The sequence below is a fragment of the Salmo salar genome, chromosome 26, assembly GCF_965601325.2.
Source record: "Salmo salar chromosome 26, fSalSal1, whole genome shotgun sequence".
In the NCBI taxonomy this organism is placed as follows: domain Eukaryota; kingdom Metazoa; phylum Chordata; class Actinopteri; order Salmoniformes; family Salmonidae; genus Salmo; species Salmo salar.
In genome coordinates, this window is record NC_138316.1 from 41,491,863 (window position 1) to 41,747,500 (window position 255,638).

The following is a 255,638-nucleotide window of genomic DNA, read 5'->3' on the forward strand; positions in this document are numbered from 1 at the left end:
AGGGAGCAGCAGGATAACACAGCCAGCTGCAGAGGAGGGAGCAGCAGGATAACACAGCCAGCTGCAGAGGAGGGAGCAGCAAGATAACACAGCCAGCTGCAGAGGATGGAGCAGCAGGATAACACAGCCAGCTGCAGAGGAGGGAGCAGCAGGATAACACAGCCAGCTGCAGAGGAGGGAGCAGCAAGATAACACAGCCAGCTGCAGAGGAGGGAGCAGCAGGATAACACAGCCAGCTGCAGAGGAGGGAGCAGCAGGATAACACAGCCAGCTGCAGATGGACACAGTCAAGGCCACACAGGAAAGGAGGAATGGATGGTGTGTGTATGGGGGGGGGGGTGTAGGAAAAAGAGAGCAAGGGCAAAGAGAGAGATGATGTGTATTAGTGATGTGTGAATGATCGTTCCTGTTCATGTTGGTATTTTTGTACACTATGATGTGTCTCTACAACGAAGGAAGCGAACAACTCTTCAGGGGTACTGAGTGCATTTGAACGGAAATTATTGAACCATGTAGTTTCAACTGGAAAGAATGAAACCAAGCCATAACAAATGGAAATCCAGAATGTCTATTTTCCACTCCCATAACGTGTACAGACAGTGAGTGCGTGTCTATGACTAACAGAGAGACATTGTGTATATTAGTTAAAGCTGTTGAGAAGATAAACAGCCTATTCATTAGGATGAAACATTCAAGTGGAACTGACAACATTTTAACTACTTTGCAGATATGAAACAAACAGAATCATAATATCAGAAAAATATATCAAATTCCTTGTTTATGCTACAATACCAACTTTCTAAGAGGTTTTAAAAATAGGTTCTATTTGATTCAAAAGACAACCATGAACAGGTAGGCCATTTGATCAACATGACTGTAAAGTTCCCAAATATTAGAGGACTCCCGTGGTATTTACATACTTGCAGAAATCCATTCAGGTGTATTTTGCCATTTGCTTTATAATGATCTAATGTTGCGCTGTTGCTACTGCCTGTAAACACACAGTCCAGTTCAAAGTGAATGATGGCAGGTCTTACTGCCTGTAAACACACAGTCTAGTTCAAAGTGAATGATGGCAGGTCCTACTGCCTGTAAACACAGTCCAGTTCAAAGTGAATGATGACAGGTCCTACTGCCTGTAAACACACAGTCCAGTTCAAAGTGAATGATGGCAGGCCCTACTGCCTGTAAACACACAGTCTAGTTCAAAGTGAATGATGGCAGGTCCTACTGCCTGTAAACACAGTCCAGTTCAAAGTGAATGATGGCAGGTCTTACTGCCTGAAAACACACAGTCCAGTTCATAGTGAATGATGACAGGTCCTACTGCCTGTAAACACACAGTCCAGTTCAAAGTGAATGATGGCAGGTCCTACTGCCTGTAAACACACAATCCAGTTCAAAGTGAATGATGGCAGGCCCTACTGCCTGTAAACACACAGTCCAGTTCAAAGTGAATGATGGCAGGTCCTACTGCCTGTAAACACACAGTCTAGTTCATAGTGAATGATGGCAGGTCCTACTGCCTGTAAACACACAGTCCAGTTCAAAGTGAATGATGGCAGGTCCTACTGCCTGTAAACACACAGTCCAATTCAAAGTGAATGATGGCAGGTCCTACTGCCTGTAAAACACACAGTCTAGTTCAAAGTGAATGATGGCAGGTCCTACTGCCTGTAAACACACAGTCTAGTTCATAGTGAATGATGGCAGGTCCTACTGCCTGTAAACACACAGTCCAGTTCAAAGTGAATGATGGCAGGTCCTACTGCCTGTAAACACACAGTCCAATTCAAAGTGAATGATGGCAGGTCCTACTGCCTGTAAAACACACAGTCTAGTTCAAAGTGAATGATGGCAGGCCCGTGGGGAAAATTGCTTATTTGCATATAGGCCTACTGCAGCTCTGATTGGCTATGGCGCACCGGTCTGTGTAGAGTCAGGTCCTGGACAAGACAGATGTTTTTATTAGGTTTTATTTAGTGCAGTGTGCGTTCCCACTTTATATTGCTATAGAATGTTCAATTGCCTTAATGTACGTCATTCCCAAACAGTCTGAAAACGTGAAAATGACCATATTTAGGTATATATATATATATATATATATATATATATTTATTTATAAAAAAAAAATTGAGTGCGCACCTAAATATGGTCATTTTCACGTTTTATTACCCATATATATATTACGCAAATATCTATTCTCCCATATATCTATCAATTCTATATGCAAACATCTATTCTCCCATATATCTATCAAGTCTATACACAAACATCTATTCTGCCATATATCTATCAAGTCTATACGCAAATATCTATTCTCCCATATATCTACCAAGTCGATACACACACACAAATATAAAGCTGTCATATTCTTCTTGGGGGTTTATAGGAACAGATTTTAATAAGATTTCATGTTGCTAAAACACTGACAATTCCACTTTAAACCCATTTATGGGTGATGGGAAGGGTTGCAAAATTCCTGGAACTTTCAATAAATGACCGTGGTTTTCCATAAATCCTGGTAGACGACTATTATGATTAAGGATAATTAGAGAACAGTGACTATTTCTACAGATAGAAATCTGACACACTTTTCTGTTCCAGACTATTCCATACATCTATTCTCCCATATATCTATCAAGTCTATACGCAAATATCTATTCTCCCATATATCTATCAAGTCTATACACAAACATCTATTCTCCCATATATCTATCAAGTCTATACACAAACATCTATTCTGCCATTTATCTATCAAGTCTATACGCAAACATCTATTCTGCCATTTATCTATCAAGTCTATACGCAAATATCTATTCTCCCATATATCCATCAAGTCTATACGCAAATATCTATTCTCCCATATATCTATCAAGTCTATACACAAACATCTATTCTCCCATTTATCTATCAAGTCTATACGCAAACATCTATTCTCCCATATATCTATCAATTCTATACGCAAACATCTATTCTCCCATATATCTATCAAGTCTATACGCAAACATCTATTCTCCCATATATCTATCAATTCTATATGCAAACATCTATTCTCCCATATATCTATCAAGTCTATTCCAAACATCTACTCTCCTATATATCTATCAAGACGATTCCATATATCTATCAAGTCTATTCCATATATCTAACAAGACTATTCCATATATCTATTAAGTCTATTCCAAACATCTATTCTCCCATACATCTATCAAGACTATTCCATTCATCTATCAAGACTATTCCATACATCTATCAAGACTATTCCATACATCTATCAAGACTATTCCATTCATCTATCAAGACTATTCCATACATCTATCAAGACTATTCCATTCATCTATCAAGACTATTCCATTCATCTATCAAGACTATTCCATACATCTATCAAGACTATTCCATACATCTATCAAGACTATTCCATTCATCTATCAAGACTATTCCATTCATCTATCAAGACTATTCCATACATCTATCAAGACTATTCCATACATCTATCAAGACTATTCCATACATCTATCAAGACTATTCCATACATCTATCAAGACTATTCCATTCATCTATCAAGACTATTCCATTCATCTATCAAGACTATTCCATACATCTATCAAGACTATTCCATACATCTATCAAGACTATTCCATTCATCTATCAAGACTATTCCATACATCTATCAAGACTATTCCAAACATCTATCAAGACTATCCCATACATCTATCAAGACTATTCCATTCATCTATCAAGACTATTCCATTCATCTATCAAGACTATTCCATACATCCATCAAGACTATTCCATACATCTATCAAGACTATTCCATACATCTATCAAGACTATTCCATACATCTATCAAGACTATTCCATTCATCTATCAAGACTATTCCATTCATCTATCAAGACTATTCCATTCATCTATCAAGACTATTCCATTCATCTATCAAGACTATTCCATACATCTATCAAGACTATTCCATACATCTATCAAGACTATTCCATTCATCTATTAAGACTATTCCATACATCTATCTCTCTAGCCACACTGACAAAGGCCCAGGTGTAGTACAGGCAGCGGGCCGGGGCAGCGGGCCGGGGCAGCTAGTGAATGACGACAGCAGGTGCTGGCTACACTGTGTTGCTGACGTGGCATCTGAGGACTCTCACCAGCCTCGCCTTAAATAAAAAGAGGCTTTTTGAGGCAGCACAAACACAAGCACATTGTTGGGCTGCCACTTACTGGACACAGCATCTGCCACTGCCGAGCCAACTGGTAGCCTTTAGTACTGTGACAGGAGCCAGACCCCGGCACACTAGCATCAGCCTGGGCAGCTAATGCTACGCCTGTTCAGAGATTAGGATACGTTTCTGCACAGACTTCTGAGCAAGTGAATGCTATGCCTGTTCAGAGTTTGGGCTACTGCAGTTCTGCAGTTCACTAATACGTTTCTGCACAGACTTCTGAGCAAGTGAAGGCTATAACAGATATGGTATTGTTTGAGTGGTCTTTGTCTCCAGAAAAGGTCCCCTGAGCAAATGATTGTGCATCATCTTGACTTGATGTCAATTAGTAATAGTTGCAGGAAAATGTGAGTAACTAGAGCAGATCAAGGACAATGCATTGTTTCTCTCCAGACTAATACAGATGTTATTAGTCTGTCTTCTCGTAACAAACTCCACCACCTGCACTGTGTACACCAAATACAATACGCCCCCAGTCACACAGACAGGATGTTGACATGGAGATGTTTTGGAAGGGTCTGGCAGCAGATGAGCTCAAGTCTAGTTGGAGCATCCCTTCCTTTGATTTAGTAAGGGGAGTGGACTCACCGCTCACAACCATCAAAGTATTCACTCTGGCCCTGTCGATACTTGGATCCGACGCAGAGACAAAATGTCTGACTGCACTTTGACCTGGCTGCAGCCCTTTGATCCAATGGGAGAAGCAGCAGTGAGCGTCGATCCACTATGAACGCTTATTTTTTCAGAGGGAACTTCTGGGGGAACTTTATTTGTGGTGTCAAATACAGTACAAGCACATAAAAATCACACAGGACTGCAATACATTCAAACACATGAATGTTGAGTCAGGTTGACAAAGTAGGTCCAGGATGGAACAACATGTACTGTAGCGAACAGTCCCTGCTCAGCTAGCTAGCGCTGCATCAGGCCAGTCTTCCATTACAACCCTACAGTGTCTATGAGAGAAACTGTGCATGGCTCTGGCTCTGCCTGGGGGAGATAAGGAGTGTTGAGAAGAAGCAGAGGGAAGTTGGTTAGCATTCCTCTACCTAGATGCCAATTGGTTGAAGCAAATCATGAAAATTCACGACAGCTCAGTCTATTGGGGGGGGGGGGGGGGGGAATAGCGGTTAGTGCACTGGCATGTTTATTTGTTATTTTATTTACCCTTATTTTACCAGGTCAGTTGACTGAGAACACATTCTCATTTACAGCAACGACCTGGGGAATAGTTACAGGGGAAAGGAGGGGGATGAATGAGCCAATTGGAAGCTGGGGATGATTAGATGGCCGTGATGGTATGAGGGCCAGATTGGGAATTTAGCCAGGACACCGGGGTTAACACCCCTACCCTTAACAATAAGAGCCATGTGATCTTTAGTGAACACAGAGAGTCAGGACACCCGTTCAACATCCCATCCGAAAGACGGCACCCTACACAGGGCAATGTCCCCAATCACTGCCCTGGGGCATTGGGATATTCTTTAGACCAGAGGAAAGAGTGCCTCCTATTGCCCCTCCAACACCACTTATACACTACATGTATAGTAATAAGACTTTTGAGAACACTTTAGAAGATGACTAGTAATATCAGAGTCCCCCAAAAATAGAGGTGTGTGTGTGTGTGTGTGTGTGTGTGTGTGTGTGGTTGGAATGAAGCTTATTTAGGAGTTGAGGCTGGTACAATGCACACGTATACAAGGAGAATGCAGCCTGTGTGAAAGGGAGGACAGAGGAGGTGTGTGTAGCTCAGACGGAGAGGAGGTCAGCTCACCACAGCCGTTCTAATGAGGCTAGTCCATGTAAACAGCATTCCAGCAGGGGAAGAGATACATGTGTTCTTAACAGGTTGATCCATTACATACTACCATATCCTGTACTGCATCTATTCTACAGCTCACAGGACTCTGGTCAACTTTCACAGTTAACAAGGATTATAGTTAACAACCTTATATATCATAACTTTAACTGTAGTTACTGTGGCAAGGGGGCTGCCCCTAACCACCCCATATCAAGGTGATGGAAAAGGATTGAAACTGTAGAAACCATTGACAGTATACACAAAGTTATTACTACACTTATTCAAAATGGGAGGCCCAACACACAGCCTCCTGTTGAAAACACTTCCTGGTATGTATACGTCTTCCTTTCACGAGAGCCAAATCAGGACGTTCCCTGTTTAAAACATGCACGGTACAGAAGCATATGACGTTTTCACATAACCCAGTGTTCTCGGATTGGAGCCTATTTTAATGACGAACACAATCACAGTAAGCACAGCGGTTTGCAGCCCACTATAATTGGGCAGTTTATCATCTCATTTCGTCATTATCTTTACATTACAAGTAGGGCTGACCCAATTAGTCGACTGGTCAATTAATATATATATATATATATATATAATATAGCTCAAAAAAATAAAGGGAACACTTAAACAACACAATGTAACTCCAAGTCAATCACACTTCTGTGAAATCAAACTGTCCACTTAGGAAGCAACACTGATTGACAATAAATTTCATATGCTGTTGTGCAAATGGAATAGACAACAGGTGGAAATTATAGGCAATTAGCAAGACACCTCCAATAAAGAAGTGGTTCTGCAGGTGGGGACCACAGACCACTTCTCAGTTCCTATGCTTCCTGGCTGATGTTTTGGTCACTTTTGAATGCTGGCGGTGCTTTCACACTAGTGGTAGCATGAGACGGAGTCTACAACCCACACAAGTGGCTCAGGTAGTGCAGCTCATCCAGGATGGCACATCAATGCGAGCTGTGGCAAGAAGGTTTGCTGTGTCTGTCAGCGTAGTGTCCAGAGCATGGAGGCGCTACCAGGAGACAGGCCAGTACATCAGGAGACGTGGAGGAGGCCGTAGGAGGGCAACAACCCAGCAGCAGGACCGCTACCTCCGCCTTTGTGCAAGGAGGAGCAGGAGGAGCACTGCCAGAGCCCTGCAAAATGACCTCCAGCAGGCCACAAATGTGCATGTGTCTGCTCAAACGGTCAGAAACAGACTCCATGAGGGTGGTATGAAGGCCCGACGTCCACAGGTGGGGGTTGTGCTTACAGCCCAACACCGTGCAGGACGTTTGGCATTTGCCAGAGAACACCAAGATTGGCAAATTCGCCACTCTTCACAGATGAAAGCAGGTTCACACTGAGCACATGTGACAGACATGACAGAGTCTGGAGACGCCGTGGAGAACGTTCTGCTGCCTGCAACATCCTCCAGCATGACCGGTTTGGCGGTGGGTCAGTCATGGTGTGGGGTGGCATTTCTTTGGGGGGCTGCACAGCCCTCCATGTGCTCGCCAGAGGTAGCCTGACTGCCATTAGGTACCGAGATGAGATCCTCAGACCCCTTGTGAGACCATATGCTGGTGCGGTTGGCCCTGGGTTCCTCCTAATGCAAGACAATGCTAGACCTCATGTGGCTGGAGTGTGTCAGCAGTTCCTGCAAGAGGAAGGCATTGATGCTATGGACTGGCCCGCCCGTTCCCCAGACCTGAATCCAATTGAGCACATCTGGGACATCATGTCTCGCTCTATCCACCAACGCCACATTGCACCACAGACTGTCCAGGAGTTGGCGGATGCTTTAGTCCAGGTCTGGGAGGAGATCCCTCAGGAGACCATCCGCCACCTCATCAGGAGCATGCCCAGGCATTGTAGGGAGGTCATACATGCACGTGGAGGCCACACACACTACTGAGCCTCATTTTGACTTGTTTTAAGGACATTACATCAAAGTTGGATCAGCCTGTAGTGTGGTTTTCCACTTTAATTTTGAGTGTGACTCCAAATCCAGACCTCCATGGGTTGATAAATTGGATTTCCATTGATTATTTTTGTGTGATTTTGTTGTCAGCACATTCAACTATGTAAAGAAAAAAGTATTTAATAAGATTATTTCTTTCATTCAGATCTAGGATGTGTTGTTTAACTGTTCCTTTTATTTTTTTGAGCAGTATATATATGTATATAATCCATTGCGGAGGCCGTGGGGATGGCTCAGTCCAGGAAGAAGGGGAGTGGGCTAAAATGAACATCTCGCTCCAGAATGCGCTCTCTCCCGCCTATTTGTGCACATTCATTGTTTCATAATTTCCTTTCATTTCCCCATTACACATATCACCAGTAGTACATTTACCATTAATTCCTATATTTTTCTAATCTACAATGTTTGTTTGGTTACGGTAATTTCTGTTCATGCATTTAATATATTATTATTTCAGAGTCTTCTACCGTTTTCATTGTCGGAGTGGACACGTTTTTTACAGAGCACACAACCTATGCTACCCTTGTGAGAAACAAGTTTTGGTTTATTTCATTCCATTTTACGAGTTTAGTCATTGTCTTTTGTTTGGAGCACTCCTGTCAATGTTGAGTAAGGACGCACACCTGATTACTCATAGAAGTAGGCCTATAGCCTACCTGGCCTGGGCGCAAATGTAGGCATATAAACAGTGGTGGAAAAAGTACCCAACAGTCATACAATACTTGAGTAAAAGTAAAGATATCTTAAGAGAAAATGGCTCAAGTAAAAGTAAGTCACCCAGTAAAATACTAATTGAGTATTTTAAAAGTCTAAAAGTATTTGTTTAAAAATATATTTAAGTAGCAAAAGTAAAAATCATTTCAAATTGCTTATATTAAGCAAACCAGACGGCACCATTTTCTTGTTTTTTTTCCATATACGGATAGCCAGGGGCACACTCGGACATCATTCACAAAGGAAGCATTTGTGTTTAGTGAGTCGCCAGATCAGAGGCCAGGGATGTTCGGTTGATAAGTGTGTGAGAATTTGACTATTTTCCTGTCCTGCTAAGCATTCAAAATGTACTTTTGGGTGTCAAGTAAAATGTATGGAGTAAAAATTACAATATTTTCTTAAGGAATGTAGTGAAGTAAAAGTAGTAAAAAATACAAGTAAGTAAAGTAAAGTACAGATACCCAAAAAACTACTTAAGTAGTACTTTCAAGTATTTTTACACCACTGCATATGAATGCACCCATTGGGGGATCTGATAGTATTTCTGATTGGCTTAATGCACCACCACCACTAATGAGCTGAAGAGCTTCTCAAAGTCATGTTTTCTTCACCTCAAACAGCAAGCAAACATAATATGTTTTTACATCCACTGAGGATGACAATAGTTCCTCAATGTATTCCAGCTCGCTTCGTTTCGATAACTACTCAGCATGAAAGTGCAAAAATGTCATGCTCTAACCAAGTGGAAACTTCCTAAAATAGGCCTACATGATTACTTATTATCCCTTGTGGAAATAGCCTATAGCTGTGTCTGTCCCGCTGGAAACGGAGGGCCCAGAATATTTTACACAATGTCACAAGTTTGCTAGCAAGAGCTTCCAGCCAGACTCAAGTTAATAGTTAAAACAAATGTTTAAAGTTTGTTGCAGACAGGCCATATGTAGCCAATATATATAAAAAACATATCATGACCAAGATTGGGCATCTATAAGGTCTTATTTATGCATACATTTAAGCAATGATATATATGTATGACACACAACTAGTCAAAAGTATATATATTTTAAAAATCAGGATATTTTCTACCTGCAGGCTGCAATGTTATTATTTGTTGGCTTCATATGCTTTTAAGGTTTATCATTGTCATTTAGATAGATTTTTGATTAACCACATGACAATGATTTTGAGATACGAAGACGTTGTTATAAATGTAATGAAAATGTGCATATGAAAGCCATATCTGGCACACAGATCGGTATATATTTATTTTTATACATTTGCAAAATTTTCTAAAAACCTTTTTTTTTTTCTCACTTTGTCATTATGGGGTATTGTGTGTAGATTGATTAGGAAAAACTGTAATTGAATACATTTTAGAATAAGGCTGTAACATAACAAAATGTGGAAAAAGTCAAGGGGTCTGAATACTTTCCAAATGTGTGTCTATATATGGAAAAATACACGTTTTAACATTTCTACCAAACACACGTTTTAACATTTCTACCAATCACACGTTTTAACATTTCTACCAATCGATTGGTTGAAAAAACAGAACTTTCATTTTTTTCTCTTTTTTTTGAGACAGCACTAATTACAACCACAGGGATTGAATCCATTTAGCTCGTTTATTTCCTGAAGTGGATCATCTCTGACATGTATATGATCTTAATGAGGCAGACAACTAGATCTACTAGAAAGTCTGACCCAGAACCAGTCACACCAGCAACCTAATGGGGTGAGAGAATAACACAGGTGAGAAGGAGTATAATCCCACCTTTACACCTTTAGCCTTTTCTGTCATCTATACGATGTTAGGAGGAACTGGAACTGAGCCTGGATCTGCTGACTGTTTAGTCAACCAGTCGATACCGTAGGACTACAGTTACAATACCTTGTGTAACCTCGCACGAGCACACACACACCTCACCCCAGGGCCTCAACACACGCCCTCTCAATAGACACACACACAGGGTGATTTGGTTTCACACAAACAAAATGGACACACCAGATTCTACACCAGAAAGCCGAGAGCTCAATGGATCCCAATCTGTCTGGTCTTTCTGTTGCCAAGGGGAATGAAAAACAACCACTTCCAGTGGACAGTAAAGCCCCCCCCCCCCCCCCCCCCACTCCATGTCTGCTGCTGACCCCGCCCTGTGTGGAGGGAGACATACAGTACAGCCCTAATCCTGCTGAGCATTACAGGGCGGGTTGGTATTACATGTGCTGTGTGTGTGTGTGGTGTGTGTGTGTGTGTGTGTGTGTGTGTGTGTGTGTGTGTGTGTGTGTGTGTGTGAGAGAGAGAGAGAGAGAGAGAGCAGGGTAGTGATGAAGGATAGAGCAGAGAGGAGAAGCTGCTGACCTGGGCTGACTCACTCAGGGAGTGTTTCTGTTGGCCGTACATGTCGTAGTGGGAGTACAATAGTAGCATGTTGCCTTGGGCCAAATAATCATTACTGCAGCTCCATCCACAGACAGTAACTAGTCTGACCCTCCAGATTCCTTACTGCAGCTCCATCCACAAAAACGAACTAGCCTGACCCTCCAGACTCCTTACTGCAGCTCCATCCACAGACAGTAACTAGCCTGACCCTCCAGACTCCTTACTGCAGCTCCATCCACAAAAACGAACTAGCCTGACCCTCCAGACTCCTTACAGCAGCTCCATCCACAGACAGTAACTAGCCTGACCCTCCAGACTCCTTACTGCAGCTCCATCCACAGACAGTAACTAGCCTGACCCTCCAGACTCCTTACTGCAGCTCCATCCACAGACAGTAACTAGCCTGACCCTCCAGACTCCTTACTGCAGCTCCATCCACAGACAGTAACTAGCCTGACCCTCCAGACTCCTTACTGCAGCTCCATCCACAGACAGTAACTAGCCTGACCCTCCAGACTCCTTACTGCAGCTCCATCCACAGACAGTAACTAGCCTGACCCTCCAGACTCCTTACTGCAGCTCCATCCACAGACACTAACTAGCCTGACCCTCCAGACTCCTTACTGCAGCTCCATCCACAGACAGTAACTAGCCTGACCCTCCAGACTCCTTACTGCAGCTCCATCCACAGACAGTAACTAGCCTGACCCTCCAGACTCCTTACTGCAGCTCCATCCACAGACACTAACTAGCCTGACCCTCCAGACTCCTTACTGCAGCTCCATCCACAGACACTAACTAGCCTGACCCTCCAGACTCCTTACTGCAGCTCCATCCACAGACAGTAACTAGCCTGACCCTCCAGACTCCTTACGGCAGCTCCATCCACAGACAGTAACTAGCCGGAGGTCTTCTACAGAGATTATTTTCTTGAATCCATGTTTTAGGGGAAACAGTCTGCAAAGTAGGCTACATTTCAATCAAAGCAAGTTGCATGATCCCGATTCCTCAGTGGTGAGTGTGGGTATACTTACTGTGTCCCACCTGGATTTCAAACCATATATCTCCTGGTCACCATCCTATTCTCCAACCACTAGCTCACACTGCAGGCTCAGCACTGATAGAGAGAAGAAGCTAAAAGGCAACCAGACTATAAAACATCTTTAAGTCTAATTAACGGCTTTGTTACGTCACTAAGCCATGCGGAAGGAGTTTTATTATTTTTTACTTTATTTAACTAGGCAAGTCAGTTAAGAAAAAAAATCTTATTTACAATGACGGCCTACCCAGGCCAATCCCGGACGACGCAGGGCCAATGGGACTCCCAATCACGGCCAGTTGTGATACAGCCTGGAATCGAACCAGTGTCCGTAGTGACGCCTCTAGCACTGAGATGCTGTGCCTTAGACCGCTGCGCCACTCGGGAGCCCTCACAGAGTTGATATGTGTGTGTGTGTGTGCATGCACGTGTGTGTGCAAATTAGAGGAAGCTATGCACACACACTAACAGCAGTGCCAGGAGCCTTGAATCGGGCTCCAGTGCGTCCCCCAGCTGCTCCCACACTAAGGCCCTGTGACAGCTCCTTATTCTTCAAAGGCAGAAAATGATGATGCAAGCACAGAAAGAGCAGCGTAAGTCACTCCGGACTGCCTGCTCCTGACTCGCTCCCAGGGCAGCCAGCTGTCTCCACCCACACCTACAGGTAGCACAGAACTAGTCTTTCTCCTCAGAGATTATTGTTCTGAAGTGCTAGAAAAATGTCTTGATACGCGTCATCCTTAATGAATCTATACTCCCTACCCTTCACTGAAATCACATATTAGCTTTCTTGTTTATCTCAAATTGTTGCCATGTTCCCACAGCTGTCTTTTATTATGATGGCTTTTTAACTGCGGGATAAAAACTAATCTTGACCGCAGGCCAATTGTCTTGGACAGGTAGAAAAAGTATTCTGTTGGTGAAAATGTTGTAAAACAAATTGTAACTGATCACAATGTATCATTGTTGTTGCAGCTTAGTTTATAACGACATTTGATTAATACTAACCCTGGCTAACTAATACTAAACCTGGCTAACTAATACTAAACCTATTCAGTAAACCATCTCTAAGGGGGGGGGGGGGGGGGTCTTTAACAGACAATCCATCTGGATTGGAGTGGTAGCTACAGGCTAGAGCTGAACAAGTCAACGGGCTATCCTATCTGGCCCTTATCTCTGCAATCTGCCCACCCTTTTCCTCCCATCAATCTGTCAAGACTGTTTGCACTCTGCTTGTACATGTCGCGTTGACAATAGTGTGTGTGAGGCAAACCACTACGTTGAGCATTTGACAAACATGTCAGTTATCTCCAAGACGATACACTGGTTTCCTGAGCTGGCCTATGATTACTGATGAGCAGTATGGAACAAACAGAACACAGTTAGAGGCAAGAGCAACTCTGAAACTGAACAATTGATTTCAATTGGGTTGTATTGAGGTAGTTTGGTTTTTCTGAGGTGGATCCCAATGTAGCTCAAGTTCCCAATGCTAAACATCTTGTCCACATAGGGTTCTGCTGTATCTAGGAAAGAAATGTAAACAATGTTAGGAAATTATGGACATCGGCTAGGTGCCAAATGGCTAGAGGAGAAAGATGGAACCATTAGTAGTAGTGGATAGAGGAGGACAGGAGGAGAAAGATGGAACCATTAGTAGTAGTGGATAGAGGAGGACGGGAGGAGAAAGACGGAACCATTAGTAGTAGTGGATAGAGGAGGACAGGAGGAGAAAGACGGAACCATTAGTAGTAGTGGATAGAGGAGGACGGGAGGAGAAAGACGGAACCATTAGTAGTAGTGGATAGAGGAGGACGGGAGGAGAAAGATGGAACCATTAGTAGTAGTGGATAGAGGAGGACAGGAGGAGAAAGATGGAACCATTAGTAGTAGTGGATAGAGGAGGACGGGAGGAGAAAGATGGAACCATTAGTAGTAGTGGATAGAGGAGGACGGGAGGAGAAAGATGGAACCATTAGTAGTAGTGGATAGAGGAGGACGGGAGGAGAAAGATGGAACCATTAGTAGTAGTGGATAGAGGAGGACGGGAGGAGAAAGATGGAACCATTAGTAGTAGTGGATAGAGGAGGACGGGAGGAGAAAGATGGAACCATTAGTAGTAGTGGATAGAGGAGGACAGGAGGAGAAAGATGGAACCATTAGTAGTAGTGGATAGAGGAGGACAGGAGGAGAAAGATGGAACCATTAGTAGTAGTGGATAGAGGAGGACAGGAGGAGAAAGATGGAACCATTAGTAGTAGTGGATAGAGGAGGACAGGAGGAGAAAGATGGAACCATTAGTAGTAGTGGATAGAGGAGGACGGGAGGAGAAAGATGGAACCATTAGTAGTAGTGGATAGAGGAGGACGGGAGGAGAAAGATGGAACCATTAGTAGTAGTGGATAGAGGAGGACAGGAGGAGAAAGATGGAACCATTAGTAGTAGTGGATAGAGGAGGACGGGAGGAGAAAGATGGAACCATTAGTAGTAGTGGATAGAGGAGGACGGGAGGAGAAAGATGGAACCATTAGTAGTAGTGGATAGAGGAGGACGGGAGGAGAAAGATGGAACCATTAGTAGTAGTGGATAGAGGAGGACGGGAGGAGAAAGATGGAACCATTAGTAGTAGTGGATAGAGGAGGACAGGAGGAGAAAGATGGAACCATTAGTAGTAGTGGATAGAGGAGGACGGGAGGAGAAAGATGGAACCATTAGTAGTAGTGGATAGAGGAGGACGGGAGGAGAAAGATGGAACCATTAGTAGTAGTGGATAGAGGAGGACAGGAGGAGAAAGATGGAACCATTAGTAGTAGTGGATAGAGGAGGACGGGAGGAGAAAGATGGAACCATTAGTAGTAGTGGATAGAGGAGGACAGGAGGAGAAAGATGGAACCATTAGTAGTAGTGGATAGAGGAGGACAGGAGGAGAAAGATACAACCATCTCCATCCCACATTCATTGTCATCCTTCAGTGATCCCTACACACTACTCACAGCAGTACGTGACCTAGAAACATGACCTTACCCCTCAGTAGTTCCAGAGACATGCGCCTGGCTGATGGCAGCTTGAGTGTCACTATTCATCTCAATCAATCCAAAGCTTGATTAATTGGAGCACTTGAGAGACAGGGCATGTCAGGAGCTAACAGCTAACTGTTGGTGTTGGCAGAGCTCCAAACAGAGTAAAGCCTCTCGTAAGTGATATCTTCCGTCAAGCGTTAACATCCTGTCTGTGCCCGTGGCCCCGAGGTGAGCTTCTCAACTGACAGCCACTGGAAAATGACTGTGTGCCCAGCTTTGGTTTTGCAACAATAATATAGAAATCCCCTGAAGGAAATATGTTTATTTATTTAACTAGGCAAGTCAGTTAAGAACAAATTCTTATTTACAATGACGGCCTACTCCGGCCAAACCCTAAGGACGCTGGGCCAATTGTGCGCCGCCCTATCGGACTCCCAATCACGGCTGTTAGTGATACAGCCTGGTATCCTACTCATAACGCTTATCCGACCTTATCCGACCTTATCCGACCGTATCCGACCGTATCCGCTGCGTTTAATAAGCAGTGCTACTACAAAGCTCAATGATAAAGTATTGAATCGCTTCAACCATTTATGGCCATTAGCAAATGCAGTGAGCTAATGAGCCATTATCTTAAATAGCCTTCATAACGTTCCTGTTTGTGGTAGGCATTTATTTAGAGCATGAGCTACGTGCTTGAAGGGAGTGTCTCATACTATCTCAAGGCTAAAGCCAAGAGAATAATGTGCATCATAAATCACATCTGTCAGAACAATGCTAGCAGGTATGTTGCTATATTCTCATTATGGATTTCTATGTTCGCAAATGTTGACCTTGAGCCTAGAGTTAACTGAGGTAGTGGTTTGACAGGTAACACTACTCTATAGTCTCTGTTGTAGGTCCAGCTGAATGGCTATGTCAGTGGATATATGTACATACTGGCTGCCTGAATAGTGCTTGACAGCTGGACCAAAGGTTAGATGTGTGTTAGCTAGCTAGCTAGTCCGGGGGCTCTGACATTAGCGTAAAAACCAGTAGCACATTGTTCTCTCAGGAGTGAAATGGTGGCCGACCCAGCCCCCCCCCCCATGTTTGAGTGGGAGTCAAGTCAAGGTAATGTACCATCAAAGGGAGGGAGAGAGGAATGAAAAGACAGGAAGATATCTATTGCATACTCCTCGCCTCCTTCTTAAAACCCATTGGATGAGAAAGCCAGAGGTCCCTCCCCTCTGACCTTCTGCTCCAATGGGTTTTGAGAAAGAGGCGAGGAGAGAGGAGTATGGAATGGAGACACTCTCAGTGTCTTAATTCAACCTTAACAGCAGTCTTAAAAGCTCTGTTAAGAATATTAGAGGGAAGCAGGATTCTGTTCCACACAACTAACTTGTAGAAATTTACCTTGGATGAATAGATTCTTGATTTAAACCGAGTTCACACTGCTACATCCCTATACCTCTTAAAGCCACTGTCTGGGTGAGATGTGTTCCATCTCCAAGGTTAGACTGTTGCGGTGAGATGTGTTCCATCTCCAAGGTTAGACTGTCTGGGTGAGGTGTATTCCATCTCCAAGGTTAGACTGTCGGGGTGAGATGTGTTCCATCTCCAAGGTTAGACTGTCTGGGTGAGGTGTGTTCCATCTCCAAGGTTAGACTGTCAGGGTGAGGTGTGTTCCATCTCCAAGGTTAGACTGTCGGGGTGAGGTGTGTTCCATCTCCAAGGTTAGACTGTCGGGGTGAGGTGTGTTCCATCTCCAAGGTTAGACTGTCTGGGTGAGGTGTGTTCCATCTCCAAGGTTGGGGCCAGTTCCATGGTCAGTGATCATGAGCAAAGGAGACGAGGAAAGGAAGATGTCAGTATTGGTACTAGTCAGCTATAGAGTGGACTGGACTAGGCCCTAGTTCCCTTTGTCCCTCTCCTAGTTCCCTTAGTCCCCCTCTCCTAGTTCCCTTAGTCCCCCTCTCCTGGGCCTTAGCATTACTAAATCAGTAAAGGGCAGATACGCAATCTCACTGTGCAAACAATTAAATGCTGCACCTCTGCACTCAAAAACCACTCAATTGTGCCGGCGTGTTAGAGATTAACCCACAGGGCTTACACATTAGCTGTCCAGAGTGGAGACACACACATTAGCTGTCCAGAGTGGAGACGCACACATTAGCTGTCCAGAGTGGGAGACGCACACATTAGCTGTCCAGAGTGGGAGACGCACACATTAGCTGTCCAGAGTGGGAGACGCACACATTAGCTGTCCAGAGTGGGAGACGCACACATTAGCTGTCCAGAGTGGGAGACGCACACATTAGCTGTCCAGAGTGGGAGACGCACACATTAGCTGTCCAGAGTGGGAGACGCACACATTAGCTGTCCAGAGTGGGAGACGCACACATTAGCTGTCCAGAGTGGGAGACGCACACATTAGCTGTCCAGAGTGGGAGACGCACACATTAGCTGTCCAGAGTGGGAGACACACACATTAGCTGTCCAGAGTGGGAGACGCACACATTAGCTGTCCAGAGTGGAGACACACACATTAGCTGTCCAGAGTGGGAGACACACACATTAGCTGTCCAGAGTGGAGACACACACATTAGCTGTCCAGAGTGGAGACGCACACATTAGCTGTCCAGAGTGGGAGACACACACACTAGCTGTCCAGAGTGGGAGACACACACATTAGCTGTCCAGAGTGGAGACACACACATTAGCTGTCCAGAGTGGAGACACACACATTAGCTGTAAAAACACAGAGGCTGTAAAAAATAGCACCCCTTGATCTTGGTCACGTTTTGTCATTTCAAACACTTGGCTTTCAGACTGGTATCAGAAACTGCTTTAACAGTACGGCTGGATGAATCTAGAGCAATATTTCTCCCTCAAACACTTGACTTGTAATAGGCCTACAGTATAGGTGTTCATGTTCTCATATAGAACGAGGCAAGTAAGTACTGTACACCAATCAGGGTCAGGGTTGACCAAAACACCTGCTTGTCCAGTTCTTACAATTAGTTCAGAACACTAAAACTGTACACTTTCCAAAGCCACCTAAAACAATATAGTCCTCAGTCACACAGTACGAGTGTGATGCCACTCTGAAGTGCTCCTCAAGGAATGTCAGAAGGAATGTGTACACTCCCACGTTCAATGAAACCCAAGCTACTGTAAACAGACTGTGGTCAGACGGCGAACCACCGAGATGGAAAAAAGAGGATAGTTGCCAGGGTATTCTGGTGAAATAAGGTTCAGGTGTTGTTGTTGTGTGACATACAGATGAATGACAGAGGATGTGGGGGGGGCCTGTAAATCCCTCTGCAATGTTCAGAAATAGAGGGTGCCCCTAAATAACCTACTGGGCTTGTTATTCAGACAACCTACGCCTCTGACAAAGGTAGCACAACTCAGTAATAAACAACTCATTTTGAGTTTGTCCTTCCTTCCAAGCTCTGTTGCCGCCCATCTCAACAGATTCAGAATTTATTTGATTGAACTATTATGTAATGACAACCTTGGCTGGTGCTTTGGGTTCTGGTCTGGTATCCAAAAACAAGGGGGAAACAGTGAAACAAGAAGGCACAACTGTAGCCATTCAGAAGCTGCTGTGGGCAGAGGAAAAAGCTCCTCTGTGTACAATATAATCCCTGCACAGCTGGATGAAAACTGCAATAAAGCTTTCTATAGAGCAGGAGAACTCTGGCCACAGGGACAGCTGGGGCCAGACACTGTTGCATAAGAACACACAGCTCATCCCATCTATTAGGTACAAGCCAACAGAGTCTGAACACACAGCTCATCCTGTCTTTCAGGTACAAACCAGGTTGATCATAGAGCAACGGTTTCTTCATTACTGGAAACTGTTTTTATTGCACCATCAACCACAGCTGCTGTACTACTACACTACACATAGACTGATAGGAGGTACTGTAGACTGGCTGACACAAACAGCACTGTAGACTGGCTGACACAAACAGCACTGTAGACTGGCTGACACAAACAGCAGTGTAGACTGGCTGACACAAACAGCACTGTAGACTGGCTGACACAAACAGCACTGTAGACTGGCTGACACAAACAGCACTGTAGACTGGCTGACACAAACAGCACTGTAGACTGGCTGACACAAACAGCACGGTAGACTGGCTGACACAAACAGCTGTCATGACGTTGGCCTGGGGGTAGTTTATGACCCCCCCCCCCCCCATAAATACCTTTCTCCCTTCCCTCTCTCTTGACTCTACAGAAGGAATCTTGAAAAGCCTTTGTTAAACATATAGAGTCTGGGAACATCAAAAGGTGGGGGAAAGGAACCATATTTCGGTAATCCAACCAGTTGAAAATATGCGTTGGTACTTAATGTATATGATGTCAGTTCGGTTGTCATCTGAGACATTCTTATTAATGATAGGACGACAAACTGTATCTGGGAAAGTCTACACATTCTAGTTATCAGATTCACATGGAATTGTTGTGCAATTTAAATGTTTAAATATGAAACTATTTGTGAAAAGATGAAATGTAATTTTAGCTTCCAAATGAGAGAATTGGGTTTTCATGAGTGAACTATGCTCAACTCAGTGGCCCGCCCATGTGAACAGACATGGGTTGTAAACACGGCCAGCATCTACGACCAACCTACCGAAGCGCAGCGCAGAGTAAATATTTATTGCATTTTCCTTTTCCAAATGGGCGGTAAATTAGAATTCATAAGATACTGTATTTACAATAGCGTAGCTTCTCCCTTTGTTCCTCAGTCTTCCCGCTCTTTCACTCAAACCCAACCTCCTTTCCTTTGTGTAACCAGCCGTCATGTCGGCTCCGTCCACCAGGGACATTTTCTGTATGACATCATTTGCATTCTGTGTATATGTAATTCTGTGTGATTATTTAGGTATTTAGTAAATAAATAATTAAACCAAAGTTTGTATTGCTGATTCAACTTGTTAGCCAGGGTTCGTGAAGATAACCAAGAATTTACAACTTTCAAATGAGACTGAAATAAGGTGAGGATTAAATATTGAGTGCTATTGATGTAAAATATTACTAGGTCTTTAAGAGTTTATTCGGAAGATAACAGCCCTAAACATTATTTTGTGGTGCCCCGACTTTCTAGTTAATTATCTTCCTGATTAGCGTAATCAGGTAATATTAATTACAGAGAAATTATTTTTTTAGAATAGCATGTCATATCACTTAATCCGGCATAGCCAAAGACAGGACACAGCATTGTAGACTGGCTGACAGAAACAGCATTGTAGACTGGCTGACAGAAACAGCATTGTAGACTGGCTGACAGAAACAGCATTGTAGACTGGCTGACAGAAACAGCATTGTAGACTGGCTGACTGAAACAGCATTGTAGACTGGCTGACTGAAACAGCATTGTAGACTGGCTGACTGAAACAGCATTGTAGACTGGCTGACTGAAACAGCATTGTAGACTGGCTGACTGAAACAGCATTGTAGACTGGCTGACTGAAACAGCATTGTAGACTGGCTGACTGAAACAGAACAAAATAATTTTGGCTCATTTTGTATCCATGAGAGGAAACCAGCACCAGAAAACTCAGCGAAAAAAATAACCATCACTGTTACAAATTCCAAAGGATTTTTATTGCATGGGTGTCCTTACCTCCAACACTGGCCCTGCCCCCAGAATGATCTGCTCCACCCCGCTGGCGAATCCCTTCTGGCTGAGGGCAGTCAGGTGGTGAATCAGGAAGTTGGTGCTCTGGGTCTTTCCCGAGCCGCTCTCCCCAGAGATGACGATGCACTGGTTCCTCCGCCGCTGAAGCATGGCATGGTAGGCCACATCCGCCACGGCGTAGATGTGCGGCTCCAGGTCTCCCAGAGCGTGGTTGTCGTACATCTTGACGTACTTAGGGTTATAGATGGGGAGGAACTGGAAGGGGTTAATGACGATGAGGATGCTGCCTACGTAGGTGTAAATCCTCTCCTGGCGGAAGCGCGAGCGTAGGTTGTCCAGCAGCGAGCGCTCGGTGAGCTCCGGCAGGCAGCACAAGTCGGCGTGGTCACCCCTGACCTCCTCCTGTGGCAACAGGCCACGCTCCGTCATGCGCCGGCGCTCCTCGGTCACACGCAGCCACATCTGCAGGCTGCCGCCGTAGTGGATGGAGCCATCCAGATTCTTCTGCCGCAGCAGGAAGCGGTAGTCCTCCCCGCCGCCTGAGCCCGAGCGCTGCTCCAGAGCCCCGCGGGGCCACAGCATCATCCGCTGGACTGGGCAGTCGCTGGGGTTCAGGATCCATTCTTCCCCGCCAAATTCCTTGACCTCGGCTAGCACATAGCAGCGGTCGCGGTCCAGACGCAGGCGCTCCAGGCAGCGCTCGATGGCCTCGGCGGCCGTGGTGCTTTTGCGGGCGCTGACGGGGCAGTAGATGGTGCCCTCGGCCAGAGAGCCCGGATAGATGCGCAGGGTGAACTCCGAGTCCTCGTAGCGTCCTCGCCTGCCCAGCGTGCCCACGCCGCCGATCCCGCCGCCGTGGCCGCCATCACGAGCGCTCATGGTGTCACAGGGGTTCCCATTAGCAGTCACTTGACCTCGCACGTCCTTCACTAGGCCGGATGGGAGACTGCCTCAAGACATCACCGCTGGAGGAGACAGAGAAATAGAGGAGGGTTAGAGATGACAAGGCAACACACAGAGAGGTTAACACCGTAAATCATTCGTCACTGAATCCACCCCAAAAAATTGCATTTCATGTTATTATGTAATCTATGAAAAATGTCCAAATGAGTTTATAGCTGGCTGGGCAACATAAAAAGACTGGAACATTCAGGGATAACAGCATCTGGGCCGACTAGATTACACTGCACAGCAGCAGCAGTCCATCCCCATGCCAAGACTAGCAGCTGCCAGCTTCTCCACTGAACACACAATAACACCATTCAAAACCTTAATATACACCCAAAGGTCCTGATGGGGTGACTGGTGTCCACAGAGAGAAGAGAAGAGCATTATGAGACAGTCAGAGACAAAACATCTGTCCAACTGGACTGTCCTAAACTCATCAACAATTTGTGACAACTACTTATGTAAAAAGGCTTTATAAAATACATTTGATTGAAGGATGGACAATATAAATGGCCTAAAAATCGGTATAAACGTAGCATTAGTCAGTCTCTCTGGTGTGTGTGTGTGTGTGTGTGTGTGTGTGTGTGTGTGTGTGTGTGTGTGTGTGTGTGTGTGTGTGTACGTACAAACTACTAAGCCCTCTATTGTCTGGGCTCCTCTCTCCTGTATACAGCTCATTCCCCTGGAGACTATACTGAAACCATCCACAATACCTCACACAGAGTGTACACAACTACAAAGGTAGCATAGATATTCAGGTATTCACTAGTTTTGTGTAATTTGTTTTGCATAGGCCAATGATCAGACAGCCTACAGGGAGGTGGTCAGAGACCTGGCCGGGTGGTGCCAGGATAACAACCTATCCCTCAACGTGACCAAGACTAAAGAGATGATTGTGGACTACAGGAAAAGGAGGACCAAGCACGCCCCCATTCTCATCGACTGGGCTGTAGTGGAGCAGGTTGAGAGCTTCAAGTTCCTTGGTATCCACATCACCAACAAACTATCATGGTCCAAACACACTAAGACAGTAGTGAAGAGGGCACGACAACGCCTATTCCCCTCAGGAGACTGAAAAGATTTGGCATGGGTCCTCAGATCCTCAAACATTTCTACAGCTGCACCATCGAGAGCATCCTGACTGGTTGTGTCACTGCCTGGTATGGCAACTACTCAGCCTCCGACCTCAAGGCACTACAGAGGGTAGTGCGTACGGCCCAGTACATCACTGGGGCCAAGCTTCCTGCCATCCAGGACCTCTATACCAGGCGGTGTCAGAGGAAGGCCTAAAAATAAAAATTGTCGAAGACTCCAGCAACCGTAGTCATAGACTGTTTTCTCTGCTACCGCACGACAAGCGGTACTGGAGTGCCAAGTCTAGGTCCAAAAGGCTTCTTAACAGCCATAAGACTCCTGAACATCTAATCAAATGGCTACCAAGACTATTTGCATTGCCCCCACCCTCATTTTTACACTGCTGCTACTCTCTGTTGATTATCTCTTTTACATATTACCTCGACTAACCATTGCCCCCGCACATTGACACTGTATGTAGCCTCGCTACTGTTATATTTTGTTGCTCCTTAATTATTTGTTATTTTTACATTTTTCTTGTAATAAAAAAATAAAAAGTTGTACTTTTCTTAAAAATGCATTGTTGGTTAAGGGCTTGTAAGTAAGCATTTCACTGTAAGGTCTACACCTGTTGTATTCGGCACATGTGACAAACATTTGATTTGATGTAATTGAAACTGGGCGTACAGTCGCACCCTCCTGTATGTCGAGCCATTTGAATGTAAACTTTTTTGTTGTTAATCAAAATGCATTTTTGGGCAGAAATTCCGTTTGGAACATGTGAACTTTCATGTGCCTTAATAACAAACTTGTATGCCATCTGTAAATATGAATAAAATTGTTCAATTACGAGCCTAGTTGGTTTAGCCGCAGAAAAAGTCAGCAACCTTCCCGCTAGTCATGATTGGCTGAGATCATGAGTGAGCTGGACATCCAGAGAGATGAGTTTGGATTGGTCTGCCATGTAGCACGCTTCTATCTGTAACATGAGCTAGCTGGTCAGTATGTGTAGGAAATCCTTTCTAACAACGTTTTTTTTAGAAGATATCATCTAGTAGACTGTATAAGTGTTGCTCTCCACTTTCTGCAGGGCCGAGTTTTGAAATCAGTGGAATTAGAGTATGATAGCTAAGGAGATTCTGGCGTTTGATTGCAAATATGCAGACAGAGTCAAAAAGAGAACACACAGAAGGCTGTTGTATATAACACCCGTCTCCAGATTACATATTCAAACTAAGGACAACCATGGCATCCGACACAGTGAGGGAGAAGCGTCCATCCATGTATACGGGTAAGATTGAATGTAGCTAGCTAGCTAGCTACATTCAGATAGTACACGTTTCTAATTTTGTCAGAAAGTCATTTTCATTTCAAGTGTACTGCTAGCTAGCTAGCTAGCGTTTGCTGGCTGTCTCGCTAGCTAATGTTACGTGTATGATCTGTGTAGTTATATTATTCATATCTCAGAGCCATTTGCATAGCTAGTTATAGCCTAATGTTAGCTAGCTAACATTGAACCTAGTTGGTTAGCTACCTGGAGACTCATGCAGGGTAGTAACGTTATGAGTTGGGATTAAGGTTCATTGTTTAGCTAGCTAGCTACATATGCAAGTAACCATTTCAATAGAATGTTCATGACGTCACCGCGACAACTGTCAATAGACGTAGCTGGAATAAATTAATACACCCGTAGTATAAACCAGCCTTTAGTCATGAAACCTTTGGTTGTTTAGTACATGGCCTCACATGTGAATCCTTAAAGAGCTGGGTGGGGCTAAAGCTTTAGAGAGTGTGAACGATGCTGAATGGGTGTAGACAAAGAATTATTGAATGTCCAATACCAGAGCCAATGAGAACCATTTGCCATGTGAACATGATTGTGTTTACCACAATTCCTCTCACAATGTATCAGCTAGAAACATACACAGATGCTGCTTTGTCAGTCCAATATATGGTGTTATTTCTGTTGCTAAGGACAAAACTGTTCCTGCCCATAAAAACCTGCATGTGGGGAGAGAAAAAAAATGAAAACAGGAAATGGAACAGGGAAGCATATAGGTGGCACGCCATCACCAGCTGGGTCCTAATACAATGCTGCACCCTTCTCTCCAATTTCCTGCCGGCCTACATTCAACCCCCCCCCCCTGCATACGTCCAACACACACACCCCTGCTAACCAGATTGTGTAAGGCTGGGCACACACACACTGGGGGTATTAATGGTGCACTTCGCTGTGTGTGTATGTGTATGTGTATGTGTGTGTGTGTGTGTGTGTGTGTGTGTGTGTGTGTGTGTGTGTGTGTGTGTGTGTGTGTGTGTGTGTGTGTGTGTGTGTATGTGTGTGGTGTGTGGTGTGTGTGTGTGGGCCGGGTGGTGGAGCAGATGGACAGTGCACTGCTTAAAGGATAGGGGTTAATAGATTTAGGGTTGTTCTCCCTCCGTGGCTGACTGGCTGGCCATGCCGAACCATGTTCACCACATCAGGACAATCAACTAATGCTCTCCTCCAGGGAATCACCAGCCCTTAGCAATCACCGCAACTGTCTGGGTGGGGTCTAGAATCTCATCTCCAGTTTGGATTGGAGAGGCACAGCTGAGGTAGAGGGGGGAGCTTGTGTCAGCCCAAGACTGAAGCTGATTACGGGGTGGTGCATAATGTTAGGGGTACTTCTTAAAGTACTGTGTATTGATTAGTAGAAGTACCGTACATGACAACTGTATATTCAATCAAATAAAACATAGTATCCAGGTTAAAAACAGTGTAGAGTAGACCATACTCACTGATGATTACAACCAGCAATCTGTTTTTAAACTGCCAGTAAAACTACACAACTATAGGCCCAAGTCAACACATTCCTTCCAGCAGGAGCATTAGGCTATAGTAGTATACTCTAAAGAACAGTGGCCTAGACACTCGTAACCCCATAACAACACGTTACACCGTCAACACACTCTGATACAGTGTCAATATGAATCAGTGAACACACCCCGTACGGCCAGGGACAGAATATCACATTGCTGTTGCCGCATTCTGAAACTATTATCCATTTGACTGGCAAACAAAAACTGAACAATCTTGCCATTTCCTGAAGCAAATGTCCTGAGACAGAGCGAAGAGAGAGAGGAGAGAAGAGATATACAGATAGACAAGGCCCTGCAAAGACAGAGACAGAGAAAGACCCGAGAGACAGAGGGACATAGACAGAGAGAGAATGTCTAAGCCATGATGTAATGGTGCCTGAGGACAGTGAGCGCTGCTGTTTGTGGGGACTAATAGAGGTCCCGTGGTGGACCTTTTCTATTGGTGGGTTCAGTGTGACACAGCACACTGAACCCACAGGGACAAAAACGTCCCGCAGTGTGTGTGTGTGTCACTTTCCAAATTCCCTCTACATTTCAGTCAGTAAAGAAACTGACTCACTAACAGGGAAACAATGGGAAAGGGTCACCCACTCAGAGGAGGGTAGAATGTATTAGTGCTGACTGATTAAATGGCTGTCGTTGTGAGAGAAGTGGAGGATGGAGTTGGGCCGGTTTAAGTTATTACGTCATGGTTTTGAGAAGCTGTGTGTCATCAACCGCAAACACACCGACAGCTGACCATGTCAGACAACGGGCATTGTTAGGTCTCCTATACCACTTTATTAAGAATGTGTGTATGTATGCATTTACATGGCATAGCATATATGTTCTGGACCATGCATCACCTATAGTACTGCATTAGAACCTAATGGGCCGTGGAGAGCCAGACTCCTCCATAATATCTATACTGGTCATGTCCCTCTTCCTCTACAAGGGCTCCAGAGATGTGGGGAAAAAGCCACCAAACACTTAGCAAGTCAGAGAAAGGAAATTGCACTTTGGACACAAAACACATTACAACAGTACATTCATACAGCCATAAAGAAAAATGCAGAGAACATGGCTTGTGAAAAACAGGCATGAAACACAGAACAGAACAGAACAGTCGACTAAGCTCAAAGCTCAATGTGCTAAGTGCTTTGGTTTGTCATAACTGGCAAAAACTCTGAGCAGCCAATAGCAAGCCTTAAATTAAAGCTCCTTATGTTTGGCATTATGGATTCTGATAGAATACAGAGGGGAGAAGTCTTAATCAGCCAAACGACTCAATTAAATTCCAAAATTAAGGGGGGGGGGGGGGGGGGGTTCTATCGCTGGCAGCCCTGGGCATTCAACCAGCGGAGGCAGAGAGGATCATAGGATATCTGGCTGAGTGAGAGGGGGTACAGTAAGCAGGGCAAGATCTGGTCACAAGAGCACAATAATGAGTCTGGTGTTTGGTGGGAAGAGACAGTTGAAGAGGAGTGACATAACACAGGACTGCTGTGTGTGTGTGTGTGTGTGTGTGTGTGTGTGTGTGTGTGTGTGTGTGTGTGTGTGTGTGTGTGTGTGCGTGTGTGTGTGTGTGTGTGTGCGCAAGGGGCCCCAAAACCTTTTCCCTTGTGACTCAGCGGCACCATTGTGACTCAGCGGCACTAGTTATGACCTTGTCAACAGGAATGCTACAATTCAGCATGAAGTCAATGACTTCACAGTTACACTGTTAAGAGAGTGTTAGTGAAGCAGTGTTATCGAGCCAAGCATTGAGTGAAAGACTACTGGATTTTAGCATCTTTTTTCAAGCCACTTCTACAAGAGGGAGGGCCCATCTTCTAGGCCACTTCTACAGGAGGGCCCGTCTTGTAGGCCACTTCTGCAGGAGGGCCGGTCTTGTAGGCCACTTCTGCAGGAGGGCCCGTCTTGTAGGCCACTTCTGCAGGAGGGCCCGTCTTGTAGGCCACTTCTGCAGGAGGGCCCGTCTTGTAGGCCACTTCTGCAGGAGGGCCCGTCTTGTAGGCCACTTCTGCAGGAGGGCCCGTCTTGTAGGCCACTTCTGCAGGAGGGCCCGTCTTGTAGGCCACTTCTGCAGGAGGGCCCGTCTTGTAGGCCACTTCTGCAGGAGGGCCCGTCTTGTAGGCCACTTCTGCAGGAGGGCCCGTCTTGTAGGCCACTTCTGCAGGAGGGCCCGTCTTGTAGGCCACTTCTGCAGGCGGGCCCGTCTTGTAGGCCACTTCTGCAGGCGGGCCCGTCTTGTAGGCCACTTCTGCAGGCGGGCCCGTCTTGTAGGCCACTTCTGCAGGCGGGCCCGTCTTGTAGGCCACTTCTGCAGGCGGGCCCGTCTTGTAGGCCACTTCTGCAGGCGGGCCCGTCTTGTAGGCCCGGGACATTGCAAAGCAAAACTTTGCCAAAATACAATAGTGACTTAATTCAACCACTAGTTTCTAACCAATTGGTTGACTGCATAGTCATCAGGGGGATGTTTTCCCTTTTGTCTTGCTTGACCTGACGGGAAAGAAGATCTGCAGCTGCTGGCACCGCAGCCAATGATTCTGTTACAAGTCAGCTCAGAGAGGTAAAACTATTTGAATTGCAAATCAGCCGTGCAACCTCCTCTTCAGTCTCCAACTCCTACAGTCTAATCTCACCTGTAGTTAGACTTATTATGCAAATAATTATAAACAAAACACAAGCAACAGTGTGCCAACACGTAGAATGTTCCCTCAAAAGGTCGACATTTCAAATATATATTTTCATACATTGTTCATTCCAGATCCAGAACAAAACACTGAGGTGGGACTTAGAACTTAAAGCTCACAGCACAAATCCCAGTATAGGCTACAGCATTGCACTTAAACGCCTTCTCCCCAGAGTTTCAAGGACATAACGAACATTCAAATTCCCTCATCTTTTGACTTGAAGAGGAAAAGCAAGCATGGACGTATGCCCCAACTCCTGAAGCAAACTGAGGTGTCTCTCAACCCAACCAATATGCAGTACACATACCAGACATCTTCAATGTTATGAGTTTTGAGTCCCTCAAAGTAAAAGAAGAAAAGTCTGGTTTTAAGACAGCAACAACATAACTGCTTAGACTGATAACTAAGTGTAGCTCTTTCAGGTCTTTAAACAGAGAGTTGGGGTACAACCATTCTTCCAGTACATTGAGTGTGTCTCTGTAGTGAAGAGTAGAGTAGTGCTTCAGCTGGCTAGCAGATCTCAACAAGTGCAGCAGTGCACTCACACCTCCAGAAATTCCATACCGGGAAGGACTGAGTGTGCCACAAACGTTGAGTCACACTGACCATATGTGTGTTGTGTGTATGCGTTGTGACAGTCTCCCCCCACCTCTCTCACACAGCCCTTATTCTGGCCTCGTGACAAGGAAGTGTGTGTCTGTGTGTATGAGAAAGAGAGACGGAGAGATGGGAGAGATTACAGAACCTGCCCATAGTCTGTCAGCAGCCTGTCAAAACGCACATGTGCTCTCCTTCGCCCTCTCGTCTACTCTCTATTCTTTGTCCTTGCCGGTCTATATCCTCTCAGCTCGTCTTCAATCCAATCCTTTACTAGTTTTTTCCCGTTGCCCTCTTCTCTTTCTTCCACTGAAATGAGAGCTCAAATCAAATCAAAGTTTATTTGTCACATGCGCTGAATACAGTGAAACACTTACTTACAGGCCCTAACCAACAGTGCAATTTTTAAGTAAAAAATAGGTATTAGGTGAACAATAGATAAGTAAGGAAATAAAAAAACAACAGCAAAAAGACAGTGAATAATAACAGTAGCGAGGCTATATACAGGCACCGGTTAGTCGGGCTAATTCAGGTAGTATGTACAGTTGAAGTCGGAAGTTTACATACACCTTAGCCAAATACATTTAAACTCAGTTTTTCACAATTCCTGACATTTAATTCTAGTAAAAATTCCCCGTCTTAGGTCAGTTAGGATCACCACTTTATTTTAAGAATGTGAAATGTCAGAATAATAGTAGATTAGTAGTTAATAATAGTAGATTTATTTATTTCTTTCATCACATTCCCAGTGGGTCAGAAGTTTACATACACTCAATTAGTATTTGGTGGCATTGCCTTTAAATTGTTTCATTTGGGTCAAATGTTTCAGGTAGCCTTCCACAAGCTTCCCACAATAAGTTGGGTGAATTTTGGCCCATTCCTCCTGACAGAGCTGGTGTAACTGAGTCAGGTTTGAAGGCCTCCTGGCTCGCACAAACTTTTTCAGTTCTGCCCACACATTTTCTATAGGATTGAGGTCAGGGCTTTGTGATGGCCACTCCAATACATTTACATTTTTACATTTACGTCATTTAGCAGACGCTCTTATCCAGAGCGACTTACAAATTGGTGCATTCACCTTATGATATCAATACCTTGACTTTGTTGTCCTTAAGACATTTTGCCACAACTTTGGAAGTACGCTTGGGGTCATTGTCCATTTGGAAGACCCATTTGCGACCAAGCTTTAACTTCCTGACTGATGTCTGGAGATGTTGCTTCAATATATCCACATAATTTTCCTCCCTCACGATGCCATCTATTTTATGAAGTGCACACGTCCCTCCTGCAGCAAAGCAGCAAGGAGGGTGCGTACTTTACTCCAAAAAGTACGATCTTCGTCCCCATGTGCAGTTGCAAACTGTAGTCTGGCTTTTTTATGGCGGTTTTGGAGCAGTGGCTTCTTCCTTGCTGAGCGACCTTTCAGGTTATGTCGATATAGGACTCGTTTGATTGTGGATATAGATACTATTGTACCCGTTTCCTCCATCAACTTCACAAGGTCTTTTGCTGTTGTTCTGGGATTGATTTGCACTTTTTGCACCAAAGTACGTTAATCTCTAGGAGACAGAATGTGTCTCCTTCCTGAGCGGTATGACGGCTGCGTGGTCCCATGGTGTTTATACTTGCGTACTATTGTTTGCACACATGAACGTGGTACCTTCAGGTGTTTTGAAATTGCTCCCAAGGATGAACCAGACTACAATTGTTTTTCTGAGGTCTTGGCTGATTTCTTTTGATTTTCCCATGATGTCAAGCAAAGAGGCAGTGAGTTTGAAGGTAGGCCTTAAAATATATCCACAGGTACACCTCCAATTGACTCAAATTATGTCAATTAGCCTATCAGAAGCTTCTAAATCCATGACATCATTTTCTGGAATTTTCCAAGCTGTTTAAAGGCAAAGTCAACTTAGCGTATGTAAACTTGTGACACACTGGAATTGTGATACCGTGAATTATAAGTGAAATAATCTGTCTGTAAACAATTGTTGGAAAAATGACTTGTGTCATGCACAAAGTAGATGTCCTAAACAACTTGCCAAAACTATAGTTAGTTAACAAGAAATTTGTGGAGTTTTAATGACTCCAACCTAAGTGTATGGAAACCGACTTCAACTGTACATGTAGGTATGGTTAAAGTGTCTATGCATATATGATAAACAGAGTAGCGTAAAAGAGGGGTTGGTGGGTGATGGGACACAAATGCAGATAGTCCAGGTAGCCAATGTGCGGGGGCACCGGTTAGTCGGGCTATTTGAGGTAGTATGTACATGAATGAATAGGTAAAGTGACTATGCATATATGATAAACAGAGTAGCAGCAGCATAAGAGGGGTTGGGACACACACACACACACACGCACACACACGCACACACACGGTAGCCATTTGATTTGATTACCTGTTCAGCCTTTTGGTCCTAGACTTGGCACTCCGGTACCGCTTGCCATGCAGTAGCAGAGAGGACAATCTATGACTAGGGCCTTCCTCTGACACGCCGTACGCACTACCCTCCATAGAGCCTTGCAGTCAGAGGCCGAGCAGTTGCCATACCAGGCAGTGATGCAACCAGTCAGGATGCTCTCAATGTTGCAGCTGTAGAACCTTTTGAGGATCTGAGGACCATTGCCAAATGTTTTTAGTTTCCTGAGGGGGAATAGGCTTTGTCGTGCCCTCTTCACGACTGTCTTGGTGTGTTTGGACCATTCTAGTTTGTTGTTGATGTGGACACGAAGGAACTTGAAGCTCTCAACCTGCTCCACTACAGCCCCGTCGATGAGAATGGGGGCGTGCTCGGTCCTCCTTTTCCTGTAGTCCACAATCATCTCCTTAGTCTTGGTTACGTTGAGGGATAGGTTGTTATTCTGGCATCAGCCGGCCAGGTCTCTGACCTCCTCCCTATAGGCTGTCTCGTTGTTGTCGGTGATCAGGCCTACTTCTGTTGTGTCTGCAAACTTAATGATGGTGTTGGAGTCGTACCTGGCCCCGCAGTCGTGGGTGAACAGGGAGTACAGGAGGGGACTGAGCACGCACCCCTGAGGGGCTCCAGTGTCGAGGATCAGCGTGGCAGATGTGTTGCTACCTACCCTCACCACCTGGAGGCGGCCCGTCAGGAAGTCCAGGATCCAGTTGCAGAGGGAGGTGTTTAGTCCCAGGATCCTTAGCTTAGTGATGAGCTTTGAGGGTACTACAGTGTTCAACGCTGAGCTGTAGTCAATGAATAGCATTCTCACATAGGTGTTCCTTTTGGCTAGCAGATCAGGTAGATGTTCTGTTTGCATAGCAAATAGTCCTCTGTGGTGGTGGGCACAGTGAGACCAGTGAGACCCTCCACTAACATCAAGGCGGTGACCCGATCCTGTAGGTTCATGCTCTACAACATTCGCAGAGTACGACCCTGCCTTACACAGGAAGCGGCGCAGGTCCTAATCCAGGCACTTGTCATCTCCCGTCTGGATTACTGCAACTCGTTGTTGGCTGGGCTCCCTGCTTGTGCCATTAAACCCCTACAACTCATCCAGAACGCCGCAGCCCGTCTGGTGTTCAACCTTCCCAAGTTCTCTCACGTCACCCCGCTCCTCCGCTCTCTCCACTGGCTTCCAGTTGAAGCTCACATCCGCTACAAGACCATGGTGCTTGCCTACGGAGCTGTGAGGGGAACGGCACCTCCATACCTTCAGGCTCTGATCAGGCCCTACACCCAAACAAGGGCACTGCGCTCATCCACCTCTGGCCTGCTCGCCTCCCTACCTCTGAGGAAGCACAGTTCCCGCTCAGCCCAGTCAAAACTGTTCGCTGCTCTGGCACCCCAATGGTGGAACAAGCTCCCTCACGACGCCAGGACAGCGGAGTCAATCACCACCTTCCGGAGACACCTGAAACCCCACCTCTTTAAGGAATACCTAGGATAGGATAAAGTAATCCTTCTAACCCCCCCCCCCCCCTTAAAAGATTTAGATGCACTATTGTAAAGTGGTTGTTCCACTGGATATTATAAGGTGAATGCACCAATTTGTAAGTCGCTCTGGATAAGAGTGTCTGCTAAATGACTTAAATGTAAATGTAAATGTAGTGGGTGCTTTTGTGGGATAATATCCCCACAACCAAGACATGAGGCTCCTGAATCTCCACACCACATCTAATTCAAGCACTGTCTCTGCCTAGCTCCGTCTATTGCTCCCTAGCTAAAAGTAGGCCAACCCTTTATATGTGGCCATTTTCACTCAACCTTGTGCTCCATACTTCAATCAATGTCACACGAACACAAGTCTTTCAATGTTTGTAACATAGTCTAAACGCATTGCCAGAACCATTACTGCAATTGAAGTTGAAATCGTCAAGTTTAAGCTGTAAAGTGTTTGACCTACAAGATGTACAAGATCAAAGTAAACTACGTGAACAGACAACTGCTAGTAGCTCATTAGTGAATCCAAGCAGATTTGAGTTAAGAGAGGGTCTCAAGGGGAGAACAGACGTCCTGCTAGTAGCACACTTCTGATGTGGTGCGCTGGCAACTCTTCTAAAACAGCCTTAGTAAATCCAATAGCGTGCTCTAAAAACACAGCTCTCTGAGGTGAAACTCACGGCTAACCAATTAAATACGGGAAGAGAAACACGCAAAGACCTTGAGTCATTATTGCTTGTAGCTAAATGTTTTTTTTGTTCCATGTCCTTGACCTTGTTTTAAGATGTGTATGTCATTGTTTACTGCCACATAATCCATTTTACAATGTTAAAGGTTGAAAATGTAGCATATTTGGTGGGCTAGCAAGATATTGCCTCTTCCAGTAAGGGCCTTATTCAATCAAAATGTGTTAAGTGAATAAACAGATAACCAGTGGAAAACAAAGAAATTCTACATAATTCAGGCACACAGTCATGCTGGGCTGGAAAGGTTCAGGTTGTATTCAACTTTTGGGTTGAAAAGGCAGGTTCTCCAGACTGATGAATTACATGTAAGTAAAGTGTCAGCCATCTACACTGAATAAACATGTGGACTCCTTACAGCCAGAGAGAACACAACACAACCATGGCCTCTCAGAACTTTGTTCAGGCATCAACTGATGCTCTGATATAAACACACTATCAAAAGCTCTTGATCAAACGACAGCCAGGAATTATGTGAGAAGAGCCAAAGAGAGATGAAACAGTTATAGTAGCTCTACTTTGATGCAGTCTCTCTGATTCACTGCCAGGACCTTAACACAGGGCTTGTCATAAACTATTTGTGTACAGCGTATGAACTGTGAGCTGGAAGGAGACACCTGAGTCAGTAGGCCAGGGTCAGCGAGAGGAGAGGAAACATGGCTGCCCCACGCCTTCAAAGCCAACAGAAACACTGCCACTGTGCCAAGTCACTTAAAGGGCCGCGCCGTCACTGGCTTCTCCTCTGAGTGGGAACAGAGATCCTTCAGCCTCCCCGACTTGGCCAAGAGGTTAACTCTTTGATGAAGGGGAAACAGGATGAGATGAGATTGTTGCCTGTATGTCACACCTTCACCTATGCCTACTTGAAGTTCCTTCCTCACTAAATATTGGTGCTCTGTTTACAACTTCATAGATAAGATATCACAAATACCTTAGTAATTCAATCACAATGTCTAAAAGAGACATGCCTAGGCATTGAGAAATAAAGTCAAGCAGAGTTTGGGCTTACACAAAGTGCAATAACGCTAACCTGTTAACCTACCAGGGTAGCATGCTAGCATGTGGCTAACCCAACTGACACATCCCTTCCAAACTTCACCGTTCTCACTGTAATTTACAGCCGACCAAAGGCTCCCTGGGCCTGTGTGCACAACACAGCACAGAGATAATAATGGGTATTCTAAATGAAATACAACTGCCATGCTAACTCCCTCCACATGTCTGCTATAATAGGAACATGCTTGCCTTACGCTAAACGCTGACAGGTGTGTGGTGGTGGCACAACTGTGGATTTGCACTCGTACACAAATATGAAGTTGTCTCGCTGAGGAGGCCCGGAGGATCTTGTTTGGTGGGTCACGGTGACAGTGCCATGTGCCACTGCTAAAATAAGAGCTGAGATTGGCCATGCTAGTGCTATTATTAGTACAGTACAGAGCCCAGTTAGCACAGTGTGTGGTCACAGAACAAGAGTGCTCGCTCGCTAAACAAAGGGGGAAGATGTACTAGGAATGATCGGATGCGAGACTGTGCTGATCCTGTTCACAATTGCTCTAATGCCACATTCAAAGAAGAAAACAGAATTATGAGATTACAATAAAATATGCATATAAATAAACGGCCTATCGTTAAATGTAAAGGTGGAAAGAAATGGGAGAGCAATCCCACCACAGAGTCAAGCCTAACTGGCCTTTTTATAGCCTTGTAAAACTTGCAACTCTTCAAGAGAGACATCCGGGCCTGGCCAGTGACAAGCCAGGCCAAACTGAGTCTGTAGCGGGAAGAGCATGTCACTACTTAGCCAAGAATAACTACACCCGTAGCCGTGTGTATAGCCATGTTCATTGATTTCTTAATGTTGACTTTATAATGAAAGGACACCATTTCATTTCAGCAGTTAAATGTCAATGTAACCTAGTAGTCCACTGATCAACAAAGATTCCAACTTTGAAGAATAAGGCAACTTAACCTAAATCAAAGATGGCCGCCATAATAGCGTTCTCTAATGAGCAAATCTTTGTAACTCGAGGTAGGTCGCAGGACTTCCATTTCTATCAACATGGCCAGCCTTCAATGGGCTATGCTGTCCCCTCTCTACATACAGTAAGGGGATGGTTCATGGGCCTTTCAGAAAATACTAGTCACTCTGGGCCCAACAATCCAACAGACTTTGTCATGCCAGTGAACTCAAAGGCAGGTTCCTGAAAGGAACTGCTATTAATACCACTGAAGGGGTTTACATGGAAAAGAGCACTGGAGACAGGGAGAGTAAACAGGACCACCCCTGAGTGGTCGCAATGGTGAGGCCTACTTCCTTCATCCACTCCTAGGACAATGACCCCAGCATGGGCGAAGCAGGAAGCGTGGTTCAGGGGGCTTCTCCACAACAACAACACTGTGACATTGTTACGGCTCCCTTTACACTTTCTACTGATAGCAAAGCGTGAACCTCATTATGAACTTTTAAGTCCCCTGTTTGATGCTACAATGTTCCCAGTTTGAGGAACTTTAACTATTTGGGGGTGAAATTGATGCCGTATGTCAACTTTTAACATCTAGCTACAAAATAAATTCCCTGCCCTTTAAGTCAGAAAAGAGAAGATTACACAAAATACTATGACAAAAGAGGAAATAAAACATTGATGTCTGCCTCTGAACTACAACAGACAGGAACATGATCAAACAGGACATCCCAATCTGAGAGGGATTCTCACAGCAGACAGCCAACTGTGAGGAGACTGCCAGAGCTTCCTGTCAACAGACACTACCTAGAAAACAGTATGGATGGACAGACTGCCAAACAGGTCCGTGGGTCAGACAGCATGTGAGCTTTTTCTGGAGGACTCTCACCATTCCCACGCTCCTCTGACTGGCTGCAGACAGAGCACCGGCGTAGGATGTAGATAGGGCTACAGACACCTGTCAGGAACCTGGGAGAATAACACACAGAGATCTGGCCCTTTCCAAACCTCTCTGGCTGGTTCTCACTGTCGTCCAGTCGCTCTCTCCCACACAGTCTCTCACTCCGTTCCCCCTTCTATCTCCCCTCTCTGTCCATCGCCCCCTCTGATTGTGTCTCTGTCACAGCTGAAAGGTGAGAGTTCTATAGTTAGTTCAAAAATGATAGTGTCCATGTGAAATGATTCAGAACTAGACACAGTAAGAGATGATAGAGGGCATTCCAACAGTAAACCATTAAAAGGATGCCAATCATACCATACAACCAAATAAGTATGAGGTAGCCTGATCCAAATGGGCTGCGTTTCCACGGGCAGTCCAATTCTGATATTTTGACCAATCACATCAGATCTTTTCACATCAGATATTTTTCAGAGCTGATCTGATTGGTCAAAAGACCAATTAGTGAAAAAAAATGCAGAATTGGGCTGCCTGTGTAAACGCAGCCATGGTATCAGAGATATCAGTATCATCTGGATGAAGACTTGGCAAAAACAACATCCGTGTTACAAATGGAACTTCATCATTAACAGCATGAATCTGCTACACTGGGGTATTAACTTACTTAAACATTAGTATAGGGGAGGAGTAGGATGTTCCTTTCTCAGGAAAGAGAAATCCGTCAAAATTGGCCATTCTCTAATCTCCAGACAGTTGTGGATTTCTTTGCCAACTCGTTTTATAAAAAATAAAGACATGGTGGAACTTGCTGGCATGGAATATATAGTCATCACATAGATTTATTTAAAAACATTTCCTGGTAAAGCCGCTCATCAATTCATACTGGAAAGAAGTTCAGTGTGTGTGGCAGGAAGCCCACAGCTACTGAATAAAGAACACCCTGGAACTCATGTGTAGCTGGCTTGTACACCTCTTTAGAAGTTTGCCAAGTCTAACTACTAGAAAGGTATCACCTCAAGCACAAATCTGTCTGGTGGTGAGCTGCATGGCAAATGACTGTATGATGCCAAGCAGGGTTGGGGTCAATTCCATTTCAATTCAGAAAGTAAACCCAATTCCAATTCTCTTCAATGAGGAAAATGTACTCTAAAAGAGAACTTCAGTGTATTTCTTGAATTGAAATTGACCCCAACCCTGATGCCAACAGCCTCTACTGGGAACGTTGGGAACCACTCGACTCTAGATGAGTGAGTGGGGCGATGTCAGAACATCCACTCAGCCGGTGCTGAAAGCAAGCAGCTGGGGTTGGTCAGAGGGAGAAAAAGCAGCAGAGAGGGAGTGGAGATGAGGGTGAAGAAGAAGACACAGGGAGGCTACTGTAGGAGGCATCAGTGACCTGGATTACACACACTTCATTTCCCCATAAGAATGGTAGCCATTAGGCCAAGGCCTGGTTCAGCTGAGCAGGTCCTGGCCTGGGGCAAGGCAGCTTCAAGGACAAGAGGAGGAGGAGCCGGGCACCAGCGGGTGGACTCCTCCAGATACACTGGCTGGTAAATAAACACGCTCACACCGAGTACGTTTATACGCACAGTAATAATTTGATATTAAACTGATTATGGCAGTAGACAGATTATGCATTAGTCATGTAAACACCTTACTCTGCGATTAAAACACCTGGTTTTCTGAGAAATCTTTCGAATTATTAGGACATGTAAACACCTAAAATCGGCATTCCAAAGGTGTATTTGATCTGTGCTAGCACCAGCCAGGTGCGAGTAAAGCACCCTCTTTAGTGTGAGTGAAGTGAGTTTGGAACAACTGAATGTATGCCTCTTAGAAATAGTTCACATACAAACATATGTTTGAACTCATAATCAAATCTGCTTCCCAAAAATAACAGTCGCTGTGGTAGAACATTTATTTTGATTGGTGATTTTCAGCATTTTTCAGAGTGCCATCAGGTAGCCTGATTCCAGATGGCTCCATGGAAACAGGATTATTATGAGGGAAATCGTTCTTCTTACAAAGCATGTACAGTGCCTTGCAAAAGTATTCATCCCCCATGGGATTTTTCCTATTTTGTTGCATTACAACCTGTAATTTTAAAAATACATTTTTATTTGGATTTCATGTAATGGACATACACAAAATAGTCCAAATTGGTGAAGTGAAAAAAATTACTTTATTCAAAAAATAAAAATAAAAATTGGAAAAGTGGTGCGTGCATACAGTGATAAATGACACCTGGGAGCCAGAAATCTTTCTGATTGAGAGGGGGTCAAATACTTATTTCCCTCATTAAAATGCAAATCAATTCATAACATTTTTGACATGTGTTTTTCTGGATTTTTTTGTTGTTATTCTGTCTCTCACTGTTCAAATAAACCTACCATTAAAATTATAGACTGATCATTTCTTTGTCAGTGGGCAAACGTACAAAATCAGCAGGGGATCAAATACTTTTTTCCCCTCACTGTATGTATTCACTCCCTTTGCTATGAAGCCCCTAATTAAGATCTGGTACAACCAATTACCTTCAGAAATCACATAATTAGTTAGATTGCACACAGGTGGACTTTATTTAAGTGTCACATGATCTCAGTATATATACACACACCTGTTCTGAAAGGCCCCAGCATCTAACACCACCAAGCAAGCGGCACCATGAAGACCAAGGAGCTCTCCAAACAGGGCAGTGACAAAATTGTGGAGAAGTACAGATCAGTGTTGGGTTATTAAAAAAATATCAGAAACTTTGAACATCCCACAGAGCACCATTAAATCCATTATTACAAAATGGAAAGAATATGGCGCCACAACAAACCTGCCAAGAGAGGGCCGCCCACCAAAACTCACGGACCAGGCAAGGAGGGCATTAATCAGAGGCAACAAAGACACCAAAGATAACCCTGAAGGAGCTGCAAAGCTCCATAGCGGAGATTGGCGTATCTGTCCATAGGACCACTTTTAGCTGTACACTCCACAGAGCTGGGCTTTACAGAAGAGTGGCCAGAAAAAAAGCTACTGCTTAAAGAAAAAAATAAGCAAACACATTTGGTGTTCGCCAAAAGGCATATGGTAGACTCACCAAACATATGGAAGAAGGTACTCTGGTTAGATGAGACTAAAACTGAGCTTTTTGGCCATCAAGGCAAACGCTATGTCTGGTGCAAACACAACACCTCATAACTCTGAGAACAACATCCCCACAGTGAAGCATGGTGGTGGCAGCATCATGCTGTGGGTATGTTTTTCATCAGCAGGGACTGGGAAACTGGTCAGAATTGATGGAATGATGGATGGCGCTAAACGCAGGATTTTTTTTTAGGAAAAGCTGTTTCAGTATTCAAGAGATTTGAAACTGGGACGGAGGTTCACCTTCCAGCAGGACAATGACCCTAAGCATACTGCTAAAGCAACACTCGAGTGGTTTAAGGGGAAACATTTAAAATGTCTTGGAATGGCCTCGTCAAAGCCCAGACCTCAATCCGATTGAGAATCTGTGGTATGACTTAAAGATTGCTATACACCAGCGGAACCCATCCAACTTGAAGGAGCAAGAGCAGTTTTGCCTCGATTGGGCAAAAATCCCAGTGACTAGATGTGCCAAGCTTATAGAGATATACCCCAAGAGACTTGCAGCTGTAATTTCTGCAAAAGGTGGCTCTACAAAGTATTGACTTTGGGGGGGTGAATAGTTATGCACGCTCAAGTTTCTGTTTTTTTGTCTTACTTCTTGTTCGTTTCACAATAAAAAATATTTTGCATCTTCAAAGTGGCAGGCATGTTGTATGAATGAAATGATACAAACCCCCCCCCCAAAAAAATATATTTTAATTCCAGGTTGTAAGGCAACAAAATAGGAAAAATGCCAAGGGGGTGAATACTTTAGCAAGCCACTGTAAATGTTTTAATCAATAATCATCATTATATTAATCGGATTAGCCACAAAAAAATTACAATTAAATCGCATTATTGTGTGCATGTAACCGTTCTTACTAACACGCAAGCGCATACAAATTGAAATCAAATTTTATTGGTCACATACACGTGTTTAGCAGATGTTATTGCGGGTGTAGTGAAATGCTTGTGTTTCTAGCGCCGACAGTGGAGTAATATCTAACAAATTACACAACATATACCCAATACACACAAATCTAAGTAGGAATGAATTAAGACTATATATATATATATATATGGATGAGCGATGTCAGAGCAGAACAGACTAAGATACAGTAGAATAGTATAGAATACTATATACACACATATGAGATGAGTAATGCAAGATATGAACAATGCAAGTTCGAGAGACACAGACAGAAGACAGGGAGCAAACACCAGGACTCATGTCCTGTTTGAGAGCTGTCTGCTGAGGACTTCTGCTCCCATTACAGTGCCAGAGATACAACCTGCCTTGAATATTCAGTGCAAACAGATCTGAACTGATAAATGGTCTGTTTCCTGCTCAAGATGCCCCGTTAGTCTTTGGAATGATGCGGTCATGCAACCAACTGAACAAACAGTCTTTAGACCTGCAGGGTATGAAGATCTGAATCAAACTAACCATCACAGTCAATTAACTGTGTTGATGTTGATCGAATTAGCTGCAGGATGATTCCTTTGTGAGGCATTAATTACATAACCACACTGCAGTTGTCACTTCTGATGTCTTGATTCATAACTGTATCCCATACTATGGACAAATTACAAAAGGACAATTTTGCTTAAAGTTTAAAAAGCTGGGTGCTTTCAAGGGTACAGAACTTCATTGCCTGGCTCTTGCGGTCATATAATACGACCATTCTGCATTGTGAATTGACGTGGAATTGTATGATTTTTCTTATCTTAAAAAAGAAAGGCTACACACATCTAAAGTAAAACGTTTAAAAACAGCATTTTTTAAAATCAGTTTTCCATTAAAAACAATAAGAAAAATCATAACATTCGACGTCAATTCACAATGCAGAATAATGGTCGCATTATATGACCGCTAGGGCCAGGCAATGAAGTTCTGTACCACTGTCATATACCCCTTGAAAGCACCCAGCTACGGCATGTTTGTTTGTCTGTCTGTAAAGTTACACTAAGGCTTTTTAAATGCGGTCACGAAACCTTCTCTGGAGATAGTTTCGAAGCGCCACTGAACGGGTATTTTACTTGTCTGTAAAGGAATGCAGCTTCTGAAGTGTGACTAACGTCCATCACTAGGAAACCAGAACTGTCAATCAAATAATCTCAAACTACCTGCGCGCAGCCTGCCTGTTTATTAAATACTGTGATTTAAATCAAAACATTTAGTAGAAATAAGACATTTGCTAGGAAGCGACTCTTAAGATTTTGGAACGAAGTAGACTGGTTTAGTTTCCAATACTTCCAAGAACACTCGCATCTTTCATATAGAGCTAGCGAGGGACAGAGAGAGTAGAGGAGCACATTACAGGCAGGTTGGTTTTGTCTAGAAGGCATACACTTTGGTCAAAATGTACTTTTCATAGGTTTAGGAAAACTTATGCAGCAGGTTAGGAGAATTAACGTAGCAGGTTAGGATCATTTGATAAAGGTTAGGGGGGTTAGCTGAAATGCAAAAAAATATATACTTTTTACAACAAATTTGACAAAAGATGTAGACATGACCAGGCACGTTGGCCACCAGGCAGACAGGAGTTAGAAGGCACTAGGCCTATCTATCAGCAATCAAAAGCTGTATCTTGCAATGGAATGCTGTATTTTGCAATTTCTTGGCTTGCAATGTCTTGCAACTTCAGTAAAGCAGGGCCTATCATCAATTAATAGGTTAGGATATTCTACAAGCAATAGACCGAAGACTGAACACACACTCGTATCATTAGCGAAGAGCAAGCGAGCCAGCAGCAGTGTTATTTTAATTTAGTGGGGAGAAAAAACAAAATAACCGTTTTTCCCGTTAGGGACTTTTCTAACGTTCACACCCCTAATCCACACTGGAGGGCGTACAACTTTTAGTATAATAAAAATAAGTTTAGACTGAAACCTCAAAGATACAACCCAGCCATATGATGTCATGCTGTGCAAGGTAATCCTGAGTGCCATCATAAACGAATCCGGTTCAATTCAATCAACTGGAGTCGTTGGCAGTCCTATAGTACACACACTCCATAACAGAATCCATAGCTGTGTTCGAATACCCATACTAACATACTGTATACTACATACTTAATGAATATATATATACACACTACATACTATTCGTTCCCTTTTAGTATACTGTTTGTAAACGAACGTATCCTTTCAGTTGAGCATACTAGCGCTTCGCCTGTCTACAGGAAGTTGATGCTGTTGCTATGCAACCTCTTGCTAGCCTGTTAGCATAACAAATGACTAGCTTGGCATCAAACAAATTGTATTGGTCACATACACATATTTAGCAGATGTTATTGCGGGTGTAGCAAAATGCTTGTGTTCCTAGCTCCAACAGTGCAATAGTATCTAACAATTCACAACAATACACACAAATCTAAAATAAAATAATGGAATTGAGAAATATACATATAAGGAAGTGCAATGTCAGAGTGGCATTGACTAAAATACAGTAGAATAGAATACATTATATACATATGAAATCATTCGACTTTGGGTGTGTTTGTAAATTCAATCTGGAGTGCCAGCATGCGCTCTGGGCATTTGTCAATTCAGAGTATTGTCAGTTGGTAAATTCAGAGTGTTTTGCTCTTCGATCGTACACTGGACAGTCTGGCGGAAGAGTAGGGTTGATCAGAGCGGCAGTCAAGCACCCAAGCTAACTTGCTAGCTACTTCCAGACACAAATGAGAGAACAACTCACCCTGGCAAAGCTGGTTAGGTTGTTTTCATGTTATCCATTGCTGGCAACAATTTAATTATGATTTTTCCCCCCCCCCAGAGGTTTACTGACACACACACACACACACACACACACACACACACACACACACACACACACACACACACACACACACACACACACACACACACACACACACACACACACACACACACACACACACACACACACACACACACACACACACACACACACACACACACTTGAGCGTTTGTAAATTCATAAGTTATTCCGCGCTCTAGAGTGCTCTGAAATCAGAGTAGATGAATTAATTTTATTTTACCTTTATTTAACTAGGCAAGTCAGTTAAGAACAAATTCTTATTTTCAATGACAGCCTAGGAACAGTGGGTTAACTGAACGACAGATTTTTACCTTGTCAGCTCGGGGATTCGATCTTGCAACCTTTTGGTTACTAGTCCAACGCTCTAACCACTAGGCTACCTGCCGCCCCACAAAGACTATACCACTTAGCTAAGCTAAGAATGACGTGAATAATCATGTCAAAAAATGTTGGGTGGTTAGATAGAACATGCCAGTATATTAACTATATGCTATGTATTCGTAGCCAACTAACGTGACGTTAGGTAGCTAGCTAACATACCAGTACATACTGCTGTATGAGGTTCCAGACACCAAACCAATCCTTCCAGGCTTGTTATTCCCTTTCAAAGGCATTTCTATACTAGCCTAACCGATGACAAAGGAAATTCACTTGGCCTGACTGGCTTTGACAAGCTAGCTTGGGTACTTTAGCGATGAAATAATGCCAAGTGTAACATGTGCTAGGTAGTGGATCCACACTAATGACTTTATGAGGCATTTCCTAGGAACTGAACATGAGCAAAGCAGAAAATACTTTTTATCATTCAAACCAACAATTCATTCATTCTGTCAACGCCTCTAATTCCAGCAAAGGTTATCAGAGATTTGAAAGCACAACCCAAAAGCATGTTTTGGGATGACCATTGGGTTTCCCATGTATAACAAAACTGTATAGCTTATGCATTGGCAGCTATGATGGCACTAATGCAATATTCATCATATACAGTACAATGGGCAGGCTATGACATTAACTGCAGGGCTGAATGTTAAGCACATCTGCTTAGCGCATTAGAAACAACATGAGCTCTAACTGTAGGTCAGTGTTCAGAGGGCTCTCTCAGACTCTTCAACATGACGACTGGCGTGACTGATCGCTGTCAGTCTGCAGCCAGACGATGCTCTTTGAAATATGAGACGAATGGTGCAGTCGGAGCGGCAGTGGATGGAGGGAGGCAGAAGAAATCTGAAACAGTGGCCACATTGATCCATGCTTTGTTTGAGATGAACGTATGCAAAGAAACTTGAGAACTTTTGAGCTTCACAACTCTTGTGGTAGTCCTAGGTATTACAGAGTCCACATCAAACATTACCTTTGTAATGTTACCCAAATACGTTTTTTTTCCCCCCCAAAGCAAAGTGTAGATTTAGTGTAAAAATCTGTCCATATGTCACTATTATACTGAATCGAAGCTCAGCCAGCTTCACATTGATTAATTCAACTAGCATCTTGACCAATTTGCCAGGAACTTGTGTCAGGAAGGGATCTAATACATCTTCAAAAAAGGGACTTATCGTCCAAAATAGGGACAGCTCAGGTGGGGTTTTTTCTCTGAACAATAGCGTGCTGCCTTCAATAAGAGGGTCACAGCAGTCCAGTGCTCCTATTGAGAGTCCATTTTCCCAGATTTACATTGGCCCCCCTCCGGAAACACTTGGAGCAAATGTTAGCCTCAGTGCCTGTAACTTTCACAGCTCGCCTCGAGTTGTGTGACATGACCAGGGGAAGCTAAATGGGTGCGCAGTGAGTGAACAAAGGAATGAGAGGTGAAAAAGACCATGGAACACCACACAACGTCTGACTAGAAAGTTAGCATAAAATAGGCCTAGCTTTTACTCCTACAGCCAGGATAAACTGACAATAAGACAATTTTGAGAAAGTTCTAAATAACCGTCAAATGTATATCTATTGTGATAGAATATCAAAAGAGTGCATGTTGTTTACACCCCCCCCCAAAAGTCATCCTTATATTCAAGAAAACAAGATCCAGCTGTGGGAAATGTTCATCTTTTTTCTGTAACATTAGCCAGTAGCATATTGCTGGCAGATGAAGGTTAATATCTCGGGCCCCCATACTCAATAGGCAGACCACAGTCCTAATCTGGACCCAGAACGGGGTCAATACAGACCAAGGGTCCCGACTAGTAAAAAATATGACCAAATAAAATATATGTAAAAATGTAAATGTTTTAGCTCAGTCGGACTTCAACCCCGTGTATAATATGAACACACATAAGACATTGCAAAATGTGTAGAATTGCAGGAAATAAGCTTTGAAAACTGCAAAATTCTCTCTTTGCCAACAAGAGGGGTGTGAACAGTTTGGGGTCACATGGGTTGCTAGGTTGGGGTTTGTTACTACGCCGATAAATGACAATATGCATTCGGGACCTTTGCCACCTAGGAAATGTGTGTTACCGGACCTTCTCAAATAGTACTTGAGAAGCCTTGATCTAGGGTGTGAATCACAGGGCCTCGGACAGGACATGGGAAGAAATCATAACAGTTTGGCAGATCAGTCAGTCAAAGGAGGACAAGACAGGCGCTTTGTCTGAGGTGAACACTGACGACGCTAACGGCGCTAATGGCTTTAGCAGACCGCGTGTCTGATGAAGTATATTAAACAACATAGCGTTATCGTACACTGAGAGGGGAGGTCAGGGAGTTCAATGGGGGAACTAACAAACACCATGCATTCTAAAAACAATGGGTAGACAAATAAATTATATAGTAAGGGAGGGCAGAGGGGGGATGTTCATCAATGCAATTGTAAACTCTATAGGTCGGTATAATGTTTTTAGGATTTGGGCTTATTTCATAAAATAGTAGGAAACAACATTGCCATCATCAACATCATGTTGTCAAATTTACTTTAGACAGATGGCAATGACATTAGCTTGAAAAGTTCGTCAAAAATAGCTAGCAATGCTAATGTTAGCTAGCTAAAATCTGGAGGTCTCCCCTCAATCTTAGCTACCTAGTTAAAGTAATACTGCATCTAAAGTCAATCTGGTGACATAAAAATAATAATAAAAGGTTTTCCTAATAATGATTTGCCTTCTTAAGAAATGTCATTGTGTTTTCATGCCACAGTAATGCACCTTAGAACAAATATTCATCAGCACCCAATAAGGATGTATTGAGCAGAATGCTCATTTGGGCATCAGTCCTAAAACAAACAAAATATTGTCACGCAACATGCAACCAATGAATTCAATTACAAGAGGGACTATGTCATAAACCCGTAGAAGTTCCATAATGGAGTGAAAATGGCCAGCTTAAGCTTATTTGAAAGAAAATAAAACGGATCTGATTATATTATGTGGTCCCGTGTGGCTCAGTTGGTAGAGCATGGTGTTTGCAAAGCCAGGGTTGTGGGTTCGATTCCCACGGGGGACCAGTACGGAGCATTTTTTTTTAATGAAATGTATGCATTCACTACTGTAAGTCGCTCTGGATAAGAGCATCTGCTAAATGACTAAAATGTAAATGTATATAAAGTGCTCTATAACAGCGCTATGGTCCGCGATGCTTTATGCTAAAAACAAGATGTAAAATATCAAATGTATTTATTTATTTATTTATTTATTTATTTATTTATAAAGCCCTTCTTACATCAGCTGATGTCACAAAGTGCTGTACGGAAACCCAGCCTAAAACCTCAAACAGCAAGCAATGCAGGTGTAGAAGCCCGGGAAAGACGTGACTCCGACACATATGGGGATATCATGGTTTCATTTATTTGACATTCAGAGGCTGAGCTACAACCTTCTATAGCAGAGGAGACAAAAAATACACTTTGCTTGGGAAGTAATCTAATTATTTCACAATCCTTTGATTAAGCTATTCACTTTCTGTACAATAGATGTTTAACCTCAGACCGCTTTTAGCAAAACACTTGACCTTCTCTCATTGGGAAGAATAGCCAGAAGTTAAATGTAAAATTTTTGGAGAAATATGATAAGATGAACACATATCTCGGTGTCCATTTTATTTTATATTATTTTACCCCTTTTTGTCCCCAATTTTGTGGTATCCAATTGGGTAGTTACAGTCTTGTCCCATCGCTGCAACTCCCGTACGGACTCGGGAGAGGCGAAGGTCGAGAGCCGTGCGTACACCTGGCGACCTGGTCAGCGTGCATTGCGCCCGCCACAGGAGTCGCTAGTGCGCGATGGGACAAGAACATCCCTACTGGCCAAACCCTCCTCTAACCCGGAGGACGCTAGGCCAATTGTGCGCCGCCTCATCGGTCTCCCAGCCGCGGCCGGCTGCGACAGAGCCTGGACTCGAACCAGGATCTCTAGTGCAATGCAGTGGCTTAGACCACTACACCACTCGGGAGGCCCGTCGGTGTCCATTCTTATCCTATAATTTTGGTAATTTGTGTGGTATTAAAAAAATATTCTGCTAATGTTTAAAATGATGTAGAATTTAATGAAATGTTTATAAAAGGCTATATTTTCTTGGGTCTGTAAATATGATGATAGATTCATGAAATGCTTTTACTATAAAGGAGATATTTCCACTACTCTTGTCCATGGTGGTCTGTGAACCCACAACCTTCTGGCCTGCAGCCCTGTGCAGTGTGCGCTATCAAAATTCCTGCATTGCCATGTAAGGCTTACAGAACAAAGAACAGTTTCTAAAACTGCATATCTAAGGCTCTGGTATGTCCAAGAAGTGAGGGTAAACGGTAATTCCATCTTGGCCTAATCATTTTATTGACGTAAACATTTAAGCTAAATAAAATCTAGTGCTTAAATTATGAAATACCCTAGACCTCATCTGCTAAGAGCGATGAAGCTGTAGGTTAAATTAACTCAAGGGCTTTCTTCCAGAAGCAACTTTCGCTACATGCCCTTTGAGTTTCCTGTGATTGTTCTAGCATCTCAACAGGGGTTTCTCAATAGAGAGGAATTAAACAAAGATTTGGCCTCATCCTCTTTCCACAACAGACACTCCTTTTTAGGGGAGAACTACTGTAGGAGCGAACTCCGTACTTTTAAAGGGACACTAATAACCAAGTAATGAGTAGGCTAGTGACCAAGGCTAGTAACAAGTAGGCTAGTGACCAAGTAACAAGTAGGCTAGTGACCAAGGCTAGTAACAAGTAGGCTAATAACCAAGTAACAAGTAGGCTAGTGACCAAGTAGCTAGTGACCAAGTAACAAGTAGGCTGGTGACCGAGTAACAAGTAGCTAGTGACCGAGTAACAAGTAGGCTAGTGACCAAGTAGGCTAGTAGCCAAATAATAGGCCTGACCTGCATTTAGGCCGACTCAATTTGGTGAAAACAGAAAACACCGTTGGTAATGTTAGGAAAAGAAAAAACAATTCCTTGTTTTCGATCACTCTTGATAAGAGGAATACCTATGTGAGAATGATGTTCATTGACTATAGCTCAGCGTTCAACACCATTGTCTCCTCCAAGCTCGTCACCAAGCTTAGGACTTTGGGTATGAACACCTCCCTCTGCAACTGGATCCTGGACTTCCTGATGGTACGACCCCAGGTGGCGAGGGTAGGCAACATCACCTCAGCCACGCTGACCCTACCACTCAAGCCATAGACTATTTTCTCTGCTGCCGCACGGCAAGAGGTACCGGTGCATCAAGTCTGACACCAATAAGCTCTTGAACAGCTTCTATCCCCAAGCAATACGACTGATAAATAACAAAATAGCTATACAGACTGAGTTAACCTTTAATTTACCTTTTATTTCAAATCTTTGCACTGTCTCTATGCACACTCACAGGGCCCTACACACTCACACATAATATGCACATACATTTATACTGACTCTACACACCCGCTCACATAAGCTGCTGCTACTCTGTTTATCTCATATCCTGTTGCCTAGTCTCCTTACCCCTGTACATATCTACCTCCATCACTACTGTCCTATATTTAGTATGCTTACTTAGTTGTGTATTTTATATTTCTTATTCTTGTGGGTTTTTTTCTAGTAATACATTGTTACTGATCATTGCATTGTTAGGTTTTGAGTTTGCAAGAAAGGCATTTCACTGTGCTTGTGCATGTGACATTAAAACTAGAAACTCTCATTCTGACCAGTCTGAGCACCATGAGGAGTTAACGAGGGGAAATACAAAGCCATGGGGGAAGCCAAGCCTTTGAGGTCCCGTAGCCTCCTGTAATGGCCACAGAGAATGGGGAGCTTTGTTCATGGGCAACAGGCATGTTCCACTTTAATGACTTCACTTCATGTGCGTGCCAATCACTTACGCCATACAATCCGGCCATGCGGCCGCACAACACTTTTCATGTGCGGCTGACCAAGTGACTCAGCACGTGACCTACCACCCCACCCCACCTAACCCCACAGAAGCATGTGGCAATGAGGTCACTCATTTGAGGTCATGTTGAGTTTTAGAATCCTCAAAGGCATTGTGTAGTCCTATATGGGAAAAGCACAGCATGGTCACAGAGGAGCAGTTTGTCGCCTCGGTCCACCAGTGAACAAAACAATCAGGATAGAACTGACACAGTCAACATGTTGGCTACAGTCTCTGTGGTTAGGGAGCGATAGCTTTAGGGTGATGCAATAGTTGTATATTTCTGCAATGGTCTTTTCCATCATGGAGGCTAGCCATCAAAACTTTGGAAGAACTCTGCTACTGCTGTAAAGCTTGTTTCCATTTGTCAAAGCAGCACCCCACAGCTCAGACTTTGGAGTGTCTACAGAGTAGCCTACAATGACTAAATAATGTGCAGCCAAATGGCCATTCACATTGATTTCACTGATCCACCTCAAAGATAATCGGTTTCTAAAGTATACCACAGCATACCCCACCTAAGAACATACATGAACAATTTCCGTAGCCCCAGTCAGTAATATTGCACTGTCATAGATAGTGATATTGCCTAATAAAGCTACATAACATTTTATTCCCAAATGAATACTTCATGATTGAGCATTTCCAAACTGCAGATAGAGTGACGTAGTTCCATTCAGACGCTGCATCTGCACTGCTTCTACTGCATCTGCACTGCTTCTACAGCATCTGCACTGCTTCTACAGCATCTGCACTGCTTCTACAGCATCTGCACTGCTTCTACAGCATCTGCACTGCTTCTACTGCATCAGGTGTTAGATCTGTGGCTACAACAGCTGCTGTAGCTACTCTGCTGCGCTGACAATCACTCCCACTTTTGAACCTCTCTAGGTTCATATCAGCACGACATGGTTTTTCTCAAGCCTTCATCTCTGTTTGATGGCTTGCTTTCCATATTATCCTGTAGGCCTTTAGTTCAACAAGATGAACCCAAACGTCACAATGTATCCAGTTGAGATCAGAAATATCCTGTAGCCTAGTCCTGACCCAGGCTATTACACATTTCAGGTATACAAGCTCCAACCATGGACATCACCAGAACATCATATCATGACTATTCATTGGATGTTAACCATAGAGTTAACGCGAGCTGAAGTGTTCTATTACCCCATGACGTGATACAGCCAAGAGGTCTGCCATTCAGAAATGTCAGAGAGAGGAGATGCCTGCCGGGAGTCATGTCAGTGGGACAAGTTTCTGGACTCTAATGTCATGCCCATGGCAGGCCTCTCTGGTGCTACCCCAGCAGGCAGCTGTGTCTTCTCAGTCCCAATGCATTCCTCCAGACCCACTCTGATCACCTGTACAGAGGATGGGTCCAAGTAACAAACTTTATGGAGAATATAGTTGTAGTACCTGGGAGTTTTATTAGACGTATGTACGGGATACACATGATATAGCACAGAGGAAAAAAAAGAAAATAAAAAATGTATGAAATTCTATGTATGCATTCACTTCTGTAAGTCGCTCTGGATAAGAGCGTCTGCTAAATGACGTAAATGTAATGTAAATGTTATGTAATGTATACACAGTCCAACGAAATGGTTACTTGCAGGCTCGACAATGCAACAACAATAGGAAATAAAAGTTAGTTACTAAACATTCGTTATATTTTTGTAATTTCAAAATGTCTTGTTGTTGCTCACCATTGAGTAATGGTTTCCCATCATACCCATATCAGACTCCAGAGAAGCTTATTGATAAAAAATGATCTACAGGCTAAACAATATCCAAACTACAGAAGACATGTATAGAATACAGGCTATAGCCTCTACACTGGCATTACAAACAATAACATTCTCCAAAGATCATATAAACATTCTCAATCAACTCAGTACGAGGATAGGTCAGCTTGAGGGATAAGTAGTGGATAAAGCTATGGAACAAATGTTATGGGCTAAGGAGTGCTGCTCTGGGCAGGCCCCATGATTCAGCAGCTTCTTCACCCCATTATACCTCCTCTACAATTCCCCTGCCTTGCAGTCTGTACTGCATCCACTGCATTATAAACTATTCTGGCTAACCTCCACTAAATAATACATGCAGATATTTCCCCGCCCCAGACAGAGATAGACAACACACCTCTGCTATTGCTAGTGCTCTCAATTATTGTTCGATTACTTTGTGTCAAAAGAGGGTGGTCTGAGATCACTTGAAGTTGGCGGGACATTGTAACCTTCATATTTTGATACATTTGATGGGATACAATGCATCTGCATGGACGTTGACAGATACTGTCTTGATTTGACTTGAAATCATTTTGTTTAAAAACTATAGTGCGTAGGTTATAAACTTTCGGTTCCCTTGACAAACTACATCATCAGTTATCTAACAGCTCATGACAATAACTTACTAATCGAAAGCAATACACTTTTGTAATAGTGGGAGTCTCACTACTGACAAAGTAAAAATAACAAATGTTGTATGCAAAGACGCGGTTTCTTCAATACACGCACAATCACAAAGTGGTCAAGCTATAAATCCAGTCAATACATTAACACCGCGTTTCAAGTAATGGTAACTACACGCAATAAACTCCCTGTGGTTCAGTGGGAAGGGTAATGTTAGTTCATTGCGCTATGAATGGAATTCCAAAAATCATATCGTCAATAGCAAAACGTTGCCTATTGGTACCATACCCCAGTGATTGGTACATATATATTTTTTACACGCACATGAAAAGCCCCGTTTGGGACAGTAACAACACTTCTTACCTTACTACTTCAATGAACGTTAATCCAAATCTGTTGTGCACTGAAGCCTTCTCATTTGGGACAGGGGAATTAGCACATATATGCAACTCTCAAATCTGATTTTTAATTCCCGGGGTTTCCTTAAACAACTGCGTCTTCGTCCTTCTCTCCAAATAACTTCCCCCGAAAAGAATTCTCAAAATTCAGATCAGTCCCGAACAGTGCCGCATATTTGTCCTATTTTCTTCTCTTCTTAAAATGTATTAAAAGCAGCCCTTCCTATCCCCGATGACGTTCGATGAAACCACTGCTGCCTTTTCCTCCTTGCTAAACAGTGCGCGCTCACGCTACTCGATAGGCGGGGTGAAATAATCAGGGAGGGTGTGTTTCCCAGAGAGGTTCGAGGGGATTGGATGTACCGACTCATTCAGCGAATCACCCGCATGGACACAGAGGTCCCAAATGTCTCGGGAAAGCCCACTTGCCCCGCAGTACTGTCGCAAAATGTTTACAGGAGTGGAGCAGTTCGTACTCGTTTACGTTTCTTACTGCAACGAGGAAGGAAGGTTGCATTTTTGATGGACATTTTTAGTGAATGTGTCTGGTAAGGTATGTGAAATAAAATGTTTGTTTGTTTATTAATTTTGTACATCGTAAAACCCACTGCGCATGCCAAACCCATTGGATTGGGAGTCAACACTAGCTAGCATAGCAAAACGCAATGTAGCGCCAGCAAACCTGCCAACTTTGACCAAAATAAAAAAGGTTTTAGCTATGACTAGCTAACTTAGTGTGTTGTTATATAGCCTTTATAGCTATTGTGCTAATTGTGAGATTGAAGATTATATCCAGTAGAAGTTTTATTTATTTATTCATAGCTAATCAGCCTGCCAACATAGCTAAGGTTAGGTATCTGGAAAGTACTTTCAGCACCTAGGCTATAGCTAACTAGTAGAAAACCATGTTTTGTGGCTCATACACTCAACTAATGAATTAGCTAGCGCTCATTCCTGAAAAATCTGACAAGATGACAGTTTGTGATTGTGTATAGTAGTGTTGCTTCATCTTTAACTTAATCTTCCCAAAACCGGTTCCTCCATGTTTTCCAGACTGACCCTGTCTACCTGTCCAACCCCTCCCTGCCTTCGGAGAGAATGGATCCTGTTGTGTTGAGCTACCAGGACAGCCTCCTGCGGCGCTCTGATGTGGCCTTACTGGAGGGCCCTCACTGGCTCAACGACCAGGTCATCGGCTTTGCATTCGAGTACTTTGCCGCTGAGCTCTTCAAAGGCCTTGGCGAAGCGGCCATCTTCATCAGCCCCGAGGTCACCCAGTTCATCAAGTGTGCTGCCTGCCCGGAGGACCTAGCCCTGTTTCTGGAGCCGCTGGGGCTAGCTTCCCGGCGCTGGGTCTTCCTGGCTGTCAACGACAACTCCATCCAGACTGCCGGCGGCTCTCACTGGAGCCTGCTGCTGTTCTTGCGCGACAGCGGCCATTTTGCCCACTACGACTCGCAGAGTGGTGGCAACTCACTTCACGCCCGGCGCATCGCCACAAAGCTGGAGCCCTTCCTGGGGTCGGGGAGGAAAGTGCCCTTTGTGGAGGAGCCCTGTCCTTTGCAGCAGAACAGCTATGACTGCGGCATGTATGTGATCTGTAACGCAGAGGCCTTGTGTGAGAGGGCCAGAGTGGAGGGCTCGCCTCGCCTCCCTGTCCAGACCATCACCCCGGCCTACATCACTCAGAAGAGGCTAGAGTGGTGCCGACTGATCCAGAGACTGGACAGAGATTAACCTGGGGAGCTATGTTCTCCTCCTCAGCACTAAGCATGTCCTCAATGTACTCAGAACAGGAGAGCCTCCAGGAGTTTTAAGGTCAATGAAAGAATGCACTGGATCTACATTCACAATCACAAAGGTATTGCCTTTGATAGTAAAAGATTGAAGCCGTGTTCCAATATTTCAGGCTTCATACAACAATTGCTGTCATATTTACACCTTATAAAGTCAGAACAATACATGTAAACACTGCACCTGCATGCCTATACAATACATATCATTTATTATCTATTTATCATATTCATCACAAGGAGCGGGTTACAATTCAAAGTTTATTTGTCGCATGACAGAATACAACAGGCGTAAACCATCCAGCTAAATGTTTCCTCAACAGAGTTCAATATCAGAGGTAGGAAATAGAAAGTCCAGAATAGGATCTTACAAACGGCAGGTAAACAACACTAGGTCAGATAAAAAAATAAAAACACAGGAGAAATGGACATCTTGAAAAGAACGACACGTTTTCTATTCACTGTATTTCATTTGATCTTGTAAGAAAATGTCGAAATTGTTTACAATTTATTATTGCTCAGGTATGCTGTAAATGAATTAGAATTGATATGAAGAATGTATCTTAGAATGTTAAATATACAATAACATCACAATGAAGAAATGTTTGGATGCAATTATACCTGTTGATCATGGTCAAATGCTGGTTGTATGGCAGCACCAGTTCCATGATCCTCTCCGTTTATTTAAACCTGCAAATAAAACCTAGTCCTTATCTTAGTAAACCAGTAACATTCACACAGTATCTCCATGATACACTTCCAATAAACCAAGCAAGGAACATGAAAGTGCCATATCTTATATATGAGATTATATGCATATAATGAGATAAATGAATTTCATGTTGAAATTGTTACAGTATTTTGGATGATAATAAAGGAATGAATCTGAAATCAATAAGCAACCCAATTTGGTTCCACTTTGTGTCAGTAACATGCAGTCAAATACATTATTCAAAATCAACAAGAGTGTATGAATAATGAATATAGTACTAATGTATTAATGACATATCAATTATTTATTTATTCATTACTGGCTGAGGCAATGATGAACACCTGAAGAATAGAAAACCATTTAGTCTTGGAATGAATCACAAGGTCCCGTTAATTACATTCCTTTATTAGTCCCGTTTACTTCTCTACTCAGTCTGTATCGCTGAAGCGTTACAGATTGTGAGCCAGAAATGTAAAGGTCGTTTCCGATTAAGACGATTTCCAGTCAGAACGCCAAATGTCAGGCAATAGTAGTGTAATTAAAATGACTGTTTTTAGTGTAGTGTAATAGTAGTGTAATTAAAATGACTGTTTGTAGTGTAGTGTAATAGTAGTGTAATTAAAATGACTGTTTCTAGTGTAGTGTAATAGTAGTGTAATTAAAATGACTGTTTCTAGTGTAGTGTAATAGTAGTGTAAATAAAATGACTGTTTCTAGTGTAGTGTAATAGTAGTGTAATTAAAAGGACTGTTTCTAGTGTAGTGTAATAGTAGTGTAATTAAAATGACTGTTTCTAGTGTAGTGTAATAGTAGTGTAATTAAAAGGACTGTTTCTAGTGTAGTGTAATAGTAGTGTAATTAAAAGGACTGTTTCTAGTGTAGTGTAATAGTAGTGTAATTAAAATGACTGTTTTTAGTGTAGTGTAATAGTAGTGTAATTAAAAGGACTGTTTCTAGTGTAGTGTAATAGTAGTGTAATTAAAATGACTGTTTTTAGTGTAGTGTAATAGTAGTGTAATTAAAAGGACTGTTTTTAGTGTAGTGTAATAGTAGTGTAATTAAAATGACTGTTTCTAGTGTAGTGTAATAGTAGTGTAAATAAAATGACTGTTTCTAGTGTAGTGTAATAGTAGTGTAATTAAAAGGACTGTTTCTAGTGTAGTGTAATAGTAGTGTAATTAAAATGACTGTTTCTAGTGTAGTGTAATTGTAGTGTAATTAAAATGACTGTTTCTAGTGTAGTGTAATAGTAGTGTAATTAAAAGGACTGTTTCTGGTGTAGTGTAATAGTAGTGTAAATAAAATGACAGTTTTTAGTGTAGTGTAATAGTAGTGTACTTAAAAGGACTGTTTCTAGTGTAGTGTAATAGTAGTGTAATTAAAATGACTGTTTCTAGTGTAGTGTAATAGTAGTGTAATTAAAAGGACTGTTTCTAGTGTAGTGTAATAGTAGTGTAATTAAAAGGACTGTTTCTGGTGTAGTGTAATAGTAGTGTAAATAAAATGACAGTTTTTAGTGTAGTGTAATAGTTGTGTAATTAAAATGACTGTTTGTAGTGTAGTGTAATAGTAGTGTAATTAAAATGACTGTTTCTAGTGTAGTGTAATAGTAGTGTAGTTAAAATGACTGTAGTATAGTGCAATTGTAGTGTAATTTAAAGGACTGTTTGTAGTGTAGTGTAATAGTAGTGTAATTAAAATGACTGTAGTATAGTGCAATTGTAGTGTAATTTAAAGGACTGTTTGTAGTGTAGTGTAATAGTAGTGTAGTTAAAATGACTGTAGTATAGTGTAATTGTAGTGTAATTTAAAGGACTGTTTGTAGTGTAGTGCAATAGTAGTGTAATTAAAATGACTGTTTGTAGTGTAGTGTAATAGTAGTGTAGTTAAAATGACTGTAGTATAGTGTAATTGTAGTGTCATTTAAAGGACTGTTTGTAGTGTAGTGTAATTAAAGGACTGTTACCTGACATTTGGAGTTTTGACTGGAAATAGGCCTGTCCCCCTACCCTCTCCACACTTCATGTAGGTCTGAATGAATTGGATAGATAGAAACATAAACACGCATGCTTCAACTTGCCCTCTGATCTACACAGGTGCTTAGGTTGAAGTAGGGGGTTGTTTCTGGGAATATCTAGATTTCCCTTCCAAAGGGCCAGCAGAGGCTTGCAGCCAGTCATCACAAACCGTATTATTACACAACTCCTCAGACTATATCCATCTGGGGATACAATACATAAACAGTATTATTACACACCTCCTCAGACTATATCCATCTGGGGATACAATACATAAACAGTATTATTACACACCTCCTCAGACTATATCCATCTGGGGATACAATACATAAACAGTATTATTACACACCTCCTCAGACTATATCCATCTGGGATACAATACATAAACAGAATTATTACACACCTCCTCAGACTATATCCATCTGGGGATACAATATATAAACAGTATTATTACACACCTCCTCAGACTATATCCATCTGGGGATACAATACATAAACAGTATTATTACACACCTCCTCAGACTATATCCATCTGGGGATACAATACATAAACATAATTATTACACACCTCCTCAGACTATATCCATCTGGGGATACAATACATAAACAGTATTATTACACACCTCCTCAGACTATATCCATCTGGGGATACAATACATAAACAGTATTATTACACACCTCCTCAGACTATATCCATCTGGGATACAATACATAAACAGAATTATTACACACCTCCTCAGACTATATCCATCTGGGCTACAATACATAAACAGAATTATTACACAACTCCTCAGACTATATCCATCTGGGGATACAATACATAAACAGTATTATTACACACCTCCTCAGACTATATCCATCTGGGGATACAATACATAAACAGTATTATTACACACCTCCTCAGACTATATCCATCTGGGATACAATACATAAACATAATTATTACACACCTCCTCAGACTATATCCATCTGGGGATACAATACATAAACAGTATTATTACACAACTCCTCAGACTATATCCATCTGGGGATACAATACATAAACAGTATTATTACACACCTCCTCAGACTATATCCATCTGGGGATACAATACATAAACAGTATTATTACACAACTCCTCAGACTATATCCATCTGGGGATACAATACATAAACAGTATTATTACACACCTCCTCAGACTATATCCATCTGGGATACAATACATAAACAGAATTATTACACAACTCCTCAGACTATATCCATCTGGGGATACAATACATAAACAGTATTATTACACACCTCCTCAGACTATATCCATCTGGGGATACAATATATAAACAGTATTATTACACAACTCCTCAGACTATATCCATCTGGGGATACAATACATAAACAGAATTATTACACACCTCCTCAGACTATATCCATCAGGGGATACAATACATAAACAGTATTATTACACACCTCCTCAGACTATATCCATCTGGGGATACAATACATAAACAGTATTATTACACACCTCCTCAGACTATATCCATCTGGGGATACAATACATAAACAGTATTATTACACACCTCCTCAGACTATATCCATCTGGGGATACAATACATAAACAGTATTATTACACAACTCCTCAGACTATATCCATCTGGGGATACAATACATAAACAGTATTATTACACACCTCCTCAGACTATATCCATCTGGGGATACAATACATAAACAGTATTATTACACACCTCCTCAGACTATATCCATCTGGGGATACAATACATAAACAGTATTATTACACAACTCCTCAGACTATATCCATCTGGGGATACAATACATAAACAGAATTATTACACACCTCCTCAGACTATATCCATCTGGGGATACAATACATAAACAGAATTACAGAATTAGTCTACAGCGTTGAGAATGGGTGCCTATAGTGATCATTCCTGACCTCCATCTCATCTGAAAGCCTTCACTCAGTCAACACAGATTGTATTTTAAAGCCCAAGGCTATGGGAAACAGTCAGGATAAGAACGGGCTATTATTTTCCACAAATGTATCAGTCGGCGGTAGAATCTGAACCATCCATATTTATAGGTGGTATCAGTTTTAGACTTTTAGACAGGCTTAGCTTGTCAGCGGGGATGGCCATGATGCAGATAGCCCAGAGATGATCCACTGCAGGATTGTGGTGGAGTGCACATGACATTCCACAGACACCTCACACGTCATAATACGTCGTAATACTCCAGTCAACCTATGAAGGCTCTAGATCACGGTCGTCACATAGATCACGGTCGTCACAGCTATGCCGTTATGCAGTACCATATACAGTGCTTTCAGAAATTATTCACACTCCTTGAGATGTGTTATGGGGTATTGGCCTACACACAATACCCCATAATGTCAAAGTGGAATGATGTTTTACACAATTGTTACAAACGAATACAACATGAAAAGCTGAAATGTCAATAAGTATTCAACCCCCTTTGTTATGGCAAGCCTAAATCAATTCAGGAATAAACATTTGCTTAACAAGTCACATAAGTTGCATGGACACACTCTGTGTGCAATAATAGTGGTTAACATTATTTTTTTAATGACTACCTCATCTCTGGACCCCACACACAATTATCTGTAAGGTCCCTCATTCAAGCAGTAAATTTCAAACACAGATTCAACCACAAAGACAAGGGAGATTTTCCAATGACTCGCAAAGAAGGGCACCTATTGGTAGATGGGTAAAAAAACAGCACTTTGAATATACATACCTTTGAGCATGGAGAAGTTATTTATTACACTTTGGATGGTGTATCAATACAGAGAGTCAATACAAAGATATAGGCGTCCTTCCTCACTCAGTTGCCGGAGAGGAAGGAAACCGCTCAGGGATTTCACCATGAGGCCAATGGTGACCTTAAAACAGTTACAGAGTTTAATGGCTGTGATAGGAGAAATCTGAGGATGGATCAACAAGATTGTAGTTACTCCACAATACTAACCTAAAAGAAGGCAGCCTGTACAGAGTAAAAAATATTTCTAAATATACGTCCTGTTTGCAATAAGGCACTAAAGTAAAACTGCAAAAAAATGTGGCAAAGAAATGTACTTTATGTCTTGAATACAAAGCGTTATGTTTGGGGCAAATCCAACACAATGCCACTCTTCATATTTTCAAGCATGGTTGTGGCTGCATCATGTTATGGGTATGCTTGTCATCGCCAAGGACTAGGAATTTTTGGGGGGATAAAAAGAAACGGAATAAAGCTAAACACAGGCAAAATCCTAGAGGAAAACTTGGTTCAGTCTGCTTTCCAACAGACACTGGGAAACAAATTCACCTTTCAGCAGGACAATAACCTAAAACACACGGCCAAATATACACTGGAGTTGCTTACCAAGACGATATAGAATGTACAGTACCTCGGTGGCCTAGTTACAGTTTTGACTTAAATCGGCTTGAAAATAGCTGTCTTTTTTATTACATTTTTATTTAACAAGGCAAGTCAGTTAAGAACAAATTCTTATTTTCAATGACAGCCTAGGAACAGTGGATTAACTGCCTTGTTCAAGGGCAGCACAACAGATTTTTACCTTGTCAGCACGGGGATTCGATCTTGCAACCTTTTGGTTACTAGTCCAACACTCTAACCACTAGGCTACCTGCCACCCCAAATGTTGTTGATTATCCTTATTGGTTCTCTATAATCAATTAACGTACCGGGACTGCATACTGATAACATATTCCCTATATAGTGCGCTGCTTTTGACAAAAAGCTATTCCCTCTAGTGCACTATACTGTACCTGTAACCAGAGACGAATAGGGGAATAGGGCGTACTGTATAGGGAATAGGGTGTACTGTATAGGGAATAGGGTGTAATGAATAGGAAATATGGTGTACTGTATAGGGAATGGGGTGTAATGTATAGGGAATAGGGCGTAATGTATAGGGAATAGGGCGTACTGTATAGGGAATAGGGTGTACTGTATAAGGAAAATGGTGTACTGTATAGGGAATAGTGTGTAATGTATTGGGAATAGTGTGTAATGTATAGGGAATAGGGCATAATGTATAGGGAATAGGGCGTAATGTATAGGAAATAGGGTGTACTGTATAGGAAATAGGGTGTACTGTATAGGGAATAGGGTGTACTGTATGGGGAATAGGGTGTAATGTATAGGGAATAGGGTGTCATTTGAGAGGCAGCCGTACTGTTTAGACCACTGTCTGTTGTGCCATGCACTTGAGAATGGGCGAGAGAGACGGGTACTGCCATGGTATCGTTGGCTGAGGGCCCTGTTGCTCTGAGAGTTTCTCCGCTTGGCGCATGGAGACTGTCTCGTGCCTCTGGCGTCATGTGCCCATTCACACCCGACAGTCATATTTCACCAGGAGTGCCTAGCTGCCCGGACAGACAATCCCATTAAGGTTTACTACTGTCCCCATAAACCACACAAGATTGGGACCACTCGCTGCCTTGGCAGGCAAACTCTATTAGAGAAATATCTCCCCCTCTCTGTCTCTCCTCTCTGAGCGCTGCAGAGTAACACACAATAAAGGAGAGCAGATTTGACCTGTGAATGAATGAGGGATTTTAACCACACATTCATTCTCCTAAAACAGTGAAAGTACCCATCTGAAAGAAAACAGGACAGTTGTTTAGAGACATGGTGCCAGCATTGCATGGGTAATGCCCTCTGTCATGGCATTGAGTACATGTTGGCTGTGGAGAATGCCAAGATAAAACACACGGGCAGATGATTTCCCATTCCAAGTGTTCATTAGTTCTGTAGACCTGGCTGTGGGTGGTATGCTTATGAGCCAGGGTTGAATCTGCCCTGCAGGGAGCTCACCAACACCCTCTCATCATGAGAACGCTCACCAGACGGTACCAAGCTTGCCTGTCTGCTACGGCTAAGGCTTTGTACACACAACAAACACTCATGTGAGATGTTAAAACCTCCACACACACGCTGTTCCATTTACAGGGTTAATTGATCTGGTCTGTTGATCAGCGCTGTCTGTTATCATGGCTGTTGGGGAGTTCTTACTAGGAGCTGAGATTCCCTGTAGCATCTCAGGTGTTTCACATTATCTGTTTTTAGAGGTGTTTCAGGATGGACTCCAAACAGAGTTAACTGCACGCACACACACGTAGGTATGCATGCACTCGCACACACACATCTGAAACCAACTACAACAACCTGAAACCATTTTAGACCCATTTTCAACAAAATGTGTGACTTTAATTGAGAACAAGCGCCATCCTTTCCTGTGCCTGAAACCATTCAGAAAATGAAAGTGGCCAGGTGTGTTCTGTTATTTCTGAATTTGGTCCAACATCTACGGTTCAAGCAAGACAGCATTTTTACATTTCAAGTTATCTTATAATAATTCATTTAGATGTTTATGCTCTTTATCCTCAACATACATATTTCCATCTATGACATTTTGCAAGGAGAGACTGAGCAAGCTACACAGCAGCTAGACCCTTCATCTCTATATTAAACCTGTTGGAGGACACTGTCTCTCCGTTAGCACAGTGGTGGTGTGTCATAGTATGGGACTGTTGGTCATATCATACTGTTACAGAGAGAACATACACACACCAGCTGGCTGTTTGACACAGAGTCACAGTCTAGACATCAACAAGCTGTCTGTGTCATTATAGACGACTATGGAGACACATGCTGCTTTTCCACTGTAACACCAGTGTTATACTAGTGTATACACCCTTATGTTACGCTAGTGTATACACCCTTATGTTACGCTAGTGTATACACCCTTATGTTACGCTAGTGTATACACCCTTATGTTACGCTAGTGTATACACCCTTATGTTACGCTAGTGTATACACCCTTATGTTACACTAGTGTATACAGCCTTATGTTACACTAGTGTATACACCCTTATGTTACACTAGAGAAATTGTGTTTCCATAGCTAGGTCTGACAGTGAGGACTTGTGAAGAGCAGAATCAACAACCTCTGCATTATCAAAACAGTTGCTTTGTGAGGTGTTAAAGCTGAAAAGTACCAGTTGACCGACTTTGGCCCCAAGTGAGAGCAGGTCCGCCGGAGCCAAGGCCGAGTGAGACACGAGTTCCAGCCCGTGTACTGTAGATGGAAACAGAAAAGTCTGAGCCTTTTGGGTAAAACACTGAGGTAAATCCTGTATGGAAATGCACTGAGAGTGAGTATGGACTATCCAGTACCAGTCCTTCTGGGTCTAACAGCGTCGTGTTGGGTAGGCCAGTCAGTCAGTCAGTGTTCTGGAGCATGAACACCCACCCTAAATGCTCTTTCCCTGTAAACACTCACTAGCATCGCCGTTAGCATCAGGGAGAACATAGCATTAGCACATTTTGGAAGATTGGATGTTCCTCCTTCTCCAGGTATTGGTCTGGTTCTGCTCTCAGTGGTATAGAGGCGGGTTTAGGAAGGGACAACTGGTTGTTGTAGTCGGAGGGAAGAGGACACGACGTTCCAGGGATTTTTATCATTCTATGTTTAATGTTAGAGAGAGGAAAGGATGCTAGGGAATGATATTGAGGTGTTTCTGTGAATTGTGCAAGTTTAATTGAAATGGCAACATAAATGAGAGAGAGAGAGAGAGAGAGGGAGAGAGAGAGAGAGAGGGAGAGAGAGGAAGAGAGAGAGAGGGAGAGAGAGAGAGAGAGAGAGAGAGAGGAAGAGAGAGAGAGAGGGTTAGTGGGGGAATCGTTAATCCAGCCGTGAAGAACGAGATAGAGCTCCCATTTCCCTTCCACATCAGGGGGTCCAGACTGCCAGAGAGAACTCTAGGGGGACTCAAACCCAAGGACAACCTCTTCATCTGTCAGCCATGGAAATCTCCCCTGAACACTCAGGGTCATGACATCTCATGGCTCACAATATGGCCTCAGGGTCATGACATCTCATGGCTCACAATATGGCCTACTTTCAACATCACAGGAAACAGGGTGAAATACTGAAATGTTTACAGGTTACACTTCATCATGGGTGAGAGCTAGATGAATGGTTATTGGTTCTATTTAAATGCATCCGTATCAAGGATTATTATATGTTCATTTACTCATTATCAACACAGTATTGTAGCGAACAGAGGGGCAGGGAAGCAACCCCGATCTCTGCCGTGAAAGGCAAACACCCCTATGCATCACGCCAATAGGGTTTCCACTTGGTAGAAATTGTAATGTGGCTGACATAGCGAGGATCGCTACACTGCCCCCTCCGAACGGGAAGGCACGTCCTCATGCGTCGACTAACCACAGCCCCCTCACACGTCCGGGCCATGACAGCCGCCATCCCACTTCTGACACCAATGTCGACAATGGAGGGCCAGGGAAGCATACCCATGTCTCTGGCGTGATAGGCAAACACCCTACGCATCGTGCCAATAGGGTTAACCCACTTTGTGGGAATTGTAACGTGGCTCACATAGCGAGGATCGCTACAGTATGTATTTTTATTTTATTTAACCTTTATTTAACTAGGCAAGTCAGTTAAGAACAAATTCTTATTTACAATGACGGCCTACCACATCAGGGGGTCCAGTCTGTATGTCACAGGCCTAGCATGCAAAACTTACTATCTCAATGTGACTAGCTTGGATAGCAAACAATGCTGATGTCATTGCCACCTCTATGAGAAAAAAATACACTTATCGCTTCAGCAAAATCTAAGATGAACGTCTTTATGAATCCATTTGTTTGGCCTTTGCATAGCAAACACAAACAAGAACTGGTGTCATGTCATATCACAATGCAGTAAAAAAAAATTAAGCTGGACTGTTACTGTATCTTTGCAGGCAGCTTGTGCACATTGACACAACAAGAGTAAGTAAGGGTCCCCTGAGGAACATTCCAGTACAGACAGTATGGCTCCCAAGAGGAATGGTCTCAGCTGTAGTGTGTCTGGCCATCTGCTTCAGCCTGACCTCTGCCTCTCTCCAGCCCAATACAGCCCCCTCTCAGAATTTGGGTTCTACATTATGCAACAATTATGCAACATTGGATATGTTTATTTTTAATTAAGTGTACTGAAATCATGGAATGTGGATCTTGTGGATTTCCGAACTGTGTCCATTCTGTCTCTTTTCTTTGTATGAAGAATACTTTGTTATGGAGACCTACGTCAGTTAGGGCATGGGAGGTATGCCTATAGGATCAACAAGAGGTTATGCATTGAACAAAAACAACAAAATCTATTGCTAAGGTAATTTGATGTCTGTGCCCAATTTATTTAGATAGAGAAATGTGAATATTTAGAGAGATGGGTCTACACACAAACAGAGCCACTTAGCTCCAGTGTGGTTTGTTTAGCCTGGCCTATCAACCTTAAAGCCTGTGTGTTCAGTGTCTAGCTTCCCTAGGTAATTAGCTAGGGGAATTCCTGGCATCACTAGGAGAGAGTCAGAGTAGGGCCTCTTGAACCTCTGAACCAGGTGTCCCTCTGGTCCCGCCCACCAGGCTGTGGGAACTAACCTGTCAAGTGTCAATCACTTGTGGGTTGTCATGGTATCCAGGTGGAGTGGGCTCCTGAAGATCCATCATTTTAGAGAGCATTCTCGCTCTATGATATCAGTAAAAGATATAGTGGATGAAATGTTTGACTGAGTTTATTCTTTGAGAAATGTATTCTTTGGGAGCCCCACAGTGGAGGTGTCATAATACCCATCAAACCTAGCGGTTAAACAGGAAAATGGTTCCAATCGTTTTTCCACCATTCATTCTTTCCATAGGGGGTTTTAGAAACACTAAAAATAAGGTCTGTGTTTGGTTTAGGCTTACCCTGGCGTGGTGTTTTGATAACTATGTAGAGTGCATTCAGAAAGAATTCAGACCTCTTGACTTTTTCCACATTTTGTTACATTACAACCTTATTTTAAAGTGGATTACAATATTCCCTCAATCTACACACAATACCACATAATGACAAAGCAAAAACGAGTAAAAAAAACGTTTTTTAGAAATGTTTGTTAATTTATACAAAATAAAAAACTGAAATACCAGATTTACATAAGTATTCAGATCCTTTGCTATGAGACTTTGTAAGGGCTGTCTTCAGGAAAGGACCAAAATGCAGCAGAGTTAGTATTCATCCTTCAATTTAATTGGAAAGAACACTATACAAAACAAAAACAAGGAAACTGACAGCTAATAGTCCTGTCAGGTGCAACCACACTAAACAAGAAACAATTACCCACAAACCCCAGTGACAAACAACTCCTACATATGTGACTCCCAATCAGGAACAACGATTCCCAGCTGTTCCTGATCAGGAGTCACAAGACACACACCAGACTGCCACGTCCTGACCCCCAAACTACTACACCAGCTCCATCTGCTGGTCAGGACGTGACAGTACCCCCCCTCAAGGTGCAGACCCCGGAATGCACCTAACCACAACAAAAAACCACCAACAAACAAAATCCCCAACAAAACCCTAAAACAGTAACCCTAAACAATAAGGGAGGGAAGGGAGGGTGGCTGCCGTCAACGACGGCACTGTGCTACACCCTCCCTCCCCAACCCACCTATCCTGGAGGCGGCTCAGGCTCTGGCCGTTCCGGGCAGTCTGGGCAGTCTGGCAGCTCGGGGCAGTCTGGGTAGTCTGGCAGCTCGGGGCAGTCTGGGTAGTCTGGCAGCTCGGGGCAGTCTGGGTAGTCTGGCAGCTCGGGGCAGTCTGGGTAGTCTGGCAGCTCGGGGCAGTCTGGGTAGTCCGGCAGCTCGGGGCAGTCTGGGTAGTCTGGCAGCTCGGGGCAGTCTGGCCACTCCGGCAGCTCGGGGCAGTCTGGCCACTCCGGCAGTTCGGGGCAGTCTGGCCACTCCGGCAGTTCGGGGCAGTCTGGCCACTCCGGCAGTTCGGGGCAGTCTGGCCACTCCGGCAGTTCGGGGCAGTCTGGCCACTCCGGCAGTTCGGGGCAGTCTGGCCACTCCGGCAGTTCGGGGCAGTCTGGCCACTCCGGCAGTTCGGGGCAGTCTGGCCACTCCGGCAGTTCAGGGCAGTCTGGCCACTCCGGCAGTTCAGGGCAGTCTGGCCACTCCGGCAGTTCAGGGCAGTCTGGCCACTCCGGCAGTTCAGGGCAGTCTGGCCACTCCGGCAGTTCAGGGCAGTCTGGCCACTCCGGCAGTTCAGGGCAGTCTGGCCACTCCGGCTGTTCAGCGCAGTCTGGCCACTCCGGCAGTTCAGCGCAGTCTGACCGCTCTGGTGACGACTGTTGACTGGCGGGCAGCTCTGGTGACGACTGTTGACTGGCGGGCAGCTCTGGTGACGACTGTTGACTGGCGGGCAGCTCTGGTGACGACTGTTGACTGGCGGGCAGCTCTGGTGACGACTGTTGACTGGCGGGCAGCTCTGGTGACGACTGTTGACTGGCGGGCAGCTCTGGTGACGACTGTTGACTGGCGGGCAGCTCTGGTGACGACTGTTGACTGGCGGGCAGCTCTGGTGACGACTGTTGACTGGCGGGCAGCTCTGGTGACGACTGTTGACTGGCGGGCAGCTCTGGTGACGACTGTTGACTGGCGGGCAGCTCTGGTGACGACTGTTGACTGGCGGGCAGCTCTGGTGACGACTGTTGACTGGCGGGCAGCTCTGGTGACGACTGTTGACTGGCGGGCAGCTCTGGTGACGACTGTTGACTGGCGGGCAGCTCTGGTGACGACTGTTGACTGGCGGGCAGCTCTGGTGACGACTGTTGACTGGCGGGCAGCTCTGGTGACGACTGTTGACTGGCGGGCAGCTCTGGTGACGACTGTTGACTGGCGGGCAGCTCTGGTGACGACTGTTGACTGGCGGGCAGCTCTGGTGACGACTGTTGACTGGCGGGCAGCTCTGGTGACGACGGTTGACTGGCGGGCAGCTCTGGTGACTGTTGACTGGCGTGGCTGGGTTGACGCACTTGTAGCCTGGTGCGTGGTGTTGGTACTGGGCGTACCAGATTGCGAACACGCACCTCCATGCTAGTGCGGGGAGCTGGCCTGGGGCTCCATTCTTGCCCCGCAAAACTCCCCTTGTGCCCCCCCCTAAAAATGTCTTGGGGGTGCCTCCCGGTCTCCCTTACCTCGCCAGCCTTCTTCCGCTGCTTGGTCCTTTGTTGGTGGGTAATTCTGTAAGGGCTGTCTTCAGGAAAGGACCAAAATGCAGCAGATGCATCAGTTTTTGTTTTGCCATTATGGGGTATTATGTGTAGATTGCTGAGGGGAGAAAAAAACTATTTACCGTAATCAATTTTAGAATAAGGATGTAACGTAACAAAATGTGGAAAAAGCGGTACTCTAGTGCCAAGTCTAGGACCAAAAGGCCCTTGTAACGATCGTCTGGAAGAGGGGACCAAGATGCAGCGTGGTAAGTGGTCATAATGATTTTTAATGAGACACTTCAAAAACAAACAGGGAAAACGAAAGCCAACAGTTCTGCCAGGTGAACACACACAAGACAGAAAACAACTACCCACAAAACCCCAAAGGAAAACAGGCTGCCTAAGTATGATTCCTAATCAGAGACAACGATAGACAGCTGCCTCTGATTAGGAACCCTACTCGGCCCAAAACAAAGAAATACAAAAACATAGAAAAAGGAACATAGAACGCCCACCCAATGTAACACCCTGGCCTAACCAAAATAAAGAACAAAAAAAAAAACTCTCTATGGCCAGGGCGTTACAGCCCTCCCAAGCCATAAGACTGCTGAACAATTAATCAAATGGCCACTGGATTACATTGTGTTAGTTTTATTCTTTTTTACTTTCGTTTATTTGGTAAATCTTTTCTTAGCTCTTCTTGAACTGCACTGTTGGTGAAGGGCTTGTAAGTAAGCATTTCACGGTAAGGTCTACACTTCGGTGTAACGCCCTGGCCATAGAGAGGGGTTTTTTGTTCTTTATTTTGGTTAGGCCAGGGTGTTACATTGGGTGGGCGTTCTATGTTCCTTTTTCTATGTTTTGGTATTTCTTTGTTTTGGGCCATGTGTGTGGCTCCCAATCAGGCACAGGTGGTGCTCATTGCTGCTGATTGGGAGTCACACATAAGGAGCATGTTTTTGCTTTGGGTTTTGTGGGTAATTGTTTCTTGTTTAGTGTGGTTGCACCTGACAGGACTGTTGGCTGTCAGTTTCTTTGTTTTTGTATAGTGTTCTTTCCAATTAAATTGAAGGATGAATACTAACTCTGCTGCATTTTGGTCCTTTCCTGAAGACAGCCCTTACAGAATTACCCACCAACAACGGACCAAGCAGCAGAGGAAGGAGCAGCACAAGGAGAGGCACCAGGAGAAAGGCTATCTGGAGTCATGGACTTGGGAGGAAATCCTGGACGGGAAAGGACCATGGACTCAAGCTGGGGATTATCGCCGCCCACAGTGGGAGATCGAGGCGGCGAGAGCTGAGAGGCGCTGGTATGAGGAGAGGGAGCGCAACGGACACGGGAGGCAGCCCCACCATTTTTTGGGGGGGGGGCACACGGGGAGATTGGCGGAGTCAGGTGGTAGACCTAAGCCAACTCCCCGTGCTTACCGGAAGCAGCGTGGTACTGGTAAGACACCGTGTTATGCTGTGGAGCGCACGGTGTCCCCAGTGCACGTTCAAAGCCCGGTGCGCTACATACCAGCCCCCCGCAAGTGCCATGCGAGTGCAGGCATCGAGCCAGGGCGGATGGTGCCAGCTCAGCGCGTCTGGTCTCCAGTGCGCCTCCTCGGTCCAGGTTATCCTGCGCCGGCGTTGCGCACTGTGTCTCCAGAGCGCTGGGAGGGTCCAGTTCGCCCAATACCTGCTCTCCGCCCGTGCCGGGCCAAAGTGGGTATTCAGCCTGGAGTGTGGGTAAAGAGTGTCCGTACCAGAACTCCAGTGCTCCCCCACAGCCCGGTTTATCCTGTGCCTCCTCCTCGGACCAGGCCTCCAGTGGGTCTCCCCATCCTGGTCCATCCTGTGCCACCTCCCAGGACCAGGCCTTCAGTGGGTCTCCCCATCCTGGTCCATCCTGTGCCACCTCCCAGGACCAGGCCTCCAGTGGGTCTCCCCATCCTGGTCCATCCTGTGCCACCTCCCAGGACCAGGCCTCCAGTGGGTCTCCCCATCCTGGTCCGTCCTGTGCCACCTCCCAGGACTAGGCCTCCAGTGGGTCTCACCTGTCCAGAGCTGCCCGCCAGTCAACAGTCGTCAGAGCTGCCCGCCAGTCAACAGTCGTCAGAGCTGCCCGCCAGTCAACAGTCGTCAGTGCTGCCCGCCAGTCAACAGTCGTCAGAGAGGCCAGACTGCGCTGAACTGCCGGAGTGGCCAGACTGCGCTGAACTGCCGGAGTGGCCAGACTGCGCCCTGAAGCCTGCCGGAGTGGCCAGACTGCCCTGAACTGCCGGAGTGGCCAGACTGCCCTGAACTGCCGGAGTGGCCAGACTGCCCTGAACTGCCGGAGTGGCCAGACTGCCCTGAACTGCCGGAGTGGCCAGACTGCCCTGAACTGCCGGAGTGGCCAGACTGCCCTGAACTGCCGGAGTGGCCAGACTGCCCTGAACTGCCGGAGTGGCCAGACTGCCCTGAACTGCCGGAGTGGCCAGACTGCCCTGAACTGCCGGAGTGGCCAGACTGCCCTGAACTGCCGGAGTGGCCAGACTGCCCTGAACTGCCGGAGTGGCCAGGGACGCCCGCCAGCCCGGTGAGTCCTGTGCCTACGCCTAGGGCCAGGCCTCTGTCATGTCTCCCCAGCCCGGTGAGTCCTGTGCCCAGGGCCAGGCATCCATCATGTCTCCCCAGCCTGGTGAATCCTGGGTCAGTGCCGTCGGAGCCGCCAGGGTCGCCCGCGAGCCGGGCGCAACCATCGCCGCCCGCCAGCCGGGCGCAACCAGGGTCGCCCACCAGCCGGGCGCAGCCATCGCCGCCCGCCAGCCGGGCGCAGTCAGCGTCGCCCACCAGACCTTCGGCGCGGCCAGGTGCGCCACCTAAGAGGGCGACGCCAAGGGTGGAGCAGAGGCCACGTCCCGCACCTGAGCCGCCGCCGTAAGAAGGCCCACCCGGACCCTCCCCTTCAGAGTCAGGTTTTGCGGCCGGAGTCCACACCTTTGGGGGGGGGGGTACTGTAACGCCCTGGCCATAGAGGGGTTTTTTGTTCTTTATTTTGGTTAGGCCAGGGTGTTACATTGGGTGGGCGTTCTATGTTCCTTTTTCTATGTTTTGGTATTTCTTTGTTTTGGGCCATGTGTGTGGCTCCCAATCAGGCACAGGTGGTGCTCATTGCTGCTGATTGGGAGTCACACATAAGGAGCATGTTTTTCCTTTGGGTTTTGTGGGTAATTGTTTCTTGTTTAGTGTGGTTGCACCTGACAGGACTGTTGGCTGTCAGTTTCCTTGTTTTTGTATAGTGTTCTTTCCAATTAAATTGAAGGATGAATACTAACTCTGCTGCATTTTGGTCCTTTCCTGAAGACAGCCCTTACATTCGGCGCATGTGACAAATAAAGTTTGATTTGATTCGGCAGTCTCGTCCAGATCATCATGGTATTTCTAGTTCTTTATGATAGCCACATTAGCAGCTAATTAGCATTTCATTTTGGGGGGGAAAATACAGGTGAATATATTGATAACAGTCACCTTGTCCTAGAGAGATTTACAGAGTTAACAAAATGTCCCCACAGTGTTAGCCTACACGAAGCACAGACCTTATTTTAAGCGTTTCTAAAATCCCCTATGGGAAAAATGAATGGTGTGAAAACTATTGGAACCATTTCCCTGTTTGACCTCTAGGTTTTATGGGTATTATGACTTATACTTTGGTACTATATTGTGTCACAATGGAACTACAAAGACATCACAACAATCTGACTCTGAGAGGTTAGTTTCAGTACACTCAATAAAAAGGGTTCTTCAGCTGTCCCCATAGAAGAACCCTTTTTGATTCCAGGTAGAATCCTTTTGAATTCCATGAAGAGCCCTCTGTGGAAAGGGTTCCACATGGAACCCAAAATGGTTCTACTAGGAATCAAAAGGGTTTTACAATCAACCAGAAAGGGAACTTAAAAGGGTTCTCCCATGGGAAAAGCCAAAGGACCCTTTTAGGTTCTAGATGGCACCTTTTTTTCTAAGAGTGTAGTTACAGACTTTCTGAACAGTTTAGCTGAAAGAAGCTGATTCAACTGACCGCTGAGATACAGTATCAAATGGATAAGAGATTTAATGAGAGAACCTACTCAGTAGTTGAGAGGTTGGTTGTAATAAACATATTCAGTAGTTTCACTTTCTAATTGATTATATGCCTGACATGTCAATGTTAATAGTAGGGGTCATTAATGAGAGAATTTCCTTAAATCCTCTGTTCTAGTTTGGCATAACCTATGGAAGATGTAGCATATCTGTATTATAAAAAGCTAAGCATTCTATGCTGCGGTAGGATCCCCTCCTACAACATTCCAAATAACCATTTAGTAAAGACCTTTTTTTCTACCAGGGTTCATTGGGTTGGCCAAAGACACAGATCCCGATTTACATTTGCAACATATTTTATTGAACCTTTATTTAACTAGGCAAGTCAGTTAAGAACAAATTCTTATTTACAATGAAGGCCTTGGAACAGTGGGTTAACTGCCTTGTTCAGGGGCAGTGATATAAAAATATCACTATTGCGTCATACTGGCAGTGCTACTATGACGTCACAGAATTCACAAGTTTTCTCAATTTAAACTGTCTTTAATAATTATTGCATCATCATTTATCCCATAATGACATCACCCCAGCCCCCTCCAGCCCTATAAAAGGGAGCACGGCCCGTCTAAAAGTCTTATCCATCAATCACAATGCCCAGAAGACGCAGATCCTCCAGACGACCTGTCCGCAGGCGCCGCCGCCCCAGGGTGTCCCGACGTCGTCGCAGGAGAGGCGGCCGCAGGAGGCGTTAGACAGGACGGGTAACCTACCTGAGCTATCCGCCCCCTCCCGGTTCTCCCTCCCGACCCCTGGTAGTGTAGAGGTGTTAAAGTCTGCTTAAATAAAAGATGGGCTTTTAACTAAAACTGTTACGACTTTCTTTATATTATTAGATGGTGTTTTTTTTGGCTATAAGTTTTAGGCAGTAGAGTTAATCAACTGTGTCTGTCCCTAACAAATAAATAAATACATTCAAACAATGTTTTTATTTAAAACATTATTCAAACAATGCTTTTATTTAAAACATTATTCAAAATCTGCTTTTATTTAAAACATTATTGAGACATTTAACCGTCAAGTCAGATGATGCATTGCACCATTATGGTTAAGTTTGCGTTCATTTGCAGCATAAATCTACAGCCATTTATTGATCCAACGGTTGGATTCCATAAATCATTCCTATAGCTATAACATTGCACAACATTGACAGACAACTAAGGAACAGAATAAATACGATAATATACATTATTAGATAGGCTATTAGTTTAAAAGTATTTATACCGTTTATAGGATAATTTCAAGATCATTCTAAACGGTATGTTCTAGACTGTATTATAATACCTTCTAGGCTGTATTAATTAATACCTTCTAGACTGTATTATAATACCTTGTAGGCTGTATTAATACCTTCTAGACTGTATTATAATACCTTCTAGGCTGTATTAATACCTTCTAGGCTGTATTATAATACCTTCTAGGCTGCATTAATACCTTCTAGGCTGTATTATAATACCTTCTAGACTGTATTATAATACCTTCTAGGCTGTATTAATACCTTCTAGACTGTATTAATACCTTCTAGACTGTATTATAATACCTTCTAGACTGTATTATAATACCTTCTAGGCTGTATTAATACCTTCTAGACTGTATTATAATACCTTCTAGGCTGTATTATAATACCTTCTAGGCTGTATTATAATACCTTCTAGGCTGTATTAATAACTTCTAGACTGTATTATAATACCTTCTAGGCTGTATTATAGTACCTTCTAGACTGTATTATAATACCTTCTAGGCTGTATTATAATACCTTCTAGGCTGTATTATAATACCTTCTAGACTGTATTATAATATAATACCTTCTAGGCTGTATTAATACCTTCTAGACTAGACTGTATTATAATACCTTCTAGGCTGTATTAATACCTTCTAGACTGTATTATAATACCTTCTAGGCTGTATTATAATACCTTCTAGGCTGTATTATAATACCTTCTAGGCTGTATTAATACCTTCTAGACTGTATTATAATACCTTCTAGGCTGTATTAATACCTTCTAGACTGTATTATAATACCTTCTAGGCTGTATTATAATACCTTCTAGGCTGTATTATAATACCTTCTAGGCTGTATTAATACCTTCTAGGCTGTATTATAATACCTTCTAGACTGTATTATAATACCTTCTAGGCTGTATTATAATACCTTCTAGGCTGTATTAATACCTTCTAGACTGTATTATAATACCTTCTAGACTGTAATATAATACCTTCTAGACTGTATTATAATACCTTCTAGGCTGTATTAATACCTTCTAGACTGTATTATAATACCTTCTAGACTGTATTATAATACCTCCTAGGCTGTATTATAATACCTTCTAGGCTGTATTAATACCTTCTAGACTGTATTATAATACCTTCTAGACTGTATTATAATACCTTCTAGGCTGTATTATAATACCTTCTAGGCTGTATTAATACCTTCTAGGCTGTATTATAATACCTTCTAGGCTGTATTAATACCTTCTAGGCTGTATTATAATACCTTCTAGACTGTATTATAATACCTTCTAGGCTGTATTAATACCTTCTAGGCTGTATTATAATACCTTCTAGGCTGTATTAATACCTTCTAGGCTGTATTATAATACCTTCTAGACTGTATTATAATACCTTCTAGGCTGTATTAATACCTTCTAGACTGTATTATAATACCTTCTAGGCTGTATTATAATACCTTCTAGGCTGTATTATAATACCTTCTAGGCTGTATTAATAACTTCTAGACTGTATTATAATACCTTCTAGGCTGTATTATAGTACCTTCTAGACTGTATTATAATACCTTCTAGGCTGTATTATAATACCTTCTAGGCTGTATTATAATACCTTCTAGACTGTATTATAATATAATACCTTCTAGGCTGTATTAATACCTTCTAGACTAGACTGTATTATAATACCTTCTAGGCTGTATTAATACCTTCTAGGCTGTATTATAATACCTTCTAGGCTTTATTATAATACCTTCTAGGCTGTATTAATACCTTCTAGGCTGTATTATAATACCTTCTAGGCTGTATTAATACCTTCTAGACTGTATTATAATACCTTCTAGGCTGTATTATAATACCTTCTAGGCTGTATTATAATACCTTCTAGGCTGTATTAATACCTTCTAGACTGTATTATAATACCTTCTAGGCTGTATTAATACCTTCTAGACTGTATTATAATACCTTCTAGGCTGTATTATAATACCTTCTAGGCTGTATTATAATACCTTCTAGGCTGTATTAATACCTTCTAGGCTGTATTATAATACCTTCTAGACTGTATTATAATACCTTCTAGGCTGTATTATAATACCTTCTAGGCTGTATTAATACCTTCTAGACTGTATTATAATACCTTCTAGACTGTAATATAATACCTTCTAGACTGTATTATAATACCTTCTAGGCTGTATTAATACCTTCTAGACTGTATTATAATACCTTCTAGACTGTATTATAATACCTCCTAGGCTGTATTATAATACCTTCTAGGCTGTATTAATACCTTCTAGACTGTATTATAATACCTTCTAGACTGTATTATAATACCTTATAGGCTGTATTATAATACCTTCTAGACTGTATTATAATACCTTCTAGACTGTATTATAATACCTTCTAGACTGTATTATAATACCTTCTAGACTGTATTATAATACCGTAAGCCTCTCCAGCTGGGGGAGGGTCTACTCCTACTATTTTTCTTCGTTTTAGGACCAGAAGAAGCGCGTGATCCTCTCCAGTTACATGCCACTGACCACTTTATAAACTACTATGTTCTGTATTTTTATTTTAGTATTTTTATTTTGTCCCTCCGCTGAATGTTTTTTGTATTTTTTTTATGTGCGGCCCTATGCTGAATTTTGAAATCCCGATGTGGCTCACCATGGGTACAGTATAACAACCCATTGGGGAAAGAAACAATTTGGAAATGACAAATGGTTGGGTTTCAGGTCTGTGCTTCCATCTTGTGATCAGAAAAATAACTGCAGCTTTTTCCAAGCAGAAAGTGGAATTGTGGATTCTACATTTTGTGCCGTTGTCGCTTTATTGCGCTGCTTTCTCTAATCACATTTTATGCGGTAAAAAAAAAAAAACACGTTTGCGGAAACCTCAAATCAATAAATGGTTTCACTTATTTTATAAAATTGTCAAAGCCACTCAAACCACAGGCTGTTCTCTCCACTACCGCACGGCAAGCGGTACCAAATCTGGAACACACACACACACACACACACTACGTACGCCTGCCTACACACATAACATGCACACACATGCATACTGACGCTACACACACACACACTTATGTTACTGTCTATTGTCTATCCTGTTCAAAAGGCAGGTGTTTCAGCCTAGCTCAGTGCTTTCCGTGGTGGTGGGGGGCGAGCCAGCAAAAAATATTTATGTCCTTAGAAAGGGTAGACATCCAAAATGTTAGCCCTTTGGGTCCTGCCATAGAGGTATATTAGAAGTGCCCTCTAGGTCATTGGCCACAGATAAAATGAAGTCAAATCACGTTATATCTACAGTAGCTTTGATTGGACTGATCATGTCAACGTCTTACTTTCAATGTCTTAGCTAGCAGTCATCATCATGAATCAAGTCGACAATCTACTGGCAAATCCTTTTTCATTTTTGTCATATGAAGAGAAATAATGGAGAGAAATTATAGATAAAACGTATCGGTGCTCATCGGCCATTGTACATAAAGATTACATAACAAGTTGGAAATCGCAAATTTAAACAATGAGTCATTGGAAGGAATCAGTGGCTAACTGCAAGCAGTGCAAAGCAACCAGTAGCCTGCTATTGAATGGAGTGGCTGTGTGTTTTTTTTTCTGAGTTCCCACCATAAATCCAGAGAATGCCAGACTTTTCCAAAAATGTCTTGTATGCTGCTGCATAAATGATGTAATATGCCAGGGAGATATGTATACTGTAGCTAAGAAAGTAATACTAAGTGTATGTTGTGTAGTAAGCTGTTAGTAGGCCATGTGCCTCACCCTAATCATTTGGTCTATTTTCACCTCTTATAGTTTTTCGCTAGGACCCATTTCTCAATACTTAGATAGGTCACTTTTTCAAAACTCTTCACACAGTTCTCCACCCAACTTTTAGCTTGGCACAGCAGTTCATTTCACATCCAAAATGCACTAAAACTACCAAAACACTTCATACATGTCTCAGATCAACTCATTCTTCCATGACACTAGCAAAGGTTGTCTGTCACCCAACAAGCACACGTTGTCACTCATAAAACAATTACCTAAAAAACACTAAACAGGTATTACGCAATGTTTTCTTTTGTAAAATGTATTTACAAAACAAGAATGACACCTCTACTGTTTATAATTCACTGCAGGGAATGTTCCAGGAATGAATCAGACATGATGCAATGTGCTTCAATAGGGTTTATGTCATTTGTTTGGTATTGAGTGATTCCAAAATACAATAATTTGTATATACACCATCTACCGATACAGATACAGTAGCAATGCTAGTCAACCCTGTCTTCTGCATTTAGCCACAGGTTCTCATCCACGTCACATCTTATGTCATTTTGGGCAATACATCTAGGAAAGAATATTTTGGCATGCCTGGTCCATCCCTGGCAATCTTCTGCAGATACAGTACTGTGCAAAAGTTTTAGGCGGGTGTGAAAAATGCTGTCAAGTAAGAATGCTTTAAAAAATAGACATGTTAATAGATTATATTTATCAATTAACTAAATGCAAAGTGAGTGAACAGAAGAAAAATCTAAATCAAATCCATATTTGGTGTGACCACCCTTTGGCTTCAAAACAGCATCAGTTCTTCTTGGTACACTTGCACAAAGTCAGGGATTTTGTAGGCATATAGTCAGGTGTATGATTAAACAATTATACCAAACATGTGCTAATAATCATCAATTCAAGATGAAGGTTGAAGTAGGTTGAAACACAATCATTAACTGAAACAGAAACAGCTGTGTAGGAGGAATTAAACTGGGTGAGGAACAGCCAAACTCAGCTAACAAGGTGAGGTTGCTGAAGACAGTTTACTGTCAAAAGTCAAGACTGAGCACAGCAACAAGACACAAGGTAGTTATACTGCATCAGCAAGGTCTCTCCCAGGCAGACATTTCAAGGCAGAGAGGGGTTTCCAGATGTGCTGTCCAAGCTATTTTGAAGAAGCACAAAGAAACGGGCAACGTTGAGGACTGTAGACACAGTGGTCGGCCAAGGAAACTTACTGCAGCAGATGAAAGACACATCATGCTTACTTACCTTCACAATCAGAAGATGTCCAGCAGTGTCATCAGCTCAGAACTGTCAGAAAACAGTGGGACCCTGGTACACCCATCTACTGTCCAGAGAAGTCTGGTCAGAACTGTCAGAAAACAGTGGGACCCTGGTACACCCATCTACTGTCCAGAGAAGTCTGGTCAGAACTGTCAGAAAACCGTGGGACCCTGGTACACCCATCTACTGTCCAGAGAAGTCTGGTCAGAAGTGGCCTTCATGGAAGACTTATAGCTAAATGTGAGAGACGCAGACTCAGTCTCAACCGTTAAGTCTTTACTGAAGACTCATCTCTTCAGTAGGTCCTATGATTAAGTGTAGTATGGCCCAGGAGTGTGAAGGTGAACGGAAAGGCTCTGGAACAACGAACCACCCTCACTGTCTCTGCCTGGCCGGTTCCCCTCTCTCCACTGGGATTCTCTGCCTCTGACCCTATTACAGGGGCTGAGTCACTGGCTTACTGGTGTTCTTCCATGCCGTCCCTGGGAGGGGTGCGTCACTTGAGTGGGTTGAGTCACTGACTGTAATGTTTTTTTAGAGAAGTAGAGGAGTCAGGCGCAGGACACAGGGATCAATGTAAACAAACGTGTTTACTTGAAAAATCAATAAATCTTCTCATAGGAAAATACATAGTGCGGAGAAAACACCTCCAAACACACAAAACAGGAAACAATCACCGACAAGACAAACAGGAAATGCAGAGGTTTAAATAATGAACATAATTAGGGAAAAACAGGTGTACACAATAAAGACAAAACCAAACAAACAGTGATACATCGATCGGTGGCAACTAGTAAGCCGGTGACGTCGACCGCCGAACGCCGCCCGAACAAGGAGAGGGGCCGACTTCGGCGGGAGTCGTGACAGTACCCCCCTCCTGACGCGCGGCTCCAGCAGCGTGCCGACACCGGCCTCGGGGACGACCCGGAGGACGGGGAGCAGGGCGATCCGGACGGAAGCGGTGAAAATCCTGGATTAATGATGGGTCCAGGATGTCCTCCGCCGGTACCCAGCTTCGCTCCTCCGGGCCGTACCCCTCCCACTCCACGAGGTACTGAAGGCCCCTCGCCCGACGTCTAGAGTCCCTAAGGGCTCGTACTGTATACGCCGGGGCCCCCTCGATGTCCAGAGGGGGCGGAGGAACCTCCCGCACCTCCGACTGCTGGAGTGGACCAGCCACCACCGGCCTGAGGAGAGACACATGGAACGAGGTGTTAATATGATAATCAGGGGGGAGTTGTAACCTATAACAAACCTCGTTCAATCTCCTCAGGACTTTAACCTTTTAGGGCTAGGGGGCAGTATTTACACGGCCGGATAAAAAACGTACCCGATTTAATCTGGTTATTACTACTGCCCAGAAACGAGAATATGCATATAATTGGCTTTGGATAGAAAACACCCTAAAGTTTCTAAAACTGTTTGAATGGTGTCTGTGAGTATAACAGAACTCATATGGCAGGCAAAAACCTGAGAAGATTCTGTACAGGAAGTGCCCTCTCTGACCATTCCTTGGGCTTCTTGACTCTTTTTATTGAAAACGTAGGATCTTTGCTGTAACATGACACTTCCTACGGCTCCCATAGGCTCTCAGAACCCGGGAAAAAGCTGAATGATGTCGAGGCAGCCCCTGGCTGAAAAACATTAGCGCCTTTGGTAAGTGGTCTATCAGAGGACAATGAGACTGAGGCGCGTGCACGAGGCGACCCCATGTTTTTATTTTCTCTCTCTTTGTACTAAAACACAGATTCCCGGTCGGAATATTATCGCTTTTTTACGAGAAAAATGGCATAAAAATTGATTTTAAACAGCGGTTGACATGCTTCGAAGTACGGTAATGGAATATTTCGATTTTTTTTGTCACGAAACGCGTCGGGCGCGTCACCCTTCTTTACACTTCGGATAGTGTCTTGAACGCACGAACAAAACAGAGGATATTTGAACATAACCATGGATTATTTTGAACCAAACCAACATTTGTTATTGAAGTAGAAGTCCTGGGAGTGCATTCTGACGAAGAACAGCAAAGGTAATAACATTTTTCTTATAGTAAATCTGACTTTGGTGAGGGCTAAACTTGGTGGGTGTCTAAATAGCTAGCCCTGTGATGCCGGGCTATCTACTTAGAATATTGCAAAATGTGCTTTCACCGAAAAACTATTTTAAAATCGGACATAGCGAGTGCAGAGAGGAGTTCTGTATCTATAATTCTTAAAATAATTGTTATGTTTTTTGTGAACGTTTATCGTGAGTAATTTAGTAAATTCACTGGAAGTTTGCGGGGGGTATGCTAGTTCTGAACGTCACATGCTAATGTAAAAAGCTGGTTTTTGATATAAATATGAACTTGATTGAACAAAACATGCATGTATTGTATAACATAATGTCCTAGGCGTGTCATCTGATGAAGATCATCAAAGGTTAGTGCTGCATTTAGCTGTGGTTTGGGTTTATGTGACATTATATGCTAGCTTGAAAAATGGGTGTCTGATTATTTCTGGCTGGGTACTCCGCTGACATAATCTAATGTTTTGCTTTCGTTGTAAAGCCTTTTTGAAATCGGACAGTGTGGTTAGATTAACGAGAGTCTTGTCTTTAAAATGGTGTAAGATAGTCATATGTTTGAGAAATTGAAGTAATAGCATTTCTAGGGTATTTGAATAACGCGCCACAGGATTCCACTGGCTGTTACATAGGTGGGACGATTTTGTCCCACCTTCCCTAGAGAGGTTAAATGGCCCCACAAACCGCGGACCCAGCTTTCCGCAGGGCAGGTGAAGGGGCAGGTTTCGGGTCGAGAGCCAGACCCGATCCCCCGGTGCATAAACCGGGGCCTCACTGCGGTGGCTGTCGGCACTCGCCTTTTGCCGCCTGATGGCTCGTTGAAGACGTACATGGGCAGCGTTCCACGTCTCCTCCGAGTGCCGAAACCATTCATCCACCGCAGGAGCCTCGATCTGGCTCTGATGCCATGGTGCCAGGACCGGCTGATACCCTAGCACACACTGAAAAGGGGTAAGGTTAGTGGAAGAGTGGCACAGGGAATTTTGGGCCATCTCTGCCCAGGGGATAAATGATGCCCACTCTCCCGGCCGGTCCTGGCAATAGGACCGCAGAAACCTACCCACCTCTTGGTTGACTCTTTCCACCTGCCCGTTTCTTTCGGGATGGAACCCTGAGGTAAGACTGACCGAGACCCCCAGGCGTTCCATAAACGCCCTCCAGACTCTAGACGTAAATTGGGGACCCCGATCAGACACTATATCCTCAGGCACCCCGTAGTGCCGGAATACATGGGTAAACAGGGCCTCCGCAGTCTGTAGAGCCGTAGGGAGACCGGGCAAAGGAAGGAGACGGCAGGACTTAGAAAACCGATCCACAACGACAAGGATCGTAGTGTTACCCCGTGATGGGGGAAGATCCGTCACGAAATCCACCGATAGGTGTGACCACTGTTGTTGCGGAATGGGAATGGGTTGTAATTTCCCTCTGGGCAGATGTCTAGGTGCCTTGCACTGTGCGCATACCGAACAGAAGGACACATAAACCCTCACGTCCTTGGCTAACGTGGGCCACCAGTACTTCCCCGTAAGGCAGCGCACCGTCCGACCAATACCAGGATGACCAGAGGAGGGTGATGTGTGGGCCCAACAGATCAAACGATCGCGAACATCAAACGGCACGTACACGCGCCCAACGGGACACTGGGAGGGGGTGGGTTCAGCACGTGACGCCCGTTCGATGTCCGCGTCCACCTCCCATACCACCGGTGCTACCAGGCATGAAGCTGGGATTATGGGAGTGGGCTCTGTGGACCGCTCCTCTGTATCATATAGCCGGGACAGTGCGTCTGCCTTGACGTTCTGGGAACCTGGTTTGTAAGAAAGAGTGAAATTAAAGCGTGTGAAAAACATGGCCCACCTAGCCTGGCGAGGGTTCAGTCTCCTCGCTGCCCGAATGTACTCCAGATTTCGGTGGTCAGTCCAAATGAGGAAAGGGTGTCTAGCCCCCTCGAGCCAATGTCTCCACGCTTTCAGAGCCCCGACAACAGCTAACAACTCCCTATCCCCCACATCATAGTTTCGCTCCGCCGGGCTGAGCCTCTTCGAAAAGAAAGCACAGGGGCGGAGTTTTGGTGGTTTACCCGAGCGCTGAGATAGCACAGCCCCTATTCCAGCCTCGGATGCGTCCACCTCAACTATGAATGCTAAGGAGGGATCAGGATGCGCTAGCACTGGAGCCGTGGTAAACAGAGCCTTCAGGTTACCAAAAGCTCTGTCCGCCTCAGCCGACCACCGCAATCGCACCGGTCCCCCCTTCAGTAAGGAGGTAATGGGAGCCGCCACCTGGCCAAAACCCCGGATAAATCTCCGGTAGTAGTTGGCAAACCCTAAAAATCGCTGCACCTCCTTTACCGTGGTTGGAGTCGGCCAATTACGCACGGCTGAAATGCGGTCAGTCTCCATCTCCACCCCTGACGCGGACAAACGGTACCCAAGGAAGGAGACGGACTGTTGAAAGAACAGACATTTCTCCGCCTTGACGTAAAGGTCATGCTCCAACAGTCGACCAAGCACCATTCGTACAAGAGACACATGCTCAGCGCGGGTAGTGGAGTATATTAGAATATCATCTATATACACCACTACACCCCGCCCGTGCAGGTCTCTGAAGATCTCATCCACAAATCATTGGAAGATGGATGGAGCATTCATTAACCCATACGGCATGACGAGGTACTCATAGTGCCCAGAAGTGGTGCTAAATGCCGTCTTCCACTCATCCTCTCCCCTGATACGCACCAGGTTGTACGCGCTCCTGAGGTCCAATTTTGTGAAGAAGCGCGCCCCGAGCAATGACTCTGTCATACTGGCGATCAGAGGCAGCGGGTAACTGTATTTAACAGTGATCTGGTTCAAACCTCGATAGTCAATGCACGGGCGTAAACCACCATCCTTTTTCTTCACAAAAAAGAAACTCGAGGAGACAGGTGAAATGGAGGGCCGAATGTATCCCTGTCCCAGAGATTCAGCGACATATGTTTCCATAGCCGCCGTCTCCTCCTGTGACAGAGGATACACGTGACTCCTGGGAAGTGCAGCGCCCTCCAGGAGATTTATCGCACAATCCCCCGGTCGATGGGGTGGTAATTGAGTCGCCTTCCTTTTACAGAAGGCGATTGCCAAATCGGCATATTCAGGAGGAATGTGCATGGTGGAAACCTGGTTTGGACTTTCCACCGTAGTGGCACCTAAGGAAACACCTAAACACCTCCCTGAACACTGACTGGACCATCCCTTGAGAACCCTCTGTTGCCACGAAATAATAGGATCATGAGAAGCCAACCAGGGAAGATCCAACACAACGGGAAACGCAGGAGCGTCAATCAGAAAGAGACTAATACTCTCTTCATGACTCCCCTGCGTTACCATAGCAATGGGAGCTGTGACCTCCCTAATAAGCCCCAACCCCAACGGACGACTATCTAGGGCATGTACAGGGAAGGGAACATCAACAGGAACAATAGGAATCCCTAATCTATGGGCTAAGGACCGATCAATAAAGTTCCCAGCTGCGCCTGAATCTACTAGCGCCTTATGCTGGGAATGCGGGGAAAACCCCGGAAATCCTATAGATACCCACATGTGAGCAACAGGGGGGTCTGGGTGAGTCGTGTGCCTACTCACCTGAGATGAACCACCAGTGTTCCGCCTACCACCTCGACTCCCTGGAAAACCTCCCCAGCACCGACCAGCAGTGTGCCCTCTGCAGTCACCTCTAGTGCCTGGAATGGTCTCCCCTCCGGTCTCCATAGTACCAGCCCCTCCCAACTCCATAGGAGTTGGATCTAAGGGATTGGGGGATGGAACCAACGGACCCCGATCCGGACATCCGCGGGAGGCCAGCCGATTATCCAGCTGGATCGATAAGTCCACCAGCTGGTCCAGGTGGATGGTGGTGTCCCTGCAGGCTAGCTCCCTACGAACGTCCTCTCGCAAACTGCACCTGTAGTGATCGATCAGGGCCCGTTCATTCCATCCCGCACCAGCCGCCAGAGTCCTAAAGTCCAGTGCAAACTCCTGAGCGCTCCTCATCTCCTGTCTTAAATGCAACAAGCGCTCTCCCGCCGCTCTCCCTTCTGGTGGATGATCAAATACTGCCCGAAAGTGGCGGGAGAAGTCCTCGTAGTCCTCCAGAGTCGGGCTTTTCTCTTCCCAGATGGCGGTGGCCCACTCCAGGGCTTTACCAGTCAGACAGGAGATGAGAGCGCTCACTCTCTCACTTCCCGATGGTGCCGGCTGGACAGCCGCCAGGTAGAGCTCCAGCTGGAGTAGGAACCCCTGGCACCAGGCAGCTGTTCCATCATACGCTCCTGGGAGCGAGAGCCGAATCCCACTGGATACAGACGGAGGATGGGTAGAAATATGTTTATCAGGAGGTGCACCTGGTGGTGGTGCGACTGGTGGTGGTGTGGCTGGGTTGACGGGACATCTTTTTCTCTCCACTCTCTCCATGGTCTGCAGCACGCGATCCATGGCAGTCATGAGACTCTGGATCAAGCTCGCTTGCTGCTGAACGCGCTCCTCTATATGAATCGGAGGGCTGGCTGCTCCTGCTGACTCTATAGCTGGTCGGTGATTCTGTAATGGTTTTTTAGAGAAGTAGAGGAGTCAGGCGCAGGACACAGGGATCAATGTAAACAAACGTGTTTACTTGAAAAATCAATAAATCTTCTAATAGGAAAATACATAGTGCGGAGAAAACACCTCCAAACACACAAAACAGGAAACAATCACCGACAAGACAAACAGGAAATGCAGAGGTTTAAATAATGAACATAATTAGGGAAAATCAAAAACAGGTGTACACAATAAAGACAAAACCAAACAAACAGTGAAACATCGATCAGTGGCAACTAGTAAGCCGGTGACGTCGACCGCCGAACGCCGCCCGAACAAGGAGAGGGGCCGACTTCAGCGGGAGTCGTGACACTGATGTGGTCTTCCTGTCTGGGTTAGCGCCCCACCTTGGGTTGTGCCGTGGCGGAGATCTTTGTGGGCTATACTCTGCCTTGTCTCAGGATGGTAAGTTAGTGGTTGGAGATATCCCTCTAGTGGTGTGGGGGCTGTGCTTTGGCAAAGTGGGTGGGGTTATATCCTGCCTGTTTGGCCCTGTCTTGGGGTATCATCGGATGGGGCCACGGTGTCTCCTGACCCCTCCGTTCTCAGCCTCCAGTATTTATGCTGCAGTAGTTTATGTGTCGGGGGGCTAGGGTCAGTCTGTTATATCTGGAGTATTTCTCCTGTCTTATCCGGTGTCCTGTGTGAATTTAAATATGCGCTCTCTAATTCTCTCTTTCTTTCTTTCTTTCTTTCTCTCTCTCGGAGGACCTGAGCCCAAGGACCATGCCTCAGGACTACCTGGCCTGATGACTCCTTGCTGTCCCCAGTCCACCTGGCCGTGCTGCTGCTCCAGTTTCAACTGTTCTGCCTGCGGCTATGGAACCCTGACCTGTTTACCGGACGTGCTACCTGTCCCAGACCTGCTGTTTTCAACTCTCTAGAGACAGCAGGAACGGTAGAGATACTCTGAATGATCGGCTATGAAAAGCCAACTGACATTTACTCCTGAGGTGCTGACCTGTTGCAAATTATTATTATTTGACCCTGCTGGTCATCTATGAACATTTTAACATCTTGATCACGTTCTGTTATAATCTCCACCCGGCACAGCCAGAAGAGAACTGGCCACCCCTCATAGCCTGGTTCCTCTCTAGGTATCTTCCTAGGTTCTGGCCTTTCTAGGGAGTTTTTCCTAGCCACCATGCTTCTACACCTGCATTGCTGGCTGTTTAGGATTTTAGGCTGGGTTTCTGTACAGCACTTTGAGATATCAGCTGATGTAAGAAGGGCTTTATAAATAAGTTTGATTTGATAATCAAAGCGGGGTGTGTTTGTTCCTAATGCATCTGTTCAGACGTTCTGAGTAAAATAACTAGAAATCTTTTGCTAGTTTTCTTCCTGGCTGAAATGCAGATTTAACATTCACTAGTATACAGTATGTCCCAAGAGGAATGGTCTCGGCTGTAGTGTGTCTGGCCATCTGCTTCAGCCTGACCTCTGCCTCTCTCCAGCCCAATACAGCCCCCTCTCAGAATTTGGGTTCTACATTATGCAACAATTATGCAACATTGGATATGTACATTTTTGTTTTGGTGTCCTGAAATCATGGAATGTGGATCTTGTGGATTTCCGAACTGTGTCCATTCTGTCTCTTTTCTTTGTATGAAGAATACTTTGTTATGGAGACCTACGTCAGTAAGGGCATGGGAGGTATGCCTATAGGATCAACAAGAGGTTATGCATTGAACAAAAACAACAAAATCTATTGCTAAGGTAATTTGATGTCTGTGCCCAATTTATTTAGATAGAGAAATGTGAATATTTAGAGAGATGGGTCTACACACGAACAGAGCCACTTAGCTCCAGTGTGGTTTGTTTAGCCTGGCCTATCAACCTTAAAGCCTGTGTGTTCAGTGTCTAGCTTCCCTAGGTAATTAGCTAGGGGAATTCCTGGCATCACTAGGAGAGAGTCAGAGTAGGGCCTCTTGAACCTCTGAACCAGGTGTCCCTCTGGTCCCGCCCACCAGGCTGTGGGAACTAACCTGTCAAGTGTCAATCACTTGTGGGTTGTCATGGTATCCAGGTGGAGTGGGCTCCTGAAGATCCACCATTTTAGAAAGCATTCTCTATATGAGATCAAATAAAATATGTAGAGGATGAAATGTTTGACTGAGTTTATTATTTGGGAAATTACTTTTATAATACCCCATTCTAATAAGAATCTACTGTATACCAGCATTTGATGAGCATAATGACTTGCTTTATGCACAAATTGTTGTGGTGGTGCCATTGAATCACAATGCAGTTTCAGTGACATCACAGCAATCTGATTCTGAGAGGCTGGTTGCAGTAGTTACAGACTTTCTGAACAGTTTAGCTGAAAGAAGCTGATTCAACTGACCGCTGATATACAGTATCAAATGGATAAGAGATTTAATGAGAGAGCCTACTCAGTAGTTGAGAGGTTGGTTGTAATAAACATATTCAGTTGTTTCAGACTTTCTAATTGATGATATGGCTGACATGTCAAGGGTAATAGCAGAAGTCAATAATTACTGCAGTGGGCTGAATCAGGGTCACAGAGTGTTTCTTGGTAGTCTTAAAACTCCTTTGAAACAAAAGTATACACCTCACACACATGGTTATGGGTGTGAGGTGTATACAGAAGACACCTACCTGTACCATGTCAGATATAGAGTTGACATGTATTACATTTTGAGATTGCATTCCAATATTACACTTTATATACATCACAGAAGACTGAAATATAACAAAACCGTTTGACGTAGAAACACCAGATTTTCAGCAGCTTTTTTGAAATGTTTATTAATTATGAAATTAGGAATCATATTAATGTAATTTCACCCATGAGGCTACTTACTGTGTTATTTGACTGCAGGAAATTGATGATTAAATAGAGACTTTCCTTAAATCCTCTGTTCTATTTTGGCATAATCTAGTGAAGATGTGTTTTACACATGATAGCCTATCTGAATTATAATATGCCTTAAGCATTCTATGCTGCAGTAGGATCTCCTCTTACAACATTCCAAATCACCATTAAATAAAGACCTGATTGATTATTTCTACCATGGTTCATTGGGTTGGCCCAAAAAAATATCACTTTTTAAATTTACAAAATAAAAAATATCATTGCATCATCCTGCCAGTGCTACTATGACGTCACAGAATTCACAAGTTTTCAAAATTTAAACTGTCATTAATAATTATTGCATCATCATTTATCCCATAATGACATCACCCCAGCCCCCTCCAGCCCTATAAAAGGGAGCACGGCCCGTCTAAAAGTCTTATCCATCAATCACAATGCCCAGAAGACGCAGATCCTCCAGGCGACCTGTCCGCAGGCGCCGCCGCCCCAGGGTGTCCCGACGTCGTCGCAGGAGAGGCGGCCGCAGGAGGCGTTAGACAGGACGGGTAACCTACCTGAGCTATCCGCCCCCTCCCGGTTCTCCCTCCCGACCCCTGGTAGTGTAGAGGTGTTAAAGTCTGCTTAAATAAAAGATGGGCTTTTAACTAAAACTGTTACGACTTTATATTAGTTGATAGGTTTTTTTAGGCGGTAGAGTTAATAATAGATCTGAGATAATAATAATAGCCTAATATGTAATAGATACAATGTGATTCTTACATGCATCATCTGATTTGATGGTTAATAATTGTATCTGTCCCTAATAAATAAATACATTAAAATAATATATTTTTTGAAAACTGTGACACATTCAATCATCAACCGTCAAATCAGATGATGCATTGTACCATTATGGTTTAGTTTGCGCTCATTTGCAGCATAAAGCTACAGTCATTTCTTGATCCAAACGTTTCCTAAACATTTATCCATTGTGACATTAGACACGGGAAGATAAAACTTTTAAACTAAAAGCCTATGTTTATTGGATGATTTCAAGATGAACCATTCTAAACTGTATATGATCTAGGCTGCGTTTATTATAATACCGTAAACCTCTCAGCTGCGGGGAGGGTCTACTTCTACAATTTTGCGACGATTTTCTTCGTTTCAGCAAGTCGCCCTCCACTTTTTAAACCACTGTGATTTGTATTTTAGTTTATTTTGTTTTTGTGTTTGGAATGGCACGGTTTCTTTGGGAGATTAAGATGGCATAATGTAAACGATGTAAGCGGTGACCAAAATAACCATAGATAGGAAGTTGACAATGGCTTATTATTGGCATAAATACATAGTATTTCTATGGTTGCAGTCTTCAAAGATGAAATTGCATTGAATCAAATTAGATGCAACACGGTAACATTTCCCTGAAATTGCAGTTTGAACGTCTAAAACTAGATATAGTATGTATAAATGATAATGGACCTATACATTTTCAAATAACTGAGCTTTTGCTTTTGCCGTGCAAATCGTTGGGAGAAAAAAATCTGTGCGGCCCTCTGCTGAATTTTGAAATCCCGATGTGACCCTCGAGACTAAATTCTTGCTCACCACTGGTACAGTACAACCAGTGGCGATTTTAGCATGTAAATCGTGGTGGGGCAAACAAAAAAAAGTGGGATGCATGCCAGCAAAGCCACTACACAACACAACACTAAACCAACCATACATTAATTGCACTATAATGGTGACAAACAGTGCCCACAGTGTACTGTTAGGGCCTACATAAAGCTGTCCCAACCTCAGAGTCCCAACAACACCTTACCACTGTTACAGCTGGCTTTCAGCGGCGCCTTGTCTGGCAGCGAAAACAGTTCATTCAGCCTCATTTACTGCCTTTAAAAAACATAGCTGATATGGCTGACTTGCTTAAACAAATGTGGTTTCTACTGACAATTGAGATGTACAAATTATGGCTGGCATAAGGGGACGACAAGTGGATAAGAGGCAATCCGTCATTTTGATTAACACATTATTGAGCAAGCGACGACAGACGTAGTCAATATAACTATTTGTTCAGCACTTTTGAAATGTACAGTGACAGAATTCAGAACATGGGCTGTTCTTACAGTGTTCTCCTTGTACACATCAGAACCGTAGGATAAATAAAGGGGGCACATAAACAGACAATGACAGCTCTTACAATGTTCAATGATTACATTTCTCTAAAACAGGTTATAGGCCACCAAGTTAGAACCTCTTTATTTCATCTACTGTTGTAGGCGAAAATAAGAGGTGAAAATAGACCAAATGATTAGGGTGAGGCACATTGAACGCCGTTTGGGTCTTTGCGTGTCAAAAAAGATACGTCATATAACAAACACTATTTGACGTGTTAAATAAGCTTTTAATTTGACATGTCAAATAACAACACAATTGTATAAAAAATAATGTCTGTGCTGAATTTGCATGTGCAAGCCAACGTTATATGTTTACAATACCATGTTGGTGAAAATAGACCTAATTATTATGGTGAGGCACAAGGGCTACTAACTGCTTACTACATCATAACATACACTTAGTGTATTACTTTCTTAACTACAGTATACATTTCCCCCTGGCATATTACATCATTTATGCAGCAGCATACAAGACATTTTTGGACTCACGTAGTGGTCCTTTGTGGGCAAATGTTGTCATCAAACTTTGTTATCAAAGTCTGGCATTCTCTGGATTTATGGAACTCACTAGAACTCGGGAAAAAAACATAGCCATTCCATTGAATAGCAGGCTAACGTTAGCGGTTTCTTTGCAAAGCTTGCAGTTAGCCACTGATTCCTTCCAAACAATTTATTGTTGAATTTGCATTTCCAACTTGTGTAATCTTTATGTACAATGGCTGATGAGCACCGATATGTTTTATCTACAATTTCTCTTCATTATTTCTCTTCATATGACAAGGATTAAAAATGACTTGCCAGTAGATTGTCGACTTGATGACAACTGATGATGACTGCTAGCTAAGACTTTGAAAGTAAGATGTTGACATGATCAGTCCAATCAAAGCTACTGTAGATAGAATGACATCAAATCACGTTATATCTGTGACCAATGAATGACCTTGAGCCTTCTTGGATGGGCACGTCTAATAACTCTATGGCAGGACCCAAAGGGCTGAAATTTTGGATGCCTACAGTTACTAAGGACATAAACTTCACAATGATGTAGTGTCCCCATGAGTGACAGAACACTGAGCCAATCATGGTGCAATGCTCTTATTTTTTTCTGGCTTGCCCCACCACCACAGAAAGCACTGAGCTAGGCTGAAACGCCTGCATTTTGGAGCTGCTTTACTCAAGAAAACAAAAAAAGAGACCATGTTTGTATGCGGCTTTACTAATTCAATTCGATTTTTTATTGTTTTTACATTGTTTGCAAACTGATATGAGACACGTATTAAATCCAAATTAACAAGCAAAACAGGCAAGCCCCCCCCAAAAATAAATGGTATTATTTATTTTAACCTAAAAGTGGGGTGCTCGAAAGCCCCACCTGCCCTGAATGACGGGTCGCCACTGAGTATAACCCATGGGGCAATTGGGACATTTGGAAATTAGAAAGGGTTGGGTTTGTTAAAGTTGCGACAGTTCGTTTCTATAGTCAGCACATAGTAATAGTCAGCACATAGTAACTTCTGATTTATTTGTACTTTAATTAATGCAAACACGTGTGTGGTAAATGGGTGGTTCGTATATATACGGTCTCGCTGTTTTACCTCGCAGGGCAAACAGAGAAGAGAGCGACACATCCTATTGTTCTCTCTTTTATACTCTAACAGAGATAGTTCCCGCTCAATGCTGGCCTGTCAGAGGGAGGAGGAGCGTGGTTTAAACTTGCTCCTCCTATCGTCGGCGTGCAGGCTGGTCCCAGCGTCGTGACGCACTTCCTGTTGCCGGTTGTAGTTCTTCTTGTCTTCAGCAGTTGATTTATCCGTAGTTTATATACTTAACATTGTAACATAGCTTCCCCAGTATATTATATAAGTTATGCATACAAATAGCCAGTTCAACCCTAACAGGTTTCAGGTCTGTGCTTCCATCTTGTGATCAGAAAAGAAATGACAGCTTTTTCTTTGCAGAAAGTGGTATTGTGGATTCTACATTTTGTTCCGTTGTCACTTCATTGCGCTACTTTCTTGCATCACACTTTATGCGGTTAAAAATAAACATTTTTATTCCTAAAACACTTTTGAGGGAACCTCAAATCAATCCATGGGTTTACCTGTTTTAAAGATAATTTTATTTAACTCTTATTTTACCAGGTAAGTTGACTTTATTTTATTTATTTTTATTTCACCTTTATTTAACCAGGTAGGCAAGTTGAGAACAAGTTCTCATTTGCGACCTGGCCAAGATAAAGCAAAGCAGTTTGACAGATAACAACACAGAGTTACACATGGAGTAAAACAAACATACAGTCAATAATACAGTAGAAAAAGAAGTCTATATACAATGTGAGCAAATGAGGTGAGATAAGGGAGGTAAAGGCAATAAATAGGCCATGGTGGCGAAGTAAATACAATATAGCAATTAAAATACTGGAATGGTAGATTTAACAGTAGATGAACACATTCTCATTTAAATCAAAACAAATGTTATTTGTCACATGCACCGAATACAACAGGTGTAGATCTTGCCGTGAAATGTTTACTTACAAGCCCTTAACCAACAATGAATGCAGTTTTAAGAAAATACAGTCGTGGCCAAAAGTTTTGAGAATGACACAAATATTAATTTTCAAAGTTTGCTGCTTCAGTGTCTTTAGATATTTTTGTCAGATGTTACTATGGAATGCTGAAGTATAATTACAAGCATTTCATAAGTGTCAAAGGCTTTTATTGACAATTACATGAAGTTGATGCAAAGAGTCAATATTTGCAGTGTTGACCCTTCTTTTTCAAGACCTCTGCAATCCGCCCTGGCATGCTGTCAATTAACTTCTGGGCCACATCCTGACTGATGGCAGCCCATTCTTGCATAATCAATTCTTGGAGTTTGTCAGAATTTGTGGGTTTTTGTTTGTCCACCCGCCTCTTGAGGATTGACCACAAGTTCTCAATGGGATTAAGGTCTGGGGAGTTTCCTGGCCATGGACCCAAAATATTGATGTGTTGTTCCCCGAGCCACTTAGTTATCACTTTTGCCTTATGGCAAGGTGCTCCATCATGCTGGAAAATACATTGTTCGTCACCAAACTGTTCCTGGATGGTTGGGAGAAGTTGCTCTCGGAGGATGTGTTGGTACCATTATTTATTCATGGCTGTGTTCTTAGGCAAAATTGTGAGTGAGCCCACTCCCTTGGCTGAGAAGCAACCCCACACATGAATGGTCTCAGGATGCTTTACTGTTGGCATGACACAGGACTGATGGTAGCGCTCACCTTGTCTTCTCCAGACAAGCTTTTTCCCGGATGCCCCAAATAATCAGAAAGGGGATTCATCAGAGAAAATGACTTTACCCCAGTCCTCAGCAGTCCAATCCCTGTACCTTTTGCAGAATATCAGTCTGTCCCTGATGTTTTTCCTGGAGAGAAGTGGTTTCTTTGCTGCCCTTCTTGACACCAGGCCATCCTCCAAAAGTCTTCGCCTCACTGTGCGTGCAAATGCACTCACACCTGCCTGCTGCCATTCCTGAGCAAGCTCTGTACTGGTGGTGCCCCGATCCCGCAGCTGAATCAACTTTAGGAGACGGTCCTGGCGCTTGCTGGACTTTCTTGGGTGCCCTGAAGCCTTCTTCACAACAATTGAACCGCTCTCCTTGAAGTTCTTGATGATCCGATAAACGGTTGATTTAGGTGCAATCTTACTGGCAGCAATATCCTTGCCTATGAAGCCCTTTTTGTGCAAAGCAATGATGACGGCACGTGTTTCCTTGCAGGTAACCATGGTTGACAGAGGAAAAACAATGATTCCAAGCACCACCCTCCTTTTGAAGCTTCCAGTCTGTTATTCGAACTCAATCAGCATGACAGAGTGATCTCCAGCCTTGTCCTCGTCAATACTCACACCTGTGTTTACGAGAGAATCACTGACATGATGTCAGCTGGTCCTTTTGTTGCAGGGCTGAAATGCAGTGGAAATGTTTTTGGGGGATTCAGTTCATTTGCATGCAAAGAGGGACTTTGCAATTAATTGCAATTCATCTGATCCCTCTTCATAACATTCTGGAGTATATGCAAATTGCCATCACACAAACTGAGGCAGCAGACTTTGTGAAAATTAATATTTGTGTCATTCTCAAAACTTTTGGCCACGACTGTAGAGTTAAGGAAATATATACTAAATAATGAACTAACGTAAAAAATTAACACAATAAAATAACAATAATGATGCTACATACAGGGGGTACCGGTACCGAGTCAATGTGCTGGGGTACAGGTTAGTTGAGGTAATTTGTACATGTACACTACCGTTCAAAAGTTTGGGGTCACTTAGAAATGTCCTTGTTTTTGAAAGAAAATCTTTTTTTTTGTCCATTAAAATAACATCAAAAGTTCCTCTGTCCAGTGTTTGTGTTCTTTTGCCCATCTTAATCTTTTCTTTTTATTGGCCAGTCTGAGATATGGCTTTTTCTTTGCAACTTTGCCTAGAAGGCCAGCATCCCAGAGTCGCCTCTTCATTGTTGACATTGAGACTGGTATTTTGTGGGTACTATTTAATGAAGCTGCCAGTTGAGGACTTGTGAGGTGTCTGTTTCTCAAACTAGAAACTCTAATTTACTTGTCCTCTTGCTCAGTTGTACACCGGGACCTCCCACTCCTCTTTCTATTCTGGTTAGAGCCAGTTTGTGCTGTTCTGTGAAGGGAGTAGTACACAGCGTTGTACGAGATCTTCAGTTTCTTGCCAATTTCTCACATGGAATAGCCTTCATTTCTTAGAACAAGAATAGACTGACGAGTTTCAGAAGAAAGGTATTTTTCTGGACATTTTAAGCCTGTAATCGAACCCACAAATGCTGATGCTCCAGATACTCAACTAGTCTAAAGAAGTCCAGTTTTATTGCTTCTTTAATCAGAACAAAAGTTTTCAGCTGTGCTAACATAACTGCAAAAGGGTTTTCTAATTATCAATTAGCCTTTTAAAATGATCAACTTGGATTAGCAAACACAACGTGCCATTGGAACACAGGAGTGATGGTTGCTGATAATGGGCCTCTGTACGCCTATGTAGATATTCCATAAAAAAAAAACTGCCGTTTCCAGCTACAATAGTCATTTACAACATTAACAATGTCTACACTGTATTTCTGATCAATTTCATGTTATTTTAATGGACAACATTTTTTACTTTTCTTTCAAAAACAAGGACATTTCTAAGTGACCCCAAACTTTTGAACGGTAGTGTAGGTAAGGGTAAAGTGACTATGCACAGATAATAGCAATGACCTGGGGAAAATTACAGGGGAGATGAATGAGCCAATTGGAAGCTGGGGATGATTACGTGGCCATGATGGTATGAGGGCCAGATTGGGAATTTAGCCAGGACATAGGGGTTAACACCCCTATTCTTACAATATGTGCTGTGGAATCTTTAGTGACCAGAGTCAGGAAACCGGTTTAACATCCCATCCGAAAAACAGCTGCCTACACAGGACAATATCCCCAATCACTGCCCTGAGGCATTGGGATATTTTTTTTTAGACCAGAGAAAAGGAAACCTGCTACTGGCCCTCCAACATCACTTCCAGCAGCATCTGTTCTCCCATCCAGGGACCAACCAGGACCAACCCTGCTTAGCTTCAGAGGCAAGCCAGCAGTGGGATGCAGGGGGGTATACTGCTGGCCCCTAAAAGAGGTGCACATATAAAGTACCTCTTGGTACATGCGTCGGCGAAGACCGGTGACTTTTCCAAAAAGGTGACACCATCTCAAGATCAAATGGCTGTTTATTAGTAACCGTCACAGTTGGGTTGTACAGTGTTAGTCTTGTAATGGGTTGTTTAGGGGTGCTACAGGGTTAATCTGTTCTCAGTGTCTACAGGGACAGTTTGTTCTTTCACCATTGACTGAAGATCAGTGACCACTATTACATAGTTGCAGATGTGTCTAGACCCAAAACAGACCAGATAATACATACTAAGTTATGGTAGTAAAGTATACCGTACATACTGCAGCTCTGTTTCCTCAACAATATTACTGTAATAATCAAAGCGGAGTGTGTTTGTTCCTAATGCATCTGTTCAGACATTCTGAGTAAAAGAACTAGAAATCTTTTGCTAGTTTTCTTCCCGGCTGAAATGCAGATTTAACTTTTAAGTTTACAGAGTGTAAGAAAGAAAACATCTTTTTCACTTCAGTCAATGTCTTCTTTGTTTACTCATTCAGACAACTGTGTTCAGTATTTAGATAGGAGACGGATCACTCACTGTGTTCAGTATTTAGATAGGAGACGGATCACTCACTGTGTTCAGTATTTAGATAGGAGACGGATCACTCACTGTGACACATTGTGTCTGGCTAAAGGTAGCTTACAATACAAAGCTGACAACTGGCATTTATACAAATTAAAGCAAAAGACAAGATGTTATACTAAACAATATTTTTCAGACATGAAATAGTACCATCCTACCCACTTTGGTAAACATATACCTGTGGTGTCATGATAACACAAACCGAGTTAAAGAACAATATTTCAACATTTAAAAAGTCAGTCTAGGCTGGATACTTTGCAAATTGTATTGCACTGTTTACCAGGAATAACCTGCCTGTTAGAATGGCAACATAGTTAGACCTCATTGATGATGATGAACATTTGAAATAGTGGACTGATCCTCATAAGTTCATATGGGCAATTTTTTTTCATTCTGTAAAGCCAATGATATTGGTTTCTTCCACTGTCAGTGTGCTAATGCATCCAAATCCTTTCCTTGAAAGTACCATATATTTATATATTTCTGAAAGATGAATGTTTTTTACTTTTCTTTGAAGTCCTGTAGTTCATTCCTGGTTGAGTTGACGGGAGGGAAAAAACACAGTTGACTCTAATGTTGGCGAACATGGCCAGAAATCTTCAAAAACCATCAGACAAACTCCACCAATCAGAATCCTTCCCAGTCCTGACTCCCAGCCATTTCCACCAATCCCGGGCTTTTCAGTCCATCCACAATTGGTTTGAGTGTAGTTTGCTGGCTCTTCAATTGGCCTGCCCATTGTCTTTCACCTGCCATTGTCTCTTACCTACAACAAAATGATGGAGTTGGGGGTTTGCCCTCTTTTAGTCTACAGTGAAGTAAAATCCTGAAAAATAAATAGTCTGTTTGCATAGTCTGGAGGTGGTCACAGAGAGGAATGTATCCGTAAAGGGAGACAGTCAAGTGGTATTGGATCACAGTGCAGAGCAGCACTTACCTAGGAGGAAGATACCAAAGACAATAGAATTGTCAGTAAAATAGCTTTCCCTCCAAAAATGTGACATTTGAATAACAGTTATGAACAGGATTTTCTGAGGGTGGAATCCTAATTTAATAAACGTAACAGTTTATTCTAACTATTATTATTATCAGTAGTATAAAACAGAATGACAAAACAGTTACACACACACTTGGCTAAAGTTAAGTCTGGCTCCACCTCACCTCTCTCGGGGTGGCCGTGTTGGGTTGTTGAGGAAGGACAGCTGGTGCTCCAGGCTGCAGACACGGAAGGCCAGGTAACAGGAAGACAGGATGAGGAGGATGATTCTGAAGTAATGGACAGGAAGGTTTGACATTAGGATGTACCAAGTGTGTGTGTACACTAGGTGGCAGTAAAACTGGATTCTTTTGTGATCATATCCATTTTAGAATATTAAATTAGGCCTTGTTCAGATTTTATTTCACAGATAAAATTCGTACCAAAAAATGTTGAGCATAATGCTGCCAATGAATGTATATTTATTCGACAACACAAGGTAAATATTGTAATTACTTCACCACCATGGACTATTTATTGCCTTAACTCCCTTATCTTACCTCATTTGCACTCACTGTATATAGACTTTTTGTTCTACTGTATTATTGACTGTATGTTTTGTTTACTCCATGTGTAACTCTGTATTGTTGTATGTGTCGAATTGCTATGCTTTATCTTGGCCAGGTCGCAGTTGCAAATGAGAACTTGTTCTCAACTAGCCTACCTGGTTAAATAAAGGTGAAATAAAATCTAATAAAACAATGATGGTCCTAATGATATGATTGTTGCTGTGAGGAAGCCAGTTGTGGGGCATGGAAATAGTTACAGTATGATGAAGAACTTGAGAAGCTGATATTCCATCGGGCCCAGCTCTGGAACAGGCTCTGTTAGTAGGATCTTCTCTGTCTCTAAGCCCCGGTCTACAACACACACACACACACACACACACACACACACACACACACACACACACACACACACACACACACACACACACACACACACACACACACACACACACACACACACACACACACACACACACACACATTAATATAGCCATCTACTAGACTACGTAGGTGATAGTGTATTGTTGCTTACAGATGCCATCAAATATATTGTGGTAAGTTGCAGGTGCCTACGGGGTAAAATGAGCCATTCAACCAGTTTTGAAAAGAAAAACCCCCTGAACATTCTGCTCCATTACACTTCATTGTAAAGTGCAAGGACGCTAATATATATGTGACCACATCTGGCTGTGCAAAAGTATTGTATGTATGCAAGTGGGTCAAAGTTTTTATTTGATCAATCTACACTCAGGTTTTCCAACTCTTTTGCAACCCCAGACAGTTACGTCATAGGAAACACATCTTAAACAAATATGAAATATGGAAAAAGTCCACTATGACAATATGCACCATATGCAGTAGATACGAGGTAGAGGCAGACTGTCCTATATCAGGGATCATCAACTACATTCAGCCATGGGACAATTTCCTCTAGAGCGGATGGTCAGGGGGCCGGAACATTATGACTAATCATTTGTAGACTGCAAATTGACCGCAAGAAGACCAAACAGATATAATATTTGACTAAAACAATCATTTCAAACCTTGCTTAAATTTGTTTATATAATAAATCTCTATAATGCATGGGAATACTTTGGAACAGATTTCCCAAATTAAAATCACTTGGAGGTGATTTGCTGGTGTTTTTACAGTCGTTTATGCCCCCCCCCCCCAAAAAAAGTGAGGCAGTCAGTTTGGGAAACCCGTCGTATATGTCATAGTAAAGCCTGCATACAGACGTCACAATTATGAGACAATAGTAGTGTTATGTACTGTATACATAACTGGGCAGTTTATTCTAGTCTCTTTCAGATCATCTAAATGTAGACAACAGTAGGGTACAGCAGTATGGTGCAGTTTGTAAGGTACAGCAGTAGGGTTCAGTAGGGCACAGTAGTAGGGTTCAGTAATAGGGTACAGCAGTAGGGTTCAGTAGGGCACAGTAGTAGGGTTCAGTAATAGGGTACAGTAGTAGAGTACAGTTTGTAAGGTACAGCAGTAGGGTTCAGTAGGGTACAGTAGTAGGGTTCAGTAGGGTACAGTAGTAGGGTTCAGTAGGGTACAGTAGTAGGGTTCAGTAGAGCACAGTAGTAGGGTACTGTAGGGCACAGTAGTAGGGCTCAGTAGTAGGATACAGTAGTAGGGCACAGTTGTAGGGTACAGTTGTAGGGCACAGTAGTAGGGTACAGTAGCAGGGTTCAGTAGGGTACAGTAGTAGGACACAGTAGCAGGACACAGTAGCAGGGTTCAGTAGGACACAGTAGCAGGGTACAGTAGTAGGGTACAGTAGCAGGACACAGTAATAGGACACAGTAGCAGGACACAGTAGCAAGACACAGTAGTAGGGTTCAGTAGGGTTCAGTAGGGCACAGTAGCAGGGTTCAGTAGGGTACAGTAGCAGGACACAGTAGCAGGACAGAGTAGAAGGACAGAGCAAGTCCCTACATGCTAAAATCTCCATTTGGTGCTTAATCCTGTATTGCATAAGAGGGTTGTGCCCATCCAAACACAACTCTCCCTTCCCAGTTCCCCTCCTACACATAATCAGGGATTTGAACATTCTGCAAACATGTGATGGCCCAGCCCCCGCCGGCTAACATCAATGGATAACTCCGGCCAGGTGTGGACAAAGCTGAACACCTCCAATCTCTTAATGCACCAGAAAAAACGCAGAGCTCACCTCATGTGGCAGAGCCTCAATAGATATGGCTATTATATTATGCTATTCATGAGAAATGCTGTGTTCGCCATTGTATCTGTCAGTTTGTCATCCTTTGTGAAATTAAATACACGAAAAATAGGTTTTTCCTAGCCTGGTCCCAGATCTGCTTGTGTCGTCTTGCCAAACCCCTACGGTCATTCTCATGCCAAACAAGAGTTGGCTATAATACAGCATAAACCAATGTTGGTCCAGGCTAGGTTGTCCTCCCTTTTCACCTTCCAGAGGCTGGTCTGTCTGGAAGGAGGAGTCCACCGCAGTTAGGCTACCGGTGGAGCTACCCAGGAGGTCAGGGAGGGACGAGGACACGGACACCACCGAGGGTTTTCTCCTCCACTTCAGCACCGGAGGATACTCATCCGCCCCCGGGAACTCATCCGCCACTGGGAACTCATCCTGGAGGTATAGAAAGGAAAGGGGGATACCTAGTCAGTTGTCCAACTGAAATGTGTCTTCCGCATTTAACCCAACCCCTCTAAATCAGAGATGTGCGAGGCATTATTGATCTGAATTGACCAAATCTTCAGGAAAGAAAGTGTTCCACTCTCTCAATGCTGCATAGTTTATCTACAGTAACAGTCAAACGTTTGGACACACCTAGTCATTCAAGGTTTTTTATTTTTTTTAAACTATTTTCTACATTTTAGAATAATAGTGAAGACATCAAAACTATGAAATAACACATAAGTGCTAAAAAAATCTAAATATATTTTAGATTCTTCAAAGTAGTCACCCTTTGCCTTAATGACAGCTTTGCATTCTCTCAACCAGCTTCATGAGGTAGAAGTTTTTTTCTTTTAGAAGTTCCCACATATGCTGAGCACTTGTTGGTTGCTTTTCCTTCACTCTGTGGTCCAACTCATCCCAAACCATCTCAATTGGGTTGAGGTCGGGGGATTGTGGAGGCCAGGTCATCTGATGCAGCACTCCATCACTCTACTTATTGGTCAAATAGCCCTTGCACAGCCTGGAGGTGTGTTGGGTCATTGTCCTGTTGAAAAACAAATGATAGTTCCACTAAGCGCAAATCAGATGGGATGGCGTATCATTGCAGAATGCTGTGATAGCCATGCTGGTTAAGTGTGCTTTGAATTCTAAATAACTCACCAGTGTCACCAGCAAAGCACCCCCACACCATCACACCTCCATGCTTCACAGTCGGAACCACACATGTGGAGATCATCCGTTCACCTACTCTGCGTTTTACAAAGACACGGCGGTTGGAACCAAAAATCTCAAATTTGGACTCATCAGACCAAATTACAGATTTCCACCGGTCTAATGTCAATTGCTTGTGTTTCTTGGCCCAAGCAAGTCTCTTCTTCTTATTGGTGTCCTTTAGTAGTGGTTTCTTTGCAGCAATTTGACCACGAAGGCCTGATTCACACCGTCTCCTCTGAACAGTTGATGTTGAGATGCGTCTGTTACTTGAACTCTGTGAGGTGCAATCTGTGGTGCAGTTAATTGCTGATTTCGGAGGCTGGTAACTAATGAAGTTATCCTCTACAGCAGAGGTAACTCTGGGTCTTCCTTTCCTGTGGCGGTTCTCATTAGAGCCAGTTTGATCATAGAGCTTGATGGTTTTTGCGACTGCACTTGAAGAAACATTAAAAGTTCTTGAAATGTTCCAGATTGACTGACCTTCATGTCTTAAAGTAATGATGGACTGTCGTTTCTCTTTGCTTATTTGAGATGTTCTTGCCATAATATGGACTTGGTCTTTTACCAAATAGGGCTATCTTCTGTATACCACCCCTACCTTCTCACAACACAACTGATTGGCTCAAACGCATTAAGGAAAGAAATTCCACAAATTAACTTTTAGCAAGGCACACCTGTTAATTGAAATGCATTCCAGGTGACTACCTCATGAAGCTGGTTGAGAGAATGCCAAGAGTGTGCAAAGAAGTCATCAAGGCAAAAGGGTGGCTACTTTGAAGAATCTCAAATATATTCTGATTTAAAACTTTTTGGTTACTACATGATTTCATATGTTATTTCATATTTTTGATGTTTTGACTATTATTCTACAATGTAGAAAATAGTCAAATAAAGAAAAACCATTGAATGAGTAAGTGTTCTAAAACTTTTGACTGGTACTGAACATACCTATATCCATCCATCCATAATCAATCTATGACATATGAACTAGACATTATTAATACATATTACGTTCGTATGTTACGAAGGTCAACTGTCCTACAAGATGGCTGCATCGTGTGGGCCCACTCAGGAGAATAGTCATTGAGACAGAGTAAGACAACAATGAACCAAATATTGATTACTTCCATTTTTTTCCAGGAAGTCATTGATAAGGTCATTGTTGAAGGTCACAGAGGGGCATGGCCATGGCAGACTTGGGTCAGCCTACTCTTACACATATCTAGAGACAAGGTTACATATGGATATTGATTCATAACAAATACAGTACATACACTTTAGAAAAACATAAATTATTTATTATGATTACTCATTATTAGACTAATAGGGTAGCAGTAGAGATTCTGAAACTATCGTTATCTTTTGTAATACTGTAATTCCTGCGTTATTCATCACAAGTCATTAACTAAGACATCAGCTACGACATCAGCTACGACATCAGCTATGACATCAGCTACGACATCAGCTACGACATCAGCTACGACATCAGCTACGACATCAGCTACGACATTAGCTACGACATTAGCTACGACATTAGCTAAGACATGAACTAAGACATGAACTAAGACATTAGCTAAGACATTAGCTTAGATATTAACTAAGACATTAGCTAAGACATTAGCTAAGATATTAACTAAGTCATTAGCTAAGACATTAACTACGACATTAGCTAAGACATTAGCTAAGATATTAACTAAGACATTAGCTAAGATATTACCTAAGACATTAGCTAAGACATTAACTACGACATTAGCTACGACATTAGCTAAGACATTAGCTAAGACATTAGCTAAGACATTAACTAAGACATTAACTAAGACATTAACTAAGACATTAACTAAGATATTAACTAAGACATTAGCTAAGATATTAACTAAGACATTAACTAAGACATTAACTAAGACATTAGCTAAGATATTAACTAAGACATTAAATAATACATTAACTAAATCCAGAAATGAAGTAGAATAGGGATAGGCAACTTTGATGGGGGTGGGGGCCACATAAAATCTGAATTCATCATAAAGGGCCGCAGTTGCTCCCCGCCGACATAATACATAACATTGTTAGACAATTACAGCTGAAGGACAGAACTACATAAAATGATATAATATATATCATTAATAGACAGGTACAGAACTACATACATCTAAAATAAGAATACACACTTTCATATTCTTATGCCTTAGCAATCCATGCAACATGTACTCATAATAACGTCTACACTGCAGTGATCCATTTTGTTACAGTTGCTTACTGTTACAATTGGAAATCCTGATCCTAATCTCGCAGAACCAGTTGTTCTGTAAACACTAGCGAGATTCTCACATCATTAGGAACCACCCGTGTCCTTGATTCTCCCATTTGACGTCAGTACTGTTCATAATAATAATGTGATTCATGTTGTACTTGTGTACATTATGGTTGGTCAATACTCTAACCAATAAGAGACATGGATCAGTCTGGAGTTGGTCAATGTTCTAACCAATAAGAGACAGTGATCAGTCTGGAGTTGGTCAATGTTCTAACCAATAAGAGACAGGGATCAGTCTGGAGTGAGGGGCTAGAGTCCAAAGCTTACTTACCAGAGATAAGGTATGGGGAACCTCCATGTAGTGTTTCAAGCTCAGACTCTTCCCATTGACCTGGAGAGGGAACGATGAGATATGGGAAATATTCAGTACACTATTTTACAATCTGTACACTTTTAAGGCCAATAGACCTGTTGATGTGGGAGTGAGCTGGTTCAGTGGTACATGTGTGTGTGTGGCTTAATCTAGTAAATTGACATAGGATATTTCAATAGTGATATTCCATTCCTCTTACATGGTGTCTGTGTGTTCTCTGACCTGGAGGTGTGTGTGTGTAGTGGTAGCCAGTGTGTGTGGTTGTGTGTGTGTGTGTTCTCTGACCTGGAGGTGTGTGTGTAGTGGTAGCCAGTGTTTGTGTGTGTGGTTGTGCGAGTGTGTGTGTTCTCTGACCTGGAGGTGTGTGTGTAGTGGTAGCCAGTGTTTGTGTGTGTGGTTGTGCGAGTGTGTGTGTTCTCTGACCTGGAGGTGTGTGTGTAGTGGTAGCCAGTGTGTGTGGTTGTGTGTGTGTGTGTTCTCTGACCTGGAGGTGTGTGTGTAGTGATAGCCAGTGTTTGTGTGTGTGGTTGTGCGAGTGTGTGTGTTCTCTGACCTGGAGGTGTGTGTGTAGTGGTAGCCAGTGTGTGTGGTTGTGTGTGTGTGTGTTCTCTGACCTGGAGGTGTGTGTGTAGTGATAGCCAGTGTGTGTGGTTGTGCGAGTGTGTGTGTTCTCTGACCTGGAGGTGTGTGTGTAGTGATAGCCAGTGTGTGTGTGTGTGTGGTTGTGTGAGTGTGTGTGTGTTCTCTGACCTGGAGGTGTGTGCAGATCCTCCGGAGCACGTCATACACACTGTCCCTGGACAGCAGAGACACAAAGACATACTGCAGGACGGACGGACAGGGGGAGAGAGAGAGAGCGAGGGAGAGAGTGAGGGAGAGAAAGAGCATTAGCCAATTCAAATGTGAATGAAAGCATACACACGCACGTACGCTCACACTCATGCATGCACACATGTAAACACATGTATTAAGCATTTCATCATGTGCTCATAAAACCGATGTCAGGAAGATTTATAAGATCCATTAGGACATCAACTCATTACCAGGAATGCAATTTTTTCTAAATAGTTATTGTGAACAGTAACTCAATCTACCACGGTTTATATTTGACAGATTACAGCTTAATCTAGTAAATTGACATAGGATATTTCAATAGTGATATTCCATTCCTCTTACATGGTGTCTGTACTGTAGCTCTACTGAAAACACCACTCTTTCATAAATCATTTTCAATGAGAGTGTATGAATCCTTAAATCACTTACCAGACAATAGACAGTCATAAAATATCAGAAATTAAAGATTTGTATTTGTATATATTATGGATCCCCATTTGCTGCTACTCTTCCTGGGGTCCAGCAAAATTAAGGCAGTTATCCAATTTTAAAAACATTACAATACATTCACAACAGATTTCACAACACATTAAGATTACAGAGCAATAAGAAACATTTTCCAGACGTTTACTCCAATGTAAAGGAGCAGGCAGGCAGGTGAACCGTTCTCTCCCACACACTGGAGAGGAACCAAGAAGGGACACTACCAAAATAGACTGCGACCTTGACACCCTTTCAGTGTTACCGAACCATGCGCTGACTTGCATTAGCTTAGCATGTTAGCATGAGGTGTTGTTTATTTTCCATCTACCTGTGGTTGGTGGAAAGAACGTGGTGTGGCGCTAATGCCAGTTAGCTGTGTTTCCATTCACTGTGCCCAGAGGCGCTAAGAGGCTAACGCTCACCTTCTGACTGGTATCTGTGGTGATGGCTAGGCCGTTGGGCACCAGACCTGCTGTTTTGTGCTTCTTTACCAGCCTCACAGAGACCACGGCGATAGCAACCTATGATGGGGGAAAGAGGTGGGAAAAAAGAGGACACAATATTATACCTTGTAGAGAGGGGGACTAACTGTACCAGACGCAGGGGACTTACTGGACCAGACGCGGGGGGCATACTGGACCAGACGCGGGGGACATACTGGGCCAGACGCGGGGGACATACTGGGCCAGACGCGGGGGACATACTGGGCCAGACGCGGGGGGCATACTGGGCCAGACGCGGGGGGCATACTGGGCCAGACGCGGGGCGCATACTGGACCAGACGCGGGGGGCATACTGGACCAGACGCGGGGGGGGCATACTGGACCAGACGCGGGGGGGCATACTGGACCAGACGCGGGGGGGCATACTGGACCAGACGCGGGGGGGCATACTGGACCAGACGCGGGGTGGCTTACTGGACCAGACGCGGGGGGGCATACTGGACCAGACGCGGGGGACTAACTGGACCAGAGAGGTGGACTAACTGGACCAGACGCGGGGGACATACTGGACCAGACGCGGGGGACATACTGGACCAGACGCGGGGGACATACTGGACCAGACGCGGGGGACATACTGGACCAGACGCGGGGGACATACTGGGCCAGACACAGGGGGACATACTGGGCCAGACACAGGGGGACATACTGGGCCAGACACAGGGGGACATACTGGGCCAGACACAGGGGGACATAGTGGGCCAGACACAGGGGGACATACTGGGCCAGACACAGGGGGACATACTGGGCCAGACACAGGGGGACATACTGGGCCAGACACAGGGGGGCATACTGGGCCAGACACAGGGGGGCATACTGGGCCAGACACAGGGGGGCATACTGGGCCAGACACAGGGGGACATACTGGGCCAGACACAGGGGGACATACTGGGCCAGACACAGGGGGACATACTGGGCCAGACACAGGGGGACATACTGGGCCAGACACAGGGGGACATACTGGGCCAGACACAGGGGGACATACTGGGCCAGACACACTCTGACTAATCAGCTTATTGCAGGCCAGAGAGCCAGAGACAGGTGCCGGGTCTTAATTTGATCACTCTTTTGTTGCTGAGAATTTTCCTGCACTGCAGATGAGCTTCACGATTTACATAAATTCACTGAAAACCTGCACGCACGCACACACACTTTGATTTGATTGGGCGCACATGATTTGCTCATGGACATCGGCTGCCTGGCTAGCAGCTCCGTCGGCTGCCTGGCTAGCAGCTCCGTCGGCTGCCTGACTAACAGCTCCGTCGGCTGCCTGACTAACAGCTCCGTCGGCTGCCTGACTAACAGCTCCGTCGGCTGCCTGACTAACAGCTCCGTCGGCTGCCTGACTAACAGCTCCGTCGGCTGCCTGACTAACAGCTCCGTCGGCTGCCTGACTAACAGCTCCGTCGGCTGCCTGACTAACAGCTCCGTCGGCTGCCTGACTAACAGCTCCGTCGGCTGCCTGACTAACAGCTCCGTCGGCTGCCTGGCTAACAGCTCCGTCGGCTGCCTGGCTAACAGCTCCGTCGGCTGCCTGACTAACAGCTCCGTCGGCTGCCTGACTAACAGCTCCGTCGGCTGCCTGACTAACAGCTCCGTCGGCTGCCTGACTAACAGCTCCGTCGGCTGCCTGACTAACAGCTCCGTCGGCTGCCTGACTAACAGCTCCGTCGGCTGCCTGACTAACAGCTCCGTCGGCTGCCTGACTAACAGCTCCGTCGGCTGCCTGACTAACAGCTCTCTCAGCTGCCTGACTAACAGCTCCGTCGGCTGCCTGACTAACAGCTCTCTCAGCTGCCTGACTAACAGCTCCCAGCACATTGTTCCAATTGGAAGTGGGGTTGAAGGTAAGTAGTGACATAGTTGGCCTTGGAAGTCTCAGCCTACTTCTCTCTGTCTGTCCATCTAGATATCGAGGGTCCTGCAGTCCTGTCTACTTCTCTCTGTCCATCTAGATATCGAGGGTCCTGCAGTCCTGTCTACTTCTCTCTGTCCATCTAGATATTGAGGGTCCTGCGGTCCTGTCTACTTCTCTCTGTCTGTCCATCTAGATATCGAGGGTCCTGCGGTCCTGTCTACTTCTCTCCGTCTGTCCATCTAGATATTGAGGGTCCTGCGGTCCTGTCTACTTCTCTCCGTCTGTCCATCGAGGGTCCTGCAGTCCTGTCTACTTCTCTCTGTCTATCTAGATATCGAGGGTCCTGCAGTCCGGTCTACTTCTCTCTGTCTGTCCATCGAGGGTCCTGCAGTCCTGTCTACTTCTCTCTGTCTGTCCATCTAGATATCGAGGGTCCTGCAGTCCTGTCTACTTCTCTCTGTCTGTCCATCTAGATATCGAGGGTCCTGCGGTCCTGTCTGTCTATCTAGATATCGCAGTCCTGTCTACTTCTCTCTGTCTGTCCATCTAGATATTGAGGGTCCTGCGGTCCTGTTTACTTCTCTCCGTCTGTCCATCGAGGGTCCTGCAGTCCTGTCTACTTCTCTTTGTCCATCTAGATATCGAGGGTCCTGCGGTCCTGTCTACTTCTCTCCGTCTGTCCATCGAGGGTCCTGCAGTCCTGTCTACTTCTCTCTGTCTGTCCATCTAGATATTGAGGGTCCTGCGGTCCTGTCTACTTCTCTCTGTCTGTCCATCTAGATATCGAGGGTCCTGCGGTCCTGTCTACTTCTCTCTGTCTGTCCATCGAGGGTCCTGCAGTCCTGTCTACTTCTCTCTGTCTGTCCATCTAGATATTGAGGGTCCTGCGGTCCTGTCTATTTCTCTCCGTCTGTCCATCGAGGGTCCTGCAGTCCTGTCTACTTCTCTCTGTCTATCTAGATATCGAGGGTCCTGCAGTCCAGTCTACTTCTCTCTGTCTGTCCATCGAGGGTCCTGCAGTCCTGTCTACTTCTCTCTGTCTGTCCATCTAGATATCGAGGGTCCTGCGGTCCTGTCTACTTCTCTCTGTCTGTCCATCTAGATATCGAGGGTCCTGCGGTCCTGTCTACTTCTCTCTGTCTGTCCATCTAGATATCGAGGGTCCTGCGGTCCTGTCTACTTCTCTCTGTCTGTCCATCGAGGGTCCTGCAGTCCTGTCTACTTCTCTCTGTCTGTCCATCTAGATATCGAGGGTCCTGCGGTCCTGTCTACTTCTCTCTGTCTGTCCATCTAGATATCGAGGGTCCTGCGGTCCTGTCTACTTCTCTCTGTCTGTCCCACGAGGGTCCTGCGGTCCTGTCTACTTCTCTCTGTCCATCTAGATATCGAGGGTCCTGCGGTCCTGTCTACTTCTCTCTGTCTGTCCATCTAGATATCGAGGGTCCTGCGGTCCTGTCTACTTCTCTCTGTCTGTCCATCTAGATATCGAGGGTCCTGCGGTCCTGTCTACTTCTCTCTGTCTGTCCATCGAGGGTCCTGCAGTCCTGTCTACTTCTCTCTGTCTGTCCATCTAGATATCGAGGGTCCTGCGGTCCTGTCTACTTCTCTCTGTCTGTCCATCTAGATATTGAGGGTCCTGCGGTCCTGCGTGGCTCAGTTGGTATTAGTGTGGTGCTAGCAATGTCAGGGTTGTGGGTTTGTTCCAGCTGGGGTCACACATTCTAAGATGTATGCACTCAGATAAAAGTGTCATATATTATTCATTATTGACGATCTGTCTATTATCTGCCAGGCCTGGACTTACCTTGATGTCCTTGCCAAAGAGGTTGGCATAGAAACACAGCCAGTTTCTGGAGATATAAAGACGGCCTTGCAGCAGGATGTCTCGGAGCAGAGCGCAGGAGTATACTGAGGGAGAGGAGACATAAACAGGTTAAAAGTAGCTGCTAACTCAAGACAAGGACATTGCTAACACTGTTTGTAGCTTCTCACTAAAAATGTATGCACACATGACTAAGTGGCTTTGGGTAAAAGCGTTTGCTAAACGGCATATATTATATATAATTATAGCTCATGTGTCTTTGACTTGGCCTATAGATGCTTATAAAATAGGTTCATAGGCATTGAATAAAGTAACTGGTACGTACATATCAGTTAAACAAATCAAAACTGTATTTACCATCTTCACTTTACCCCTAGTCTAAAATAGAACAGGGCTGGGTTTCCCAAAAGCATTGTAGCACTATGATCATCTTAATTCCATTGAATCTAAATGGACGAAGGTTGATCTTAGTGCTACGAAGCTTTTGGGAAACCCAACCCTGACCTAATCTGCATAACCTGACCTCAAACCATACAACTTCCTGTTCAGGGCCTGAGGGCTGGTTACCCTTACCAGAAACCATTACCAGAAATCCTTTCCAGAGACTCAAAAAGATGGTTTCAAACACACTGAGTAGCACATAGAGTTCCAAAACCAAAACTGAAATGACTAAAACTCATACAGTATGTGGGGACAGAAACATAAGAGAAAGTATATACTTATTGTAGACAACATTTTACAGTGAAAGTACTTCTACTAATAATAGTAATTAGGGCTGGAACGATACCAGTATTGCGATACTTGTAGTATCATGGCAAGGGAACAAAACACAAAGTGGATTTAACTTCTTTAGGAAAACAGCCCTAATGTTGAAAACAAACATCATTATGTTGTCATCCAGTCACATGTATTTATTTTCTATCTATAGCTCACAATATTTTACATACAACAGGTTTTTAAAGGACTGAGGTGTTAAGTGTGTTTCTTGTTTTCATTTTTGCCATGGGAAAAAAATAGATGCTACCGTAGCTAGCAAGTTAGCTAACGGTACATAAACACAGCATATGGAGCTAATAGGGCGATAGCCTGAAGTCAATGCACAGCATTTAGACAGTGAGCTACAGACATGCTACAGTCACTAGCATGTTAACCTAAATAAACATACATCATACGGAGATACTACAACAGATGTTAGCATGTAGCATTGTTGTTGACAGTACCTTTCATTAGGATCTCGTCCTTCGGAACGCACTGGAAGAGTTTGTGGTACTGCGAGTTGTACTTGCTGACAGTCTGAGCAGAGGGACAGGGCAGAGTCATGAGCAGTTCCTTGGCTGGCCTCCCTCCCACCGGCACCGGCAAACCGGCAGCCGCCCTCTCTCTCAGAGGACGAGAGCTCTGCTGCACCAGACTCAGCATGCTGGAGCCGCACACACAGCCACACACACACACACACACATCGACGGCGTGGTGGAACCCACTGCAAGACACAGACTGTCCTCCAACTAGTCAGATGTCAACCGGTGTCCTTTGTGCAGGTTTGAGGGGGCAGTTCTCCGTTACACACACACACACACCACTCCGGTCCGACACAGTGTGCACCTCAGACCATCACTGAGCCCTTTCTCTTTTTCTCTCACCCTTCAACACTGGTCTGAAACCCGACCACACACACTCTCATACACTGCCCTTCTCAGCCACAGACACCGACACCCTGAGTCCTCCCTTCCTGCCTCTCTCTTGCTCTCTCTCCCTCTTGCTCTCTCTCTCTTGCTGTTTCAACACGACAGTGCACAGTGACTCCCCCCTATGCTCACACCATACCAACCTATGCTGCAGCCTCCTTACCCTCCTATCCTTGTCTTGATAACAGCTTGCTGGCCACAGGCACCACCCCCTCCCTCCCTCCCTCCTCTCTCACCAAGCACATGAGACAGTCAGAACTGTCACCCCTGTTAATATCTGCAGCCAGCTGGTGTGACTGTGGGGCTCAGCAGCTCTACTTAATATTCCCCTTTGGGAGACATGGAGATAATAATCGCAGCTACGGTACAGTTCCTTTAATCTGGCATGATGGCCTGCTGATCTCGCCAAAAGAGAGTGGGTTTGAGTTAATGGATGACCTCCTCACCTATTGAATAACCGTTGAGTTCTGAGCCTGAAGAATACAATCAAATCACCGGTACTACATCTTAATGGCTGGAGATAATCAGTTGTTGGGGCTGGATTAGCGAGGTGGGATGTTTAATAGAGTCTCAAGGCTACTATCAAACCTTGATCTGTCTAGGTCTATAGACAGATCTAATACATGTTTGTATTTCAGGATCGCAATGCCTCGTTTAAATTGTAGCTTAGCCTCGGCCACCCTCGATACTAGGAAACTCCTCAATGGACCACTCCTAAAAGCAAGCAATGACAGGGTTCACTGTCACACAGGTCTTAAAATCAGTCAGTGCATATTAATTGTGCATAAAAAGGTCAAATTAACTTTATTCCAGAATGTGCAGTACATATGAGAGGTAAGGGTCAACCAATATAAAGTGTAGAATTTAACTCTGATAGGAAATAGACAATTGACTTGGCCTGCATCCAACTCGGCTGTAATTCGCATATCTTTGTTAGGCAAGATGCAAAATCAATAAGGTATTACAGACATGATCTATAATACATTAGAAAGGAAACCTGCTACTCACCGAACCCCTGTAGCATTTCTTCACATCTTCATATGATAGGTCGTCAATCAACCTGTGAAGGAAATTAAGAAGGAAATGGTGTGAAAAGAAGACATCTTCTAGTGTTTTAATATATCAGGCCAGTGACTGTTTGTTTAGAGACATAGACTCAACTAAATACTATCGTGAATTTCATGGTGATGTAGCTTTTCCACTGGTCCACAGGGATTATATTGATCTCATTAACACCTATTGGATCATTTGTTTGATCTTAATCTTGTTGGAGAATAGTGAGACATTTCAACTATAATCTGATCCAACTGTAATCTGTGATCTCTGACCTCAGCATCAAATCAAACAGTAGTAGTGTATATTTGTCTGCTGTTTATGACAGTAATGTCGGCATGGTTCAGGGTCGGCTACCAGACAAACATGTGCAGGACTGTAGAGAAGGGAAGCAGACGTGACAGCAGACAAATGGTATCTCACTCAATCAAACAGAAACAAACACTATGCGACCACACAAACACGACCATACATAAAGGGAGGTGAATGTGCTTTAATAAAACTGGGCTGACTAGTTACATTATGGAAACTCAGTGCCCCCCCACACACACACACACACACTCTCTTTCGTACATCTGACTGGCAAGCATGAGTACAAGCACAAACATGTGTGCAAGCAAGCAAACACACACACATTGCAAATACAACCCATATATATGTTGATTTATTTTCCCTTTTGTACTTTAACTATTCACACATAATATGGCATTTGAAATGTCTTTATTGTTTAGGAACTTTTGGGAGTGTAATGTTTACTGTACATTTTTATTGTTTATATTACTTTTGTTTATTATCTACTTCACTTGCGTTGGCAATGTTTACATTTGTTTCCCATGCCAATAAAGCCCTTAAATTGAAAGAGAGAGCGAGAGAGAGCGAGACGTCAGCATGCTTCAGTTCCGCTATCCAAACCAAACGAGTGTGCCCGCGAGGCTTCAGCTACTGGCTTCGGCTTGCATCAAGAAATGTTTTTGCGTACCTGAACAGCCGAGAAAACCCTTACCGAAGTCCAAGACGAACAAAAACGTCATCAAATGTCTGCATAATATATGCACAAACTCTTCTGAGCTGTTTCTGCTGGGTAGCATGCGGACGCCTTTATAAAGAAAGAGAGGGGCTCCCAGAAAGGTTGATCACATTGTTCTCTTAGGGGACATTTAGCTAGTTAGCAGGCTACTAATATAGATCTTGTTCTATCAAACCTCTGAGATAGAAATAGCCCTGAGACTGGTGTATTCATACCAATGATGTATATAAACCCTGGATTGTTGATGCTATGCATAGACGTGTTAGCTGACAACGTCACGAAAAGGATGTGCACGCTTCAATGGGGCAGAAGTCTGTGTTGTGATTCTGGATGTGCAGATAGCTAGCAACAATGACAAGAAGCTGCCATGAGGGGAATCGTAGGTGGCTCATTTCAGCTAATTTTATTCTGTTCTTGATAACATGTCTTGTTTTGAGGTGTTTTGACTGATGTCACGTCTATGCTAATATGGCTAAAATTCGCTAGCTAACCAACAACTGTAACAATATGTGAGAGACAAGTGCTCATAGTGCAAATGTATGAATGTTATCAATAAACATTGGAGACAATATATAGTTTACATGTTGTCAACAGTCTAAGGCGTGTATATATAAATCATTGATTCATACACACCAATATATACCAATACACCAACAACTTCCCACGAGACATCACGGTACTCTCAACTCTGACCTACTTTAACAAACTACCTGTTATTAGGTGAATACAAACATACAACAAGCTAAACTAAATTAATGGAAAACCCTCAAATCAAATCAAAATGGCGTGCTGGTTTATACAGTAGCTATACCCTATTACAGGGGCTGAGTCACTGGCTTACTGGTGTTCTTCCATGCCGTCCATGGGAGGGGTGCGTCACTTGAGTGGGTTGAGTCACTGACGTGGTCTTCCTGTCTGGGTTGGCGCCCCCCCCCTTGGGTTGTGCCATGGCGGAGATCGTTGTGGGCTATACTCGGCCTTGTCTTAGGACGGTAAGTTGGTGGTTGGAGACATCCCTGTAGTGGTGTGGGGGCTGTGCTTTGGCAAAGTGGGTGGGGTTATATCCTGCCTGTTTGGCCCTGTCCGGGGGTATCATCGGATGGGGCCACAGTGTCTTCTGATCCCTCCTGTCTCAGCCTCCAGTATTTATGCTGCAGTAGTTTATGTGTCGGGGGGCTAGGGTCAGTCTGTTACATCTGGAGTATTTCTCTTGTCTTATCCGGTGTCCTGTGTGAATTTAAATATGCTCTCTCTAATTCTCTCTTTTTCTCTTTCTGTCTTTCTCTCGGAGGACCTGAGCCCTAGGACCATGCCTCAGGACTACCTGGCATGATGACTCCTTGCTGTCCCCAGTCCACCTGGCCGTGCTGCTGCTCCAGTTTCAACTGTTCTGCCTGCGGCTATGGAACCCTGACCTGTTCACCGGACGTGCTTGTTGCACCCTCGACAACTACTATGATTATTATTATTTGACCATGCTGGTCATTTATGAACATTTTAACATCTTGACCATGTTCTGTTATAATATCCACCCTGCACAGCCAGAAGAGGACTGGCCACCCCTCATAGCCTGGTTCCTCTCTAGGTTTCTTCCTAGGTTTTTGGCCTTTCTAGGGAGTTTTTCCTAGGGAGTTTTTCCTAGCCACCGTGCTTCTTTCACATGCATTGCTTGCTGTTTGGGGTTTTAGGCTGGGTTTCTGTACAGCACTTTGAGATATCAGCTGATGTACGAAGGGCTATATAAATACATTTGATTTGATTTGATATACTGCAAAATGTTGAATGAGCAAGCCTTTTCATCCATCCATCCACCCTCAGTGTAGAAATAAAGTGTGTCTATATCTGCTGGTTCATTCTGCTGGTTCATTCTAGTTGATTCTGCTGGTTCATTCTGCTGGTTCAATCTAGTTGATTCTGCTGGTTCATTCTAGTTGATTCTGCTGGTTCATTCTGCTGGTTCATTCTAGTTGATTCTGCTGGTTCATTCTGGTTGATTCTGCTGGTTCATTCTGGTTGATTCTGCTGGTTCATTCTGGTTGATTCTGCTGGTTCATTCTGCTGGTTCATTCTGCTGGTTCATTCTGCTGGTTCATTCTAGTTGATTCTGCTGGTTCATTCTGGTTGATTCTGCTGGTTCATTCTGGTTGATTCTGCTGGTTCATTCTGGTTGATTCTGCTGGTTCATTCTGGTTGATTCTGCTGGTTCATTCTGGTTGATTCTGCTGGTTCATTCTGCTGGTTCATTCTGCTGGTTCATTCTGCTGGTTCATTCTAGTTGATTCTGCTGGTTCATTCTGGTTGATTCTGCTGGTTCATTCTGGTTGATTCTGCTGGTTCATTCTGGTTGATTCTGCTGGTTCATTCTGGTTCATTCTGCTGGTTCATTCTGCTGGTTCATTCTAGTTGATTCTGCTGGTTCATTCTAGTTGAGCAGCAGGGAGAGTTGAGAGGTGTTAAGACATCCTGTGGGGTTTGTGAGGAGAGAAAATAGATCCTGCTTGCAGCTGAGCACCACGGCTGTGACAGGAAAGGCCATCGCCTACTGCAAGCTGAAATCAGTAGGCAGTCTGTTGCACAAGTACTGTAGTACAATGAGGTTGAGGTTGAGTATGGATGTGCACAATCCTGGTCAACTGGGCTGCATTGTTGACCGGTTTTGTCTTTAGGATCAGTTTTTGATTTGATCCAACGGAGAGATTTTCTAGTCAGTTGCTGACTTTAAATAACATGATCTAGTGAGAGACAAATAAAATAACAGATAAAGTTCTCACTCTCTTTTTCTCTCTCTCTCTCACTCTCTCTGGAAAGGTTGTTTGAGGAAAAAGCAATGTTTTCATTCTATAAGCATCTGCAGTAAACGGGGGATCTTAGCAACCCTGTGGAGGATAGCTGGGGGTTTTAATTTCTCCTCTTGGGACAGAGCTCTGCCTCACTCATATCATCCTCTAGTCAACAGAGAATGCCTGTATTTATCTTCCATGGATAACATTTAGCAAGGCTATATCTATTCTTTATTACAATGTTGTAATTTATTTATTTTTATTTTAACTTTATTTAACCAGGTAGGCAAGTTGAGAACAAGTTCTCATTTACAATTGCGACCTGGCCAAGATAAAGCAAAACAGTTTGCCACATACAACAACAGAGTTACACATGGAATAAAACAAACATACAGTCAATAATATAGTAGAAAAATAAGTCTATATACAAAGTGAATAAATGAGGTGAGATAAGGGAGGTAAAGGCAAAAAAGGCCATGGTGGCGAAGTAAATACAACACTGGAATAGTAGATTTGCAGTGGAAGAAAGTGCAAAGTAGAAATAGAAATAATGGGGTGCAAAGGAGCAAAATAAATAAATACAGTAGGGGAAGTGGTAGTTGTTTGGGCTAAATTATAGATGGGCTATGTACAGGTGCAGTGATCTGTGAGCTGCTCTGACAGCTGGTGCTTAAAGCTAGTGAGGGAGATAAGTGTTTCCCGTTTTAGAGGTTTTTGTAGTTCGTTCCAGTCATTGACAGCGGAGAACTGGAAGGAGAGGTGGCCGAAGGAGGAATTGGCTTTGGGGGTGACCAGAGAGATATACCTGCTGGAGCGCGTGCTACAGGTGGGTGCTGCTATGGTGACCAGCGAGCTGAGATAAGGGGGAACTTTACCTAGCAGGGTCTTGTAGATGACCTGGAGCCAGTGGGTTTGGCAACGAGTATGAAGCGAGGGCCAGCCAACGAGAGCGTACAGGTCGCAGTGGTGGGTAGTATATGGGGCTTTGGTGACAAAACGGATGGCACTGTGATAGACTGCATCCAATTTACTGAATAGGGTATTGGAGGCTATTTTGTAAATGACATCGCCGAAGTCGAGGATCGGTAGGATAGTCAGTTTTACGAGGGTATGTTTGGCAGCATGAGTGAAAGATGCTTTGTTGCGAAATAGGAAGCCAATTCTAGATTTAACGTTGGATTGGAGATGTTTGATGTGAGTCTGGAAGGAGAGCTTACAGTCTAACCAGACACCTAGGTAATTGTAGTTGTCCACATATTCTAAGTAAGAACCGTCCAGAGTAGTGATGCTGGACGGGCAGGCAGGTGCAGGCAGCAATCGGTAGAATAGCATGCATTTAGTTGTACTTGTATTTAAGAGCAGTTGGAGGCAATGATTGAGGTAATGATTGAATGTTTATAAAAGGTTCTAAAATGTTTATGGGCACCAATGAAATAATTAAGACATGACAATAAACATGGGCATGGGAGTTCTGCTGAACTGATTTCCTCAACATTTCAGTTTTGATGGGGACAATCCAGAACGGCTTATTATCCTGTAATATTGTACAGTATAGACAAAGACAATATGCTCGCTCAACTCCTCTAGATATTTATTGTCATCAACAGGTGCTAAGAGTAGTGGCAACACCTTTATTACTTTGAACAACAAGCTGATATCTATAGTGGGTAGGCACCATATTAGAGAGGTGGGTGAGTTGTTGGCTACAGTTTGGCCCTCTGCCTGCCTGCCTGTCGGAGGCTGGCTATAAATAACAGCTGGTCTGGTTCCCAGATGGAGGGAAGCATGGTTATTGAAAAACACAGGCACTGTGCTCTGTTTCTCTCTCTCCTGTTTCTCTCTCTCCTGCAGTAACCTACTGGAATACACCCTCTCTGCTGTTCTTTTCATCCATCTCCCTCTCCCTGCAGTAACCTACTGGAATACACCCTCTCTGCTGTTCTTTTCATCCATCTCCCTCTCCCTGCAGTAACCTACTGGAATACACCCTCTCTGCTGTTCTTTTCATCCATCTCCCTCTCCCTGCAGTAACCTACTGGAATACACCCTCTCTGCTGTTCTTTTCATCCATCTCCCTCTCCCTGCAGTAACCTACTGGAATACACCCTCTCTGCTGTTCTTTTCATCCATCTCTCTCTCCTGCAGTAACCTACTGGAATACACCCTCTCTGCTGTTCTTTTCATCCATCTCCCTCTCCCTGCAGTAACCTACTGGAATACACCCTTTAGATATTTGAAGACATAAAGATACCAAGACTAATCTGAATAACAATATTCAAGTCCAGCAGAGTCCAACAGTTCAAAATCTATCAAACATATATGTCCCTTGTCTTACCTGAACCTTAGTCATCAGGCTTGAAAACAAAACAGGACATTGATTTATGCAGGAACATTGTTTATCTTCCTGTGAGAAGTGGAACGTGTAACCAGGGCTGCAGTGTGTCTCAAAGTGTCCTTGGCTGCGGCGCTGAATAGCAAAGCTAATTACAAGCCTGAGGAATGATGCATTAGAAAGGGAATACCTCCCTCAGGCAGACAAAGACAGATTCACAGTCAATAATTCAGCTGAAGAAAAGAGAAAAATGGGACAAAGAGCACAGAGGTCAAAGGTGAGAGGTCAATGCCATGACCTACCTCTGTGTCGTTTTGGTATTTACTTGAACTATCACCTTTCCATTTGTAATTTGGCTGAACGATCACCTTTAGGACAGAAACCTAGCGTCTGCATTCATCTAAAACCATAGGAAAGGTGAAGCAACATGGTGGACACTGGCCAGCCATTTGCTTTCCCTTCTCTGTCTTTCACATCAATTCATGAAGGAAACAAAATAAGGAAAAGAAATCCACTGAAGACCAACAAGACACACCCATGAAAAAAAATCCACTGAAGACCAACAAGACACACCCATGAAAAAAAATCCACTGAAGACCAACAAGACACACCCATGAAAATAAATCCACTGTAGACCAATGAGACGCACCCATGAGAATAAATCCACTGTTGACCAATAGGACACACCCATGAACAACACAGTTCAGAGTTCCCACCCACTAGTCAATGACAGAGAGAACACACCACAGTCACAACACACCGCGGTAGCCTACCCTGCCAAATCCCATCCCAGGACAGCTTCACCAGGATTAGAATGCCCCTCCTGCCTTAGATCCTGGTTATATAAGCCCCAGCAGCTCCACAGAGCATCCTATTTCCTATATAGTGCACTCCTTTTGACCAGAGTCCCATGGCAATATAGGGAATAGGTTGTGGCATTTGGGACTCAGCCTAGAGAACGACCTGTCAACGCCACGTGGAGTCAGGTGACACCAGATGGTCACACCAGGTGACGTGGAGTCAGGTGACACCACCGTGACGTGGAAATAGTCTATACAGAGGACCCGTCTGTCTGTGTTAATAGTCTATACAGAGGACCTGTCTGTCTGTCTGTGTGAAATAGTCTATACAGAGGACCTGTCTATCTGTCTGTCTGTCTGTGTTAATAGTCTATACAGAGGACCTGTCTGTCTGTGTTAATAGTCTATACAGAGGACCTGTAGGTCTGTCTGTGTTAATAGTCTATACAGAGGACCTGTCTGTCTGTCTGTCTGTGTCTGTCTGTGTTAATAGTCTATACAGAGGACCTGTCTGTCTGTCTGTCTGTCTGTCTGTCTGTCTGTCTGTCTTAATAGTCTATACAGAGGACATGTCTGTCTGTCTGTCTGTGTTAATAGTCTATACTGAGGACCTGTCTGTCTGTGTTAATAGTCTATACAGAGGACCTGTCTGTCTGTGTTAATAGTCTATACAGAGGACCTGTCTGTCTGTGTTAATAGTCTATACAGAGGACCTGTCTGTCTGTCTGTGTTAATAGTCTATACAGAGGACCTGTCTGTCTGTCTGTGTTAATAGTCTATACAGAGGACCTGTCTGTCTGTGTTAATAGTCTATACAGAGGACCTGTCTGTCTGTCTGTGTTAATAGTCTATACAGAGGACCTGTCTGTCTGTCTGTCTGTGTTAATAGTCTATACAGAGGACCTGTCTGTCTGTCTGTCTGTGTTAATAGTCTATACAGAGGACCTGTCTGTCTGTCTGTGTTAATAGTCTATACAGAGGACCTGTCTGTCTGTCTGTGTTAATAGTCTATACAGAGGACCTGTCTGTCTGTCTGTGTTAATAGTCTATACAGAGGACCTGTCTGTCTGTGTGTTAATAGTCTATACAGAGGACCTGTCTGTCTGTGTGTTAATAGTCTATACAGAGGACCTGTCTGTCTGTGTGTTAATAGTCTATACAGAGGACCTGTCTGTCTGTGTTAATAGTATATACAGAGGACCTGTCTGTCTGTGTTAATAGTATATACAGAGGACCTGTCTGTCTGTCTGTGTTAATAGTATATACAGAGGACCTGTCTGTCTGTCTGTGTTAATAGTCTATACAGAGGACCTGTTGCTGTGGACATGAGGCAGAACACTCATAATAATGTGTAAAAATCAAACAAGATGAGAGTTGAACTAATCAGCCAAATTCTCTTTCTAGTTGTATTTAAATTCAGCCACCAACCAGTTCATCGACGTCCGAGGGATAACTCCTATAGACAAAGTTACTTTTAAAAAGTGTGTGTGTGTGTACATGTTACCTACCTGAATTGTGGATGGCCTCCTTGAGTGTCCTGGTGTTTTGAGGTCTCCAGGTCCTGTGTTGAGATGAGGACTCCCTCTTCATTCTGCTCCTGGTGTTCCGTCATGGTGTTGGGCCTGAACACACAGTGTTGAGCTGTCATCAGTGATCCACAGGCTCAAAGCATGTGTCATGTATTCTAACACAGCTCATATCCATGCGTGGACACACCCATTCATGCAAATTCTACATCAATATACAAGCGAATATACACAGGTTAATGAAGCTGTGCACTGGGCCTGGGTGACTTTCTCATGCTCTTCCATGCACACTGTTGAGCAACCACTTGTGCTCCTCAAACACACATGTGCACACCATTCCACTAATTCACACACACGTACACTGGATGATACGGTGAGCGTTTTGGGAGAAAGGCTGTAGTTACCACAGCCTCTGTATAGTCACAGGTGTGACTGACTGATAATAGCTTTGTGTTCTCTAGAAAACCCCTGACTCAGTCTGGCCATTTATCACATGCTGAGTTTCCTGCTTATTATCTCTGATTGGCCTGGTTCATTCCATCTGAACCAATGACTTCTCTGTACGAAAAAGCCTCTTCCTGTTGCGGAAGATCCTAGTTCAATGGTTCCCACAGAAATCCCCCACCCTGTCCATAACCAATGAACTGTAGCTAGCCAGTCAAAGTAGATGAGGCTGGTGAACAATAGCTTCTTGGTTGCTGTATTCAACTATTCCAGCTGCAAACAGGTGTCTATGGTAAATTAAAAGTAATGAAACAGAAGCAAACTTTTTTAGAATGAAATGCAGATGGGAGAAAACTAAAGCAATTAATCATAGCTCCACATTGGGGAATATGAGAGGGGTCATCTTAAACCCCTCTTTACCTAAAGACATCTTTAATCCTTCTAAAACCTTCACTGGCCGAGAGGGAGAAACTTCAGGGCTGGGTATCATCATTTCAAGAAAATGTCACCAAATTCTACAACCCGTTGGCGTGGACATTGTTTACCCATAATACCCTATTAAACCCCTCCATTCCCCGAACAGTCAGAAGACCAAGGGACATTTTGTCACGTCTTTGTCCAATTGAAAACAACGAGTCACACAAACAGAAAGTCATCAGGACAGCAGAACTGGAGGCCCTGAGTTGTGCACACTTGGTCTGATTTAACAGTGGGGCAGAGTGGTGCGGTGAGCCGTTTCCCTTAATTTGCTGAGAGCAGACTTTTCTGTGGACCAAGTCTCTGTGTTCTGTGAATGCAGCACCAACACAACCTGAAAATGTTGTTTCAAGAGACGGTAGCCAACACATCACAAGCTATGGACGTTCTTGTCAATGTCAACTTTGGTTATAACAGAATGACCAGAAACAACATGAGAATGGCACCAACTTATGCAAACAAAAAATGGTTTGGGTGGTTGAGACACCAAGCAATGATGATCTGAGATGTTAACTAGTTTGGAATACTTACAAGAAAACGATCTGTGGAATACAAATCAAAACGGACCTCTTGGCTCCTTGTACTGAGTACTCTCACTCTGACTTGGCTTCTAACAGTGACAAAGGCCACACCATTGTCCATATATGAATGTTAAATGTTAAATGAATCTCCAACTGCTCCTAAACACAAGTAAAACTAAATGCATGCTCTTCAACCGATCGCTGCCTGCACCTGCCCGCCTGTCCAGCATCACTTCTCTGGACGGTTCTAACTTAGAATTTGTGGACAACTACAAATACCTAGGTGTCTGGTTAGACTGTAAACTCTCCTTCCAGACTCACATCAATCATCTCCAATCCAAAGTGAAATCTCAAATTGGCTTCCTATTTCGCAACAAAGCATCCTTCACTCATGCTGCCAAACATACCCTCGTAAAACTGACCATCCTACCAATCCTCGACTTCGGCGATGTCATTTACAAAATAGCTTCCAATACCCTACTCAACAAGCTGGATGCAGTCTATCACAGTGCCATCCGTTTTGTCACCAAAGCCCCATATACTACCCACCACTGCGACCTGTACGCTCTCGTTGGCTGGCCTTCGCTTCATAATCGTCGCCAAACACATTGGCTCCAGGTCATCTACAAGACCCTGCTAGGTAAAGTCCCCCCTTATCTCCGCTCACTGGTCACCATAGCAGCACCCACCTGTAGCACGCGCTCCAGCAGGTATATCTCTCTGGTCACCCCTAAAGCCAACTCCTCCTTTGGTCGTCTCTCCTTCCAGTTCTCTGCTGCCAATGACTGGAACGAACTACAAAAATCTCTGAAACTGGAAACACTTATCTCCCTCACTAGCTTTAAGCACCAGCTGTCAGAGCAGCTCACAGATCACTGCACCTGTACATTGCCCATCTATAATTTAGCCCAAACTACTACCTCTTCCCCTACTGTATTTATTTATTTTATTTATTTTGCTCCTTTGCACCATATTATTTATATTTTTATCTCTGAACTTTCTTCAAACTACAAATCTACCATTCCAGTGTTTTTCTTGCTATACTTTATTTACTTTGCCACCATGGCATTTTTTTTGCCTTTACCTCCCTTATCTCACATCATTTGCTCACATTGTATATAGTCTTATTTTTTTTTCTACTGCATCATTGATTGTATGTTGTTTTACTCCATGTGTAACTCTGTGTTTTTGTATGTTGTCGAACTGCTTTGCTTTATCTTGGCCAGGTCGCAATTGTAAATGAGAACTTGTTCTCAACTTGCCTACCTGGTTAAATAAAGGTGAAATAAATAAAATAAATAAAAATGTGATCCTTCATACCTCTCCTCCTCCTCGTCCTCCTGCTGATTAGGGCACATCTACAGAGCCATCACAAGACGTCCTCCAATCGAATTAACTCTAATCTAGTTAAGCTAGCTGCAGTTTCTAGGACCTCTACTGTTAAAGGTGCATCACACCATTTCTCCTTCACCTCCCTGTCTCGTGGTCTTCTCTAGAGTGACGGGGAAAACAAACAGGTCTGCGTCATGGACACAATCTAACGGAGGCTATAGGCTGTCAAGGTCAATGACGTTCCAGGTAGAAGTTGCAATGAGCCAATACAATACAACAACCTCTATATACAGTTATCATGATATCCAATTACACAATACAGTATAATGATACATACTGTACAGATCATGTCATCTTTCATTGATGATGAAGCCATTGATATCATCCATCTTCGTTAATTGTGACCAATATACCCCGTAAGCAGTCAGTGGTAGCCTATACCTCAAAGTCTCACACTCTCTCTGTGTCCCCTCACACCCGGAGAGGCTATGATGCGCTGCTCCCTCTTGATCACAGATAGTGTCTGGTGATGTCACTTTACTATAGGGTCAGACAGGGCTGAGAGAGGCAGGCCTCAACAAGGATCATTATCAATCTCAGCTATCTTATTCCAGAACAGCTGACGCTTACAAGAGTCAGCAATGGCAGGACAAATTGAAGTCTAAGCCAAACCATGGGGAATAAATGATCCATAAGAGCATGTATTAAAAAGAAGACAGAATGTGATCAACCATTTCTCCTCTCTCATGGATCACCACAGCTGTGCAAACCAAAGGGCTCTTCAAGCTGAACGCCTGCAGTCAGGTGGCCTAGTAATTACAGTTGTGCTCAGTCAAGCTAAGGGAGGAAGTGGAGTTGGATTTAATAGGGGCCCGAGTACTTTAGCTACTACCTGCATCTGAAAAAGGCATGCTTTGCATAATTGGCTGCAGCTGGGTTTTGTCATATTGTGGTCCTGATATAGCCTAATCCCTAATATATCTGTAGCCTCCATTATTAGTAGTTATGAAGGCTAGCCCATATTTGTACCTGTAGCCTACATATGGACTAAAATCAGGCAAATTGTGATGCAGGTAGTTGTCTATGAAACCATAACACAAAGGAGGACTTTGTCCTGTGAGATACTGTATCTACACTGCTACACTACAAGCGGACACTGTAGAGTATATAGGCTTCCTGGACCGGTTCTCTGGACCTGTTCTCTCCCCACAAGATAAATAAGATGATAATATGAGTGGAGGTTGGTCAATATCCTGTTTGTGAGTTTAACAGTTACTCTACAGAATCATAGACAGGATGTACTTGTATTGAAAGGCCAGATCATTTGCAACATGTTTTGTTTGACACATTGCTTGCATTTATACTGTAGCCTACATGTTCTCGTGGTCTATGTTGATGTGTCTTGAACAATTCGTCACCACACATAAAGTTACCTAACAGGAAATAAAAGTAATTTGAATTTCAAAGGAGCTACATTGAGGGCTCCTTTCAAGCAAACGTGAGTGTGTAGAGGGTGACATCACTTGCGCCCCTTCAAAAGGCTCTGATTAGGTAGGCTACTGTCTACAGTAAACACGCGTAGACCAGCCGTCACTGACGCTTACATAGATTTAAAGCCACATAGGCTAAGATTTCCACAACTAATTAGATATAACCCCTTGGTTTTTGAAGAATATGACTCAAATACGCAAATGGAATTAGTATGACTGTCTACCCTTATTTTAACCAAAAAACGTATTGTAAAAAAAGTAGCATACTGAACCTACATTGTTTACAGTTTTGTTGATCCTTGGTCAACAAATGCGAGCTTCAAATAATTTTCAGAAACAAATAGTGTAGGGATGTCACTCATTGAGCACTAAACATAGAAAGTATAGAGGCTAAAATGTGATAAATAAATCTGACCATTTGTATACAGTTATAAGCCTGTAGGCTGTGATAAAGTGAACACAAGGTATACAATCATTTGAGGTTATTGGCAGGACGGCCCCAATTGATTTACAAACTAGGCTAATAACCTGCTTATACAGCCTGCCCTACTTCATACATCTGAGGTACTTACATTAGGGCCTAGATTCATTATAAACAACTTATGCTTTTGACAACTATCAATAAAAAATAGACGACCAACTCCAGAGATGAGACGGACTAAACTCACGCAATCTTTGCCTTTACGAATAACCTTCCGGAACGTACCGCTGCACAGGTAGGCTAGTCGTCTTGTTTTATTCAGCCAAAGTAACTGTCATGTCCTCCACAACGTTGAATTGGTACCAGCCACAGCTTCACATGTCGCAAAGGAGCTATAGCGAAATGTCCATGGGGAAAAATTGGGGAGAAATTGAATTGCGAAAAATGACACAATTTGAAGCAAAGAGACATGCGGCGAGACAAGAAACACTTGCCGCGTGTCAACTTGTAGCGCAGGGAATCCGTGAGGTTGGTTGAGAATACGCCACCGCTGTCATTCACGGCTTGGTAAAACTTTGATCTACGGATTTAAAATAACCCAATCGTGCGATTACGCTCGCTTGTACTGGTCGTAATGATACAACAGAATGCAATTTAAATCTATATATTTCTTATATTCCAAGGCAGAACGTAACTGAACCTTTTAACCTTACTGAGTGGTGTAACCAAATCACATTAGTCCTACCACAGTAGCCTTTTCAAGTAAGATGTTTATAATTGTTATATTAAGTTGATTCAGACTTTATATGGTAATACAATTGATAAATCCATGTCTGAGTTGAATACATTATACGTCAATAAAATACCATATAATTTTCCTTAGTAGGCCTAAGGTCCCCCAAATATAGCTGTATTTGGTCTGTTACAGTCCAAAAGTTATTTTGAATAACACCGCATATTGGTGTTATTTAGCTTGTGCAGGGAGGACACTGTGCAAAGATCTGTGGTGCTGAAAATCCTGCTACTAGCATTTCCATCCTCTAAGGAACGCCATAGCATCACCACGACTTTCTTTTACTCTCCATCATGCTAGTATTATTTCCTGCACCGCACCAGTTTTATATTATTACTGTATCCCTTCTATTCAATGTACCCCCACCAGCGCTTATAGGCTAACTGACTACCAGAACACAGGAGTCTCTGATATCCTTTGACCTTTCTGTTGCCACTCTGAGGATGCACACTCACCCCCTTGAGCTCTATTAATCATGGAACAACGTCAGGGGTGAATAAAGTCAACGTAGAGGACAGACACGGTTTACACTGTGAATACACAACACCTGCCTGTGTGCTGTAAGCATACTAATACATGTAGAGAAGAGGCTAGCATAGACCTTATTTACTAGTAGTATAGAAGGTGGATGTTCCACAGCTCTCAGGTTCAGGGGAAAAGTCACATCAAGTAAATAGAAGTTGCATTACACAAACCTCCACACTAGGAGAAATCCCACCGCTGTTCCTTATGCTTGGACTGTACAGGATGGTTTCTTCAACCCAAAATATGGCTACTACTGGACTAGACAGCAAGTTCCAATGGAGAATCTTCGTCAAGAGTGCATTTTAGACCAGGAATGATCTTAATCTGGGTCTGAGAAACCAACCTAAGTATTTCCTCACCAAAGAAAGTGAACAGGTAACAGGGCTGACTGACAGTGCAGGTAACAGGGCTGACTGACAGTGCAGGTAACAGGGCTGACTGACCTGGCTGGTATCTTCTGGTTGCAGGGACCATGGGGTCGGTGGTGGTGGTGGTGTCGGTGGTCCCGGCCTGTGGCCTCGTCGCCTGGCAGGGCCTCAGGGCTGGCTGCGTAGATAGTGCATCCCATTAACCCCTGCGCTGTCAGCCACCGCACCCTTGTCGTCGCAGAGCAAGAGGAGCCTCCGCTGCGTACTACCGTGCCGTACCGCGTCCCCACGTCGTCCCTGCCAGTGAGTCTCTACCCTGCTCCTCCTACTCCCAGGCGCCTGCTGTAAAAGCCATTGCCTCAGCACATCTCCACCCTCTCTCCTCTAGCTAACCCCACTCACCCACCTCCCCCCGGACCTTACACTCTCCCTCCCCCTCTGGGAACACAGGGGATAATCAGATTTCACATTTACACTGAACAAAATCATCCTTGCATAATCTCTTCCCCGCTGTGGCAGCAGAACCATCACGTTGTTGTATGTGGAGCACCCTGGATGGGGAGAAGGGACTTGGGGTGTATTTAGGACAATATCCTAACTGTTGGCTGGGCTGGTTCAGCAGCCATTTAGACAAACTACACATTTGAAAGGTTTACCAAAAGGTGCATTGAAGTATGGATGAAGTGGTGATCGATGATGAAAATGTTCTCAAATGTTATGTTCTTTGTACTAAGCCTCAAATTTCACTTTGAGGTAAGTTTATGTAAATTGCCTGTTAAGGTCAATGGAGGCTTATGTTACCGGTGTGTATTATGAAATTCTATATAGACAATTTGCATAATACCCCACTTCTCATAATTATTAGGGAAGACCACCCTCTAGTGGTTATTTGAGCTCATTGCTTTAATACACCCTTGTAAGGGACCAATCAGCAACATCCCAGGGGCCGGTGCTGGTCCTGGAACCAGAGGTTGAGAAACAGTGCCAAGTCAACACACTGTTGAACCACAGAATCATATCTTCGATCATATTAACAGAAGTTTGTCAATTATTGACATTCAAGTTCATGAAGAAGCATTGACATGCATTTGATAAAATAATTTTGCAACATATGCAATAGCTATTATTTAGATTATCAGGGGTTGGAAGTGGACAATGACTGAATAAAGCAAGCCAATCAGACATGACATATGATTGTCTCATAAAAAGATTTATTTTTCGCCCAAATGTACAAAGGCAAGTTACAGTATTGTATAAAAAAAGAACCGTGGTGGTAATGCACACTTTACATAAACTCCTGAAGGGGAGGATGAAGGAGAAGAGGGAGGGAAGGGGTGAGACCACAGGAAACAGGGCTCAACCATAGAAATGAAAACCATTGTAAACATCCTTGCAAGTACCAGTGAGTGATACTTTGAGGGTTCTGAGTGACACGAGAGGGCCCGTGAGGAAGGTGAGGAGGGAGACAAGACATGATCTGGTAATTTAAGATGTCGGAAAGAGTGTCTTTGTTCCCAAGGGATAAAGGATGTTTTTATAAGCACCAATTGAGACAACTGAAGCAACTGCCGTTCTGGAGAACAAAAAAACGACTCAGTCAAAGAGTAGCTAACAAAGAAAGGATGTCCTCCAAAAATAACAAGACAAAATCAAGAGCTTTTTCCTTTAAGTTGCTGGATAGTAAGTACTTGCTTGTGTGGCTTTATCATACCCCTAAGGCAATACGATTCTTATTCAACCTACTACCAAGTCTAAATCTCTGTCCTTTGGAGCAATGCACTAGTCTCTTCCTCCAGTATAGTGGAAAGCCATTCTTACGCCACCTGCTTGGGACATGTAGAAATGACAATCCACTGATGCGTCATACAACGTCACAGCGGTCTATATTTCTATTAGATATTAGTTGTACAGGACATCTCAACACACTGTCACATTCAGATATACAGGTCGCAACACCATTCCATTTATGAACCATGACACTTGTGGACAAGAAACTAGCAACACAATGAGACTAATATGTTAACTGTCCTAGTCCTATAGGACAAGAAACTAGCAACACAATGAGACCAATATGTTAACTGTCCTAGTCCTATAGGACAAGAAACTAGCAACACAATGAGACTAATATGTTAACTGTCCTAGTCCTATAGGACAAGAAACTAGCAACACAATGAGACTAATATGTTAACTGTCCTAGTCCTTTACAAGGTGTTACACCACCAAGCTAGCAGGTTCAAGTTAGTGAAATCCAGGTGTATATATGTACTTCAATACTGAACAAAAATAAAAAAGAAGCTACCTGACAATTGTGATAATGTTCTGGCCAGCAGTATGTTGACTTCTGGAACATTCCACATTGTTTCTTACAGGGCAGACTGTCAACAAGCCTCGTTTGTATAGCGCAAGTACCCCTCCCTGAAAATAGAAAAAATAAATATACATCTTTCACTTTTAACGACTGGTTTAGCTTCACTCTCAACGACTCCAGCTCACGCACCATATGAAGCCTTTTCTATACATTGTATAGCGACTACTTTGTGTCAATAGGAAAGGAGTCTTTTTGCAGCGCCTGCATTAGTGGAGGGGAGGACATTGTGTTGTGTTTTAGGTGCCGTATCCCACTACAGAGGCATCATTTCATGGCTCCTTGCTTAAATGGGCACAAAGGTTAAATTAAGCTTCTCAACTCAAGAGTTCATCCATGCTTCAATCCAGACAACATCCCTAGATCTTCTTCAAAAAGGGTTCTTGAATAAATAAACAGGTAAAGAACAAATCTAAGATCACTGTGACTGTTTTTAAATCACCTTTGATTAACACCCCCTCATCTCCAAAACCCCTACTGCCCCACTGGTCTGAGAGACTACACTCCCCCCTCATCTCCAAAACCCCTACTGCCCCACTGGTCTGAGAGACTACACTCCCCCCTCATCTCCAAAACCCCTACTGCCCCACTGGTCTGAGAGACTACACTCCCCCCTCATCTCCAAAACCCCTACTGCCCCACTGGTCTGAGAGACTACACTCCCCCCTCATCTCCAAAACCCCTACTGCCCCACTGGTCTGAGAGAGTGGCAGAGAGAAGGGGGTTGAATGAGGTGAGTGGCAGAGAGAAGGGGGTTGAATGAGGTGAGTGGCAGAGAGAAGGGGGTTGAATGAGGTGAGTGGCAGAGAGAAGGGGGTTGAATGAGGTGAGTGGCAGAGAGAAGGGGTTGAATGAGGTGAGTGGCAGAGAGAAGGGGGTTGAATGAGGTGAGTGGCAGAGAGAAGGGGGTTGAATGAGGTGAGTGGCAGAGAGAAGGGGGTTGAATGAGGTGAGTGGCAGAGAGAAGGGGGTTGAATGAGGTGAGTGGCAGAGAGAAGGGGGTTGAATGAGGTGAGTGGCAGAGAGAAGGGGGTTGAATGAGGTGAGTGGCAGAGAGAAGGGGTTGAATGAGGTGAGTGGCAGAGAGAAGGGGTTGAATGAGGTGAGTGGCAGAGAGAAGGGGTTGAATGAAGTGAGTGAGAGTCAAGACAGGTGACGTCCCTCTACTGAGGGGAGCCCAGCTGTAATGTGACCATGTAACAGTCTCTGGCAGTTGTCACCTGAAGGGCCACCCAGTGATAGGAGTGCCAGACATTGGCCAGGCTTGGTTGAATCTACACGGACTCCCACATTGGCTCAGTGCTGCACTACTGTAACACAGGGGAAGGGTTGCTAAGCCAAGGGTATATAGGATTGAAGCGCTGCCCACACAAGTGGTGTTGCTGACGGGATGGGGTCGCTCTGAGCTAGATGTGTGTGGTTGGTTGTGTGTTGTCTAGCCGGGCATCGCTCCTCCCTGGTTCTGCCTTGACTTTACGTTGTGCATCCTTCCTCATCCTCCTCCTCCGCAATCAGTTGTTTGATTCTTCCTCCATGGAAATTGACAGGATAACGAACTGGTCCATTTGCTGTGCCGATTGCAGGACCAGTAAGGTGAAAATGGCCGACCTCTTCAGTAGATGATCCCCAGTGTTCTGAGGTAATAAACAGCTCTACACTTCTGAACAGAAACCATGGTTACAACTGGACATCAGTCAGTGCAATATTGATCAGAGTGAGCCACGGTTTTGTGTGATTTGGTTGATTCAGTGTACGGAAAGGGTGAAGTGAGACTGGCGTATCAAAAACACATTAAAGGATGGATTGGGAAGTGGGGAGGAATCAAATTAACTGAAAGAAAAGTCACTCATGCCGTGAAATGAACAATGCAAATGTCAAGAAAACACAAAACATGAACTATATTGAGGTGAATGTGTTCCCTTCACACAATAATTATGTCTATCCCTGAAAAGTGAATCAAGAGGTGTTTAGCGAGCAAATGGCTGGTTGAGGGACGAGAAAACAAACCCTTCAACACCTATAGAATTCTGAGGTTGAGCCTCTCTCCTCAAGCGTCCTCTCACCACACACAGTAAACCTACTAATGACAATTGTCAAGATATACTGGCACACTGCGTACAACAGGCCAACAACAGCAAGTTCAAACATTTCAACATGATTCACTTGTTTACTTTTGTCAGTCTTTATTTTAGTTTGACCCCTCCCCCATCACCCCTCCCCCCCAGCCACCCAGCCCCGTTCTGCACGGGACAAAAAAAACTATGCAGTCAGAACCCCTTTTCAGCTTTTCAGGCAGTCAGTTGGTCTATTTTTGCATGTGTTCGTTCATCAACAGTGCAAAGACCAATAGATATCAGCGGAGGTGTGCACATGGGCAGACAGTGATGGCTTTGAACCTTGGGTGAGGTCAGTCCTAGTCCACGGTGGGGCAGGAGGGAAACCTTGGGTGAGGTCAGTCCTAGTCCACGGTGGGGCAGGAGGGAAACCTTGGCTGAGGTCAGTCCTAGTCCACGGTGGGGCAGGAGGGAAACCTTGGCTGAGTTCAGTCCTAGGCCACGGTGGGGCAGGAGGGAAATGAGGGAAAAAGATGCTGCTAGGAGAAGAAGAAAAAAAAAGAATCTGCCGGACATTCAGGCAGAGAACTAAAAATATAGAAACACCATTCAACTGATGTCTAAAATGGACTCGGAGCCCAGGGCTTCCTCATGTGAGCCAGTCACATGAATCTTTGCAGGGTGGCGAGGTGTCAGTCACGTCTCCCTGTGGAAATGACACAAAAGACAGAAAATGGTTGGTTAAATTCACGTTCAAAACCACGTTCAAGACACGTAGATTACCCAAAGTAATGACACGTAGATTACCCAATGTAATGACACGTAGATTACCCAATGTAATGACACGTAGATTACCCAATGTAATGACACGTAGATTACCCAAAGTAATGACACGTAGATTACCCAAAGTAATGACACGTAGATTACCCAATGTAATGACACGTAGATTACCCAATGTAATGACACGTAGATTACCCAATGTAATGACACGTAGATTACCCAATGTAATGACACGTAGATTACCCAAAGTAATGACACGTAGATTACCCAAAGTAATGACACGTAGATTACCCAAAGTAATGACACGTAGATTACCCAAAGTAATGACACGTAGATTACCCAAAGTAATGACACGTAGATTACCCAATGTAATGACACGTAGATTACCCAATGTAATGACACGTAGATTACCCGTAGATTACCCAATGTAATGACACGTAGATTACCCAATGTAATGACACGTAGATTACCCAATGTAATGACACGTAGATTACCCAAAGTAATGACACGTAGATTACCCAATGTAATGACACGTAGATTACCCAAAGTAATGACACGTAGATTACCCAAAGTAATGACACGTAGATTACCCAAAGTAATGACACGTAGATTACCCAATGTAATGACACGTAGATTACCCAATGTAATGACGCGTAGATTACCCAATGTAATGACACGTAGATTACCCAATATAATGACACGTAGATTACCCAATATAATGACTAGTACCACTACTATTGTAAATTACAATATTACCTCAAAATGTAAAAATCACTAAAACATTGATATGCAGCCATTTTGACCACTGATGTCTATGCGAGTGACGTTTTACACTTGAATACCAAGCTGAGGAAGCAAATCCAACAAAGACTCTAGATAAAGTATTCCACAACCAGAAACAAGGCAGAGTTCTGCCACTAGAGGTCAGGGCAGCCTGTGATAACACTGTCTCTATTATCACAGTATCACTACTGTGATTCACTGGGCTCTGCTGCTGTCCTACCTGCTTAGGACGAACAACTGAACTGAAGGCATAAGAGCGGTTGCTGCTGCATACTGAGGCTGCTAGCTAGCACAGTCACGCCTTTGTTGAAGTCTTTTCCCAGAGAGCTGTGTATCAGACTGTTATACAGGACAGTAGTACTAAGTATTTTCCCAGAGAGCTGTGTATCAGACTGTTATAGAGTACAGTAGTACTAAGTATTTTCCCAGAGAGCTGTGTATCAGACTGTTATACAGGACAGTAGTACTAAGTATTTTCCCAGAGAGCTGTGTATCAGACTGTTATACAGTACAGTAGTACTAAGTATTTTCCCAGAGAGCTGTGTATCAGACTGTTATAGAGTACAGTAGTACTAAGTATTTTCCCAGAGAGCTGTGTATCAGACTGTTATACAGTACAGTAGTACTAAGTATTTTCCCAGAGAGCTGTGTATCAGACTGTTATACAGGACAGTAGTACTAAGTATTTTCCCAGAGAGCTGTGTTTCAGACTGTTATACAGTACAGTAGTACTAAGTATTTTCCCAGAGAGCTGTGTATCAGACTGTAGTACAGGACAGTAGTACTAAGTCAGTGCGATTGTAAAGGAAAGCATCATTTCTCATATGTAATGAGGCATAGAAGCTACAGGTTGTCAAAGTACTGCATGTCTACATCTTTTCCCACCATGCTCTCTGTCCATACGGCCACATCTGACCCCAGTGTCCGTCTGACCCCAGTGTCTATTTGTCTGGCTAATGAGACCGTGACTCCCATTGGTGTGATCTACTTGTTGTGTGTATGTACTGACATGCATGTGTAACTGATAGATGCACACACACACACACACACACACACTATATGTTCATGTTTTAAAAGTATGTAAATTGTAAAGTATTTTGTGTGTAATGTCTTTTTCGTTATATATGTCAGTTCCCAGTAGGACTAGCTGTCTCCATTGGCGTCGGCTAAGACACCATGATACAGTTTGGTTAGTGTGTACACAGTACCAAGTATTTGGTGTGATACCGTCCATTTGGTTATTGAACTGCGCCCTATGTCGGCTAATGTATTTTTCTCTTTAAGACCCATCTTATTCTGTTTGTGTGCCCGTCCGTCTGTCTGACGAGGGGCCTTACCGTTTTCATCTCCGCGCCGGGGGGTAGAGGGAGGGGGCTGCGGCTTGCTGACTGGCAACAATAGCTGATGACGAGAGACCTGTGCGAGGCGAAAAATGTATGTACATCAGTTGGGGTGGGTACATCAGTTGGGGTGGGTACATCAGTTGTTTATCAGTAAGAGTTTCCGAGAGCCTCGTCAGTCATAATAGTAAGTGGTGATTGGCTGCGACTGACCTGTAGTGTAGGACAGATCATACTGGCCCGAGAGCAGCGGGTATCCCAGGTGGTGATGGGAGGGCATGATGCGCTGGGAGGGCGAGGAGCGTGGCCGCTCCATGTCCCTCTCTCGTTCCCTCTCCCCGCCGCTCCTCTCTCCCCTGTCCCTCTCATGGGACGGCTTGTCGCCCACCGTGGGGGACTTGCTCTTGTACTGGCTGGCGTGCTGCTGCAGGATGTCCAGGGCCTTGGAGTCCACCGAAGCTGCCTTGCCACTCACCGTGGGGCTGGCGCGTGACTTGTCACCTCCCCTCACCTCCTCCTCACCACCAGCCATCTTGCCGCCGTACGGGGAGAATGGGTAGCCCGCGGGCAGGTAGGGGGAACCTAATATGGGGGACAGGTCATTACGTTAATTTCATTCATGGCTTAATATCAAATAATTTGTATAGAGATTTTTTGGGCAAATGCGCTTTCCCCCCAAGTGGTTCCTTTCTATACCAATAGTTGATCTGGTGTGGTTACCTGGGTAATTCTGCATCATGACTGTGGGCATGCCTCTGTACCCGGGGTGGCTGGGGTCATAGCCCTGCCCATAAGGGTAACCATGCATATAGGGCATGTAGCCCTGATGCTGCGCCAGGGCAGAGGAGAACTGCATGTGGGCATTGGCACGAGGGTCTTTGCCCATGGCCCGTTGGTCCTCAGCAGAAGACGTTCTGGGGTCTGTGCCCTCTTTCGGACCAGCGCCATCCTCCTCTTTGGGACCGCCACTCTCCTTGGGCCTGTTGGGCCTGTCGTCCTTTCCTTTGCGGTCGCGGTCTCTCTCTCGCTCTCGGTCTCTCTCGTCTTTCCACCGCGGTGGTGGTTGTTGCTGCTCGTCCTCCATCTGGGTCTGCTTGGGGTAGATAGATGGTGTGAATGAGTTAACTCAGGGATACCTCTCTAAAACAACTACACAACTCTCTAGAAGGGTTACAAGTGATCTAAACATGATCTAAAATGAGCATCAATCACCACATTACACTGCAATCATTAACATAATAAAATATGTACAAATAATAGAATATAAAAACACACCTAAGTATGAATAATAGGGTATGTTTTTTTATTTTTACCTGTCTGTACCACATGGCTTGCTCTATCCCCGCTCTGGAGTCCAGGCTTGGCTTGGAGTCCTCCTTCCCATGGTGCCCCCCTTCACTCAGCTTCATCTTCAGCCCTTCGGCCTGCTGGGACTTAGATACCTCTCCTTTCAGGCCAGTGGCGGAGGCCTTGGAGGGCTCCGATGGAGAGTCTCTGGTCTTACCCTGGTTCTGTTGGGTCTTGTTGGCCAGGCTGTCAGTCTTGCCAGGGGCCTTGGAGAGAGTGGGCGGCCCCAAGGCCTTCTGCTTCCACTCCTCCTTCATGGAGGCCTCGCGTTCCTTCATGGCCGCCGCGTCAGAGCTCTTCTTCTCCGCCACTGCCGCCCTGTGCTGCTCAGAGATCACCTGGCGCTGGCGCTCCTCGTACTGGTGCCGGTAGGCTGGGTTGGTGTTGAGCAGGTGGTTGTGGTAGGCCTGGTCCGGGTGGTAGGCGTACGGGGGAACGTAGGAGTACTGGTTGTAATAGAGAGGCTGCATGTACATGTTGGAGCGCTGTTGGATGACTGACTGTTGCTGCTGCTGATGATGATGTTGTTGTTGTTGTTGACTGGAGGCGTTCATCTCGGGTTTGCGATCTTCGTGAGGCTCCACTTTGACCTTGTCTTCCACATTCTCCTGTTCGTCCTCACGCTTCACTTTCACCGCCGGACTTTCGGTGTGCGGCATGCCCGGGTTGGCGGCACCCGGGCTGGGGCAGGTGTAGTTGGGCGAGTAGTAGGCCTCATAGCCGGCATAGTACGGAGACTCCTTGTTGGGCGTCTGGCTGGGGAACAAGGCTTTCTTGGCTCCTTCTCTGATGCCTTGATCCTCCACCTTGACCTTCACCCCTTCCACAAGTCTGCCCTCTCCGTCCTCCCCTGCGTCCGAGATGTCCGAGTACGCCGGGCTGTTGGTCTTGACTGAGGAGTTGTCGGCTCCGCCACCATTCTGGGTGACCACGTGGAGGGGCGTGAGTGGCTGAGGCATTCCCGTGCCCTCAATCCGGCTGGCCACCCCTATGGACAGACTGGGGGCATTGTCGGTGAAGCTGTAGATCTTATCCGCCTCTGCCTTGATGCTGGCAAGACGGCTCTGGTGGGGGTCCGAGGAGCCGTTAAGTAGCCCGTCACCTTTTCCTGGCTCTGAGGACTCAGAGTAGGGGCTCTTGCCTTCTTCTGGTTTCCCCCCTTTCCCCGGAGGCTTGGGGCTGTCTGCCTCCTTCCTGCTGTCTCTCTTCTTCTTCTCCTTCTTCTTCTTTTCTTTTGAGGCACCGGAAGCAGGGTTCAGCGCGGCAGGGTCTCCCATCGCGGCAGGGGGTTTGGTGGGCTGGGCGCCCTTCATCTGGGGGCTTTTGGGGATGCCCTGTATCATAGGGGGGATCCCTAGGGAGGCATTGGTGTTCCCCCCTGCAGGGAAAGAGGCAGCCTGTAAGGAGTAGAGCTGCTGGGAAGCTACGCTCCCTGGGGGTACAGGCCGGGACAATGACTTCATGTTCTTCTGAGAAAGTTTGTCGGTCTTGGACTTTTTGTGGGACTTGGACTTTTCCATGCCATCGTTGCTGGCCTCGTCGGTGAGACAAGGCCCGTCGTCACAGCCTTCCATCGGCATGCCGCTTGCTTCAGGGTCAGCGTCACCACCTTTCTTTTTACTGTGTTTGGAACCAAACTTGCCCGGGGAAGGAGACGGACTCTGGCAGTCCAAGCCCCTTCCTTTGGGGGTGACGGACCGTGCGGGAGACAGGCAGCCTTTGTGAGAACTGGAGGCCCCGTTGCAGTTCCCCGGCTCAGGGTGAAGCGTGGAGTCCTCCCCGTACTCACTGTCCCCATCCAGGTCCAGCTTGATGTCGTCGTCGTCGTTGTGTGCACGTGCCTGGTGGTACTTGAGGCCGTTGATGTGCTTGTACTTCTTGTTGCAGCCGGGGTGCGGGCAGTCGATGAGGACCGGCGAGGGGCAGTTGCGGTCGAGCGTCGGGGGCTGGGGCTCAGTTTTAATTGAGGGGATGGGGGGAAGGACAGGGGGAGGCGCCCCTCCTCCTCCGCTGTTGGAGTTGGTGCGCATGCGCTTGTTGCCTTTGGTGTCCTCAGAGCTGGAGTTGGGCTCCATGTCTGAGGCAGGTTTGGACTTGCGCTTGCTGGCCGATGAGGGGCTGGCCTTGACGTCCTCTGTGTTGCTGTTGGGCGGCGTGCGGCGCTCCGACGACGTCTGGCTGCCCCGCCGGCCCTTACTGTTGTTGTTGGCGGCACGTGTCTTGCTGGTGCCGCTGCCCTTGTTGTCCGACGAGTTGCTGTTCTCGTTGACGGGTGTGTTGCTGTTGGGCCTCATCCTCTTGCCCCGGCCCCGGCCATTCCTCATCTCCAAGTCACTGGTGGGAGACTCACAGAACCTGAGGAGACAAGAGGAAGTAGACGTTAGCAAATTACATGACGCTTGTTTTTGGCATGCGTAATTTAAAAAAGGGTTGACTGACAGAAATGTAGGCAGAATACAAATTACACTAAATAGCTAGGTTTCCATCCAATTTGCGACAGATTTTGATGAGAATATGCACATTTTCCACCAGAGATGGGTTTCCATCAAATTAACTTGTGGATAAAAGGCTGTGTGTGATGACATAGTGCACATAAACATATATTTTGTCACAAAACCTTTTGGTTTTAGAGCAAGGGTGCCCACTCTGATCTTGGCACGTGCACTTTACCCAACAGCTGGCAGATACAGTGTGGGTAGGCTACCTGCATTATGAGATTATTATGGATAAGAGCAATATTATTTGTATTTGTCAAATGGCAGCAAAGCATTGATCATGTCACCAGAATAAGACCCTCGATATTTATCGGAAAGGAGCATCAAGCTCATCACCTTGCACTTTCACTACCCTGTGAAGTTCATCATAACTTATTTCATCTGTAGCCTAATAAACGGCATGCTTTCCTGAGTCGTAGTGAGAGGACCACACAACATACGTTTATTTCACTATGATGGTTATTACATCAATATTTGCGCATAAAGGCGTTTCGACCACCATTTCTCACAATCAATTTCCCCGACACAAAAAGATCCCACCATGTCGAACAAACAGTCTGTCACCGTTTTTAAAATTGTATCGGTATATCCTGTTTCCATCAGCCCAGCTGTGACTGTTTTCATGCGTCAGGTAATTCATTCACATGAAATGGTTGGAAGGAAACCTGGTTAATGATTTGCTCAAAAGTAATGCTCAAATTCTACATTTCTAGATAAGACAACATTAAATTGGGTCTGTATCATCAAGCCTTACACAAAAAATATGGGGTGGAATTCCTTTTGTCTTTCATTTGACCAAATAAAGAGTGAACATTAGTTGCAGAAGGAAGAGGGTGAACATCTACACTATATATACACAAAAGGTATGTGGACTCCCTTCAGATTAGTGGATTCTATTTCTGCCAAACCCGTTGCTGACAGGTGTATAACATCTAGCTGACAGGTGTATAACATCTAGCACACAGCCATGCGATCTCCATAGTCAAACATTGGCAGTACAATGGCCTTACTGAAGAGCTCAGCGACTTTCAATGTGGCACCGTCATGGGATGCTACGTTTTAACCAAGTCAGTTCGTCAAATTTCTGCCCTGCTAAAGCTACCCCGGTCAACTATAAGTGCTGTTATTGTGAAGTGGAAACGTTTAGAAGAAACAACGGCTAAGCCGCGAACTGGTAAGCCACACAAGTTCACAGAACGGGACTGCCGAGTGCTGAAGTGTATAAAAATCATCTGTCCTCTGTTGCAACACTCACTATCAAGTTCCAAACTGCCTCTGGAAGCAACGTCAGCACAAGAACTGTTCGTCGGGAACGTCATGAAATGTGTTTCCATGGCCGAGCAGCTGCACACAAGCCTAAGATCACCAAGCGCAATGGCAACCGTCGGCTGGAGTGGGGTAAAGCTCGCCGCCACTGGACTCCAGAGCAATGGAAATGCGCTCTCTGGAGTGATGAATAACGCGTCACCATCTGGCAGTCCGATGGACGAATCTGGGTTTGGCGGATGCCAGGAGAACGCTACCTGTGCCCCAATGCATAGTGCCAACTATAAAGCAACAGCATACAATGACAGCTTTGGGAAGGCCCTTTTCTGTTTCAGCATGACAATGCTCCCGTGCACAAAGTTTGACGATTGGTGTGGAAGAACTTGACTGGCCTACACAGAGCCCTGACCTTAACTCCATCAATCACCTTTGGGATGAATTGGAATGCGACTGCGAGCCAGGCCTAATCGCCCAACATCAGTGCCAGACTTCACTAATGCTCGTGGCTGAATGGAAGCAAGTTCCCGCAGCAATGTTCCAACATCTAGTGGAAAGCTTTTATAGCAGCAAGGGGGGGACCAACTCTTAATGCCCATGATTTTGGAATGATATGTTTGACGAGCAGCTGTCCACATACTTTTGATCATGCAGTGTACCTGCCTGGTAAATCATAAGTAGCATAATTCACATCCCTAAAATAGAGTTGGGCCCCTATGTCTCTATGATAATAATGTAATTATCCCAGCAGTGAAGGTTAACAGTCCGTGACAAAGACACCGGGGCCTGGGATGACTCATAACTTCCCCCTCCAATCACTCCAAACTATTTCATCAGCAACAGGGGATGAGAGTAAATCCGTAGGCCCTCGGAGATTGAGGAATCCAGACTCATTAGTCATTACTCATCGTGGAGCTGGAGAGCCTGCGGATTTGGTTTCCTGAAAGTTTGTTGAGCTGTTACTTTGCTGAGAGCCTTCAATCAAACTGTGTCACAGTAAGCCCAACTACAATGCAATTCTGAAAGCCAGTCTGTCACAGGATAAAAGCGATAGACTTTCCAAACACAGTCATTCTCCCACGTTTCCTTGTACACAGTGAGCCGTTTTGAGAGTGACTCAAGTTGGCCGTGGATGTGCAGCGCTTGAGTGGTATGGTCTATCAAAAAATGTAAGCTAAACTCTCTGCAGTAGTTAAATGAGATGGGGACTACAGGAATGAAGATATCTCGTGTAGAAGAAAAAAAGAGCATGAGAAAATGAGCCAGTGCTGAGACAATGCTGCTGATAGGCGCGTGGTCCCACCACGGCAGTGCAGAATGTGATACAGTGTTGGGAAAAGCTATTAGCGCAATAATTGGATCCGGCAATCTGGCTTGTTGGAGGATTCTATTTCTATCACTTCCTCTCGGGACGTCAGCAGTTTGCAGAATGTATCTCCGAGTTAAAGACTACAGTGGATAGGCAAACACTGCTGGCCCCCTAGAGACAGAGAGGTGAGGACTAATATCCAACAGCTAGCGTGATATAGATGGCAGATTGGTAGATTCATATCGGACTTCCCTCTTTATGCAAGGAAAGGTGAGAAACCAAGTGCTGGAAGGGTAAATGTATTTTTTAAATATTTTTTTTAAATGGAGTATCTGATGTTTGATGGCCCCTGGTAATGCTCTTATTTGACATCAAACACTACATGACTTATGATACTGTGTAAAGATTACGGCCAGCGAACCTTTTTCAAATACAATTCAGTATACGGAAGCCATATGCCTAACGTCGATACCTTATTTCAAAATGTTCAGTTGAATCCAATTAATGAAGGACAAAGTACCAAAATGTGAACAGTTTGGAATAACAGTGGAGATAATGTATGGAAACTCGCTTACCTGGGAGGTGCCCAATCGTGTCGAGTACAGTCCAACAGGGTGCCGACGTAGCTCTTGTTCCTCCAGGTCACATTCACCACCAGCATGCCTGTAGGAAAAGAACAAGTCTTAATTTGTCATTCATAAGAGTAACGAGACTACTATACATCATCTGGATTAATGATCTCACATTCACACCATAGTGACAAGACAGAATTTAACAGTTGCTCCACCATTAAGAATGACCTCACGTTGTATTCTTCAACTAACCGGGGCCACCGCAACTAACCGGGGCCACCGCAACTAACCGGGGCCACCGCAACTAACCGGGGCCACCCGCAACTAACCGGGGCCACCCGCAACTAACCGGGGCCACCCGCAACTAACCGGGGCCACCCGCAACTAACCGGGGCCACCCGCAACTAACCGGGGCCACCGCAACTAACCGGGGCCACCGCAACAGCTCCCATTTAAATAGATCAGACAGAGGTTCCTGGGCATACTCCCAAAGCAGCCTCCCTATTATAATGTTGTCAGTTCTCCATTACTGCTGTCTATTGTAATGTTGTCAGTTCTCCATTACTGCTGTCTATTGTAATGTTGTCAGTTAATCATTACTGCTGTCTATTGTAATGTTGTCAGTTCTCCATTACTGCTGTCTATTATAATGTTGTCAGTTAATCATTACTGCTGTCTATTGTAATGTTGTCAGTTCTCCATTACTGCTGTCTATTGTAATGTTGTCAGTTAATCATTACTGCTGTCTATTGTAATGTTGTCAGTTCTCCATTACTGCTGTCTATTGTAATGTTGTCAGTTAATCATTACTGCTGTCTATTGTAATGTTGTCAGTTCTCCATTACTGCTGTCTATTGTAATGTTGTCAGTTCTCCATTACTGCTGTCTATTGTAATGTTGTCAGTTCTCCATTACTGCTGTCTATTGTAATGTTGTCAGTTCTCCATTACTGCTGTCTATTGTAATGTTGTCAGTTCTCCATTACTGCTGTCTATTGTAATGTTGTCAGTTCATCATTACTGCTGTCTATTATAATGTTGTCAGTTCATCATTACTGCTGTCTATTATAATGTTGTCAGTTCTCCATTACTGCTATTATAATGTTGTCAGTTCTCCATTACTGCTGTCTATTATAATGTTGTCAGTTCTCCATTACTGCTGTCTATTATAATGTTGTCAGTTAATCATTACTGCTGTCTATTATAATGTTGTCAGTTAATCATTACTGCTGTCTATTATAATGTTGTCAGTTCTCCATTACTGCTGTCTATTATGTTGTCAGTTCATCATTACTGCTGTCTATTGTAATGTTGTCAGTTCTCCATTACTGCTGTCTATTGTAATGTTGTCAGTTCATCATTACTGCTGTCTATTATAATGTTGTCAGTTCATCATTACTGCTGTCTATTGTAATGTTGTCAGTTCTCCATTACTGCTGTCTATTATAATGTTGTCAGTTAATCATTACTGCTGTCTATTATAATGTTGTCAGTTCATCATTACTGCTGTCTATTGTAATGTTGTCAGTTCTCCATTACTGCTGTCTATTGTAATGTTGTCAGTTCTCCATTACTGCTGTCTATTATAATGTTGTCAGTTCTCCATTACTGCTGTCTATTGTAATGTTGTCAGTTCTCCATTACTGCTGTCTATTGTAATGTTGTCAGTTCATCATTACTGCTGTCTATTAATGTTGTCAGTTCATCATTACTGCTGTCTATTGTAATGTTGTCAGTTCATCATTACTGCTGTCTATTGTAATGTTGTCAGTTCTCCATTACTGCTGTCTATTGTAATGTTGTCAGTTCTCCATTACTGCTGTCTATTATAATGTTGTCAGTTCTCCATTACTGCTGTCTATTGTAATGTTGTCAGTTCATCATTACTGCTGTCTATTATAATGTTGTCAGTTCATCATTACTGCTGTCTATTATAATGTTGTCAGTTCCCCATTACTGCTGTCTATTGTAATGTTGTCAGTTCTCCATTACTGCTGTCTATTATAATGTTGTCAGTTCTCCATTACTGCTGTCTATTGTAATGTTGTCAGTTCATCATTACTGCTGTCTATTATAATGTTGTCAGTTCTCCATTACTGCTGTCTATTGTAATGTTGTCAGTTCATCATTACTGCTGTCTATTATAATGTTGTCAGTTCCCCATTACTGCTGTCTATTGTAATGTTGTCAGTTCTCCATTACTGCTGTCTATTATAATGTTGTCAGTTCTCCATTACTGCTGTCTATTGTAATGTTGTCAGTTCATCATTACTGCTGTCTATTGTAATGTTGTCAGTTCATCATTACTGCTGTCTATTATAATGTTGTCAGTTCTCCATTACTGCTGTCTATTGTAATGTTGTCAGTTCATCATTACTGCTGTCTATTATAATGTTGTCAGTTCATCATTACTGCTGTCTATTATAATGTTGTCAGTTCCCCATTACTGCTGTCTATTATAATGTTGTCGGTTCATCATTACTGCTGTCTATTGTAATGTTGTCAGTTCTCCATTACTGCTGTCTATTGTAATGTTGTCAGTTCATCATTACTGCTGTCTATTATAATGTTGTCAGTTCATCATTACTGCTGTCTATTATAATGTTGTCAGTTCCCCATTACTGCTGTCTATTATAATGTTGTCGGTTCATCATTACTGCTGTCTATTGTAATGTTGTCAGTTCTCCATTACTGCTGTCTATTGTAATGTTGTCAGTTCATCATTACTGCTGTCTATTATAATGTTGTCAGTTCATCATTACTGCTGTCTATTGTAATGTTGTCAGTTCATCATTACTGCTGTCTATTGTAATGTTGTCAGTTCTCCATTACTGCTGTCTATTATAATGTTGTCAGTTAATCATTACTGCTGTCTATTATAATGTTGTCAGTTCATCATTACTGCTGTCTATTATAATGTTGTCAGTTCATCATTACTGCTGTCTATTATAATGTTGTCAGTTCATCATTACTGCTGTCTATTATAATGTTGTCAGTTAATCATTACTGCTGTCTATTATAATGTTGTCAGTTCTCCATTACTGCTGTCTATTATAATGTTGTCAGTTCATCATTACTGCTGTCTATTGTAATGTTGTCAGTTCTCCATTACTGCTGTCTATTGTAATGTTGTCAGTTCATCATTACTGCTGTCTATTATAATGTTGTCAGTTCATCATTACTGCTGTCTATTGTAATGTTGTCAGTTCTCCATTACTGCTGTCTATTATAATGTTGTCAGTTAATCATTACTGCTGTCTATTATAATGTTGTCAGTTCATCATTACTGCTGTCTATTGTAATGTTGTCAGTTCTCCATTACTGCTGTCTATTGTAATGTTGTCAGTTCTCCATTACTGCTGTCTATTATAATGTTGTCAGTTCTCCATTACTGCTGTCTATTGTAATGTTGTCAGTTCTCCATTACTGCTGTCTATTGTAATGTTGTCAGTTCATCATTACTGCTGTCTATTATAATGTTGTCAGTTCATCATTACTGCTGTCTATTGTAATGTTGTCAGTTCATCATTACTGCTGTCTATTGTAATGTTGTCAGTTCTCCATTACTGCTGTCTATTGTAATGTTGTCAGTTCTCCATTACTGCTGTCTATTATAATGTTGTCAGTTCTCCATTACTGCTGTCTATTGTAATGTTGTCAGTTCATCATTACTGCTGTCTATTATAATGTTGTCAGTTCATCATTACTGCTGTCTATTATAATGTTGTCAGTTCCCCATTACTGCTGTCTATTGTAATGTTGTCAGTTCTCCATTACTGCTGTCTATTATAATGTTGTCAGTTCTCCATTACTGCTGTCTATTGTAATGTTGTCAGTTCATCATTACTGCTGTCTATTATAATGTTGTCAGTTCTCCATTACTGCTGTCTATTGTAATGTTGTCAGTTCATCATTACTGCTGTCTATTATAATGTTGTCAGTTCCCCATTACTGCTGTCTATTGTAATGTTGTCAGTTCTCCATTACTGCTGTCTATTATAATGTTGTCAGTTCTCCATTACTGCTGTCTATTGTAATGTTGTCAGTTCATCATTACTGCTGTCTATTGTAATGTTGTCAGTTCATCATTACTGCTGTCTATTATAATGTTGTCAGTTCTCCATTACTGCTGTCTATTGTAATGTTGTCAGTTCATCATTACTGCTGTCTATTATAATGTTGTCAGTTCATCATTACTGCTGTCTATTATAATGTTGTCAGTTCCCCATTACTGCTGTCTATTATAATGTTGTCGGTTCATCATTACTGCTGTCTATTGTAATGTTGTCAGTTCTCCATTACTGCTGTCTATTGTAATGTTGTCAGTTCATCATTACTGCTGTCTATTATAATGTTGTCAGTTCATCATTACTGCTGTCTATTATAATGTTGTCAGTTCCCCATTACTGCTGTCTATTATAATGTTGTCGGTTCATCATTACTGCTGTCTATTGTAATGTTGTCAGTTCTCCATTACTGCTGTCTATTGTAATGTTGTCAGTTCATCATTACTGCTGTCTATTATAATGTTGTCAGTTCATCATTACTGCTGTCTATTGTAATGTTGTCAGTTCATCATTACTGCTGTCTATTGTAATGTTGTCAGTTCTCCATTACTGCTGTCTATTATAATGTTGTCAGTTCATCATTACTGCTGTCTATTATAATGTTGTCAGTTCATCATTACTGCTGTCTATTATAATGTTGTCAGTTCATCATTACTGCTGTCTATTATAATGTTGTCAGTTCATCATTACTGCTGTCTATTATAATGTTGTCAGTTCATCATTACTGCTGTCTATTATAATGTTGTCAGTTCATCATTACTGCTGTCTATTATAATGTTGTCAGTTCATCATTACTGCTGTCTATTATAATGTTGTCAGTTCATCATTACTGCTGTCTATTATAATTTTGTCAGTTCCCCATTACTGCTGTCTATTGTAATGTTGTTGGTTCTACATTACTGCTGTCTATTATAATGTTGTCAGTTCTCCATTACTGCAGTCTATTGTAATGTTGTCAGTTCTCCATTACTGCTGTCTATTGTAATGTTGTTGGTTCTACATTACTGCTGTCTATTGTAATGTTGTCAGTTCTCCATTACTGCAGTCTATTGTAATGTTGTCAGTTCTCCATTACTGCAGTCTATTGTAATGTTGTCAGTTAATCATTACTGCTGTCTATTATAATGTTGTCAGTTCTCCATTACTGCTGTCTATTATAATGTTGTCAGTTCTCCATTACTGCTGTCTATTATAATGTTGTCAGTTCTCCATTACTGCTGTCTATTGTAATGTTGTCAGTTCTCCATTACTGCTGTCTATTGTAATGTTGTCAGTTCATCATTACTGCTGTCTATTATAATGTTGTCAGTTCTCCATTACTGCTGTCTATTGTAATGTTGTCAGTTCTCCATTACTGCTGTCTATTATAATGTTGTCAGTTCTCCATTACTGCTGTCTATTATAATGTTGTCAGTTCATCATTACTGCTGTCTATTATAATGTTGTCAGTTCATCATTACTGCTGTCTATTATAATGTTGTCAGTTCATCATTACTGCTGTCTATTATAATGTTGTCAGTTCATCATTACTGCTGTCTATTATAATGTTGTCAGTTCCCCATTACTGCTGTCTATTGTAATGTTGTCAGTTCATCATTACTGCTGTCTATGGTAATGTTGTTGGTTCTACATTACTGCTGTCTATTATAATGTTGTCAGTTCATCATTACTGCTGTCTATTGTAATGTTGTCAGTTCATCATTACTGCTGTCTATTATAATGTTGTCAGTTCCCCATTACTGCTGTCTATTATAATGTTGTCAGTTCCCCATTACTGCTGTCTATTGTAATGTTGTCAGTTCATCATTACTGCTGTCTATTGTAATGTTGTCAGTTCTCCATTACTGCAGTCTATTGTAATGTTGTCAGTTAATCATTACTGCAGTCTATTGTAATGTTGTCAGTTCTCCATTACTGCTGTCTATTGTAATGTTGTTGGTTGTACATTACTGCTGTCTATTGTAATGTTGTCAGTTCTCCATTACTGCAGTCTATTGTAATGTTGTCAGTTAATCATTACTGCTGTCTATTGTAATGTTATCGTTTCTACATTACTGCTGTCTATTGTAATGTTGTCAGTTCTCCATTACTGCTGTCTATTGTAATGTTATCGTTTCTACATTACTGCTGTCTATTGTAATGTTGTTGGTTCTACATTACTGCTGTCTATTGTAATGTTATCGTTTCTACATTACTGCTGTCTATTGTAATGTTGTCAGTTCATCATTACTGCTGTCTATTATAATGTTGTCAGTTCATCATTACTGCTGTCTATTATAATGTTGTCAGTTCATCATTACTGCTGTCTATTGTAATGTTGTCAGTTCATCATTACTGCTGTCTATTGTAATGTTGTCAGTTCTCCATTACTGCTGTCTATTGTAATGTTGTAAGTTCATCATTACTGCTGTCTATTGTAATGTTGTCAGTTCATCATTACTGCTGTCTATTATAATGTTGTCAGTTCCCCATTACTGCTGTCTATTATAATGTTGTCGGTTCATCATTACTGCTGTCTATTGTAATGTTGTCAGTTCTCCATTACTGCTGTCTATTGTAATGTTGTCAGTTCATCATTACTGCTGTCTATTATAATGTTGTCAGTTCATCATTACTGCTGTCTATTATAATGTTGTCAGTTCCCCATTACTGCTGTCTATTGTAATGTTGTCAGTTCATCATTACTGCTGTCTATTGTAATGTTGTCAGTTCTCCATTACTGCTGTCTATTATAATGTTGTCAGTTCATCATTACTGCTGTCTATTGTAATGTTGTCAGTTCTCCATTACTGCTGTCTATTGTAATGTTGTCAGTTCATCATTACTGCTGTCTATTATAATGTTGTCAGTTCATCATTACTGCTGTCTATTATAATGTTGTCAGTTCCCCATTACTGCTGTCTATTATAATGTTGTCGGTTCATCATTACTGCTGTCTATTGTAATGTTGTCAGTTCTCCATTACTGCTGTCTATTGTAATGTTGTCAGTTCATCATTACTCCTGTCTATTATAATGTTGTCAGTTCATCATTACTGCTGTCTATTATAATGTTGTCAGTTCCCCATTACTGCTGTCTATTGTAATGTTGTCAGTTCATCATTACTGCTGTCTATTGTAATGTTGTCAGTTCTCCATTACTGCTGTCTATTATAATGTTGTCAGTTCTCCATTACTGCTGTCTATTATAATGTTGTCAGTTCCCCATTACTGCAGTCTATTGTAATGTTGTCAGTTCTCCATTACTGCTGTCTATTGTAATGTTGTCAGTTCTCCATTACTGCTGTCTATTGTAATGTTGTCAGTTCTCCATTACTGCTGTCTATTGTAATGTTGTCAGTTCATCATTACTGCTGTCTATTATAATGTTGTCAGTTCTCCATTACTGCTGTCTATTGTAATGTTGTCAGTTCTCCATTACTGCTGTCTATTGTAATGTTGTCAGTTCTCCATTACTGCTGTCTATTGTAATGTTGTCAGTTCATCATTACTGCTGTCTATTATAATGTTGTCAGTTCATCATTACTGCTGTCTATTATAATGTTGTCAGTTCCCCATTACTGCTGTCTATTGTAATGTTGTCAGTTCTCCATTACTGCTGTCTATTATAATGTTGTCAGTTCTCCATTACTGCTGTCTATTATAATGTTGTCGGTTCATCATTACTGCTGTCTATTATAATGTTGTCAGTTCCCCATTACTGCTGTCTATTATAATGTTGTCGGTTCATCATTACTGCTGTCTATTGTAATGTTGTCAGTTCTCCATTACTGCTGTCTATTGTAATGTTGTCAGTTCATCATTACTGCTGTCTATTATAATGTTGTCAGTTCATCATTACTGCTGTCTATTATAATGTTGTCAGTTCCCCATTACTGCTGTCTATTGTAATGTTGTCAGTTCATCATTACTGCTGTCTATTGTAATGTTGTCAGTTCTCCATTACTGCTGTCTATTATAATGTTGTCAGTTCATCATTACTGCTGTCTATTATAATGTTGTCAGTTCATCATTACTGCTGTCTATTATAATGTTGTCAGTTCCCCATTACTGCTGTCTATTGTAATGTTATCGTTTCTACATTACTGCTGTCTATTGTAATGTTGTTGGTTCTACATTACCACTGCAAGATGCTTCGGTAGCACCGATAGTTTTCTTATTCGTATTTAAAAAGATTTTCTGCCCTCCGTCTTGACTTTGTTACCAAGCATCAGACTTCACAGTGAGAAAAAGATTGTGCTATTACAGGGAAAAACACATATGAGGCCTTTGCTTTAGTGATGGCTCTGTAGTTCATACTCAGCCTGAGGGTGTAACGATCCAGCAGAGCTTAATGATTCTGCTAGGAGGCCTTAGCGGAGTGCCAGAGCAAAGATATTGTTAAATTAATGTCTGATGTTCTGGGCATCAGCAGCCAGCGCTGCAGGAGAGAAGCAGGAATATCCTCAACTGTTCTGGTATGTGGCTGAGGCTGACTAGGGGGTTACTGTGTTGTCATTTCACTGGCGTCAAGTTGGCAGCACTCAGAACCACTAGTTTTTCTAGGCATGCATGACCAGGCTAGGAGATATATGACCTGGCACATTAAATCCAACTTTAGCTTGAGGTGAGATCATCCAATGGGATGACTTGAGGTGAGATCATACAATAGCCAAAATCACACACACTAGTGGAAATCACAGATCAGTTTGGAGAATACAAGATACACCAACACTGATAGGTTAAGTCTGCTACACCTCTCTCCAGAACTGTGTTACTCAATGACCACACATAAAATAAAAACATAACTGTTTAAGGCTGATCATAATATGACACAAACTTATCTAAAGCTGATGAGAATTTATGACCGGTGATAATTTGCAAGGTAAGTAATTTTTTTCGTTGACAAATTCAATAATAAAAACACCTACAAAAAAAGCATAGGGTTGCAGACGAGAGCAAGTAGTCTCCTGGTTTAAAAACAGCCTAGATTTATTAGCCCACAGCCCGGTGACCTCAGCATGCCATCTCAGCACTGCAGTAGAAACCGGAGTCTGCAGTGAAGTAACTTGTCTAATAGCACAAGAATGCTGGCTGGCAGCTTCCATTCCTGCACGTATTTTATTAGCTCAAGAAACCTCTTTCCCCCCTCCTCTCCTTTTCCTGTGTCGAACCCTCTCCCCTCCATCTTCCCTAGTGCAGGTCTCGTCTGTCTTTCTGCTGCAGGACTGCCTCTGGCACTGAAAGTGGTTGCCAGTTGGTGAGCGTATAAGGCATTTCTACATACGTTTACAGGAACCTGGTGACACTTGGCCACTGGCCCTGTCCTACTCCAGTCCAGATGGTAAACACTAGTGCTCACCCCCAGCCCTTGCTCTTTCAACCGGCACCAACTGGAAAGCATTGTGATGGGCCGGCCAGGCCATTGAGTTTGGCCTTGCGTGACGTTAGAGGGCTTATCCAGCACCTTTAACACCCTGCCCCCCCCCTCGACAGACAAGCTAATGCAAAATGATACTGGCAGCCAATACTGGCTGAATAGGAAAAAGCAACTGAACAGCTATGTTGTCTTTGGCATTTTGTCAGCATTTAACTCACTCAGTGACTGTGCTGTGCTCCAATATTGGCAGAATTTGTATGCGCGTGTTAATACGTATTAAAAGCAACAAAAAATGTTGATCGAAATACTATCTGCTAAACTGTACAGCTAATCAGGTTAGGAAAAGGGTTTATTGTAGCCATGTCGGCGTACATATGGAAACATAACTTAATAATCACCAATGTACTCCTTGCCAAAATCCCAACGCCAATATCAGCAAACAAAGTCATCCTAGAACATAACAAATGAAGCAGATCATTTCAACAGTTCAGAAGGCAGTTAAACTGACAGGCTGAAATCCTCAAGGTGTTTGTAGCTTGATTATCGAGAAGACGTGTGTTTGTGATCTCTCTCGGTGTAGTCTCTGGACTTGTTTGCAGTAAAGGGACCAGACGTGTGATCTCTCTCTGTGTAGTCTCTGGACTTGTTTGCAGTAAAGGGACCAGACGTGTGATCTCTCTCTGTGTAGTCTCTGGACTTGTTTGCAGTAAAGGGACCAGACGTGTGATCTCTGTGTAGTCTCTGGACTTGTTTACAGTAAAGGGACCAGACGTGTGATCTCTCTCTGTGTAGTCTCTGGACTTGTTTGCAGTAAAGGGACCAGACGTGTGATCTCTCTCTGTGTAGTCTCTGGACTTGTTTGCAGTAAAGGGACCAGACGTGTGATCTCTGTGTAGTCTCTGGACTTGTTTGCAGTAAAGGGACCAGACGTGTGATCTCTCTCTGTGTAGTCTCTGGACTTGTTTGCAGTAAAGGGACCAGACGTGTGATCTCTGTGTAGTCTCTGGACTTGTTTGCAGTAAAGGGACCAGACGTGTGATCTCTCTCTGTGTAGTCTCTGGACTTGTTTGCAGTAAAGGGACCAGACGTGTGATCTCTCTCTGTGTAGTCTCTGGACTTGTTTGCAGTAAAGGGACCAGACAGGGTCAGTTAAAAAAAACAAGGTCAACCCTTTCAAATGAGAGTTCAGTGGGGGAAGCAGGCAGAGACACCAGTGGCCCACCCTCCCCCTTTCACCCTCCCTCTCTCCCTCCACCCTCTCTTCCTCCTCCCCCCTTTCCATCAACCTCATTAGGGTCGCCTGAGCCAAGTGATTGAAACCAACATTAATGAGAACGATTGGCCTGTATTTCACCTCTCATTTCCACTGGGCAACAAATAGCGCCCCTGTCCCTAAACCCTCCATCACTGGGCTCCTTGGTTCTTGTATACTACTAATGAATAAGACCCTAATGGCAGAGAATATCAGTCAGGAGGTTGCTCCTGGATGCATGGGTCAGCGGCTCCCAGGTCCCCACTGACACGTTTCATTAGGTTACTGGGAGCTCCATAATCAGCTCCCCTGCAGCTGGTCAAGCCTGCCGGCCACAGGGACACGGCTGACCCCTGAACCTCTCCTACTGAACACGCCTTTAGCCGCTTCTCAGCATTCTCCATCTCCGACTGTGATTATGAAGGTTTAAAGCAAATACAAGTCCTTCAGGTACCTCAGATTTCTCCTGCTCCACATGGATAAAAATGACTTTGGCCTTTACTCTGACCATTCCAATCAAAGGGGCAATCTGATATTTTCAACCTCTCCCTGACCGAATCTAATAACTACACGTTTCAAGCAGACCGCCACAGTCCCTGTGTTGAGGAAAGCAAAGGTAACATGCCTAAATGACTAAGCACTCACGTCGGTGGCCATGAAGTGCTTCGAAAGGCTGGTCATGGCTCACAGTACCACCATCCCGGAAACCCTAGACCCGCTCCAATTCACATACCGCCCCAACAGCTCCACAGATGATGCAATTTCAAACGCACTCCACACTGCCCTTTCCCACCTGGACTAAAGAAACACCTATGTGAGAATGCTGTTCATTGACTACAGCTCAGCGTTCAACACCATAGTGACCTCTAATCTCATCACTAAGCTAAGGACCCTGGGACTGAACGCCTCCCTCTGCAACTGGATCCTGGACTTCCTGACGGGCTGCCCCCAGTTTTGTAAGGGTAGGCAACAACACATCTGCCACGCTGATCCTCAACATGGGATGCATGCTTAGTTCCCTCCTGTACTCCCTGTTCACCCATGACTGCGTGGCCAAACACGACTCCAACACCATCATTAAGTTTGCTGACAACAACGGTGGTAGGCCTGATCACCGACAACGATGAGACAGCCTGTAGGCAGGAGGTCAGAGACCTGGCAGTGTGTTGCCAGGTCAACAAACTCATCTCAATGTAAGCAAGACAAAGGAGCTGATTGTGGACTATAGATTAAGGAGGGCCGAACAGGCCCCCATTGACATTGTGGTAGTGGAGTGGGTTGAGTTTCAAGATCCGTGGTGTCCACATCACCAACAAACTATCATGGTCCAAACATACCAAGACATGTGAAGAGGGCACAACAAAGCCTTTTCCCCCTCAGAAGTCTGAAAAGATATGGCATGGGTCCCCAGATCCTCAAGAAGTTCTACAGCTGAACCGTCGAGAGCATACTCACTGGTTGCATCCCTGCTACAGAGGGTAGCCACCCAGACTATTTACACCCCCAACCCCACATCCTTTGTTTTTACAATGCTCCTTCTCGCTGTTTATTATCTATGCAGTCACTTCGACTAACCTGTACCCCCACACATTGACTCGGTACTGGTACCCCCTGTATATAGCCTCGTTATTGCTATTTTATTGTGTTACTATTTATTTTATTATTTGTAAATCTTTACTTAACTCTATTTCTTGAACTGCAGGTTAAGGGCTTGTAAGAAAGCATTTCACGTAAGCTCTACACCGGTTGTATTCGGTGCATGTGACAAATCAAATGATTTCATTTGATATGCAATTGAAACAACACCAAACTGGTCAGCCCGCCACTTGTTTTGCCCCTTTAAGGTTCAGAGATAATGAGTTTGTTACAATCTCTTTAACTGCTACAAATGCAGCTAAGCCAAATTATCAATCATGGCATCATGTCAGTGAAATAAGAGAAGGTTGAACACAAACGGTTTTATTTAAAGTTTCGGTTAAGAGAAAAGGTTGTGTAAATTGATTTAATAATCCTGCTAAAAGCCCTCAGAAAAAGCTCAATCGTTCATACGTGCCGTACAATCAGCTGAGGTAATTATCACTGTGCACACACACAGCGAGCGACTGATGTAAATATGCCTGCTAATAAGGTTTGTAAACCTCTACGTGTCCCTGTGGGGGTTAAAGCACTTTGCTCACACCAGCCATGTTGCCATGACAGCCTGGTTCATCAAGGGACCGTGGAGATAAGAGAGAACTCTGAGAAAAATGGTGTGGATACACATCAGTTAACGACAGGGGAATGATACAGGCATTGTGCTAATACTGGAGCTGGTATTAATGGTGTTAGAACAGTGTTAGATGATGGTGGTATGTAAGGGATACACATCAGTTAACTACAGGGGAATGATACAGGCATTGTGCTAATACTGGAGCTGGCATTAATGGTGTGCAACAAAAAGCTAGCTAGAAAGATTCAATTCATGTGTCATTTGAAATGGTGAAATACTTTGATGTGCGCAAGACGCATATCGAACTTAGTAGCATTCAAATTAAAATATGAATCTCAATTTAAAGAACACATCAGTGGCTTTAGTTCTTGTGCTGTCAATGTCTGAAAGCATACTAGTAACATTGATTTCCCATCAGCCACCATACATTAAAATCAGAGTGGAAGTTGAAATCCAAGGCTTGTTTCATCATGCATTGTCTCACATCGGGTGATGAAGGGTTAATAGATACATACGTTTCTATTGGGCGCTGTGTGTGTAACACATCCTCAAACTATGACCTCAGTTCAACATTTGATTAACTTGCCATTTTAACCAGAAAAGCTAAGTCTGAAAGGTCATATTTTTCCATGGTTTGGGTGATATCCAGGTTATTTGTGTGCATTTCACATGGTTATAATGTTGTTAGCAGAAAAACGTTTTTCTCCTGAAAATGAGCTCCTGTTGGGTCTTATTAGTGTGTAAGTCACTCTGTACGAATGTGCACTCAACATTCTGAAAGCAACATACAGGAGAGGATAAATTGATAACATTTCCTGTTTGACATTTCTATTGAATGTACATGATAAATTACTTCTGGAGCGGCACTGAACAAAGAAAATACTGATGTATTGGTTAAATCTCAAGGTTCAAGTCCAAAACTTCCAACTTTCCATCTCTTTATGATAAATGAATGGGGAGGGGGGAGGGTCGAGTTTGTCAAAAGAACATTAGTCAAATGGTAGTTGTGGTGTGTAACATGGTATCTCTTAATGACTTCAGTGGTCAGGGGCCATCTGGCTCCTCTATTGCTTTTACATCAAGTCTATTGGAGTGGGTTAAGGTTGCGGTCTATTGGAGTGGGTTAAGGTTGCGGTCTATTGGAGTGGGTTAAGGTTGCGGTCTATTGGAGTGGGTTAAGGTTGCGGTCTATTGGAGTGGGTTAAGGTTGTGGTCTATTGGAGTGGGTTAAGGTTGCGGTCTATTGGAGTGGGTTAAGGTTGCGGTCTATTGGAGTGGGTTAAGGTTGCGGTCTATTGGAGTGGGTTAAGGTTGCGGTCTATTGGAGTGGGTTAAGGTTGCGGTCTATTGGAGTGGGTTAAGGTTGCGGTCTATTGGAGTGGGTTAAGGTTGCGGTCTATTGGAGTGGGTTAAGGTTGCGGTCTATTGGAGTGGGTTAAGGTTGCGGTCTATTGGAGTGGGTTAAGGTTGCGGTCTATTGGAGTGGGTTAAGGTTGCGGTCTATTGGAGTGGGTTAAGGTTGCGGTCTATTGGAGTGGGTTAAGGTTGCGGTCTATTGGAGTGGGTTAAGGTTGCGGTCTATTGGAGTGGGTTAAGGTTGCGGTCTATTGGAGTGGGTTAAGGTTGCGGTCTATTGGAGTGGGTTAAGGTTGCGGTCTATTGGAGTGGGTTAAGGTTGCGGTCTATTGGAGTGGGTTAAGTTTGCGGTCTATTGGAGTGGGTTAAGGTTGCGGTCTATTGGAGTGGGTTAAGGTTGCGGTCTATTGGAGTGGGTTAAGGTTGCGGTCTATTGGAGTGTATGGAAGATCGCAGTTGTCAGCCTGAAAGAATGGGCCTGCCCTTTGGACAGCATGGAATTTCAATTCCAAATGTGTCTTGTGTGGTGAGCTGCAAGCAGCACTCGGGAAATTGGCCACTTTGACAATTGGACAAAGCCCATTGATATGAAGTGAAGACTACAGAAAGGAGGAATGAGGTGGAGGGAAGGAGGTGAAGGGAGGGAGGTGAAGGGAGAAAGTCAAGGCTCAATTGAACATCCATTTAATTCTTCCGTTCTTCCTGACATGTCCTCCTCTACTGTTAAAACAAGAGTTCGATTTTTTCCCCTCCCCTTCTTCCTCGCTGGCCAGTGTAGACAGCTACGGGCCTCCTGTCAATGTTCGCTCCGGTACATCAAGGACATAGCACTGAGCAAGCTCAACGAGAGCAAGGCGTCACCCCTTTAGAAAAACATTTCAATGAAGCCTTTGACAGGTGGGGGTGATGAAAAGAGTAAGACAGCATGGTCGGCAGTGAGCTCCAGAACCCAGAGGACCTTTCATACACGCTTCCTCCAAACACTGACAAGTCAGCACTGCTTAAAAGACTTCTCCAAATGTTTATATGATAATATCCGTTTTGGAGCGACCTCTTTTTCTGCTCCAATGCCAAATAACTACGGCGGCTAAAGCTAACAGTCTGAATCCGCCAATGAAGTAAATGTATAAACAATCCAGGAAACATTTTTCCCAATCAGCCTGTATTATTGATCTATTAAGGCATAGTGCCTGTGTGACCGCTAGGGGAATAGCCTGCTGTGTGTGGAGAGAGAAAGAGAGGTTGACAGGGGTAAAACAGCGTTGGCTGGGAATCAGCTGTGTTCCCTGGCCCTCGGAGCGAGAGGCTTTCTGGGCCGCACTTCAAGAGCAATAAACTTTCCTACGATTTTCAGAGCTGACATTTTGGAAGTATCAGCGGCGTGCGAGTCCTGGGAAGGTTGGCCCAGGGCACTGCAGCGGAGACCCTAGCCTGTCACCATATCCACGCTGAGGGATGTGTGTCAGAGCTCAGCCTTAAAATACCATCCCTGCTCCTCCCTTGGTCTTCATTTCCTGCACTGCAAGCCAGCCGACTCAAACGCCTCCATGCCAGACTCTCCTTCTCTCTTCGCCTCTCTCATGTTCATGGTTGAATGTGTCAGAGGGTGGAGACTGCACAAGCTCCTTCACATGGGTGAAAAGCTAATTGATTCACATACGGATGCATAACGTACCTTTAAAAGGTGGTCATTTGGAGGTCAAATGTATCTAGGTTGTTACCTTTAAGCGCATATTACATTGGATAAATCATTCATGCTGAGACTAGACATAATATCAGAAGCCTGGGGAAAAGGTGAATCCGGCAGGGCATGTTTTTTTGGGACTAGATTCTTATTTTTTTCCCTCCACCTCAACCACCCTTCCTTTCTCTGGAGCGCTTCATTCTGGCGAGGTGCAGACGTTTAACTGGTGTCTGTTGTTCATTGACTCCCACAAGGGCAAAAGGCAGAGGTGAAAATGCAGCTGTTGTGCGGCATGCTAAACAAGCTACATGCTCGCCACACTGCATGCCTGAGCAGCTCCATGTGAGAGTTGCCATGCAGGAGGAGGCAGAACTGCTTAACATCACAGGTAATCACACTGTTCTCTGATTGGCTCTGGGGCTCTGCGGAGCGTTGCTCTGCTCATGCCTAGGTTTACTCATTTGGTTCCCATGTGTTAAGTTGTCTGTTTTTAAGCTCTCTCGGTGGAGAAGGGGAACATAGAGCCTTGAAAAGGAACTGAGTAACTGGGCTCCGATTAAACCCTAGCCAATAGGTTGTTGTTCAACTGTGGATAAAACTAGCATAGGAGAATCTATGCTATTATAAAAGAAAATGTGTTTTTATCAATCTTACCTGACTAAATAAAAAAGGTACATTTTTTATTTAAACAAACACAAATAAATGTAGAGATGTGTTACAAGCTATGGGGAGGTGTTTTAAAGTGCTTTTATCTATGTGATCTCTACCAGAGGACTTGTTTGTTCCACTCACTGTCCACCCACACAGGGTGTCACTGAGATATAGATCTGTCCACTTCAGAGAGACAAAACACTGGCTTCAAAGCGAGGGGATATGCACTCCGGCAACCCCAAATGTTTCTCCAGCACCGGGGACCATAACAACAGTCCACACCTGCAGAACAGAGTGCTTCTCCTCCCAATCCCCCCGCTCTGAAACCACTGACCCCCTCCCACCTCCTCCCCGCTCTGAAACCACTGACCCCCTCCCACCTCCTCCCCGCTCTGAAACTACTGACCCCCTCCTTCCCGCTCTGAAACCACTGACCCCCTCCCCGCTCTGAAACCACTGACCCTCTCCCACCTCCTCCCCGCTCTGAAACCACTGACCCCCTCCCCGCTCTGAAACCACTGACCCCCTCCCACCTCCTCCCCGCTCTGAAACCACTGACCCCCTCCCCGCTCTGAAACCACTGACCCCCTCCCCGCTCTGAAACCACTGACCCCCTCCCCGCTCTGAAACCACTGACCCCCTCCCCGCTCTGAAACTACTGACCCCCTCCCCGCTCTGAAACCACTGACCCCCTCCCCGCTCTGAAACCACTGACCCTCTCCCACCTCCTCCCCGCTCTGAAACTACTGACCCTCTCCCACATCCTCCCGCTCTGAAACCACTGACCCCCTCCCACCTCCTCCCCGCTCTGAAACCATTGACCCCCTCCCCGCTCTGAAACCACTGACCCCCTCCCACCTCCTCCCTGCTCTGAAACCACTGACCCTCTCCCATCTCCTCCCCGCTCTGAAACCACTGACCCCCTCCCACCTCCTCCCGCTCTGAAACCACTGACCCCCTCCCACCTCCTCCCGCTCTGAAACCACTGACCATCTCCCACCTCCTCCCCGCTCTGAAACCACTGACCCCCTCCCACCTCCTCCCCGCTCTGAAACCACTGACCCCCTCCCACCTCCTCCCCGCTCTGAAACCACTGAACCACTCCCCCCTTAAAGCCACTGACCCCCTCCCACCTCCTCCCCGCTCTGAAACTACTGACCCCCTCCCACCTCCTCCCCGCTCTGAAACCACTGACCCCCTCCCACCTCCTCCCCGCTCTGAAACCACTGACCCCCTCCCACCTCCTCCCCGCTCTGAAACCACTGACCCCCTCCCACCTCCTCCCTGCTCTGAAACCACTGACCCCCTCCCACCTCCCCCCGCTCTGAAACCACTGACCCCCTCCCACCTCCCCCCGCTCTGAAACCACTGACCCTCTCCCACCTCCTCCCCGCTCTGAAACCACTGACCATCTTCCACATCCTCCCGCTCTGAAACCACTGACCCCCTCCCACCTCCTCCCCGCTCTGAAACCACTGACCATCTCCCACATCCTCCCGCTCTGAAACCACTGACCCCCTCCCACCTCCTCCCCGCTCTGAAACCACTGACCCTCTCCCACCTCCTCCCCGCTCTGAAATCACTGACCCCCTCCCACCTCCTCCCCGCTCTGAAACCATTGACCCCCTCCCCGCTCTGAAACCACTGACCCCCTCCCACCTCCTCCCTGCTCTGAAACCACTGACCCTCTCCCATCTCCTCCCCGCTCTGAAACCACTGACCCCCTCCCACCTCCTCCCGCTCTGAAACCACTGACCCCCTCCCACCTCCTCCCGCTCTGAAACCACTGACCATCTCCCACCTCCTCCCCGCTCTGAAACCACTGACCCCCTCCCACCTCCTCCCCGCTCTGAAACCACTGACCCCCTCCCACCTCCTCCCCGCTCTGAAACCACTGAACCACTCCCCCCTTAAAGCCACTGACCCCCTCCCACCTCCTCCCCGCTCTGAAACTACTGACCCCCTCCCACCTCCTCCCCGCTCTGAAACCACTGACCCCCTCCCACCTCCTCCCCGCTCTGAAACCACTGACCCCCTCCCACCTCCTCCCCGCTCTGAAACCACTGACCCCCTCCCACCTCCTCCCTGCTCTGAAACCACTGACCCCCTCCCACCTCCCCCCGCTCTGAAACCACTGACCCCCTCCCACCTCCCCCCGCTCTGAAACCACTGACCCTCTCCCACCTCCTCCCCGCTCTGAAACCACTGACCATCTTCCACATCCTCCCGCTCTGAAACCACTGACCCCCTCCCACCTCCTCCCCGCTCTGAAACCACTGACCATCTCCCACATCCTCCCGCTCTGAAACCACTGACCCCCTCCCACCTCCTCCCCGCTCTGAAACCACTGACCCTCTCCCACCTCCTCCCCGCTCTGAAATCACTGACCCCCTCCCACCTCCTCCCCGCTCTGAAACCACTGACCCCCTCCCCGCTCTGAAACCACTGACCCCCTCCCCGCTCTGAAACCACTGACCCTCTCCCACATCCTCCCGCTCTGAAACCACTGACCCCCTCCCACCTCCTCCCCGCTCTGAAACCACTGACCCCCTCCCACCTCCTCCCCGCTCTGAAACCACTGACCCTCTCCCACATCCTCCCGCTCTGAAACCACTGACCCCCTCCCACCTCCTCCCCGCTCTGAATCCACTGACCCCCTCCCCGCTCTGAAACCACTGACCCCCTCCCACCTCCTCCCCGCTCTGAAACCACTGACCCCCTCCCACCACCTCCCCGCTCTGAAACCACTGACCCCCTCCCACCTCCTCCCCGCTCTGAAACTACTGACCCCCTCCCACCTCCTCCCTGCTCTGAAACCACTGGCCCCCTCCCACCTCCCCCCCGCTCTGAAACCACTGACCCCCTCCCACCTCCCCCCCGCTCTGAAACCACTGACCCCCTCCCACCTCCTCCCCGCTCTGAAACCACTGACCCCCTCCCACCTCCTCCCCGCTCTGAAACCACTGACCCCCTCCCACCTCTGAAACCACTGACCTCCTCCCACCTCTGAAACCACTGACCCCCTCCCACCTCCCCCCCGCTCTGAAACCACTGACCCTCTCCCACCTCCTCCCCGCTCTGAAACCACTGACCCCCTCCCACCTCTGAAACCACTGACCCCCTCCCACCTCTGAAACCACTGACCCCCTCCCACCTCTGAAACCACTGACCCTCTCCCACCTCCTCCCCGCTCTGAAACCACTGACCCCCTCCCCGCTCTGAAACCACTGACCCTCTCCCACCTCCTCCCCGCTCTGAAACCAGTGATCCTCTCCCACCGCCTCCCGCTCTGAAACCACTGACCCCCTCCCACCTCCTCCCCGCTCTGAAACACTGACCCCCTCCCCGCTCTGAAACCACTGACCCCCTCCCACCTCCCCCCCGCTCTGAAACCACTGACCCTCTCCCACCTCCTCCCCGCTCTGAAACCACTGACCCCCTCCCACCTCTGAAACCACTGACCCCCTCCCACCTCTGAAACCACTGACCCCCTCCCACCTCTGAAACCACTGACCCCCTCCCACCTCTGAAACCACTGACCCTCTCCCACCTCCTCCCCGCTCTGAAACCACTGACCCCCTCCCCGCTCTGAAACCACTGACCCTCTCCCACCTCCTCCCCGCTCTGAAACCAGTGATCCTCTCCCACCGCCTCCCGCTCTGAAACCACTGACCCCCTCCCACCTCCTCCCCGCTCTGAAACACTGACCCCCTCCCCGCTCTGAAACCACTGACCCTCTCCCACCTCCTCCCCGCTCTGAAACCACTGACCCCCTCCCACCTCCTCCCTGAGCCCAGCAGAGTGGAATCACATTAGCACACTGGGGTCTATCAACCACTACCAAACAGCCCCCAGGGAGAGCGAGCCAAACAGCCCCCAGGGAGAGCGAGCCAAACAGCCCCCAGGGAGAGCGAGCCAAACAGCCCCCAGGGAGAGCGAGCCAAACAGCCCCCAGGGAGAGCGAGCCAAACAGCCCCCAGGGAGAGCGAGCCAAACAGTCCCCAGGGAGAGCGAACCAAACAGCACTCATAGTAGGTGCTGGCTGGCTGGCTTGCAGCCACAGACATGTCACTAACAGATGTAGTAGCCTTGTCTGGAGCCGCCTCATCCTCCCAACAACCTCCCTGACCCGGCAGTCGCTTTCTCTTCCCTTGCTGGGAGACCGAGTCAGGGGGCAGCTGGCTGTGTGCTCTCCCTGAGGCTGGAGCCGCCATAGAGGACTGGGATGAATAAGACCCAGTGCCCACGGCTGGAGCCGCCATAGAGGACTGGGATGAATAAGACCCAGGTGCCCACGGCTGGAGCCGCCATAGAGGACTGGGATGAATAAGACCCAGTGCCCACGGCTGGAGCCGCCATGGAGGACTGGGATGAATAAGAGCCAGTGCCCACGGCTGGAGCCGCCATGGAGGACTGGGATGAATAAGACCCAGTGCCCACGGCTGGAGCCGCCATGGAGGACTGGGATGAATAAGACCCAGTGCCCACAGCTGGAGCCGCCATGGAGGACTGGGAATGTTGATGAGGCGGCGGCCTTTATATTCAGTGGCTTAGAACGGGCGCATCGAAGGGCGCATTGACTGTGGCTGTGTGGGCGATTTGTACCCCGCATGCGTACTGAGCGATTGAACATGCACCGCTTTGAAGATTAGGTGTTTGCATTATTTTGCATGTGTGACAGAAGATTAGGGGAAGTTATTCAGGCCCTGTAAACTGGGTCTGCTGGTGATACACATTTAAAATGGAATGAATGTATAGCATGTGTGTGATCAAAGAAGTAGTGTTTCACTCAGACCGACGTTGTGGGAGAGTTGCCAATGGCCTACTACCCATCAGGCAGAGTTGAAAAGAAGTCTGGCTTTGTGTTGCCAGGGGTTCTGTTGAGTATGGATTAGAGGTCGACCGATTATGATTTTTCAACGCCGATACCGATTATTGGAGGACCCAAAAAAAGGCAGATGCCGATTAATCGGCCGGTTTTTAGAATATATTTGTAATAATGACAATTACAACAATACTGAATGAACACTTATTTTAACTTAATATAATACACCAATAAAATAAATTTAGCCTCAAATAAATAATGAAACATGTTCAATTTGGTTTAAATAATGCAAAAACAAAGTGTTGGAGAAGAAAGTAAAAGTGCAATATGTGCCATGTAAGAAAGCTAACGTTTAAGTTCCTTGCTCAGAACATGAGAACATATGAAAGCTGGTGGTTCCTTTAAACATGTCTTCAATATTCCCAGGTAAGAAGTTTTAGGTTGTAGTTATTATAGGAATTATAGGACTATTTCTCTCTATACGATTTGTATTTCATATACATTTGACTATTGGATGTTCTTATAGGCACTTTAGTATTGCCAGTGTAACAGTATAGCTTCCGTCCCTCTCCTCGCTTTTACCTGGGCTCGAACCAGGAACACATCGACAACAGCCACCCTCGATGCAGCTTTACCCATGCAGAGCAAGGGGAACAACTACTCCAAGTCTCAGAGCGAGTGACGTTTGAAACGCTATTAGCGCGCACCCGGCTTCACATTGGTTACACCAGCCTAATCTTGGGAGTTGATAGGCTTTAAGTCATAAACAGCGCAATGCTTGAAGCATTGCGAAGAGCTGCTGGCAAAATGCACGAAAGTGCTGTTTGAATGAATGCTTACGAGCCTGCTGGTGCCTACCACCACTCAGTCAGACTGCTCTATCAAATCATAGACTTAATTATAATATAATAAACACACAGAAATACGAGCCTTTGGTCATTAATATGGTCAAATCCGGAAACTATCATCACGAAAACAAAACGTTTTTTTTTCTTTCAGTGAAATACGGAACCGTTCCGTATTTTATCTAACGGGTGGCATCACTAAGTCTAAATATTCCTGTTACATTGCACAACCTTCAATGTTACGTCATAATTACGTAAAATTCTGGCAAATTAGTTCGCAACGAGCCAGGCGGCCCAAACTGTTGCATATACCCTGACTCTGCGTGCAATGAACACAAGAAGTGACACAATTTCACCTGGTTAATATTGCCTGCTAATCTGGATTTCTTTTAGCTAAATATGCAGGTTTAAAAATATATACTTCTGTGTATTGATTTTAAGAAAGGCATTGATGTTTATGGTTAGGTACAGTCGTGCAACGATTGTGCTTTTTTCGCAAATGTGTTTTTGTTAAATCGTCCCCCGTTTGGCAAAGTTGGCTGTCTTTGTTAGGAAGAAATAGTCTTCACACAGTTCGCAACAAGCCAGGCGGCCCAAACTGCTTCATATACCCTGACTCTGTTGCAAGAGATGACACATTTTCCATAGTTAAAAGAAATTCATGTTAGCAGGCAATATTAACTAAATATGCAGGTTTAAAAATATATACTTGTGTATTGATTTTAAGAAAGACATTGATGTTTATGGTTAGGTACACGGAGCAATGACAGTCCTTTTTCGCGAATGCGCACCGCATCGATTATATGCAACGCAGGACTGGCTAGAAAAAGTAGTAATATCATCAAACATTTGCAGTGATTATGATTGATTGATTATTTTTTATAAGATAAGTTTAATGCTAGCTAGCAACTTACCTTGGCTTCTTACTGCATTCGCGTAAAACAGGCAAGTTCCTCGTGGAGTGCAATGTAAAGCAGGTGGTTAGAGCGTTGGACTAGTTAATCGTAAGGTTGCAAGATTGAATCCCCGAGCTGACAAGGTAAAAATCTGTCGTTCTACACCTGAACAAGGCAGTTAACCCACAATACCTAGGCCGTCATCAAAAATAAGAATGTGTTCTTAACTGACTTGCCTAGTTAAATAAAGGTGTATAAAAATAAAATATCGGCAAATCGGTGTCCAAAAATACCGATTACCGATTGTTATGAAAACCTGAAAATCGGTCATTCCGATTAATCGGTCGACCTCTAGTATGGATATTAACAAATTATTAAGCCATCTAGGAACTGTCCATCTTTCTATCCAGGAAGATCCCATCTACCTGCCAAGTGCCAACTACTGCTAAAATTGGCCGAATTGTGTAACATGGAATATAAGAGGCCAAGCCCGTCCACAGTTAGGCCAACCCTGCCCACAGTTAGGCCAAACCCGCCCACAGTTGTGTGATTTCATTGACAAAGCAGCTTCACCAGTCATGGTTTGAGTCAGGAGACCTTCAATAGGTCAGTCTTTGCAGCATAACATGAACCTTTAGGCAAATTCCTGAGAAAGCTAGTTATTATAGTCCCACAACAGACCTTGAACTTTGACCTCAGTGGAAGGCTTGAATGAACCAATGTTAGAGGTGATGCACGTCTTTAGCCGTGGGCAGAGTAAAACAAGTGCTTTCTGTTATCTTCAAGGCCCAGACTGAACAAAACGTGTTGAGGCCCAATAAAACACAGCTGTTTTGTCTGTTCAAAAGGAACACCAGTGGCAACAATTGTCGGGCTATGCAGGGGCTAATGTTAGCCTACTCACCGTCTTCGGTCTCTTGCCACACAATGCCCTCCAGGTTGACGCTAGTCCCGGGCTCGCAGGGACCAAGGCAATCGGGCTCCGTTGCCAGGGAAGCGTCTGATGTGTTGGACGCCACCGAGCGAGTGCGCACCATTATCTGCTCGCACGGGGACGCGATGTTGTCCCCCACGGCGGCCAGGAGGTGGAGGGGGGGAGGGGCCGGTGTGGAGACAGGAGATTCCATCTGCAAGAGAGAAGGGGAAGACACATCACTTAAAAAGCTCTGTATACAGCAGCAGATACTGTGTGGGAGGGGTTTGCCACAGAGAGGAAGTGCGTCTCAACGCATGGGAGACATCCAGGAATGCCAGTAAGGCCTTGATGTAAACTGATGCCTTGATTATTCAAAGGGTGGTTGTTGTGTGGACTTGGCCCCTCTCTCCCTCTCTCTGCTCCACCACCATGATTAGCAGACAGGAAGGCATTGAACTGCTTCAATCCCAACCACTGGAGGTCAGAGAAGGAGAGAGAGACTGGTGTTAAGCACTCTCCCTCCTCTGGTCTCCCTCTCGTCTCTCCCGCTCTTCTCTTGCTACACAGACCTGGCACCACATCTCATGGACTGATCATCACGAATTCAGCCAGATCTCTGACACGGCATCATCTCATGGACTGATCATCACGAATTCAGCCAGATCTGACACCGCATCATCTCATGGACTGATTATCACGAATTCAGCCAGATCTGACACCGCATCATCTCATGGACTGATCATCACGAATTCAGCCAGATCTGATACCGCATCATCTCATGGACTGATCATTACTAATTCAGACAGACCTCTGATACCGCATCATCTCATGGACTCGCTCACTAATTCCCTCAATTAAAGACTTGGTTGTGGTGAAGGAACAGGCGGCGAGGAACCGTAATTGATTCCGAGGCACTATGACGGTACAGGGAAGAGAGACGGTGTGTGTGCGCTCAATGCATCAGAGAGAAACCGCGCGAGAGAGATACCGCGCGAGAGAGATACTGGCTGATTTAAGCTCCATGGTGACACTGAGCTCAGTGCTCATTAATTCAAGGCAGTCAACATTAGAGTGCTTCAAAATGATTAGCTCTGATCTGCGTGAGGAACAGGGCACTGCCAAACACGGTGCATTAATTGGGCATAAACCACTCCCTGCTCCAATTTATTTTTTGCAAATGCAGGATCCAATTAGGCTTGAGTAAATAACAATTGACATGCAGCTTATAGGCCCATTGACCACATGAATAATGTTTAAATACAATAATTTGCCTGCCACCCCTGGGCATTTCCATGTAAAAGGACCCATGAGAATCAACATGAGAAGTTCATAGGAGCATATTAAATTGGGTGTAAAATGAAAGCTAAGAGTGCATCTTTTGGGGAAATTAAGGATAGATACATTTTACAACCATATTCCATCACAATTCTTTGGGGCAGAAGTAAAGGCTTTGATTTGTGGATAAACATCTACCAGAAAACGTCTTAAGGTGTCAGAAATACATCAAACCACAATAACGTTGACGTAAACACCACAGCAAAATAATATCACACATTTCATTTGATAAATGTTTTACTTTCTGTAAGTTTAAGAAATATTGCTTTCTGCCTTGTGATTCCGTTACCTAAAACCCAGATATCTCCTCTCATGAGGAGGATAATTAAAGTTCACAGGAGTAACAAGTATTACTGACATTTTACTTATAAATATTGAAATGATTTAAAAACTTGTAATTCCGTTATTAACATACTGTTATGTTCAGCTCATTGCTCAAACCAATAAAATTAAAACAGGCATCTCTCTCTCTCTCTCTCTCTCTCTCGCTCTTGCGCTCTCTCGCGCGCTCTCTCGCGCTCTCTCTCGCGCTCTCTCTCGCGCTCTCTCTCGCGCTCTCTCTCGCGCTCTCTCTCGCGCTCTCTCTCGCGCTCTCTCTCGCGCTCTCTCTCGCGCTCTCTCTCGCTCTCTCTCTCGCTCTCTTCACACCTACCCCTCCCGTTCCATTAACTGAAACCAGCATCCTCAGCCACTGAGCACCGACCGACACCGGTCGTCCATGGACGTAGAAAAGTAGTTGAAATTTGGTCAGTCCACCCTGGCCTTGATGTTAATGTCCACAGACGTGACTGGACCAAATCTGAACTTATCGTTTACGTATGTTTCACAAGTTTGGATAGCACAGTACAATGAGTAGGTTACAGTACAATACAATAAAAGAAGAGTACAGCACAGTATATTGTAATGTACTATACAGAAGTCCACTGTAATCTACTATTCTGTATTGTACTGCACTGTACTCTAGTGTGATGTCCAAACTTGTAAAACAGAGAATGACATTCATATCCATACTGATGCATTTCTGTGTAGTATAGATCAGGGACCCATGATGTAATTATGGTACCAGATATAAATCCACTTCACTTAGTGTAGTTCAATAACCAAAATATATATATTTTTGAAACTAAAAGTGCAATGTCATAGCTGACTACCAATTATATCTGCAGACATCTTTGAATCTTAATCTAGAACAGAAGTTTTTGGAAAACATGGTTGCATAAAAACCGGGGTGAGATAATCCCATGTAATTTAGTTACCAGAGTTTGCATCTGCACAGTTCTTCCACTGAATTTGTTTGTGTACATTTTTCAGGGTAACATTTTTAACAGTAATCCTTGTGCATATAGTTGTATGGTTTGTTAAACTTAGAAAGCAATGGTTGTTTGGCATACAATACCAGTCAAAAGTTTGGACACCTACTCATTCAAGGGTTTTTCTTTATTTTTACTATTTTCTACATTGTATAATAATAGTGAATACATCAAAACTATGAAATAACACATATGGAATCAGGTAGTAACCAAAAAGTGTTAAATCAGAATATATTTGAGATTCTTCAAAGTAGCCACCCTTTGCATTGATGACAGCTTTGCACACTCTTGGCATTCTCTCAACTAGCTTCATGAGGTAGTAACCTGCAATGCATTTCAATTAACAGGTGTCCCAAGTTAAAAGTTAATTTGTGGAATTTCTTTTAATGCGTTTGAGCCAATCAGTTGTGTTGCAACAAGGTAGGGGTGGTATTCAGAAGATAGCCCTACTGGTAAAAGACCAAGTCCATATTATGGCAAGCGCAGCTCAAATAATCAAAGAGAAATGACAGTATCATTACTTTAAGACATGGTCAGTCAATACGGAAAATATCAAGAACTTTTAATGTTTCTTCAAGTGCAGTTGCAAAAAACATCAAGTACTATGACGAAACTGGCTCTCATGAGGACCACCACAGGAAAGGAAGACCCAGAGTTACCTCTGCTGCAGAGGATAAGTTCATTAGAGTTAACTGCACCTTAGATTCCTGGCCAAATAAATGCTTCACAGAGTTCAAGTAACAGGCACATCTCAACATCAACTGTTCAGAGGAGACTGTGTGAATCAGGCCTTCATGGTCAAATTGCTGCAGAGAAACCACTACTAAAGTGGAAGAGAAGAAGAAGAGACTTGCTTGGGCCAAGAAACATGAGCCATGGACATTAGACCGGTGGAAATCTGTCCTTTGGTCTGATGAGTCCAAATTCTTTGATTTTTGCTTCCAACCGCCGTGTCTTTGTGAGACGCAGAGAAGTTGAACAGATGATCTCTGCATGTGTGGTTCCCACCGTGAAGCATGGAGGAGGTGGTGTGATGGTGCTTTGCTGGTGACACAGTCTGATTTATTTTGAATTCAAGGCACACATAATCAGCATGGCTACCACAGCATACTGCATCAATACACCATCCCATCTGGTTTGTGCTTAGTGGGACTATTTGTTTTTCAACAGGGCAATGACCCAAAACACACCTCCAGGCTGTGTAAGGGCTATTTGACCAAGAAGGAGCGTGATGGAGTGCTGCATCAGATGACCTAGCCTCCACAATCAACCGACCTCAACCCAATTGAGATGAGTTGGACCGCAGAGTGAAGGAAAAGCAGCCAACACGTGCTCAGCATATGTGGGAACTTTTGGAAAAGCATTTCTCATGAAGCTAGTTAACCTGTTGGGGCTAGGGGGCAGTATTTGCACGGCCGGATAAAAAACGTACCCAATTTAAACTGGTTACTACTCTTGCCCAGAAACGAGAATATGCATATAATTAGTAGATTTGGATAGAAAACACCCTAAAGTTTCTAAAACTGTTTGAATGGTGTCTGTGAGTATAACAGAACTCATATGGCAGGCCAAAACCTGAGAAGATTCCATACAGGAAGTGCCCTGTCTGACAATTTGTTCTCCTTCTGTGGCATCTCTATCGAAAATACAACATCTCTGCTGTAACGTGACATTTTCTAAGGCTTCCATTGGCTCTCAGAAGGCGCCAGAAAGTGGAATGACGTCGCTCCTGTCTCTGGACGAAAAACAGCAGGAGATTTTGTGAGTGGTCAGGCTGGGAACAGTGACACGCTGTTGCGCGTTCATGACAATTCTCAAATTTTTTCTTACAGCCTCTGAATGAATACAACGTTGCCCGGTTTGAATATTATCGCTATTTTATGAGAAAAATTGCATAAAAATTGATTTTAAACAGCGTTTGACATGCTTCGAAGTACGGTAATGGAATATTTTGAAATGTTTTGTCACGAAATGCGCTCGCGCGTCACCCTTCGGATACTGACCTGAACGCACGAACAAAACGGAGGTATTTGAATATAACTATGGATTATTTGGAACCAAAACAACATTTGTTGTTGAAGTAGAAGTTCTGGGAGTGCATTCTGACGAAGAACAGCAAAGGTAATCCAATTTTTCTTATAGTAAATCTGAGTTTGGTGAGGGCGAAACTTGGTGGGTGTCAAATTAGCTAGCCGTGATGGCCGAGCTATGTACTGAGAATATTGCAAAATGTGCTTTCGCCGAAAAGCTATTTTAAAATCTGACACCGCGATTGCATTAAGGAGTTCTGTATCTATAATTCTTAAAATAATTGTTATGTATTTTGTGAACGTTAATCGTGAGTAATTTAGTAAATTCACCGGAAGTTTGCAGTGGGTATGCTAGTTCTGAACATCACATGCTAATGTAAAAAGCTGTTTTTTGATATAAATTGAACAAAACATGCATGTATTGTATAACAATGTCCTAGGAGTGTCATCTGATGAAGATCATCAAAGGTTAGTGCTGCATTTAGCTGTGGTTTTGGTTTTTGTGACATATATGCTTGCTTTGAAAATGGCTGTGTGATTATTTTTGGCAGGGTACTCTCCTGACATAATCTAATGTTTTGCTTTCGCTGTAAAGCCTTTTTGAAATCGGACAATGTGGTTAGATTAACGAGAGTCTTGTCTTTAAAATGGTGTAAAATAGTCATATGTTTGAGAAATTGAAGTAATAGCATTTGAGGTATTTGTATTTCGCGCCACGCGATTCCACTGGCTGTTGACTAGGGTGGGACACAAACGTCCCACCTTGCCCAGGGAGGTTAACCTCTTACATCTAGACGTTCCGCTAGCGGAACACCTGCTCCAATATCCAATGATAGGCGTGGCGCGAATTACAAATTCCTCAAAAATACAAAAACTTCAATTTTTCAAACATATGACTATTTCACAGCATTTTAAAGACAAGACTCTCCTTTATCTAACCACACTGTCCGATTTCAAAAAGGCTTTACAGCGAAAGCAAAACATTAGATTACAAAAAGCATAACAATTATTTTAAGAATTATAGATACAGAACTCCTCTATGCACTCGATATGTCCGATTTTAAAATAGCTTTTTGGTGAAAGCACATTTTGCAATATTCTAAGTACATAGCCCAGCCATCACGGGCTAGCTATTTAGACACCCGGCAAGTTTAGCACTCACCAATATCAGATTTACTATTATAAAAGTTTGATTACCTTTTGTTGTCTTCGTCAGAATGCACTCCCAGGACTGCTACTTCAATAACAAATGTTGGTTTGGTCCAAAATAATCCATCGTTATATCCGAATAGCGGCGTTTTGTTCGTGCGTCCCAGACACTGTCCGAATGGTAAAGAAGGGTCGCGCGCATGGCGCAATTCGTGACAAAAAAAATCTAAATATTCCATTACCGTACTTCGAAGCATGTCAACCGCTGTTTAAAATCAATTTTTATGCCATTTTTCTCGTAAAAAAGCGATAATATTCCGACCGGGAATGTCCATTTAGCTAAACAGAGGAAAGAAAACAAAGCTTTCGGTCGACGCGGGCACGAGCCTGAGTCTCACAGTACTGTAACCAGCCACTATCCATACGCGCTACTTTGTTTCAGCCAGATCTTGCAAAGCCACGATTCAGCGTTTTGCCGCCTTCTGAGAGCCTATGGCAGCCGTAGGAAGTGTCACGGGACAGCTAAGATCCTCACTCTTCAATAAACAGAGACAAGAAGAACGACACCTTGTCAGACAGGCCACTTCCTGCATGAAATCTTCTCAGGTTTTTGCCTGCCATATGAGTTCTGTTATACTCACAGACACCATTCAAACAGTTTAAGAAACTTTAGGGTGTTTTCTATCCAAAGCCAATAATTATATGCATATTCTAGTTACTGGGCAGGAGTAGTAACCAGATTAAATTGGGTACGTTTTTTATCCGGCCGTGAAAATACTGCCCCCTAGCCATAACAGGTTAAGAGAATGCCAAGAGTGTACAATGCTGTCATCAAGGCAAAGGGTGGCTACTTTGAAGAAACTCAAATATAAAATATATTTTGATTTGTTTAATACTTTTTTGGTTACTACATGATTCCATATGTGTTATTTCGTAGTTTTTGAATTCACTATTATTCTACAATGTAGAAAATAGTAAAACTAAAGAAAAACCCTTGTCCAAACTTTAACCGGAACCGTGTGACAATGTGGCCAGAAGCGTGTGACAGAATGCAGCCTGAATACTCAAAATACCATCTTTCCAGTTTGATCTCTAGGTATATTTGTGGGGAGACAATATATGTAATTTTTTTCTACTGTAAAAGATCTGAATCTTTCCAAAATGGCTTTCGAAATGCGCTTGAAAGGCCATTTCTCCCTACTAGCCTCCGAAAGGTATTTGTTCACTCCCTGGGAGAGAGGAGCTAGCAAATCAATGTCGCGGCGAGCTGCGGTGAGAGGGGCCTAATGACATCGTAATCACTCTGTGTCAGTTTATGATGCATGACGTGGCCAAACTGTGCTGAGTGAATGGGACAGGACAGGTAATCAGCCTGCTGTCAACCTGTTCTGTTCCTGGGCCTTGTGGAGACACAGTGAGCCAGCAGACAAGCCTACACAAAGAACCCGATCCTCAAAGTGAAAGCCATGTAAAGACAGACGCAAACAGAACAGAACACAACTCTTCTAATGCACTTTGCTTCTCAAACCACGTTTCCAGACAGGCATTACAGAAGCAGGCTAGTCCTGAAACTTTCTGCAGAATAATATTATTTTCTACACTGCAGTCCGCTCATTGCTCATTCTCGATTTCTAGATCGGCTAGATGGAATGTAAATAAAACAAGCGGGCTACAACAGAGGGTTAAAAGAAACTACCCTGGAGAGAATCGGCCGCTCTTCCTCGATCATATTTCCTTTGTAAATTGGAGGCAAGTATGATCACAAGTTGGGCTGTGACTTATTTTACAGCCTCCTTTAGATCCCTGGGAAACTAATGAGACCGTCGTGGTGGCATGGAAACAACATTAGAAACAACAGGGTGACGATGACAGGTTAAGTGTCCAGGAAGTGTTGAATTAAAGGGATTCCCAGATGGCAACCAATAAGCATCAGTAGGAGAGGCCTTTTGTTCACCACAAGGTCTCAGAGAGCTCCTTTAAGACGCTGGGAGCTGAGGCCTCAACAGAAGCTCCATTAAGACGCTGGGAGCTGAGGCCTCAACAGAAGCTCCATTAAGACGCTGGGAGCTGAGGCCTCAACAGAAGCTCCATTAAGACGCTGGGAGCTGAGGCCTCAACAGAAGCTCCATTAAGACGCTGGGAGCTGAGGCCTCAACAGAAGCTCCATTAAGATGCTGGGAGCTGAGGCCTCAACAGAAGCTCCATTAAGACGCTGGGAGCTGAGGCCTCAACAGAAGCTCCTTTAAGATGCTGGGAGCTGAGGCCTCAACAGAAGCTCCATTAACCTGTTAGGGCTAGGGGGCAGTATTTGCACGGCTGGATAAAAAAAATGTACCCGATTTAATCTGGTTACTAATCCTACCCAGTAACTAGAATATGCATATACTTATTATATATGGATAGAAAACACTCTAAAGTTTCTAAAACTGTTTGAATGGTGTCTGTGAGTATAACAGAACTCATTTGGCAGGCAAAACCCTGAGACATTTTCTGACAGGAAGTGGATACCTGATGTGTTGTATTACCTTTAAACCTATGCCATTGAAAAACACAGGGGCTGAGGAATATTTTGGCACTTCCTATTGCTTCCACTAGATGTCACCAGCCTTTACAAAGTGTTTTGAGTCTTCTGGAGGGAGATCTGACCGAACAAGAGCCATGGAACGATGATGGCCCATTAGACACCTGGCGCGCGAGTTCATGTTGGGTACCCTCGTTCCAATACGTTATAATAGAGTATGCATTCGTCCACCTTGAATATTATTCATGTTCTGGTTAAAAAAGGCCCTAATGATTTATGCTATACAACGTTTGACATGTTTGAACGAACGTAAATATATTTTTTACCCTCGTTCATGAAGTGAAGTCCGGCGGGCTTAGATCATGTGCTAACAAGACGGAGATTTTTGGACATAAATGATGAGCTTTTTTGAACAAAACTACATTCGTTATGGACCTGTGATACCTGGAAGTGACATCTGATGAAGAGAATCAAAGGTAATGGATTATTTACATAGTATTTTCGATTTTAGATCTCCCCAACATGACGACTAGTCTGTATCGCAACGCATATTTTTCTGGGCGCAGTGCTCAGATTATTGCAAAGTGTGATTTCCCAGTAAGGTTATTTTTAAATCTGGCAAGTTGATTGCGTTCAAGAGATGTAAATCTATAATTCTTTAAATGACAATATAATATTTTACCAATGTTTTCTAATTTTAATTATTTAATTTGTGATGCTGACTTGACTGCCGGTTATTGGAGGGAAACGATTTCCTCAACATCAATGCCATAGTAAAACACTGTTTTTGGATATAAATATGAACTTGATAGAACTAAAAATGCATGCATTGTCTAACATAATGTCCTAGGAGTGTCATCTGATGGAGATTGTAAAAGGTTAGTGCATCATTTTAGCTGGTTTTGGCCCTGTCCGGGGGTATCATCGGATGGGGCCACAGTGTCTTCTGATCCCTCCTGTCTCAGCCTCCAGTATTTATGCTGCAGTAGTTTATGTGTCGGGGGGCTAGGGTCAGTCTGTTACATCTGGAGTATTTCTCTTGTCTTATCCGGTGTCCTGTGTGTATTTAAATATGCTCTCTCTAATTCTCTCTCTCTCTTTCTGTCTTTCTCTCGGAGGACCTGAGCCTAGGACCATGCCTCAGGACTACCTGGTATGATGACTCCTTGCTGTCCCCAGTCCACCTGGCCGTGCTGCTGCTCCAGTTTCAACTGTTCTGCCTGCGGCTATGGAACCCTGACCTGTTCACCGGACGTGCTTGTTGCACCCTCGACAACTACTATGATTATTATTATTTGACCATGCTGGTCATTTATGAACATTTTAACATTTTAACATTTTGACCATGTTCTGTTATAATATCCACCCTGCACAGCCAGAAGAGGACTGGCCACCCCTCATAGCCTGGTTCCTCTCTAGGTTTCTTCCTAGGTTTTTGGCCTTTCTAGGGAGTTTTTCCTAGGGAGTTTTTCCTAGCCACCGTGCTTCTTTCACATGCTTTGCTTGCTGTTTGGGGTTTTAGGCTGGGTTTCTGTACAGCACTTTGAGAATATCAGCTGATGTACGAAGGGCTATATAAAAATAAATTTGATTTGATTTGATTTTATGGTTTTGGTGACCCTGTCTTTGAATTGACAAAACATTACACACAACTCTTGTAAATGTACTGTCCTAACATACTCTAAATTTATGCTTTCGCCGTAAAACCTTTTTGAAATCGTAAAATCGTATCGTAAAATCGTATCTTTCAAAGGGTGTAAAATAGTTGTATGTTTGAAAAATTTGAATTTTGACATTTATTTGGATTCAAATTTGCCGCTCTTGAAATGCACCTGCTGTTGATGGAGTGCACCACGGGTGGGACGCCTGCGTCCCACCTAGCCCATAGAGGCTAAGACGCTGGGAGCTGAGGCCTCAACAGAAGCTCCATTAAGACGCTGGGAGCGGAGGCCTCAACAGAAGCTCCATTAAGACGCTGGGAGCTGAGGCCTCAACAGAAGCTCCATTAAGACGCTGGGAGCGGAGGCCTCAACAGAAGCTCCATTAAGACGCTGGGAGCTGAGGCCTCAACAGAAGCTCCATTAAGACGCTGGGAGCTGGGGCGTCAGAGTCTGTTTGCTGTTGGAGTGTAAATCATGTCTAAGAAATTCTATAGGGATTTTAATACTGGAGTAAATGTTCTCATGTTCACAGTGGATTAACCTAGCCAACCTCTTAACTGAAGAGTTTAAAGGTCATTGAAGCCATTAGCATCCTCTGTACTTTGAGCATAGTACAGTAGTAGTGTTCACTTAGGCACAGGGCTGATTGGTGAACCGACAAGCACATTTAGCATTATTGCTTGTTCCACTTAAGTTCAAAGAAAATGTTAAGTGATCCTCTATGAGAGCAGAGAGGCTGAAGGTATCAACAATGAAAGCATGGTTGGTTCCTGGTCCTTGAGTGGTTGTTTCCTTGTGTGTGGTGAGAGGCTGGAACAGTTGGGTACGTCACCAACTTGAGGATCTCTGAGGGTGATAATGATTTAGATACTCTTGAATGCTCTGTCTGAATGATAAGGGACTGTGAAATTCTATTCACCACGCCTGTCCAAGAATATAAAATACCATGATAAATGACCTGATACATTTAGACTACTTTCATTGATAAGTTGCTTCATGTATTGAATGACTAAGGAGCATGACATGGAAAGGACGTCCTCCTGAACCAGAGGCGCAGGGAAACGACAAGAGATGAGTAACTATTTCTAGGTTCCCCCATACTTCGCACAAAACAACAAAGACTTTCATTCCGTGGCAGGCTGTACACACACAGTGAAGTGCTTGTCCATTCTGGGGTTCCAAAAGCCGCATGCTGAGGAAAGGACAAAACTGATAGATTAAACAAGTCTCTGCCTCAACACTCAGTCAACACTGAATTGAGTAGCTTTACCCTCCCACAGGATTTACAGTCCGGTTTATAAAAACTCCCCCAAACCACAATGTTTGAGAGGTTTCTGCAGTGTCACGCGAGCCCTCCTTTCAAAAACAGCCCCATGCCAATTTCTTGAGAAAGCCACAATGGCTAAGAAAGATGTTCAACTGAGTGAAAGGATTTTGAATGGATTGGGGAGTGATGTGGAGCATACCAAGTTGCTGACAGAATGACTAACTGTATTAGAACGAGAGGAAAATCTTTGCATGGATTTTCAGTTCATCTTCTCACAGTAATTTCCCCTGACTGGGGATGCTGCTGCACTTTTTACCGGACATAAATCTTGGCTTCAATTTGTTTATTGGAATTGGGATTTAGAAACTGATCTTATGGCTAGGGCAAGGATTACAAAGGGATTTACACTGTAGTGTCATATCAACACACCTGTCTGGGTTGCTCCTCCCCATTCTGTAGGCAGAAACTCAAAACAAGAAGTACCCGTGCTAAAGTCTATTCAACGCTGGTCTGACCAATCGGAATCCATGCTTCAAGACTATTTTGATCACGCGGACTGGTACATGTTCCGGGTTGCCTCAGAATAATATTGACGTATACACTGACACAGTGACTTAGTTCATCAGGAAGTGTACAGGGGATGTTGTTCCCACTGTGACAATTAAAAACTGTGGCTAGGTGGCAGTATTCATGCAAAACTGAAAGCACGAACCACCGCATTTAACCATGACAAGGTGACTGGGAATATGACCGAATACAAAACAGTCCAGCTATGCCCTCCGTAAGGTAATCAAACACGTCAGTACAGAGGCAAAGTGGGGTCGCATTTTAACGGCTCAGTCACGAGACTCCAGAGAATCACAGATCATCAAGGGAAAACCGGACACCGACGTCTTGCTCCCAGACAAGCTTTACTCCTTTTTCTCCCCAATTATATGTTATCCAATTGGTAGTTACAGTCTTGTCCCATCACTACAACTCCCGTACGGACTCGAGAGAGGTGAAGGACGAGAGCCATGCGTCCTGCGAAACACGACCCCTGCTTCTTGACACAATGTTTGCTTAACCCGGAAGCCAGCCGCACCAATGTGTCGGAGGAAAAACCGTACACCTGGCGACCGAGTCAGCGTGCACTGCGCCCAGCCCACCACAGGAGTCGCTAGAGAGCGATGGGACAAGGACAACTGGGCCGGCCAAACCCTCCCCTTACCCGGACTACGCTGGGCCAATTGTGCACCGCCTCATGGGTCTCCCAGTCACGGCCGGCTGCAACACATCCTGGGATCGAATCAGGATCTGTAGTGAAACAGCTAGCATTGCGATGCAGTGCCTTAGATCGCTGCACCACTCGGGAGGCCCCTGAGTAAAACATTTAAGCGTGTTAACCCTCACAAGGCTGCCGGTCCAGACAGCATCCCTAGCCGCGTCCTCAGAGCATAAGTAGACCAGCTGCCAGACAGCATTCCTAGCCACATCCTCCAGCTGGCTGGAGTGTTTACGGACCTATTCAATCGCTCCCTATCCCAGTTTGCGGTACCCACTTGCTTCAAGATGTCCACCATTGTTCCTGTACCCAAGAAAGCGAAGGTAAGTGAACTAAATGACTATCGCCCCGTAGCACTCACTTCTGTCATCTGTGACGACCCTCCCACTCGTCTGCCGAATTCGCTTTGCTCTTGTTTTCCTTAATAGGATGTCGGTGGGCGGAGCCGGGAGGGTCGTCAGTGAAATGGGACACCTGGGCTCGGGTGTATCCCAGGATAAATGCACCTCTTCCCCATTCATTGGGGAGACTCTCTCCATGCAGACACAGATTTTGGTTGTGGCATTTTTGTGGCTATTTGGCTTGTTTGCATTGACACCTTTCAACACCCCTCATTATCACATATATACACACGCGACCACTCACTTACACTACTGATTACTGACTAAAACACACCATTGTTAATTGTATTTACTTTACTTCAGTTAATAAATATATTTTGCTATTCTTTATCTCCACGTTGTCTCCCTTTTTGTTACGGGCTTGTTTGGACTGGAAGGCACGCTCTGTGTTGGAGCTTCCCAGTAACGGAAGGCACGCTCTGTGTTGGAGCATCCCAGTAATTAGTAATTTACTTACACTCATGGACATAAATATTCGGTCTAGTTTTTCTGAATGACTGATCCTACTTAAGCGCACAATAGAATGAAAAAGAATGAAAATAGCAAATCCCATAGACAGTACCAAGGTAACGCCATCAACTGTAATGCCTCCTGCCCTGTTGAAACTCAGCGACGAACACAACTCCAGACCTCAAACACGGCCCCCTGGCTTATGCAAAACACCAGTTACTATGAGGTATGTTGAGCATTGAACAGTCATCTGTATCCATTTTCAGCGTGGGTGAGGTATGAGGAATTCAATCTTAACACCAGAGAAAGAAAGAAAGCACAATCACTGTTGAAAGAAGAGGAAACGTGTGAGTTCTCAGAGGTAAGAGGGTATTAAGCAGGAAAGAAACTGCCAGTAGTCTTAGAAAATTGCCAAACTGCATGTTTCCACTTCAGTTGTACAATTCATTTTGATGCCAGGGAAAGTGCTGTGTGGATCGGTGGCTTCCCTGGAGTGAGGCCATCAGAGGTGACGACACCCTCTGCAGGCTTCACCTGAATGCCTGAGCCGTGAGAGTCCAGAGTCCCCCCCCTCTGCATCGTCGTCTACCAGTCCCCCCCCTCTGCATCGTCGTCTACCAGTCCCCCCCTCTGCATCGTCGTCTACCAGTCCCCCCCTCTGCATCGTCGTCTACCAGTCCCCCCCTCTGCATCGTCGTCTACCAGTCCCCCCCTCTGCATCGTCGTCTACCAGTCCCCCCCTCTGCATCGTCGTCTACCAGTCCCCCCCTCTGCATCGTCGTCTACCAGTCCCCCCCTCTGCATCGTCGTCTACCAGTCCCCCCCTCTGCATCGTCGTCTACCAGTCCCCCCCTCTGCATCGTCGTCTACCAGTCCCCCCCTCTGCATCGTCGTCTACCAGTCCCCCCCTCTGCATCGTCGTCTACCAGTCCCCCCCTCTGCATCGTCGTCTACCAGTCCCCCCCTCTGCATCGTCGTCTACCAGTCCCCCCCTCTGCATCGTCGTCTACCAGTCCCCCCCTCTGCATCGTCGTCTACCAGTCCCCCCCTCTGCATCGTCGTCTACCAGTCCCCCCCTCTGCATCGTCGTCTACCAGTCCCCCCCTCTGCATCGTCGTCTACCAGTCCCCCCCTCTGCATCGTCGTCTACCAGTCCCCCCCTCTGCATCGTCGTCTACCAGTCCCCCCCTCTGCATCGTCGTCTACCAGTCCCCCTCTCTGCATCGTCGTCTACCAGTCTGCATCGTCGTCTACCAGTCCCCCTCTCTGCATCGTCGTCTACCAGTCAAGCACAGCGGTTCATGGAGAACAGCAGCCATATTCCTTATTTGATTAGTCAGTACATCTTCATGTTTACTTTAACACACAGTAGCCTAGTTTCCTGGTACAAGACAGTGGATGAAAACAGCCGTGCTTGATGTTCTCTTGAAATAAAGCCATCCTGCAATCAAACGCTAATGTGAATATTGACACACTGATTGTGTCCCTATGCTGCAGTTTCAATGAGGACACTACGTCTCGGCTAAGTCATTCGATCCTCTCAAGCCATGTTAGCCTACTTAGAGATTCTCCAGTACTGCATTGATTGCGATGACTCATATGCAAAAGATAGACTTGGACCGAGTGTACAAATTGAACCAATGATCCTCAGAAAACAATTAAAAAATGGTTATACCCCTCACATTTGAGGTGACTAAAAGCCTAGTATGACACAACCTCGGATGTAGCAATTTTCCAGAGAGCGAGGCTGTTTAAGGCTGTTTAAGGCTGCTTGACAATATTGCAGACGCTGAAGCTTCCAGACACTGCAAGAGAACTACACAGAGAATAAACAACCTGAAGTAGACCTATCACCACCAGCTGCTAAACGGACACTTTCGGTTTCTAGGCAACTCTCTGATTCAGCTGCTAACTGTAGGCTTTTAGGACCACACTTGTAACACTCATAAATAATACAGAAGAGAAACTAAGCAGTGATGAGTCAGTCACCCATAACCATGAACAGTAAGCCAGTTGCTCATTTCAAGTAGATAACATATACAAGAAATATGCTTTATGCCATATGGCTCCTTTGCATGTATAGGCCTGTGCCAAGGTTTCAAGTGGATTTTTTCTCCCGGAGATGAAATGGGCTACATCAAACAAGATGGCTGATATGGTGTATCGGCTACTAGCCTAGATGTACATTTTTTTTATAATAATACAAAAATATTACAATTCTGCTTCTGACAACCTTTACAGTAACATCTCACAAGGCGTACCTTCAGATGATATTTTTAAAGGAACTAGAATGTAGCCTAGAAGCCAAGCAAGACAACCTAGACTAAGAAACTGTGACTAGCTGAGCTAAACAGGGTAATCTGAGATCAGAACACATCTAAAAAACTAAACATTTCATTGTTTTACTTTACCTTTATTTAACTAGGCAAGTCAGTTAAGAACAAATTGTTATTTACAATGACGGCCTAGGAACAGTGGTTTAACTGCCTTGTTCACTGCCTTGACAGATTATTACCTTGTCAACTCAGGGATTCAATCTTGCAACCTTTCAGTTACTCGTCCATCGCTCTAACCACTAGGCTGCCTGCCGCCCCACAAACATGAGATGTGAATGTACCATGTGGGTTCCCATCAATCTGACAGTCCTTAACAATTGCTTTGGGTTGCAGCTCACCTGTTACTAAGTGGAACGAAACAAAGCACTTCCAGGCAAATTAAGCAACTCTTCCTAAGCAAACAAAGACAGTGTCAACCTGACACCACCACCTACCCAATGTTGCCCAAGGCTAAAGCACAGAGGCAGGGAAGGTAAACCAGCCAGAGGAGGCACTTGAGGCAGATGTGAAGAGCTTTACCTGAAGAGACATCTGTATTCAGTGATGAAAGAACAGCAGGTGCTTCACATAGAGACACTAGATTCCTCCCTGTCCTACAAGAAGTGTGAATGAGTGTGAAGGTGACCGAAACAGACAGAATGCCCAAGACAGTATTTGGATAAGGGAGGTATTTTCATTAGTCATCACATCTCTTATCACACAGCATACTGAGTCTAGTTTGAGGAGTGGAAAAGCCTATCACCTGTCAGACAGTGTGAGAAGCTCCTAAATTTTTTTATTTAACTAGGCAAGTCAGTTAAGAACAAATTCTTATTTACAATGACGGCATAGGAACAGTGGGTTAACTGCCTTGTTCAGGGGCAGAACGACAGATTTTTACCTTGTCAGCTCGGGGATTTGATCTAGCAACCTTTTGGTTTACTGGCCAACACTAACCACTAGGCTACCTGCCGCCCCAAAAAGCTGCTACTGGAGTGAAGCAGGCTTTTATAAGCCCAGTCATTGAGCGACAAATAACCATTCTAAATACAATCGCATGTTAAAGTGTTTTGATGAAACACGATAAAAGAAAAAGAGCAGTTTTATTTCTCAAGCTCAACTTGTAATTAGCAGTGCGCTTCTCATTCACCATTGGAGTGTATAGGATATATTGAAGTGTAGGCGGGCAGGCTGTCAGCACGTCACACACCACTTTATAATGGGAACTTCAGGGACTACAATTATTTTCAAATCAACTTTCTTTGCTGGTCCAGAAACCAAAAGGCACTAGTCATATTATTATTATTGAACCTTTATTTAACTAGGCAAGTCAGTTAAGAACCAATTCTTATTTAAAATGACGGCCTACTCCGGCAAAACCCGGACGACGCTGTGCTTCTCCCTATGTGACTCCCAATCACAGCCGGATGTGATACAGCCTGTAATGGAACCAGGTACTATCTTGCACTGAGATGCAGTGCCTTAGACCAAAGCACCAAATCGGGAGCAACCCATCCTAATTGTTGCTATTGAATTACCCCTCTTTCTAGGTTTCTAACAGAGAGCTTCATTGCTGTCACATATTTAACCACTGCATCTTTTCCAACTCCTACAAAGTGAATTTTGGCAAATGTTTGAAAATGACTTTAATTAGCTACTTCATTAGGCCCTGTAAGACAATAGGCTTACTATTGTTGCATGTTTTCATTAAGTCCAACCCTTGTATACATGCATCGTATTTTCTGTTGGTCATGGCATTTCATTTTTTTTGGGGGAAAAAAAAACATACCGTTTGTTGAGGGCTGGTTAGGCAGCAGCAAAATGTACAGATATTTACATCCATCATTTCTACCTTTAGTAGCTCTGCGTTCAAAGAGAAACAGATTGTCTGCTCTAATGGAGACAAACTCACACAAAAGCTCATTTAAATCCCTACAAGCCTAACTGACAGGCACATCAAACAAACAATTGAGCCAAAATTCTTGCAAAGCATTGAAGGCCCGAAGCACAACACAGCTCAGCCTAAATCATAAACGGCACTGACGCCTCTGAGGCAGCTAGGTCAGGCAGAAGAGAGGGGGAAATTAGCAACCACTAATTTAGCCCTTTCAACATCAACAATGAAAGATTAAGCACCCAGTCTAAAAGCAGTGCCTCGTTGGGGCATCCAGATGGGCAACACATTCCTCAAGCGACTCTACTCCATCCTTATGAAAGAAAGCAGAAGAGCTTTTAAATGTGGGATTGTCTTGATAACAGTCTCCTTATGAGGCCTTTTTCTTTCCTAGGTTGCTACAGCTGCCAACACCCACTTCCAGCACAATTCAGTTTTCACTCAAGCGTGTGTACGCCGAAGGGATCTACAGGGCTTTGCTTCAGAGAGGGGAAACGGTGGTTCGCTCTAGGAGAGAAGCAGCAGTTGTTTCTTTATGTGATGTGGCCTTAATAGACGATTGGAGAGTGAGAGCGAGAGAGAGAGAGAGAGAGAGAGAGAGGGGCTAAGCATCTTATCTGTAGGTGGCACAACAACCAAGATAAGGTGATGGGCTTACAGCTTACCATTCAGATGTAGGCTTCCATCAAATCAGCCGGGACTGACCATGCTGTTCCACAATAACTAACCTCCTTGGGATTGTCAAAGTATTGCAATGGCTCATCGTGAAGGCCATACTACAGCTTCTACTGTGTCCAAGGTTTGGGGAAAAACTAGGCCAGACAAATAGAAAACATTATAAATATAAACTGCCATGATAGCCATTTCTCCAGAATAGACCTAGTTTGATCACGCCAATCAAACATCAATTCCAACTACGGAGGTAAAATGTGCTTCACATTCATATCTCCCTACCTAACTCCAAAGCACTGATCTTTAGCTAAGAGAGCAAGACTTCAAATAATTCCAGTTCCATGAGGTGATCGTCTTTCTCCCTTAGTCTATTGCCAGGATGCTGTTGTGGCTAACTCGCACAGCTTGGGGAAAGCTCATTCTAATTTGCTAACGTAAACTCATTTTCAGGGAGGTGGACTGCAGCTGTGCCTCCTCAGCTCTGAGATTTGTCTGGCTGGCTGGCTGGCTGGCTTGCACCCAGCAGGTGTTTTGGTACACTATTCTCTTGTCAAAGTTAGATCCAGCTTGACCCTGCCCCCCAAACCTCCCACTTTCCTCCGGCGCAGCTGGCTGTGCCTGGTATTGTTTGCTATCTGTCAGGGTGGGGGTTGGGCAGGACTGGAGTATGGTGTGGTAGGCTGGAGACAGAGGATATATTGTGAAGACTGGAAGCAGAGAAGGCCTCCTTCTTCCCTTAGTAGCAACCTGAACTATGCACTGCTGCAGACCAAGGTGGTGGAGGACTGCGTGGGAAATTGCCTGCAACCATTTACTCCCCCGCTGCTATAACAGAAACAGGAAGTATTCCCCTTGCCTTGTTACAAACAGGAAGTATTCCCCTTGCCTTGTTACAAACAGGAAGTATTCCCCTTGCCTTGTTACAAACAGGAAGTATTTCCCTTGCCTTGTTCGCAAGCTTGGCTGTGTGGAGTTCCATTCATAGTGCTACTGGTAGATAAACAACAGAGAAAAATGTGATTCTACTGCTGGGCAGCCTTGGTTATAGGGCAGGGACGAAACCAGTATCTCAATACTCCTTAGTATCATGGCAAGGAAACAAAACGCAAAGTGGATTTACCTTCTTTAGGAAAACAGCCCTAATGCTGAAAACAAACTTAATTCTGTTGTCTTCCAGTCACATTTATTTTCCAAGCTATAGCACACAATATTTAACATATAGCAGGTTTTGAAAAGGACCAGTGTTGCTTCGTGTTTTCATGGAAAACATATTGCGATACTGATATCGTTACAGCTCTTTTTCATTGTCAACTAAAATATTTACTGTGAATATCCAATGTATTGAGTCTGGCCTTGTTATAAGAAACTCAAAATGTCAATAATACCATGACCTGTTCCAACAAAGTCCCATCTGTGTGGTGGAAAATACTGGATATTCCCACCCCCATGCCCAGACTCCCCCATGCACAGCCTCCCAGTCTGACAAAGTCATTCCAAAACAACGGCATCGATTACAATAATAAGCCACATTCTTGTCAAGGTCACCCGCTCAGAGAGAGCGAGAGAGAGCGAGAGAGAGGAGAGAGAGAGAGAGAGAGAGAGACAGACCGGGAGCAGAAATCCAGATAAGCTGTGCTGAGCCTGGAAGGATTCTGTCTCCCGCCCTCTCTATAGTCATAAACCTTCTCACACCAAAGGGAGAAACCTGACAACAAACCAGGAAGCTGCCATCCACTGCTCAGCAGGATGAAATCCCACCCAAAACACACCCCTATCATTCCCTGACTACAAAAAGGTGATTGGGATAGCCAATGTGTAGACAAGAAGCTGAAAAACATGCAAGCTTTATGGGTAATTTGCTAACGCTAGGCCAACATTTGTTTACTCATTTGTGCATTATGCAACTATTTCATCTGCAAATAATATGACATGATAAATCTCTAGTAGGAAATGAGTACAATTCCATGACAGAGAACTGATACAGTTGTTGGTATAGGCTACTTGCTAAGCATAGTCCGCTGTATTCCAGAGGTAATGTTATGAGTTATCAAAACGCAGACCATCACAAAATCTGCGTTTTAAACATTTTCACCTGCGTTTTATATATAAAGTCAATTGTTTTTTGCTTCAATAGAGTGATCAGGGGAGTGGAACTATAGTTTTCCTGCAACACATTCGGCATAAAATAGATACATTTTCTTCAGATGACAACAGAAGAGCAACACAAATAAATGGGATTACAATGAAAAAGCAAGATATTTTTTGCAAAATCGATGCATGTCCATCCTATTTCTAATGTTTATTATAGAAAGAATGCAGCCAGCTACATTTCCTAATGTTTTGCTTGAAGTTAATCTGGCATTTTACCAGAGAAAAGTAGACTACACTGAGAAAAGTACCTGAGAAAAGTAGACTACACCAGTCAGAGCGCTGTCTGCTGATAGAATCCCGTTTTACTGAAGCACAAAATCAGTCTGATGACAGCAGAAATTACAATAAGAAGCATTTTAGATCTGCGTTTATAAAACGCATCAAAATATTTCTTATGCGTTTTATATATATTTTTTAAAATAGTGAAAAACGCAGAATTCTGCATTAACGCGACCCCGGTATTTATTCAAATACGAGAACCAAACCCCCAATGTTATTGGAGGCTTTCACACAACACTCGAGCCTGTATGAGCTTCTTCTTTGAAGCTAAGAGAAGGGAGCTTGGCTTCCTCAAGGCTAAACGCCTGAAGTGTTTTGTATGGTCAAATTACAACAATAAACGGTTGGCCTTCAAGTCACTACTGGATGGATCCTTCGAGGTAGTGAACGGCAAGAACACAATAGACATTTTACTAGCCCGCATATTAAAACAGGGAAAACAAGTTGTTATGCAGCCTGTGAGATTTCACCAGAGACCACAACCACAACACTATTTAGAGAGATGTTCTGCATTTGCCTGTTTCCTTTGTGCAGATGCTCCTCTGTGGGTGGTGCGTCATCCAACCACAGGAACTACAAAACCCTATCCTTCAGTTGAGCATCGATGCTTTCAGAAGTTTGGTTGCATTTCTAGACAACGGTTAAAAATAATTTGCTTTCGAAAAGAAATCTGATAACAAAAATGTAATCACCCATCAACCGAAATTGCAGTCCCATAACCTTACTACATTGTGATGTAAAAATACAAGTATAATTCTGGAGTCTGTTTCAGGAGCCATGGCTATAGCTACAATATTATCCACAGACAATTGTTGGTTGACTGAAAAAACAAAAAAAAGCCAATGGGGTCTTCTACAGGGCAGACAGATGGGCAGACGAGCTGGGAGTGAACTATGACCTTTTGTATGGGGGTTGATCCCTGTCTGCAGACAGGATAGACACACTAACAGTCCCCTGTTCTCTCTCACAGACTGTATCCTGTTTCTCTGACGAACCTTTTCTGTTGGGCGTCTCACAACGGTTCTATTGAGCCATGTCTAGGCCTCAAGCTTGATGGATAGTGATGTGCACTATACTGCAAAGAGCAGTTCCTGGGCTATGGCATTACAGGATATAGTAGAAACACACACACTGCACCAAAGGTCGTAGAGCAGGGGTGTCAAACTCATTCCACAGTTAAGACCTGGACAACCAGATGACGGGAGGTCCTTACTAATTAGTGACCTTAAATCATCAATCAAGTACAAGGGTGGAGCGAAAACCGGCATACACTCGGCCCTCCGTGGAATGTGTTTGACACATGTGCCATAGAGTAATGAGCAGAATCACAGCAGGTGGTAGTCTGCTGCAAGCATCATTCCATAGTGATTAAATAGGCTACTGCCTTCTACTAGTACTGATCTACATGGAGGAGGTAGAAACATGGAGGAGGAAGGGAAGGGGTAGGTGGGTGTGAATTCATGTGCCAATAAAGCCACTCCAAATCTGACAAACCATGTTGCTCCTAAATCTAGCCTAGTGTAACCTGCCTGTCAAGGTTTTTCAGGGGGATACTATGGACTACGGTGTAACAATAAACGATAGGGGCACAGCTGTGGTCCCAGATGGAGGCCCCTGAAATCCCCAAGACAGTTTCTTAATCAGAAGACGTGCAGAGAGACGTGTGGGTCGACCACAGCGAGCAGCCACTGGTAGGACGTACAGAGAGACGTGTGGGTCGACCACAGCGAGGACGTACAGAGAGACGTGTGGGTCGACCACAGCGAGGACGTGCAGAGAGACGTGTGGGTCGACCACAGTGAGGACGTGCAGAGAGACGTGTGGGTCGACCACAGCGAGGACGTACAGAGAGACGTGTGGGTCGACCACAGCGAGGACGTACAGAGAGACGTGTGGGTCGACCACAGCGAGGACGTACAGAGAGACGTGTGGGTCGACCACAGCGAGGACGTACAGAGAGACGTGTGGGTCGACCACAGCGAGGACGTACAGAGAGACGTGTGGGTCGACCACAGCGAGGACGTACAGAGAGACGTGTGGGTCGACCACAGCGAGGACGTACAGAGAGACGTGTGGGTCGACCACAGCGAGGACGTACAGAGAGACGTGTGGGTCGACCACAGCGAGGACGTACAGAGAGACGTGTGGGTCGACCACAGCGAGGACGTACAGAGAGACGTGTGGGTCGACCACAGCGAGCGGCCACTGGTAAGGGATCACACTAAACAAATGACACCTACATGCCATTCAAATCATTAAGGAACAGTGGAGTCAGTGAGAGGTGTCAAGGAAGAGAAAAATGAAGTAAATTACCCTGAAACTACAGCTCTAACTCCCCCCTGACAGTCCCAGAAGTCTGCACAGCCATCATAGTTTGATGACCTCGTTAGTTCCAGTGCCTAATCTGCTAATGCTTGGATAAAAAGAAAACGGGGAGGGCAGCTGCCTGCTAGTATTCCACCCTCTACAGCTGCTGTCCACAGGCACAGCTGATACCGTCATGGCCATTGAGGTTACAGCGGGGAGCATGGTCAAACTGCATGAACCAATCTCTCAGTGAGTGAAGGGGTTGGCACCAAGTCCTTACTGGCACAAACCTGCAAAGGGAGGAGTGAGCATTGTGCCTTGAGACCTATATCAACACTTCAACTAAAGACCAGAGTGGGCAGTGCTTCCAGTGTGCATAACAATCAACCCAATCTCTGACATCAACAACTCCAGTTCTACTGTATTCTATCAGTATGGAGGAGGAGGAAAACAAGCAGAAGCTATTCTCAGAGGTCAAAACCAAGAGCAGCTGATCAAGCAGAGCATGAGGATCTGTATTATCAGGTCACCTAGCAGAGCATGAGGATCTGTATTATCAGGTCACCTAGCAGAGCATGAGGATCTGTATTATCAGGTCACCTAGCAGAGCACGAGGATCTGTATTATCAGGTCACCTAGCAGAGCACGAGGATCTGTATTATCAGGTCACCTAGCAGAGCACGAGGATCTGTATTATCAGGTCACCTAGCAGAGCACGAGGATCTGTATTATCAGGTCACCTAGCAGAGCACGAGGATCTGTATTATCAGGTCACCTAGCAGAGCACGAGGATCTGTATTATCAGGTCACCTAGCAGAGCACGAGGATCTGTATTATCAGGTCATCTAGCAGAGCACAAGGATCTGTATTATCAGGTCATCTAGCAGAGCACGAGGATCTGTATTATCAGGTCACCTAGCAGAGCATGAGGATCTGTATTATCAGGTCACCTAGCAGAGCATGAGGTTCTGTATTATCAGGTCATCTAGCAGAGCATGAGGATCTGTATTATCAGGTCACCTAGCAGAGCATGAGGATCTGTATTATCAGGTCACCTAGCAGAGCATGAGGATCTGTATTATCAGGTCACCTAGCAGAGCATGAGGATCTGTATTATCAGGTCACCTAGCAGAGCACGAGGATCTGTATTATCAGGTCACCTAGCAGAGCACGAGGATCTGTATTATCAGGTCACCTAGCAGAGCATGAGGATCTGTATTATCAGGTCACCTAGCAGAGCACGAGGATCTGTATTATCAGGTCATCTAGCAGAGCATGAGGATCTGTATTATCAGGTCATCTAGCAGAGCACGAGGATCTGTATTATCAGGTCATCTAGCAGAGCATGAGGATCTGTATTATCAGGTCATCTAGCAGAGCATGAGGATCTGTATTATCAGGTCACCTAGCAGAGCACGAGGATCTGTATTATCAGGTCATCTAGCAGAGCATGAGGATCTGTATTATCAGGTCATCTAGCAGAGCACGAGGATCTGTATTATCAGGTCATCTAGCAGAGCATGAGGATCTGTATTATCAGGTCATCTAGCAGAGCATGAGGATCTGTATTATCAGGTCACCTAGCAGAGCACGAGGATCTGTATTATCAGGTCATCTAGCAGAGCACGAGGATCTGTATTATCAGGTCACCTAGCAGAGCATGAGGATCTGTATTATCAGGTCATCTAGCAGAGCACGAGGATCTGTATTATCAGGTCATCTAGCAGAGCATGAGGATCTGTATTATCAGTTCATCCTATAGGGTGTTTAACACATTCTATGACTTCTCTGCTATTAGCATTAGCTATGTTGTTAACGTTAGTAAAATGCCATAATGATTACATTTGACCCGAGTGACTAGACTTCACAGCAGGCCGTCTCATTCTCTTAAAAGACATAAAGCTAATTGATATGATTAAATACAATTTGCTTCTCCAGATGGGAGAACATAATGGAGTGTGTGAGCTCAGCATAATCCAAGGACTGAGCAAGTCCCCAGCCTCTCCAATGAACTCATTCCCTTCTAACTTCACCTTTATTGATCCAGGGGCTTTTCATCATGTCCCGGGCTCTGCAGAAAACACAGCATAGAAGCCATTTTGGGAGTGTTATTACATTAACATTTGAGTCACTTAGCAGACGCTCCAGAGTGTTATTTTCTCATACATAGGCTTTGTAAATAGAGCGTACCGTTCCTAAATAATGCGGATAAGTAAATGCATTGTTTATTTAGAAAAGAACGCGGCCCAGCGGCAACACATTCTGAATGTCAGATCAAAGTTACCACACAGACCAAAGTCAATCAATAATTCAGGAATGTGATCCTTCACATCGAGTTATCAGAGTACACATACATGGATTCTCTACAATGTTGAAACTACCCTAGGTTTCATTTCGAAATCCCTTCAAATCGAGAAACACCACAGGGAATACTGAGAAACCAAAAATATGTAATTATCACAAATATCCCTGTAGTTTAATTAAAAATGGGCTGCGTCTGTGTGGCAAAGATGAAAGAATTTGGAATGAGTTGGTAGAATCCATTCCTATCAGGTCCTGGATCAGGATCAGGTTGGGGGTGGAAGAAAAATGCTTCAAGGGGAGATGGAGCAAAGAGATCAGAGTGTTTTGACAAGGAGTCTTTTCCTGTCCATAACAGACAGTGTAAAGACAGCTTATTCAAGGACACTCCACCGCAGTCTCCACTGAGCACATCAGCATTCATCTGAGAGCTCATCAGAGAGCTCTTCATTGGCTGGGTGACTGACGCATGTTGTACTATCGTCTGAAGAAAATAGCAGTGAGGGGGAAAAATCTAACCTTCACCTTCCTGAGAACATCAAATCCACTGGCACACTACCGAGGTTAGAGGAGAGGAGTAGGCAGGAGATATGTTGTATTTGTTTACCTTTATTTAACAAGGCAAGTCAGTTAAGAACAAATTCTTATTTAGAATGACGGCCTACACCGGTCAAACCCGGACAACGCTGGGACAATTATGCGCTGCCCTATGGGATTCCCAATCACGGACGCTTGTAATACAGCCTGGATTCGAACCAGATGCAGTGCCCTAGACCGCTGTGCCACTTGATGAGCTACATTTTCACTGATGGCATTTAGTGCTTTTCAAGTGGTAACTCATTTATAAATATGAATTAAATGTAATTCATACAGAGATCAAGAATCTAGATCACAAGAGTTTGGTGGCACCTTCATTTGGGAGGACGGGCTCGTTGTAATGGCTGGAGCGGAATAAGTAGAATGGTATCAACTACATCAAACAGGGTTTCCATGTGTTTGATGCCATTCCATTCGCTCTGTTCCGGCCATTATTATGAGCCGTCCTCCCCTCAGCAGCCTCCTGTGATCTAGGTACGATATGCTGAGAATGTCTTCTGAAAAGCAGACCTGCGAAAGGGTTTCTTCTCACCTCAACTATAAAGAAATACCATTAGACTTCCTGAACAATTTTTCACTGGCTGCTTTATAGAATCTGCTAATGTAAGTTTAGTATGAGATGTCAATGTCGCTTGACTAGCACTTATAAATAAAGATATATTTAAATAATAATGGCTTCCTTTAATAGTTTCCTCAAACTGTTTGCCTTTCACAGAAAGACAAACATCAAATTGTACACTGACAGAAACGAGACCACGATTCAGCTGGGCTGTGTAAACATGCTATGGCTCGTGTACGGCAATAAATATCTTGCAACTTAGTGTGCACTCCAAACTCTGTGTTTGACTAGGCTGTTTACAGTCTACGGTGAGTTTCTACATCCTCCCTGCCGGTCCCTCGTAACTATATGAGTATTATCAGGTATCTATAGGCTACTTCTCTTGACATGCCTTGACTTAATACATTCAGCCAATTTGGCCATAATGGCAGAGTGTGTGCCAATTGAATAGATGTAAATGTCATGTAAACACCAACTGACTGGTGGACTGTGCCAAAGCCAATGGCTCCATGTCGCAGGGCTTAGAACGATTTGGCAGCAACCAGTGCTGAACAGAAATAGATTTCAACAGGACTGGGACCTTAATTCTCCAATAACAACCTGATCTGGGAGCATTTGATTTGGGTGAGGATTTAGTGATTCTGTGGCGATGACGCCTTAGTCCAAAGACCAGGGCTGAGGCCCAGGATAGTATGCCCCCCCCCTCTCACTCACACACACACACACACACACACGTCTCTCCATGTTCTTCAAGAACAGCTCAACTGTGCTACTCTGAAGACAAGCCTTGTAGCCATGACTACTGTGCAGCTCAGAGCTCGATCAAGCCTGTTCTCTGTCAAAAGAGCTCCCAAGATGATCTCCAATCAAATTAATTCCTTTAAACCAATTAGCAGAGGCTTTAAAAGAGGGAGAGCCTCGTAGTAAGATCATTGTACCATCTGATAAAAAAAAAAAAGTTTATTTGGGGGGGGGGGGGGTTGTTGCACAGATCACACATTTACAGAACAGGCAACTGGAAACAGAACATAACGATTCAATTGTATAACAGTGTAATCTCTTCCATTTCATACTAGCAGGCCAGTGGGTTAATGTTATTACAGTAGGAACGGAATGGGGGATGGGAGGGTAGCTCAGGTTTCCAATATGAGCACAACAGTTACAGTCTCTCAGAATTAAAATCCCATACTGTGCAGGCTTTCCACAAATAATCATGAGTGTTAGACATTGCTCCCCAAGGACGGCCATGTTCCCTCTTTCATTTCTATCAGCAGCATAATCCCCTTTTGAAACCCTTTTTAGGGTGAATTAGAAAGGCGCCGTATTCAAAGAGATGAGTGGAGAGAGAAGGGGCTGGTAATAATCCCAAGGCCCTTGCGGTCTACGTGGATTAGAATGGCAAAGAACATCCTTTCATCTCAGATCCGCACTTCCCAGCTCCCTCACTCACACACACATTTTATTGACACACACACACACACACACACACACACACACACACACACACACACACACACACACACACCAGATGGGGAAATGTTTTTTTTTTGGTGTGAAATTATCTTCTGTAAAGAAAACAAGTCATCTTTGCCTTGTTTAATAGATGACAGACGATTCAATTCTGTTTAAAACGATAGTTAATCTACTAGATTGAAGACAAGCTGATATGAAAGTCTTTCTCTCTGGACCAACCTTAGTGTGGAGGCGTTTTGTCAGGACAGACTCGTGGTCATAACAGCACATTTTATTTATTTATTTATTTTACCTTTATTTAACCAGGTAGGCAAGTTGAGAACAAGTTCTCATTTACAATTGCGACCTGGCCAAGATAAAGCAAAGCAGTTCGACACATACAACAACACAGAGTTACACATGGAGTAAAACAAACATACAGCCAATAATACAGTAGAAAAATAAGTCTATATACAATGTGAGCAAATGAGGTGAGATAAGGGAGGTAAAGGCAAGAAAAGGCCATGGTGGCAAAGTAAATATGGGCGTTATCTGCAACTGAGAAACCAGAGGGAGAAGCAGGCGGAACAAACCAAAGTAGAGGTCGGCCGATTAATCGGAATGGCCGATTAATTAGGGCCGATTTCAAGTTTTCATAACAATCGGTAATCACTATTTTTGGCCACCGATTTGCCGAATTTAAAAAATATATATTTTTTTAAATTATTTTTTACACCTTTATTTAACTAGGCAAGTCAGATTAAGAACTCATTCTTCAATGACGGCCTAGGAAATGGGGGTTAAGTGCCTTGTTCAGGGGGGATTCGGGGATTTGTTTTTGCAACCTTCCGGTTACTAGTCCAATGCTCTAACCACCTGCCTTACATTGCACTCCACGAGGAGCCTGCACGGCAGGCTGACTACCTGTTAAGCAAGGGCAGCAAGAAGCCAAGGTAAGTTGCTAGCTAGCATTAAACTTATCTTATAAAAAACTATCAATCTTAACATAATCACTAGTTAACCTCTTATGGCTAGGGGGTAGTATTTTCACGGCTGGATAAAAAAACGTACCCGATTTAATCTGGTTACTAATCCTACCCAGTAACTAGAATATGCATACACTTATTATATATGGATAGAAAACACCCTAAAGTTTCTAAAACTGTTTGAATGGTGTCTGTGAGTATAACAGAACTCAAATGGCAGGTCAAAACCTGAGAGATTCCTTTACAGGAAGTGGCCTGTCTGACCATTTCTGGAACTTCTTTGCCATCTCTATCTTTTACTAAGTATCTCTGCTCTAACGTGACACTTCCTACGTCGTCCATAGGCGCTCAGAGCCCCGGGAAAAAACAGAATGTCGTCATCCCAGCCCCAGGCTGAAACACATTATCGCCTTTCTCAAGTGGCCGATCAAGGGACTGTGGGCTTAGGCGCGTGACCTGGCCGCCCCCGTCTTTGTGATTTTTTCCTCTGTTTGCCGAAAAGGAGATTCCCGGTCGGAATATTATCGCTTTTCTACGAGAAAAATTGCATAAAAATTGATTTTAAACAGCGGTTGACATGCTTCGAAGTACGGTAATGTAATATTTAGATTTTTTTTGTCACGAATTGCGCCATGCGCGCGACCCTTCTTTACCATTTCGGATAGTGTCTGGAACGCACGAACAAAACGCCGCTATTCGGATATAACGATGGATTATTTTGGACCAAACCAACATTTGTTATTGAAGTAGCAGTCCTGGGAGTGCATTCTGACGAAGACAACAAAGGTAATGAAACTTTTGTAATAGTAAATCGGAGTTTGATCAGGGCTAAACTTGGTCGGTGTCTAAATGGCTAGCCGTGATGGCTGGGCTATCTACTGAGAATATTGCAAAATGTGCTTTCACCGAAAAGCTATTTTAAAATCGGACATATCGAGTGCATAGAGGAGTTCTGTATCTATACTTCTTAAAATAATTGTTATGTTTTTTTGTGAACGTTTATCGTGAGTAATTTAGTAAATTCACCGGATGTTTGGTATGCTAGTTCTGAACGTCACATGCTAATGTAAAAAGCTGGTTTTTGATATAAATATGAACTTGATTGAACAAAACATGCATGCATTGTATAACATAATGTCCTAGGGTTGTCATCTGATGAAGATCATCAAAGGTTAGTGCTGCATTTAGCTGTGGTTTTGTTTTTTGTGACATTATATGCTAGCTTGAAAAATGGGTGTCTGATTATTTCTGGCTTGGTACTCTGCTGACATAATCTAATGTTTTGCTTTCGCTGTAAAACCTTTTTGAAATCGGACAGTGTGGTTAGATAAAGGAGAGTCTTGTCTTTAAAATGCTGTGAAATAGTCATATGTTTGAAAAATTTAAGTTTTTGTATTTGAGGAATTTGTAATTCGCGCCACGCCTATCATTGGATATTGGAGCAGGTGTTCCGCTAGCGGAACGTCTAGATGTAAGAGGTTAACTACACATGGTTGATGATATTACTAGTTTATCTAACGTGTCCTGCATTGCATATAATCGATGCGGTGCCTGTTCATTTCTCATTGAATCACAGCCTACTTCGACAAACGGGTGTAGATTTAACAAGCGCATTTGCGGGGAAAAAACACTGTCGTTGCACCAATTTACCTAACCACAAACATCAATGCCTTTCTTTAAAACCAATACAAAAGTATATATTTTTAAACCTGCATATTTAGTTAATATTGCCTGCTAACATGAAATTGTGTCACTTATCTTGCGTTCATTGCACGCAGAGTCAGGGTATATGCAACAGTTTGGGCCGCCTGGCTCGTTGCGAACTAATTTGCCTGAATTTTACGTAATTATGACATAACATTGAAGGTTGTGCAATGTAACAGGAATATTTAGACTTAGGGATGCCACCCGTTAGATAAAATACGGAACGGTTCCGTATTTCACTGAAAGAAAAAACGTTTTGTTTTCGAGATGATAGTTTCCGGATTCGACCAAATGAATGACCTAAGGCTCGTATTTCTGTTTGTTATGTTATAATTAAGTCTATGATTTGATATTTGATAGAGCAGTCTGAGCGGTGGTAGGCATCAGCAGGCTCGTAAGCATTCATTCAAACAGCACTTTCGTGCATTTTGCCAGCAGCTCTTCGCTGTGCTTCAAGCTGTTTATGACTTCAAGCAGAGTGGGTATAATTTGTGGAACGTTCCAACAGGAATCTATTCCAAAAACTTCGTAAATAACAAGGTTGCCAAAAAACAACGCATATGAAGTTGTATAGCGGCAGAATAAGATACCGGGTAGGGAGTGGTCTATTTCATTGCGTTTTTCTCTCATCACGTTTATTCCGAAAAATGTCTGTCCTCACTCTGGTTGCCTATGCATAAACATTAAGAATAAGCTACGTGGTGAGTTGATGCCCATTCGGCAGCTAGTTAGCTAGGTTCGTATGCGTTGCTACTTTGTATGCGTTGTTGGTTGGCAACCTTTTACTTTACGTTTTTTTGGAACAGATTCCTGTTGGAACGTTCCACAAATTATACCCACCCCTTCAAGCCTATCAACTCCCAAGATTAGGCTGGTGTAACCGATGTGAAATGGCTAGCAAGTTAGCGGGGTGCGCGCTAATAGCGTTTCAACGTCACTCGCTCTGAGACTTGGAGTAGTTGTTCCCCTTGCGCTGCTTCGAGGGTGGCTGTTGTCGATGTGTTCCTGGTTCGAGCCCAGGTAGGAGCGAGGAGAGGGACGGAAGCTATACTGTTACACTGGCAATACTAAAGGGCCTATAAGAACATCCAATAGTCAAAGGTATATGAAATACAAATCGTATAGAGAGAAATAGTCCTATAATTCCTATAATAACTACAACCTAAAACTTCTTACCTGGGAATATTGAAGACTCATGAAAGCTGGTGGTTCCTTTTAACATATGTTCCCATGTTCTGAGCAAGGCACTTAAACGTTAGCTTTCTTACATGGCACATATTGCACTTTTACTTTCTTCTCCAACACTTTGTTTTTGCATTATTTAAACCAAATTGAACATGTTTCATTATTTATTTGAGGCTAAATTGATTTTATTGATGTATTATATTAAGTTAAAATAAGTGTTCATTCAGTATTGTTGTAATTGTCATTATTACAACAAAAAAAATAATAAATTGGCCGATTTAATCGGTATCGGCTTTTTTTTGGCCCTCCAATAATCGGTATCGGCGTTGAAAAATCATAATCGGTCGACCTCTATTCCAGTCTGTGCTAGCAAAACAGTCCCGGAGGTTAGCATCTGCTTCATCTGACCACCTTTTTTTTTTATTGATCTAGTCACTGGTGCTTCCTGCTTTAGTTTTTGCTTGTAAGCAGGAATCAGGAGGATAGAATTATGGTCATATTTGCCAAATGGAGGGCAAGGGAGAGCTTTGTACGTGTCTCTGTGTGTGGAGTAAAGGTGGTCTATAATTGTTTTCGCTCTGGTTGCACATTTAACATGTTGATAGAAATTAGGTAAAACTGTTCCGTATTTTATCTAACGGGTGGCATCCATAAGTCTAAATATTCCTGTTACATTGCACAACCTTCAATGTTATGTCATAATTACATACAATTCTGGCAAATTAGTTCGCAACGAGCCAGGCGGCCCAAACTGTTGCATATACCCTGACTCTGCGTGCAATGAACGCAAGAGAAATGACACAATTTCACCGGGTTAATATTGCCTGCTAACCTGGATTTCTTTTAGCTAAATATGCAGGTTTAAAAATATATACTTGTGTATTGATTTTAAGAAAGGCATTTATGTTTATGGTTGGAGCAACATGTACCTAAGCGATTATATGTAACGCAGGACAGGCTAGATAAACTAGTAATATCATCAACCATGTGTAGTTAACTAGTGATTAAGATTGATTTGTTTTTTATAAGATAAGTTTAATGCTAGCTAGCAACTTACCTTGGCTTCTTACTGCATTCGCGTAACAGGCAGGCTCCTCGTGGAGTGCAATGTAAAGCAGGCGGTTAGAGCGTTGGACTAGTTAACCGTAAGGTTGCAAGATTGAATCCCCGAGCTGACAAGGTAAAAATCTGTCGTTCTGCACCTGAACAAGGCAGTTAACCCACCGTTCCTAGGCCGTCATTGAAAATAAGAATGTGTTCTTAACTGACTTGCCTAGTTAAATAAAAGGTGTTAAATTATTTATTTTTTTAAAATAAAATCGGCCAAATCGGCGTCCAAAAATACAGTTTTCCGATTGTTATGAAAACGTGAAAATCGGCCCTAATTAAAAATCGGCCATTCCGATTAATCGGTCGACCTCTAGACTGGAATATGTTCAACGATTCCTCCAATGGCATTGAGGAGTACATTGTCATTGGCCTCATAAATAAGTGCATCGATAAAAGGCTGGTCATGGCTCACAACACCATCATCCCAGAAACCCTAGATCCACTCCAATTTGCATACCGCCCAAAAGATCCACAGATGATGCAGTCTCTATTGCACTCCACACTGCCCTTTCCCACCTGGACAGAAGGAACACTTATGTGAGAATGCTATTCATTGACTACAGCTTAGCGTTCAACACCATAGTGCCCTCAAAGCTGATCTATAAGCTAAGGACCCTGGGACTAAACACCTCCCTCTGCAACTGGATCCTGGACTTCCTGACGGGCCGCCCCCAGGTGGTAAGGGTAGGTAACAACACATCCGCCACGCTGATCCTCAACACAGGGGCCCCTCAGGGGTGCGTGCTCAGCCCCCTCCTGTACTCCCTGTTCACTCATGACTGCATGGCCAGGCACGACTCCAACATCATTACATTTGCCGATGACAACAGTGGTAGGCCTGATCACCGACAACAATGAGACAGCCTATAGGGAGGAGGTCAGAGACCTGGCCATGTGGTGCCAGGACAACAACCTCTCCCTCAATGTGATCAAGACAAAGGAGATGATTGTGGACTGCAGGAAAAAGAGACTGAGAATGGGGGCGTGCTCTTCGACGGGGCTGTAGTAGAGCAGGTTGAGAGCTTCAAGTTCCTTGGTGTCCACATCACCAACAAACTAACATGGTCCAAGCACACCATGACATTCATGAAGAGGGCACGACAACGCCTATTCCCCTCAGGTGACTGAAAAGATTTGGCACGGGTCCTCAGATCCTCAAAAGGTTCTACAGCTGCACCATCGAGAGCATCCTGACTGGTTGCATCATTGCCTGGTATGGCAACTGCTCGGGCTCCGACCATAAGGCACTACAGAGGGTAGTGCGAACGGCCCAGTACATCACTGGGGCCAAGCTTCCTGCCATCCAGGACCTCTATACCAGGCGGTATCAGAGGAAGGCCCCAAAAATTGTCAAAGACTCCAGCCACCCTAGACTGTTCTCCCTGCTTCCACATGGCAAGCGGTACCGGAGTGCCAAGTCTAGGTCCAAGAGGCTTCTACCCCAAAGCAATAAGTTTCCTGAACATCTAGTCAAATGGCTACCCAGACTATTCACATTGACTGACTGACTGACTGCCTGCCACTTTAACTCTACCTATATGTACATACTTCCTCAACTAACCGGTGCCCCCGCACATTGACTCTGTACCAGCACCCCCTGTATATATAGTTATTTTTTTACTACTCCTCTTTAATTACTTGTTACTTTTATCTCTTATCCGTATTTTTTGAAACTGCACTGTCGATTAGGGGCTCGTAAGTAAGCATTTCACTGTAAGGTCTACACCTGTTGTATTCGGCGCATGTGACTAATACAATTTGATTTGAAACCCGGGTTTATTTGGCATTTCAAAAAGCCCACAGTGACCAACATATCTAGTAACAAATACACCGACAAAGTATTTGAGGATTATGCAGCTATAGTCTACAAGGCATCAAAACAGCAACAATGTGGCTAGATTGTGGTTGGAGTTAAATAGGGTTTGAGTAATGTGATGGAGTAGTGGTTTAACATAGAAAAAATGGTGGTTGGAGCTTGAAGAGTGGTGATAAATAACAGCAAGAGAGAGAGGGTCTTCCAAATGCCTACCCATGGTCTGTTTCTAATACAGAACAAGCCTTTATTCTATAGAATTCCAAGGTCAACTAACCTAACCTGAAAATATTGACATACTTTCACTAGTTGTGACAAGAGCAGTGTTTTTTTCCTGAAGAAACACTTCCATATGATTTTCCCCATTAGTTTCACAAAGTATTATTTGCACATTATTTTGTAGTTTTTTTAATTAGCTCCACCAAATAGCAAATGCTAACGTTAGCTGTTCTGCTAAGCCACATATAAATTGTACTTGATCGTCCCGCGTTGGACATATTTAAATGTATAGAGCCGAATCCAGCCCAGCCAGACTGAACCCATTTGCCCAGAAATGTAACCAACCTTGCTGACGTAAACAATTCCTCAGCAATTTCCTGAAGTTAACAGTAGAACAGTACACTGCAAGTGTGCTTTAATTAGTATGTTTGAAAAAGCCTACGGGATAACAAGGCAAACAGTCTCAGTTACAGGGCTAAGTCCATGTTGCAAATATGGAGAATGTCTCAGTCTTCCTCCTATGTAGGTTCACCAGTATTTCAATGTGAAAACAGAATGGTGTCTATTGGTAAGAGACTGTTGCTAGGGTACAGTTGCTAAGGTACAGAGGCCCAATGGCAAGAGGAAAAGAAAGGCATTAGGCTAGACTTCACAGCTACCCTTATTGTATTGAGCAGCTGGCATTAACCATGCAGTCTAGTTTTTAAATGATGGTAGTAATTTCAGTACCAGGGTGAAATGTGAGGTCCTGACACCTTGCTACCCTGGTTCTTATCAAGCAATGAGACACAGGTTTTGGAATATTCCTAAGAGTACAGGGTAGAATGGAGCCTCAGTCTCCAACAAAATACCAAAGCCTCTCTTTCAAGATGAGCGCAGAACTGGATATATAGCCTACCTTTATGAAGATAATCCTATTTGTAACCAGACTCTTTCAATCTGCAGTAAAATGCCTTGCTACAAGGGAAAGGAACGGGGAACGACTCAGGTTGAATAACAGGCTAACCTGTAAACTCCCACTTGCATTTCAAGCCTATAAAAGTAGCTTGAGAAACAGGGTGATAAATATAAATGAATGCCAGTGTTTCATTCTGACTCACTCGATTTAACTGACTAATTAGGCTAACCACACGAGCAAATAACAGGCATGCTTTGACCACTGGACACAGCACACCCATTATAATGCAGTATACAGTACAGTATGCAGCATACAGCGGAGTAATAGATCTCAGCCAGTCTCAACGAATGCTTAGGATGATCATTGAATTGACGCAGGAGGCTGTAAGTGGAAATAAGATGTCCAGGGGATTACGGTATTTTTCAATTAGTGGCCAACATAAGGGCTTTTTTTAAAACAACAAGCAGAAACTTAGGTGATTTCCAATGTACTATGTAAGTTCTCAAAACCAAACCAGGCTAAAACTAGCCATGTAAATGGACTGTTCAAAGGCAATCCTCTGGTTTACCCATAATGTAAAAGAACCCCTCATAGTAGAAGTCAAAACCTCTAAAAATCATTATTTTTTCCCAACGCAAAGTGGGAAGGCAAAAAGACAAGATTACTAATGGCAGCCGCAGGTTCGCAGCACACAGACAATCTCTCTTTTATCTCCCTGTCTTCTAGAAGCTGCCTCTAGTCCTCCTCCTCTCCCACTGCACTTCTGTGCAAAGAACTTTCCTCCATAAAGAGGACCTGAATGGGGGGTTTGACATTCCTACCTTGAAAGCCCTAGCTACACCTTTTCTGAAGAGTTGCCTCACCAACAACTACAGTATGCACAAATCTACATTTCTTTCAAGCTGAAAATAGTTGTTCCATGAGTGGTCGAGTCATGAATGTCTCCGTGTGGAAGAAGCTTGTCCAACAGTGAGTGGTTTCATAACGCAGTTAACACTTTGAACAAAATGACAAAGTGCTAAATGAGTTAAGGCCTGGGGAAGACACTTTCATGTATCGTACAGCCTAGGTCTAAATTATTGACACACCACAGAATGCACTAAGCCAAACACTTTGAAAACAGGCAACAATCCTGAAACACACAGTAGAACAAGAGTGACTAACAGACACTGTGCCAGCTTTCACTCACAGGCAGAACATTCCAGGCCATAGGAAAGCCACGTCTGCTCCTCCCCACTGTGTGGGTTTTGTTCTGCTAATCAGACCAAATGCCTCAAGGATTCAAGAACCCTGGAACTGTGTCCGGCTTAATAGAGCAGCCCTTCCAGCCAGCCTCTCCCTGTCATTCCACCAGCCCCATGCAGCTGAAGCTGAGCAGACAAACCATTCAGTGTGTAGGGGGTTAAAGACTTCATCCATTCATAACCTAACGTAGCTGGTGTAAAAGAAATGCCTGAACGGAGTTCTCATCCAGTTATTGGCAACTCCGCTAGTGGTGATCCATTCATAACGCTGTCCTCCCCCCTTCCTTAACCCTCCCTTCCCCCCTTCCTTAACCCTCCCCTCCCCCTTCCTTAACTCTCCCCCTTCCTTAAGCCTCCCCTCCCCCTTCCTTAACCCTCCCCCCTTCCTTAACCCTCCCCCCCCTTCCTTAACCCCAGTTGGTCCTCTACCCCTCCCCCCTTCCTTAACCTGTTAGGGCTAGGGGGCAGCATTGACACGGCTGGATAAAAAACATACCCGATTTAATCTGGTTACCACTCCTACCCAGTAACTAGAATATGCATATACTTATTACATATGGATAGAAAACACCCTAAATTTTCTAAAACTGTTTGAATGGTGTCTGTGAGTATAACAGAACTCAAATGGCAGGTAAAACCTGAGAGATTCCTTTACAGGAAGTGGCCTGTCTGACCATTTGTTGAACTTCTTTTCCATCTCTATCATTTACTAAGGATCTCTGCTCTAACGTGACACTTCCCACGTCGTCCATAGGCGCTCAGAGCCCGGGAAAAAACAGAATGTCGTCATTCCAGCCCCAGGCTGAAACACATTATCGCCTTTCTCAAGTGGCCGATCAAGAGACACTAGCTTATGCGCGTGACCCCGACCGCCCCCGCCTTTGGGATTTTTTCCTCTGTTTGCCGAAAAGGAGATTCCCTGTCGGAATATTATCGCTTTTCTACGAGAAAAATGTCGTAAAAATTGATTTTAAACAGCGGTTGACATGCTTCGAAGTACGGTAATGGAATACTTAGAATTTTATTGTCACGAATTGCGCCATGCGCGTGACACTTCTTTACTATTTCGGATAGTGTCTGGAACGCACGAACAAAACGCCGCTATTCGGATATAACGAAGGATTATTTTGGACCAAACCAACATTTGTTATTGAAGTAGCAGTCCTGGGTGTGTATTCTGACGAAGACAACAAAAGGTAATGAAGCTTTTATAATAGTAAATATGATTATGGTGAGTGCTAAACTTGCCGGGTGTCTAAATAGCGAGCCCGTGATGCCTGGGCTATGTACTTAGAATATTGCAAAATGTGCTTTCACCAAAAAGCTATTTTAAAATCGGACATATCGAGTGCATAGAGGAGGTCTGTATCTATAATTCTTAAAATAATTGTTATGCTTTTTGTGAACGTTTATCGTGAGTAATTTAGTAAAATGTTAGCGAATTCCCCGGAAGTTTGCGGGGGGTATGCTAGTTCTGAACGTCACATGCTAATGTAAAAAGCTGGTTTTTGATATAAATACGAACTTGATTGAACAAAACATGCATGTATTGTATAACATAATGTCCTAGGGTTGTCATCTGATGAAGATCATCAAAGGTGAGTGCTGCATTTAGCTGTCTTCTGGGTTTTGGTGACATTATATGCTGGCTTGAAAAATGGGTGTCTGATTATTTCTGGCTTGGTACTCTGCTGACATAATCTAATGTTTTGCTTTCGTTGTAAAGCCTTTTTGAAATCGGACAGTGTGGTTAGATTAACGAGAGTCTTGTCTTTAAATGGCTGTAAAATAGTCATATGTTTGAAAAATTGAAGTAATAGGATTTTTAAGGTTTTGAAAATCGCGCCACAGGATAGCAGTGGCTGTTACGTAGGTGGGACGAATTCGTCCCGCCTAGCCTAGAGAGGATAACAGAACTCATTTGGCAGGCAAAAATGTGAGAAGGTTTCATTCAGGAAGTGGCCTGTCTGACAAGGTGTCGTTCTTCTTGTCTCTGTTTATTGAAGAGTGAGGATCTTAGCTGTCCCGTGACACTTCCTACGGCTGCCATAGGGTCTCAGAAGGCGGTAAAAAGCTGAATTGTGGCTTTGCAGGCTCTGGCTGAAAAAAAGTAGCGCGTTTGGGTAGTGGCTGGTTACAGTACTGTGAGACTCAGGCTCGTGCCCGCGTCGACCGAAAGCTTTGTTTACTTTCCTCAGTTTAGCTAAATGGACATTCCCGGTCGGAATATTATCGCTTTTTTACGAGAAAAATGGCATAAAAATTGATTTTAAACAGCGGTTGACATGCTTCGAAGTACGGTAATGGAATATTTAGATTTTTTTTGTCACGAATTGCGCCATGCGCGCGACCCTGATTTACCATTTCAGATAGTGTCTGGGACGCACGAACAAAACGCCGCAATTCGGATATAACGATGGATTATTTTGGACCAAACCAACATTTGTTATTGAAGTAGCAGTCCTGGGAGTGCATTCTGACGAAGACAACAAAAGGTAATCAAACTTTTATAATAGTAAATATGATTATGGTGAGTGCTAAACTTGCCGGGTGTCTAAATAGCTAGCCCGTGATGCCTGGGCTATGTACTTAGAATATTGCAAAATGTGCTTTCACCAAAAAGCTATTTTAAAATCGGACATATCGAGTGCATAGAGGAGGTCTGTATCTATAATTCTTAAAATAATTGTTATGCTTTTTGTGAACGTTTATCGTGAGTAATTTAGTAAAATGTTAGCGAATTCCCCGGAAGTTTGCGGGGGATATGCTAGTTCTGAACGTCACATGCTAATGTAAAAAGCTGGTTTTTGATATAAATACGAACTTGATTGAACAAAACATGCATGTATTGTATAACATAATGTCCTAGGGTTGTCATCTGATGAAGATCATCAAAGGTTAGTGCTGCATTTAGCTGTCTTCTGGGTTTTTGTGACATTATATGCTAGCTTGAAAAATGGGTGTCTGATTATTTCTGGCTTGGTACTCTGCTGACATAATCTAATGTTTTGCTTTCGTTGTAAAGCCTTTTTGAAATCGGACAGTGTGGTTAGATTAACGAGAGTCTTGTCTTTAAATAGCTGTAAAATAGTCATATGTTTGAGAAATTGAAGTAATAGGATTTTTAAGGTTTTGAAAATCGCGCCACAGGCTTCAACTGGCTGTTACGTAGGTGGGACGAATTCGTCCCGCCTAGCCCATAGAGGTTAACCCCAGTTGGTCCTCTACCCCTCCCCTCCCCCCTTCCTGAACCCCAGTTGGTCCTCTACCCCCCCCCCCCCCCCTTCCTTAACCCCAGTTGGTCCTCTACTACCCCCCCCCCCCCCCCCCATTTCCCTCCTCACTCCTCTACCCATCATGTGCCCTCTCTTCCCTCATAACAGCAGAGCCCTTTTTCCTTGTGTAGCTGGCGTATGAATAGATGGATGGTTTATTACTAGACCGCTGACCCAACTCCACATCCTCCCCACCCCTAAGCAGAGAAAATACATCGACACCAGACCATTAAAATCTCGGCCTTCTCCCTTTTCCCCCCTCTCGTTCTTTGTTTGTTTGTTCCCCTCTGTCCCCCCCCACCCCCGGCTTTCCTGCTACTCACGCATTGATAGGCGAAATGAGGCGCATTGGAAATTTGCTGGCTGACAATGGAAGACAGCTGCTCTCACTGCATAAGTCTTTCATGAGCTGAATTAGCAGCGCGGGCTAGCCTCTCTCCCTTCCCCCCCACATGCTTCTCTGACAGCACACTGATCCAGACACACGCACACGCCTAGTCTTGTACAAAGATTAGGAGACAGAGGGAGGAGAGAGACAAGGCATGAAAGGGCTTTGTTTCTCAGAACTGTGATCACTTTTGCAGGACGAGCCAAAGATGTTTTGCGACCTTGAAGCCATCCTCCCCATACATTTTCTATGAGGATATTGCTGCTAGGTGTACACAGCGAAAGCTCACGTTTTAACAGAAATAGCCTATGGTACCTGAGGAAAACATGAGGGCATTCAAAGACCCCAGTCCTCAGCACCTCAAACCATATGAACACAGATCAATTCACAGGCTCATTCACAAATATAATAAGCCTACTCCTCCATTTCCTTTGCTAAACATTAATCTACAATCTAGCCTCCGAGGTGGTACCCAGTTTACCGCTCAATAGGAAGGTAAATAACTGTACGCTTCTGTTAGATATCAGAACATCATGAATTTTGAGAAAAAAAAATATCAAAAAAATTGAAATGATCAAAATTGATAGTGACATTTTTCAGCATGAAGGCTCAGGCTACAGTGCTGCCATTCCCAGCAAAATCTCCTTGTTATCCCAATAGAGGAGGAACAAAACAACATGTGGCCACCCAGCACGGTGCAGCGAGGTTTATAGGCTCCTCCACAAGCTTTGCGAAAGTCAACATTTTATTGCGACACCTTCAGGAGCAAATTAAAAACAGGCACATCCCCCTATTGACAAAGACCCCATATGTTACAACAAAAGAAAATAGGTTACAGAACAGGCACAGGCCAACAGTTATCCATTTTCAAAAGATCCATGATTAAAATGGTTTCAATGATTAAGCCAACAATGGTTAGCTTAAATAGTGTTCCAAACCAGTCTCTAGGTTATGAGCAACAGCAGATAGAAGGCAGAACGTACAGAAGGCCTAACTCAACTCTTCTTTAAGACAATGGTGTTATCTTTCACAAATTCATCGTAGTCCTTGTGATGACAGTAATAGTTTGTTTTATTCAATGTAAACCTAGCTGGAAGTAAAAGTCTTCTGTTGTGTATAAAAGCAGATCTTTCAGTGCTCTCATCAGCCTTCAGGAAGGAACAAGAGGGCACAAATCAAGCCCACGGTTCTCCAGGTCAAGGAGCCTGCTAAACGTCTACAGACACAGTTTATGACCAGCCAGGTCTGGGTTCCAATATTAAATATTTCCACACAAGGGTCTCAAGGCTCTTGACAAGGATTTCCTGGAACATTGTCCGACAGCACTATAAACTCAGTGGGCCGCAGCTTTCCCATTCCCTGACGAGGCCTCTGGTCTGACCGTGGGGGATGGGGAGGAAGCTTGTTCCTGAGGCAGAACCAGCTCTGGGAATGTTCTCCCGTCTCTTTAATCCCAGACACAGTAAAGTGACATTGGACATCAGGAATACGACAACCACACAAAAAATAGCCCTGAGCTAAGGCTCCTTTTGTAATGGTACATTGAGGCCACCGTACAAACATTTGGTGAGACGTTCTTGGCAGTAATGTAAATTGTCACACCTGTACCCTTTTGGAAAAGGACTAGAGAGAACTGTGCTAGCTGAAAGCAAACTGAAACGGTTTTGCAAATTGCTGCTTAAATACAGACATCTTGAGGGTAGACATTTGTGACCGACTATTAATGAATCATTCAGCCATCTAGCCTACAGAACAAAGAAACGCATTTGTATAGGAGGGTCTTTCTGAGCGGGTGACTGTAAAGACAGAGTAAAAGGCTAAGTGGTGGCTATACAGCAGAATATGCCTTGACAGGATTTCACCCGCTTGCTTGCGGAGTAGGAATCAGTATTTCCCACTTCATCGTGTTGCCTCATCACCCTACGACAATAGCAACCCCAGATAACAAGGCTTTCTTAAGTGGGGAAAGTTGGAAAGGAAACAAGACCCACATACCGAAGCAAACTCCTTACGTATACTGCAGAGGAGCCAGTAGCAACACTGACACACATTCCAGGTTCAAGGCTGCTTTTTGCTGGCATGCCAAAAATGAATGTAGCATAATATTGATGCGAATAGATCATGGCAATATCTGCAGCAACTGAGCCTAAAGATTGTGACAAATGTTGGGTCTTTTCCTCAGTATTATGAATGCTTGTCTGATCTGAGTTTATATAAAACACAGTTTGAGAAATTCAGAAGAGCCTAGACAAAAGGCCTTTAACAGCTTGCCTGCACATGCTTTGAGGAAACAAAGAGGATAATGAATGTGTCCTTTTCATAAAGAGACCAAAGGAAACACATTAAAACACTGAATTCAACTGCAACCTCAGGCAAACTCTAGCCTAAATGTTTCTGGATCTGAGACAAACAGGCTAGCTCAACCAAAAAGTAGTCAGAGATCAGCTTACCCAATCCTTATCTCCTTAACACCATTCAGGGGTCAAAAGTTAACTGACCTAGCCTCAATAATCCAAGGCTATTGCTTTTTCTAAATAGGTGGGCAAAGTAGTTTCGCCGTCACTAACCCCCTCTTGTATTGTGTTTAGCCTCACAGCCTTTTACGTTGTTGTGGAGACAGAGGCTAATGACAGACGTGGAAAACAATTAGTGTGGAGTGTTTTTACTGGAGTAGAGAGGGGGGCTCCCTGAGGGAGAGAGTTTCTAACAGATAGAGGCAGCACTACAGGAATCACTGCAGCACTGACTGAGTCCGCTGCTACAAAATGCCTCCCTTCATCTGTTCCTCACACACACGGATCTAAACACACATGCAGGTTCTCTCAACAGTAGGTTGTCAAATCAACTGAAAATAGGCATGTAGGGCCAACAAGCTTTGTTTTCAATGAAATTGAAGCTGGGCAATGGTGGAGGCCAACCACAGGCAAAGAGCTAAGGAGAGCCAGGGGAAGGAGTCTTTTTTCACTTTCCACATTGGATTTTCTATTATGCTAATGAATTATACCACAGACACATGGCTGTCAGGATCCTAGTGAACAGAATAACTAACCTTGAGGAATGAGAAATCAAGGTTTCTAACACCAGGAAAAGCAATTCAAGCATGGATAGTTACCACCCAGGCAAAGAAAACACCATTGATTCAACATAGTAAAACTATGATACACATTTCCAAGCATTAGGATATTCAATCATTCTTGCCTTCAAAGCATTTAACAAGATAACAATTTCATTGTGAGATTCCCATTACCTAGAGGCCTCTCACGACAGCCTGAATGGGGGCTCTTCATTTGCTGCAACCACATGGAACATACAAGTCTGCTGATCAAGAGGAATCACTTCTCCACACTCGCTTGAGGTGACAACAGAGCACTGCACGCCTCTTTATCGGATGGTTTCTCTGCTCTGAAATTAGGGCAAAAAAATTCAGTCCCTGTGCGCTCCACGGGGCGAAGTGTAGTCATTTAACATTTGACTCATGAGTAGACTTAGGCTGCATATCATAATGCTCAGTTTGAACCCAGACTGATATTGGTGAGGAAGCAGTTGAAAAGGAACACGTCGAGGCTAGACGCTGAAAAGAATGCTTCGTCATAGTGCTAGGGCCAAAACATGATTGAGGCCCTCCCGAGTGGCGCAGCGGTCTAAGGGACTGGATCGCAGTGCTGAGGCGCTACTACAGCATCGGGTCCGATTCCAGGCTGTGTCCCAGCCGGCCGTGACTGGAAGCCCCATAGGGCCGCTCACAATTGTGTTTGGCGGGGGGGGGGGGGGGCTCATTTCACTCTAGCGGCTGCAAGCTGACTTCGGATGTCAGTTGGACGGCATTGGTGCGGCTGGCTTCTGGGTTAAGCGAGCAGTGTCAAGAAGCAGTGAGGCTTGGCAGGTCATGTTTCGCAGGACACATGGCTCTCGACCTTCACCTCTCGAGTCCGTTGGGGAGTTCCAGCGGCGACGAGACAAGATCGTTACCACCAATTGGATATCACAAAATTGGGAAGAAAAAGGTGGTAAAATATCTATAAAAAATAACTGATTGAAATGAACAGGTTGACATGGAGTAGATTTCGGCTACATTTCATAATGCTTTGTTCAGCGGTTCAAAAGGAACACGTCTAGACGACTAACAGCTGAAAAGAAAGCACCGTCATGGTGCTAGGGCTGAAACAATGTGGCTTCATGGCAAGGTGCCTCAGCAGGACCAAGCAAGTTAACATTCCAGGTAGGATTTGGCTGAACAGATTAGGGAAATACAGTTTTTCCCCAATCCCTGCTTGCTGTGTAGCCTTGTTTTTCCACACAAAAATGTAAATGGGAGAATAGCAAGTTCTGTGTTTAGGACTACACATCAAGTCTCTTGTTGGAATTGGGCTAACCAGCATATATGAACAGGTATAGCCTACCCTCTACGCAATTGACACTCCCCTCAAAACCAGTCATCCCTCCCTCCTCGTCCAGAGTCAAAGCCTTGGTGTTATTTAAAAGGAATGAGCTCTAACACAATAGCACCAGTAAATCAGAGGCAAGAAAAGGAAATAAAGCTAGTTCTCATGAGAGCCCTTTCTCCCCTAACTGCACATCAGCAACTACACAGTGGTGGCCAGGCTCTTTCACTCTCAAGCACAGACCTTTTTTTCCTCCTTCCTCTTTTGAACTGACATTGCTAATGTAATTTTCCATAAGAGCTGCTCCATTCGTCAAGGCCAGCATCACGTCGAGGCAGCTGACGAATGAATGCCTGGCTCCTCCAGGCTTGTATAATGAGTGAGCGAGAGAGAGCGAGAGAGAGGGTGGGCAGTGCTGTAGTTGAGGGAGCAGAGATGATTTATTCCAGAAACAAGAGCCAATGCTTTAGGAGCTCTGTCCTAAGATGGAGACAGTGTGAGCACAGTCACACACTCAAAGAGGGTAAGAGCATGAGTTAGTAAGTCATTATAAAAAATAAAAAAAGAGAATGTATTTGAGATGACGAATAACAAATCACACCCAGTTACTGTCAACTGTCTAGAAGGCAGAGCACTTTCCTCGTCATGTACAACACCTTTATTAAGCTACAGCTCAGAAGCTCTAACATGCTACTAACTGGGAACCATCTGGATTACTTAACATGCTATTCAAATATCTTATGACTTGTATTATAGATACTGTTCACAGTTTGGGCAAATGTGATTTGAACTCTGGAACACCCATGGCATGGAGATGAGACATGTTGGACAACATTGATAAAGATTAGGTTAATTTGAGCAACATTGAATATGCCATATTTTTGGGGCTGCAGGCAGCCTAGTGGTTAGAGCGTTGGGCAAGTAACCGAAAGGTTTCTGGATTGAATCCCTGAGCTGGCAAGGTAAACATCTGTCGTTCTGCCCCTGAACAAGGCAGTTAACCCACTGTTCCCCGGTAGGCCGTCATTGTAAATAAGAATTTGTTCTTAACTGACTTGCCTAGTTAAATAAAAGGTTAAAAAAAATGTTTTAAATGTCAATGTCATAAAACAGGGCAGTATACATTGTATTCATCATTAATGTGGTCTAGACGGCCATTGTAGAGGCCTCCGTTTAAACATAGGCCTTTAGATTCTCAAGGAATCAGATATGAATTCAGTGAAACACTATTGGCAACTTTTCTGGAGACCCTGATGAGTCTAAGAACCCAGTGCTGAGTCTGACCCTTTGCCTTTGTTCAAGGTCGTCAACCAATCCATGCCGAGCTCATTGGGTTGCCAGAGACCTTTCTGATTGCTAAACCTTTTGTCCTTAGATTTCCTTCCCTGTTTGAGTTATCTGAGGAGACTTCACAGCTTTGCATTCCTGACAGAGGGAAACTTGCTTCTTCGAAGGCCCTTCCCCCCCACTTCACTTTCATAGCAGCAGCGAAAGTGAGGGAGTGCTCTGCCACCCCCTCCCCCACCCACCAGGCATTGCCGGGGCTTGTGGGATTAAGAATGGAACACGACGACAGACAAAACAATCCCCAGCACCTCCCTCCACTGCTGGTACTAACAGAGCATGAAAAGGCTGTTTGAGCACACAATAGACACACTGATAGACCAGCTCAATGAGGAGACAGGATAAGTGCTGGTAAATAGTTAAACAACTGTTCATGAGTTTCTTGCATGACAATGTCTATGTTTGAAGAGGGGAAAACAGGCGTTGCCATCAGCAATCAACTAGCTAGTCAGCAAGCTAATTGATTCATTTTGAAAAACAAATATCCTGTGTAGAACATGTTACGATATTTATGAAGTTTAATAACCACAGATACAATTGTAATAATAATAATGAACTGTAGCCAAGCACTTTAAAGTTCTTCCAGGCTTTTCCTGTTTAACGAAAGGCAGAGGGACAAGATATTTCAGAAACGCCATCATGACCAGATTGTCCTGACTGATACTCACAACTGATGTGAAATGAGGGCAATGTCTTCAATTAGACAAAACTAAAGCGGTGAGAAACAGCAGGCACAGCTCCAAACCCCTGACAAGGCTACATCATGTTCCAATAAAGTTAGAATATAGTTCAACCAAAAACCACATCTCAAATGGAATGAAATCTGAACCTACAGCTTGGCAAAGGTTTGGAAATTGGTCTTGCATAGTGATACACATTCAGCTGAAACATTCCAAGCAATAATTTGTTTAATAGCACTCTTACCTTTTCATTTTTCACTTTCTTCAATGTTCTGCATTCTATATTGTCCAGCTCCTGCGGTTCAGTTTTAATTGTCAATGCTGGAACAATCCCAACAGACTCAAGTGCAATATTCCCCAACTGATCGTCCCCTACCAAGTCTGTAGATTGTGTGTTCTCAAAGGGGGCACTACGGTTAACCCCCAAAGCTACTTGAGAAACCACCTCCTTTTCAGTGGCAGCTATTACCACCACTGGCACTCCCTCGCTTTTCTCCTTCTTACTTTTCCCACTTGTCCCTTCCTTGTCTTTTTTCCCACTGTTCCGAGAGACTTTGCCACCCTTCTCCATTCCTTTGCCAGTAGTGGAATTGTTGCTAGTGGCTCCTGCAGTAGCACCAGTGTTGGTTGGTTCCCCTTGGGTTCGCGTCTGCCCTTCTTTCTTGGCCCCATCTCCAGCTGAGACCTTGCTACTATTGTCTTTTGAGTTTTTGCTGCGTTTGGATTTAGATTTACTCTCCTTGCCTTGAGGGCCAGGTACAGGACTAACAAATCTGATGTTGTCAGGCAAAGCTGCAACAGCACTGGGCGGAGCCGTCATACCCCCTCCGTCCTTGGTTCCAGACATCTCAAGTTTGTCCTTTTCTAAGTCAGCGTCTAGGTCGATAATCAGATTTCCTACACCGATGTCCCACTCATCACCGCTGTCGTAAGTGTCCACCGCATTCGAGTCCACACCTTTCCCGCCTGCAGTGCCACTACTTAAGGACATTTTAGTGCCAACGGCCCAGGTTTGCCTCAATGAGGTCCGCCACCTTCTCTGACTGCTGGGGGACTGGGTTGAGAGAATCCTTAGGGTCTAGGTATCCCCTTCCTATTTACCCACATTTTGCCCTGGGGGGAAAAAGAGAAAAATAGTTACATCTATCCAATACAGTAGGTAATGCTCAGCCAACCAGTAACATAAAACAAAAAGCGCTGAGCAGCACCACAGAAGACAACAAAAATTCACAGAAAGTTTGAAGGTGATAAAACCTTGAACTCCTCACAGCAATGAAGAATAAAGGTTCAAGAGTTGTTTTAATTGCCAATGAAAACAACCTGAAGGCTGAAACTCATTGCACTAATGTGGATCTAGCGTTGGTGTGAAAATCGTTCAGCTCGTTGTGTTTTAGGGACCACCTGCTGTAGATGTCTGACTGCTGACATTTTCATGCAATTCTACAGGTAAAATTGGTGTGTATTCGATTCGCAAATTACAGCCGGCTCTCTGTTCAGTTGCTAAGTTCTCTCGCTCAGCGAAAGCTATTGGTGTTTCTGAGCCCTAAATCTACATTGAAATGACTAAAACCAAACCGAAACTGTGTTGAAATGATAACAGCCCTACAATTTGTCACTTCACTCTGTCCAGCTTGCAAACAACTACTGAAACAAAAGCTACAGAGTTAGGAAACATTGGATAAAACATTTTAATTTTTTTTTTTTTTACAAATTATGGACAGAGGGCCATTGCAAATTCTAATGATGAGAAAATATAACATTTCAGTGCAGCCCTCCAGACCTCTATGAAGACTGAGTGCAGACCACAAGGCAAAACATTTAAGCACATGTTCTCCATTCATGCAACTGACATAGGCCTACAGCTTTTAATTATGTCACCTTTATTTAACCAGGTAGGCCAGTTGAGAACAAGTTCTCATTTACAACTGCGCCCTGGCCAAGATAAAGCAAAGCAGTGCGACAAAAACAACAGAGTTACAAACAAACGAACAGTCAATAACACAATAGAAAATCGATGTACAGTGTGTGCAAATGTAGAACAGCAGGGAGGAAAGGCAATAAATAGGCCATAGAGGTGAAATAATTACAATTTAGCATTAACACTGGAGTGATAGATGTACAGATGATGTGCAAGTAGAGAGCAAGAGGATAAATAACAATATGGGGATCAGGTAGTTGGGTGTGCTATTTACAGATTGGCTGTGTACAGGTACAGTGATCGGTAAGCTGCTCTGACAGCTGATTCTTAAAGTTAGATGCTTGATCCAACACTATTCACAACTGACAAGCATACAGCTTGATCCAACACTATTCACAACTGACAGGCCTACAGCTTGATCCAACACTATTCACAACTGACACAGGCCTACAGCTTGATCTAACACTATTCAACTGACATAAGCCTACAGCTTGATCTAACATTATTCAGTTCAGGAAGGCTTGTGATGTCTTTACTATCAAGAAAAAAACGACATGCCATTACATTGGGACCTATTGAATCAAACTGGTAATGAACAAGGTCGGGGGTAAGGTAAAGAAAGATTCAACTAGTCCTGTAAGTAAATAAATAGGTGTCAAATTGGCTTGTTTATCCTGGAGCCACAGTTCTCTTCACCCAGTAGTAGAGACATTGTTTTCTTGATTAAATACAAGCAAATGCTCGTAGCAAAAGATGCATTTTGTTAACCAAATGTGACTAAACAGGGACAATGATCCATCCTTTAACACTACATTATCTAAAAGCTGCCTAAACTCCACCATAATCCCAAAGGTGCTACCGCGTTGCACAGAAATCCTGGTCTCCATAACCATTTCCCACAGTCACCATGGCAACCCTGGGAAACGTAAATCCTGATTGACGGCCAACCGTGGCCCCACTGTTCTGAGTGACTGGCTCATTCCACAAGGACTGCTGATAGTGTCACTGGTGAGGGACGAAGACTAACTGGCCTCACTGCTCACCCTCACAGGGTTAACATAGCCATACTCTGTCAAGTGGACACTGACAACCCCTGCATCAACACGGCAGCTTAAGAAAACACTAACATTGAATGATGCCAGAGGAAAGGCACAGCCCAACCCCATAATGTAGGCTAAATAAAGTGCTGTTAAAAGGCATGCCTTACACAAACGCATTGTGATCATGTTAGCACTTAGCTTCATATCCTCTCTGGGATAGGGGGCAGTATTTTCACGTCCGGATGAAAAGCGTGCCCAAAGTAAACTGCCTGCTAGTCAGGCCCAGAAGCTAGGATATGCATTAGTGTATTTGGATAGAAAACACTCTGAAGTTTCTAAAACTGTTAGCATAATGTCTGTGAGTATAACAGAACTGATTTGGCAGGTGAAACCCCGAGCACAATCCATCCAAGGAATTTGTTTTTGAGGTCACTGTGGGTTTCTATGGGAGACCTGATTTATTAGGGCCCAGATTGCAGTTCCTATGTCTTCCACTAGATGTCAGTCTTTATAAATTGTTCGATGTTTTTCTTTTGAGAAATTAAGAAGTAGGGCTGTTCTTTGTAGGTGTCACTGAAGGGCTTTTGTCTTTTGTTGCGCGTGAACTGAAGCGCGCTTCACGTTGTTTTTATCCAGTATTAGAAACAGTTAATTCCATCTTAAATTTGATTGTTTCATTTACATTTTAGGATACCCGAGGTTGGATTAGGAACGTTGCTTGAAATGTTTGGACCAAGTTTACAGGTAACGTGGTAGATACTTTGTAGTCATGTTGGAACCGGTGTATTTCTGAATCAAACGTGCTAAATAAATTGACATTTTTGGGACATAAAGAAGGACATTATCGAACAAAAGGATCATTCATTGTGTCACTGAGACATTTGAGATTGCAAAAAGAAGAAGATTTTCAAAAGGCATTTATTATATGGCTATTTCTGACTTTTGTGTCGCACCTGCCTGGTTGAAATATGTTTTTCATGCGTTTGTATGCAGGGCGCTGTCCTCAGAAAATCGCATGTTTTGCTTTCGCCGTAAAGCCTTTTTGAATTTTGACACGGCGGCTGGATTAACAAGTTAAGCTTTATTTTGATGTATTACACTTATATTTTTGTGAAGGTTGAATATTGATATTTCTGTAGTTTGAATTTGGAACGCTACAATTTTACTGGATGTTGTCAAATCAATCCCGCTAACAGGATTCGCGCTTAAGGATCATAAGAGGTTATTAAAGCTTAGGTCTAGACCTACCATTTCTTCAAATACAGTCTACTGCACCAGATGTGATAGCTTTCTCCAACATGGCCTCTGTATTTGTAATTCTCACACACACACACACACACACACACACACGCACGCACGCACGCACGCACGCACGCACGCACGCACGCACGCACGCACGCACGCACGCACGCACGCACGCACGCACGCACGCACACGAGTTGACATCACTTTTAATTATCCATAATGTCCATCTTATCCAAGAGACATTATGCTCTTAAACACATGCCTGCTCAGCTCTAACATGCTGACCACACCGCTTGCGTCACCTGCGTTGCAAAATATAGTTACACATACATGTTATTCAATCATAGCTTGCGCGAGTCAACGAACATCTGCGTAGCCAGGCACTAAAATAGAACTTGGTTCTATTTGTAATGCTCGACGAGCTGCAAGTCCCACCTCTCCCATCTCCTCATTGGTTTTTAGGAGCATATACCCACGTGGGTGATTGAAAGATGAACTGAGGTCCACACTCCAGTCCAGTTGGTTGTGGTAATTAGAGGTCGACCGATTAATCGGAATGGCCGACTAATTAGGGCCGATTTCAAGTGTTCATAACAATCGGTAATCGGTATTTTTGGCCACCGATTTGCCCTTTTTTTTATTATTTTTTTTACACCTTTATTTAACTAGGCAAGTCAGATTAAGAACACATTCTTATTTACAATGACGGCCTAGAACCGGGGGTTAACTGCCTTGTTCAGGGGGGATTCGTTTTTGCAACCTTCGGTTACCAGTCCAATGCTCTAACCACCTACCTTACATTGCACTCCACAATGATTAACAGGCTGACCACCTGTAACGCGAGGGCAGCAAGAAGCAAAGGTAAGTTGCTAGCTAGCATTAGACTTATAAAAAACTATCAATCTTAACATAATCACTAGTTAACTACACATGGTTGATGATATTACTAGTTTATCTAACGTGTCCTGCGTTGCATATGATCGATGCGGTCCCTGTTAATTTTCATTGAATCACAGCCTACTTCGATAAACGGGTGTTGATTTAACAAGCGCATTTGCGAAAAAAGTACTGTCGTTGCACCAATGTACCTAACCATAAACATCAACGCCTAACAGGAATATTTAGTCTTAGTCACCCGTTAGATAAAATACGGAACGGTTCCGTATGTCACTGAAAGAAAAAAACTTTTGTTTTCGAGATGATAGTTTCCAGATTCGACCATATTAATGACCCAAGGCTCGTATTTCTGTGTGTTTATTATATTATAATTAAGTCTATGATTTGATAGAGCGGTCTGACTGAGCGGTGGTAGGCACCAGCAGGCTCCTAAGCATTCATTTAAACAGCACTTTCGTGCGTTTTGCCAGCAGCCCTTCGCTGTGCTTCAAGCATTGCGCTGTTTATGACTTCAACCTGCGTTGTTTTTTGGAAACCTTGTTATTTACGAAGTTTTTGGAATAGATTCCTGTTGGAACGTTCCACAAATTATACCCACCCCTTCAAGCCTATCAACTCCCAAGATTAGGCTGGTGTAACCGATGTGAAATGGCTAGCTAGTTAGCCGGGTGCACGCTAATAGCAATTCAAACGTCACTCGCTCTGAGACTTGGAGTAGTTTTTTCCCTTCCTCTGCATGGGTAACGCTGCTTCGAGGGTGGCTGTTGTCGATGTGTTCCTGGTTCGATCCCAGGTAGGAGCGAGGAGAGGGACAGAAGCTATACTGTTACACTGGCAATACTAAAGTGCCTATAAGAACATCCAATAGTCAAAGGTATATGAAATACAAATCATAAAGAAAAATAGTCCTATAATTCCTATAATAATATAATAACTACAACCTAAAACTTCTTACCTGGGAATATTGAAGACTCATGTTAAAAGGAACCACTAGCTTTCATATGTTCCCATGTTCTGAGCAAGGCACTTAAACATTAGCTTTCTTACATGGCACATATTGCACTTTTACTTTCTTCTCCAACACTTTGTTTTGCATTATTTAAACCAAATTGAACATGTTTCATTAATTATTTTAGGCTAAATTGATTTTATTGATGTATTATATTAAGTTAAAATAAGTGTTCATTCAGTGTTGTTGTAATTGTCATAAAAAATAAGAAAAATAATAAATTGGCCGATTAATCGGTACTGGCTTTTTTGGTCCTCCAATAAATCGGTATCGGCGTTGAAAAATCATAATCGGTCGACCTCTAGTGGTAATGCACCTTAAAGTTGGTTGCCAACCCGCCATATAAAGTCCAAAGAAGAAGAAGCCTGAAGCAGGAGAGATTACTAGAAACTAACTCGGTTTACCCTTTTATCTGTGGATTCATTGTCGGAGTAGAGGACCTTAAGCATTTCAGGTAAAATAACAACCCAATGTTAATATCCCAGGACAAACTAGCTAGCAACAACAAGCTAAGCTAACTAAATTACCATTACCATAGCTAACTAAATTACCACCTGTCCCCAAATTAATATAATTGGTTCAGAGTTTGTTTTGATATTTTAACCACCGTGTCCTGATCGCATCTGGTGTGGGGGGACAAAATCAAATGTGCACGATGGCGGGCGGACGCGGTCAGGTCAGCATGTAACAGACAATAACTCCCTCAAGCCCAAACACATGGTCCTTCCCACTGACTCCTATAAAAGCTCCACAAGCATTGGGTTTTAGCATGTCTGTGCTACTGCTGCCCTTTCAGGGGCCGTAAACAACTTCCAGAAACTCACTTATTCTCCTCCACGTTGCTGAGCATTGGGCTGGCTGGGTTGAACGGGAGCAGAGTGGAAGACACTGCCTCCTTTCTGAGCATCGTGACCCCTCTGCCCCTGCAGCACCCCTCCCTCCAACATGAACCAGTAAATAATTAACACTCACATCTGCACTGCTCGTCTCCCCTGTGATAAGGTACGTGCAGGGGCAAATAAACCCAGCACAAAAGACTCTTCAGAGGGGGTCTGTGGAGATGAGATCAATACCGCCTCAGAAGACTGAATTCTGATGATTCTCTTTGTGCTGCAAACTGCCACTGACAAAAACACAGGGCCAAACAGTGTACACAATAGGACTTCAGCCAAACTGTTTGTGGAGAGAAAAGGCTCCTGCCTCTGATAGCTGGCCAAAACCTTTCATTTTCTAATTCCTCTGTCGCTGAGATGTAATTTAGGATCTGAAATTAAATGAAAAGAATCTGCACCATTTGGAAGGTCATTGCTGTGAATAGTTTCAATTGCTGCTCTCAGAAAGCGTGCTCAGCAGGCTCCTGCTTGTGTGAGGAGGGAGGAAAGCTTCAGCCATGATAAAAATCTGTTGTATCTTTTCCCCAACTTCAGCAGACAAAGCCTTGTGGATCTTCTGATTGGAAACACTTTTTTTTTTATTCAGTTGGCCACTTTCTCCAATGACTTCCAACCAGTGGAGGCTGTTGAGGGGAGGACGGCTCATAATAATGGCTGGAACAGAATGCCATCAAACACGGAAACCATTCCACATATTCTGCTCCAGCCATTACCAAGACTCTGTCCTCCCCAATTAAGGTGCCACCAACCTCCTGTGCTCCAGACGCACTCTCAGCGTCTGCTTAAGCTGCTCTGACATCAGCTGTTCTGCTTTTGACACAATTGCACTCGCAGGCTTGTCCCTGTTGACCTAATGGAGATGGGAGGAAAGGAAGCAGGAGGCGTCCACATTATTCAGCTCTCAGGATTGTCCCTGCAGACCTAATGGAGATTAGAGGTCGACCGATTAATCGGAATGGCCGATTAATTAGGGCGGATTTCGAGTTTTCATAACGATCGGTAATCGGCATTTTTGGACACCGATCATGGCCGATTACATTGCATTCCACGAGGGGACTGCGTGGCAGGCTGACTACCTGTTACGGGACTGCAGCAAGGAGCCAAGGTAAGGTGCCAGCTAGCATTGAAAGTATCTTATAAAAAACAATCAATCAATCAATCATAATCACTAGCTAAACTAGTAATATCGTCAACCATGTGTAGTTATCTAGCTTGTCCTGCGTTGCATATAATCGATGCGGTGCCTGTTAATTTATCATCGAATCATCGCCTACTTCGCCAAATGGGTGATTTAACCTGTTAGGGCTAGGGGGCAGTATTTACACCTCCGGATAAAAAACGTACCCGATTTAATCTGGTTACCACTCCTACCCAGTAACTAGAATATGCATATACTTATTACATATGGATAGAAAACACCCTAAAGTTTCTAAAACTGTTTGAATGGTGTCTGTGAGTATAACAGAACTCATTTGGCAGGCAAAAACCTGACAAGGTTTCATGCAGGAAGTGGCCTGTCTGACAAGGTGTCGTTCTTCTTGTCTCTGTTTATTGAAGAGTGAGGATCTTAGCTGTCCCGTGACACTTCCTACGGCTGCCATAGGCTCTCAGAAGGCGGCAAAACGCAGAATCGTGGCTTTGCAGGCTCTGGCTGAAAAAAAGTAGCGCGTTTGGGTAGTGGCTGGTTACAGTACTGTGAGACTCAGGCTCGTGCCCGTGTCGACCGAAAGCTGTGTTTACTTTCCTCTGTTTAGCTAAATGGACATTCCCGGTCGGAATATTATCGCTTTTTTACGAGAAAAATGGCATAAAAATTGATTTTAAACAGCGGTTGACATGCTTCGAAGTACGGTAATGGAATATTTAGATTTTTTTTGTCACGAATTGCGCCATGCGCGCGACCCTGATTTACCATTTCAGATAGTGTCTGGGACGCACGAACAAAACGCCGCTATTCGGATATAACGATGGATTATTTTGGACCAAACCAACATTTGTTATTGAAGTAGCAGTCCTGGGAGTGCATTCTGATGAAGACAACAAAAGGTAATCAAACTTTTATAATAGTAAATCTGATATTGGTGAGTGCTAAACTTGGTCGGTGTCTAAATAGCTAGCCCGTGATGCCTGGGCTATGTACTTAGAATATTGCAAAATGTGCTTTCACCAAAAAGCTATTTTAAAAATCGGACATATCGAGTGCATAGAGGAGTTCTGTATCTATAATTCTTAAAATAATTGTTATGCTTTTTGTGAACGTTTATCGTGAGTAATTTAGTAAATTGTTAGCGAATTCCCCGGAAGTTTGCGGGGGGTATGCTAGTTCTGAACGTCACATGCTAATGTAAAAAGCTGGTTTTTGATATAAATATGAACTTGATTGAACAAAACATGCAAGTATTGTATAACATAATGTCCTAGGGTTGTCATCTGATGAAGATCATCAAAGGTTAGTGCTGCATTTAGCTGTCTTCTGGGTTTTTGTGACATTATATGCTAGCTTGAAAAATGGGTGTCTGATTATTTCTGGCTTGGTACTCTGCTGACATAATCTAATGTTTTGCTTTCGTTGTAAAGCCTTTTTGAAATCGGACAGTGTGGTTAGATTAACGAGAGTCTTGTCTTTAAATAGCTGTAAAATAGTCATATGTTTGAGAAATTGAAGTAATAGCATTTCAAAGGTTTTGAAAATCGCGCCACAGGATTCAACTGGCTGTTACGTAGGTGGGACGAATTCGTCCCGCCGGTCCCATAGAGGTTAAGGAGAAGTGTATCTATAATTCTTTGAATAACTGTTGAATATTTTATTAACGTTTATGATGAGCATTTCTGTAAATTGATGTGCTCATTCACCGGAAGTATTGGGAGGCAAAACATTTCTGAACATTACACGCCAATGTAAAATGGGGTTTTTGGATATAAATATGAACTTTATCGAGCAAAAACATACATGTATTGTGTAACATGAAGTCCTATGAGTGCCATCTGATGAAGATCATCAAAGGTTAGTGATTAATTTTAGCTGTATTTCTGGTTTTTGTGACGCCTCTCCTTGCTTGGAAAATGGCTGTGTGGTTTTTCTTGTCTCGGCGCTGTCCTAACATAATCTAATGTTATGCTTTCGCCGTAAAGCCTTTTTGAAATCGGACAATGTGGTTGCATTAAGGAGAAGTGTATCTTTAAAATGGTGTAAAATAGTCGTATGTTTGAGAAATTTGAATTATGAGATTTTGGTTGTTTTGAATTTGCTGCCCTGCTATTTCACTGGCTGGGCGGTCACGTCCCACATACCCAAGAGAGGTTAATGAGGGAAATAAGTATTTGACCCCCTCTCAATCAGAAAGATTTCTGTCTCCCAGGTGTCTTTTATACAGGTAACGAGCTGAGATTAGGAGCACACTCTTAACCTGTTTAGGATAGGGGGCAGTATTGACACGGCTGGATAAAAAACATACCCGATTTAATCTGGTTACCACTCCTACCCAGTAACTAGAATATGCATATACTTATTACATATGGATAGAAAACACCCTAAATTTTCTAAAACTGTTTGAATTGTGTCTGAGTATAACAGAACTCAAATGGCAGGTCAAAACCTGAGAGATTCCTTTACAGGAAGTGGCCTGTCTGACCATTTCTTGAACTTCTTTTCCATCTCTATCATTTACTAAGGATCTCTGCTCTAACGTGACACTTCCCACGTCGTCCATAGGCGCTCAGAGCCCGGGAAAAAACAGAATGTCGTCATTCCAGCCCCAGGCTGAAACACATTATCGCCTTTCTCAAGTGGCCGATCAAGGGACACTGGCTTATGCGCGTGACCCCGACCGCCCCCGCCTTTGGGATTTTTTCCTCTGTTTGCTGAAAAGGAGATTCCCTGTCGGAATATTATCGCTTTTCTACGAGAAAAATGTCGTAAAAATTGATTTTAAACAGCGGTTGACATGCTTCGAAGTACGGTAATGGAATACCTAGAATTTTATTGTCATGAATTGCGCCATGCGCGTGACACTTCTTTACTATTTCGGATAGTGTCTGGAACGCACGAACAAAACGCCGCTATTCGGATATAACGATGGATTATTTTGGACCAAACCAACATTTGTTATTGAAGTAGCAGTCCTGGGTGTGCATTCTGACGAAGACAACAAAAGGTAATCAAACTTTTATAATAGTAAATATGATTATGGTGAGTGCTAAACTTGCCGGGTGTCTAAATAGCGAGCCCGTGATGCCTGGGCTATGTACTTAGAATATTGCAAAATGTGCTTTCACCAAAAAGCTATTTTAAAATCGGACATATCGAGTGCATAGAGGAGGTCTGTATCTATAATTCTTAAAATAATTGTTATGCTTTTTGTGAACGTTTATCGTGAGTAATTTAGTAAAATGTTAGCGAATTCCCCGGAAGTTTGCGGGGGGTATGCTAGTTCTGAACGTCACATGCTAATGTAAAAAGCTGGTTTTTGATATAAATATGAACTTGATTGAACAAAACATGCATGTATTGTATAACATAATGTCCTAGGGTTGTCATCTGATGAAGATCATCAAAGGTGAGTGCTGCATTTAGCTGTCTTCTGGGTTTTGGTGACATTATATGCTGGCTTGAAAAATGGGTGTCTGATTATTTCTGGCTTGGTACTCTGCTGACATAATCTAATGTTTTGCTTTCGTTGTAAAGCCTTTTTGAAATCGGACAGTGTGGTTAGATTAACAAGAGTCTTGTCTTTAAATGGCTGTAAAATAGTCATATGTTTGAGAAATTGAAGTAATAGGATTTTTAAGGTTTTGAAAATCGCGCCACAGGCTGGCAGTGGCTGTTACGTAGGTGGGACGAATTCGTCCCGCCTAGCCTAGAGAGGTTAAAGGGAGTGCTCCTAATCTCAGTTTGTTACCTGTATAAAAGACACCTGTCCACAGAAGCAATCAATCAATCAGATTCCAAACTCTCCACCATGGCCAAGACTAAAGAGCTCTCCAAGGATGTCAGGGACAAGATTGTAGACCGACAAGGCTGGAATGGGCTACAAGACCATTGCCAAGAAGCTTGGTGAGAAGGTGACAACAGTTGGTGCGATTATTCGCAAATGGAAGAAACACAAAAGAACTGTCAATCTCCCTCGGCCTGGGGCTCCGTGCAAGATCTCACCTAGTGGAGTTGCAATGATTATGAGAACGGTGAGGAATCAGCCCAGAACTACACGGGAGGATCTTGTCAATGATCTCAAGGCAACTGGGACCATAGTCACCAAGAAAACAATTGGTAACACACTACGCCGCAAAGGACTGAAATCCTGCAGCGCCCGCAAGGTCCCCCTGCTCAAGAAAGCACATATACATGCCCGTCTGAAGTTTGCCAATGAACATCTGAATGATTCAGAGGACAACTGGGTGAAAGTGTGGTGGTCAGATGAGACCAAAATGGAGCTCTTTGGCATCAACTCAACTCGCCGTGTTTGGAGGAGGAGGAATGCTGCCTATGACCCCAAGAACACCATCTCCACCGTCAAACATGGAGGTGGAAACATTATGCTTTGGGGGGTGTTTTTCTGCTAAGGGGAGAGGACAACTTCACCGCATCAAAAGGGACGATGGACGCGGCCATGTACCGTCAAATCTTGGGTGAGAACCTCCTTCCCTCAGTCAGGGAATTGAAAATGGGTATTCCAGCATGACAATGACCCATAACACACGGCCAAGGCAACAAAGGAGTGGCTCAAGAAGAAGCACATTAAGGTCCTGGAGTGGCCTAGCCAGTCTCCAGACCTTAATCCCATAGAAAATCTGTGGAGGGAGCTGAAGGTTCGACTTGCCAAACGTCAGCCTCGAAACCTTAATGACTTGGAGAAGATCTGCAAAGAGGAGTGGGACAAAATCCCTCCTCAGATGTGTGCAAACCTGGTGGCCAACTACAAGAAACATCCGACCTCTGTGATTGCCAACAAGGGTTTTGCCACCAAGTACTAAGTCATGTTTTGCAGAGGGGTCAAATACTTATTTCCCTCATCAAAATGCAAATCATTTTATAACATTTTTGACATGCGTTTTTCTGGATTTATTTGATGTTATTCTGTCTCTCACTGTTCAAATAAACCTACCATTAAAATTATAGACTGATCATTTCTTTGTCAGTGGGCAAACGTACAAAATCAGCAGGGGATCAAATACTTTTCCCCCCCTCACTGTGTGTGTGTGTGTGTGTATGCATGCATGCATGTATATATGTATATATACACATACAGTGGGGCAAAAAAGTATTTAGTCAGCCACCAATTGTGCAAGTTCTCCCACTTAAAAAGATGAGAGGCCTGGAATTTTCATCATAGGTACACGTCAACTATGACAGACAAAATGAGAAAAAAAATTCCAGAAAATCACATTGTAGGATTTTTAATGAATTTATTTGCAAATGATGGTGGAAAATAAGTATTTGTCACCTACAAACAAGCAAGATTTCTGCCTCTCACAGACCTGTAACTTCTTCTTTAAGAGGCTCCTCTGTCCTCCACTCATTACCTGTATTAATGGCACCTGTTTGAACTTGTTATCAGTATAAAAGACACCTGTCCACAACCTCAAACAGTCACACTCCAAACTCCACTATGGCCAAGACCAAAGAGCTGTCAAAGGACACCAGAAACAAAATTGTAGACCTGCACCAGGCTGGGAAGACTGAATCTGCAATAGGTAAGCAGCTTGGTTTGAAGAAATCAACTGTGGGAGCAATTATTAGGAAATGGAAGACATACAAGACCACTGATAATCTCCCTCGATCTGGGGCTCCACGCAAGATCTCACACCGTGGGGTCAAAATTATCACAAGAACGGTGAGCAAAAATCCCAGAACCACACGGGGGGACCTAGTGAATGACCTGCAGAGAGCTGGGACCAAAGTAACAAAGCCTACCATCAGTAACACACTACGCCGCCAGGGACTCAAATCCTGCAGTGCCAGACGTGTCCCCCTGCTTAAGCCAGTACATGTCTGAAGTTTGCTAGAGAGCATTTGGATGATCCAGAAGAGGATTGGGAGAATGTCATATGGTCAGATGAAACCAAAATATAACTTTTTGGTAAAAACTCAACTCGTCATGTTTGGAGGACAAAGAATGCTGAGTTACATCCAAAGAACACCATACCTACTGTGAAGCATGGGGGTGGAAACATCATGCTTTGGGGCTGTTTTTCTGCAAAGGGACCAGGACGACTGATCCGTGTAAAGGAAAGAATGAATGGGGCCATGTATCGTGAGATTGAGTGAAAACCTCCTATCAGCAAGGGCATTGAAGATGAAACGTGGCTGGGTCTTTCAACATGACAATGATCCCAAACACACCGCCCGGGCAACGAAGGAGTGGCTTCGTAAGAAGCATTTCAAGGTCCTGGAGTGGCCTAGCCAGTCTCCAGATCTCAACCCCATAGAAAATCTTTGGAGGGAGTTGAAAGTCCGTGTTGCCCAGCGACAGCCCCAAAACATCACTGCTCTAGAGGAGATCTGCATGGAGGAATGGGCCAAAATACCAGCAACAGTGTGTGAAAACCTTGTTAACCTGTTGGGTCTAGGGGGCAGCATTTGCACGTCTGGATAAAAAAAATGTACCCGATTTAATCTGGTTACTAATCCTACCCAGTAACTAGAATATGCATATACTTATTATATATGGATAGAAAACTCTAAAGTTTCCAAAACTGTTTGAATGGTGTCTGTGAGTATAACAGAACTCATTTGGCAGGCAAAACCCTGAGACATTTTCTGACAGGAAGTGGATACCTGATGTGTTGTATTGACTTTAAACCTATCCCATTGAAAAACACAGGGGTTTAGGAATATTTTGGCACTTCCTATTGCTTCCACTAGATGTCACCAGCCTTTACAAAGTGTTTTGAGTCTTCTGGAGGGAGATCTGACCGAACAAGAGCCATGGAACGGTGATGTCCCATTAGACACCTGGCGTGCTACTTCATGTTGGGTACCCTCGTTCCAATACGTTATAAAAGGCTATGCGTTCGTCCACCTTGAATATTATTCATGTTCTGGTTAAAAAAGGCCCTAATGATTTATGCTATACAACGTTTGACATGTTTGAACGAACGGAAATATATTTTTTCCCCTCGTTCATGACGAGAAGTCCGGCTGGCTTACATCATGTGCTAACGAGACGGAGATTTTTGGACATAAATGATGAGCTTTTTTGAACAAAACTACATTCGTTATGGACCTGTGATACCTGGAAGTGACATCTGATGAAGAGAATCAAAGGTAATGGATTATTTACATAGTATTTTCGATTTTAGATCTCCCCAACATGACGTCTAGTCTGTATCGCAACGCGTATTTTTCTGGGCACAGTGCTCAGATTATTGCAAAGTGTGATTTCCCAGTAAGGTTATTTTTAAATCTGGCAAGTTGATTGCGTTCAAAAGATGTAAATCTATAATTCTTTAAATGACAATATAATATTTTACCAATGTTTTCTAATTTTAATTATTTAATTTGTGACGCTGACTTGACTGCCGGTTATTGGAGGGAAACGATTTCCTCAACATCAATGCCATAGTAAAACGCTGTTTTTGTATATAAATATGAACTTGATAGAACTAAAAATGCATGCATTGTCTAACATAATGTCCTAGGAGTGTCATCTGATGGAGATTGTAAAAGGTTAGTGCATCATTTTAGCTGGTTTTATGGTTTTGGTGACCCTGTCTTTGACTTGACAAAACATTACACACAACTCTTGTAAATGTACTGTCCTAACATACTCTAAATTTATGCTTTCGCCGTAAAACCTTTTTGAAATCGTAAAACGTGGTTAGATTAAGGAGATGTTTATCTTTCAAATGGTGTAACATAGTTGTATTTTTGAAAAATTTGAATTTTGACATTTATTTGGATTCAAATTTGCCGCTCTTGAAATGCACCTGCTGTTGATGGAGTGCACCACAGGTGGCACGCTAGCGTCCCACCTAGCCCCAAGAGGTTAAGACTTACAGAAAACGTTTGACCTGTGTCATTGCCAACAAAGGGTATATAAAGTATTGAGAAACTTTTGTTATTGACCAAATACTTATTTTCCACCATAATTTGCAAATAAATTCATTAAAAAATCCTACAATGTGATTTTCTAGAATTTTTTTTCTCATTTTGTCTGTCATAGTTGAAGTGTACCTATGATGAAAATTACAGGCCTCTCATCTTTTTAAATGGGAGAACTTGCACAATTGGTGGCTGACTAAATACTTTTTTGCCCCACTGTATATATACACACACACACTTAAAAAAGAAGAAGAATCGGCCGCTTAATCGGTATCGGCTTTTTTTGGTCCTCCAATAATCGGTACCGGTGTTGAAAAATCTTAGTCGGTCGACCTCTAATGGAGATGGGAAATGAAGCAGGAGGCGTCCACATTATTCAGCCATCCTTAACGGAAGCCTCCCAAATGGGCGCTTTCATGGCAGCCTAACAACTCAACAGGTTTCAGTAAGGGCCGATTCACAGCAACCGCCACCTGGAAGTGTGGTAAAACTGGTAAACTGCCATATGATGAGCCTACATGGAAGTGTAGTAAAACTGGTAAACTGCCATATGATGAGCCTACATGGAAGTGTAGTAAAACTGGTAAACTGCCATATGATGAGCCTACATGGAAGTGTGGTAAAACTGGTAAACTGCCATATGATGAGCCTACATGGAAGTGTGGTAAAACTGGTAAACTGCCATATGATGAGCCTACATGGAAGCGTGGTAAAACTGGTAAACTGCCATATGATGAGCCTACATGGAAGTGTAGTAAAACTGGTAAACTGCCATATGATGAGCCTACATGGAAGTGTAGTAAAACTGGTAAACTGCCATTTGATGAGCCTACATGGAAGTGTAGTAAAACTGGTAAACTGCCATTTGATGAGCCTACATGGAAGTGTAGTAAAACTGGTAAACTGCCATATGATGAGCCTACATGGAAGTGTGGTAAAACTGGTAAACTGCCATATGATGAGCCTACATGGAAGTGTGGTAAAACTGGTAAACTGCCATATGATGAGCCTACATGGAAGTGTGGTAAAACTGGTAAACTGCCATATGATGAGCCTACATGGAAGTGTAGTAAAACTGGTAAACTGCCATATGATGAGCCTACATGGAAGTGTGGTAAAACTGGTAAACTGCCATATGATGAGCCTACATGGAAGTGTAGTAAAACTGGTAAACTGCCATATGATGAGCCTACATGGAAGTGTAGTAAAACTGGTAAACTGCCATATGATGAGCCTACATGGAAGTGTAGTAAAACTGGTAAACTGCCATTTGATGAGCCTACATGGAAGTGTAGTAAAACTGGTAAACTGCCATTTGATGAGCCTACATGGAAGTGTAGTAAAACTGGTAAACTGCCATATGATGAGCCTACATGGAAGTGTGGTAAAACTGGTAAACTGCCATATGATGAGCCTACATGGAAGTGTAGTAAAACTGGTAAACTGCCATATGATGAGCCTACATGGAAGTGTGGTAAAACTGGTAAACTGCCATATGATGAGCCTACATGGAAGTGTGGTAAAACTGGTAAACTGCCATATGATGAGCCTACATGGAAGTGTGGTAAAACTGCCATATGATGAGCCTACATGGAAGTGTGGTACAACTGGGGGGGTTGCAGCTGTGACGTTTGGCTGGCTAAACAGTGGTGGGGTCTAAATCAGCCGACACCTTCATAAAAGAGGGTTTGTAGCTCTATTTTCGGTTGACCTACTGTACTGCCCTTCGCCAGAACTGCAGAGCAAGCCTTTTGAAAAGACCCACGGAGGAAACATCCCAGTGAGCAGCCTGTTGACCGAGGGCATGAGGCAATGTACCCCCCTCGGTGCTTGTCTTTTTCTCAGAGATCCAATTTCCCCCAGCAATCCATCAGACACCCATGTCAGGGTGGGGATTATATCTGGCCTGTCCAAAGAGACACACCTCTTTACAGAAAGGATTTGTCCACTTTCTATTATTTGCACACAGAATGTACCAACTCTACAAGATTTACCTTTAAAATTAAGCTGTTCTACTTACCCAGAGTCAGATGAACTTGTGGATATCATTTGATGTCTATGCATACAGTATGAAGGAAGTTTAAGGTAGTTGCACAAGCCAGTGCTAACTAGCGTTAGCGCAATGACTGGAAGTCTATAAGTATGCTAGTGTATGCTACTTTACCTGTTGACTTCCAGTTATTGCGCTAACGCTAGTTAATTGGCTGGCGAAACAACCTCTTAACTTCCTTCATAGTGCACACAGACATATAAATAGTATCCACAAGTTCATCTGACTCTGGGTAAGTAGAAAAACTTGAAGTATCCCTTTAATTAAAATGAGCTGATATAGGCTAGTTTCTACATCCTAACGTTAGAGGGTACCATCTGTGCAGACACTAGAACACGTAGCCCAGGCTAATCAGTCATGGATAAGCAGACACCAACACAACCTGAATAGAATCAGTGACAAGCAACACCGCTAGACTCATTCCGCCCTTCTCTCCTAACCCTGTCTTATTGGAATGGATCGGATGTTAAAGCTACACACACGGTTCTTAGTTAGCAGAACACCACTCCCAACTTAGTGAACAGTTCCAGGGTAAGAGTTTCTCAACAACACATTGGCTGTTTGAGTGCCATGAAATAAAGGGAGGGTTTTCTCACCACACAACACCAGTGTGCAAAAAGTCACAGGGTTATGATGCAGAGAAAGCTGACAGTCGTCGGCAGATTAAAAAGATTCTGTGGCACCTGCCAAGAGCTTCCCAATAATTTACTGCGGCAGAGTAATAACCCAATAAAACCGCAATTGAATAGTGCAGAACCTGGCACAGGAGCAATTTTTCCCTGCCTCCTGGTATAAGACAGGTCCCCTTCCAGAGAGCCAAACAGTAACCTCCATGTAATTGGATTGTGTGCTTGGAGCTGGTTACCAAAATAGAACTGCACAGGGAACTCCAGGTGATGGGAATCAGGAGCCTGCGGGTCAGCCAGCTTCCATATCGGCTAATGTCAACCTGGGGAGAACAAGCTCCCATTCACAGTGGGACTTCCATTTCCTGTGGCATGCAACAGAGCTCATTAAAAAGAGTCCAGTCTGTCCACTTCCGGTTTATGTGTCTGCAAGGCAGCAATGGTTACTGCTATATTGATATACAATACTGCCAGTATTAACTTGCTACTGCCTTTCTGCCACGTAGCTGGGAAGCCCTACATCAATACGACAAGAGTAATGCTCAGCTGCCACATCACAATCTGACACATTTTATCTGATTCAACTGTAGCATGTAGTCTAACCAGACTCCCATCTTGTGTGAAGTGTCTACAGTGCTTTGAAAACATCCCCATTGCTCAGACGGTGAAGTACACAGTCTAAAACCTAAGCGGTGAAAACACTTCAAGTAGGCTATTTCCTGTATATTTTATCTAGTCCCAGAGTACACATAAACAAAGCAATATAATTTTGTGAGCGATGTTACGAAAAGTAATCTTTTCCATTGCCGGTTCTGTGTCTGTGTGGAAAAAGAACTGAAGCCAGACACCACTGAACATTATCAAGCAATGCAGTGTCTTTTCAGCGGCATATGAGCCAAAAGGGGAGAATCATATACTGGTTAACAATAGTGTAATGGTCGGTGCCGACCCATGGCCAGCGGCCTCATAATGTAACCCATCACTCACAATCAATCAAATGGCTCCATGATGCTGCATAATAAAGAAGATTCTGTACTTTCATTTGCAATTCTGCCACTATGGCTGGGCCCGGGAGATAATGTACTGCCACTATGGCTGGGCCCGGGAGATAATGTACTGCCACTATGGCTGGGCCCGGGAGATAATGTACTGCCACTATGGCTGGGCTCGGGAGATAATGTACTTGAGTCAAATAACGTTTGTCATCACACCTCCAGTCCAAGGGGAAAATGCTTCAGTAAATTGGGCGAAGGCCTTCTCGCTAATGTACCTGCAGAGAAATTGTCTGTGGCCCTCATGTCACTGATCTCTTCCAGGCAGTTGATACAGTAGGGTGTGGGGTGGAAGGGAGGACCCTTCTTCAGAGGCTGACAACTTGGCAGACACAAGAGCAACTCCATTAATAGGCTCAGCAGCGCCATTCAGACATGATTCCTCCATAACAGCAGGCAATCTCAGAGAACTCCCCAGACACAGGTAGACATTGCTGCAACTCAGCCTTCTGCTTCCCTCTCTGTATGGTCCCTTCTCCCTCGCTCTCCCTTCTTTCCTTCACCCTCTGTCCTTTCCCCCCCCCCCCCCCCCTCGTATGGTCTCTTCTTTCCCTCACCCTCTCTCCCTTCGTATGGTCCCTTCTTTCCTTCCCCCTCTCTCCCCCCCTCGTATGGTCTCTTCTTTCCCTTCACCCTCTCTCCCTTCGTATGGTCCCTTCTTTCCTTCCCCCTCTCTCCCCCCCTCGTATGGTCTCTTCTTTCCCTTCACCCTCTCTCCCTTCGTATGGTCCCTTCTTTCCTTCCCCCTCTCTCCCCCCCTCGTATGGTCTCTTCTTTCCCTTCACCCTCTCTCCCTTCGTATGGTCCCTTCTTTCCTTCCCCCCCCCCCCCCCCCGTATGGTCTCTTCTTTCCCTTCACCCTCTCTCCCTTCGTATGGTCCCTTCTTTCCTTCCCCCCCCCCGTATGGTCTCTTCTTTCCTTCCCCCTCTCTCCCCCCCTCGTATGGTCTCTTCTTTCCTTCCCCCTCTCTCCCCCCCTCGTATGGTCTCTTCTTTCCCTTCACCCTCTCTCCCTTCGTATGGTCCCTTCTTTCCTTCCCCCTCTCTCCCCCCCCTCATATGGTCTCTTCTTTCCCTTCACCCTCTCTCCCTTCGTATGGTCCCTTCCTTCCCCCCCCCCCCCGTATGGTCCCTTCTTTCCCCCCCCCCCGTATGGTCTCTTCTTTCCTTCCCCCGCTCTCCCTCCATATGGTCTCTTCTTTTCTTACCTCTGCCTTTCTCAATCCTTCCTTCTGGTCTACTTTCAGACAAAATAACTTTCAAGGAAAACTCCCAGTTGATCTTTCCAGATGGTGTAAGGAATGTAAAGCCATACAAGCACGCTGTTGCAGCTGTTAAACGATGTAGGCCAAATGCATCAACACTAAACCTGCACTGAATCAAACCTAATCAACTGACTTCAGATTCCTAAGTCAGACTGAAATGTGAGCAGCATGATCAGTGTTTCTCCTATATTTAATTTAGTAAAAGGGCGCACAGCTAAATAATTGTTAGCTAAAATCTTGTAAGCTAGGACATTTTTAAATTGAACGTACTATTGTCTAAATGTAATTGTGATTTCTGCATAATTCAGTTGTGTCGACAGCGAGCATGAACAAAATCAAATCAAATCCAGTAACGCCGGGCTGGTGATGTCATTAAGATCAAGAGATTAAATTCAACTGAGTTTCAAAGGATTTTTGGAGTAGAATGCCCTTTAAAACAGTAACCAGAAGTGACCTCACAGTCATGGACTCTCCCAGTAATACCCCACACACCAATTGCGAAAATGAAGCTTGTTCTGAACTTGAACCTTGTCCACGTCGATGGATAAGTCGACTCATGCTGCTTTTCAAGACCAATTTCTCGCCGCCCCAAACTTTACTGTGAGTTGGCCAACAGAACAAGTTTTCCATCAAAGAGCTTTGGGACTTCAGAAACACTACCTAACCCAAAGAAAATATGATAACCCTGTGTAGCAGAAACTCAGACTACTGAATCGTTGCCTATGACCAGAGGTTTTCACTGCCCAAGGCCACTTTCTATGAAGAGATGTTAATACACATTGTATGCAGAACATAGGCCTGGGCCTACATGAGATTATTACAGTCTAAGCAAGACACTTTTCCTAATAAATTGTCATGGCTTATTAAATAGGCTACACATTGACAAAAATCTAGTGAGGCTGGAACTAACCAATTGGCAATAATCAATAGGATAACGTACCTTAATATAGTAGCCTAAGTGGAGTAAGTTAAATGGAGTCAAGTAGGCCTACATCAAGCACCATCTGGTCCTGGAGGACAGCATTACCTTAGACCATTTCACATTTCCAAATTACAACAAAAACACAGTACGGAATACCAACTGCTCATAAAAGCAATCTCTAGGTCTATTCCATCACATCAACCTGGATGATTCTTCCTTGTGCAAGGTATCTAATCTTCATTTTACACCCAAAGAAACTGCATTACTTGCCAATGCAGAATTAGAGGAATTCAAGCAAAGAGATCCTTCACTTGGTTGACAGGCCTCCTCATGTTCCATGTGTTAGCATACCTTTTTAACAGCTGGCAAAACAGCTTATCGCTAACAGCTCTAATCATGAGAAGAGAAGACATTTTCATAGAAGGGAAACCTCCAATGCAATTTGGCATGAAAATGAAAAACACATGCCTGCCTGACTACAAGTGCCTATTTCTGAAACCAAAAAGCTCTGCGTAGTAGGCTACTTGAGGTAGCCAAAGAAAAATATTTGCCTAACTCAAATAAAACCCACTGAAACATAATAACAATAATTGATCTGATTGGGTTTGAACACAACCAAATGATAGCATGTATGGCTGGGAATTGGCAGGGATCTCACAGTATGATATTATCACAATACTTAGAATCGCAAATACCATATCAGCACCTAAGTATTGTGATTCAACGATCCAAACATAATGCTCTGCTGAAGAAGAACAGGAGAGAGCATGAGAAGTCATGGATATAAAAGTGCTGAAAACAGGTTGGCTCACTATTTAAAAAGAAGGAGAACAAGCTATAAGATGAAAAATACCAGAGTTTTGGTGCTGGTACAGCTGCCTGGCGCTAATGTTTTTACAAATGAATATTTGGAGTCACAATATCGATGTAATATTGTCCAAAATAATATTACGAAATGTAGGTACCTGCGCCAAAACTCCTAACTGTATCGATACACCCCCCCCCCCCCCCCCCCCCCAATTGGGCATCTGTTACTTGTGCTAATTTTATTCGCATTCTGGTAACAGAATTTCCATGGAGGCCGCTAGATAAATATGCTAAGGAGCGCAAACGAAAATAAATACATTTCAAAGACAGGCAATCCAGCTTATAAAGTTATACATGTATAGGTAGGTGCTACAGAATGTCATTTTTGGTGAGTTTGGACATTTACAAGCGAATGTGAACGAGAGACATTGTCCAAGTGAACAAAGTTTTGAAGCATGCTTGTCTGCTCTGAAGCAGCATGTGTACACACACGTCTGGAGTCACAAGGGAAAGGGCCTGCCTGCTCTGCTCAGAGAAGAGGAGGGAGGGTCAGACAGGCTGAGAAAGAAGAGGATATAAAGATAGTGGCAGCTGTACGGATAACTCCTCAAAAGGGCTTTGACTTCTCAAAGACGGCAGAAAGCTTACACAATATGATGCACCATCACCTTATTAAGTCACTTATTTAGATAACTAGCAAGTTAAACCTAAAATGCTTCTTATTGTAATTTCTGCTGTCAGACTCATTTTGTGCTTCAGTAAAACGGGATTCTATCAGCAGACAGCGCTCTGACTGGTGTAGTCTACTTTTCTCAGTGTAGTCTACTTTTCTCTGGTAAAATGCCAGATTAACTTCAAGCAAAACATTAGGAAATGTAGCTGGCTGCATTCTTTCTATAATAAACATTAGAAATAGGATGGACATGCATCGTTTAAGCAACAAACAAAAAAAAATACCTTGATTTTTCATTGTCAGCTCATTTACTAATTCACTGTGGCTGCCAGCCAAATAGCATTGCACTTCTGTTGTCATCTGATGAAAATGAAGCTATTTTCTACCAAATGTGTTGCACTGATGTATTTTCTGTGAAGGGAAACAAGTTGCACGTCCCTGATCACTATAGTTATGCAACAACAACAAAAAAAAACACTTGAAAGCCGACCCGTCAATAGACAGCTTGACTTACCTGCTCCTGCTTTCACCATTGTGCTATTTACAAACAAGTGACTAGCTCAACTGTTCTGGGGAACTATGGTAAAAGCTTCATGATGTAAAATAATGTGACAGGTGAAATCATATCGCACGAGTTGACTGCAGGTATTCACTTAAGTAGCTACAAATATTTTAAAAAGTATTGAAAAACTTCAAAAGAAATAGTTTCAAAGTATTGATGGTATTGAAAAACCATCCCATGGCTATTTCCAAATACCCTGGTATACGATATGTAAAGACCTAGCCTACCCCACTCAGCATGTTCAACGTTTCCTAGATGAATTGGATCAAACCCAGTGGACATCTTGAATGATTCCTATCCAGAATGCATAGTTCAACTTTATTCACAACAGACTTGATGGATTCACTGCATGAACGTTTGTGTGAGTGAGCAGCCAACAAGAGTCCATCTGTAGATCTAGACAACAGTGACTCAAATGTGTGTCAATATTCTGAACTGGGCTGAATCTAGACTCTGGGCCATTCACCAAACATCATTCATTTCCAACGGACTTGAGTCGACCAATTCAAGGGACATTCCTTGTGTTCAGCACGATAAAAGGAGAATGACTAGCATATTAGACCTAAAAATTACATTCATACCAGTATCTGGTCAATCAATACCATACCTACAATTGGATTATAGGACATGGGCCAAATACCTCACTGGAAATAGACACTGCTCCTTTCATAAGTCTGTATGGGGGACACTGAACATCTCACCTAACCAGAATGGTAAGTCATACGTTAAAACACACTGAATGTAGACTAGCCCCTAGTATTTTTGGTATTTTATTAGAATCTCATTAGCTGTTGCTAAAGCAGCAGCTACTCTTCCTGGGGTTCCTAGGCCTGGACAACAGCAGCATCTTGATGTGGGGTGAGAGTGATTAATGTTGCCATGTAGCTCAGAGCTATAAGAGGGGATTAAAGACCGGTCTAAAAACCACGGTACCACTCACACACATTTCAAAAGCAATAACTTGTTGAATGTATTTAACGCAATCAGACAAGCACCTTATTTGAACAGTTGGTCAACAGCCCGACACCTGTCTAGAAACAGGCCAATTGTATAAATAATTAGTCTAACAAGGGAGACACCACAAGGCCATGGCTTCTATACGAGTTATTCTATGAACTGAACTACTGTCTCATCATAAGCAACATCTTTGTTTGCAGTGACTGTACATGGAGGCTAGTCCAAGTCCCCATAAAGCAGCTTTTGCAATGAGAATAAGCCTTGTTTGACAACTGGCATTGCAAATCACTTGCTGTGAACAATGTAAACAAACCGCTAGGAAAAGACACAGAACTAAGCCTTATCCACTGTCCTAGACTTATGCATTTCAGTCAGATGGCTAGATCAAACCAGGCATCAGGTACTAATAGCACAGAATAATGAGACAGATATTTCAAATGATGTATAAACGTGAAGCATCCGGTTGGCGTTTCCACTCACTACCAAATATGGTAGTGAAAGGAAGCCTAGTGGCCGGCAGTGGGAGAAGATGGATTTATGCCGATATTCTGGCCATTTACTCATCGATTAAACATTAGATCTCACGATTAAACATTAGATCTCAATACAGTTATGTTCCCAAAACTACAATCTGTTACAAACAGAGTGGACTAAGTTTAGTAGACTTTCCCCTTTCGCAAAGTAAAAAAATAAAATGTTTAGAAGGAGTGCAAAGGCGAATTGAGTTATTGCACACGCACACTTCAGAGTAGGCGTTCCTCAACGGAAATATGCAAATTAATGCTAGAACGCGCAAATAGGATCTTGCTAGCTCGTGCTTGGCACTGCCCACCTCCTTGCTTGTTCTGCCCACTATGGCTCATTTGTTCCCATTTGAAACAGACTGTGTTGCATCTTGGTTTAGTTATAAAAATCGAACCAAACCAGAATGAGGTAGGTTGTGTGTGATTATGTCCAACAGAAGTAGCTAGATAACGTTATTATAGAGCTGGTCATTTAGGCCCGGTGCGATTAGCATGAAAACACACTGGAATCCTTTTCCATTTGGCAGGAAGCAGTCTACAGAAAAACGTTGCCTCTCTCTCACTTATCCAATTATCTGCAGAGGCCACAATAAACTAAGGGGCAAGTACAGAGACGTGTTGCTGATCCAGACAGTGGCTCAGTGACCAATGCCTAGAAAACCGCTATAGACTTTACCTTCTGCATTGAGAGGACTCCCTGCTGCGTAAATCAGTACCAATGCAAAGAGGCACAGCCAGAACACTGGGTGAATTGGCCACAAACCGGTATTTTGCAAAGTGAGCTCAGTAAGGGAGAAGTAATACAGAAATCTGTGGACAATTGAAAACCTCACTAGCCTGAATGATGAGAAAGGTCCTTCGATAGTCTGACAGAATGGCTATACGCACCAGTTCATAGCTGTCAACTACACTGTACCAAACATTAGGAACACCTTCCTAATATTGAGTTGCATGGACTCTACACGGTGTCGAAAGCATTCCACAGGGATGCTGGCTGATGTTGACTCCAATGCATCCCACAGTTGTCAAATTGGCTGGATGTCCTTTGGGTGGTGGACCATTCTTGATACACATGGGAAACGGAGCATGTAAAACCCATCAGCGTTACAGTTCTTGACAAAAACGGTGCGCCTGGCACCTACTACCAAACCCCGTTCAAAAAGCACTTAAATCCTTTGATATGCCCATCCACCCTCAATGGCACACATACACAGTCCATGTCTCAAAGCTTAAAAATCCTTTAACCGGTCTCCTCCCCTTCATCTACAGTGACTGAAGTGAATTTAACAAGGGACATCAATAAGGGATCATAGCTTTCACCTGGATTCACCTGGTCAGACTGTCATGGAAAGAGCAGGTGTCCTTAATGTTTTTTTTATACCACAGCATTATTGAATAGTCATTTTTGATTGGCTAGAAGGGCATTCTAGAATGGACATTACAACCAGACATCAGGAAACCTTCAAATCATGACGCAATATGCACCTACACATGCAGACTACTTGCTACACAGTTACAGAAAGCTAAACCAACAATCACACAAACTGAAATTGGATACATTGTAAAGGCAGGTCCACCGAGGAAAAGACGTAGCTAGCTAGCATTGATTTGTTTTTACAGAGACATTTGAGCATCTGACCTAACGTGGTGAGTGATTAACATGAATTTCTCCTGTCCCCTCTGCCACTCAAGCTGTCAAATCCTCCCATGTTTCTAGTTTGACCAGCTGTTTTCAGAAACGGATCTTTTTTTAATTCGGTTGTCATATTGGCAGTTTTGCTAGCAACAAACTATGTAGCTAGCATCTAGTGTAGTGTTTGATATGCAAAGCAATCTCCTCGTAATTAACAGTCAATGTTGAGTGTCCTGACGAGAAGACAAACTCTTCTAGCTATGCCAGACATCATCGGGCATTATCAGCACATGGGTTGTGGATGTATCCAAATTAATGTCAACAAAACAGCTCATTTGCTGTTTTTCTGGCTGCAGAGGTCGTGACTGTGTAGCCATAGCTAGTTGGCTAAGTGTCAGCAAGCAAGAATAAGAACGTTGCCACTGAGCATGGCAATGGAACAAAGAACGAACGACTGGGTCAAGTCTCTAAGCAACCAAAAGATGAGAAAGTATGAATTTGCGTTGAAAAATATAAATGAACGTTTTTCTACCAGTGTGCTTTTATATTGTTTTCTTTAGCAACTTTGGTTTAAGCGGGATAAATGCTTCCGTTCTGTACATTACCTCGGAAAAATGTACCTCTGCAAAGGGACTCGGCTCCATATCTTTCCGCTGCGTCGTCCATTAATTCCAAGGTAACATACAGAACGTTGGCGTTTATCCCGTACGTATACTCAGTGTATGTGAGTAGTGTGTCCAATAACGGCTTACAACAGAGACGGATAAAAGTAGACAAACCAGGCACATCCTTGACACTAGACCTCAGAAAGGCTTAAAGTTCAGTTACAAAATGTAATGCAGCTAAGCTTACTGAATATAAATTGAGGTTCTCACAAAACTCAATATCTCACCACACGCGTTCTGCTATTCAATCATATTGAGCTGTTAATGATACTTAAAGCAATGCAATTAAACAGGACAAGCTTCAAGAACATAAACATCCATAAATGGATAAACGTAAAAAATCTGGATAAAGATCACAACATATGCACAGAGTCCATTGGAGTTTTAACGATACCTTCACCCTGTGGTCAATAGGCTTTGAAGTTGTATACCTGGAACTTTTGTTAGGGGAGAGGAGCGCTTTGTGTGTTGGCCAGTGGGAATCTGTGTATTTATAAGAGATGCTGATGTACAGTAAAGAAGCTGTGTTACTCATGACCTGTCGGTAAAGGTAAAGCCCGCTGGACTGAAAGCTTTGTCAAACCGTAATAGGAAGTGGCAGGGGAGCTGAAAAATGTGTGCAAAATACACTTCAAGTAAGGCTATAGGCTAGGTCAGAAATACACGTCCTTGAATAAGGCTAAGCAAACACAATTGAGAAAACAATTCAATCATAAATCGGCACATTTCAAAACAACATTCTTTAATCAATTGGAACCCTCCTTTAAGCCTCATTTCAATCCCAGCCAACCTCTGAGAATTGGCTTTGTTCAAGTGACTGTTAGTGACTCCCCTGAGGTTTCAAATTGCAAGCTACCTTTTAGGATGTAAATCCTCTAGTTTGTCATCAGCTGATGTTACCATCAGATGACTGGAGCCACACTGACGTAATCCCTTTCCTGAAATAAAACTATCAGATGCTTTTAGCCTCTAAACAAAAAGGCTGAAAAGTCACTGTTCAGTGTAGTTTAATGCTCTACTGTAGTTTAATGCTCTACTGTTCCTGGTTCTCAAAGTGACCTCAGGTGATTGGCTGATCCAAGACAGGTAAGATGAAAACATGTTTGTTTCTGAGACATACCATTATATTCCATGGAACATAGTCACTGTAGAATTCACTCCTTCCGTGGGTCCACACTCCAGATCAAAGTCCTGCTAGCAAGCTTGATTTCTCCATCGTCAGAATAGAGTAGACTACAAATCACTGATTCACCCATGTGGGCCAGTCCAAGGTAATGGAATTACGCTGAGACTCTGGTTTCACACTTTAAAATATATGCCAAACAAAAACCAGTGATTTCCAAGTTTAACAAACCATACAGATCTATGAACAATGACTACTTTAAACAATTTACACAGTTAAATAAAAAAAACATTTACTGGAAAAACTGTTCAAAGTTTGGTCACAGAATAATGGTAAAAACAAAATCTATGGTTTTTGTTTGGTTTACATTTTAAAGTGAAAAATCTGAGTCTCAGCGTAATTCCATTACCATGGAATTGCCCACATGCATGGAACCTGTAGCCTTTACAATGCGTTGACTCACTAGGGATATCTAGCAGTACTATGGAATACACACGCAACTATTGGGAAAGTACTGTCTATGTATTAGGGAAGGTAATGATAAGTAACCAAGATAAGTGTGGTTCACAACAAACAATGTTTTTCCACATCTGGTTTGATTTGTTAGTAGTGGAAATGTTTAAAAGCGCCAAGCCAACATGGGCCTAATCCCCATCAGACTTCCAAGACATTCAGCCAACATCTTGTTATTTTCCTAATTAATTTCAAGTACTAGAATAACTTCATACCATGTTGACATTGTACTTTAATCATTTTACTAGGCAGTGAATGTTCTCAAAGCCTAACCTATACCAGTATTGGCTGCTGAGAACCACAGCCATGTCCAAACTACATAAATCATCTGTCAGGCTCTAGCATGTGGTACTTACTGTAATAATAGCAGATATGCTTGAGATTGGGAAATGGTATGAGATTTGAATACAGCGTTTAGCTAGCAAGCTTACACATGTAGAGCCAGGGAGAGTTGTATTGGCATGCAATGTTCTGTTGGCCGACAAACTCCACTCCAGGCAATCCTTGCAAGGCATGTGGCTGAGCAATCAAATAATGTCACAGCGTGCATGAGGTGTTAATCTCAGCCCTGACATTGCTGCTCGAGTTGACCTTAGGTTACTGGTTAACATAGAACCAAAATATGAACCCAAATCACCTCACAGTTTATAAATGTACAGAATGCCAATATGGCTAACTAGCTAACTTCCAAAGACTGGTATTACCCTGTAACATATTGTGAAATAAGCGTGTCAAGCTAGCTTGCTAACTAACGTTAGCTAGGCTAGTTGGCTTCTAGCTGCACGATTTGATACCCAGATTCAGTATATTGTTCTGTGTTCATGGCAAAAGGGCTTCTTCTAAAATAAATATTGGTTAGCTAGTTCCTTAATTTCGTAGCTAGCATTAAACTGTATACATGTCAAATAACGTTGCTTTCTGTGACAAACTTATTGCTAGTTAGCTAGGTGTCTCAAACAATGAGTTCTCAGGGCACAGCTAGTTAGCTAACGTTAGCTAGGTTCATTGCTAGCTGGCAAGCAGTCTCTCCCAGTCCCACCACATATCAAAATACAAGATAATTATATTTAGGCGACACTTACCCCGTGTGCAAACCCCAATACAACGACGGATTACGTACACTCCATAGATAGAAAGAGTAAAAGTAATTGACGAGAATGACAACAAAATGTGTCAAAATAACCACAGACCAATGCACTCCCCAAGAAATCCAACGGCAAGGAAAAGGAGAGGCCAGCAATTCACTGGACTGCTGCCATCACACTTTGAGATCCCGTTCCAAATCGAAAATACCAGCTCGGGCGGTCATTTTTAGGTTAAATCTCAAACCATTCAATGATTTAATATTTCCCTTTGGTCCTCTGTACAGTAAATCCAACATTGAACAGATTTCCTCCCCGGGTTAATTCCTCTGCTTTCGATGTATCTGTATCTTGCTGGTTGTTAGTACCCTCCAATACTGGAGCTTGATACAACGTAACCAACAAGCAGAACGAGCTGCTAGGAAATCCAGGACAAACGTTCCATTCGGATTGAACTATCTGGCAGGAGGGGTGCGCTTCAGTAAAAAGAGACAGAACTGGAATTTGAATGGATTATATTGTTGTTTTGACCAAATGTTTGCTAAAATGTAATGAAATCTGCACACATCTCCAAGTAATACATTCATAATACATAAACTATATGGCAAAAAAACATTGGCTTGATAAATTAATTATGTGTCCTCCTGCATTATGAGTGACAATTTATCATAACATTTTACAAAAAATGCATAACATAATAAGAACATTTAATAAAACATGTATTTCCTAAAGGAAATTGTATTTTATAGAGTGCCTCCTTCAATTAGGGATAATAAAAACAATTTCTCCAGTGCCTATTTGACACAATGTACTCAGAACTGTATATTTGGAGAGCAGAATACATTTCCCATGTGGATGCCATGACATATTTCAGGGTAGAATATATCTGTCAGCTATTGGTTTTGAGGAGATGAGAGGAAATGTTTTATTGGCCAAAAATGTAATGAGAGAATGATACTACCAGCAATACTGTTATGTCTTGACTCATGAGTTGTTCTGTTCTTTATTGTCTTTAAACAGGTCCAGGCCAGAAACAACCCTTAGACCCCACACCCTGTAGGCACGTTGTATATCTGAATGAATTGGATAGCTAAAAGTGGAGACTGCTGACGGGAGGAGGGCTCATAATAATGACTGGAATGATATCAAACACATGAAAACATTTTTTATAACATGTGCTTGATACCATTCCATATACTCCATTCTGGCCATTATTATGAGCCATCCTCCCCTCAGCAGCCTCCACTGATAGCTAAGTATAAGCGATATAGTAGCTCCACATGTTCCCCATGTTGCTTATACTTATTCAAGCCTTTTCAGAAGTGCCTAGGAGACATTCCTGGACCAGGTCAGTGTGGCTCTTCATTTATGGCCTGGGACCTCAATGGTATAGTGTGGCTTACACTGGCTGGATGAATCTCCAAGAGTTTTCACTGCAGGGTTGATGGTTTTGATTGCACACAGCAAGGTAATTACACAACAATTGACACAGGAAGAAATTTCAGTGAGGTTTGATCCGCACTCCTTTTTTGGATTGAACGATTTGAAGTGCAGGTCAGTTGGAGATTTTATATAAGCCTAACTTTGATGGAATGAGCTGTCTGAAGGCCTCACAAGATTCACTCACAGTACCTAAATTCCATTGTTCAGAAAGACTTACATCTCAACCAATATATTTTATGTTGTATCGTTTTAGGAAGCAGGCAGAAGAATTACAGTACAGGAAGGAGACACAAGGGAAAAAATGTGTCTGTCATATTGCCATTTCTCATAAAGCGCCACAGATAACCTTTCATGTTTACCCGCTTCAAACGGCTTAAAGAGATCCTCGCCCTCTCTCTGGCTGCTGCACGGTTTCCCCGGCAACAAGAATATGATAATGTTCCCTTTGACGTGACAGAAGGAATCATCTCACTAACAAACAGAGACAACAGGCACAGGGAGGCCTGGGGGGAAACTGAATTAATGGGCTCATTTTCACACAGAGCCAAAGCAGCAGTCAGCCACCGTCCTCCATCTTCCCATGCGTTCCCCGCTGGCAGGCACACTCATCCTCCCCCAAGGAGCAGCCAGTCTCCATTGGAAAGATAAATAACAGTCAGTGAATGAGCACAGTGGGGAGAGAGAGATCACTGATGACTCGCCCTTCAAGTCGCAGGCATTAGACCAGGCCCCTCTCTGTCTGTCTGCCTGACGTGCCAGCCAGAACCCAAATGAACAAGCTGTGTCGACAGTGTAATATTTTTTCCCTTGCTGAAAAATGGCAAATCAATCAGTCATTTGGAATAACAGAGGCACCGGTTTGATTTGTGGAGTATGATCTTCCATTACCACATTAAAGAGACACTGTGAGCCTTGAAGCTCACCCAGGGATGATAAACACTCTTTTAATTTAGGCATTGTTCTAACACAAATTATGAATAATTTGAGCCAACAGCGAATTTTTTACATTTTCAAATAATGCACCTTTCTTTTTTGTCCACAACACTGCTTGTCACAACAATGGGATTGGTGATAAACATGAATTCATTTAGAAAGTAGAAAGAAAGGATAGATGATGGCTCAAATTCAGTCTGGCAAAGGAGAACATGTTAATATGAATATGGTTGTTATGGGTAGATTAAAGAGTAACAAGCATGGGATCATGTACAGCATACACTGAAGATGAACAAGGCAGGGTTGGGGTCAATTCCATTTCAATTCCAGTCATTACAGGAAGTACACTAACATTCCAATTCTCTTCAATGCTTTTCAATGAGGAAACATTAGAATTTGAATTGGAGTTTGGTTCACTTTTTGAATTGAAATAGAATTGACCCCCACCCCTGGAACAAGATGTTCCAGATAGGAGTGAGAAGGTAATCAGCATACCTTGGTGATATACCTGTACTTAATGACAGTTGAGCTGGACTACACCATCGTATCTGATTACAGGATGTCCTCACTGTGGTTGCTGTCTAAAAGGCATTGTCTCTAACCAAACAATGTAAATACTGTTTACTCCTGTCCTGGCCACATTAATCATACATTAAAGTACTATAATGGAGGGCTCAGAGGAGAATGTTACCTCTTCAGACTGGCACGATGTGTCTAAGATGGATGGAAACACTACACATTCATCCAAGAGTGAGAATGCAGAAACCATGTGGCAGGTAGGCAAGGCATTTTATCACAACAGCCACACATTGATTCCAGTACAGTCATGAGGAGACAACTGTGTATTCAATTTGATCTCCCTGACTGGTGTTGAAAAACACTTCAGAAGACATTAACTACAGTTTTGGGATGGAGATAGCAGGGTGTATCCTATCCACCTCCGCTGTGGCTCTTTTTTTCCTTCTCTCTCTCCGCTGGCAAATTGCACCAATTATGCCATCCATCATTCCATCACAGTTTTTGAGGTTGAGTAAATGAATGAGAAAACGACCGTCTCTAGCTCCTGCAGTAAACAACCGCAGTGCTTTGCTTTCCCATCATGTTGCGATGATATGCTGATAGTCTCCTATAAATACATAGATATAATACATACCTGACTAAGAACCCATCCCTGAGGCTTGAAAGATGGATCGCTATGTTTTTTTCCTTTGCAGTGCTTACAGAGAGCATGGCTGTTCGCTAGACCAACCCATGTGACCCGATTTAGTTCTGATGACAGATTAGGTCCCAAATTGGAGTGACTCGTCTGGACAGACGTCTCTGCAGCTGACATTAATACAATACAGTTCTGAAAAGCTCCATAAAAAGTCCCAGTAGGAAGCTTAGTATGGAGAGTAGAAATGTCCAGGTATGATAATGGCGTTGGTGTCCATATAGTATATCCTGCATATCTGACTTGTATCTCTGCAAGTGGTTTAGATTCATTGTCAGGCAAAGAAGCACTGCTTTGGCTATTTCATGCATAAAGGGGATACTATACCTGTACCATTTTGAGTAATCCCCTAGAATTTGACAATTGTTGCAGCTACTATCTTAGTTGGTCAGGTCAAAAGGGGCCAAGACAAATTGGGCCAGTTGAATTTGCCTGGCGATAAAGCCAATTTGTAATGGACACGTCCATAAGGTATAGATCAATGCTTCTGCACAGCTGTGGGATGTTCGGAAACCAATACCCATGATCACGCGGAGCCGGAGGAGTTGTTCACTAGGGTTGGTGCACAGACTCACTTATCTTTGCCTGGCATGTACATCTTTATGCCCTGTTGTTTGGAGGTTTGGCTGACTTGTAGATCTGAGTATCTGCCGCGGACGGTGACGAGCTCAGGCCCGCCCTGGAGGTCAATCAGGTCGGCTCTCCAGCTGCATTCTCCATAACAGGAGAACGTCAGATATAAAAATGCTCTCCCTCTCCATCTTACACACTGACTTGCCTTTGGGGAGCCAGACAGGCAGTTCGTTCAAAGGTTCATGTGCTTCACTTCCTCTGACTGGGCCTGCCTGCGACCTCCTGACTAACTGAAGCTGACGAGCCATGAGCCCCAATGCGGGCTGGGCAGATGAACACTGGAGCTGGCAGGCCACGGCTGCAGACAGGACTTCTGCTCTACTTAACAGCTTTATCAGCCAGTCTTACATCAAGGAATCCGTGGCATACCGAACACACAAGCAATCAAGGGTGTGATGAGGAAATGATGCATTCCACACACAAGACCTTGGGAGGAGGGATTGGATGAGACAGACAGCAGACAGTAACTGACAATCTGTGGTGGGTTTCACAAGTGGTGAACAAGTTTTGTTGTTTTTTACTATGGAAAAAAAATCTTAGGTTTGTTTAGATGTTGGCAGCTTGAGAACAAATTTCAGCCAATTTCAAGGTGATTCAAAATAGCATTCTCAGCCATTTTGAAGACTATGAAGAATTTTAATTGAAGGTACATTGTTCCAAAATGGGGGGGGCGGTTGACGACGGAGTAATGGATGACGCGCCACAAGCCGTTCCTGTGTTGCATTGTTCCCCAGCCACCTCCTACAATTCCTCATTCCACATCCAAGCCTAGGGGGGAGGGATTTCCCCCAATCCCCTTTCCAATCAACCTTCAGCCAACAACACTAAAGACCTGCTGCTACCACTACTAGAGCCCACCCCAATGAATTCCATTTCAATTCATCTACATTCAAACTCAGACATTCAATTGGACATTCAAGTGAATATAATTGAAAAAGACCAACATGAACTAGTTGCTTCTACTTATTGCATATTAGTCAATTTATTGGATTAGAAATAATGTAATAGGAATTGGAACCCCCACTATAAAGCAGGTGGTCGCTGGGTGTCTTTAGCTCGTGAGAGGCCTGGGTGCAGCCCCCCTTATTCATAGCCTCAGGTACAGTCATGTGTCTGTCCTCTCCTATTCAGGGAAGTGGATAACAGAGGGGGGGACGTGTGAAGTAGTTGCAGTAGCATTAGCTTCGGGCAGGGGAGAGAGGGGAAAACTGTTGCTAGGAAGCTGGCGTGACTGAGAACAGGAAGAGAACAGGAAGTGCCGCTGCTGCTCACATTCCATCCTATTAGAGTTCATTCTCCTTTCAGAGAGCAGAGGACCGGGTCCTTTCTCATTATAATGTCTCACACTTGGCCCTTTGTTAACATCATTAGATCTCTGTCATTTTGCGCACGAGGAACACCGTGAGTGATTTAAGTCGTGTTTATTTAAACATGCTTAGTGACATTGCAAATGTTTGAATGTCGGAATAACACAAACAGGGCCTGTGTTTGTGTGAACCGGGTGTCTGTTCTTGTCCAGTGAAAGCCCTGATCTGGTGGGGGAGGAAAGAAGGCCACCCACAGGGCAAGTAGCTGTCATCATTGATTCAGTCAGGCTGAAATTTGGAGAATTCTTGTACAGCCTTGTGGGGGGGGAACTTTTACAAAGGAGAGCGCTTACGCTCTCTGGGTGGCAAAGATGACTGGGAGGATTGGTGCAATTAGGTAGGCTCATGGTAAAGGCTGTTTATGGGAGGGCTGTGGCTTAATCTGCAACTCAAACAAGAGAAAATCTAGGCTAATCAATGGCCAATTACAATGCTAGGCATGGATACACAAACACATTACAACTTGCAATGGGTGTGTGTGAGGTGATGGCAAAGAACCCCCTCGGGCAAGAAAGGGCTTAGTCAAACAACCACTCAAACAAAACATCTTGATGGAAATAACCATACCGCCGAGCAAAAGTGGTTAAAACACAGAAGCACATAATTACTATGCATCGACACAAAAACAAATCAAAACTTGTAAAAACAGCACACGCTTTGAAGAAAATGACAATTGAGTGACTTCTTGAAGGTGAGAATGGTCCAAATCAGACTAAATAAGAGTAATTTAATGGGCTCCAGCGCTGCTGGCTTTCAATGACTGGGCCTCTGTGTGGTCATGATGCTCGTTTGGCACCTTTGTTAATCTCCTATTGAGGTAAAGACGCTCCTGTCACCAAGAGGACACTCAATCCCACCGAGGGCCAGCCTGACATGACTTCAAGAGGCCTGCTTCTGACAGCTATATAATGGAGAGCGAGAACAGGAACTTAATCGCTTGTGGCCAATTGGTCCGTCAGTCACCACGGAATTACATGTTCGGCCTCCACCACCCCATTACATCTGAAAGGAGTGTTTTTTTTTGGAAAGAGTTATATTTCACAAATGTACAAAAAATGCATGGTGACGGTTGAATGATGGTTGAGTGAGTGAACAAGAGGATGACTGATAGGACAAGAGAGCTTGATGCAATGGTTGACGTTTTAGATTCATTTTCTCGTTTGGATTTCCCCTCTCATTATAGATGGGTTAGCTGACAACGTCATGAGACCATGTCTCCATGGTGTACAAGTCAGTGGGTTGTTGTGATTATGGATGGCCAGATTGCTAGCAAGAATGACAAGAAACTACCATGCAGGCAATCGTAAGTGGCTCGTTTCAGCTCGTATTATCTTGTTCTGTTTTGACTGATTTTATGTCAATATGGCAAAAAACAAATAGCTGGCTAGCTAACCAACAACTGTAACAGCGTATTTGAAAGACAAGTGCTCATTGTGCAAAATGTATTTATGTTTTCAATAAACATTGTAGACAAAATATACTATAGTTTACAAGCGGTCAAAAATCTAAGCCAACTCCATCTGTTTTGCCCCATATTTGCAAACGCCTCGGTTTTGTTGCTCAACAACCAACCTGTCTACGGTCAAAATAAAATAAAAGACAGAAATTAAATTTCAACATTGTTTATTGCAGAAAATACAACTGTTCAAGAGTACACAGTATAGAATGTAGAGAACTTGGTAATAACTTTCCTGTGTGGTGAATGTCTGCTTAGTCATCGTCCTTAAACTGTAAATCCCTTGAGAGGATGCCATGTATAGCCAGTGTGTCCATATTTATTTTTTGCTGGAACTCCTGATAAAACACAGTAGTCAGAATATGACCCTCTCTGGATGTTCTCGTCAAACTCTGCCTCTCCTCCAGCTGGTCCACACTCTCTCTTTGCTTTCTCGCTCTCTCTCGCCAACGTCACACGGCCGCCGACGGAACCAGTCCCATCTTCGCACCCCTATGATATTGACTCTCCAGCTTGACTGTGAAAGGGGGAAAGCAGAGAGGAAGGGAGGGGGGAGGAGAGAGGGAAGAGAGGGAGGAAGGAATGAATCAAAACACCATCAAAGGGACAGAATGACCTTTCAGAGAGCTCAAGGCCTGCTGATTAGAGGCGTCCGGGGCAGATGGGAGGGAAAAGGCCAGCGAGGCTGTTTATCCTGCTGCTACCACAGACTAGCCTTCAGCTTTTTGTTCTGGGAACATCTAGTCAAGTCTTTCTAGGCTACATCACACTACACTTTTAACTAGGTCTAATAAGCCCCTGCTTATAGTAGCCATTTGTACAGAACCATTCCTATACGAGGTGGTTTACTTTTAAGCAATATGGCCAATATACTACGGCTAAGGTCTGTTCTTATGCATGACGCAACGAGGAGTGCCTGGATACAGCCCTTAGCCGTGGTATATTGGCCATATACCACAAACCCTCGAGGTGCCTTATTGCTATTATAAACTGATTACCAACGTAATTAGAGCAGTAAAAATACATGTTTTGTCATACCCGTGGTATACGGTCTGATATGCCATGGCTGTCAGCCAATCAGCATACAGGGCTCGAACCACCCAGTTCATAATTAAGAATATATACTGGATGGTTATCTGTTATGTGAATTAAGTTATCAATGTTCTTAAACCGAACTTCAATTAAACTACTCAGCATACCCCACCAGAGTGTGTAAGATTCTGGTTGAATGAAGCAGACGGATAGCCAGCCTAAAAGGGTCAAAACGTTTATTTATGAGAGCTCTGAAAATCCTTACAATGTACAAAGCCTTTTATATTAACACACACACCCACACCAGTAAAGAACTCCACCCCGCTTTAGGCGGCTGTATTTTTCCACAGTACCCAGACCACCTGTCTCCTTATCTTTTGCCAGCCTAGCTGTTCCCAGGCCGTTGTTTCTCTCCCTAACTTAGGGAGACCTCTTCTCCTGTTCCTTTCCCAAGGTCATCTTATCAACTCTGCCCTGCTCATTTTTTGAAATGGTTACAGTGTCTTACTCACACACAGTATTGGAATATAGTTTTTAACCCATTATTATAGCCTTATTTCGAATACATTTCAACCGGTTATAGGGTTTCTGAGTGAAATCATTTAGTCAAACCTTTAATCATATAATTTCCATTACATTATCAGAGTGGGGATCAATTCCTTTGCAGTGGAAAATCAATAAAAATGTTTAAATATTTGATGTGTCCTCACAGGGCGCTAGGCTACTACGGTGACAGCACATTACATTCAAAGGACCATCAATACAGAGCATAGTGTTAACCCAGCTTTACACCACTGACTGACTTCCTAATAGGCTTTATGGACCAGTCAAAGTGGCAAAGAAACCCCCCATACATACACTAACGTGCCTCATAGCCTGCAATGGAGGAGATAAGAGCCTAATAGAAGCTTTCCACAGGTCTTTGACACCATCAATTCAAGACATGTCCAGCAGATCCTGTCCCTTCCTCCATTGCAAACATGAGTCTGATTGCTTTTCTGAAGTATATCTGAGTAGTGAGTACCAGCCTTTTCTCATCCTACCCAACCATTTCAAGTTACAGTCATCCACTAGAAGCTCTCTAAGCAGACTTTCCTCTTTGGGTGATGACAGTGCTCAATATGACTGCTGCTGGCAAGGATAGATTGTACAAAACAGCAGCAGAGTCTTATGTTGAAGTAGGCCTAGTTGTATGACTGGATCATTTGAACAGCCAAGACTTTGACGCCAATCAGGACCGCAGCATAGTCATGATATCTTGTAATCGCAGGTTAAGCAATGTTTACTAGTTAGCTTGTTAACACAAACAAGCTAAGCAGTTGAAAGCCAACCCTGGGCCAGTTGCAGATGGCACGCTGTGCAGAAAACTCTCAAGTTAATCTGCAATGGCAGGCTAGCAGCCAGGTAGCCTAGAGGTTAAGAGCATTGGAGGGTTAGTGTAGTGTTTTAACCCTGGTTCTGTTTCTCTCCAGGTGGGTACAGTCGCTGGTTGGAATCCCCGAGCCAACAAGGTAAAGAAATCTGTCGATGTGCCCTTGAGCGAGGCACTTGACCCTAATTGCTCCTGTAAATTGCTCTGCAAACGAGCGTCTCCTAAATCACTCAAATTGAAATGTAGCCGAAGCTGTTTGACCTAGAAAGCTCTGTGGATATTCAAGCAGCACAACAGGTATCAAGAGTTGGCTGTACGCTGGTCTCTGCTTTGTAGGCCCTCTGGTGACATTAAACTCTTTGCAAGTCTTGAATTAGCATTTGCGTTGCTCTTAATATGGCTATTTCTCAGCAGTACTTATTCATTGCTGTATCGAAGCCATCTGGGAGTTTAGCGCCAACATAGCCCATCCATTTCTTCTTTATTCAACCAGTCACCTGGCTCGACATTTAACATAACCCTACCTACTTATTCTCAAAGCCCTTGCAAAACGTTAATACTGTAGCTAGTGCCAAAATAAGCATCTCTATTCCCCCAACACAGGTCATTCACATCACATAGGCCCCTCAAGCAATCCCTGGCCACTACAAGCCATATTAGGTTAGATCGTCTGTGTGGAAGCAGCAGTTAACAGCTAAACACATTGTAATCTAGCACGGCAGAGCCCAGAAACACTCATACTATTCAGACAGTTAGCACTGAGGTTGGTTATTGAAGGGGCTGAGGTATTACAAACATGATGTATGTATACCAGGCAGCAGTGGTTGTCACTTCTGTTTGTTTTTCTATCTGTCTCGTCACATTAGAGCTCAACTCCATGCCCTGGTAGTGGCTGTGTAAGCACGGTGTTAAGGAGAAGTGCTGTTTGCTCACCATTTCCAAACTTGCCTCAAATACTGACATGTATTATTTGTGTGTCTCTCTGTTATGCCTGAAGCCAAATCTCCACAGCAAAGGGAGTGCCTCTGGATTCTGGCAACTAGCTAAAAATACAGTGGTTGCCCAAGTGACAATGTTGAGTGCTTGGGAATGTTTATGTCACAGACCAATGCCCTGCACCACACAGAGGACTTTGTTTCTGGGCTGAGTGAAAATAACATTTCCCCTGAAGTTGTGTACGTACTGTACATCTAGCATGAATTCTTGCAGAAAACTTGTGTTCTTGCATAGGCTAATCCAAACCAGGTGACTGGTTTTAACAGAACATGTACACTAGTTTCACTCATACCAAATCAAGAATAGTATTTGACTGCTTCTTTGCCTCAATATAAAATCAACTAGTATTTCCCCCCTAAACGATTTACCATGAAACCCACGGAGCTAAACAACAACAAGCCAGACATGGCAAGCTGATAGTTCACTTGTCAAGTGCGTAATTAAGAGTTAGCGTTTGGCCAGCTTGGCTGATTGTGTCTGGGAAGTGCTAATGCCAGCTCAGTCTAGATCCTCTCTGTTAATGGCTGGAGGGGCTGCTGAGTGGGCTGCTGAGTGGGCTGCTGAGCAACAGCATTTCTGACTGGATGCTGAAAGCGTGACATGGGGAGAAGAGAGAGAGCAAGAGAAAAGGGAGACAGCGATATAGAGACAGAAAGAGAGAGGCTGTCACATCGATCGGTGAGATAATTTCCCATTGATTGCTGGTCTGTTTGGGGGCTGCTGTAGAGAGGTTTATTACCCACACACTACAGCTGGGGAGGCCCAATAATAGGCGCAGTGTGTCTGCAGAGGGCTAGCGCTACATCATCAAGCCTGTAAAATACACCCCTACTTGAGCGCACACACGTTATGTTCTTCTATCCTCATGGGGACCTAAAATGAATTTCCATTTAAATCCTATTTTCCCTAAAACTTAACCCAAACTCACAACCCTGTTTACTCTAATCGTAACCCTGAACCTTAGCTTAAAATAGCCTTTTTCCTTATGGACATAGACTAACCAGTTGATATGTGGCCACACTCCACACCACTATTCTGACCCTATACTATACACACACTGTTCTCATTACAGCCCGATGGGAAGGAGCCCAATACGTTTCTGATAAACATTCACATCCAGCCTCAGGACCCAAGAGATGGAGCCAAGAGGTCTGTCTGTATACTACTACCCTGTAATGGAGGACCATTGACAACCGCACCAATTAAATACAATGGCCTTGAGATGATCATAAACACTGAAAGGAAACACTTCACTGTCGATTGAGGGATAATGGAATAATTCTAGGCGTAAACAAGGAATAATGGATATCCGATATGCCAATCAATGAATCAGCTAGGGAGCTCTTTGTATTCATACCTTGTATTGGAGAATGATAATCCCCATTCACTAAGGTGATTTACGATTGCTATGCAAATATAACCAAAGCTTGATACACTCAGACTACAGGCAATTACTCCACACCAACAGAGGATTGTGATGAGGACGAGGAGAGTAAAATCATACAAATGCATTATGATATTTATTTATTTAACTAGGCAAGTCAGTTAAGAACAAATTCTTATTTACAATGATGGCCTATTAAAAAATAGTCTATATTCTAATGTTGCTTGGGAAAACAACCGGGCATGAGAATACCCAGGGTATAAATCTATGTGTAGATGGGGCCTAAAGCCAAGGCATGGGGATGACACTATGGCATCCATCTTGTTTCTGTTGTTTCCAATAGAGCTCGTACTCAGTGAGCATCAAGAGAATCCCTACCTGCCAGACCTAGACTACATCTCCTGGCTCTACACTGACTACTGCAGCCAAGTAGATGTGTACACATCATTCAGCAGGAGGGAGGGGGAAAGAAAGAAACCTGCCTGGATTCTCATCCCAGTGTTAGTCACACCTAATTTACATTCTCTTCCTCAGCCCTGGCTGGTAGATTTACAAGTGGGGGTTGTACTGCTGTGTGAGTCGACTTGCAGGCAGGCAGCTTCACCTTGGAGGATCTCTCTTCTCTCTCTCTCTCTCTCTCTCTCTCTCTCTCTCCTCTCTCTCTCTCCTCTCTCTCTCTCCTCTCTCTCTCTCTCTCTCTCTCTCT

The 255,638-nt window shown here is 43.8% G+C and overlaps 5 protein-coding genes across 7 annotated transcripts in view; 1 reads left to right on the top strand and 4 right to left on the bottom strand.

The window, feature by feature from the left end:
- Positions 1-52,824, bottom strand: part of myo9aa (myosin IXAa) — a 202,080-nt gene extending 149,256 nt beyond the window's left edge. Inside the window, 2 exon segments of the mRNA XM_082969734.1 lie at positions 20,792-21,771; positions 52,503-52,824. Of these exon segments, the coding sequence (XP_082825860.1) occupies positions 20,792-21,685 (894 nt within the window). The 5' untranslated portion in view covers positions 21,686-21,771; positions 52,503-52,824.
- A 110-nt stretch (positions 52,825-52,934) lies between these two features.
- Positions 52,935-55,228, top strand: senp8 (SUMO peptidase family member, NEDD8 specific). Of its 2 annotated transcripts, none has more exons than XM_045707944.2 (2): positions 52,935-53,085; positions 53,591-55,228. In XM_045707944.2, the coding sequence occupies exons 1-2, from the start codon at positions 53,077-53,079 to the stop codon at positions 54,272-54,274; spliced, it is 693 nt and encodes a 230-aa protein (XP_045563900.1). In that variant the 5' UTR covers positions 52,935-53,076; the 3' UTR covers positions 54,275-55,228.
- A 40,705-nt stretch (positions 55,229-95,933) lies between these two features.
- LOC106587765 (GRAM domain-containing protein 2A) lies at positions 95,934-127,444 on the bottom strand. The gene is made up of 12 exons (XM_082969736.1): positions 127,174-127,444; positions 120,710-120,823; positions 112,218-112,269; positions 110,745-110,817; positions 109,507-109,610; positions 105,767-105,865; positions 104,778-104,849; positions 103,986-104,045; positions 100,458-100,635; positions 98,279-98,372; positions 97,638-97,742; positions 95,934-97,413 (listed from the first exon to the last, which is right to left on the bottom strand). Exons 1-12 carry the CDS (start codon positions 127,296-127,298, stop codon positions 97,410-97,412), a joined length of 1,080 nt encoding a protein of 359 aa, XP_082825862.1. The 5' UTR covers positions 127,299-127,444; the 3' UTR covers positions 95,934-97,409.
- Positions 127,445-128,292: 848 nt separating this feature from the next.
- Positions 128,293-243,533, bottom strand: LOC106562774 (zinc finger protein 609). Of its 2 annotated transcripts, none has more exons than XM_082969735.1 (9): positions 243,104-243,533; positions 212,852-213,720; positions 165,453-165,675; positions 141,410-141,497; positions 135,734-138,122; positions 135,141-135,510; positions 134,634-135,002; positions 134,418-134,496; positions 128,293-132,223 (listed from the first exon to the last, which is right to left on the bottom strand). In XM_082969735.1, the coding sequence occupies exons 2-8, from the start codon at positions 213,596-213,598 to the stop codon at positions 134,423-134,425; spliced, it is 4,260 nt and encodes a 1,419-aa protein (XP_082825861.1). In that variant the 5' UTR covers positions 213,599-213,720; positions 243,104-243,533; the 3' UTR covers positions 128,293-132,223; positions 134,418-134,422. The 2 variants fall into 2 exon arrangements, with proteins under 2 accessions (XP_082825861.1, XP_045564802.2); XM_045708846.2 differs by having other exon boundaries at positions 135,141-135,513.
- A 6,765-nt stretch (positions 243,534-250,298) lies between these two features.
- Positions 250,299-255,638, bottom strand: part of LOC123730756 (activating signal cointegrator 1) — a 125,564-nt gene continuing 120,224 nt past the window's right edge. Inside the window, exon 12 of the mRNA XM_045708389.2 lies at positions 250,299-250,665. Coding sequence (XP_045564345.2) covers positions 250,601-250,665 — 65 coding nt within the window. The 3' untranslated portion in view covers positions 250,299-250,600. The remainder of the gene's footprint in view (positions 250,666-255,638) is intronic.

Bases quoted from the DNA above. Each gene is read 5' to 3' on its own strand.
- LOC106562774 (XM_045708846.2), bottom strand. From the start codon at position 213,598: ATGTCCTTAAGTAGTGGCACTGCAGGCGGGAAAGGTGTGGACTCGAAT. The intron at 165,676-212,851 runs GTAAGAGTGCTA...TCTCTCTTGCAG, and splicing joins AGAAAGTGAAAAATGAAAAG to ATGGAATCTCCTGTCTCCAC. The intron at 138,123-141,409 runs GTAAGCGAGTTT...TTGTCTCCTCAG, and splicing joins CACGATTGGGCACCTCCCAG to GTTCTGTGAGTCTCCCACCA.
- LOC106587765 (XM_082969736.1), bottom strand. From the start codon at position 127,298: ATGGGATGCACTATCTACGCAGCCAGCCCTGAGGCCCTGCCAGGCGAC. The intron at 112,270-120,709 runs GTAGGTAACATG...TTTCCTTCACAG, and splicing joins GGAGGCCATCCACAATTCAG to GTTGATTGACGACCTATCAT. The intron at 104,046-104,777 runs GTCAGAGAACAC...TTCCCTCTCCAG, and splicing joins GGATCTGCACACACCTCCAG to GTCAATGGGAAGAGTCTGAG.